The sequence below is a fragment of the Leguminivora glycinivorella genome, chromosome 10 (genome assembly GCF_023078275.1).
Source record: "Leguminivora glycinivorella isolate SPB_JAAS2020 chromosome 10, LegGlyc_1.1, whole genome shotgun sequence".
NCBI lineage: Eukaryota > Metazoa > Arthropoda > Insecta > Lepidoptera > Tortricidae > Leguminivora > Leguminivora glycinivorella.
The window spans coordinates 12,239,479-12,484,506 of record NC_062980.1 but is presented as its reverse complement, the minus strand read 5'-3'; the positions used below and the strand labels follow the sequence as shown (position 1 = coordinate 12,484,506).

Sequence of the window (245,028 nt, the reverse complement as noted above, 5' to 3'; positions counted from 1 at the left end):
GCATACACTTGAGTCTAGATACTCAAGAAGTATCCCGTGGTGGCATCCTCGTAAAAACTATTTATAAAATAACCCGTTACATTATAAAATGCTCCATTAATTTAATGTATCTGGTCGTTTAAAGGACTACGACATCTAATAAACACGAAGAATTTATAGTTTTCCGGAAAGGACCTCTATAAATGTAAGTTTATAATACCATATTAGGAATGGAGCATGTTTCAAGGTACGACCTCCGCAATCAGATATGAATTTATCAAGATGGGTATGACGGATATATTATGCGCCAGGACACTACTCTTCTTATAGTATGGAACAAACAGTCAGTTACGAAAATCTTAATTTATCTTAATGAATATTTTTATTATTTTACCTACTCTAAGAAGAGACAAAGTTATGCAGTGGATTTTTAGGTACGAGTATATACATAATTATGTAGAAGGATTTGGCGACAATACTTATCTCAAGAATATTCGTAATTAATTTGTAAATCCTTTACGAATGAATCGCTGAATCGCTAATAAGAAACCGCGGACTTTCATATGAATTATGAAGACGTTAATCACCAGAAAACTGAAAGCAAGCATATCATCATCATATCAGCCCTTCAACGCCCACTGCTGAGCATAGGCCTCTATTCTAGTACGCCACTTCTCCCGGTCCATATAACGATTTCGGTGTCAATTGATTGAAATAAATGAAATTGAATTGAATTGGATATACATCGTACCATTCGTACCATATATTTACTCGTATACTGTCATATCTGTCTGTAACTGTCATCATTCAGGGTCATTATCTGATAATATGTCTGCGGTTGCGTCTAATAGTCACGGCTTTTTTCGTACACCTTGTAATTGTAAACCTGACATATTTTAAATATTGAACATAAACGCGATGGGCATTTTCGCGAGAACTATCACCAAAAATAATCAGGTAAATTTTATGTTTTTTCTACTCAGTATCACGAGCCCTAGGCCAAAAAACAACAGATAAAAAAAATTGTATTATTTCGCATACTTTCCACTTTGTAACCGCTGTAGGTACAAAGTGTTTGAAAAATGGTAACGAAGTGGAAAAACTAAATATGAGACGCTTTTTTTACCTAGTAGGATAGAAAGGGTCGCGCTCGTAGGAAAAACGTTAAATTTAATGTTTTATTGATTTTGTTTGTCCGGTAACTCAAGATCAAGCCACATGACATGCTGATACAGTCATGATGTAAGGTTGCATAATTAACGTGAGACATGAGATCACCACGTCCTCGGCGTCGCAGCATTGTCAGCATTGTCCCACACTGTCAAGTTTATGGTCGAAAGCGTGGTCACATATCGAGATTGCTCGTTAATCTTGTAACCTACTCGTAAAGCTAGAAGAGTGTAGTGTGTCTTGAGAAAAAGTTACTTGTAGTAATATTGACGGAGACTCCTGTGACCATCGTTGCGCGTTGGCAATTCTATTAGTGGACGGCTGGATGTTAAGGGGAGAGTAGTTTCGAAGGATAAATAACTAAATAGGTACGAAATCGAAATTTCTACTCTTTTCGGTCAGACTGTAAGCATGATCAGAAATATTGATTCGGAAAGCAGCGACTGGGAAAACGATATGTTGACGTTTACTATGTGAATTATAAAAAGAGGACAACTAGATTGTATCTGTTGTATTTTGGGTAAGGCCAAACGTCTAGAAGCGCCAGGTATTCAAAAACGCCCACACGTCGGTATATCTCTTGCCAAAACGGAAACAATTACACCAAGACACGTAAAAGCAACTTTAGAGGCAAAGCCGTATTCGTCATGTCACAGTATCTAATGCGTTTACGACGAGACAAATCGCTAAAAAGATAAAGAGGTCATTACACCGCTTTAACTCGAGGTTAAGCTTGTGGAAGAGATAGGTAATTACGGCAGATTCTTCAATTTCTTCATACAATCTCAGTCTCCACTTTTGTAAAATATATTATTTGTATGTCTTACCATATCTCGGGACCATGGGGTCCCAGACTTTTGGGAGGCATGTGTGGGGCTGAAGCCAACAGCACAGAGGCCCTTTTAGACACTTTAATCTAAAGGCAAGGGATACACGTGGCGGATACCATCCCCGAGCGCACAATATGTTACATCCGGAGATGGTCCCCGCCAGGTGTAAAGACTATTTCAGTCCAGCACTTTTGTGCTGCGATGGGAACTAAGGTCCATAAGCTATTGTTGTGCAAGTTGGATGGACTGGATAATGGTCTATGGGTTGAGACTATCGGACACCTACCATGACAACTAGTCTCAGGATTGTAAAAGACAGGCGGTAACTAATTATTATATTATTATGCTTTTGGAATTTTGTGATATATTTCAATGAATAGGTAATTGGACGTGGAGAGATTGACCATATTTTTTTGTTTGTTAGTTACGTTACGTTTGTAAAAATGAACAGACTTCATCAAAACTTTGCTTCTAGGCTGTAGTGCCTGTAGTGACTGTTATACCGCCAACTAATTAGTCGTACACAATTTTGTCAACATGTTTTAAATAACGAGTTAATCTATTTCTATTTCTAAGGTATTTTAAAACGATTTTAATAAATATTCAGTTTGTGTAAAAAAACAGGGAATATCCAGAGACAAAAATGAGGACTATGTTTGTATGAAAAGGCGTTTAGGTGATTTTGCCTTAACGGACACATTTTTGCTACTGAAGCTAAGCTTTTTATACCGCGTAGGATAGGCATGCCATCGTGTGGGTTTCGCAAGGCTTTGTCATAATTTAATTCAAATAGGAACTAGTATTGCGAAATTTGAGTTAGCAGCGCAAAGATTGATACGAGTAATATGTTTCTATAAGTAGGTATTTTTCAAACATCTTGAATCTTAATGCTCGCAGTATCCCGGATATTTGCAAGTTGCAACTGCTCATGAATGTATCTTCATATAAAAGTGTTATTGAGAATGAGATGATAACATCTTGTCATCGTAAGGACCTTGAAAAATGTAAAAGTCTGGGAAATAAGTAAGTACTTAACAGTTTCAGTCGTATTTATTATGAAAATCGAACATCTTTGAAACAGGCAAGTAATGGTAATGGGACTAACATTTATTAAGATACCTATAGATATGAAGAACATGATAAACCCTCCTTTGGCCTGTAAAGCCTACCAACATAATAAGTATACGAAATTAAATGAATCAATCTAAAACGGGATAATTATAACCCTCAAGATTCTTTCGGTACCTAATATATTACAATGTTACACTGATGAACCGCAAACGTTATAAAAACACAAATATTTCTTTCATCACGCCTCAGCCATTCATCAAAACATGAGAAAACACTTGGAATGCGAGATCGTTCGTATTCATCACCCCCGAATCACGTCGGCCGCAGTATTCAATTCATCTTGCTCATCGTGCTGACGGCAGATGTAAAGATTACGCTTTCAACCTTTATATTACAGTCGCCAGCAAATATCTCAGCGGCAGAGATGCGCAGAAATATGTGAACACATATTTGTGAGCACCTGTAATTTTCTGTAAGTAGGTTCAATTTCATTTTATCAGGATTCAAATTTAGCGCGAAACTTTAACCCTTAAATGCACAGTGAATACCTAATGCATCACGTATTGCAAACTCTATTGACAGCTTGTCAAAATTCAATTGTGATTAAATCTTTGTCAAGGTCAATGTAAGATTTTAGGAAAATACAGCGTATTGTACACTAAAAGTTTAGATTCAATTTCTAGTCTAGAAGCGTTTATGCAAACAAATGCAAAGCAACACGCTTTGGCAGGCTTATACTACTCGACAAAAGATGTCACTTTAGTTACATCCGTAACTAAGTGATATTGAAAAGGGCCCATAGGTGGCGTGGTAATTAATTGTTGTAAAGCGCCATCTATGATTTTAACACTTAACTATAGAGTTCTCTTAAAGTTCATCTATTCGCCGACAGATGGCGCTCCAACCGTAAATGAAACAAAGTCGCTTTTAAAAACTTTTAATAGATTGAATAAATAATTTCTCGACAGTTCACAGGAGTACATATTATATTTATCGACATTTTTTAAGTAAATATTTCAATTTTCTATAAACTAGATACACTAGAGAACCATTGACAATGTAAGTGGAGACACAAACCAAGCAAAAATCCTTTAGAACACATAATAACAGGTAGGCTAAGTAAACGCAGGTAGCTACCGACAACAGTGAAGTTATAAGCTGTGCTTGCACCACCACTATGTCGTCATAGGTAGCTGAAACAAGAAATATACATAATGTAATGCAATGCTTATTCTTATCCGATATGTCCAGCAACAAAAACGCGCCAAAAGTTTGCCCAATTCTCTTCGGAGAGGTTTTTTCTTTCCAACATTTAGTACCTAATTCAAAAATAATTTAAGTATCTATTTTAACATACAAGTGGTTACAGTTCCTTGTATCTATATCAATCCATAATGTTGGACCCTAATGTATTATTTCACTTGCATTACCTAAAATTATATTCTAGGTTTCAAAAACATGGGAAACTTCAGGAGAAACAAATAGCCGTCGCTCATAAACGCCAGCTACTTACTATAATAATGCACAGACCGCAACGTCAATAAATCATTATCAGCAACTCGGTAAACCCTCGATTCACACTTTCCAGGCGTTAGGTGCAATACAAAGTGGCCTAGACAATTTTAGAGATTGAAGACTTTTTTACACCATTTGTACCTATGTGCAATAAAGTATAAATAAATCATTGGCTTTTGAAATAGTTGATCAGTTCACTGCTATCCTGTCATTTTCATAGGCTAACTATAGGTATTATAAGTATCATTGCAGGGTACAGGGTTTATTGTAAAATAAAAACAAACTAGCTATAATAACGTTTAATTATAATATACATTACATAAACTTGTTTCATTTACTTGAAAATATTGGAGGTTTACCAGATATCACATCAAATACAATCATGAATGCGATGAAATAAGTTCTCAGGAATTTTATTTAAAATGTGATAAGCCTTCAGTGGATGGACTGCTTCTGCTTCTATTGTTCTCGTGCTCCTTCTTCCCATTGAAACCTCGATATTTACGCATTTTCGTCAATCCGTTTCGATTTGTAAACAGGAGCACAGATGAGGAAACAAATAAAATTATTTCCGAACATAACTGGGATTGGCTTCCACGTCGTCGGCTTCTACCTCTAATAAAATTTGCACTATAAATTCACCGTAAATTCAATTCAATACTTGTATCAAATGATTACGCACTTTAAGTAAAACTTCAGAGATTGGACGACACTTTTCTTCTTACGGCAACTATTCACTTAAACGGTGGTTTCGTTTCCACCACGGTCTTGGAAATAGCTAGAATTTAGTCGCTACTTTTCTTGGAGTTATTACAATTCGCCATAACAAATTTTACTGGGCCCGTATTAAATTTATCTCAAAAACGACATGAAAATGTTTACTGCAATATGGATTTGACAGCGCAAGTCAGCGACTAAGATGTCAATTTTGGCCGTAGTGAGCGCTGTGATCGTTTTAGCTACCCCCTCCACCCGCTTTGCACCCTGCCAATTACGTTGAGACGAAACATACGCGAAATAGCCTTTTCATACAAACGTAGAGTTTATATTTTCCTCCCTGAATATTGGCAATTTTGAAAATATTTTGATGCACTTTTATGAACCTACTGAGTATAATTCCCGCAGCTATATGCCTACGTTTCATTTTTGTATTTTTAAGGGCCACTTGCACCAACGAATATGGTGGGATAACCCAGGGTTAACCCACCATTTTATATGGAATTTGACAGATGACAGCCCATTAACCCTGAGTTAAGTGGTTGGTGCAAATGGGCTTTAGTTAAGTTACGTGCGCACCATAAAAATATGAATACTTTTTTGTGTCCTAATTTGTACAAAAATTAATATTATATACATTTTTAGGGTTCCGTAGCCAAAATGGCAAAAACGGAACCCTTATAGTTTCGTCATGTCCGTCTGTCCGTCTGTCCGTCTGTCCATCTGTCCGTCTGTCACAGCCGATTTACTCGGAAACTATAAGTACTACAGTGATGAAATTTGATGGGAATATGTGTTGTATGAACCGCTACAAAATTATGACACTAAATAGTAAAAAAAAGAATTGGGGGTGGGGCCCCCATACATGTAACTGAGGGATGAAAATTTTTTTTCGATGTACATACCCGTGTGGGGTATCAATGGAAAGGTCTTTTAAAATGATATAAAGTTTTCTAAAAAACATTTTTCTTAAAGTGAACGGTTTTTGAGATATCAGCTCTCAAAGTCGTAAAAAGTATGTCCCCCCCCTCTATTTTTATAACTACGGGGTATAAAATTCTAAAAAAAATAGAGGTGATGCATGCTAATTAACTCTTTCAACGATTTTTGGTTTGATCAAAGTATCTCTTATAGTTTTTGAGATAGGTTGATTTAACTGTAATTTTGGTTAAGTTATTGGTTTATTATATTTGCTGCTACGGAACCCTTTGTGCGCGAGCCCGACTCGCACTTGGCCGGTTTTTCATAATGTCTTCTTTTGCTGTTCAAGCTATATCAGTCGATTCGACAATACTCGAACAAGCAGACTTTCAATGAATGCTCTACAAGCGCTTGTTATAATAATTAGGTAAGTAAGTACCTACTATTTAGTGGGACCCTATCCCGGAAGGAAAAGGAGGACTACACTTTTATGGAGAACCGATCGCCCTCTTCCTCTTAACAGTTACCCACTCGTGAGCTACCAAATAAGCGGAGTACTTACTTCTCGCTTATGTCGGAGGGCTTTCGCAATAGTTTTCTCAGGAAAGAGTCACGACTGCGGTGATGCGGGCTCAGCGTGGCAGTTATCGACTTTGCAAGTTAGATTAGCATTGAGTAGACACGGGTTTCGATGTTAACAGATTTGTAGCATGGGCCAATGTTGCTAAAGGTCGTTTTTAACCGCTTAGAATTTTTCATCGAGCGTGGTCGTGTTGCCGACAAGTACGAAATTACACATCTTATTTATATAAATATCGACGAAATAAGCTGGATTTTCTGTCTTATCAGACTATGATGGTGAAAGGGCTAAAAGTTGAGTTTTCCTGGTCTTATATTTTTGGTCTGGCATTTTCTCTTATTTTACGTCTAGTTGACCAAAACCTTCAATCGCTTGTTTATGTAGTTACTGTGGAAATTGAATGCTTGTAGTTTTTATTTTACAACGGGTCAGTAATCTGTGCAGCATACTGTGCAGTTTTGCTCCTTTATAAGGATAAGAAAGTACTTAACGAAAAGTTTTAAAGATTGTTTTGTGTTAACTGTCCGTACTCTACTATAGACTACTACTCTGGTAGAAATAACAAAACTATCTAAAGACTCCATAACTACGCGAATTACCTTTATAAACAATATTTAATTATAAATGTTTGTATACTTAATTACTTACTCATAAGAATCATTAAGCAGTAGAAAACGATGCCATAAATGCAATTCGGAATTTCCAACATAGATCCCTTGGGCACTAAGCCAAATCCTTTGGAGAAACTGAAAAAAAAAACAATAATTAACTAAAATAGCAGTTAATAAATAATTAGGTACTTAAATAACTTACCTACTTGTTAGATATAATTTATAAAATTCATTTAAGTAACATGTATTGTATTGATTAGGCACAATTTAATAATTTGAGACTAAATTTTTAACTGCACGTAAACCGCGCTACTTTAAATGTCTGCTACTGGTACTACTGTCTGGTACGTCAAAATGTTCTCATCCTACTAATATTCTGAAAAGAAGTTATGTTCATAGAAAAAGAAAATTACCTATGTAAGTACGAGTACGTACTTACTAATACCAAAGACCTATATAACTTCGTAAAGACCGATAAAGTCTAAGAAAAAAACGTACCCCAAAACCATACAGAAAAAGGTACGGTGAGCTAGATGGCGATACACCTTTGGGGTACGCTCGGCTAGATGGCGCTAATATTAATATTTGACATTTTAAAACATATCAAGCTAAGAATATGGGCTAAATTGGCAAAACTGAGGTTCAAAAGTTTTAAGCCGGTGTCGATAGATGGCAGTCTATGCACTGTGATTACACATTTTACTTTGACAGTCATTCTCTATAATACTCGATCCTCTTTGCTAATACCAATTTCAAATATCTAGAGAATTAAATTCTTCATACCCATTACACCCATTTATTTATCTTCCCCGTAGACAAAACCATAATAAGTCCTAATAACAATATTTTAACGATCAAACCTCACCGCATCTCTGATGAAAATAGACAAGACACCCATTATAATCACGATAAGCGATGATAGATATAAAGGGGAAGGTAAATTGGTGACGAAAATTGTGCGCACCCCATCCATTGAGTTATGCTCCATTGAAAGGGCTTTCAAAAATCTCCCCTAGCTGTTTGATGATCCACAAGTTGGAAAATTATTTATGGAAACAGCTTTTACGCTAGACAGAAATGCTTTCTAAAGTGGAATTTGAATCGCGCTTCGCAAGATTGAAGTCCGTTTTAAGAATTTAGTGATTTATTTAACAACTTGGCGCATACTGAGTTCTTCAGGTACAATGCAATTTCAAAGGTAGTTTATACGAATCTACGATCTTCGAATTTAACAGCTATACCTACATATTGACTTCCCCAAATAGGCGAAGTTCATCACTACTGACGATATGCAGCGTGTAAAATAGGACTGGTGTCCACTAGACTCGCCGAATCGAATCTCAATAATTCGCCTCCTGTATTTACTATGAAACTGCGTCCGTTGGCGACGCGTCGAATCGAATTCGTCGTTCATAGTAAATGTATGGAAGACTCGATTCGACGCGGCTCAATTAGACGTAAGTGGACGCCAGCCTAGGTATATGCAGCATTTTCGTGTTCCACTTCCTGACTTCAGTAGAATTACTTACTCAGACGTAAGAACTTTCGAGCAGCTGGAGCTCTCAGAGAGGTCGCAATAGGCCTTGTATTCAGGGTCTGCTTCGGCACTCATCTCCACGTAAAGGGCATACGTCGATATCAAGATACCGACTAACGATATCCCAATGATGGTTCTGTCCAATGCCTTTTTACCCATTTTGAAGATGGGCCTGAAATGAGAACAAAAACATTTTATCATTATTTATTAAGAGCCCATATTGTCCCACTGTTGGGCAAAGGCCTCCCTCAAATTCCTCCACGTATCCCTATCCCCTGAAGTCTCCCACCATGCAGTCTTTGTCAAAGGCATCAAGCTCGTCACGCCATCTCTGGCGAGGTCTACCGCGACACCTTAGAATTTGTGGTTGTGCAAGAGAGAAGAGAGTCACCATTGATGCATTAGCTGGATGACGTATATACTCGTAAATTCTTAGCTGTTCTAAATAAAACTTAGCGCAAAAACAACGTAAGTTGCTTACTAAAAACCGAAACTTACAGAGGACAAGCACACGGATCGGCTGGCATTTTGCTTGTGTAAAAATGCTTTAAAATTAACAATCAAACTAAGTATTTCATTTTCCAAAAAAACTGACGTAAACTTTTCAAAGAAGCTATAAAAGCTTCTGGAGTTATCATCAGAATTAATTACATTATATTTTTTATGTAAACAATAAACATAATGAAAATTCAGCAAATGTCTTCAGATGACTGTAATTTGTCAAATATGACTCAATCAAAGTTTTATTTTAATAATTTCATCCTATTTCACCTCTTCGTCACGTGTAGAGCAAAGAGTAAAGTGCAAAGGTAAAGTTTCACGTTTGTTATACACGGTGTTTCCGGTATCACTCAAAACCTCAGACACCCCAACTGATTTTTATTTTTTTAAACTCATCTAGAGTATTCATCTTTTAATCTGATCGTTACTTTTTTTTTAATTGAATTTTTAATTTTCTGTACAGCTCTACTTGACTTTTAGCTCTACACTCAATAAAATAGTTGCTAACTACCATCATAAACCATAAGACTATTTATTTGTGTACGTTACTGCAACGACATAAGGTTTACCAATAGACAGCTAAGATGTCACTGTAAAACACTTTAAAGCTTTGTCACAGTAAACTTCAAATTGGACAGGTAATCGCAGTAAGCAAATAAACTCAAGCAATGCGATATACACAATGTTGTATTACGAGTACAATAGAATGGGCACCTAAAAAATAACTAATAATACTAATTTAAATAAAAATATTACCCCCATCAAGATATAGCTCAATCGATTCTACTCTCGATTCCGAACAAACTGTTTTCAGGTTTTTAGTGTTAAGTGAAACACGGTGTATAGCAACCGAGTGCATTACACTTATAAGCGCATTATGGTAGTAGTACTACCTCTATGACCACAGGTACAGTGAACACGGGAATTTCTGCGTTATCCTCAGAGCTGTGTACAGTTTATGTACTTTGTTAAATTTATTTTTTGATTAGATTTTACTAATTAGACATTGTTTAGAGATTTTAAAACATTGGAAAGTGTTAATTGTGAGTTTAAGGTCAGTGTCGGGAAGACCGTCTACCCAGAAAGACCGTCTACTGAATATAACTTTTGTATTTATATATCTATCACTTCTTACACCTCCGAAGGTATACCAGTTTTTAGGGTTCCGTAGTCAACTAGGAACCCTTATAGTTTCGCCATGTCTGTCTGTCTGTCTGTCGTCCGTCCGTCCGTCCGTCCGTCCGTCCGTCCGTCCGTCCGTCCGTCCGTCCGTCCGTCCGTCCGTCCGTCCGTCCGTCCGTCCGTCCGTCCGTCCGTCCGCGGATAATCTCAGTAACCGTTAGCACTAGAAAGCTAAAATTTGGTACCAATATGTATATGAATCACGCCAACAAAGTGCAAAAATAAAAAATGGAAAAAAATGTTTTATTAGGGTACCCCCCCCCCCTACATGTAAAGTGGGGGCTGATATTTTTTTTCATTCCAACCCCAACGTGTGATATATTGTTAGATAGGTATTTAAAAATGAATAAGGGTTTACTAAGATCGTTTTTTGATAATATTAATATTTTCGGAAATAATCGCTCCTAAAGGAAAAAAAAGTGCGTCCCCCCCCTCTAACTTTTAAACCATATGTTTAAAAAATATGAAAAAAATCACTTTATAAAAAGTAGAACTTTATAAAGACTTTCTAGGAAAATTGTTTTGAACTTGATAGGTTCAGTAGTTTTTGAGAAAAATACGGAAAACTACGGAACCCTACACTGAGCGTGGCCCGACACGCTCTTGGCCGGTTTTCATCCTTAATCCATTGGTCTTCAATAGATATTCCTAGGACGAACACTAGTTAACAAAAAAACTTGATTCGTGTTTCGAACTCGACCATCGAGTTCAACATGGTTACTCAAAAAAATTAAATTAAAAAAAGCAGTTGGAATATTTGTGCATTTTGTACTTGTAACGTAGTAATTTAATAAATGTTCTTCCTGTCTAGTACAATTAATGCTCTTAAAACGCGTTCAATTTGTTTTTTTATGTTCTGAAATATGTAACTTCGAAATTGTGCATAGTCGGAAAGACCGGCATATAACCACCTCTCCTCACCTATTATAGGCACCTCTTTTAGGCTTTATGGGAAATAAGTCAAGTTTAAACGGGTGTTTTAGGTTAATTTTAATTATAAGTTTCGGCTTTGCTTTGGCTGGACCTGAAAAAATAAGGTTTTCAACCTCATTTACGGGACATATGACGGTCTTGCCTTATAAATAGAAAAATGCTGATATGTTAAAAATATCAACGTTATTTGTTTTATAATATCTATCACATTACTCCCTGTTATTACAGAATATAACAATGAACATCATTTTGATACTTATTTCCATATGAAATTACGCGACAACGAGCACTAGACGGTCTTGCCTTACTCAGCGCGTGGGGACGGTCAACCCGCCGAGCCATAAAAAAAAGTGATTTTTATCACATAAGTTTACTTTAATTCACCAAAGTATTATAAAAGCTGTGTAGAATATAAAATTTGCTAGCCCATAGGACCATGCGGATCACTCCAGGCTACTTTAATAGTCTAGTTTTATCCACTCAAACTTTATTTCAAATAAAGTATGCCGGTCTTGCCCGCACTGACCTTATGCAATACTTAATTATACAAATTAAATATTTAACAAGAGAAAACAAAAACGACCTTAATAAAAATGTCTTGACGGTAAATTAAGCAGCGTTATCCGATCCTAATTTAATTTAAATGCGAGATTAAACTGATATAAATGGTGTTTCAAAACCAATTCACACGATCTTCTATAGAATTTGATATTAACGGAAGGGGGACGAACGATTGAAATGGAAAAATAAGTCGTTTAGGCGACGGCTTTGCTTTACATACCATACATATATGTAAGTACATTTACTTCAGAAGGAATATAATGAATGAATATAAGGCGGCAAAAATATTTCGTAGTCGTTTATTTGTGCGTTGGGTAGGTACTATGATAGATCCGCTATATTGAAAACACTTTGTTTAAAAGACACACTTTATTTAAGTTTATTTAAATATTTTTTTCCAGAAAGAATTACACAGAGAATTTTGGATCGTGCTTACGCCGAAGATTATTTCGGACGGCTTTGCTTTACATACTTATATGTAAGTACATTTACTTCAGAAGGAATATAATGAATGAATATAGGTAAGGCGGCACAAAAAAATTCGTAGTCGTTTATTTGTGCGTTGGGTACTATGATAGATCCGCTATATTGAAAACACTTTGTTTAAAAGACACACTTTATTTAGGTTTATTTAAATATTTTTTTACAGAAAAAATTACACAGAGAATTTTGGATCGTGCTTACGCCGAAGATTATTTCTAGACTAACGGGTTCTTTTCTTTCTCTTGATCATTTTTCTTAAATCAAATTCCAAAATCAAATATGAAAAAATGTATAGACAAGAATCCGTCATAGGTACTTATCGTGATTTTTTAACGAATTTTAAAGCAAAATTGGTATAGGGTACCTAACCCTCACATCCATCTCGTTCACGCTTACGCTCAGTAGGTATACTAGTAGTAGTTTCACGCTTACGATAAGTAGATAGAATTTTTATGGGCACAAAACAACAAATAAGGTAAACAGAACCGAAATTAAATTTAAATAGTAATGTGCTAAATAATGGTCCACACTCAGCTTTTTGTTCCGCAGTGAGTCCTGTCCTGTGACACACTATTACGGAACGCTGATTTTCAGCGAGGCCATTATGCATCAGTAATAAAATAATAAAAGCAAATGAAAGATACAAAAGCTGGTTTAAATTAAATATAAGTGACAGTCAACCGATCACACAGTCATCATCATCAACTATCACACCCATTTGATAGACGTTCTATAGACATTGAGACATCGGTCCATCCCGTAGCGTAAGTATACCTTTATTCATGGGGTAAAGAATGCATCTGCGAATGAGGAGGCACACTGACATTTTATCCCGCCAGGCGGCGCCTGTGCAAGTGTCTAGGCATGTCACTGTCATTATGTGATAGAGAGAGAAAACATATCATCTTCTCGCTCTCACGTATAACATTCTTTATCTGTGCAATGCAAGTACAATGGACTAATAGGGTGGCGCCATCTGTCATAACCTTTGAGTGTGCCTCCTCATTGTATTATAATGGCATACCTACTATTGTTATTTGAGTTTCACCAGTTACATCATATGGTACCTATTATCATTGATTAATTATGATAATGATAATACACGAACTTAAGTTATTATTATAACTTAAGGTATATGTTTGTATAAAAAATGTTATATCTAATAATACACGAACTTAAGTTATTAAGGTAAACTTAAGGTATATGTTTGTATAAAAAATGTTATATCTAAACTAGCATATAAAAAATATAAATATTACTTGCTATAAATCGGTGCATGGACGAACACTAGACGACTGAACTGACTGACTGGGACGGAAACTAGCTCAGTGACCTTCATGTTGTTATGAAGGTAATAATGGCATCAAATAATACAATAACTTAATAGTAATATTTTATATAGAAAATAACAACAGAATATGCTCTCATGAATGATTATAATCATTGAAGGATAAAAAATAGGAATATAAAAGTTTTGTAAGATTTATTAGATCTAATAAAATAAAAGTTATAAGCCGGTGAGTTACAATTTAGTATAAGTAAACTACCTACTTCATTTGTTATTGGGTTAACTGGTAAGCATTATAAACATACTTATATTTATTAATCCGATATAGACAAAAAAACTAATTACTTACCATACAACAAACTTGTTTAAAACTTTTATAAACATGAGATCAGATACGATACGACATTAACCAATGTCATTCAATAAATCGGTAGAAATTAAAGATTATAAATAATAAGCCAAACAAAAATTTGTTTAAAGAAGCTACTTACCTTAACTTCTGTTATAAATATCACGAAACAACGAATTCTTGGGTTTTCATTTATGGTTTGTACTTACCCAATAAAATAAATGCTCGTTTATTTAATAAATGAGTGTTGATGGCACAGACACGCAACCCCGATGGTGACGCGCTTTATACTGAGCCTTATCTATCGTATATCGTATCGTGTATCGTGTTGTGTCATGCGAGAATTACGGCCAGGTTCAAACTTAATAAATATTAGATATGATGTGGATCGGAAATGTCAGTGTTATATCCGATCCGTATCCAATTATTCATATACTTAGATCGAATATTACAAATATGCACACTTTCACTTTAATCAGTGTGCAATGTGCATGGTGTTCGTGGATAACACGATTAACACGGGTAGATACAAAACAAGTACTGAATTTTCTAAAAAGTTTTTAAAGGTTTCTTCAACATTTTCCAGAACCTACAAAATCAAGTTTTGAAAAATTGACATTTCAATTGATTGTTTGCAATTTTTCTGTAAGTATTTATAAGTAGATAATAAATACCACCTGTGATGTGAGGAGTACAAGCTGTACAAGAAGTACACTGAAATCTCATTCATATTTTAAGTATTTAGCTCTTTTATATTAGGTCAAAATACTTCCTTAAGTATTTCCAGTCACAATCTGTCTCCATTTATGTAATTCAGAAAGGTAGGGTGCGCAATTCATAACCAATAAAATGTAATCTGTTATAGACTAAAATAACACGTTAACGTATGCAAAACGTCAATTTAATGAGCATACGACTCGTTTAAATTACGCGGTCCAGTGATTCAGTAATACATATTCAGAGTTTAGCCAAAGACACGTAAAAATAATTATTGTAGAGAAGAATCTTTACACTATTAAATTATTACGTAAGACGATAATTACCAGTTAGACCCCCTCCCCTCTGTTAACTTGGGGGGTGGTAATTTTTTGCCTATTTTCTTAAATTACTTGAAAATAACAAGGGAACAAATCAAATTATTTTATTCAATATTTTTTGATTTGTTCTTTTTAGAGTTCCGTACCAAAAAGGTACAAAAGGAATATCTCGTGAACTACTGATGCTATGGCTTTGAAATTTGGGATACTTATTGAACATCGTTAACCTCTACAAATTGAAAGTATTTTTTTTAATGTATTAATATTAATTACAGAAAATGGCCAAAATGAAAGGGGGCCAAACTGTAAATTTGAAGTAACTAGGTCAAGTGGGGTTTCGCTAGAAAGAGCTCAAACTGAGCAAAACATTTTTTATGATTTTTAGGTTGCGGAAAAAATGTTTTTTGAAGGAAAATTAAAAAAAAAAACATACCGCCATAACATACCAAAAACATACAAAATAATGAATATTACAAAAAAAATAAAGTCGTATCTACACGTATCTTGAAAACTTTTTTTTTAATTTATAAAAAACCTTTCAGATTTACATTTTCAATTTCAACACCCTTGCGGGTGTTTAATGTAGGTACCTATATTTTTTAACAGAATAACAATATTTTTTTTTAAATAGAGGCAAAATGGTTGAAATCGGTTCACGCAATAAACAATTATCCCATAAAAATCATCTTCCATACTAGCTCGCGCACATAAGTTTACTCAATTTGCCGATAGATGTCGTTGAACGCTCATTTCCTACATCGCGTTTTTCCTGATATAATGAGATCGGTTCTGGAGCTGGAAAGTTTGTACGGAACCTCGGTGAGCGAGTCCGCCTCGCACATGACCGGTTTTTTTTTCAAGTAGTCTCACTACTATATATTAAATTATAAATTGAAATAAATATCATACACGAAAGAAAAAAGGACAAGGCCCACTGTTGGCCGAGCCGGGAATCGAACCTGGGTCTTCAGCTTGAAGGCCTTGTCGTTTTTTCTTTCGTGTATGATTTATATTTCAATTTACTTGAAAATAACTTCGCTAAAGAGCTCTTTCATTAGATATGTCACAACAAAGTTCAAAATTTAAAGTTTCTTAATTTAAATTACATGTCCGTCTTTGGGTCATAGTTTTAAATACGACAGTGTGCCAAATTTCAAAATAATCGGTTCAGTAGTTTCGGAGAAAATTGACTGTGACAGACGAACAGACAGAAGCACGAGTACCTAATCCTGTAAAACGGCACAACTATGGTCACGTAGTTTAGGTATGTTCCCTTAGTATTAAAAAAATAATCATCTTTAAATCAACCCGTTTTCGCCTACCACTACTAGTCAATTCATGAGTTTACTAGCTTCTGCCCGCGGCTTCACTTGCGTTAAATTCTAAAATTGCGGAATTCTCCATACAAACTCCGTTTTGCCTTGAAAGACGGACAAACAAACAGACACACACTTTCCCATTTATAATATTAGTGTAGATGATTTTCATGATAACGTAACCCGTAAAGCGCTTTACAGCGACTTATGGCGCTAAAAGAGCAAACAACCATAAATTGTATCCACTTTCACTAAAAATGTTCAGTCCATCATAATCAATCATAAATATCATAATGCTCTTAAAAAATAAAAAAACAATATACCTACCTTCATAAAATATCAATTTAATAATGCAGGTATTTAATTTTATTGTAAAAGCTCTACACTCGGCTCTACATCAAATTAAGTTGCAAGGTAAAAAAATCAGCACAATGTTTACGACATTGTTTTTAAAACATAACTTTATTTTCTCCCTTACTACATACGTAATGAGAGTTGCATAAATGCCGTCAACTCTTCGAAAATAGCGAAAACATCATCTACTCAAACGCGCCATCAGCAGTTTGTATTTTGCGAGACAGAAGATACGTGTATGCCTACGCGTGAAAAGAGTATAACCGAGGCGAGCGCCACATTGCCACAGCCGCCCTATTGTGTTTTAACCTGTTAAGTTGGTATCCCTGCTTTAGTTCACCATCGCGACCGCGACGTAGCGTTGGCGTCGTGCAACACCTTTCATTGTATTGACTATTGACTGATTCTCAACATAGAGAATAATGTATAAACTTAATTTAACGTATTATTATCTTAGTTCTTGTTAAATTGTAATGTAATATGTCTTAGTTTAAGTGTAATTATGTATCCATTTACGTGAATGTGAAAGAAGACAGCCCGTCGAGTGCTACGCGGCCATTTTACTTGCAATGCGGCAACGGTGTACAATCCGCCATTGGAAACGGCCAGTGTCTTTCTCCGAGTGCAAGATTTGTATTTTGTTGAATACAGCCTAATATCGACGGATAACCATGAGTGAATCAAGTGAAGTGCGGATTTTAGTGTAGTGAAACACGGTGGTCGGGTGATTCGAATAATGTGCGAACGATGGAAAACGAAGTGAAGCAGCGCAATCAGAGAAATAGGCGAAGGGAACGGGCACAGCGCATGCAAGCACAGCGAGAGAGTAAAGTTAAGGATGGGGACAGCGGCGAGGACGAGTCCCCGGCGAGAGAGAAGCCGCCTCGTCCTCCTACCAGGAGGAAAAAGTCGCGGGAGCCACTCGGAGAGGAGGACATCATCGATGGTTTCGCCATAATGGCATTTCGCACCTACGAAGATCTCGAGGTGAGTACACAAACCCGTCTGTTATCACGATGCAGCGCACGACCAGGTATAAGCCATATTGTCGACTTATTGTGCCTGCTGATTACTTTGTCAATATGGCTTGGCCTTTCTTTCTAAACACACAAGCACTTATTAGAACACGCTTCAATACTTTGCACAACATCGGTTACATTACACTTACAGTCGACGAGTGGTCAAATTTAGTTGTTTATTTTATATGAATACCTATTGTTACAGTGGTGCATTTGCCTACATTGTAGCTTGCAAACTTATTATCACCTATGCAACAAATCTCGTGATGAGGCTACAAATTTAACAAACTATCATCGTAAACTTCAATTTACACCAATGATGGCAAATTGGACTTTTAAATTTGTATTTATTTCATATTCTCATTACAAAAACAGCGCCTTGTAATCGCTTTGGACGTCGTTGCCTCGGAAGTGCATTGACCTATTGAATGAACCCTAGTGTAAGGAAAGATCAGTCGTAAGTGGATTTTTAGTGGCCTATGCGTTTTCGCCATAAAAGTTATAGTGAAGATTACGTTTAATAGCGTAAGATTTATAACACACGATGGTAGTTTCATAATGTATATTCGTATAATAATAGTAGTTAGCAGCTGACGAGTACCTACTCCGTAGAAGCGATCTCGGCGCTCTGTGCAGTGGTCTCCCACAAAGTGTAAATTCGGTCTAAGTGGCTTTCGCTCGTTTGTGCTCATTTATCGCCGTCCACAACCGGCAATATGTTGAGTAGGTATGTTAGCATGTGCACAATAAAACTACATTCCGCGCTATCGTTTTAAATTATGGCGACAGGCCTGCCGTTTGTGGCTCGTTGAGCGCCGTACGCGTACTAAAATGCTGGAACAGGTTCCTTTGCTCCTATTTAATTCGCCACATGCGGTTTGCTTATGCAATTTTTGCTTACAATGAACGTAAGTTAATTGTTTACAAGAAAGGGGTTTTTTTGTTGAAATTACAGATCGATCAGCTAGCATATGGTCGACGACGGAAAATAATACCATTTCCTGTCTATTGTTGAGTTAAAACGGTAATAAAAATAAGAGAATTATTACCAAATAATGATTATTATTTATACGTCATGGTTAGATTAACCATAATATAATCAAATAACCTCGACGTCATATATTACCTACGTAAGCACGATAAATAAAATATGAAGCATGAAACAAACTGAAAGTCACGTACTTAGTATTTTCCCACGATAATCCTTATTTGGGTTTCGTACCTGTGTTAAATTAAAAACCAGAACCCTTAGGTCCAAGACGGATACACCTATTCAATGCCCTTAGGTCCTTAGGAGTAACATCTTTAATAATTTAATAGGCTAGTAATACAGGTAGTTTTAGGATACTTGCTGGTCTAATGACAAATCTCGTAAGTCGTTTTGCAGCATCGCCATATTGCCTCTATAGAAAGTTCGTTACTCGATATTTTTGCCATAATTATTAGTCGAATCGTTATTTTCGACCTTGACTGAAGTCAAATCAATGTTTGATTCCACTGGCCTAAAATAGTTATATGTACCGAAAATAGGTATCGAAGATTCGTTAATTTGTCTATCATGCAAGTATAACCGAGCGATAGAGGATAGAGAGGAAGATACCTAACAAAATTTCGAGATACTTAGGTATCTACTTTAGGTACTTTGTTGACACCGTTTGTAGACCGTTTACAATGCATATTGCAACGAGTTACGCTTCAACAGTGATTAGTTGTAGCATGTTGCACATTAAAATCATAAAAAAACGCCTGAATAAAGTTCGGGTAATTGAGGGTTAGAATAAACGAGGTTCTATTGCATACACAATTGTTTTCAAGTAATTTCAAAGGTCCTACTTTGTTGCTTACTATACGGTTGAGGTTTGCGTGTATCTTTATACGAAGAGCTTGTATATGCATCCTTATTGCAAGCTACCAAATGGGACTCTGCTTGTAAACGACACATTTGCATAGAGGCGCGAATGAATGAATTTGCCTATTTAATATCAGACTGATGTTCTTAGTTAACAATTTACGTAAGCGTAAAATGAATAAATTATCGGTTAATAGAATAATAATATACCTAGCCAGGTAATTTGTAACCTATCCGCAAACTAATAGATTTGACCTTTTAAGTGGAATCAAGTCCTCCAAGTGACTGTTCCACCTACCCACTGGCCATATGAGTCAATTGCAATGAATAATTATATTATTAAAAAAAAACTGTATAAATAACCTGACTGTTTTAATTTACTTTGTACACTATTAATAGGTATTTCTATGAATCTTGCCTCATGCAATCGTGACGTGATCTCAGGTAGCAATTTTAAATAAATTTCACTTTCCTATATCTATGTACATACCTACCTAAATACCTATTTCAATTACGCCCGTCTCCGCCTATACCTTCCTAATTCATTATTATAATTGCCAAAGTAACGGTCACATAACATTCATTTTCTTTAATCGAGACACCAACGTCACACTTTATTTGAATACATTTAATTGTATATTTATATTGTTGCTTCCATATTACATGCGTTCATTTTGGCTCGTTACTGGCTCGCGTAACCTACCAATTAGCGTTTAAAGCCCAAGAACCGCAAAGGGTCAATGTTATCATAAAGAATGAAGGAATTAATATATAAATTACCATTATTGGAATTACTTACGTAACATACCGAATTACGTAAAAGTTAATTCTTATCCGTTTATTACTAGTTGAATGTTCTTTCTTCCTGATTTTGCACGTGTTAATTAGGTAGATATGTTATCGTGTACATGCATGAATGGCAATCGGAATGTAAGTATTTATGCATAAAAATAGTTATGCAGTAGTGGAACCTCGAAAAGTAAACCTCAATTACAAGAAATAATAATCATTTGGTTAGAAAACGAGGTTCGAGTACATCTTTATTGAGACGAGTTAATTAACGATTAAGATTTTGTAATGTATATCTTGAAGTTTATCACTACCTCTAGATAACTACCACTTGATTCGATGAAAACACTAAAATTAGCAACATATATTTTGCTCTCTTCTCTATGTAAACCAACGTTTAGAATGATGATATTAAACACTTGTGTATGTAATATGATTTTTACTTTTGCTTGGCTTCTGTTACTTTATTTTAAACTTGTCAAATAGGCTTCCGTGAAAAGTCTAATATATCATGTGTCCATTACATTAATAAACATATAGGTTTGCACGTTTATCGAGGGTTCACTGTATCACTTAAAAGGTATTTGAGTTACAAATACTATATACAATCATAATCATAACACCTTTTGCGGGTAGGTTTTATTTATCAGTTGCATATGAATGCATTCTTTATTTCACACGTGCTTATTGGTAATTTAAAAGTATTGGTATTTTATATCTTTATCCACAAAATATAAATAATCGATGCTTATAAATATTTGAGCGCATATCTTTGAACTAAAAAATATAAAAATCACGCGTTCACAGACGACTGACCTGACGACTACAGTCCCTTGAATCGAAAAAATCCAACTTCTCTTAAACTTTAAAAAGGGCCACAATACGTGTATTTACACTATACGCATGTGTATCAACAATGCAAGTCATTTAATATCTTCAGAGTACAAGTATAGGGCAAAATAATTAAAAAAAAAACCATAACTTAAGTTTGTATGGAAGCCTCGGTGGGCAAGTCCGACTCGCACTTGTGTGGTTTTTATTAGTTTTTAATCATACACGTGCCTGCAGGAACGTGGTACGGGTATAGGCCATACAGACGGTCACTGACACCATATAGGTATTTTAAATCTTAATTAACGAAATTAATATTACAGTAAGAATAAAGAAGGCTACACCACTTGAATCACTAATATGAACATTATGAACAATCTTTAACAAAGCGTGACTTACGTTTTAACATCTACTACTCTACTCAGCAACGTTTATCTCAACAAAGGATTTTATTTTCAATGCTGCTAAATACATTTCGAAACGCTTATATGTAAAAAGTAGATTCAAATATCTGTTTGTGTAATGTAAATACATGACATGACTAATAAGTAAGCACAGAAAATTTGAATAACTAATGTAAACAATTTTTAACAGAGCGTTTAGGCGTAGTCATCAAGGTTTCTCTCAACTACGGATTTTATTATAATTTAAAGCTATTCATCTACAATTTAATATTGAATGTTTATATGTGAATTGTAGATCAAACGTCTATGTTGTAATGTAATACAATACATTGCATTCCTACTTGCATTGCACGCGTGATTTGGTCGTTGAAATCACGTTGCCCAAGACCACGGAGCTTCTGAGAAGTCCGCAGGTGGGGGCACTTTGCTGACCTAATTTTATATAGGTATTTCTGGACGCTTTATATACAAACAAGAGTATTAATATTTGTTCTTAGGTCTAGTCACTAAGTAAATGTACCTATATGGGTGCAGTTATTTCATTTTGTAAACAAATATGAGTTATCTACATATAAATTCATAGCAATATATCTTACAATTGAGTCAAAAGTAGTTTAATATCGTTTGTGTGATTTATTTGCATACACCTTATTTTATGTTATGAGTAATGAGCGGTCTGTTAAGTATGTATAATGTAAATATAAAATTGCTAAAAAAACATTAGAAGGATAAAAATAAATCTTTTCCAAAAAAAGCACTGGGAAATCTGTTTTTAATGTCCACTTATCCTAATCCGTGGTAACCGTGCTTACTCTGGAAGCCCCAGGTTCGAATCTCAGTAATAGCATTTATTTGAGTGCTTATCACAAATATTTGTTCTTGTAATATAAACGATAACATCTGATAAGATGTTGGGATTTATTGAACTTGCTGTGGAACTAGGTCGAACTAATATTATATCATAATGTTGCTATTTAGGCTATTTATGAGGCAATGTCCGTTATTAAATCCAGATGTATACCTGCTTCATACAATTCTTCAGATACTATATCTAATAAGTAGGCAATTTACTATAATAGTCCGATAAACAATCGAAGAGCACTTATTTATTCTCATGCTATCGTGTTTGTGATATGCCGCCAACAATCTGAAGGAGTTTGAACATGCAATTGTTATCAATAACATGTTGGTATGCCTTTATTAAGCTTTTATATGACCATTTAAATAACTCAATCAGATTTTACTGACCGTAAAATTACTCCGCTAGTTTCTTATACTCAATCTCGTAATGATCGTCCGGTCGATCTTGGTCCAGACACTCACTTCGTCTACTTTTTTTCTGTATTAATATTAGATTTTTATGTTCTCCAGAGAGCCTAGAGCATGATTAATAACAGCTCCAGATCTCTAGACGTGTGAGAACAACACTGCAAAATAAAAAAAGAGATGTTCCAAAGTAATTTGTAAAGTTTGGCAACACCCGTCTAACCTACCTGATAGCGGTCGAGGAAGTTTGAGCTCCCAACGTGGCATGAAGTTATGCGGCCGTGAAATATTGTCAGACATTGGATTTCGGTGAAGCGAGCTCACGATCCATTTCCTTCTTGCGGTGTTTTTATCTTGTTAAGAACGTGGATTTGGGCCTTTTGTGTGAGATTTACAATTTATTTTGCCGGTTTGGGTATTACATACATATTTGGAATAAAGATTAAGCGGTTTAGAGTACTAAAGACTAAAGTTAATATATAACATTTATTTTATCTAGTATCGTATATGGAGCATAATATTAAAAGGAAGTGAAGGTAAAAATATCAAATATTGTTACTACATTGTTATTTCTTAAATCTCGATAATATGTCTTAGTTTGACGAGTATGTTATAACTACTAGAATAATTAAAACTAATAAAAGAAAAAAAGTCAAAAAATGATCTTTTCTGACACCAAACAAACCTACTTATTATTAAACTATAATTGCTATAAATAATAAACGCGTTACCAATTATGACAAGTTAGATTAAACATTTGTCAGTAAATGAATAATTGATCATTTGTTGAATTATTAACATGCTATCATCGCGTTCGAAGTCTTTTGAATTAAATTATGACTGCGCACGACGCTAGGCCATAAATTTGTTTAGGTATGTAATACCTGTAAAAGCCAGAGCAGTTTAGTCGCTGAACACGTGTCTGATGCACTCGCTGCGTGTGCTTATACCACAGACCAACCCCTATAGACATCTATTACAAGACGACTCGCTGTGGCCAGCCTTCCTAGTATTTGCACTGATATAAGCGCGGGCGCTCGCCGTGCCCGATCAGTATCGACCAAGTAACAGACCCGAAAGCAGCGCGTGTTTTTCGCACAAAAAAATTGGAAAAGGGTATTTTGATGCCTTAAAGATGTCCACCTGTAGTGTGAAATGGTGTGGAAAGGTAACAAGAAGCTCAAATTTAAAAACAGACGGCATTACATTCCACAAATAAGTCATATTTATAATTTATTCAGAGCCGGCATAGGTCAACTTACATTGGCCACTTACGCGTCAGTAGAGGGACAGTCATACTTCTGTCCCTTTTCATCTGGCGCGACTGCCCGCCGTCCTTGAAACGGCCAATCACAGCGCGCTTAACACATTCCCCGCCCGCTCCTCGCACCCCAAACACTGGTGACTCGTATCGCGAACCAAATATGACAAGACTGCCACTCTATAGGAGGTTCTCTGTGGCTTATACAAAATCAATATCGCCGCTTTAGAAGACGAGCCGCGACGGCTGAGAGCAGGGACCGAGTGTCTCGGCGCCCCTAGACACCCCTATGGCCCATCCCCTCCTGGTTATTCCCTGGAGCTCAATGTTAGCACTTTTTGACATAATACTTACCTGGGTGAAGTTTAAACCGCTTCGTTTCGCTTTTATTACCACTCGTGTTGCTGCTTGAAATTTCCGCGCTCCCGTCGACTTTGGACTGCGAGTTAACTTATGTTATTTAAAGTTTTAACAGTTCTGGTCTCACGCGAAGGAAATGCGATCACCAGGCTTTCGAGAGACGAGTTTCATATTTCATCGTAACATACTAAATCCCTATCTTGATATCTTAATGTTCAATTTTACTTAGGTTTAAACGTAAGGTATATCAGAAACTTTGTTGATGATGCTGATCTTAGAAAATCTTGTTAAAACTTCGAAAAGTCGCAAACCAATTGTCGAAGTTCTAACGTAGTTATGAAATCTCTGGATTTTATATTCAAGAGGGTTTAAAACGCTTACCGATCAAACGAAATCCGTTATAACCACCTTTTAAAGGTATTAAATACGTACTTGAGGTACTCTTTTTAAGATGTGCCAAGTGGCAAGAATCGCGATGCTTTTTGAAGTGCGGCGCTTCGTCAGGGGATTGGTACCTCGGTAATCATAAAAGTCTTATGTGCCGTTCGAGTATAAACTTGACAAACGTCCTTTTTGATTAGCGTAGTCTGTAGTGGGGCAAGGGTAAGGCGCGGTGTATCTCGCCGATCTGCCTGCGGCCGATAAGTTTGTGCACCCTCTCGGCCATGCTATCGCGATCTAATAGTCCGCCGAGAGCTCACTACAGCCAATGTGAACTTGTCCGCACTCCTCCACGTCGAGTGTGCACTCGACACCCTCTTATCGTGCTTGACGTTTAATGCGTAACTAACTCCGGCTGAAGAATCAATTGTAAATAAAAAACATGAGCTTATCGGTATTTGTACTGGCACATTAGTTCTTACAGCACGGCAGTTAGAATCATATTGTTAACTATTGAATTGACCAGCCAGAGGCGTTGACATCGTTGGCATCTCTCACGGGCGGTGACGGTAATAGCCTCTGTGACGTACGGTACTACAGAATGAGTTATGAAGTGCTCCCCGTTATATTTAAGTTAGTTTTCGTAACGTAATGCCGCCTGGCCGCAACTCTGGTATAACTTGTTTTCATTGTTCTCGGAGAACGCCTCATTACTTCCGTATTGTAATAATACTGATAATTAAATATTTTTGTCTCTCACCATTAAATAAAGAATGTAGTCTACATTCCCTTATATATGTGTACATTATTATGTACGTTATAATAATGATATGTCAATCAATGTCAAACAATCTTAGCCTTCATTAATTTAAGTATATTTATGCATTAATAGCCGTTCAATAATATACCAACGAGACAGGTACAATGATAGATACCAGTGTACTATGTTTACTTTGTAATTAAACGATCAACTCGAACTAACTGCGTGATAAATGTGATGTAGGCGGTGATTCTAACATAATTAAGACGCGACTCGGCCACTACTGTATTAGTATTACATTACAATTCAAGTAATCAGTACATAACTGCGTTATATTCGCATTTGTTGAACAAGTAATAAATATGCTAAAATACGGTTTAGTTATACAATTTACGTAAAAATATATACTTTATCTTTAAAAATAGCAGTATCAGTATAAATACTAACTAATTGTTTAATTATAATTTTTATTAACCAAAAATAAGTTTCTTATGGCGTTTAAGAATATAAAATACTAGGCGTAGGGATGTGACGACCCCATCGCCCATTGGTTTTACCAGTGCAATCAGTCAACGCAGGGCAGCTTGTGGCGAGCTGTTGGGGAACAGCGACCCCACGTACCCGAGTGCTCCTGGGGAGTTCTGTTACCCGTAAGGCGGGTGGGTGGGACAGTACTCGCTACCTCTGGCTTGCCTTGGCTGGCCGTCCAGAGTGGAGTCGTTAGGGCTACATGCCCGAGGGGTGGAAGTGAAAATTTGCATAAGACGCGAGTTGGTGCAGTGGCTGTGAAGCAGCAAGTGGTGCAGAAAGCGGTGTACACCTCTCGACACCCTTGAGTTCTCACACCGGTGTTGCCCTTGAGCCATCTTGGATGTCGCTTTTTGTGGGGGCCCATCTTGTGGGGACGAGTCACCGTCTGCCGGAAATAAAATTGGATACCGTTTTATTAGGCAGGCGTCCGGTTTTTTATCCATAGCCCAGTATTTAGTCCATCACTTTCATCAAAATAGACAAGTTCATTTTAGATTCCATTAACTCCCAAATAGTCCTTACACCCTGGCGGGTGTTGCCTCTGCGTGTGTCCCATGATACGGGCAAGGGCAACATCCGCTCGGTGTACCCCTTACATTTCATTAAAGTGTCAAAAGGGCCTCTACGTGTTGGCTTCGGCCCCGCGCACGCCTCCCAAAGGTCCGGAATACCATTGTTCCGTGATGGGAAAGACATACAAATAAAATACTATAACCAATATGTGATTGCCTACTTTTTGTCCTGCTATCATTAGATTTTAAACGATTTATTTTGACATGGCTCCAATTATTATTACAAATTACAACGTTAAATTCTAAACTTGCCGTTGATAAATGAAATACCCATTTAATTCAAACTTCAGTAAGCGAGTTACGAGTCGCGACCAAATTTGATCACTGTTGTCAACATCATGAAACCTATATCAAAGTAGATTAATGGGCTCACCCACTGTAAGCGACTAGGGGGCCTATCGCGAACCACGTTCGACGTATCACACTTACGGACGAATTTGCAGAGAGGAAACACGTCGGACGTGGTTCGCGGTTGGCCAGTGGCGGATTTGCAGTCCTAGCCGCTCTAGGCCCCAGGCCATGTGCCGCCCCTTTCTCAACACCCATAATTATAAATTAGATGCGTACGTACACGTTGCGTTGCAATTTGCGAAATGTCGTTACCAAATTGGCAGTGATCGGGGATTTGGATGCCACACTGCGGGATGTCAAGTAGAAACAGTGATATGGATACGTCGTCTGGCCCGTGGTAATTTTTTTTGATGCCATAGTAGACAAATTATCAGTCAGATCGCCTGATAGTAAGCAACCACCGTCGCCCATGAACAATGAGGTTACGAGTAAACTGTGAATTAAACTGTTCGAAAAATAAACGCTAACCCGTGTAGGTATTATATTTATAAAATAAACAATATTAAGAGGGCTTTCACGTGAAAAATAGTGAAATCGCAACCGAGCGCTTAATCATACCGTGTGTGGTATCAAATTATAGGGCTTTGCGAGTAGTTTACAAATATATAACATATATTATCCCGCGCGCAGGCCCAGAAGAAGATGGAGGGATGACCTAGACACCTTCCTTACCAACTGGCCGGAAGAGGCACTAAACCGGGAGTCATGGAGGTTAAGGGGAGAGGCCTTTGCCCAGCAGTGGGACACCATTATAGGCTAGATAAAAAAAAATATATTATCATAGGACTTTTTCTAATTAGTCTGACAAAATATGAAAAAATGTCCAGAAGTGGTAATAATTGTGACGGTGAAGGCTCGTTTTCAAAAAAATAGCAAATAAATTTACTTTGGGGCAGTGCTTCAGAGATAAATACCATATTTATTCTGCAGAAGAGGGCTATTCAAACAATATATAAAATGAACCATAGAGACTCACTTAGAGATAAATTTAAGGACATTAATATAATGACAGTGCATTGTCAATATATTTATGAGAATATTATGTATGTACATAAAAACATTTGTAATTTTAAGAAAAACTGTGATGTACATAATATAAATACTAGAAATAAACATAAACTCGCGGTGCCCTTCACACGGCTCTGTAAAATTAAAAAATCATTCATGGGTAATTGTGTTCGATTTTATAATAAACTTCCGAATCATATTACTGACTTGTCAATCATTAAATTTAAGAATCATGTAAAGCGTGTACTCATTTCCAAAGCTTATTATACAACACAAGACTACATGAATGATAAAACAACGTGGGATTAATTGTTATTCGAAATGGTTTCTTATTTTTACGTTTTTTATTATTATTATTGTTGATGAAATTAATATTGTATTTTTTTTGGACATTGGATTTTTCCTAGAAATATTTTGTTTAACGATTATTTTTATATGAAATTGTATATTATAGACTCAATATTATTATGAACAATAATTTACAACAATAAATTGCTCTGATAATTAGGTTAGATTAAGATCATAATATATATGTAATGAACTATTCATAAGAGCTTGTAACTAGGCCTACATGAATAAAGATATTTTGAATTTGAATTTAGCCAAAAATAGATAATAGAAATTTATAATCACTAAGGCGTAACAGCAATTTATGTATGTATGTATGTATGTATAAGCTTTATTTTACATAAAGGAAACAAAAGAGACACAGTTACAGAGTCAGTAATATACAATGTAGGCGGACTTATCCCTTAATGGGATCTCTTCCAGTCAACCTTTGAGGAAATGAGTAGAAGCGAATTAACGATGAGTGACGAATTCAAAAATGTACAACCACTAAAAGAATTAAATGCAAATTTTGTATACACATGGTAACAAATATATACATATACAATTACATTAATACACCAATATATACATATATAATAATATAATAATAAATAAACAAATACTCATAAAATATATATTTATATAGGTACTTAGACCAAAAAGTATATGGATATTAATTCGAACCACAAAGCAAGACAATTAAAAAAAAAATAGATAAAAATTAAAGAAAAAGAAAAAGAGAGAAAAGAAAAAAAAAACAATCCGATAAAAAAAAAATTAAGTGTCGGAAAGCCATAGTTTTTTAAGTAAACGTTGCAGATTATTTTAGTACGAAAATAACTTCGATGTGATGTAGATGTTCAAAGAAATTGTCAGTTAATTTTAGATAATTTTCCTCGTTTACTCTTTTTCAAAACCTTATAATAAAAATGTCGTCTGAGAAGATTCTAGTCTAGATACGTATTATAAATTTACCAGTTTCAGTATTACGAATTGTCCAAATTTTACAAATAAGATCGACTAATTCAGCGCTATACGCGGGTTTTCCTAAACGTGCATCAGAGGAAAAATCATAATTAATTTAGTGAGCTAACTTTCAAAAATCCAGTCTGATAAGAATCAAGATAATAAGATGCTCCAATTGAAACTTGAACTAAATATATCTATTAGATAAAGGAAAGTGTAACATTTCACCGACTAAAACTATCAATTTTACATTATTTTGACGTTTTTGAAAGCACCCTTAAATAAGTAAGTGTTGGTTATGATATTGATAATTAAGTAATTTTTATATAAATTACATATTTTAGTGTAAGTGAGGCCTTAGATACTAAACTAATTTAATATAAAAAATGAATTCAGAAGTAATAACTCAGCTTTATTCAGCAGTAAGTAATTGATGATTGGATGTCGCATTTAAAACATTAACCCGTAATAGCAATATACTGACAATTAACTTATAATATAAAGGTGACAGGAGGTAATATAATAAAAACCTGTCCTTTATCTAACCACATCAAGCCTGGAATCCCGCGGCAGATTCATACTAGCATAATGATTGCTGTCATTCACCCCTTATGCCATTCAAATCCCCAATCACTGCAAATAAGTAGGTAATTAAAACACTTACCTAATCCGCTCACTGCAATTGCTTTACGCACACTGATGACAAAACAATCGCAAATCGCAGACACACGCGTAATAGATAACAATAGGTAGGTACCATCCTATATATTTAACTAAAACTACTTAACTTTTATATGTCGGAGCCGGTAGCTCGACATCAAGGGGCAGGCACCAGCTCCATGGCGGGCGGAAACGGTGGGCATATCACGCACATAAGTCCAACAAATGTTTATGCAACTGGTAACGAATATTACTAATATCAAAACAAACACAATCACTTAAGTTCCAAAACACAAAAAAATCACACCAACTCAAAGCTTTAGCATCACTAAGTTATCAACCGGAAACGAATCCGTGGGTCAAGTGGTACACTACTAGGTACTTAAAGCGCACACGTAATCTCACGGCACGGTTATGGGATAGCGCGCGGTCGCGTGTCTCTATTCATCCATGTCCCAAATCTTAATGCCCTCTTGGCACCTTAAGGAATGCTTACAACAAATATTTTAATTAATTTCATTACGCACCACATCGGACCCACGGCTACGTTCGGCGGTGTTTACAATATCCGCCCCGTCTCAAAGTACAAAGACATCACTGTGACAATTCCGCTAATGCTGTTAACGTAAACATTGGACCAGGAATGTGGGCCGCCTCCATGGGCCTCAGACACTATAAGGTTACAGGTGCCTTGCGCCGACATATTATATGTAATACGATGTACGAATTAAATATTTATTCTTTGATACGCAAAAATGGATACGATACTTACGCGAGCCTATATAATATTAAGATACTTTGCATTCAAGTTATTTGTTGTTAATCTTGTTATCCTCAATGAATTTTTTTGCCACGATTTGCCGCCCTTAAAATCTGGCCGCCCTAGGCCCGGGCCTACTGGGCCTTACGGCAAATCCGCCACTGCGGTTGGCCTTCAAGCCCCTCAGCGAGTGACTGTTATTATGTTTATTTCAATAATGATCCTTTACCAATGTTTTATCATTAAAACCAATGCAAATGTGATGATGTGGTCTAATATTAATTTAAATGATATGAATGGCAGATATTAACTGCGAATTTCAAATGAGATATTTTATGACGCGTGATTTTATAGGTGATTGTATACTTAATGAGATTTGATAATTATTTAATCGATACATTTTAACATCTTTGAGGTTCTGTAACTTACAGCTACATTTAATTAAGTTATTATTTTATATTATTAATTTAAAACGGGACTTAATCGCGTAAAACGTACGTTTATATTATTATATTAGTTTATTATTTTGTTGTAAAGGTTGAACACGCCAAAAATGGGGCACACTTAAATGTTTATTATAAAAAAAATACAATAAATAAATAAAAGATGTTTGATTTAAATATGAGCAAATTTAATGAATTTTAAATGCAAATCATAATTAGTCAAGGTTTATCGACGAATAAGCCCTCGATCGTACTTTTCTTCGAACACGACTCATAAGAGTTTGCACCATCATGTCAGGATACCTCTTTGTCGCCAGGTCCACAGTTTTCGCCGCTCCTCCGCGGAATTAACCTCCCCGCCTCTTTTTTTAAGAAACCCTTTCATTATACTCCAATATTCCTCGATAGGCCGGAGTTCTAGGCATTTTAGTGGATAGCTATATTTCGGTACCACGGCTACACCATTTGCTTTGTACCACTCCATGACAGGTTTCGCGTAGTAACACCTGGCAAGGTCTGGCCAAAATAAAGGCCAGGAGTGGTGTTTCTTAATAAACGGAAGTAATCGCTTTTGTAAGCACTCTTTTTGATAGATGCTGCCCTTTATTTTTCCGGTAGTGACAAAAGAGCTGCTTCTTTTCCCGCAACTGCTAATTGCCTGCCAAAGTAGGTATTTTTTTTTGGAAACATAGATCTTTTTTTATTTGACAGTATTTGGGAGCCTCTGTGCTACTTTTGCTAGTATAAAACTCTTGGCCAGGGATTTTTTAGAAATCGGATTTTAATAAAGTTTCACCATCCATCAGAACGCAGTCAAATTTTGTTAATAAATTTTCGTATAGTTTCTCAATCGAGTTTCTGCTGTTGATTTCTGTCTTATATTCCGATCTGGTGCCGTTTTGTGCTTTAAAACTTCTTAGCCCTGCTCTACGTTTCACCTTTTGAACATACGATTGGGACATCTTTACTTTTTAGCCACGTCACGAGGTAACATATATCATACAATTTGAAGCAAATATCCTTAAGATGCGTTCCTTCTTTTTTTTATCCTTTATACCCTGCAACCCACCAATTCCTGGCTTTCGTTCTAAAGTTAGGCGTTCCCAAAACCTTTTCAATACGCAACAAACAGCGGATTGTGGAAATTATAATCTTTTACCCACATCCCTGTAGCTGAGTTTTGGATTTTTTGTGTTTTCGTGCAAAATAAGTTCACGTTGTTTCAGTTGCCTGTTCGATATCGCTACAATATATAAATCTTTCGCAAAAGTAACTAATATATTTAAAAACTATACTCTTTTACGATTTATTTGACATCAAAAAAAATTATATACCTTTAATTATAACGAAGCAGCAAATGAATTTATATGCCTCAGTTTTGGCGTGTTCAACCTTTATACACGAACTTTTCTAATTTTAATCTTATAATAAATAATAAATATTGGGGGAAACCCTACATAGATCAACCTAGCCCCAAACTAAACAAAGCTTGTACTATGGGTGCTAGGCGACGATATATTTACTTATATAGATAAATGCATACATATATACATAGAAAATATCCATGACTCAGGAACAAATATTTGTGTTCGTCACAAATAAATGCCCTTACCGGGATTCGAACCCGGGACCGCGGCTTAGCAAGCAGGGTCACTACGCGCTAGGCCAGACCGGTCTTATGGTATACTACAGCTATAATTTATCTGGTCAGCATTCGAAACCTAGCCTTCGTTTAATAGAAGGATTTTACCTGCCAATAAAATCCATATTGTGGTCCAGAAGTCCTCTCCGGTGTTGTGAGAGAGCGTTTACTGGATTTTTGATGAATATTTGCCTCAAATAGCCCATCTGATGACTCCTTCCTGTGGTGACGTCACTTCCCCTGCAACAGATTTCACAGACGGCGCCAAATAACTGGTTTCTTACCCCCATTCAACAGGGCTCGGTACGGATTGAGCAATTATTTCTCATTGCGTCTCACCAGGTAGGCCTTTATAGGCCCGGAGAGGACTTCTGGACCACAATATGGATTTTATTGGCAGGTAAAATCCTTCTATTGTGGCCCCTTCGTCCTCTCCGGTGTTGTGAGACCTGTCTGTTATCACCTGGTGAATGGCTATAGAGGATAATAATAATAATTTAACATACACATTCGTATGATTGCATTTATTAATAGAAACATAACTAAGTACATAATCACAATTGTAGTAAAAATTACATGCTAAATTAGCCTTATTAGACAAGTAATGGAAAGCATTAATTAGATTGGTTGAAAAAAGGCGAGCTACGGATGAACCATCGCTTACTGAATCATTATTAATGATTAATTGCCGTCTGTAGAAATTATTAAAGGTATTCTCACTTCTCCAATTCCCTCTTAAAAGAATTTCATCAATAGGAAAATTATTTATCCAGTTGGATGAAGACACTGCTGATCTAGTGCTCCCTGCGGAGTGATGGACTCCAGCTTCATGCAAAATCGATTTGATCCAATTACTGATCATAGTACGAGTAGCGGCTCTAACTTCACCTCTACATGTCACAAATAAAGCAGAAATATTACCTCTTCTTTCAGAAGACAGTGACAGTAACTTCCTAACCCAAAAGACCGGACTTATTCTGGAATCAGGATGGTCCAACAGTTTCCAACCAGACTGACGATAAGTCGCTGAATCCGTCTTAGACCCGAATATTGGATTAAAAATAACCTCAGACCCTTCATTAATCATATTGTTAGAATTAATATCTAACAGGGTAAGATCGTGAACCCTACGTCCCGACGCGAGTAATAATATTGTAGCACATCTACGAGAGACCTCAAACAAATTGTCTAAATTTGATACATTGCTTTTGAACCAATCTACTACCACAGCAGGGTTCCAAATAGGAGCTTTGGCCTTACGAGGATTACGCAAAGCTATAGCTTTTAAAACATGTTTTACTATAGTATCTTCACTTAGCTTCTTGTCCAGGTAAGGTTCGCAAAAGGTAGAGATGACAGATTTATGTAAAGCGATAGTACTATATGACAAACCTTCCTTAGTACTTAAGCCAGATAAAAATTCTGCTAAATCAACTGCCTTCGGAGTATTTACAGATATCTTGTTTTCGGAACACCACTTAACCCATCTATTCCAAGCCGGGCGGTATGAAGATAAGGTGGATTCACGCCAGCTTGATTTTAATAAGGAACGATCCTGCTCCGACCATGAAGTAAGAAGGGACTCCCACCCCCAACTAACCATGCTTCCAGCTCCAGATCCGCCAGGTTCGGTGGGGGATGTCGTGTCGTCATGTCGATGAGGTGGTGATTTAGGTTCGTAATTTTGATCGGGCAACAAAGAGCTCGCGCGCGTAAGTCGCTCATCCAGAAAGTCTTTTCCCACCTGGGAGTTATTATGATGAATTTGCCCTGGCATTGGTTCAGGTGAGCTAGGACACGGGGCATCAACGAAGGTGGTGGGAAGACCCATGCCAGGTCGTAATGCCATCGGCGACTGAACGCATTGTGAAAAATTGCCTGATGATCCAATGGGTCTCGGCTTACATACCTCGGGACTACATGAGCGTTCCGCGAGGCAAACAGATCTATGTGTGGTGTGCCATACGCTTGAAATATCTTCTGGCAAGCCCGTGATGATAGGTGCCACTCCGGAAGAGGTCGACCGCGGGACAGGCGATCCGCGACTGTGTTCAGTGTACCTGGTAGATGTTGGGTTACCAGATTCAATCGTAGGTCGTTCGCAAGAAGAAGGATTCTTCGGGCTTCCTCTAACAACTCCATGGATCTGGTTCCTCCTTCGTGCTTCAAGTACGCAAGAGCTGTCCGATTGTCCGACTGGATTAATAGTGTGGAACTTCGTAATACGTACCTGTTCGCTCGAATTGCTTCGTGTATCGCATGCAGCTCCTTCAGATTCGAGTGCCAGTACCTCTGCTCGCTGCTCCATGTTCCTGAGAGAATCCTGTCGTTTAACTGTGCCCCCCAGCCATAACTGGCCGCGTCCGTGGTCAGAAAGTTCTTTATCAGAGATTGATGAATTACCGAGTGCAACTTCACATTCCTCATCCACCAAACTAAGTCTTTTACTATTGGCACTGGCAGTTGTCGGAGGCGACAGGGACTTGACCTCTGAAGCTCGCGACTGAATACTTGGAGCCTGCGGCAATGTAACCGACCTAACGGAATTACAAAGCTCGCGAAATTCAACCTTCCTAAGAGGGACTTCACCCACTTGGAAGAGTGGACACCTCGATTTAAAAGTCTTTGAATTTGTGAGAGTATTTTGGAGATCTTCTGCTCTGGCAAGTATTTTATATTGCGCGCTGTGTTCCAACAAATTCCTAAAAACTCGAGGTCTTTGCAAGGCACAAGTACTGACTTTTCGAAGTTTAAAGTCCAGCCAAGGTACTGTAGGAAATTGATGACGAAAACTATCTGAGACTGAAGTAGGGATCGACTCTGGTTTGCCAAAAGGAAGTCGTCTAAATAAACAATCACGCGTATTCCCTCTTTCCGCATTTTTTCTGCCACGAAATTGGTCAATTTGGCAAACATTTTCGGTGCGCAAGCCGCCCCAAATGGAAGACAGGTCATTTGGAAAATCTGACCTTGGAATACTAACCTTAGAAATCGTCGGTGAGAGTTGGCGATGCTCACGTGAAAGTAAGCCTGACTCAGGTCTATTTTTGCTAGATAATCCCCTGGTTGCAGAAAATGTGGGATGTCGAAGTGAGATATTAGGGAGAAACGACTTACTCTTAAATATTCGTTCAAACTCTTGAGGTTGAACACAGGACGATAGCCCCCGCTCCCCTTTTTCACCAGGAATATCTTTGAAAAATAACTCGGAGAGTGAGGTACAGGTTCTATTACTCGATCCGCTAACATCTTTTTTATTTCTACAGTCATGTCCGACGACGGCTGGATTTCGAAATTTTGAATTATATTGGAGCTTGGCCAAACCAACGGAGGCTTTCGGTAAAATGGAAGACGTGCGCCCGTTACTATTTTTAGAATAGTTTGACTTGCTCCCATCATTTCCCAACGACGACGATAAAATGTCAGACACCCTGCCCTGAACGCCCCCGAGTCAGAACTCTCGCAATCGCTTGTTCCGCTCGTGGTAACTTCCTCGACGCGGCTGCCCGCGTCTAGGTTCTTGCCTCTCGACTCTAGGGGCGCGGGGCTGGTGGAAGTCGTACGATGCGAAATTGGGGAATGATGGCCTATTCGATCGAAAGTTAAATCGGAAAGGGGGTAATAGTGGCTGAAAATAACCTCTGTTGGCCGCCGAAGATCTAGGGAATTTTTGGTTTTTACGCGGTTTATTCTGAGTGGGGAACACTTTATTCAAACCACCCTCGTCTTTTAGGAATTCTTTAAGCTTATCTGCCTGGAACAAATTTTCGTAAGATGGGGGTATCTTTCGAAAACCAGCCGCGGTCACACTATCCGTTACATTCTTCAAAATCTCACTTCTACGATTTAACACAACATCAGCCCGCTTTCCGCAAAGAATGTGTAAAATATCGTTAGTACTTTTGTTGTATTTCTCATCCTCTATAAATAAATCAGTTATTTTGTCTTTTAACGACACGGCAGTGATATTCTCACACTGCCCTGCCCACTTCAAAATATTTTGCAAACACGTTTGCGTATGATCGCGATGAAGAAGAAAGGCGTGAGTTAGAGAGGCTAATGTCTTTTCAAAGGATGCTAAATATTTCGATTTATCATAATGACGCAACTCGTCATTCGTTTCTAGTTCCTTGAAACCCGGCACGGCTAGGTAACTCTTCTGAATATCAAAGAAAGAAATCTCAGCCCATTCCCGAGAATCGAATCGTTGCAAATTCTTCAATAACTCAAACTTTGCTTCTTCAGTCTTCCCTACACCTTTGTCCTTTAAGCTAGTATTAAAGTCTTTAAAAGTCACATTTTCCAACGGCTGTTCGTCGTCTGAAGACGATTCCGATCGATTCTGGGATTGGGCTTCCGGTTGCATAGAACGATGTATAAAATCAGTAATAGCGTTCACCTGATACGAGAGTTGATCAAACCTCGCTTCAAAGTCCTTTTGACGGCCACCACTGCTATCACTGCTACTAGAAGACCGACGACGCCGCCTCGGCTTAGGTGAGCGCCTTCGTTTAGATCGAGATGGTCTTTCCTCCCGACCACGTGTTTTCTTTGTTGAAGGAGCCTCCTCCGCGGAGGATGTAGACGACTTACGCCGTCTTTTGTGATTGCCATCTTGTGATCCAGATGGGCTTCCCATCTTAAGATACTACTACTAGTAATCACTATTTAAATTTCGAACGATAACTACACGAAATATACTTTGAGGCACAACCTGCCTCATCAAAAATCCATAACGCAATGAGAAATAATTGCTCAATCCGTACCGAGCCCTGTTGAATGGGGGTAAGAAACCAGTTATTTGGCGCCGTCTGTGAAATCTGTTGCAGGGGAAGTGACGTCACCACAGGAAGGAGTCATCAGATGGGCTATTTGAGGCAAATATTCATCAAAAATCCAGTAAACGCTCTCTCACAACACCGGAGAGGACGAAGGGGCCACAATATCCGGCTAACTAACGTGTCTTCTGTGATCACTGTTACCACTGATTATCTCTTAGTGATAATCTTATCCATCACTAAAATTACATACCTAATACTAAATTGTGACCTGTAATACGTTATTAGGTTATTACCAATAAAATGATGCCTATGTCTATGCATAATAATTGCAATTTTTAAATTTAAAAAACTGTGGAAACGGACTATATCGCTTAAATTATTTAAAAACTAGAATTTGCCCGCGGCTTCGCTTGCTTTAAATTCGAAATGCTCCATAAAAACTTCCGCCCTCCATTTTTCTCCACAAACAAACAGACACACACATACACACTTGATCCCATTTATTTATTAGTATGGATTACGATGCACTTTCATACAAGTTATTCATCTAGTCAGGCTTAGGAGAAAAACAGCTCCATATGTTTTCAAATTTAACATGTATTATGCTTGATATTTAACAAATAGCAAAGCAACAAGATTTTACAAATTTCTCTTATCGTTATCACCGTATTGTAGTCACAATCGCAATATGACATGAATTTGTGAATTGTTTGACTGTTATCATAATGAAGATTAGAAGCCTAATCCTATAATCAGATAATTTTCCTAGAAACAGTAGAAACTAACCGCCTCGATGCTCTCGTCAGCTGTGTCTGTTTGCAGAGGCGTTGTTCGCGTCATCTGTTAAGATAACATTCTTGAAAAATAGATTTGTTTGGGTACACCGCTACGTTGAACTCGCGTGACGTGTAATGACGTCACACGAGTCTGAGAATTCTCTCCGTTTGTCATCAGGTAACAAATAATAGTTACTATTACTTGACCTGAGTTAACAGTTTTCAGAAGTAAAAAACCGGCCAAGAGCGTGTCGGGCCACGCTCAGTGTAGGGTTCCGTAGTTTTCCGTATTTTTCTCAAAAACTACTGAACCTATCAAGTTCAAAACAATTTTCCTAGAAAGTCTTTATAAAGTTCTACTTTTGTGATTTTTTTCATATTTTTTGAACATATGGTTCAAAAGTTAGAGGGGGGGGGACGCACTTTTTTTTCCTTTAGGAGCGATTATTTCCGAAAATATTAATATTATCAAAAAACGATCTTAGTAAACCCTTATTCATTTTTAAATACCTATCCAACAATATATCACACGTTGGGGTTCGAATGAAAAAAAAAATCAGCCCCCACTTTACATGTATGGGGGGTACCCTAATAAAACATTTTTTCCCATTTTTTATTTTTGCACTTTGTCGGCGTGATTGATATACATATTGGTACCAAATTTCAGCTTTCTAGTGCTAACGGTTACTGAGATTATCCGCGGACGGACGGACGGACGGACGGACGGACAGACAGACATGGCGAAACTATAAGGGTTCCTAGTTGACTACGGAACCCTAAAAAGAGTTATGAATAAATATTTCTTGTTGCTCTTGAAGCATTTAATTTTATAAAATTTTAAATACTGGGGGCCGATTTTTGAGTCTCACTGTCACTAAAATACCGGTTGAAAACGGTGAATTGCCTATTATTTTCAGTGACAATTTTCTGAATTCGAACGCCGTGAGACTCAAAAATCGCCCCCCTGTTGGTGAAGTCTTAAAGTCTCAGCTATCTTAAAAATAAAAAAACGATACTAAAGTTACAATTAGGGAACAAATCAAATTATTTTATAGAATATTTTTTGATTTGTTCTTTTTTCAAGTAGTCACGCTACTATATATAAATTATAAATTGAAATAGATATCATACACGAAAGAAAAAACGACAAGGCCCACTGGTGGCCGAGCCGGGCGGGTAGTCTAATGGTAAAGACGTTAGCCGCGTAAGCTGAAGACCCGGGTTCGTTTCCCGGCTCGGCCACCAGTGGGCCTTGTCGTTTTTTCTTTCGTGTATGATATCTTCTATTTCAATTTTTAATACTAAAGTTGTAACTGTAACCATGTTGTTACTTATCAACAACATTAGACGACAACGTTTTTTTATTCAGAGAGAAACTAGATTATTTGGCCTCAACTGTCACAGAATTATCATTCATATTTTTAGTTTTAGTTTGTGTAAGTAGTCGTAGGGAATTTTTCGTCTACATGCAGATAAAACCTTTTAATTAATTACGTTTGTACACCCATAAGCCCATAACATGGTTCACCTTTTAATATAATTTACAGAGACAGTGACTTGTGTCAAATGTAGTAAGTGATTTTAAGTTCATGAAATAAAACTATGGAAACGGATTAAATCGCGTATAATGAATTTAAAATACATCCCGACGTTTCGAACTCTTTACAGCGTTCGAAACGTCGGGATGTATTTTAAATTCATTATACGCGATTTAATCCGTTTCCATAGTTTTATTTCATGAGTAACTATCGCGGTAACCAAAGACAATATGATTTTAAGTTATAAAAAAACCATTAATGCCTTTTGTTGCAATGTTTGTATTTGTAATGTATAAACGTGTTGAAAAATCAATTAGCAAGCGGTGTAATTTAATTAATATAAGCAGCTGATTAGCATCAAAACAAGAATCACGCAAACCATAAATCAAACTTCCTCTAATAGTCCACAAATAAAGATTACGATGTTAAAACCCCCATTAATTCATTCGACATTCCTGTGTAGTGTGTACCTAGCCTACGTCACAATCGCTTACGGTTATCGTATCTATCTGGCTCTGTCCCAACAATACGAATGGGCAATAGAGAGAGCGTAGCTGTGTACGGAGGATAGTGAATTAGTGACGTTGGCTAGTCACCCAGTACGGAACTCGCCCCGGGACCGGGAGCGAGAATTTTAAATAGCGACCTCATTTTACGACCGCTGCAAGTAAAGCAGTTAATTCTTGGTTCCCAGTTATTGCCACTACTTACTCGTTTATTAGTCACGATTATTCAAATGCGTGATTTGAATTTCACCACGAGCCGCACAGAATTAGGGCGCGTCTGTCTGCTAATTTTAATTATAATCAAATTAATGTTCATGTAAATTAAATGTTTACTTAGTCAGTTAAGATCTGTGGTGTTTTGTTTTGCTTCGCTACTTGTCAGTGTACTACGAGTCATGGGCATCTATTGAAGTTGTGATAATTAATTAAATTTATTTATGTTTGTACAAATGTATCCTTGACTTGCATAATAAGAAATGTAGAATAAGAACCACAAGGAAAAATATAATAAATTTCTGGATCTGAAATATGTAATTACCTATGATGCGCCGCTATTGGTGTCTTTCTCGCAGTCATCTGAATAGTAGAGGTATAATGTACATGCCGACCTATATTTTGCCAAATACTTATAACTTAAGATTAAAACACAGTTATATAAAATCCTTAGTAAGTATAAATTAATTTACCAACCCAATTATGCCTTAATTTGTTACTGCTAATCTGCTTGAAAATATTAAACGTTCAAGAAATAATTAGCGTTTACTACGTTCCACTTCGAAATGAAATTAAAATGTAGATGAATAACAATTTATTTAAGTGTTCACGTCCACGGGAAAGTAAAGTTATATCGGTGTCTTCGCGAGGGGAGGCGAGAGGGTTGGGCCGGCACGCGACGCGCCCGCTACAGCCGTTTACAAACATTTGATACGGCCCTCATATTTGTTTCCACGGGCTACTACTTTCCCTCCCTCAATTATTAAAAACGCTTTTCTGATTTATCGTGGGAATTTTCACTTAATTGTACTACTTGTTTTGAATAAACACTATTAATGTGTTGTTATGTTACCGTACTGGTAGTTCTTACGGTAAATAGCGAAACAAGATATCTATTGTTTCGTTAACCATATTTTTTGTGACTATACCTGACTAGTTATTGTGCTGTCCCTTTAAACTTACTTAATGTTTTGCTTTTGTACGCGTTTTTTCTGTCATTTTTTGTTGCGTTGCTCGATAGCGCTCGACTTGTGGTTTTTATCGCATTTTTTTCTGTACAAAGAAGACAACTGAACAAAAAGAGTGGCAGTTAGACAAGGTACATTTTTTATGTAATACAATTTATAATAATTGTATAAATTATCGCCAATTGAATGCTGACGTATCATTTTAATCTTGTGCTGACAACGCTATCCAATCGGATGAGAAATTCACCCATGAGAGAAATAAAATTTACTTTAGCTTATCGTAACGCTTTATTACTTCGAAGCCAGCCTGTCACCCTTTGGCAACTGTTGTCATCAACACTGAGACATTCAACTCAATTTATGTCATTCGCTTATGCCGTAAATTAATTCAGTTGTTTTAAATAATGTTTTATTATAGGGACTGTATAAATAAATAATATGGTTCACAGAAGTCAAGATGTACCTACTAATTAGAAAAATAAAGAAGTTAATTATTCTTATATGTTGAGGGAAAAAGTATTTTTATCAACTCGTATTGTTTTTTAGTATTCTTTGTTTTAATACGAGTAAATACTCGGCGATAAACTTAAAGAGTTAGTCAAACTTAAAATCTTCATTAATCACAATTTATGACTTGCCTTTAATCTAATACGAATACAGATTATAGAGCCAGATTAGTGTAAATTGTCGCGGGGCTAGTAAAATTGAGCATAATCGCTGATTAGTACGATTTACATTATCCAAGCGGCGGTAACCCACGCTTGTCTGAAGTCTTAATTAATGATCCACCATTCTGCCATTAATCACACAGCTTTGGCAAATTGAACTCCACGGCTGCGCCCGCGCGCCGTGCTACGTTTAATCAAAATAATATAGGTATTATTCGTATGAATGATGTTTTGTGCCGTAATTTGTCGATCGATCATTTATAATTTAATAGCAATTATGTATTTAACATTACGGATTTCCCCTTGGTTCAAGTTTTGAGCCGATTCGCTTTGCACTTGCATTTAGTGAAAGTGAAAGTAGTGATTCAAACAATTTTATGTATAAACACTGAAGGATACTTTTTACTAAAATATGTTCCTCCAAGCGTAGCACTAAATATAATCCCCGAATAAAAATGTAATTCCCGAATTATTAATACGAAAAGTCGCTGGCAGAATTTTGTATTCATACGTTTGAATAATGCGGTGCCAAACAAGATTTTATTATGACTGTTTGCTAAGCTAAACATAAGTTTAAATATTAATTGACACAAGTCACACCAACCATAAATAACAAAATATGGTAATGTTGAAGTTTTATAGCTTCTTTAATAAAACATTCCAATTTATTACTTAATAGAAAAAATGTAATTGCATTCTTATTGACACCTGTGTAGCAGCCGGTGACATCTGTTTCTCACGTCATAACGGGACAGGGGAAAAAATAGGTCGATGTTATAGAACGCCTGACCGCACCAGAGTTGTCACCAAAATTCGTCGCAGCTCACAACCGTAACTGTGACGCTTTTCGTATCGTTCTCACCTCGCTTGGATGTTCTTGTTTAATGACCGTGCAGTGCCGTGCAACATTCGATTCGATTTATGCATAGAAAATAATACTTATGTACCCACTCCACCTCATTGTTTGTTTATGTTAAGCCTCTTTACGCCGCCGATTGAATTAACTTTGCGAATCATATATAACACCGTTTGCAGTTTAGTTTTACATTAACACTAAAAATGTAAAATTAGATACACTAATGTTTACATATTAATTCTACATTAAAATTCGTTAATTCGCCGTTTAGAGTTATTAGTTGTCGCATAAACAAACATATTACTAATAGAATAAATTTGTGTCAGAGCTTTACATTATAAACGTTCCAACGAGCCATTATGAATTTATCTTCTTTGAATTGGTGGTATCAGTGCTGTCGTATTAGTGATTAATATGTTAGCTGGAAAGCAATTACGGCAAATGACCGCTCGGTAGGTGTAACGTACTGCACACCTATTGCTTGAATAACAAAACCCAAACCCTCAGTCAAACTAGTATAATTGTGACTTACAGAACTATAACAATTATTAGTAATCGAAGGGCGCTTTTATCCTGGACCGGTTGAGCTTTCGACTCCCTGCGTTCGATAGCGATTGAAATATCCCCTGCGCGTAGGCAGGTGATTACAATGCAGCCCGCCGGCTGGTCATCGCCGTTCATTATGATACCATCTTGTAAACACCTGTGACATTTAAACTACAAAACGTAATAAGTTAATTATACACTGATTACAACACTTAAATAATACCATGCTTACATCTTTTTTTGTACATACAACATAATAAGTATAATAACTTACACATAATAGATCCCAAATACGAATAATGTTATGGTTCGAGGCATCTGGAATTAAGCTGCTCTTCCCACGGGGAACGTCGCCGCCGGCAGAAAAATAGCTCACCCGATTTCTGCGAATCCGTGATAACTTTTTTATGAGACTGAAATGAATTGTATAAAAATCTTTTGAGGAAGTCACATAAATTCCTCGAGAGAATTTTGCTTTCATCGCAATCCTGAAGAGATTTATTCCCTGTTAAATTAACTCCTGTGTTTTCATTTCATAATTTTTATTGTGTAGGCAAAATGATTATTGGGTGTAACTTCCGTAATTTTGTTACTCGCTTTCTTCTTGTTTTTTGTTTAACCTGGCAAAAGACGGCTTGTCTTTTATTCGATAAATATCTGAAGCAGTTTATTGAATTGATATATAGAAACAATGTACCGACTACCTCAGTAATATTATCTCACGATTATCTAATGCTCAATAAATCACGCGGGCCGTTGGAATTATGAGCGTAGAACGTGTTGTCTATAAATAAATGATGAAGTGCGTGTGATATCCCCAGTTTTGTGTGAAACGTTGTTGATTGTTATTATTTATTCACATTAGGTCGCGGCCGGCGGCGGCACGCGTCGCGCCGCTCGCGACACGAGCCACTTTTACACGAGACGGTCCAATCCCTTCGTAATTCGAATTCGTGACATTACCATCGCATCATTCAACCAGAGGGTTAAGGTTTACGCGTTCACTTTGTTCCCAGTTGTCACATTTTTTGATGTGGGTCCTTCGTCCTTTCGGCTCATTCTAAACTGTATAACACACCCTTTTTGTACTGAAAAGCTCAATAAACCTTCTGAAAAGCCTCTATGGATTTAAATCTCGCTTGGGATAAAGCGATGGACTGGTAATGTTCCAAACAATTTGCAAATGCTCCAGACGGCGGTGTTAAAAATGATGTGCTGTTTATTGCGAAAATTCCTCCGACAGAATCAGTTACTGTTTTTATTGCTCACGTAACATCGCGAGCGGTAACATCTGCCGGACTGCCGTGGAGCTCAGTGTCGTGTCAATGGCAGGGATGTATCGTTTAATTGTTATGGTAATATCCCTACTCGTTGGCCCCGCCCTGCGCACGGCGCCCGGTGCCCCGTGGATCTGTATGCCGGACATTTTTTTGTGTTCATTAATGCAAAAGCGTGTCAGTAGGCACCCTCCTGTTTGTTTCACTCCCACAAAGATTGTTTGCTTGTTCATGTACTTTTGATAAGTCGCATTCAAGACGTACATTGTTTTTTTTTATAACGCTACTAACGTATGCGGAATGAAATCTGGACAAAGTTTTGATATCGTACAGAGTAAGTAAATAAATAAACTAAAATAATGTATAAATGCCAGATTAAAGTTTACATATCTGTCATTTAAACTGGTAAGTTTCATGAGTATTGGATTCCTTTTCTCGAAATGATGGTCAATCGAGAAGGACGACCTAGCGAAACTGTTTGTAATTTCTACATACCAATTTTCTGTGACCGAATGCAAAAGCCCGAGGAAAGTTTTGTAGGAAGGGTTAGAAGCTAACAGTCAATTTATAATATTTTTGCGTCCTTTTTCTTTACAAAAACTACCGCCAAAGCGTGGTTCAAGAAAACATTACAGCATTGGCAAGTTTTCTGGGAGAGATTTGATTAAAAGAAATGTCGGCCCCCTAAGGCACAAAATCTTACAGAGAGCTCGAGACAGCATTCGAATGGGGCAGCGAAAGTGATAAAAATTATCTTGAAGACATGAGTATCGATACACATTCAAAAAAAGTTAGACCTATAGTCTTCAAAAATAAAATAAAAAACTTTGAAAATGCTGCTACGCCGTTAAGTCAAAAAATGTAAAAAACAGCTGTTTTTGCATTTCTGGGTTTATGAATGACTAATAATATGTCGAGTAAATGGAATTTCATGACTATAAAACTATTATTTTGAGAACACTAATGATCCTACGGACAATAATGTGAAAAATGTCGAGCATACGAAGCTTCTTTAAAAAGTTATCACATGGAAGATAAATTTGGACCTTAAAAAATGCTAACATTGGTTTTGTCGACACCGATGGACATAAAGTATCACAAATTCTGTTAGAAGCTTCACATTGGCGAAAACTAACTCTTTTATTTATCGATATTCAATACATAATTAATATCACGAAAGATATCAAAAATAAACTATGTTATATTAATTTTATAAGACATTGAATTTTGTCCAGATTTCATTCCGCATACGTTACTTGTAAAGGCTTGTTAGTGTACTTTTACGATTTGCACAGCAATAAAAAGTGGGTGATGGATTACGACTAAGTTCTACTGACTACATTCTATTTTTTTAAGGACGATTAAATTATTCGTCAAGCTTTTGTGTTTATTATGTCGAAATAATTTTACTTATTGTTAAACAGAAACATACATTATAGTCCTTTTCGGCACTTTAATGTCATTTAAGGGTACCAAAATCTACCAAGCCCATGCTGCACTTTACAGGTCCCTCCATAATATGAGTAAGACTAGAAAGTTGATACTCGTATATTACCTAGACTGTATAGTAATAAATAATCATGAACTACTTGATCATAAGCACCTACTCTTCCATAAATAGAAATGCACTACAGTTAAAGTGCATTTATCATAATTTTCTCTTTGTAGAGTCACCATTTTGACGTTATAGTTACGTATCGGCAACTGATATGTCAATAAGTTTTCTATTTTATTTAGCTTGGTTTTAGGATCTAGTTCTGCTACCATAGTTGTTCATATTTGTGTGCTAACATTATATTTTCCTTACAGGCCGCTGTAAAATGTGCTTCCTCACCCCGTACCAACTCTCTGTCGACCAAACCGCGCTTGCCCCTGGCTGCGCTCCCCGGCGACGCTACTCGGAATCACCCGCCCAACAACGTAAATTCCCACGTAAGTCACTCACTACATATCCGCATGTATGTGTATGTATGTATGCACATGTATGTATAAAGGGCAATTACATAGCACGAGCCTCGCACTTCAGTCATCGTTTAAAATGCATACGAAATCGCAATCTGTGGGCCTACAATCGCCTCGCCTTTGATGATTGCGTATCGTCGAGTAAACAAAATTATTTGCGAGAATCGTAAAATACTCTTTCGCGAGTATCGTAACGTATGCCGGTTTTATTACCTACTTGCATGAATGTAAAATATGCTGTATGATAATTGCCTGGCGATTTTGCCTACCATACTTAATGTTATTCGATTTCTTGATACAAACTGCATGAAAAATCGTTACATGTAGATGGCCTTTAAACATGGCGAAGTGTTTGATGTCGTTCTTTAATGTCCATTGAATTGAAGCATATTAGGTAGGAGTCTTATGCTCACGCTAGTCGCTTCTGTTAAACCCTGCAAGGCAAGCTCTGGTGTCATCAACCGCGCGCAGCCAGTTTCACCTTTTCACGGTTGGCTCGTCCTCCGCATTTTTTATTACAGTGCTTATAATACATTTAATATTAAAAACATCTAAGCAGAATTGAAGACTCATTTGACATCCCTCATACAGTAACACGTAAGCCACGCCATTGACTATGTATGAAGTCACAAGTCTCCGTGAGAGAAACATGCATATTTATAACGGCGTGTAATGTACTAATGATAGATGGCGTCATATTAGGGCAACTGACAGGCGAGATCGGCTTACTGGCATGTGTAAATTTGCTTTTCATTAATTAAGTTAAATGCTAGTTGTCACGTCGTACAAAGTTTTCGTTTGCGCTGCTAGGCTGAACGGTGAATATAAACAAAACTGTTGCTGCGTGCTTTTCGTCCGTACCTAAATGAGCTGGGTGATCTCACACGTCTAAATGCAGCGAGTCTAAATCGGTACTCATCGCCGCGCCTCTTCCGGGCTATGCTTTCTCGCCAAACGCATAAAATGTATGCAAACTGCCACTCGACTTGTCAACGCGACGCGGCTCATCTCGGAGCACGCTGCTAAACCAACACGCGTGAAATGGCACACTGTTTACTTATCCTCAACAGTTTACCAAACCATTAACCGCAATATTGAATTAAGACGAGAATAAACCACCCTTTATTTGAACGACAAATTAACTTTGCATAGGCGCTCAGTTGACCGTGCCAAATACATGTAGGTAACAGACAGAAGAAATCAAGTTTGCTTTGTTTTGTTTACGCTTCAATTGAAGTGGACTGTTTTCTATCAATTACTTCATAATCTCATGAGTCTATCAAAGTCAAACGTTTATTTTGTTATTACAACACAGTTATTTTTTTAGTGCCCATTGTTCTGATGTTTTGATACCTACCGTTAAACATAAATCATAAAAGTCTACCAAGTTCTTATTGCAACAATAATAAACTTAGTTAGTGTCAGAAAGACGCTTCACTATTCTGCAGCGCCTTGTGGCGAAAGTACTTAGCGATGCGGAAGTAAATCACAATGCACTTGATTTTCGCAGAGGATGAGAGCTGGATGGGCGGGACGATAGTCGGAGCGTGCAGTGACTCGATATTAAAATGCAGGAGCCTGGCTCGGTTCGCCGTGGAAAGGCAGGGCCATGAAATACTCTACCTTTATCTATCTTGTCTATTTTGTCAGCTCGGTAGTGCAACTGATCGATTATCTAACAGCACTATCCGATAGATAAAAGGAAATCCAATAGTTTGCGTAGGTAATAATCGTTCAATATACTGTGCATTGGCACATTTATCAAGTTCGTTTAAATAGAAAATCCAATATCAATTTAATATATCGGCGCCTCTAACAACCGATCTAAATTGGAAACAATATGTTCAAATGAACTAACTTGCAACTAATAGATTAACAAGTTTGTGGTCATGCTGCCGGTTGCTCAACGATGCGACTAATTGAGATATATATTAAATCGGTTAACTTACCGTGAACGGATTAAAAACTACGAGCGAAATCAATTTGGCGGATTGAAGGATAGTGCGAATGTGAACCGCAGACTATTAGGTCGCGAATTATTAATGACTCTGTCTGGATTCAGTTAACACGTCATGGTGAGCGACTGCAGGCGTTGACGTTGGTAATTTTTAATTCATGACGAGCCCTGCTCTTTATACAGACGTTTAATTTCGCATAATGATAATCCTAGGTTTTTTATGCTATAAATACCGAGTAATACCATGCCGGGGAAACGATTAAAACAATTAGAGTTGCATAAAGGAACTTGTTAATAGATCCATGATTAAGACAGCTAATGCTTGACAGTTTACATCATGTTTTTCATTTTAAGTAAAAACAAAACAACATACATATTTATTAAGTGTATGTAATTACAGAATTGTAATATTGTCCCTAATTACGTTTTCTAAATAGGTTGTATATAACCTGTCCTTTAAAAGTGCTTGGGATAAGTAAAGACTGTTTACCCTCAGCTCCCTCGCGCATTTCGGCAGTCCTCGGGCAGATATGTCGCAATCCCATCCAATTTGCCTCCTGCCGCGCTGTTGCTCCAATAAAGTGGAAAATCTTGCTCCGCCGCCGAAAGAATACGTTTTCCTCGACTTCAATAAAAAGCCACAATGCTCCACGCGTTTTATTAAGTCTGAACAAACAACCGTACTATTTATGTACCTCTTTATTTTACTGCATTGTACCTATAAAAGTATTTTTGCATAGGTACCGTGTGTAACTTGTATAAAATCATTATTAACCATGGTTACATTAAAGTTTAAAGGACTAAATAAAAAAGCATTTAAGCTGAACTAAAAGCTGACGACATAAACGTGTTGTGGGGCGACGTCGTTTAGTTTTATTTGCCGACCGCATGCTTGCAGTTTACGAAGCATATCGCGCCTTAACAGCCAACGGTGGAGTGAGCGAGTCAGGCAGGGAATGGTTTGGCACGCTCGGAGCGCCGCGGCGGTGTCGGCTAATAGCTCTTCGCAGATTCAATTTGCCGTCGAATAGATAGCCTCCCGGTGCGCTCTACGCGATCATTAAGTTACGCCCTCGGCTCCGACGACGAGCAAGTAAAGATTCATTTTAAACACGTACTAGACCAATTGCTAACTAAATTAATTTCGTTAGTTAGTGACGGAAAGCGCAGTCTGACGGCACGCTACATAATTTACTAACATGTTCAACGTGCTATTATGAAACTCCTAAAGCTCACAAAGTTTATTACACGGCATGACATTTTGAATTGGCTGTAGTAAACAGAAGTTATTGATTTTTCCCAACAGCTGCACGACCTTCTTGTGTTGTCGCGGAGAGGTCTGGCGTCTCGCCACGGCTCGCCCGACCTCTACAAATGTTTTGCTGCACCCGGTATGACAGACAGACGTCACTTAATACTTGTACTTTCCTTGAGATTCAAAATTTATAGGCCGAATATTTTGCCTTTTGATGTAAAGAAAAGACCCTCTCTTTTGCTCATCGCTACTTTCTTTTGCCGACCTTATGCATAACGGAGGGCATATTAAAGCGTGCTACTTTACATAAATTTCAATCACAAAGCAGAAACGAATTTATATAGGTATACAGTGCGTCACGAAACTGATTTTATGAATTATTGGATATAACGATACATATATTCGTTCTACTTAAATTATTCGGAAATGTTTTTCCAATTGTAAAGAATTGGGTTCAATTGTATTGTTCCTCTTTGTGCGCTGCAGTTAGCCAAGCAGACTAATTGCCTCCTGTTTAACTGTGCTAAGACAGTTGCAAACTGTACTATATATTAAGCTAACTTAATAGAGCGAAATTAGTGTGTCAGGGCAACTTTAGACAAGAACTGAAAGGTACTGTTTATCCATACTAATATTATAAATAGGAAAGTGTGTGTATCTATTTGTTTGTCCGTCTTTTACGGCAAAACGGAGCGACGAATCGACGTGATTTTTTAGGTGGAGATAGTTGAAGGGATGGAGAGTGACATAGGCTACTTTTTGTCTCTTTCTAACGCGAGCAAAGCCGCGGTAAAAAGCTAGTAAATAAATAAAACCTTAGTTAACTGTGTTTTGACTTTAAAAACAACTCACTGACCTACACTTGTATGAAGAAAGCTTATTTGTAGTAATTAATTTATTAGACGATAATTGAAGAGTGATGACCTGATGACTCGCCGTCATCGACAAATATCAGTCTAATTCACCACAATATACGTGAAATAAAACAAGTTTCTCCAACTAATATAAACAAGATAATGTCGTAGCTTGGAAATAAATCTACGAAGCCTGTTAACTCGAGATAGCTAAGTATCACATCGTCACTATATAAACAGCTAGTCCACGGGATTTCTTTTCCCGTTTTACGACGTAATGTATTTTTGCAGCAACACTGATGGGATGGCTTTGTGAGGCGAGGACGTTGAAAACTGTTTAAAATTACGATAAGATTTTTATATGTACTTACTATAAGACCTTATTGCTCTTATGTAAGACGCTATAAGCTTTGCTTATGAATATTACTTTATGATGCAATTAATTTAAGACTTTTCATAAAATTTTACGAGGAAACTGTCTTTTAAAAATGTATTTAAAGATTTGAACTTTATAGTGACGGTGAGAGTAATAAACCCAACTACGCTACGTCCACATATTATGTAGTTCAATTTGCTTAAGGTAGAAGATAATGCGGTCTATTGAAATTAGTTCAACTTTCCAGAAGTTACAATGTATGCAACTGCAAGTTAATTGTGAATAGAAATCAGTGGCCACCTAACTAATACATGTACTTACACATTTTTGATTACTCAAATCCGTGCAGTAAACGCAACCGAAATTATCGATTGCTCGCAACGCAGTGAATATGTTAATTCAATCACAATAACTATTCGTTCGGTTTGCCGCAGTATATTAAACTGTGAGCGGTCTGTCGCGAAATTCCATTTGCCAGCTTAATTCATTTAAATCATATCCCACCTAATTTAGCAATTTCCAAACCAGCCATGAAGTGTCTACAATAAAGTTCACATCGCAATGCAACATAATTTAGATATGTGGTTCTGGGAATGAGCAGTGTACGTGGAAGCTGCCTCTGCGAGCTAACGCTTGATGTCGACGCCGGATCTGATTGATCCTCTGTGATGGCTCGCTCGGCTTACCCGAGCATACTCACGTATACTCTGAAATCTAGCTTTGTACTCACATCTGTTCACAGTGGAATATTGCGAACATTTTTGGGAGAGATTTTTAAATGTATTTGTGTACTTTTCTGTTTCTACGAATTCAACTGAGCTCGTTGAAAATCGTTGTTTTATGTTACGGCAAGCTTGACTTAATATGACTACTGACTGAGTTCGACTATGGCTTGGAATATATATTATATTTGAGAAGTTGGAAAATTATTTGTAATTATGGGGGTAATGGACGTCCATTCTATCTGTATATTTTTTTTCTTTGTGTAGTGCAAACTACCTATATCAACATCTGTACTATAAAGCATAATATTGACGACCGGTCTGGCCTAGCGCGTAGTGACCCTGCCTGCTAAGCCGCGGTACCGGGTTCGAATCCCGGTAAGGGCATTTATTTGTGTGATAAGCACAGATATTTGTTCCCGAGTCATGGATGTTTTCTATGTATATACTTAGGTATTTATATATTATGTACGTATGTAGTTGTCTGAGTAGGTACCCACAAAACAAGCCTTCTTGAGCTTACCGTGGGACTCAGTCCATCTGAGTAAGAATGTCCTGTAATATTTTTTATTTATAATATCATTAAATCATTATTTCTTGCTTTGGAAATATGTGAAAATATATTTGCCAAGAAACATCAACGATTTGAGTGTATTTTCCGTATTTTTAATTCTGTCTCATAAAACACAAAAGATGTTTGATGCATGTAGTCGCTCGTAGTTCTGTATTACATCGCGCTTGTTAACTAAACTAATTCAGCGCATAGTAATTAGAATAAGGCTCCAACATAGCCGACAACTCCCAACAAGGGAGTAACGTGCCGAGACATAAATAAATTATGCAGCACGCCACCGCACCCCGTCGCACCACGCATTACCTGCCTCCTCATTCTAATCGCTTCCCGAGTATGGGCGAATCAAAGTCTCAGATGATCCACTTAAATAGTTTCTTCTACTGCTAACACAAATCAAGCTGACGCGGACGCACGCACGCGGATGCCATTATAGGTTAAAACCTTCGTCCACATCAGTCAGCGACTCAGTGGAGCACATACATTTTTTTTGTTAAGCCACTCGCCACTAGATCTATTTGTTCTGCAGGGTTGGCCCATGATTGGCGCGAGAGTATGTCGCCGCGAGATAGACTACCCGTCCTTATGTCATTAATACAATTAGAAGAAGACGTGTGGTCTATCTCGCGGCGACATACTCTCGCGCCAATCATGGGCTAACCCTGCTGTTGATCTGTACACACGCGCTAGCGCCTTTAGGTCGCGGTACACGGGTTATTCGAGAACACTACTGACCCGCACTCGGCACATCGCGAATGACACGACCTGATCTGCGACCCCGCCTCCTCTGTACTCTAACCCATCAGCCTGATAAACAACACCCGCTGCAACACTATCTCTTTACCGATTTATTGCTAAATGTACTCTGCTTGTTTAGGGCTGATCTGAAATGTATACAGAAACAGAAACGTTAGCAACCCGACAAAGCGACAGAATGTGATTTTATTGACGTGGCGTGGGTACTTTTTAGACATTATATATCGGGTGTGTAATGATTGGTATAACTTTTTTTGATATAATAACATTTTATATAACAACATTTGGTATATATTTAAAGGATATAATCACTCATTTGACATAATTAACATTTGGTATAACCACTAAATATCTACTTTTATTTTGTATAATCATTATTTCGTATAACACTTATTTATAATAACCGTTATATGGTATAACTATCTATTGATATACGACTAGTATAATAAAGGTTGAACACGCCAAAAATGGGGCACACTTAAATGTTTATTATAAAAAAAATATAATAAATAAATAAAAGACGTTTGATTTAAATAGGAGAAAATTTAATGTATTTTAAATGCAAACCATAATTAAGTCAAGGTTTCTCGACGAATAAGCCATGGATCGTACTTTTCTTTGAACACGACTCATCAGAGCCTGCACCATCACGTCAGAGGATACCTCTTTGTCGCCAGGTCCATAGTTTTCGCCGCTCGTCCGCGGAATTATCCTCCCCGCCTCTCTTTTTAAGATATCCTTTCATTATACTCCAATATTCCTCGATAGGCCGGAGTTCTAGGCAATTTAGTGGATAGCTATTTAGCTATATTTCGGTACCACGGCTACACCATTTGCTTTGTACCACTCCATGACAGGTTTCGCGTTGTAACACCTGGCAAGGTCTGGCCAAAATAAAGGCCAGGAGTGGTGTTTCTTAATAAACGGAAGTAATCGCTTTTGTAAGCACTCTTTTTGATAGATGATACCGTTTTCTGCAAAATATTTTTAGTAATATTTGTAACAACACAAAGTTTATGCAAATACAAATTAATTACAAAATTTACTTAATTTACATAAAACATTTTAAATTTAAATCAAGTAATATAAATAAACATTAATTTGAATAAACCCAAAGCTAGCCCTATCTCATCGCCGATTTATTGGTTAATAGACTACCATAATGAATATTGGAACCGCAACGTATTTATACGGATCAATGTAACAATGCCCAATCCCAATCATGTTAATAATTAATGAACGCGGTATGCAAAATAATATTTGTCTATTCGCGGTCAGTGAACAGGGTTCACATTCAAGCGTGGTCGGGCATGTCACACAATTCGGACCTTTGTTTACGTTGAGGGGAGGTAAGCAAATGCGCGATCTCTGTTGTAGTTAGCAACTATGTAGGTACATAATATTTCGGAGTTGGAGGATAGGTATAGTATGAATTTTTTGAAACGAACGTTTCTAAACAAAGGTATTGTTCCTTTTGTGTTGAGCGGGAGCTTCTGTATTTGCACGCGCTAAGACAACAAGAAGCAACTGTATCCTGATAATTGTAAGGTTCAAATCTGTACAGCAGCAAATTTGAGATAGATTATTTTGGAAATGTGAAGCGATAGACCACACCGCTATAGGTGCGAAAATACAGCGCTTCTAATACTTTGATACTTGAAGGTGTAAGTATAGTACATATAGTTATAATAATCATCGGTAATATGTCAGTCTGTATAATAAAAATAACACGTTTAAACAGCGAAACTGCCAGATTAAAAGGTTGATAAGCACCTGGCACCTTAAGGTGTCATCGCAAAGTGACAATAAACACTGATAAGGTTTTTCAATCTGACCGCCATTGTTATGTTTTGTTATAAATACGGTTTACGGTTTGTTTAGTTATTTATGTTATTTTATTTATCAAGACTTGTACCTAATATTTATGTAATTACTATTTATATATTGCTATATACAATTGTTGATTGTTAACAAAATCATTAATAAAAAATAACAGTGATAATATACGTGTTTCATTACTTACAGCACCACCACCAAGTATCAAAGTATTAGAAACGCTGTATTTTCGCACCTATAGCGGTGTGGTCTATCGCTTCACATTTCCAAAATAATCTATCTCAAATTTGCTGCTGTACAGATTTGAACATTAAAATTATCAGGATACAGTTGCTTCTTGTTGTCTTAGCGCGTGCAAATACAGAAGCTCCCGCTCAACACAAAAGGAACAATACCTTTGTTTAGAAACGTTCGTTTAAAAAAATTCATACTATACCTTGCGGGCGAGAGGAATTGTTGGTTTAACCTCCGTGAAGTTGACCGCCCCATATCGAGTGCCCGCAAATTACATATCTATATCGTTAGTTCATCGTTAGTTCACGTTAGTTCAGTATGTGAAATCGTTAGGATCCGATAACAACATCACTTTTTTTAAAAAACAAAATGGAGGGGGCCAACTTCACGCTACCGCCCCAAAACTGATTTTACGGTTTTTGTCAATTGGAATCGAAAGATAATCGTTAATAGACGTTAGTTCAGTATATAAAATCGTTAGGATCCGATTAGAAGTATTTTTTTTTTTTAATGAAGTGGGGCGGCCAACTTCACGCTACCGCCCCAAATTCGATTTTACGATTTCTGTCAATTGAATTCGAAAGATAATCGTTAGTAGACGTTAGTTCAGTATATAAAATCGTTAGGATCCGATTAGAAGTATTTTTTTTTTTTTAAATGAAGTGGGGCGGCCAACTTCACGCTACCGCCCCAAACTCGATTTTACGATTTCTGTCAATTGAATTCGAAAGATAATCGTTAGTAGACGTTAGTTCAGTATATAAAATCGTTAGGATCCGATTAGAAGTTTTTTTTTTTTTAAATGAAGTGGGGCGGCCAACTTCAGGCTACACCGCCCCAAACTCGATTTTACTATTTCTGTCAATTAGAATCGAAAGATGATCGTTAGTTGACGTTAGTTCAGTATATAAAATCGTTAGGATCCGATTAGAAGTATTTTTTTTTTAAATGAAGTGGGGCGGCCAACTTCAGGCTACACCGCCCCAAACTCGATTTTACTATTTCTGTCAATTAGAATCGAAAGATGATCGTTAGTTGACGTTAGTTCAGTATATAAAATCGTTAGGATCCTAAGTGCAACACCACTACGCATTATTCATTTAAATGGGGGAACCCAAAACATAGGTTGCAGCAGTAAACTGTTTTTATGGCTTCTATCGTGCAAAATCGATATGGATTTGTTAGTTCATCGTTAGTTCGTGAACGTGAACTTGTTCGATTAGTATGTGAAATCATTACGATCCAATAAAAACATAAATTTTTCACTCATAGAAGATTCGCCATAAAAAAATAAAACTTAAAAATTTTAAAAACTCAACTTATGGTCCTATATCGAAGGTCGAAAAAAATACTTGGGATCGGATTCTTACGATGCCACTGTGTGAATACGTTCAAAAGACGTTGCTCAATCAAGATACACAGGTCACTTGCGGGCACTCGTAGAAGATTCGCCATAAAAGCATAAAACTTGAAAATTTTGAAAACTCAAGTTATGGTCCTATGTCGAAGGCCGAAAAAAATACTTGGGATCGGATCCTTACGATGCCACTTTGTGAATACGTTCAAAAGACATTGCTTAATCATAATACATAGGTCATTGGCGGGCACTCGTAGAAGATTCACCATAAAAAAATAAAACTTAAAAAATTTAAGAACTCAACTTATGGTCCTATGTCGAAGGCCGAAAAAAATACTTGGGATCGGATCCTTACGATCCCACTTTGTGAATACCTTCAGAAGACGTTGCTCAATCATAATACACATGTCGTTTGCGGGCACTCGCTGAAGATTCGCCATAAAAAAATAAAACTTAAAAAATTGAAAAACTCAACTTATGGTCCTATGTCGAAGGCCGAAAAAAATACTTGGGATCGGATCCTTACGATGCCACTTTGTGAATACCTTCAGAAGACGTTGCTCAATCAAGATATTCAGGTCATTTGCGGGCACTCGCTGAAGATTCGCCATAAAAAAATAAAACTTAAAAAATTGAAAAACTCAACTTATGGTCCTATGTCGAAGGCCGAAAAAAATACTTGGGATCGGATCCTTACGATCCCACTTTGTGAATACCTTCAGAGGACGTTGCTCAATCAAGATACTCAGGTCATTTGCGGGCACTCGTAGTAGCTTCGCCATAAAAAAATACAACTTGAAAATTTTAAAAACTCAACTTATGGTCCTATGTCGAAGGCCGAAAAAAATACTTGGGATCGGATCCTTACGATCCCACTTTGTGAATACCTTCAAAAGACGTTGCTGAATCAAGATACATAGGTCATTTGCGGGCACTCGTAGTAACTTCGCCATAAAAAAACACAACTTGAAAATTTAAAAAACTCAACTTATGGTCCTATGTCGAAGGCCGAAAAAAATACTTGGGATCGGATCCTTACGATGCCACTTTGTGAATACCTTCAGAAGACGTTGCTCAATCAAGATACTCAGGTCATTTGCGGGCACTCGTAGTAGCTTCGCCATAAAAAAATACAACTTGAAAATTTTAAAAACTCAACTTATGGTCCTATGTCGAAGGCCGAAAAAAATACTTGGGATCGGATCCTTACGATCCCACTTTGTGAATACCTTCAAAAGACGTTGCTGAATCAAGATACATAGGTCATTTGCGGGCACTCGCAGAAGATTCACCATAAAATAATAAAACTTGAAATTTTTAAAAACTCAACTTATGGTCCTATGTCGAAGGCCGAAAAAAATACTTGGGATCGGATCCTTACGATGCCACTTTGTGAATGCCTTCAGAAGACGTTGCTCAATCAAGATACTCAGGTCATTTGCGGGCACTCGTAGTAGCTTCGCCATAAAAAAATACAACTTGAAAATTTTAAAAACTCAACTTATGGTCCTATGTCGAGGGCCGAAAAAAATACTTGGGATCGGATCCTTACGATCCCACTTTGTGAATACCTTCAAAAGACGTTGCTGAATCAAGATACATAGGTCATTTGCGGGCACTCGCAGAAGATTCACCATAAAATAATAAAACTTGAAATTTTTAAAAACTCAACTTATGGTCCTATGTCGAAGGCCGAAAAAAATACTTGGGATCGGATCCTTACGATTCCACTTTGTGAATACCTTCAGAAGACGTTGCTGAATCAAGATACACAGGTCATTTGCAGGCACTCGCAGAAGATTCACCATAAAATAATAAAACTTGAAATTTTTAAAAACTCAACTTATGGTCCTATGTCGAAGGCCGAAAAAAATACTTGGGATCGGATCCTTACGATGCCACTTTGTGAATACCTTCAGAAGACGTTGCTCAATCAAGATACTCAGGTCATTTGCGGGCACTCGTAGTAGCTTCGCCATAAAAAAATACAACTTGAAAATTTTAAAAACTCAACTTATGGTCCTATGTCGAAGGCCGAAAAAAATACTTGGGATCGGATCCTTACGATCCCACTTTGTGAATACCTTCAAAAGACGTTGCTGAATCAAGATACATAGGTCATTTGCGGGCACTCGCAGAAGATTCACCATAAAATAATAAAACTTGAAATTTTTAAAAACTCAACTTATGGTCCTATGTCGAAGGCCGAAAAAAATACTTGGGATCGGATCCTTACGATGCCACTTTGTGAATACCTTCAGAAGACGTTGCTCAATCAAGATACTCAGGTCATTTGCGGGCACTCGTAGTAGCTTCGCCATAAAAAAATACAACTTGAAAATTTTAAAAACTCAACTTATGGTCCTATGTCGAAGGCCGAAAAAAATACTTGGGATCGGATCCTTACGATGCCACTTTGTGAATACCTTCAGAAGACGTTGCTGAATCAAGATACATAGGTCATTTGCGGGCACTCGCAGAAGATTCACCATAAAATAATAAAACATGAAATTTTTAAAAACTCAACTTATGGTCCTATGTCGAAGGCCGAAAAAAATACTTGGGATCGGATCCTTACGATCCCACTTTGTGAATACCTTCAAAAGACGTTGCTGAATCAAGATACATAGGTTATTTGCGGGCACTCGCAGAAGATTCACCATAAAATAATAAAACTTGAAATTTTTAAAAACTCAACTTATGGTCCTATGTCGAAGGCCGAAAAAAATACTTGGGATCGGATCCTTACGATGCCACTTTGTGAATACCTTCAAAAGACGTTGCTGAATCAAGATACATAGGTCATTTGCGGGCACTCGCAGAAGATTCACCATAAAATAATAAAACTTGAAATTTTGAAAAGCTCAATTTATGGTCCTATGTCGAAGGCCGAAAAAAATACTTGGGATCGGATCCTTACGATGCCACTTTGTGAATACCTTCAGAAGACGTTGCACAATCAAGATACTCAGGTCATTTGTGGGCACTCGTAGTAGGTTCGCCATAAAAAAATACAACTTGAAAATTTTAAAAACTCAACTTATGGTCCTATGTCGAAGGCCGAAAAAAATACTTGGGATCGGATCCTTACGATCCCACTTTGTGAATACCTTCAAAAGACGTTGCTGAATCAAGATACATAGGTCATTTGCGGGCACTCGCAGAAGATTCACCATAAAATAATAAAACTTGAAATTTTTAAAAACTCAACTTATGGTCCTATGTCGAAGGCCGAAAAAAATACTTGGGATCGGATCCTTACGATGCCACTTTGTGAATACCTTCGAAAGACGTTGCTAAATCAAGATACATAGGTCATTTGCGGGCACTCGCAGAAGATTCACCATAAAATAATAAAACTTGAAATTTTGAAAAGCTCAATTTATGGTCCTATGTCGAAGGCCGAAAAAAATACTTGGGATCGGATCCTTACGATGCCACTTTGTGAATACCTTCAGAAGACGTTGCTCAATCAAGATACTGAGGTCATTTGCGGGCACTCGTAGTAGCTTCGCCATAAAAAAATACAACTTGAAAATTTTAAAAACTTAACTTATGGTCCTATGTCTAAGGCCGAAAAAAATACTTGGGATCGGATCCTTACGATCCCACTTTGTGAATACCTTCAAAAGACGTTGCTAAATCAAGATAAATAGGTCATTTGCGGGCACTCGCAGAAGATTCACCATAAAATAATAAAACTTGAAATTTTTAAAAACTCAACTTATGGTCCTATGTCGAAGGCCGAAAAAAATACTTGGGATCGGATCCTTACGATGCCACTTTGTGAATACCTTCAGAAGACGTTGCTCAATCAAGATACTGAGGTCATTTGCGGGCACTCGTAGTAGCTTCGCCATAAAAAAATACAACTTGAAAATTTTAAAAACTTAACTTATGGTCCTATGTCGAAGGCCGAAAAAAATACTTGGGATCGGATCCTTACGATCCCACTTTGTGAATACCTTCAGAAGACGTTGCTAAATCAAGATTTATAGGTCATTTGCGGGCACTCGTAGTAGATTCGCCATAAAAAAATACAACTTGAAAATTTTAAAAACTCAACTTATGGTCCTATGTCGAAGGCCGAAAAAAATACATGGGATCGGATCCTTACGATGCCACTTTGTGAATACCTTCAGAAGACGTTGCTCAATCAAGATACTCAGGTCATTTGCGGGCACTCGTAGTAGCTTCGCCATAAAAAAATACAACTTGAAAATTTTAAAAACTCAACTTATGGTCCTATGTCGAAGGCCGAAAAAATACTCGGGATCGGATCCTTACGATCCCACTTTGTGAATACCTTCAAAAGACGTTGCTGAATCAAGATACATAGGTCATTTGCGGGCACTCGCAGAAGATTCACCATAAAATAATAAAACTTGAAATTTTTAAAAACTCAACTTATGGTCCTATGTCGAAGGCCGAAAAAAATACTTGGGATCGGATCCTTACGATGCCACTTTGTGAATACCTTCAAAAGACGTTGCTGAATCAAGATACATAGGTCATTTGCGGGCACTCGCAGAAGATTCACCATAAAATAATAAAACTTGAAATTTTGAAAAGCTCAATTTATGGTCCTATGTCGAAGACCGAAAAAATACTTGGGATCGGATCCTTACGATGCCACTTTGTGAATACCTTCAGAAGACGTTGCTAAATCAAGATACATAGGTCATTTTCGGGCACTCGTAGTAGATTCGCCATAAAAAAATACAACTTGAAAATTTTAAAAACTCAACTTATGGTCCTATGTCGAAGGACGAAAAAAATACTTGGGATCGGATCCTTACGATGCCACTTTGTGAATACCTTCAGAAGACGTTGCTCAATCAAGATACTCAGGTCATTTGCGGGCACTCGTAGTAGCTTCGCCATAAAAAAATACAACTTGAAAATTTTAAAAACTCAACTTATGGTCCTATGTCGAAGGCCGAAAAAAATACTTGGGATCGGATCCTTACGATGCCACTTTGTGAATACCTTCAGAAGACGTTGCTCAATCAAGATACTCAGGTCATTTGTGGGCACTCGTAGTAGGTTCGCCATAAAAAAATACAACTTGAGAATTTCAAAAACTCAACTTATGGTCCTATGTCGAAGGCCGAAAAAAATACTTGGGATCGGATCCTTACGATCCCACTTTGTGAATACCTTCAAAAGACGTTGCTGAATCAAGATACATAGGTCATTTGCGGGCACTCGCAGAAGATTCACCATAAAATAATAAAACTTGAAATTTTTAAAAACTCAACTTATGGTCCTATGTCGAAGGCCGAAAAAAATACTTGGGATCGGATCCTTACGATGCCACTTTGTGAATACCTTCAAAAGACGTTGCTGAATCAAGATACATAGGTCATTTGCGGGCACTCGCAGAAGATTAACCATAAAATAATAAAACTTGAAATTTTGAAAAGCTCAATTTATGGTCCTATGTCGAAGGCCGAAAAAAATACTTGGGATCGGATCCTTACGATGCCACTTTGTGAATACCTTCAGAAGACGTTGCTCAATCAAGATACTCAGGTCATTTGCGGGCACTCGTAGTAGCTTCGCCATAAAAAAATACAACTTGAAAATTTTAAAAACTTAACTTATGGTCCTATGTCGAAGGCCGAAAAAAATACTTGGGATCGGATCCTTACGATCCCACTTTGTGAATACCTTCAAAAGACGTTGCTAAATCAAGATAAATAGGTCATTTGCGGGCACTCGTAGTAGATTCGCCATAAAAAATACAACTTGAAAATTTTATAAACTCAACTTATGGTCCTATGTCGAAGGCCGAAAAAAATACTTGGGATCGGATCCTTACGATGCCACTTTGTGAATACCTTCAGAAGACGATGCTCAATCAAGATACTCAGGTCATTTGCGGGCACTCGTAGTAGCTTCGCCATAAAAAAATACAACTTGAAAATTTTAAAAACTCAACTTATGGTCCTATGTCGAAGGCCGAAAAAAATACTTGGGATCGGATCCTTACGATGCCACTTTGTGAATACCTTCAGAAGACGTTGCTCAATCAAGATACTTAGGTCATTTGCGGGCACTCGTAGTAGCTTCGCCATAAAAAAATACAACTTGAAAATTTTAAAAACTTAACTTATGGTCCTATGTCGAAGGCCGAAAAAAATACTTGGGATCGGATCCTTACGATCCCACTTTGTGAATACCTTCAAAAGACGTTGCTAAATCAAGATAAATAGGTCATTTGCGGGCACTCGCAGAAGATTCACCATAAAATAATAAAACTTGAAATTTTTAAAAACTCAACTTATGGTCCTATGTCGAAGGCCGAAAAAAATACTTGGGATCGGATCCTTACGATGCCACTTTGTGAATACCTTCAGAAGACGTTGCTCAATCAAGATACTCAGGTCATTTGCGGGCACTCGTAGTAGCTTCGCCATAAAAAAATACAACTTGAAATTTTTAAAAACTCAACTTATGGTCCTATGTCGAAGGCCGAAAAAAATACTTGGGATCGGATCCTTACGATGCCACTTTGTGAATACCTTCAGAAGACGTTGCTTAATCATAATACACATGTCGTTTGCGGGCACTCGCTGAAGATTCGCCATAGAAAAATAAAACTTAAAAAATTTTAAAACTCAACTTATGGTCCTATGTCGAAGGACGAAAAAAATTCTTGGGATCGGATCCTTACGATGCCACTTAGTGAATACCTTCAGAAGACGTTGCTAAATCAAGATACATAGGTCATTTGCGGGCACTCGTAGTAGATTCGCCATAAAAAAATACAACTTGAAAATTTAAAAAACTCAACTTATGGTCCTATGTCGAAGGCCGAAAAAAATACTTGGGATCGGATCCTTACGATCCCACTTTGTGAATACCTTCAGAAGACGTTGCTCAATCAAGATACTCAGGTCATTTGCGGGCACTCGTAGTAGCTTCGCCATAAAAAAATACAACTTGAAAATTTTAAAAACTTAATTTATGGTCCTATGTCGAAGGCCGAAAAAAATACTTGGGATCGGATCCTTACGATGCCACTTTGTGAATACCTTCAGAAGACGTTGCTCAATCAAGATACTCAGGTCATTTGTGGGCACTCGTAGTAGATTCGCCATAAAAAAATACAACTTGAAAATTTTAAAAACTCAACTTATGGTCCTATGTCGAAGGCCGAAAAAAATACTTGGGATCGGATCCTTACGATCCCACTTTGTGAATACCTTCAAAAGACGTTGTTGAATCAAGATACATAGGTCATTTGCGGGCACTCGCAGAAGATTCACCATAAAATAATAAAACTTGAAATTTTGAAAAGCTCAATTTATGGTCCTATGTCGAAGGCCGAAAAAAATACTTGGGATCGGATCCTTACGATGCCACTTTGTGAATACCTTCAGAAGACGTTGCTCAATCAAGATACTGAGGTCATTTGCGGGCACTCGTAGTAGCTTCGCCATAAAAAAATACAACTTGAAAATTTTAAAAACTTAACTTATGGTCCTATGTCTAAGGCCGAAAAAAATACTTGGGATCGGATCCTTACGATCCCACTTTGTGAATACCTTCAAAAGACGTTGCTAAATCAAGATAAATAGGTCATTTGCGGGCACTCGCAGAAGATTCACCATAAAATAATAAAACTTGAAATTTTTAAAAACTCAACTTATGGTCCTATGTCGAAGGCCGAAAAAAATACTTGGGATCGGATCCTTACGATGCCACTTTGTAAATACCTTCAGAAGACGTTGCTCAATCAAGATACTGAGGTCATTTGCGGGCACTCGTAGTAGCTTCGCCATAAAAAAATACAACTTGAAAATTTTAAAAACTTAACTTATGGTCCTATGTCGAAGGCCGAAAAAATACTTGGGATCGGATCCTTACGATCCCACTTTGTGAATACCTTCAGAAGACGTTGCTTAATCAAGATTTATAGGTCATTTGCGGGCACTCGTAGTAGATTCGCCATAAAAAAATACAACTTGAAAATTTTAAAAACTCAACTTATGGTCCTATGTCGAAGGCCGAAAAAAATACATGGGATCGGATCCTTACGATGCCACTTTGTGAATACCTTCAGAAGACGTTGCTCAATCAAGATACTCAGGTCATTTGCGGGCACTCGTAGTAGCTTCGCCATAAAAAAATACAACTTGAAAATTTTAAAAACTCAACTTATGGTCCTATGTCGAAGGCCGAAAAAAATACTCGGGATCGGATCCTTACGATCCCACTTTGTGAATACCTTCAAAAGACGTTGCTGAATCAAGATACATAGGTCATTTGCGGGCACTCGCAGAAGATTCACCATAAAATAATAAAACTTGAAATTTTTAAAAACTCAACTTATGGTCCTATGTCGAAGGCCGAAAAAAATACTTGGGATCGGATCCTTACGATGCCACTTTGTGAATACCTTCAAAAGACGTTGCTGAATCAAGATACATAGGTCATTTGCGGGCACTCGCAGAAGATTCACCATAAAATAATAAAACTTGAAATTTTGAAAAGCTCAATTTATGGTCCTATGTCGAAGGCCGAAAAAAATACTTGGGATCGGATCCTTACGATGCCACTTTGTGAATACCTTCAGAAGACGTTGCACAATCAAGATACTCAGGTCATTTGTGGGCACTCGTAGTAGGTTCACCATAAAAAAATACAACTTGAAAATTTTAAAAACTCAACTTATGGTCCTATGTCGAAGGCCGAAAAAAATACTTGGGATCGGATCCTTACGATCCCACTTTGTGAATACCTTCAAAAGACGTTGCTGAATCAAGATACATAGGTCATTTGCGGGCACTCGCAGAAGATTCACCATAAAATAATAAAACTTGAAATTTTTAAAAACTCAACTTATGGTCCTATGTCGAAGGCCGAAAAAAATACTTGGGATCGGATCCTTACGATGCCACTTTGTGAATACCTTCAAAAGACGTTGCTAAATCAAGATACATAGGTCATTTGCGGGCACTCGCAGAAGATTCACCATAAAATAATAAAACTTGAAATTTTGAAAAGCTCAATTTATGGTCCTATGTCGAAGGCCGAAAAAAATACTTGGGATCGGATCCTTACGATGCCACTTTGTGAATACCTTCAGAAGACGTTGCTCAATCAAGATACTGAGGTCATTTGCGGGCACTCGTAGTAGCTTCGCCATAAAAAAATACAACTTGAAAATTTTAAAAACTTAACTTATGGTCCTATGTCTAAGGCCGAAAAAAATACTTGGGATCGGATCCTTACGATCCCACTTTGTGAATACCTTCAAAAGACGTTGCTAAATCAAGATAAATAGGTCATTTGCGGGCACTCGCAGAAGATTCACCATAAAATAATAAAACTTGAAATTTTTAAAAACTCAACTTATGGTCCTATGTCGAAGGCCGAAAAAAATACTTGGGATCGGATCCTTACGATGCCACTTTGTGAATACCTTCAGAAGACGTTGCTCAATCAAGATACTGAGGTCATTTGCGGGCACTCGTAGTAGCTTCGCCATAAAAAAATACAACTTGAAAATTTTAAAAACTTAACTTATGGTCCTATGTCGAAGGCCGAAAAAATACTTGGGATCGGATCCTTACGATCCCACTTTGTGAATACCTTCAGAAGACGTTGCTTAATCAAGATTTATAGGTCATTTGCGGGCACTCGTAGTAGATTCGCCATAAAAAAATACAACTTGAAAATTTTAAAAACTCAACTTATGGTCCTATGTCGAAGGCCGAAAAAAATACATGGGATCGGATCCTTACGATGCCACTTTGTGAATACCTTCAGAAGACGTTGCTCAATCAAGATACTCAGGTCATTTGCGGGCACTCGTAGTAGCTTCGCCATAAAAAAATACAACTTGAAAATTTTAAAAACTCAACTTATGGTCCTATGTCGAAGGCCGAAAAAATACTCGGGATCGGATCCTTACGATCCCACTTTGTGAATACCTTCAAAAGACGTTGCTGAATCAAGATACATAGGTCATTTGCGGGCACTCGCAGAAGATTCACCATAAAATAATAAAACTTGACATTTTTAAAAACTCAACTTATGGTCCTATGTCGAAGGCCGAAAAAAATACTTGGGATCGGATCCTTACGATGCCACTTTGTGAATACCTTCAAAAGACGTTGCTGAATCAAGATACATAGGTCATTTGCGGGCACTCGCAGAAGATTCACCATAAAATAATAAAACTTGAAATTTTGAAAAGCTCAATTTATGGTCCTATGTCGAAGGCCGAAAAAAATACTTGGGATCGGATCCTTACGATGCCACTTTGTGAATACCTTCAGAAGACGTTGCACAATCAAGATACTCAGGTCATTTGTGGGCACTCGTAGTAGGTTCGCCATAAAAAAATACAACTTGAAAATTTTAAAAACTCAACTTATGGTCCTATGTCGAAGGCCGAAAAAAATACTTGGGATCGGATCCTTACGATCCCACTTTGTGAATACCTTCAAAAGACGTTGCTGAATCAAGATACATAGGTCATTTGCGGGCACTCGCAGAAGATTCACCATAAAATAATAAAACTTGAAATTTTTAAAAACTCAACTTATGGTCCTATGTCGAAGGCCGAAAAAAATACTTGGGATCGGATCCTTACGATGCCACTTTGTGAATACCTTCAAAAGACGTTGCTAAATCAAGATACATAGGTCATTTGCGGGCACTCGCAGAAGATTCACCATAAAATAATAAAACTTGAAATTTTGAAAAGCTCAATTTATGGTCCTATGTCGAAGGCCGAAAAAAATACTTGGGATCGGATCCTTACGATGCCACTTTGTGAATACCTTCAGAAGACGTTGCACAATCAAGATACTGAGGTCATTTGCGGGCACTCGTAGTAGCTTCGCCATAAAAAAATACAACTTGAAAATTTTAAAAACTTAACTTATGGTCCTATGTCTAAGGCCGAAAAAAATACTTGGGATCGGATCCTTACGATCCCACTTTGTGAATACCTTCAAAAGACGTTGCTAAATCAAGATAAATAGGTCATTTGCGGGCACTCGCAGAAGATTCACCATAAAATAATAAAACTTGAAATTTTTAAAAACTCAACTTATGGTCCTATGTCGAAGGCCGAAAAAAATACTTGGGATCGGATCCTTACGATGCCACTTTGTGAATACCTTCAGAAGACGTTGCTCAATCAAGATACTGAGGTCATTTGCGGGCACTCGTAGTAGCTTCGCCATAAAAAAATACAACTTGAAAATTTTAAAAACTTAACTTATGGTCCTATGTCGAAGGCCGAAAAAAATACTTGGGATCGGATCCTTACGATCCCACTTTGTGAATACCTTCAGAAGACGTTGCTAAATCAAGATTTATAGGTCATTTGCGGGCACTCGTAGTAGATTCGCCATAAAAAAATACAACTTGAAAATTTTAAAAACTCAACTTATGGTCCTATGTCGAAGGCCGAAAAAAATACATGGGATCGGATCCTTACGATGCCACTTTGTAAATACCTTCAGAAGACGTTGCTCAATCAAGATACTCAGGTCATTTGCGGGCACTCGTAGTAGCTTCGCCATAAAAAAATACAACTTGAAAATTTTAAAAACTCAACTTATGGTCCTATGTCGAAGGCCGAAAAAAATACTCGGGATCGGATCCTTACGATCCCACTTTGTGAATACCTTCAAAAGACGTTGCTGAATCAAGATACATAGGTCATTTGCGGGCACTCGCAGAAGATTCACCATAAAATAATAAAACTTGAAATTTTTAAAAACTCAACTTATGGTCCTATGTCGAAGGCCGAAAAAAATACTTGGGATCGGATCCTTACGATGCCACTTTGTGAATACCTTCAAAAGACGTTGCTGAATCAAGATACATAGGTCATTTGCGGGCACTCGCAGAAGATTCACCATAAAATAATAAAACTTGAAATTTTGAAAAGCTCAATTTATGGTCCTATGTCGAAGGCCGAAAAAAATACTTGGGATCGGATCCTTACGATGCCACTTTGTGAATACCTTCAGAAGACGTTGCTCAATCAAGATACTCAGGTCATTTGCGGGCACTCGTAGTAGCTTCGCCATAAAAAAATACAACTTGAAAATTTTAAAAACTTAACTTATGGTCCTATGTCGAAGGCCGAAAAAAATACTTGGGATCGGATCCTTACGATCCCACTTTGTGAATACCTTCAAAAGACGTTGCTAAATCAAGATAAATAGGTCATTTGCGGGCACTCGTAGTAGCTTCGCCATAAAAAAATACAACTTGAAAATTTTAAAAACTCAACTTATGGTCCTATGTCGAAGGCCGAAAAAAATACTCGGGATCGGATCCTTACGATCCCACTTTGTGAATACCTTCAGAAGACGATGCTCAATCAAGATACTCAGGTCATTTGCGGGCACTCGTAGTAGCTTCGCCATAAAAAAATACAACTTGAAAATTTTAAAAACTCAACTTATGGTCCTATGTCGAAGGCCGAAAAAAATACTTGGGATCGGATCCTTACGATGCCACTTTGTGAATACCTTCAGATGACGTTGCTCAATCAAGATACTCAGGTCATTTGTGGGCACTCGTAGTAGGTTCGCCATAAAAAAATACAACTTGAGAATTTTAAAAACTCAACTTATGGTCCTATGTCGAAGGCCGAAAAAAATACTTGGGATCGGATCCTTACGATCCCACTTTGTGAATACCTTCAAAAGACGTTGCTGAATCAAGATTCATAGGTCATTTGCGGGCACTCGCAGAAGATTCACCATAAAATAATAAAACTTGAAATTTTTAAAAACTCAACGTATGGTCCTATGTCGAAGGCCGAAAAAAATACTTGGGATCGGATCCTTACGATGCCACTTTGTGAATACCTTCAAAAGACGTTGCTGAATCAAGATACATAGGTCATTTGCGGGCACTCGCAGAAGATTCACCATAAAATAATAAAACTTGAAATTTTGAAAAGCTCAATTTATGGTCCTATGTCGAAGGCCGAAAAAAATACTTGGGATCGGATCCTTACGATGCCACTTTGTGAATACCTTCAGAAGACGTTGCTCAATCAAGATACTTAGGTCATTTGCGGGCACTCGTAGTAGCTTCGCCATAAAAAAATACAACTTGAAAATTTTAAAAACTTAACTTATGGTCCTATGTCGAAGGCCGAAAAAAATACTTGGGATCGGATCCTTACGATCCCACTTTGTGAATACCTTCAAAAGACGTTGCTAAATCAAGATAAATAGGTCATTTGCGGGCACTCGCAGAAGATTCACCATAAAATAATAAAACTTGAAATTTTTAAAAACTCAACTTATGGTCCTATGTCGAAGGCCGAAAAAAATACTTGGGATCGGATCCTTACGATGCCACTTTGTGAATACCTTCATAAGACGTTGCTCAATCAAGATACTCAGGTCATTTGCGGGCACTCGTAGTAGCTTCGCCATAAAAAAATACAACTTGAAATTTTTAAAAACTCAACTTATGGTCCTATGTCGAAGGCCGAAAAAAATACTTGGGATCGGATCCTTACGATGCCACTTTGTGAATACCTTCAGAAGACGTTGCTTAATCATAACACATGTCGTTTGCGGGCACTCGCTGAAGATTCGCCATAGAAAAATAAAACTTAAAAAATTTTAAAACTCAACTTATGGTCCTATGTCGAAGGACGAAAAAAATTCTTGGGATCGGATCCTTACGATGCCACTTAGTGAATACCTTCAGAAGACGTTGCTAAATCAAGATACATAGGTCATTTGCGGGCACTCGTAGTAGATTCGCCATAAAAAAATACAACTTGAAAATTTAAAAAACTCAACTTATGGTCCTATGTCGAAGGCCGAAAAAAATACTTGGGATCGGATCCTTACGATCCCACTTTGTGAATACCTTCAGAAGACGTTGCTCAATCAAGATACTCAGGTCATTTGCGGGCACTCGTAGTAGCTTCGCCATAAAAAAATACAACTTGAAAATTTTAAAAACTCAACTTATGGTCCTATGTCGAAGGCCGAAAAAAATACTCGGGATCGGATCCTTACGATCCCACTTTGTGAATACCTTCAAAAGACGTTGCTGAATCAAGATACATAGGTCATTTGCGGGCACTCGCAGAAGATTCACCATAAAATAATAAAACTTGAAATTTTTAAAAACTCAACTTATGGTCCTATGTCGAAGGCCGAAAAAAATACTTGGGATCGGATCCTTACGATGCCACTTTGTGAATACCTTCAAAAGACGTTGCTGAATCAAGATACATAGGTCATTTGCGGGCACTCGCAGAAGATTCACCATAAAATAATAAAACTTGAAATTTTGAAAAGCTCAATTTATGGTCCTATGTCGAAGGCCGAAAAAAATACTTGGGATCGGATCCTTACGATGCCACTTTGTGAATACCTTCAGAAGACGTTGCTCAATCAAGATACTCAGGTCATTTGCGGGCACTCGTAGTAGCTTCGCCATAAAAAAATACAACTTGAAAATTTTAAAAACTTAACTTATGGTCCTATGTCGAAGGCCGAAAAAAATACTTGGGATCGGATCCTTACGATCCCACTTTGTGAATACCTTCAAAAGACGTTGCTAAATCAAGATAAATAGGTCATTTGCGGGCACTCGTAGTAGATTCGCCATAAAAAATACAACTTGAAAATTTTATAAACTCAACTTATGGTCCTATGTCGAAGGCCGAAAAAAATACTTGGGATCGGATCCTTACGATGCCACTTTGTGAATACCTTCAGAAGACGATGCTCAATCAAGATACTCAGGTCATTTGCGGGCACTCGTAGTAGCTTCGCCATAAAAAAATACAACTTGAAAATTTTAAAAACTCAACTTATGGTCCTATGTCGAAGGCCGAAAAAAATACTTGGGATCGGATCCTTACGATGCCACTTTGTGAATACCTTCAGATGACGTTGCTCAATCAAGAAACTCAGGTCATTTGTGGGCACTCGTAGTAGGTTCGCCATAAAAAAATACAACTTGAGAATTTTAAAAACTCAACTTATGGTCCTATGTCGAAGGCCGAAAAAAATACTTGGGATCGGATCCTTACGATCCCACTTTGTGAATACCTTCAAAAGACGTTGCTGAATCAAGATTCATAGGTCATTTGCGGGCACTCGCAGAAGATTCACCATAAAATAATAAAACTTGAAATTTTTAAAAACTCAACGTATGGTCCTATGTCGAAGGCCGAAAAAAATACTTGGGATCGGATCCTTACGATGCCACTTTGTGAATACCTTCAAAAGACGTTGCTGAATCAAGATACATAGGTCATTTGCGGGCACTAGCAGAAGATTCACCATAAAATAATAAAACTTGAAATTTTGAAAAGCTCAATTTATGGTCCTATGTCGAAGGCCGAAAAAAATACTTGGGATCGGATCCTTACGATGCCACTTTGTGAATACCTTCAGAAGACGTTGCTCAATCAAGATACTTAGGTCATTTGCGGGCACTCGTAGTAGCTTCGCCATAAAAAAATACAACTTGAAAATTTTAAAAACTTAACTTATGGTCCTATGTCGAAGGCCGAAAAAAATACTTGGGATCGGATCCTTACGATCCCACTTTGTGAATACCTTCAAAAGACGTTGCTAAATCAAGATAAATAGGTCATTTGCGGGCACTCGCAGAAGATTCACCATAAAATAATAAAACTTGAAATTTTTAAAAACTCAACTTATGGTCCTATGTCGAAGGCCGAAAAAAATACTTGGGATCGGATCCTTACGATGCCACTTTGTGAATACCTTCATAAGACGTTGCTCAATCAAGATACTCAGGTCATTTGCGGGCACTCGTAGTAGCTTCGCCATAAAAAAATACAACTTGAAATTTTTAAAAACTCAACTTATGGTCCTATGTCGAAGGCCGAAAAAAATACTTGGGATCGGATCCTTACGATGCCACTTTGTGAATACCTTCAGAAGACGTTGCTTAATCATAACACATGTCGTTTGCGGGCACTCGCTGAAGATTCGCCATAGAAAAATAAAACTTAAAAAATTTTAAAACTCAACTTATGGTCCTATGTCGAAGGACGAAAAAATTCTTGGGATCGGATCCTTACGATGCCACTTAGTGAATACCTTCAGAAGACGTTGCTAAATCAAGATACATAGTTCATTTGCGGGCACTCGTAGTAGATTCGCCATAAAAAAATACAACTTGAAAATTTAAAAAACTCAACTTATGGTCCTATGTCGAAGGCCGAAAAAAATACTTGGGATCGGATCCTTACGATCCCACTTTGTGAATACCTTCAGAAGACGTTGCTCAATCAAGATACTCAGGTCATTTGCGGGCACTCGTAGTAGCTTCGCCATAAAAAAATACAACTTGAAAATTTTAAAAACTTAATTTATGGTCCTATGTCGAAGGCCGAAAAAAATACTTGGGATCGGATCCTTACGATGCCACTTTGTGAATACCTTCAGAAGACGTTGCTCAATCAAGATACTCAGGTCATTTGTGGGCACTCGTAGTAGATTCGCCATAAAAAAATACAACTTGAAAATTTTAAAAACTCAACTTATGGTCCTATGTCGAAGGCCGAAAAAAATACTTGGGATCGGATCCTTACGATCCCACTTTGTGAATACCTTCAAAAGACGTTGCTGAATCAAGATACATAGGTCATTTGCGGGCACTCGCAGAAGATTCACCATAAAATAATAAAACTTGAAATTTTGAAAAGCTCAATTTATGGTCCTATGTCGAAGGCCGAAAAAATACTTGGGATCGGATCCTTACGATGCCACTTTGTGAATACCTTCAGAAGACGTTGCTCAATCAAGATACTGAGGTCATTTGCGGGCACTCGTAGTAGCTTCGCCATAAAAAAATACAACTTGAAAATTTTAAAAACTTAACTTATGGTCCTATGTCTAAGGCCGAAAAAAATACTTGGGATCGGATCCTTACGATCCCACTTTGTGAATACCTTCAAAAGACGTTGCTAAATCAAGATAAATAGGTCATTTGCGGGCACTCGCAGAAGATTCACCATAAAATAATAAAACTTGAAATTTTTAAAAACTCAACTTATGGTCCTATGTCGAAGGCCGAAAAAAATACTTGGGATCGGATCCTTACGATGCCACTTTGTGAATACCTTCAGAAGACGTTGCTCAATCAAGATACTGAGGTCATTTGCGGGCACTCGTAGTAGCTTCGCCATAAAAAAATACAACTTGAAAATTTTAAAAACTTAACTTATGGTCCTATGTCGAAGGCCGAAAAAATACTTGGGATCGGATCCTTACGATCCCACTTTGTGAATACCTTCAGAAGACGTTGCTAAATCAAGATTTATAGGTCATTTGCGGGCACTCGTAGTAGATTCACCATAAAAAAATACAACTTGAAAATTTTAAAAACTCAACTTATGGTCCTATGTCGAAGGCCGAAAAAAATACATGGGATCGGATCCTTACGATGCCACTTTGTGAATACCTTCAGAAGACGTTGCTCAATCAAGATACTCAGGTCATTTGCGGGCACTCGTAGTAGCTTCGCCATAAAAAAATACAACTTGAAAATTTTAAAAACTTAACTTATGGTCCTATGTCGAAGGCCGAAAAAAATACTCGGGATCGGATCCTTACGATCCCACTTTGTGAATACCTTCAAAAGACGTTGCTGAATCAAGATACATAGGTCATTTGCGGGCACTCGCAGAAGATTCACCATAAAATAATAAAACTTGAAATTTTTAAAAACTCAACTTATGGTCCTATGTCGAAGGCCGAAAAAAATACTTGGGATCGGATCCTTACGATGCCACTTTGTGAATACCTTCAAAAGACGTTGCTGAATCAAGATACATAGGTCATTTGCGGGCACTCGCAGAAGATTCACCATAAAATAATAAAACTTGAAATTTTGAAAAGCTCAATTTATGGTCCTATGTCGAAGACCGAAAAAAATACTTGGGATCGGATCCTTACGATGCCACTTAGTGAATACCTTCAGAAGACGATGCTAAATCAAGATACATAGGTCATTTGCGGGCACTCGTAGTAGATTCGCCATAAAAAAATACAACTTGAAAATTTAAAAAACTCAACTTATGGTCCTATGTCGAAGGCCGAAAAAAATACTTGGGATCGGATCCTTACGATCCCACTTTGTGAATACCTTCAGAAGACGTTGCTCAATCAAGATACTCAGGTCATTTGCGGGCACTCGTAGTAGCTTCGCCATAAAAAAATACAACTTGAAAATTTTAAAAACTTAACTTATGGTCCTATGTCGAAGGCCGAAAAAATACTTGGGATCGGATCCTTACGATGCCACTTTGTGAATACCTTCAGAAGACGTTGCTCAATCAAGATACTCAGGTCATTTGTGGGCACTCGTAGTAGATTCGCCATAAAAAAATACAACTTGAAAATTTTAAAAACTCAACTTATGGTCCTATGTCGAAGGCCGAAAAAAATACTTGGGATCGGGTCCTTACGATCCCACTTTGTGAATACCTTCAAAAGACGTTGCTGAATCAAGATACATAGGTCATTTGCGGGCACTCGCAGAAGATTCACCATAAAATAATAAAACTTGAAATTTTGAAAAGCTCAATTTATGGTCCTATGTCGAAGGCCGAAAAAAATACTTGGGATCGGATCCTTACGATGCCACTTTGTGAATACCTTCAGAAGACGTTGCTCAATCAAGATACTGAGGTCATTTGCGGGCACTCGTAGTAGCTTCGCCATAAAAAAATATAACTTGAAAATTTTAAAAACTTAACTTATGGTCCTATGTCTAAGGCCGAAAAAAATACTTGGGATCGGATCCTTACGATCCCACTTTGTGAATACCTTCAAAAGACGTTGCTAAATCAAGATAAATAGGTCATTTGCGGGCACTCGCAGAAGATTCACCATAAAATAATAAAACTTGAAATTTTTAAAAACTCAACTTATGGTCCTATGTCGAAGGCCGAAAAAAATACTTGGGATCGGATCCTTACGATGCCACTTTGTGAATACCTTCAGAAGACGTTGCTCAATCAAGATACTGAGGTCATTTGCGGGCACTCGTAGTAGCTTCGCCATAAAAAAATACAACTTGAAAATTTTAAAAACTTAACTTATGGTCCTATGTCGAAGGCCGAAAAAATACTTGGGATCGGATCCTTACGATCCCACTTTGTGAATACCTTCAGAAGACGTTGCTAAATCAAGATTTATAGGTCATTTGCGGGCACTCGTAGTAGATTCGCCATAAAAAAATACAACTTGAAAATTTTAAAAACTCAACTTATGGTCCTATGTCGAAGGCCGAAAAAAATACATGGGATCGGATCCTTACGATGCCACTTTGTGAATACCTTCAGAAGACGTTGCTCAATCAAGATACTCAGGTCATTTGCGGGCACTCGTAGTAGCTTCGCCATAAAAAAATACAACTTGAAAATTTTAAAAACTCAACTTATGGTCCTATGTCGAAGGCCGAAAAAAATACTCGGGATCGGATCCTTACGATCCCACTTTGTGAATACCTTCAAAAGACGTTGCTGAATCAAGATACATAGGTCATTTGCGGGCACTCGCAGAAGATTCACCATAAAATAATAAAACTTGAAATTTTTAAAAACTCAACTTATGGTCCTATGTCGAAGGCCGAAAAAAATACTTGGGATCGGATCCTTACGATGCCACTTTGTGAATACCTTCAAAAGACGTTGCTGAATCAAGATACATAGGTCATTTGCGGGCACTCGCAGAAGATTCACCATAAAATAATAAAACTTGAAATTTTGAAAAGCTCAATTTATGGTCCTATGTCGAAGACCGAAAAAAATACTTGGGATCGGATCCTTACGATGCCACTTTGTGAATACCTTCAGAAGACGTTGCTAAATCAAGATACATAGGTCATTTTCGGGCACTCGTAGTAGATTCGCCATAAAAAAATACAACTTGAAAATTTTAAAAACTCAACTTATGGTCCTATGTCGAAGGCCGAAAAAAATACTTGGGATCGGATCCTTACGATGCCACTTTGTGAATACCTTCAGAAGACGTTGCTCAATCAAGATACTCAGGTCATTTGCGGGCACTCGTAGTAGCTTCGCCATAAAAAATACAACTTGAAAATTTTAAAAACTCAACTTATGGTCCTATGTCGAAGGCCGAAAAAAATACTTGGGATCGGATCCTTACGATGCCACTTTGTGAATACCTTTAGAAGACGTTGCTCAATCAAGATACTCAGGTCATTTGTGGGCACTCGTAGTAGGTTCGCCATAAAAAAATACAACTTGAGAATTTTAAAAACTCAACTTATGGTCCTATGTCGAAGGCCGAAAAAAATACTTGGGATCGGATCCTTACGATCCCACTTTGTGAATACCTTCAAAAGACGTTGCTGAATCAAGATACATAGGTCATTTGCGGGCACTCGCAGAAGATTCACCATAAAATAATAAAACTTGAAATTTTGAAAAGCTCAATTTATGGTCCTATGTCGAAGGCCGAAAAAAATACTTGGGATCGGATCCTTACGATGCCACTTTGTGAATACGTTCAGAAGACGTTGCTCAATCAAGATACATAGGTCATTTGCGGGCACTCGCAGAAGATTCACCATAAAATAATAAAACTTGAAATTTTGAAAAGCTCAATTTATGGTCCTATGTCGAAGGCCGAAAAAAATACTTGGGATCGGATCCTTACGATGCCACTTTGTGAATACGTTCAGAAGACGTTGCTCAATCAAGATACTTAGGTCATTTGCGGGCACTCGTAGTAGCTTCGCCATAAAAAAATTTTCAAGTTGTATTTTTTTATTGCGAATCTTCTACGAGTGCCCGCAAATGACCTGTGTATCTTGATTGAGCAACGTTCTTTCAAGGTATTCACAAAGTGGCATCGTAAGGATCCAATCCCAAGTATTATTTTCGGCCTTCGATATAGGACCATAAGTTGAGTTTTTTAAATTTTCAAGTTGTATGCTTTTATGGCGAAATTTCTACGAGTGGCCGCAAATGACCTGTGTATTATGATTGAGCAACGTCTTTTGAACGTATTCACAAAGTGGTATCGTAAGGATCCGATCCCAAGTATTTTTTTCGGCCTTCGACATAGGACCATAAGTTGAGTTTTTAAAATTTTCAAGTTTTATTATTTTATGGCGCATCTTTTACGAATGCCCGCAAATAACCTGTGTATTATGATTGAACAACGTCTTTTGAACGTATTCACAAAGTGGCATCGTAAGGATCCGATCTCAAGTATTTTTTCGGCCTTCGACATAGGACCATAAGTTGAGTTCTTAAATTTTTTAAGTTTTATTTTTTTATGGCGAATCTTCTACGAGTGCCCGCAAATGACCTGTGTATCTTGATTGAGCAACGTTCTTTCAAGGTATTCACAAAGTGGCATCGTAAGGATCCAATCCCAAGTATTATTTTCGGCCTTCGATATAGGACCATAAGTTGAGTTTTTAAAATTTTCAAGTTGTATTTTTTTATGGCGAATCTACTACGAGTGCCCGCAAATGACCTATGTATCTTGATTCAACAACGTCTTCTGAAGGTATGCACAAAGTGGGATCGTAAGGATCCGATCCCAAGTATTTTTTTCGGCCTTCGACATAGGACCATAAGTTGAGTTTTTCAATTTTTTAAGTTTTATTTTTTTATGGCGAATCTTCAGCGAGTGCCCGCAAACAAAATGTGTATTATGATTGAGCAACGTCTTCTGAAGGTATTCATAAAGTGGCATCGTAAGGATCCGATCCCAAGTATTTTTTCGGCCTTCGACATAGGACCATAAGTTGAGTTTATAAAATTTTCAAGTTGTATTTTTTATGGCGAATCTACTACGAGTGCCCGCAAATGACCTATGTATCTTGATTCAGCAACGTCTTCTGAAGGTATTCACAAAGTGGGATCGTAAGGATCCGATCCCAAGTATTTTTTTCGGCCTTCGACATAGGACCATAAGTTGAGTTTTTAAAATTTTCAAGTTGTATTTTTTTATGGCGAATCTACTACGAGTGCCCGCAAATGACCTATGTATCTTGATTCAGCAACGTCTTTTGAAGGTATTCACAAAGTGGGATCGTAAGGATCCGATCCCGAGTATTTTTTTCGGCCTTCGACATAGGACCATAAGTTGAGTTTTTAAAATTTTCAAGTTGTATTTTTTTATGGCGAAGCTACTACGAGTGCCCGCAAATGACCTGAGTATCTTGATTGAGCAACGTCTTCTGAAGGTATTCACAAAGTGGCATCGTAAGGATCCGATCCCAAGTATTTTTTTCGGCCTTCGACATAGGACCATAAGTTGAGTTTTTAAAAATTTCATGTTTTATTATTTTATGGCGAATCTTTAGCGAGTGCCCGCAAACGACATGTGTATTATGATTTAGCAACGTCTTCTGAAGGTATTTACAAAGTGGCATCGTAAGGATCCGATCCCAAGTATTTTTTTCGGCCTTCGACATAGGACCATAAGTTGAGTTTTTAAAAATTTCAAGTTTTATTATTTTATGGTGAATCTTCTGCGAGTGCCCGCAAATGACCTATGTATCTTGATTCAGCAACGTCTTTTGAAGGTATTCACCAAGTGGGATAGTAAGGATCCGATCCCAAGTATTTTTTTCGGCCTTCGACATAGGACCATAAGTTGAGTTTTTAAAAATTTCATGTTTTATTATTTTATGGTGAATCTTCTGCGAGTGCCCGCAAATGACCTATGTATCTTGATTCAGCAACGTCTTCTGAAGGTATTCACAAAGTGGCATCGTAAGGATCCGATCCCAAGTATTTTTTTCGGCCTTCGACATAGGACCATAAGTTGAGTTTTTAAAATTTTCAAGTTGTATTTTTTTATGGCGAAGCTACTACGAGTGCCCGCAAATGACCTGTGTATCTTGATTGAACAACGTCTTCTGAAGGTATTCGCAAAGTGGGATCGTAAGGATCCGATCCCAAGTATTTTTTTCGGCCTTCGACATAGGACCATAAGTTGAGTTTTTAAAATTTTCAAGTTGTATTTTTTTATGGCGAATCTACTACGAGTGCCCGCAAATGACCTATGTATCTTGATTCAACAACGTCTTCTGAAGGTATGCACAAAGTGGGATCGTAAGGATCCGATCCCAAGTATTTTTTTCGGCCTTCGACATAGGACCATAAATTGAGTTTTTCAATTTTTTAAGTTTTATTTTTTTATGGCGAATCTTCAGCGAGTGCCCGCAAACAAAATGTGTATTATGATTGAGCAACGTCTTTTGAAGGTATTCACAAAGTGGGATCGTAAGGATCCGATCCCAAGTATTTTTTTCGGCCTTCGACATAGGACCATAAGTTGAGTTTTTAAAAATTTCATGTTTTATTATTTTATGGTGAATCTTCTGCGAGTGCCCGCAAATGACCTATGTATCTTGATTCAGCAACGTCTTCTGAAGGTATTCACAAAGTGGCATCGTAAGGATCCGATCCCAAGTATTTTTTTCGGCCTTCGACATAGGACCATAAGTTGAGTTTTTAAAATTATCAAGTTGTATTTTTTTATGGCGAAGCTACTACGAGTGCCCGCAAATGACCTGTGTATCTTGATTGAACAACGTCTTCTGAAGGTATTCGCAAAGTGGGATCGTAAGGATCCGATCCCAAGTATTTTTTCGGCCTTCGACATAGGACCATAAGTTGAGTTTTTAAAATTTTCAAGTTGTATTTTTTTATGGCGAATCTACTACGAGTGCCCGCAAATGACCTATGTATCTTGATTCAACAACGTCTTCTAAAGGTATGCACAAAGTGGCATCGTAAGGATCCGATCTCAAGTATTTTTTCGGCCTTCGACATAGGACCATAAGTTGAGTTTTTCAATTTTTTAAGTTTTATTTTTTTATGGCGAATCTTCAGCGAGTGCCCGCAAACAAAATGTGTATTATGATTGAGCAACGTCTTCTGAAGGTATTCACAAAGTGGGATCGTAAGGATCCGATCCCAAGTATTTTTTTCGGCCTTCGACATAGGACCATAAGTTGAGTTTTTAAAATTTTCAAGTTGTATTTTTTTATGGCGAATATACTACGAGTGCCCGCAAATGACCTGTGTATCTTGATTTAACAACGTCTTCTGAAGGTATTCACAAAGTGGCATCGTAAGGATCCGATCCCAAGTATTTTTTTCGGCCTTCGACATAGGACCATAAGTTGAGTTTTTAAAATTTTCAAGTTGTATTTTTTTATGGCGAATCTACTACGAGTGCCCGCAAATGACCTAAGTATCTTGATTGAGCAACGTCTTTTGAAGGTATTCACAAAGTGGCATCGTAAGGATCCGATCCCAAGTATTTTTTTCGGCCTTCGACATAGGACCATAAGTTGAGTTTTTAAAAATTTCATGTTTTATTATTTTATGGCGAATCTTTAGCGAGTGCCCGCAAACGACATGTGTATTATGATTTAGCAACGTCTTCTGAAGGTATTTACAAAGTGGCATCGTAAGGATCCGATCCCAAGTATTTTTTTCGGCCTTCGACATAGGACCATAAGTTGAGTTTTTAAAAATTTCAAGTTTTATTATTTTATGGTGAATCTTCTGCGAGTGCCCGCAAATGACCTATGTATCTTGATTCAGCAACGTCTTTTGAAGGTATTCACCAAGTGGGATAGTAAGGATCCGATCCCAAGTATTTTTTTCGGCCTTCGACATAGGACCATAAGTTGAGTTTTTAAAAATTTCATGTTTTATTATTTTATGGTGAATCTTCTGCGAGTGCCCGCAAATGACCTATGTATCTTGATTCAGCAACGTCTTCTGAAGGTATTCACAAAGTGGCATCGTAAGGATCCGATCCCAAGTATTTTTTTCGGCCTTCGACATAGGACCATAAGTTGAGTTTTTAAAATTTTCAAGTTGTATTTTTTTATGGCGAAGCTACTACGAGTGCCCGCAAATGACCTGTGTATCTTGATTGAACAACGTCTTCTGAAGGTATTCGCAAAGTGGGATCGTAAGGATCCGATCCCAAGTATTTTTTTCGGCCTTCGACATAGGACCATAAGTTGAGTTTTTAAAATTTTCAAGTTGTATTTTTTTATGGCGAATCTACTACGAGTGCCCGCAAATGACCTATGTATCTTGATTCAACAACGTCTTCTGAAGGTATGCACAAAGTGGGATCGTAAGGATCCGATCCCAAGTATTTTTTTCGGCCTTCGACATAGGACCATAAGTTGAGTTTTTCAATTTTTTAAGTTTTATTTTTTTATGGCGAATCTTCAGCGAGTGCCCGCAAACAAAATGTGTATTATGATTGAGCAACGTCTTTTGAAGGTATTCACAAAGTGGGATCGTAAGGATCCGATCCCAAGTATTTTTTTCGGCCTTCGACATAGGACCATAAGTTGAGTTTTTAAAAATTTCATGTTTTATTATTTTATGGTGAATCTTCTGCGAGTGCCCGCAAATGACCTATGTATCTTGATTCAGCAACGTCTTCTGAAGGTATTCACAAAGTGGCATCGTAAGGATCCGATCCCAAGTATTTTTTTCGGCCTTCGACATAGGACCATAAGTTGAGTTTTTAAAATTATCAAGTTGTATTTTTTTATGGCGAAGCTACTACGAGTGCCCGCAAATGACCTGTGTATCTTGATTGAACAACGTCTTCTGAAGGTATTCGCAAAGTGGGATCGTAAGGATCCGATCCCAAGTATTTTTTTCGGCCTTCGACATAGGACCATAAGTTGAGTTTTTAAAATTTTCAAGTTGTATTTTTTTATGGCGAATCTACTACGAGTGCCCGCAAATGACCTATGTATCTTGATTCAACAACGTCTTCTAAAGGTATGCACAAAGTGGGATCGTAAGGATCCGATCCCAAGTATTTTTTTCGGCCTTCGACATAGGACCATAAGTTGAGTTTTTCAATTTTTTAAGTTTTATTTTTTTATGGCGAATCTTCAGCGAGTGCCCGCAAACAAAATGTGTATTATGATTGAGCAACGTCTTCTGAAGGTATTCACAAAGTGGGATCGTAAGGATCCGATCCCAAGTATTTTTTTCGGCCTTCGACATAGGACCATAAGTTGAGTTTTTAAAATTTTCAAGTTGTATTTTTTTATGGCGAATATACTACGAGTGCCCGCAAATGACCTGTGTATCTTGATTTAACAACGTCTTCTGAAGGTATTCACAAAGTGGCATCGTAAGGATCCGATCCCAAGTATTTTTTTCGGCCTTCGACATAGGACCATAAGTTGAGTTTTTAAAATTTTCAAGTTGTATTTTTTTATGGCGAATCTACTACGAGTGCCCGCAAATGACCTGAGTATCTTGATTGAGCAACGTCTTTTGAAGGTATTCACAAAGTGGCATCGTAAGGATCCGATCCCAAGTATTTTTTTCGGCCTTCGACATAGGACCATAAGTTGAGTTTTTAAAAATTTCATGTTTTATTATTTTATGGCGAATCTTTAGCGAGTGCCCGCAAACGACATGTGTATTATGATTTAGCAACGTCTTCTGAAGGTATTTACAAAGTGGCATCGTAAGGATCCGATCCCAAGTATTTTTTTCGGCCTTCGACATAGGACCATAAGTTGAGTTTTTAAAAATTTCAAGTTTTATTATTTTATGGTGAATCTTCTGCGAGTGCCCGCAAATGACCTATGTATCTTGATTCAGCAACGTCTTTTGAAGGTATTCACCAAGTGGGATAGTAAGGATCCGATCCCAAGTATTTTTTTCGGCCTTCGACATAGGACCATAAGTTGAGTTTTTAAAAATTTCATGTTTTATTATTTTATGGTGAATCTTCTGCGAGTGCCCGCAAATGACCTATGTATCTTGATTCAGCAACGTCTTCTGAAGGTATTCACAAAGTGGCATCGTAAGGATCCGATCCCAAGTATTTTTTTCGGCCTTCGACATAGGACCATAAGTTGAGTTTTTAAAATTTTCAAGTTGTATTTTTTTATGGCGAAGCTACTACGAGTGCCCGCAAATGACCTGTGTATCTTGATTGAACAACGTCTTCTGAAGGTATTCGCAAAGTGGGATCGTAAGGATCCGATCCCAAGTATTTTTTTCGGCCTTCGACATAGGACCATAAGTTGAGTTTTTAAAATTTTCAAGTTGTATTTTTTTATGGCGAATCTACTACGAGTGCCCGCAAATGACCTATGTATCTTGATTCAACAACGTCTTCTGAAGGTATGCACAAAGTGGGATCGTAAGGATCCGATCCCAAGTATTTTTTTCGGCCTTCGACATAGGACCATAAGTTGAGTTTTTCAATTTTTTAAGTTTTATTTTTTTATGGCGAATCTTCAGCGAGTGCCCGCAAACAAAATGTGTATTATGATTGAGCAACGTCTTCTGAAGGTATTCACAAAGTGGGATCGTAAGGATCCGATCCCAAGTATTTTTTTCGGCCTTCGACATAGGACCATAAGTTGAGTTTTTAAAATTTTCAAGTTGTATTTTTTTATGGCGAATATACTACGAGTGCCCGCAAATGACCTGTGTAGCTTGATTTAACAACGTCTTCTGAAGGTATTCACAAAGTGGCATCGTAAGGATCCGATCCCAAGTATTTTTTTCGGCCTTCGACATAGGACCATAAGTTGAGTTTTTAAAATTTTCAAGTTGTATTTTTTTATGGCGAATCTACTACGAGTGCCCGCAAATGACCTAAGTATCTTGATTGAGCAACGTCTTTTGAAGGTATTCACAAAGTGGCATCGTAAGGATCCGATCCCAAGTATTTTTTTCGGCCTTCGACATAGGACCATAAGTTGAGTTTTTAAAAATTTCATGTTTTATTATTTTATGGTGAATCTTCTGAGAGTGCCCGCAAATGACCTGTGTATCTTGATTTAGCAACGTCTTTTCAAGATATTCACAAAGTGGCATCGTAAGGACCATAAGTTGAGTTTTTAAAATTTTCAAGTTGTATTTTTTTATGGCGAATCTACTACGAGTGCCCGCAAATAACCTAGGTATTATGATTAAGCAATATCTTCAGAAGGTTATCACAAAGTGGCAGCGTAAGGATCCGATCCCAAGTATTTTTTTCGGCCTTCGACATAGGACCATAAGTTGAGTTTTTAAAATTATCAAGTTGTATTTTTTTATGGCGAAGCTACTACGAGTGCCCGCAAATGACCTGAGTATCTTGATTGAGCAACGTCTTCTGAAGGTATTCACAAAGTGGCATCGTAAGGATCCGATCCCAAGTATGTTTTTCGGCCTTCGACATAGGACCATAAGTTGAGTTTTTAAAATTTTCAAGTTGTGTTTTTTTATGGCGAAGTTACTACGAGTGCCCGCAAATGACCTATGTATCTTGATTCAGCAACGTCTTTTGAAGGTATTCACAAAGTGCGATCGTAAGGATCCGATCCCAAGTATTTTTTTCGGCCTTCGACATAGGACCATAAGTTGAGTTTTTAAAATTTTCAAGTTGTATTTTTTTATGGCGAAGCTACTACGAGTGCCCGCAAATGACCTGAGTATCTTGATTGAGCAACGTCCTCTGAAGGTATTCACAAAGTGGGATCGTAAGGATCCGATCCCAAGTATTTTTTTCGGCCTTCGACATAGGACCATAAGTTGAGTTTTTCAATTTTTTAAGTTTTATTTTTTTATGGCGAATCTTCAGCGAGTGCCCGCAAATGACCTGAATATCTTGATTGAGCAACGTCTTCTGAAGGTATTCACAAAGTGGCATCGTAAGGATCCGATCCCAAGTATTTTTTTCGGCCTTCGACATAGGACCATAAGTTGAGTTTTTCAATTTTTTAAGTTTTATTTTTTTATGGCGAATCTTCAGCGAGTGCCCGCAAACGACATGTGTATTATGATTGAGCAACGTCTTCTGAAGGTATTCACAAAGTGGCATCGTAAGGATCCGATCCCAAGTATTTTTTTCGGCCTTCGACATAGGACCATAAGTTGAGTTCTTAAATTTTTTAAGTTTTATTTTTTTATGGTGAATCTTCTACGAGTGCCCGCCAATGACCTATGTACTATGATTAAGCAATGTCTTTTGAACGTATTCACAAAGTGGCATCGTAAGGATCCGATCCCAAGTATTTTTTTCGGCCTTCGACATAGGACCATAACTTGAGTTTTCAAAATTTTCAAGTTTTATGCTTTTATGGCGAATCTTCTACGAGTGCCCGCAAGTGACCTGTGTATCTTGATTGAGCAACGTCTTTTGAACGTATTCACACAGTGGCATCGTAAGAATCCGATCCCAAGTATTTTTTTCGACCTTCGATATAGGACCATAAGTTGAGTTTTTAAAATTTTTAAGTTTTATTTTTTTATGGCGAATCTTCTATGAGTGAAAAATTTATGTTTTTATTGGATCGTAATGATTTCACATACTAAACGTCGTGAACTAACGATGAACTAACAAATCCATATCGATTTTGCACGATAGAAGCCATAAAAACAGTTTACTGCTGCAACCTATGTTTTGGGTTCCCCCATTTAAATGAATAATGCGTAGTGGTGTTGCACTTAGGATCCTAACGATTTTATATACTGAACTAACGTCAACTAACGATCATCTTTCGATTCTAATTGACAGAAATAGTAAAATCGAGTTTGGGGCGGTGTAGCCTGAAGTTGGCCGCCCCACTTCATTTAAAAAAAAAAAAAAAAATACTTCTAATCGGATCCTAACGATTTTATATACTGAACTAACGTCAACTAACGATCATCTTTCGATTCTAATTGACAGAAATAGTAAAATCGAGTTTTTGTTGGTTTATATACCCTATCTCTTACCAGTGAGACATCGAAGTCTTTCTACGAAAAAAATAGATATCTATGTATAAGCAAGTCTTCGGTTAATGAAAGCACTTAATCCAACACATTCTTAAGTATGTTAGGAAAAAAGAGTAGCGAAATGTAATTTACATCTATTTCTATAAGTCTTCTCTTTCGTATAGACTATGTCAGCGGGAGCGGGTCAATTAGCTGCTCTCATTGCTTGTGCTAAATCAGGCCAAGCCAAGGTTTGGATCACAACTGGGAACTCTAAGCTACCATCCACACTCATAAGACCTCAGGACATGCGTCTCTTAAGTGTGGCCGGTCCTAAGGGACCGGCCACATCAGAGCGTCGCGTGTCTTGGGGCGCGCAACGGACGTCCGCGCCACGCCACCTGAGTGTAATTCAAAAAACGTCTCCTCAGTACATTTTACGGCAGGTGGCGTGGCGGCGGCGTGGCGCGCGCCGCGCCGCTTGCGCGCGCGTCTTACGTCCTTCCTATACAAAATGTACTGAGGAGACGTTTTTTGAATTACACTCAGGTGGCGTGGCGCGGACGTCCGTTGCGCGCCCCGAGACACGCGACGTTTAAGTGGGAACGCTGGCTAAGAGATGTACAGAATACCTGGCTAGTGTAGTGTATCTATTCATGAAAAATGTAATTGAATGATTTATCTCGTCGGTCACGTTCTGCCGCCATATGGACTTCTCATGAATAAGTAATGTTCGGCCGCGGTCGTTGTTTCAATTAGCGGTTGTGTCGCCGGTCGAGCACGACTGCCTCCTGCCTGCCACCCACCGCCTCTCGACCGAAATCCGACCCTACTCCATTGTCGTAAAGTACCGATTGATTGCCTCGCTCAATTGACCACATTTACTCTGTGTATTTTGCCTGAGGAAATTCGATATTGCTCACCGATACTGAAAACAGTAACTTCATTCTTATTGTCTCTCAATGGATAGGTTTATTGTTTTATGGTAAAAGAGGTTTAGTTACTTGTAATGTTTTGCACAATATTAGGTGCCTCGTAACATTCAATGACAGCGACAGTGTATTGTCTTGGTTAAATGACGACGACATAACGACCATGAAATAATGACCGTGGCATAACATAACATAATGTCAATTTGCTATTCAAAAGGGGTTATAATTAGTTAGTATTGGCGATTTCCAATTCAATGAAAACCTTTCAGGATCCGGGCTTAACTTGTTATCACATCGCTGAATTTTAAGTATGAGTCATTACATAAAATTGCCAATGGGAAATAGAAACAATCAAAATACATTTCACCATAATCATATACCTTACTATCTGCAAACCGTATTAGATAAGAAGAATAAGCAAAACATCATAAACAGTTGTTAGTCAAAGCTGAAAAAACTTTAATGAATACAAACAACCATTTGTACTAAGAGAAAGTGTCCCAAAGTCAATTATAATTAGAACAAAGTTTAACGAGCGAGAGTAATTATGTGGTAACATCCGGCGTAACATCCCGCCGACCCCGCCGGATTACAGGGATCCGCTCGCTTCCACGCCCAGGATTAAATTGATATGTGCGACTCACAGACCACTTCTACTACTAGACGGAGCATTCAAGACAACTCAAAGTCACCACACATATGCTCTCCCTAAGAATTTAGTATGGGAATGCAACCGCTTGATCCAGTCGTCAACTTTTACAACCAGCACTAGTGTAATTTTGGAATATTTATAAAGATGAGTTTACTACTCAGTTGCTCTGTTTAAATCGTGGTATTTAACAAATGAAATTTTACATGTATGGTGACGACACGCTCTTTGTAAACGCTTCATACTAATAATACTGCTCTGTGTAGTCTGTGGTGCGTCTGATTCACGTTTATCTATGTAAAGGGTCGGAAACCTATCCCTTTTATTAGAACAGGGACATAATCGCATGCGTAAGGTACGTTATATTATTCTCTATTTATGACCACTTGTAGACGACTTTGAGAAGTTTATTGCGTACGTCAAATAGCTTCTTAACATGACGTACATTCCATAATATATCTACCGCTAATGCTTTTATGGAATTCGGCATGAATACAAACGGCACATTTATTACTTTTGGTTGAGCTAATATAACATTTATGATATGTCGATGTTTATGTATGAAATGTCGAGATTATGTATCTTCAGCCAACGAAAATAGCGAGAAAACGGAATCAGGTCCAATGATGCCTTGTTTATCTCTGATTTTAGGACATTGCAATAGCAAAGCAGTCACTGACTTTAGGTTAAATCACACCGTTAATATAACACAAATAAAAAAAAGTAAATTCAGTTTGAACCTTCAATCTCGGACAAATCCGCGGAGTGCGGATTCCGGAGCTTTTTGAGTTTTTGTTCCGGTCGTCGGATGCTCCCGGAACTGACGCCATTTATACAGAGCTAAACCGCCCGTGAGTAATGGCATCTACGCCGTATAACTTGTGGGTTTGAGCGGAATTTTAAATCTCATACAATACGCTGAGACCAAATAGCGAAATGGAATTTCAGTCGTGTTTTGACTTTGAATTAAGTCGATTAGTTTTTTTGTTAAGTTTTGTTAGTCTTTTACATTGTTTTAAATGCTATAAAGCATATAATATATTGGCCAGATTTACATTCCTTTAAACGTGAGATAATTGCAAAAAGTAACTTGTCAATCTTGCCACTTACAAGATTATTAGCCTATTATTTGCTAATTTAACAATAAGTATTATATCTGCATATTTAGTGACAGTAATTACACGGCATTAATAAAGCGAAACGATTAGCTGTTTATTGTATCTTAACACGCAACGTGTTTGTGCGTCAGCTTCAATGACAACAAGAAAACAATCCATTTGTCTAATTTCACACGATTTAATTATAGTCCCGATTAAATACATATGAATCGCTCGGCTCAAGCTGTTTCAAATTACGTATAATAATGTAAGAGTCGATTGCTGTCGGGGCGACCGTGGATTTATCCATTTAAAGGGAAGTTACTCGGCGTTTTATTTTCTTTTCGCAGTCGTCGCGGCCCGCTCGAGCGCTCCGCTACCGTAAAATACACGCGAAATGTGATAAATGGAAAACTCTTTTTATTGTCAGCCCCCGGCACGTTACGTTATGGGTCGTCTACTCTGTGCCCTCGCTTACTTGCTTCCTCGACCCGTCTTATCAAGTTTTCTTATATCCTAGTTACCGCTCAATTTTGTGACCCCATGTAAAAAGCTTTTCCTCTGTCCTCCCCTCGTGGCAACGGAATTGTAAGTTAAAGTATCAGTAGCAAGAGTTGCGAGCTTTAATATGCTATCTTAGTCTATTGGGAAATTTCGCCTTCCCAACCTTCTATGATTTATGCTTACACAGATATCGTATATTTATTTAATTATATTCATTGCTTTTATTTAGAAATGTAATATAATAAAATTGGTATTTAATTACTTTACTACGCAATATTACAAATTGTGAATTGACAATTGAATTTAAATGCGAACATACGTATTTGTAATTAAAATACGTATAAATTGACTTGAAATAGGAAATTTTTAAGCTCAATTAGCCTTAAACTTTGTCTTTAAAATCAAATTATTTCTAGTCTCGTGAACACACTTCAAGTGAGATACGGGTTAACATAAAAGCTTTCATTACTAATAATAACAAACAGGCAATTACATTTTCATAAGATCACTTACGGTTATGTGGCAGCGAATGAATATCAAACAAATACTAAGAAAAAAAAATTATAGAAAGTATTTGTTACTGTTGGTACAAGCTACGGTTTTTGCAGGGTATTACGCTGCTTCAAGACGCTGGCACATCGGATGACAGTGGTCGAGCCTCCGAGCGCCTCACGGGCAGTTCGGTGGCTCCCCGAGACCCCGATTCATCCCGCGACAGGCTTAGCGACGTAAGTGACCAATTGCCTGTCGAGCCGCACCATGCCGCTTTGTACTACGCTCTTCGCTTATTGCTAGAATTAATATCTTGACGCTATTGTAGATCGTATGTAAGCGAGCTTTCATCTCGGGTACGGGCTCAATATTTGTGGCACTGTTTCGCTCGGGGCGAATGCTCGCCTTCGATTAATTAGAGATTGAATATAACACTAGCTGAGAAAACTGGTATTCTTTCTGACTGTCTCAGCGAATTCTAGCATTAAGTGCTTGCTACAGCGGAGACGATCAGAACAAGCGGGAAGGTGCTGTAAAACAAAAAAACGTTCAGTTAATCTTATGCTCGCAAATCCGCTTCTGCTTATTCGACTAAAAATATTTAATTATTAGACTAAAACATAAGTAAAAAAACACAGTCACATAAATATCACAAATAAAACATTCAAAAAATAAACATTAAACTACTACGTGTAAAATACTTTAGAATCGTTGAATTTGTATAATGTGGTAATCCAAATGAATATTTATGAAACATTTATAATAATTGTAGCATTTATTGTACTAAAATAATGAATATAATGTAAAATAAAGCTCGTAATTAAATGCTATTAACAAGTTATTGCTGTTTGTATTTAAGTTTATTATATTGCCTATTATTAATAAGCCAATCATCTTGAATTAATTGGTCAGTCGTCACATGTAATATAGTCTGACTCTAATTTGAATATACAGTTATACATATGTCGTCAAAAAGTAGAGCTCAATAAGATATGGGTTGTTTTATAACAAAAATGTTTTTACGTAAATGTTAAATCACGGGATCAAGCAGACAGTTTTGAATAGCTATAGGTACCTACATCTAGCACAAATGAACAGAATCCTAATAGGGTTACAAAAAGTAGGGGTTAGCAATTTGCCAGACAGGACCCGAGAAAAGGTAGAATGCTTGCGGCGCGCTCTCCAAGTATCCATCAATTTAGTTTATTGCCCTGCTCTTAATTATCGTCTCCGCTTAGGTTTGCTCACTTTATAACCAATAGGAGTCCACGCCACGCCGACTCGCATGCACAATAAATTCACTCGATGTCTGCTGATGTACTTTATTGTTAGAATGTTGTAACGATATGTCGTCCTCTATTTCGTTTGCTATTTCTCTCGTCTCTCTTCTAATGCTATAAAAATCCATCAAAACCTACACCGTGCCGTGCTTAGGATTCAAATCGCAGGAAAGTCAAATACGAGTCGCGTCACCTCGCACTGATTGAAAATAAATAGCGCTGGTGTGTAGTCTAGGCTAGAGAGAGACGAGACAAACTTTACCTCCCCCATTCACTCCAGTCCACTCATATGTTCGCTTTCTCTCTCCTGCCTACAGGCCAGTAGCCGCTGTAGTTCCGGAAAAGGCTATATCGTGAGTATAATCATTGTTGTCCATGTTTAGTGTACGCTGCTGTCTGGCATGTCTCACAACCACTTTATCGCATCGCAATCTTTTCCGCCGCGCTACTTTACAAAATCGTTTCCTTTTCGTCGCCATTGCATGGTTATTGTTTCTTTTTACATTAAATGGTTAATTTAAAGCTTGAACTAACTCATAGAAAGTCGTGTAACCGGGTAATAGGTGTAATTCCCGATCTGAGTGCGCAAATATACCCTGATCACGCAAGGCACACATCCCCTGTTCGATATTCGACGCGTATCGCAGCTAAATCACGAGATTTGTCGAGGCGGCGCTCCACACTACATAACATTACCTGCTCCCGCCCTGAATACTTCATGCTGTGTATTTATTTGAAATTGTAATATCTCAGCCTGATCCCTGCTTGTTTCCCTCGGCGCGAACTTGCCTCGTAAATATCCTGTAACGTTCTCGTCGATTTATGATACGATAATATCTTCTTCACCTGTTTATTGATATTCTACCTAATACTCCCCCAATTTAGGACGTGAAGGTTTCTTTACTTTTACTTGGGGTTACTTTGGCCGTATATCATGTTCATTGATGGAATATCTTTTACGTTTGTTTGCTATCGAGGGTTTACATTTACCGCTTCAAGATTGTTATCAGACCGACAAAAAGATAAACATTTTATTAACTCAACGCTTCTGAAGTATTTATTAACACTCAATGACAGTCATGAATAAGTAGTAGCTAGACTGCATGTAATTATGCACGTTTATTTAGCTTGGTGTTTCAAACATGTACTAATTGACGTTTTTCTCCTTTTGCAGTGTGATAGTGAAGGCGACGATGACAAGGCAAGTGATTTATTTTGTCTTTTAAACTTTGTACAAATGTCGGGGCTATATTTACGAATGCTGCGAATTAATTAAACTGGTGTCAAGTCCGTCGGAAAAGTTGAAACAGAGCGTAGGATATAAATGTCCATGTAATGTAAGTGGCGAAGTTTCTCGTTCTCGGTTTATTACGAAGTTCTCATTCCATTCGCTTACCGAGACCCGAAAGCTCACGCGATACTTTTTAGGTGCGCTGTATTATGATTTAAGAATCTTCAGGTCACGTTAACTGGTTTTGTAATACTCGACTCACGTAAGCAATGAAAACATACGGCCAGGGCGCCGGGCCCGACTTGGTGCTGTGATTAATCTCGCAAAGCGAGACGCCCAATGCCCATCCCCCGCACCTGCTTACAAATTGTTTACCTACTTTATGCTAAGCTATTGTTTCACAACAAAAGACTGCTTAATGTTTTATTCAAATATCTGAGATTAATATATACATTTCATAAGGAAAAGGTAGCGATCAAGCCCCAGGGGTTTTTTCCTAAATATGTATTAAGATAACAATTTATTTACATCAACATGTTTTCCAATATTTCAAACAATGCCTAAAAGCGACATCTTAAATTATTATCTCACTTTTATCCATTTTAAGGTAAAGCTTTTATTAGATTCGAGCTTTCGTCCAATTACGACAATCAAGAACAAGAAGTGAAACACAACTTTGAAGTTAATTTATTCGAGTTATTGTAACTGTGTATAATTTATTCTATATTTATCACGGCTAAGTATTTCCTTCCAAAATATTCCTAAAGATTTATTTCCTCTGAACAGATATATTTATTTAAAAACACGCTCTTGTTTCTTAAAAGCATCCGTTATATATAATTTGGCACACGTAGTTAAAATTATATTTATAGAATCGATAGAAAAAAAAATTACACCTACAGTTTTTTTACGTAAATGATGTATAAGGCTTGTAATCATTCCTTACATTTCATGAACGATTGGGCCAGAATTGATTTAGGTAAATAATTAGTCCCATCTGCTATTCAGTTTATTAAACGATCGTAAAGCTACAGTGAGACAGGCAAAGCAGTACGTGCACCTGAAGGGTAATAGGCGAGTTCGCTTTGTGCCGTACACGCTCTAGGGGCTTAACTAACTCGTCAACAGGTTGTGAAATGCGAATCAAAAGCGGCCAGAGTTCGAGCTTAGAGCGTATTCTGCTAAGCGAGTCGCACGCTGAGCCGAACCAATGTAACTCTAACCAAAGAATCCGTAACCAACCATTATATTGGAGCACGCTTGTGCTTTTGAGTACTTTGACGCTACAGTTTGAACTTTTATTATAACTATCCTAAGTTATTAATATTGTTATGAAGGACGCTGAGAAAACGGGGAAACTTTAATCTTTTGTGTTGAGAGAGGTTAAATTATTAAGTTCGCCATGTATATTAAAAATCAAAAATGCCATAACATTTCATATTATGAGATGATTTTTTATTTTTAATATACAAGAGACAAAAAGCTCGAAAAGGGTGGGCTAATTGTCTAATAATGTGACGTCAGACATGTCAAATTAGTACGGAAATAGCTCACCCTCGCCGACCTCTGCAAATAATTAAGTATGTTCTTTGTGTAAACGTCAATTATTTTGTTGGCTGAAATAATTGACGCGAAAAAGCCTGAAGCATATTCGCGGGTTTTCAGGTTGCATTCCAAATAAGCGTTTGGACTCTCATGTGAACTAGCAATTAGAATATCACAGTAGAGCTCTCCGTGTCGGGGTCGCAAAGGGCGCTGATTACGCGCCGCCGCTCTGTTCGGTAATTACTAGATTGCTGCAGTATCGAAGTGCCTGTAATTAAATACATTACACCCGCCTTTGCCGTTACTCGCGTACGCCGCACTAAACGCCTCCTTATGCTAAATTTACTTAAACGCTGCCGAGCTAAGTTTCACTGTCGCTATGACAATTTGTTTCCTTAATAAATTGAGTTACGCCACGCCGCGAGTTTTAATCGCTGTTGGGGTTTAGTTTATTACATTTGTATTCCCTCCTGCGTGCATTTATGTATATCGTAGTACTCAGGCGTGATTCCTTATCCTCTCTGAAACATATAGTGAATGTTTTAAAATCTATGACTTTATGATGAATAAGTAATAACAATCAAAGTAAAAAATATATACTTATATTTTTATTCTGAAGAAAGGGACTCTTAAACAAATAAAAAAAAAGTCATGATTGTACGCTTGTATTAACAATTATTCCAATGACTGCTCACCTAATAATACAGTACCTACACCTTACTACTCTATGTTTATCATTGAGCACCATTAATTAAAAGTAATCTACCAGCTACAATCCTAATAAATCAGACAAAATAAAACCTCAAAGTGTGATTGAAATAGTGCGAACGAGAAAAGAATAAAAAGAAGTTGCAAGTACAATCAGTAGCGCCAGCCGAGCGGAGCCGAAAGCTTTAAAGACTGATAGGTAGCATTGTCCGGGAGCACCACCACAGATTATATACAACAGATACGTTTTTGTAAGAAAAAACTTATTCGCAATTTTTTTTTGGATTTTTTTTTCTATGGCTCTGGTTTTCAAGCGCTTTCGTTGCGCAGTCGAAGCATTTTCGACACTCCGGTATTATTTTGCTGGCTAGTTTTTTTATTAGAGAGAAAGTTACAAGAAAGATAATGATGACGTAGCGACAGTGAGTCAATATGTCAATAACAAGTTACTAAATGTTTGTAAAGAATCGTCACAAGTTTTAGACCGAGGAAAATTATCGTCGCGTAATTTACCTTTGATAAAAACTACAAACAAATAAAATTACGCTACCCCTTGTGCATTTTGCTTGCTGTCTAAGCTCTATAGAGCCCACACCAACAAAATTATCCATTATAAATTGAAATAAATATCATACACGAAAGAAAAAACGACTGGGAATCGAACCCGGGTCTTCAGCTTACGCGGCTAACGTCTTTACCACTAGACCACCCGCCCGCCGTGGTACCCGACGAAATTTCTCTAGTGTATGTTATCTCTGATAAGGCTAGGCGCCTTTTGACCAACTCTAAGGGCGAGCAATTAGTGCTTGCACGTCCTATATGAATCCTTTGCAGGATTACGATATAGCGAGAGAGATGGTGCTGCCATCTATATAACTAGGGAACAAATTAAATTAAATATTCAATAAAATAATTTGATTTGTTCCCTAGTTGTGTAAAATTATCCATGTTGGTTTACGAGTAGCAAATCTGCTATTATGGCCCGTATTATTTAATCCGTGACCACGGGCAGAGCCTCCGTTCCCCTTAATCTAATTATCTGGCCGCTTCGCCGCCAGCCGGCCCAAACTCCCCCACCCTCAATCTCTCTCAATTTTCTTCACAGCGAAAACGTTTAAATATGAAAGTATTTTAGGCAATCCATCCCCCGCAACATTGAATGGAATCTTCAGATTTTAAATGAGTTTTGAGCATTAAACTTTCGTTTCTTGGCTGCTTTCATAAATAATTATGAAAATGAGGTTTGACGCCTATTGACATTAACTTCAAAAATCTAAGTTACTTTGGGTTTTGAGACATAAGATGTGCTACGATAAGTTGATTATTATCGTAAGAAAAAAAACCGTAGGTTTAGGTATAGGTATCAGTTAGGTATCTGCGTATTGATTACACCTTATAATATTAATTATGATGAAGCGTGTTCGTAGGCACAACTTGGTTAAGAAAGCCTTAAACGCGGCAGTTTAGTGCAAATTAATTTTTAAAACTTATAATATTAACATGAAGTTTAACATCAGGCTATAAAATTTTACTACCTGTGCGTCGTCGGTTATACCCTACCCTAAACACAAAATCTAATTTGATATCAATGTCACTCTCGTCGGCCATAAACTCCTTGAATGGAAAATCGTTTACGATTATTTGGCTTAAATCGGCTTAGGTCTCCTTCAAATGACAATGACTTTATATTAAATCTCTCTTATAACCTTATATTTATAAATACTTAGGAAGAGCTAAAAGCTCGCGAGTTGTAGGCAAAAAAAAAAACCGGCCAAGAGCGTGTCGGGCCACGTTCAGTGTAGGGTTCCGTAGTTTTTCGTATTTTTCTCAAAAACTACTGAACCTATCAAGTTCAAAACAATTTTCCTAGAAAGTCTTTATAAAGTTCTACTTTTGTGATTTTTTTCATATTTTTTAAACATATGGTTCAAAAGTTAGAGGGGGGGGACGCACTTTTTTTCCTTTAGGAGCGATTATTTCCGAAAATATTAATATTATCAAAAATCGATATTAGTAAACCCTTATTCATTTTTAAATACCTATCCAACAATATATCACACGTTGGGGTTGGAATGAAAAAAAAATCAGCCCCCACTTTACATGTAGGGGGAGTACCCTAATAAAACATTTTTTTCAATTTTTTATTTTTGCACTTTGTTGGCGTGATTTATATACATATATGTACCAAATTTCAGCTTTCTAGTGCTAACGGTTACTGAGATTATCCGCGGACGGACGGACGGACAGACAGACATGGCGAAACTATAAGGGTTCCTAGTTGACTACGGAACCCTAAAAACTGAGTGGAAAAAGGGTGTACCCTTGTTTCGCCGACAAACTTTTCATCGAATATCATTTCATCGACAACAAATCATCGAAGGTTTAGTTCGAGTAAAATTGTTTCGAGCAATTTTGTTTCAACTACTATTTATTTGAAATTTTCTTAGTTATTATAAATACTATTCAACTAATATTTCTTCATCGCTGATTCGTTTCAAAGTACTTCAAATAGCAGAACTACAAAACATCGCAATTCATTTATTCGATGTAATACTTATTACAAAACTTTCTCATTTGTCGTACTACACATATTTATAGATGTTTCTATTCTATTTGGAAACTTCCAATTTTCGATTTGATCGTGTTTTTATCTTAAACCTATTGATTCCAGTTGAGCTCTGATTTTATTTTTAGTGTACAAGTTACATGTTGGAAATTATTTATTTATTTTAAATATATTTAATCAGTCTCAATTGGGAGTACAGATATCTTATGAATACTAGTTCTTAATATTGAACCTTTACTGGTTCTGATGGAAAGCGCTCTTACTTTCCCATCCGGACCAGGGAAAGTTTCAACTACCCTGGCCATAGGCCATCTCAAAGGAGGGACATTGTCATCCCTGAATAGCACTAATGCACCAACTTTTACGTTAGTATTTTCAGTACGCCATTTTGGACGGTTCCGTAACTGTACTAAATATTGCTTGTGCCATTGCTTCCAAAAGCTTTGAACCATTTGAGTGCATTGTTGCCAGAATTTCAAACGATTAATTGGTACATGAGTGCAATCACTCTCTGGATATGACGTCAACGAGTCACCAGTCAAAAAATGGCCTGGGCTTAAATAAGGCATTTCAGTTGGGTCAGTTGTGGGCAAAGCCGTTAAGGGTCGGGAGTTTAAAATCCCTTCAATTTGTATGACTACTGTATTCAAACCCTCGTATGTTAAAACGGTTGTGCCAACAACTCGCTTTAAGTGGTGTTTTGAACTCTTTATGCCAGCCTCCCATAATCCACCAAAAATTGGACTGTAACTTGGGATAAACTTAAAGTCTATTCCCAGTTCCGCAGCATAGTTTACCACTGATTGTTGGTGGTCTACGGCCGACTGTAATTTATACAATTCAACCAACTGGTTATTCGCACCTTTGAACGTGCTTGCATTGTCACAGTATACAACTGAAGGCTTATTCCTACGCGAAATAAATCGTTTAAATGCGTTTAAAAACGCTTCTGTAGTCAAATCCGATACCAATTCAATATGAATTGCCTTTGTTGTAAAACATACAAACAATGCAATGTACACTTTATACAATATAGGTTTTCTTACACGATACATTTTTACAGTGAATGGGCCACCATAATCTATACCTACTTTCTTAAAAGCTCTACAGGGGTTTACCCTGTCGTGAGGAAGCGAACCCATCAATTGTTGGGCTTGCTTCGCTTTCAATTTGAAACATGTTATACATTTGTAAAGTACATGAGTTACTTCTCTTATCCCACTCATAATATGATAGGTTAAGCTTAAGCTATTTAGCACAAACTTTGCTCCAGAATGCAACAGTACTCTATGCTCATTTTCAATAATATAACGGGTAATATCTGATCCCTTAGGCAATATAATTGGATGCCTTTGAGAATAGGGTAGATTTGCATGTTGGAGCCTTCCACCTACACGGAGAAGGTTCATGGAACACAAGAATGGATGTAACCCATCGAGTTTCGATTTAAAAGGTTTATTTTCCTTTAAGGCACTAATTTCATCACTAAAATGTTTATTTTGTTCATATCTAATGATTGTCACTAAAGACTTTTTTAATTCTCGAGGTGTTAGACATCCCGTTTTCTTGTCTGTATATTTCTTTGTAATACAGGCTTTACAATTGTCTATAAATCTATAGCACCATGCTAGGATTCTTTTCATTTTTATTATGCTAGAACAATTTTTGAATAGTGCTAGATCATTATTCTGAGAAACAGTTACCAGACTAACCTTTAGTTCTGGAATTTCTCCTGGCATCACCTCTATGGTTTCGTCAGCCGTAGGTTTGTATTCTCTATTTTTTAACATTGAGGGTCCGTGAAACCACAATGTGTTTTGCTGTAATAGGTGAGGATCCACACCTCTTGACAGGCAATCTGCCGGGTTGACTAAAGTATTTATGTAATGCCATGAAAAATCCTTTGTATGATCTTTAATCATTTTTACTCTATTTGCTACATACACTGTAAGCTTTAGAGGATCAATTTTTAACCAAGAAAGTACTATTTGAGAATCCAAATATAGATACACTTTTGCATCAAATTTTAACTTAATGATGTCATACACCTTGTGTGCCAGAATTGCTAAAAGCAGAGCGCTATTGAGCTCAGCACGTGGTGTGGTGAGTTTTTTTATTGGGTTCACGCGTGACCTTGAGCATAGCAAGTCCACTGTAACTTTATTGTTATTATCAATAACTCTCAAATAAATGCAACATCCATAAGCGAGGTTAGATCCATCGGCAAATCCAAAAATTTCAATGGATTTTGCATTTTGTGTATCTATATTTCGATTGATTACAATATCTGGCATTTGTGTTAGGCTTTCTGCGAAAGCTCTAAAATCTTCATTGAGCTTGCCAGGCAGTTTGGAGTCCCAAGATGGGACTTCAAGCCATATCTGCTGCATTAGGAGCTTTGCCTTTACCACAATGGGTCCTGCCAAGCCCAATGGATCAAACATTTTACTTATAAAGCTCAATGCTTTTCGCTTTGTATAATATTCAATTAATTCTTGCTTGGGAGAACTTATTATTAGTGTATCTTCTGATAGGTTGCACTTGAGACCTAATGTTCGTATAAAATCAGTTTCCTTATTTTCGGAAAAGTTTACCTCTTTACTTTCCATTTTGCAATTTGATGGCAGGTCAGTCAAGAGCGAACTATCATTTGCACACCATTTATGTAGGCTAAAGCCGCCTAATTTTAACAATTCTATTAACTCGTCACGAGTTTTAATGACAGTGTCCCTATCATTACAAGTTATATTAGCATCATCAACATATGTGTTGTGAAGCAACACGTCTGCAGCCAGAGGAAAACGCTCCTTATATCTATAGACCAGTTCGAGTAAGCATCTACAGGCTAGAAAACTACTACTTTTGAGACCATAGGTCACGGTCTGAAGCTGCAAACATTGTACTTCTTTATCGGGGGAATCCCTCCATAATATATTTTGTAACGGACGATGTGATGGTTCTACCAAAACTTGTCTGAACATTTTACGTATGTCGCAATTTAATACATATTTAAATAATCTAAATAAGATCAGAATGCTAAATAAGTCATTTTGTACAACTGGACCATTCAGAAGTACATCATTTAATGAAACTTTGCTTAAGCTTGGCATTCCTCCTTCAAAAACAATTCTAAGTGGTGTACTTGAACTTTTCACATTGATCACAGGGTGATGTGCCAGAAAATATGTGGCTTGTGTATCTAAATCATATTGTGATATAGGGATGCTAATTGCATGACCTAGCTCTAAGTACTCATCAATGAAGGACTTATAACCTCTATATAGAAGAGGATCCTTGGCAAGTCTAACTTCCAAACTTTTAAACCTTTTTAAGGCACATGTGAGTGAATCACCCAATTTTATTTCTTTGACATCCTGTTTGAGAGGTAAAGCTACCTGAAATCTATTATCTTTTAGCACAACTGACTCTTTAAATATTTTTTCTGCTAATTCTTGTTCAGAATTGGCTTCAGTGTAGATTTCAGGCACCTTCTCGGTTTGCCAAAATTGTGAAATTGACTGCTCTAACTTATTGAAAATTAAATTGTTACCGACATGTTTGCAACAGACCGCTGCTGTAAGATGAGAGGAGTCAGCTTGTTCGCTGTCACTCACTCTCCCAGCTACAATGTAGCCAAAACGTGTGTTATGGAGGTACGGACCACCAGGCTGTGCCAGCAGTTGGTCTCGCAGTAAATTCTGGAAAAACAAGTGACTGTCTAAGAGAATGCCAACGGTTTGAGAGACATCAAAGTCCTCATCGGCTAATTTAACATATGGAGGTATGGTAAAATTCTCTTTGTTAATCTTAAATTGAGGCATTTTACTTGTTATGCTACTGGCTACATTGCAAGTCACTGACAACTTAAAGTTGGTTGCCGTTGCATAAACATCAACAGTTGTTTGCAGCGTAGAGCTATTGACAGAGTTGAAGACTCCACCAACTGTATCATGTATCTCTTCTAAAGTGCAGCCAAGCTGTCTAGCTAAATCAGTTCTTATAAGAGAAACTTGACTACAATTATCTAATAGAGCTTTGGTAAAAATAGCATTACCTTTTTTATCTATTAATTTAACCCTAACACTAGGTAGGAGTATATCGCATTTTGCCTGTGCTAACAAAGCGACTTGGCTGGTACTTTTGTCGGGAACGACATCCTCATGTAACAATGAGTTGTGTTTTTCTTTACATACTGAGCATTTAAAACTAAATAGGCATTTTTTACCATAGTGCTCATTTAAACAAATGTTACACAATTTATTTGACTTTACATAGTCTTGACGTTGCATTATGCTTAAAAGTTTGAATTTTGGGCATAGGTGCATCTTGTGCAAATGAGAGGTACAGTACTTACATTTTAAGCTTTTTGTAGATTGTTTGGTAGAACCATCACTTGTCGCAGCGACTACTAAGCTGCTTCTCTTAGTTGGGGGTTGCGCCTGGGCAAGGGTTTCCAGTGCCGCAGCCCGGTCCTCTAGAAATTCAAACAAATCATTCAACTTAGGTAATTCCAAACCTTGCTTTTCTAAATGGAAAGCTCTAAGGGTGTACTGATCAATCTTACGCTGTAACACAGTCATAATAATTAAATCCCAATGTTGCACTGGAACATTCATGTTCTTAAGAGCACCTAAATGCTGTTTAGTGTTAATAACTAAATCCCTAATTGCCGCTGAAGACGTTTTATTCATATTTGGCAAATCTAAAATGGAAGTAATATGATATTGTATCATTTGCTGCTTATTGTCATAGCGATCGGCTAGTAACTTAAGCGCTACTTCGAAATTTTCCTCATTTAAAGGTAAATGTTTAATAATATTTAAGGCTTCGTCACATAAGAGCGAACGAAGGTAATAAAACTTATCGCACTGCGATAGTTTGGGATCTTTTTTAATTACACTGTTATAAAGTGTTATGAAATCATTATATTGACCTACCTCGCCGTTGAATTTTTTGATCTCAATGCGTGGGAGCCTTTGGTATCCGCCGTAACCGGCCTCTTGCGCAGGTCGCGCGAGAGTAGAATCGACACCAATAGGCATCAGCTGCGAATTGAGATATGCAGCCATCTCAAAGTAAGCAGCTTCCACCGTGTCTATGGCCTCTTTGTCATCTGGATCAATCAATGAAATTTCTAAACTAAGTTCCATATACTCAGAGAATGTTTTAACTAAACGATCTCTTTTTTCTCTTAATAAATGTAAATCAAGGTTACCTGGATCTATGTTGTTTATGTAAGCCCTTAAACGGGTCATAAACCCCTTGGCTTGTCCTCTGGCTGCGACTAGTTTTTTCAGTGCATCACCCATTTTGTCTTATAAATTATGCTTATCACAATGTAATTGTATACAAAAACACTTTTCTAAAACACTGTTTGCACTTTTAATTATAGTGTATAGGCTTTTAAACGATACGAACACTAAAAACACTTGAAAGGCAATTTTTAACTTTGCACAAACAACTTTACCGTTATGACGCGAAATCGAAGTAATTGCAAACTGCAAATTGTTTTCTATTGCACGCAAAAATCACTATATCGTAGTCACCAATCACTGCTCTGCTGCAGTGCGCTCCGATTGGCCAAAACGTTCGGCCTTAGTTGCGAATGGCGTTTCGTTATCGCAGAGTTGGGTTGATGAGAACCGTGCCAACGAGAACTAACAGGGCGAGTCCACTTGAACGTAACGGACAAGTCTATTTTTCGAATGTGCTGGAACTTATGATTTAAAGTTATAATTTAAAGTCTATGTTGGTTGTTTAACACCAAAATATTGTTTTCTTAACAAAAGTTCACTAATCTTGTTAAAATAAGGTCACAAAATGTTCCTTGATGTTCAACGGCAGTAGTTACACGAAGTAATAATCGCTGTACGAATATGTACCTTAAGCACTATCAAACAAGGCTCACGATTATTGTTCTAAAAAGTTTTAAATTTACGAGCACCGCACGTATTAGGCACAAAATAAAATGCCGTATCTTTATATCCCAAGGCAATGTTTAGCTCGGAGATTGAATGCACACTACACTGTAGTGTACGATAAGTGATAACACTTTCTTTGCACTGCAAAGTATTTTCTGATGAAAATCAGGTCCACACACCGTCGGTAGACAACTACCATAAGAAAAAGTCTGACTTTTAAACAATGAGCACTGCACACTGGCCTAAAATAAAACTATAGCTAGGCTCGCCTGACTTTTTAGACGATGATGAGGTACACAAATCGGGTGCACTGCACACCGACGATCCGCCACACGGTGACGTCACGTTGCATAGAATCTGCAACAGCTTCCACTCGCAGAAAAAACAGCTGGACCTGCGCGAACAACTGCACCGACCACTCCACGCACTGCGCGGAATTTGTTTTTAATGCGCTTAATGGCAATTTGAGTTGATAACGTCCACGGGTGTTGACAATTTGCCGACCGCGAAACACACTGTGTCCACGTAGCGTTGCTAACCGCGTCAATGCACTGCACTGTAACACCCGGCCCATAAGTCTAAATACGCGAAATTTAATTGTTCTCATTTGTTTTCCGACCGAAGGACCATATGTTGGGCGCAGGTATAATTCTAGGAAAACGCCCACATAAATTTTTACAGTTTTTATTCCACTTTCCACACTGGTTCGACCGGGGTTAACGTTACAACTAAAAGTTCTATATCTACCTACTTATTTGTATATTTAACTGTACGGTATCGTACACGTGGCACATCACATACGTCCATAATTAAACTATGACCATTGGCTTAAATCTTATATTAGTGTAGGTTTAGGTTAGGTTAGAACTGTGACCACAAAAAAACAAATAGTTCACAGAGTAGGTTTAGGTTAGGTTAGAACTGTGACCAAACAAACAGTTTACAAATTGGAAAATTTTAGAAAAAATCATAATTGAAATAATATTATGCGTAATGAATTGTATTTAATGTAAAACAAAATGAAATGTAAAAACACGAAACGAGATACCACGATATAAAGTATACTCGGAATAACTTATCTACGAAATAAAAGTCTACGGTTTGATTTTATTTGTATCGATTGTTCTACGATATGAACTGTCGATGAATTGAAATTATTTGAAACGTTGTCTCTGAAATAATATTCGAACAAGTGGAAAAAGTGATTGAGATCATAATTATATAGTCGCGTGTTGTTGACGGTAATTCATGACAAATGAGCGAAATTGTATAGATGTCATAAATGTAGTTACGATAATACGATACAAACATCACTTTTTATAATTTTAAGTACGAAAAGAGCACATGATACTTTTGAAATTACTAAGTGACAAGTTCACAAACCAATTTTTTTGCAGCTCAAGTTTTCCAGTTTTAAAAAGTAATTTCGTGTCGCGGGCCAAGAATTTACATATCATGTGGGAATATCAAGTTTCTGTCAGATTTCGTTAAGAAGTTAGGAGCCTTAAGCAAATAAGGTTGCTAAAAAAGCTTTTCAGCTGCGTAAGTGAGAAAAAATGCATGAAGCACATTGCTTAATAGTTATCAATTTTCGTATTAACATCAACGTATGCAAACCAATTTACTGGGATGTTGCCTTAAAGTACATCTATTACCAATGCATAATTCCAGTCACCTGTAACAGCTGTAAAGTAATAACATTCATCAATAAACGGACATATCATCTGTTCTTAACGTTAACCTTAGATAGAATTGGTAGTTTAGTAGCATAATAATGCCGGTAAATGGATATCTGAAGAGGAAATCAGTCTCGACTCGACTTGAGCGTGGTCCATTAATTAAATTATACTGAGGCGCTACCGCCGTAGGTTACGAGAAGACAAATAGATCAGTGGTAACTACACGTTAGTAAATGATTAAATTAAAATATTATAGAACATTAAGCTTAAGGCTTGTGTTGATACAATTACTTAAATAAATAGAAAATACTAATGACTCGGGGAAAAAATCTGTGTTTATCGCATAAATAAATGCCGGTACCGGGAATCAAACCCAATGCCATCGGATTCCTATATTCCTAGACATAGTTACTAAGACTACGTCAAGCCATTCGTCATAATTTGATATCAAAAATGTATTAATTGATACTGTTAATGAGAGCAAAAACAGTCGTGATGTCTTCTTCTGCTCGTCACGATTGAACGATCAATTGAATCATTAGAATCATATGTAGTGCATAATTATTTAAATGTGCCTTGTTATTTTATAAGAATTTGCATGATCGATGCTTCGCCTGACACCACCGTTAATGTAAATGTCGAAATCTATATTACTGTCCTCGAGAAAGCCAATATAAATAAGTTCTTCTAGTTCAACAGTAAATATAGATATGATATTCAAAACCCAAATCATTGTACCTCATATAAATGCAAGTTGCACGTCTAGGTATATTAGGAGCGCTGCAGAAGCGTCTAACATAATTAGTCAAAAGCAACCGGATTTGCATATCAGTGCGGAGCATAATTGGAGCGAGTGCAAATAGCATGAGTGGAATCGTATTGAGTTACAGGCGCTCTCAGTACTGCACTATCAGTCCGTGCTACTGTCCCATGTATTGTCGTTAAACCTACACGTGTCAGTCCCAGTAAACAAGAGGAATTCGTAGTAGAAATGTATGCCATGAAAGCCAAAGAATCACTGGAATGTTAATGAAATATAAATGTTGTAAATTTATTTTATTTCATTCCATTCTCACGTGCAAATATTTTAACCGCGTGGCATTTGAGCGAAGAAACTTGATTCCAAGTTATCTAAAACTTGAGTTATACAAACACACAAATGTCACGAAACAGGTACGCCTTCAAAATGAAACTTGCACTGCGCAAGTAGAAGTTATGAATAGCCCGACCACGAATCTATGCAAACTCTGTTATTAGCTTAGCAGTAACGGGAGTCAGCAACTGGCATTATGCAGGCAGCGTGCCGGACCGCCCGCGCTGTCTGTATTGCATCCACAGACAAAGTTTCCGACTCAGCCATCCTACTATTTAAATGTGTCCTCGTCTTCCTAGATACCCGAGTATCCCATCTAAACTGGTATCCCATTTACTCGACGCGCGTGGCGTTTGGAATATCAGTAACCGCAGCCGTAGCCGGTCCTCTGGGACTCCGCTAACTTACTCGCTCGCGGCTAATACGACTACTAGCACCGCTATTATTTATTAAACTCCCCGCAATCAGGAACACGTACCCCTAATAATCCTCCCTTTTGTGACGGTGCGATGGGGCAAACAAGTTTAATTATAGATGGGATATTTGTACTAGTTTCTATCCGTTTTAGGTCGAATGTCAAATAACATATGTAGGTATTTAAAAGGATTGTAAAGAATTGAAGGGATGTTTACAAAAACAACATAACTGACTACACTGGTTGACACCTGTCACGATCAAAAATGTTGTTCTAAAAGTGTCAACCGCTCTAAGCAGTTATGTTGTTTTTGTAAATGGAAATTTGTTCGATCTCGTTTAGTTTTTTATCCTCTGTACTTAAGTAAAATCCGAACAACAGCATTAATTATTTTACACGGATCGGTATTATTATTTAATTAAGACACACGCCTGGGGATTAAGTATATTTTGTAATAACCTGTTATTATTGACATTTTGTAATCCTGGATTGTTAGATTTGTTAGCATTAAGATTTCATTAATGCTAAACATAATTAAGCCTTGTTGATTTTGGGGGTGTGTTAACATCAAACACTTTAATATTTTACTTAAATTCATAGGTATATCGGTACGAATATCTCACTTAAAAAAAAATAATTACCGTCCATAAAGCTGTACGATGTTTATCATGCCGACGAAATAAATGATCGGGTTAAAATTAACACAATCATTATTTAATTCGTATCCAAATTAAAAATATATTCCGTTATTTGCATACGAATTCGCCGGATGTAATTTAACCGAGTTATAGTGACGTGCACACAATATTGTCCTTTGTACTCGGTATTCGCTGACAATATTACGGTAGCGCTAATGGAATTGTCGTTTCAAGTCCATTTCAAAATTAACGTGTAATTTACCGTGAAATTCTTTATAATATTAATTAAATGCGATTGGAATTTGTATGTATTCGAGCGGAGATTTCAGCCAAATAACTAAAATTGTTTTTTAATAGGCGGTATTTATTAACTACGTACTTGTCAATTTTTATTTAGTGGCTTTTAATTTATTTGCAGAAAGCCGATTCAGTTTCAACAATTTGATTTGATTTTCGTCGTATTGTGGCACGACTTTAATATATGTTTCCAAGCATCTTAGTGACCGGCCACACCAGAGCGTCGCGTGTCTCGGGGCGCGCAACGGGCGTCCGCGCCACGCCACCTGAGTGTAATTCAAAAAGCGTCTCCTCAGTACATTTTGTATAGGAAGGGCGCGCGCGCGCCCCGCCGCCGCCACGCCACCTGGGGCGCGTCTTACGTCCTTCCTATACAAAATGTACTGAGGAGACGTTTTTTGAATTACACTGAAGCGGCGTGGCGCAGATGTCCGTTGCGCGCCCCGAGACACGCGACGCTCTGATGTGGCCGGTCCCTTACGCTTGTTAATAAGTGCGAAAGAGGTTCTCATCATTCCTACTACTTCTAATAAATTAAATTTCATGCGCCACGAAACAGCGTGACGCTGATAAACACGATCACAGCTCATACTTAAATAGGAAGAAAATCTTATAAAATTTTGGTAAAACAGAATAGATTAGCGATATTATCATTATCATATTATTACCATTTACCAGTTTTGCTTTTACTGAATATCTATTAACATTGACATGAGGACATGACCTTTTTAGGGGGTCCTAATCCGACCCGAAATGATAACCAAAGTCCAGAGTTTCGTTTGTAAGATAAATGGGAACTACGACTAATAGGCGAAGGCTACTTGTTCTCACTAACCACATTTTTTCACTCAATAAATCAGCTTCATGACCGGGTTACAAAGCTCATCATCATTCATCAGGTGGCATATCACTTCTGGTCGATTAGACCGGCTGGCTCGCAATCTGTGCGAACACGAGCAAGGGTGCCGCCGCATTAATAGGCTCATGAATACTTATCGGATGCCGGTACCGAACATACATGTACATAACGCCTATTGTGCTCTTCGATCCGTTATGTAATGTGAGAGAAAGCTCGAATTGTGTGCCAATGGTTATTACCAATTTTGGCCTCTCACTTCGTATGTGATACTCTTTATCTTGTAGAACGATTACTTAAGATTGAATCGGTAATCTTTTAATCTATTTATGACACATGTTTAGTTTCTATACAGTCTCAGACTTTGCATTAATTCTTTGTCGATTCCAAAATATTATAAACTTAAACATATTAACAGTTTTAATACAATAATTACTTAATATTTTAAATTCTAACTATCAGTCATTGCAATGTATTGTTACAAAATACAAGTAAGAAACTTATCCTAAATTAGGTATATCATTCTTATAGAGCTACACATTCTGAAACAGAACAAATTGAAATATTATCATAACACACTTAATAAATTTATCTAAAAACTTTCATATTTTGTCCGTCGTGTCCCATTAAAGGTTTCTACAACCCGTATGGAGTTTCAATGACATTTTGTCGTCAAGAAAAAACGTAATTGAGAAATGTCAACATAATATGAATAATATGATATTTATGGTAGTAATAATAAATGACGAGTCAATACAGTTGCACAAGAACTCGCTGCGCCGAGACAGATGCAATTACTGTCAAGCCTTATTGAGTGTAATTTATATTCTGTAAATGTTGTAAAATATCTTAATAACTTCACTACTTCGTGTAGTCATGTTTGAAACGTGATGTATAGGAAAGAAATATATCTTATTAAATTATTTTTCCTTTCATGTTGGGCTATTGATGCTAGGATCAAAGCATGAAATATTGTAATACTTTTGCAAAACTGAGAACCGAAATAATATTCTTTTTCTACTCGTCGACTGTAATCTGTCAATTAGGACACCACAGACTAAACTATAAGTGCTAACTTTTCAGTGTTGGATACTCTATGGCAGTTCCGACTCAACTATAATAATATATGTAATCTCATTATAGTTGACTTTAAGTTAACTGTAATAATTTCAAAAATAGAACATCTTACAATTTATATACTAATTTGCGATACCTGGCAAATTTTTCTGCATCTGAAATACATTTTTTTTTTATTTGTCTCGTTATCGGCCAATCAGAGACGGTTATTACAAACAATTGGTTGCTAGGTAATTCGATGTTGATACAACGGTGAACGACGCTATTAACATTAATTTAAACTTGCATGAATGATGATATCTCCGTCCATTGATGATGAAGATGATGACTCTTAGAAAAAGTATTGTATACAATAGTGATATAATTAAGCTTTTCACTCTCGTACCGTACTATTAGGCCACTCAACAAAGCTTCGTGGCCTAAACATGGTACTCAACTGAAAAGCTTTGTATTATATCGCGATTGTATAAAATACTATTGGAATGTAAGCACTCTAACTAAATAGTAGCTTACTTAAATTAATAATTAAATACAATATGTAAGTCTCGTTACAGGTGAGATGAGATGAGATTAAGTAAAAAGCAGTATTACAATCAATAAAAACTGCGTACGTATTTTCTTATGGGAAGTTTTTTGAAGGGAATTTCAAAATAATCTAAAAGTGTAATCACGCCGTATAAATGTTTCTCATTCCGCACATTGGCGCGCCTCTCTGTAATAGACGCAAACCTGTGCGGTTAATTGAAAGAGCTCTCGTCGGGTGTAATATTTTATGCCACGGAGCACACAAGCACTACCGGTCTCTCTTTAACACCAACTCCTTTCATAAAACCGTCTCTCTCCCAATAAATAGAAAAAACAGAAGAATGATTTAATCTACTTCGCAGAATCCGAATATAAATTCGCTTTAACATTATCTTTTTAATATTTGCTGCTGCTATTTAATCATCTTTCTCAGCCAAAGCTTTATACCATTGTTCCTAATTTGATTTAGTAAAATGAAAGCTTTATTAAATTAAATAATACGTCAGTTTTTAAAGTCTAATCTTATTTTGATGAGATACTGTTACGTTACACTTAAAAAAAAATTGGCATAGTTTTCACCAGACAGATTAATATTAGATAAGAAGTTGTAACAATTAGTGTTAGAGTTGACTTATTTTGTCGGAACTTGAGCGGTAATAAATCTCCCCCGCCCGCGAAGTTGTCGCGGCACGCAAGATTAAGGTCCACCACAATACCAAACTACCGCAGAACCCATTGTTCTAATGTCCAATACTTCGCCTGCTATACGTACTTCCTTTCCCGCACACTGGATTAAACACTACAATGTCACTGATCAACTACACAACACCCGAGTCCCCCAACCACGCTTTACGATTTCTCGCCTTTACTAAGCCACTAAACACTTCGTTTAGTACCACCCGACATTTACGCTTATTTATTTGTCATATATGTTATGCTATAAGCATAGTACCAACACTTCACACCTATAGCCATAATCGCGTAAACTCTATAACTACGTGATTAACATAATGTTTCCAGAATGTTCCACTTTTGTCTTGTAAACGAGCATAAAGTGAAAGAACAAATTGCGAGTTTCCCCAGTATTTTCCTCGCTCGGAAAAATATATGTTTTATTAAAGCTCGGCATTTCCGAGAGCGAAGCAACCCTCGGGCGGGGGAGGCGGGCTGGGATGGGTCGCCGGCGCGCCAGTGTATAACAGACAGTAGAGGGATATAAAACATATTTACGCGCCTATAAAGTACTCTCGTACGCTCGCGCTCCACCATTTTCTTTTGTTCCTCACTCGCAGCCAATGATAATGCTTTCTCCCGTTCGGTTAAACTTATTTCTCTTCCGTCTTATCTGGCTTTTCTTCGGCACTTTTATTTATAACTGAAGTGGTGTAACGTAACAACGTGAAATAAACGATTCCGGTCTGGTGCTCATATTTTAACATCTTGTCGGTTTCAATCGTGCAGCTGTTACTCGTATGATTTATGCAGTTCTAGGTAAACATAAACTATGGTTAAATCTCGAGCTTGCGATTTAAGCTGATAAAGTAATCGCAATAACTAACACACCTTTTCAGAATGTAAACGTAGTTAGTTTTTTTATTATATATTTCTAGCATCATATTCATGAAATTCGCTGTACCTAATGGAAATAGAAATTACAAAGATTTTTTTTTCATACTTTGTATATTGCGAATAAAAATTAGCGGTGCCTAATTATCACAATGTAAAAAACTACGTGACATATTTTTACAAATAAAAGTTCAACTATTATAAATAGTATCTATAATATATGTACCAGTTCTTTAAAATGTTCAGAACAACACCTCGCGAAAGCGTACTGCAGCTCGCTTATCTAAAGCGAAACTTTTGGAATAAACTTTACCGCGCTTTACCTTTTAAGTTCGTTAAAGAACATGCTACTCCTTAAGAAGAGCGCACTTGGATCTGATCGCGTTTTATTAAAGTCAGCAAGCAGAAAGTGGAGAACATACTTGATGCTATTCAGAACGGAAGCCAGAGCGTTAACAGTAAAGCGAGAAGCGTCTTAATCTTGCGCGACAGAACGGCTCAGAGTAGAAACCCCTTGCGTAGGTGAGAGGGTGAAATAACAAGAGTGGGGACGCTCCGACCCACCGCCCGCTAGTTCGCCGGCTAGCAAACTTCAACCAAGATCCATACTACTTCCTTGACTCTAACTGGTTCGACTTGAAGAGAACTTAACTCGCAACGACGCAAACAAAACCTTAAACACAGCCTTACAACTCTCGCATTTCCGACTCGGTTATCTACGGCTTTTGTTTTCGAAACCGACAATCTCGGTTACTGTGAGCTTTTTCACTTAGCCAATTTACTCTTTGTTGTTTTTAAACGGAATTTCAACAATCGCACTGTGTTTACTTTACTACACGAATCGTACGAACGGTACTCAAATCTTTAGTTGTTTTATACTGTGTAACAAAGCTTTGCGCTAATATTATTTTATTTACTTTTACTCTGAAACAGCAACAGTTTAGTTTATGTATTTGTGAAGCTATTTGCTTTGAGTGGAATGTTAAAATAGTGAATACTCGGTTGTCACTTTCTAGTGTAGGACAAAGACACGTCGTCAAAGGGCTGTAATTATCTGAAGGCGGGCGAGTGTTAGCACTCGACGCCGAGGTCGAGAATATCTCTCGCCGGATCAGCAGCTCACTCGCGATGCACTCGGCGATTCCGTTTGTCACTGCACCCGGTTGCGGTCTGAGCCTCTCGCTCTGATAAACACACTCATGTCAACGTTCTTTGAACATAAGCGGTATTCAGTCGCTACGACTCTGCCAGTTTATTGCTTTGCGCTGGGGCTGGTAAACCACGTTGGATTCACTTTTCGAATCACTTTGTAGCGGTGTTATCGAGTTAGCCATATAAATGCTACACCGTAATTCTGCGGTAATGTTAAGCATTCATAGGATTAAACAGTAATATATAAAAAAAGAGTCGTCGAATTTGCGATTTGTGTAACATATAGTAGCATAGGAAACTTTCCTGATAAAAAGTAAAGCTATCGTTTATTTATTACTTATTGAATAAGATTTCGGTCAATCAATAATGATCGGCTGTTTGTTTCTAAATCTTACTAGAAGTCCTAGCTGCTTTTACTTGTATTTTTATTTTATTTCTCTGCGGGGCGAATCCGTAATGGTTCATTAATGTAGTGCATGCAACCGGTCCTTATTGTTTACAGCGTAATTTATAAACGTCATGTAGCAACACGTTAATGTTAATAGTTAATACCGATGTAGCGCACCACGTACGGCTGGGCTATTTGCACACCGTGGCTCGGGCACCCGCAATTAGCTGCCCGCAAAGTTCACGCGAATACCAGTACACCCGCCCGACGGGTTACTCAATATTAGCACCTTTTTAAACTCCAATCTTTATGGGAACGTAATGTTATACTAAAACAGTGTCACTTTTAGACTCATAAATAACAATGTTATCTCCAATATATCGGACTCGACGTGAATGCGCGCCACGTACGGCGGCCCGGCTATTTGCACATCGTGGCGCGGGCGCCCGCAATTAGCTGCCCGCAAAGTTCACCTGAATGCGAGCACACGAACACTCTCAACCCATCACAACGATGCTTATAAGAGTTATAAGATAATCCAACGATCCGCTACCGATTTATCAGGGTCAAAACTCAAAAGTGACATTTCTACATTAATCTCATAAGTGAACTCTCATTAAACAACCTATGATTTCCTTAACGCCATAAATCTTCGAAAATATATAACTTCTCTGATTTATCTGAGACTCGTTTTAAAAGTAATCAGCACTATACATTTACTTGGAAATCTGTAGTCTTTACATAAATATTATAATGCATTTGACGCGCGCTCACAAGCACACCCTCGCGTTGTATCCGCGCCGACCTACATTACATGCACAGGGTTGGCTAATATTTGGGGATCCTGTTTAATGTGCTCTGATTTCCCCGACACCTACTCCGCTTCAGCGATTGTGATACTTTGACATACTGCAAATAGTACAAGTGGTAACTACATAGTATCTACCTGTTGTTTAATTACTTAATAATTATTGGGTTAGTAGTTTAAATTTATTTATAATTATAAAATAAATTATTAAAACTTAAATATTGAATAATGAATAAGAAATAACACTCAAAACTGAATGAGACATACGAATAAAGAAACCTAACAAAAAAGTTAAAGCTTATTAGATCTTTATTAGTTATTTTTCGAAATACATTACAGACTTTATCGTCGTTGCGCTATTATAATGTATACAGGGCACCTTTTATCATAGATTCATAGGTATTGGCTAAAATAAAAATGCATGGAGCCGCTGTAAATAATAAATAACTAAAAACAGTTACCTATTCTTTATTACTTTCTTTACTTATTTCATAGCAACTATAATTTAGCTGTCAGACGAAGGGGTCTGATAAATACTGCTATTTTGTGTTCCATCCAGTTTCTAACTTTTTTCGGTGCCTAGTATCAAAGTAGTAGTTCAAAATAAACAAAGTACACTGACACCCCTACCGCCAGGCCGCCACCCACCAGTTTAAAACACAACTCCAGAACTGTGTGCTCACAGTTTATTCAGCCACTTTATCGCATCGCAGGCCATAATTCAAGCAGGTGTTGAGAGCTAACTTGTCCACGGGCGTGCGGTCGCTCACCAATTGGTTCTCGGTTTCCGATTGCCTCTTTCTTAGTTCAATTGGCTCTGTTCGAGTATCAGCGGACGTTTTCCTGTTACAAGAAATGTTATGTTCCCTCGTGAATTGGATTTCCTTGCGAGTTGTGTTTTGTTCTTATAATAGACAGATTTATTCCCTAATAAGATTAAGGTCTGTTCATGGGAATGACATCTCATAATCATACAATTTGTGGTCGGTTGCTTTTGTGAGAAACGTGTTTAGCGTTCATTATTAAGCTATTCGCTTGCGGGTAAATCTTAACAAGCGTTAAATAATGTTTAAAGTATGTCTGTTGCCAGCGACCGAGCAACCGTCTCCGCCGGAGAAAGATAAAGACTTTTAACGGTTCAAGTTTCAGCGGTCGTTATTTATGTCGTAAATTGCTGTAGACCGTTAGTGGCACGGGAAAATAAGAAAAACAAGCATGCGACGACGACATGATAAAGTAGTCGAATACGCTCCACTCCCCCGTCCTTCGAGCATTAATAATTAGTTAACTTCACGACATCGTCTAAAGATGTAGACGCATAGTTAACATCTGGGGTGAGTTTTGGTGGAATTATTATAAAGTAATCTAAGTTAGTCGACCCGTAGAGACGAGGGGGTTGACAGGTGTTTAAATACACTCGCAAGTCCTCCCACTCCGCTTCACTGATTCTCTGTTTTACATGGAGCGACGGCGACGGTGTGTGTGGTGGCAAGGGCTTCCTGAACTCTACCCATTAATTGCTCGTTCCAACGCGGAGTGAATCTCGCATTTTGCGCTCAGACTCGAGTCGAACTACTTGTAAGCGGGTTTTCTACTATTAGAGAGCATTTTACCGGCTTGTTATCTTAGTGTTTCATGCTCGTTAATGCTGATCCGAGTTATAATTACATTAAACTCTACATCCATAAAGTTAGTTATAAAATATTAATGGCAGTTCTCATGGAACTTACCATGTTTAACTAGCAAAATACTGGGCGCAGCTACAATTAACCACATGCAACGTTTGAAACGTGTCGCGCTTTAGACTAACTAATCATTACAATATAAACAACCACCAAACAAACCAACCAAACCAAGTGGAATAAACTACCAGAAACAGTGATAAGTGCTCCCTCAGTGAACAGTTTCAAAAACAGACTTGATAAACATTTAAAACTAAAATATAAACATTAACTATAGAACAACAAGTGCAGTGATATACACGCATCAGCTATCAGCTGCTAGTGTATCAAATAATATAATATAATAATATAATATAATATAATATTTGATTTGAAAATTATACATGTTTTAAGTATGTAATAATAATAAAGGGAGTTGTATTTAGTCACTAAGTACATTATATAGTAATAAATTTGTACCTAAATCCAGACAACATACCTAATACAAAACATCCAGATAAGATATCAATGTAGAAAACCAGTTAGGAGCAGGGGAGTACCACATTGTATTGTATCGTATCGTAAAGATATCCCGCTGCACGCTGCCTCGACTTACTGTCATTTAAAAACAAACTTATCATAAGTTAATGTTATCCTTTATGCGCAATAAGGTATAATAAAAAATATGGAGCAGTCAGCACTACGATAAAAAAACGTTGAAGCAAAAATATGGTTTATCTTTGCCTTATGTTTATCTTATTACAGTGCCGCTATTGAACCGAGCCCGATCACTTACGTTACGCCTCCGCGCGTTGTGTTGTGGCACGCTTTCTTTTATATGCCCTCATCTTAATTTACATAATCGTATGTTCTGTTCAGCCCAGACTCGAGACTGTCTGCTCCTAAGAATATGTTGACAAATGATTATGTATTCTGAGATTTTATCTGATAAACGTTTATCGAAATTTATTAAAGCTTATAAAATTCGGCTTTGAATGGCAGCGTGGGAGTCGTGTTAAATAATTATCTGATTGAATAAATTTTTCGTCGGACTACTTTTTATCCATTTGTTGCGTGTTATGTCAGTTCAGTAGGTAAGCTTTTAGATTTTATAGGATTAGTTGGCATAATAAATAACCATAGCCCTAAATTTAAAAATTATTGATTTCTTGGTAGGTTCTCACATCAACACCGTTCCTATTAGGGAATCTGTTATAAAATCGGCTCCAAGCTTTTTTTATTTAGTGGTTTAACGATTATTTTAACATTATATTATGCTTTAACATATCTGCTTGCAAGCTGACTCAGAATAATACGACTAAGAGGAGAGATTATTATTTTATATGGACCCTAAAGTACTATCCCATCCGAACCCTGATCGTTGTCGGATTACTCCCCTCTTTACGCCGGCGATATGCGTCTACCACTTTGTTGTTTTATACGTTTTATACTAAGTATAAACGAAGTCTCGGAGCGACTTTATGCATCGCCTCATTGCTCTTCGCCGTTTCGCTTAGTTTCCCCTTTTATCCTTCACTCTCGGCTCATGATGCTATGTAAAATCCGGAAAGGATTAATGTTATTTTGTGTGCATGCATAATATAAAACCCGTTCTAGGCGTTCAATTTGATAGGCACTCAAGGAATACAGTCATTTTAATTACCTATCACGCTAATAATCTAGAATGCTAATTATATTACTCCTACTTAGCTTACCGTTTTAACATGATATTTAAAAATTAGAATAACACGTGGAACAAGTTATCAACAGATTTCTTCCCTGTTCTTCCAATTTAACCGACTAGCAAAGCAAACTTTGAAGGTATCTAATAAAAGAAAGAATTTCATTTTTCGACGAACAAGCCTTACGGGAACCGCTGTAATAACGCGTCGCCACAGTCGCCTCCAACCCTCGGCAAACGCTCAGAAACAAACTACATTTTTATACGGAGAGCAAACAAAATGAGTTAGTGGTGCCATTGCGTCGCTTTTTCCTGTATTCCTTGCGAGCAAGCTGAAAATTCGCTTTAATGCCTTTGTTCTACAGCTCTTTCGAGCTTTCATGTTCCGCATATTTTTACCAGTAAGGTTTATTTTATGTTAAAAAGATTTTATACTCTACTTCGTGCAATCTGATTTACATTTTTATTGAGATGTTGGTTGGTATTATTATTTGTAATTTTGTATGTAAGTTACACTTACAATTTTAATTTAATTAATCAGTGTTGATGTGTATGAATAACTGGTAGGTGGTATAAAATAATATTAACATTAATTACCCATTATTCAAAGTTATAAACGCTTTTGACGAAATACAATGGACAAATCAGTTTGCTTGTTAAAGGATGGTAATCACTTTGAATGTAAAATTAAATAAAATAGGTGGAATCTCCCGGGCGAGTTTATTCATTACTTTCCGCCGCGAGCGCAGGGGGTTGGGGGGTGGCCCACCCTCACTTCGCTCAGTTTATGGATATAACCTCGACAAAATACCCCTAAAATTGCACTGTTTTTATTACGTTCTCTTTATCTCTTTCGGTTTGTTGCTCCTTTTTTTACGACGTTATTATTTTATTAACGAACTCGATATAATAGCCATACTTTTCTTGACGCTTTAAATTATTACATTTAGCTTTTTAGATAGTAACATGTTTTTTATAATAATCTTCAACAATTAAATAACATGTGATAGCGTAGTGAAGGGGCTGACATGCCCGAGGGCCCGATAAAATATGACGGCGGGAAAATAAAATATATGTTCACTGTTCAGCTTTGCGGTAACCGCGGCGGCGGCGCTCGCGCACGCATTAACTCGTAATTAATTACTGTGGATTGTTTTGACGCGCCGACCCATTGTTTGTTTATGTACTATAAATTGTTTTTATCCGTCGCTGTCACGTATTTAACTGCTTCATTTTTATCCAAAGTGTTAAAGAAAGACGAGAGAATTCAATTTACACGTTCGCTTGGCACGGCGGAAATGCTCCTGAAATATGTAAGCGACGTTCTAAATGTCACATCTTTTAAACATCGTTCCTCTTTATGTAACCCTATAAATACATATATACATGACATTACCTGCATAACAAAATGAAATCGGGTCATTTGTGTTGACAGATTGAGAAATCTTGTATGAATTTTCTGTATCATTAAATAAAAACATTGTTAAGATGCCAAATAGTTCGCGTTCGCGATAAAACAAAGCTTCTGGCAGGCGACCAAGTTGCGCGGTGCGATCGCGGACGCGACACGAGTGGATGAACCCGGGATTTGCGATCAGCGCTGCACAATGTGTCTAAACCAAAATACACGCTGGAATTAATAATATGTACTACACCTATATTTAGTACATATATCAAATGTCGCGCGGCTACAATGAATATAAGTACTTAGTTAAGTAACTTTTCCGATTATACTTACAAATATATCGGTCTCTCACACTAAAGTTCAAAAAGTTAATCTATCATTAAATAGCTGCTTAGAAGATAATTTGTACGTGCCATACCATCCCACTTAATCTTTATAAGAGCGAGCTTGGATTTAACCCCGGCCAGGCCAACGAGACGCACCAACGAGACAGACCTCGCTTAGCGTAGCGTAGATTTGCACGGATACATTTTAAATGGAGCCGCCAGATCGCAATTACACTCCCTTTGAGCGAGCGGAATGCGTTACGTACGACATTCGATTCAATTTCACTCACAAAGCTCGCATTCTCCTCGCTTTGACTAAATCTGTCTGAGCAATACGCTTTGTCATAGCAAATGTTTTCCTTTTTATCTTATTTTCGGTTGCAAACCTTGGTCGTTTATCTTTGAGCATATATTAATAAACATGAAAGATAGCGCCTTGTAAGTTTGTCATTAGCGGCGCGTTATTCAGCCGCCGTGACATGTGACAGATAACTCGCGTGCCACCGAGTGGTTTGATCGGAGCTGTCGAGTGCAGCCGGAATGATGTCCCGTCTGTTGGCACCGGACGAGTGCATTCCGCACGTCCGACGCGTCCACCTGGCCGTGGGCGGGCCACCATCCCAACGACGCTTTGATGTACCCACACGAAAAAACAACAACAACCCGACACTTTGAAACTCAATTAACCCACATAATGTACTTTTCGGTCTCAAATCAAACTCAATTATCGTCATTGTGAAACTTTCGTCGTAAAATGTATTTCCTGTTATTTTATTGTCAACTAAATGGCCCACAGCGATATATCGCGTGTTATTTCAGAATAAAATAAAATAACTTTATTACCGCTTATTAATCGCGTCGTAAACGAATAACAGTCGTCAGTTACCAAATTAAACTCTACCGTCATCGCCATTATAGAGTTATATTTCAGGAGACCTTAATCGACTCCAAACTCATTTCGTTCATAAAAAATGTTAAGTAAACTTGAGGTTTAAGATCCTTTACAATTTGTAGGTGTATGCGGAGGTTAAGTCGAAGTTAATTAATTTACGGCGAGCGAGGTGAGCTCGATTAGCGGAATAAATTGGGCTTGCGGCGGGCGCAATCCCCGGCGCAGTAAACACCGCCGACAACAAAGGCAACTCGGCAATCGCCCCCTCTGCGCGAAAGGCGAGCTTAATGCTAACTCATTATTTATTCACATCTATAACGAGATTGTCGGTGCCCCCGTCCGTCCCCGTGCGCGCTCCACAGCCGCTTATTTGTCTCGCCACTCGCTCCCGTCGCCATATTTACTCTCACTCGCTCTTTTTGCTTGCTTAATTCTCTTTTTGTGACGGAGTTATAAAGCTATTACGTTTTCCTTTTACATTTTCTCCCTCTAAAATTGCCGACGACTCCTTGCAACATATAGCGCTCCTCGATGCCGTAGTAATGTGGCTATCGAAATGTTTTCTCTTGTCGAACGTCTGTTGTGTTTACAGTCTCTGCAGAGATTCGGCGTATTTTGTGTGATCTAAAAGTATTGAATTACGGCAAGGAATACTTTTGGTTCAACTTCAACTATCTCCACTTAAAAAATCACGTCAATACGTCGCTTTGTTTTACCGTGAAAGACGGACAAACAAACAGACACACACACTTTCCTGTTTATAATATTAGTATGGATATGGATTATATTTCGTATAATATCTATACAACATAATGTTAATGTTAAACATTAGCAGGGGGAAATTAGCTAAAATTACGGCATAATTAATGGAAGGTTTTTTTAAATTAAAATATGTACGTTATAGACCGAAGTTATTTTTCATCAACCCTCCCCACTCCTCCCTCCTCTGCGTCACCCCTCTACCCTCCCTTAAAGTGCCGAAAATGCGGTTTTTCTCGATTTCTGACAAAACTGTAGAAGATACAGAAAAAGCGCGTAGGAACGAAGTAATCCTTAATAAATTTACTACAAATCATTCATTAACACTTTGGTTCTAGCACTTATAGTTTACGCGTGATCCGTCACGAAAGTTGGTCCTTTGCTGCAATCTTCTTTAGTGAATGTTAAGTTTTCGCCCAAAATGCATACGAAATCGTCGAAATTTGTTTGATATAACTAAAATATTGTAACTCATGACTAAAATAAAATTAAGGGGGAAAAATCACTACCATGGGTGGAATTTCCAATATGTCTTGGAATTCCAGTAACTATTTAAGACGTAATATTTTCACGGTAGTAGTCGCTAGGAGTACCATTGATCTATATAGTGTATCTATGACTGGGGATGAGCTTTTGGTAGCTGTTGGTAGAGCCCTGGAGTATCAATCCAGTAGCCGTGAGTTCAAGTCCCACCCATGGTAGTGATTTTTCCCCCTGAAATTCATTTTCAGTTTATGATATTTTAGTAATATCAAACAGATTTCGTAAGCAATTTGGGAGAAAACTTAACATTCACTAAAGAAAATTGCAGTAAAGGACCAACTTTCGTGATGGATCACGCGAAACCTATAAGTGCTAGAACCAAAGTGTCAATGAACGATTTGTACATGTCTAAGAACGAAAGTGTGTTAACTGGCAAATAAACCATGAAATCATTGGCGTTAAAATATCGCGAAGTAACAAGTGCGAAACATATATCAATAGAATTTATTGTGTTATATGTAAGTTGATACTTACAATCTGATAGTTCTGCAACGTCGGGCACGTCGACAGGAAACAATGTTACACTTGAGAATTTTATTTGAAAGATATGAAAAGCGGCAGAGCACTCACAAACGGCTAGATAATGCCGACAGATACTCGGAGCAGTCGTTGAAAATTTTATGTCGCCTCTCACTGAATCGTCAAATGCACCTCCCTGCACCAGCGGCCCCCTTGCGCCGCTACTGACGTTAAAATCATACTTTCCATTTCATTTCCACTCTGACTACACAATGTTTGAAACTAAAAATATTCATTTGTCAATTCAAATATTTAAGAACCTAATTTTATACCGGCTGTTGTATTTAGAATGTTAACATTACGTAACTAAATACGTAATACGTACTGTTTTTGTCATAAACGAAACGAAAATTGCATTGAAAACGAAATAAAAATTTATAAGTGTGAAATGAGGAAATGTTCATGAGTATTCCTTTTGTTAATTAGTTTGCAGTCCTGATAAAGGTGACTTCTTTACCTTTTTCAATGAGCCTCAGCAGTAATTTTTCTATTGCATGTTACTTGTTCAAGACAAAACATTTTATTTATCCTACAAAACAATAAGAAAGATAAAAAGCCAAATGTTTAGTATACATAAAAATATAAGTGGAGTTTTCGCCTAGAGGGGAGTGGGTGGGATGATACAGGGGTTTTATTGTAGTCGGTACGATACGTTGTGCGAGATTACTCCAGCTTTAGAGAAATCCGGAGCAGCGGGTATTCCCTTTGTACTGTTGACGCTTCACCGTTTTTCCGCCCGCGCTCGTTTCTTTACCACAAATACCAATTGCAACTCCTTTACGAATGACACTACACTACCACTTGGAAAATACTTTGCAGTCGGGCTTTTAATTCGACATCTGAGCCTTTTAAACATTTAATGCCGCTTGAGCACTTAATCGTGTCAATCTAATTGACTACTTGTTTCGAATAATTAATTCGTAGCAACGTTTTTATTACATTGCTAAGATGTCTTAGTAAGAAATCTCCAAAGCATTCATAACTTGGCCCGATCTTGATTGGTATTTGGCACGACACTCCGCCACACATCACATTGTTAAGATTCACCCGTGTAATCTAAATAAACACAATTTATGCCCGTGTCGAATATATTCACACGAAGGAGCTTCAGTTTATCCTCATTGCAATTCTAAGTATGAGGCTGCCATTGCCGCTCTCTGTATCTGTTTGTACCTATGACATGTGCGGCCGCTTCGCCCTTTTCGCTATGGGCCCGTTTATTCACAAGTATTTATTTTCTACCATTTTAGTAGGCAAATAATCATAGTCTCATTGTTGTATAGATTATAAATAATCATTTTAATGGCTCTAAAAATATATTACGGTATTCGTCACGGTTTCTGGTATTTGCATACACACAATAGGTAATAAGTAATAATGATTATAAAGTATAGCCATTGACGACTAAAAGAACTCACCATATTTATTTTATTCCTAACGGTAAGATTGAATACAGACTGAAGAGATGTCTGATTCACTATATATATTTCTTTGTCCATTCATAAAACGACACATACTAAAGTAGATCAATATTGAAAATAACCAGATATTGAAAATAAATGATAATAAATAAACATTCATGAAAAGGAATCCAACACAAATATACGAATAAAGATTTCTAGGAATCTCGTGCGCAAATAAAAATCCTCTTAAATGTGAACGATACAAAAACGCAATTCAACAATACGTTCACCGCAAATTGAATGAGGCTCGAAATAAATCCCACAGTCGCTGTCTGACTCCCAATATCTACTGTGTACGCATTTCACCCCTGTTTGCCGTTGTTGGCAATTCATGCGGGAAAACGCACCTGTAAAACGAGAAAAGTTATATTAGTTATCTCAACAACAAAAAGTTTTAATTAAACTTATACCGAAAAGATTAGTTACACTTTATTAAATACCGCAAGGCCTCAGGGATAAAACGAAGCTCGAAACAACAAGAGTCGAATCAGTGCTAAATACCTAGCCGCGATCATTATCGGGGGAGCCATTTTCTCTCCCTCATTAGAGATCGAGGCCCCGAGGGTCGAGCGCCGTAAACCAGCACTTAAGTGTATCGTAAGTGTTAATTACTTTTGTCACTCCACAGGCGGCGGTTAACAAATCTCAACGTTACATAACTCCACCGCGGAGTACTGTAATTTACATGGCCTGACGCAACATTGTTTGGATAATAAATTATTATGCCTTGAAGCGTTCTTAACGGGCGGCTAAATCGATAAGCGTCGTTTTTATTGCATCATTAACAAGCTGCGAGGGGCGAAACGATTTCAATCTGCGTAATCAACGCCGGGAGCTGCCGCTTCCACGGCCGCAGACCTAATTCTAGCCTAACTAATCTCACTACCCGACACCCAGCCTCGCTGGGTCTAATAAATTACCTTGTATTTAACATTATACCTGTCATAGTTACTTTCATAATTAAAATATGTTCACGAGCGTAATAACAAAGAAATCATTTATAATTACAACTATGCGTGTTTATGCATGTTTACTCACTAACAAAGAGCCGACAAATGTATGATTGATTCGTTATTGTACGCCCACTGCACAAAACAATTCTACATTTTAATTCACACGTGCAAAATGTATAAAATCTGACATGGAAATACAGCTAAAGGTTTTAAAAAATACCAACCTGTTTTTATTGCGTTCAAAAGTGGGAAAAAATAAACAGCCCGCTGTCGCTCGCTAGCGAATTTCCGGCGCTCGCCGTCCGGGAATTTCAATTTTACGAAATATAAACTATCCTCGTTGTTATTTTATTTCTGATTTATTAAAGTTTTGAAACAGATTCGACCATTTATATTAAAACACTATACAACTAACATTATTGTTATGTTTCCAGTAATTGATATAATGTAAGTTTTGTTGTCATGGTGTCAAAGAAATTTTGTAGAAAATAAAGCATCTCTAGCTACTCGTACGCTTTATTATGTATATTTAATTAGTTTTTTTTACTGATTTGCTTCAATAGCTTTTATATTTACATATTTTTTATACAGTGTATAAAAATAACCGTAATAGAGTAATAACTGGTAGTAACGAAAAGAAAATTTGTCTTGAAATTACTATATATTTAGTTTTCAAACTTGCCCTTGGAGCATTGTTCTTGATAATCTTGATTTATCGATAACTATAACCAATAATTGGTCACGTCACGCAAGTAAACCTGTGATGACGCTGAAACGAACAATCAGCTTTTATGACTTATTTCCTCTCCGTCAGTTTTAATTACTCCTTTGGCGTGATTTCATTCCATCAGTTTGGTAATTAGGCAATCAGCTAATTTATTTGCATTTTCAACTGAACCTGTGCAGAATAGCTCAGCTCCTGAATGTTATTAACTTATAGAATTGGCAATTATGCCAATACGGACGGATGATCTTATAATAATAGTATTATAAGAACATCCGTCCGTTTACTACGTAGTTATTTACCCGTCTAAGTACATATTTAACTTGTGTTGTACGACAAAATAGACGATAATGTGGGAATAGAATCTTATTACTCAATTAGTCGAACATAAACCGCAATGATAAAACTCTGGTAATGTTATCTTTGTATTGTATTGGCCTAATTCGTATAGATATTTTCAATGTAATTTACTTTAAATTCATTAAGACGTTTAAAATAAAGAAAGGCATATATTCATTAAATACCCATTAGAAGTATTAGAACCCTTTAAACATAATCAACCAGTTGATGATAAAAGATAACTACGAAGCGTTTAATATAGCTATCACTTAGGGCCGGTTGCATCAAATCGTCTGTCACCGTTAAGGCGTTCGTTAAATTTGATTGTATGGGAAGTTCCATAGTCGTTTGCTGAGTGACGATGATGTGTCTGTCAAATGTGGTTGATGCAACTGGCCCACCCGAAACCGTAACATTGAAGTTGAAGAACTGAAATAAATCTCACAAAAGGAAACTGGGATGAAGTTGAAAAAAAAAACGGTTTATTCAAAGTTACAAAATATTCTCGTATTCAATCGCTGTCGGATTCGGAATCGTCGTCTTCGAAATCACTCTCGACGTCGCTCGGGAGATCTTCAACGTCCTCTTCTGTAAAATAAACATCGCTAGTAAAAATCACGAACTTATTTATGAAATTAACAGCAAAAGCCATGTAAACTGTACCTGTTGTGGATGATGATTTGTCGTCCAAAATAACGTTGCTCAACTCAGGTAGTTGGTTGCCAGAGAACCACGAAAACTGAAATCGTCCCTCGTCTTCATACCATCCATGGGAGTATATGCTACACTTAAAGTGTCTGAAAACAGGTTTTTGGTAATCATGGCAGCAATACGAAAAGTTAAAAAAAAAAATATCCGTATTGCTATGATACAGGTCGGCTAAATTAGTTGACATTTTCACAATTATAAAATCTATGTACATTTTCACTAAAGTTGGAATATGCAGGTGATGTCTGTATAAATGATACATCTACTCAAGGCAGTTCTCCATTTGCAAGAAATAAATACCTATGTGTTTCATCCTCCTTTAAGCTTTAATTACCCAGCTGTAGCCTGTGGGCTGTGGCATTAATTGTGTTTAATTTATTTTATTAAAAAACAAACAGACGCACAATCAAAAATAATGAGCACCATTTAAACAATAACAACGGATAATAACACGCTGTTTACGGCCGGTTTACAACTTCTGAACGGTTTAATGTCGTAGCAACATCTGCGCAAATTTCAAATGTACATCCAGACGACCTGCAAATAAATGATACATTATTCTTAGTATAAACAAAACTACTGTCAACTTGAATGGTTACGTTAACCATTGGAGTTGACAGTAGTTTTATTGCAATATTGAAGAAGGCGTTTTCAGATATTACAACTGTACGTATTTATCAGGACAGGGCAATAAAATGACAACAAGCAATTTTCAGTACTGCTAAGTACTTGAATACACAATGGAAATAATGTTATTGATGTACTAAGTTAATTTTCAGTTCTTCTCTTCTTCCTCCTACCCTTATCCCACGTTATGTGGGGTCGGTACAACACGTCTTCCTCTTCCATTCTCCTCTATCTTTCGTTATCTCAACACTCACATCTTTCTTCCTCATATCCTCTTTCACACAATCCATCCAGCGTTGTTTGGGTTTACCCCTCCCTCTCCATCCATCAACCTTCATCTCCAACATTCTTTTGCCTATATGACATTCATCCCTCCTCATTACATGACCGAACCACGCCAACCTGCCAAAAGCCTGAAGTTAATTTTCAGTTAATTTATTTTAAATTTTAAGTAAATAGTAACTAAACAACTAAACTGACAAAAATACAATGTCAAATTCAGCATTTTAAATGAAAATCATAACAGCTGAACATTAAATTTACCGTGTAAGTAAAATATTTATGCTCGTTGTAATTATAATTAAATATATTTTAGGACAGGACGATCAATTTATATTTTAAGTAATTTTCATTTAGACGTTAAATATTATATTTATTTTCATAACAGAACCAAATATAAAAAAATAGTTGTCATAAAACAAGCACATGACATACTTATAAGCATTTATAAAGCCAAATTAAAGCCTTAATGGTTGAACGAGGAATTTGCTTGCCGTGTATAACATTTCCTTGTAATTACAGTTAAGTAATATTCAGGACGGGACGAATAGTTTCTATTATACCTAATTACGTTGAATATTTTATCTTTCTTCATAAACAAAATATAGAATCAACTGTCATAAAAACTAGCAGGCGAGTTGACATACTCTCTAATTAAAGCCTTAATAGCTGAACAAGGAGTTTGCCGTGCAGGTAAAACATTTGCTCGTTGTAATTACAGTTAATTAATAATGACTTAATAGCCAGCCGGAGTGGCGGGCGTGCCAGGGTTGAATTACCAGCCGACTGCGGGAAATCCGCTATCAATCTTCTACTTACTTATGCGGTTAATTGTTTTTAACTGGTACTAATTCACCGTGCGAATTTAATAAATTTACTTTCGTCAGAGAAATGAGGGACAATATTGTTGGTATATTTAGGAGTCAGTTGCAGGTTTATCTAATAGCTTTTTAAAACGTTTCTTGAACTTTAGGCTGAGGTCAAACTATTAAATTTCGCGTTAATTAGTTACGATCACAATGCTGTCCCTAAAACTACTGTCATACCTCCTAGTGAATAAGTTAAAAGATTTTATAAGTGAACTAATGTTATAATAATGTCCAGTCCACAAGATAATAATTATAATTTAAAAAATATACTCTATTTATTCAATAGTTAGATGTAGGCATACACACCTATAAAAGTTCGCATTACGATACATCAATAAAAAAAGACAATACCGTTGCTTTCATATCCAACGACAATAAATATGAACCGTAATTTTTTATTCAAGTGGTTTCTTTTATCGGCATGTAGGTGGGTATTAGCTTCCGAAAGCCGTTTACATGTGTAGTGTGAAATGCTCAGCGCGGTGGCAGTTTGTAGGGCGGGCGGGCGCGTGCGCGTGGGGAGGGGAGCGGCCGACCGGCCTCGCGGCCCGCCGCACTCTCGCCCCGGCCGTCGGCTCGACTATATGTCCGACCCACTCACGAACATCTTCTTTGTCTCCGATTGTATCGCGACGTCTTTATTTTCGTTCCCCGTTGGATCACTCCACATCGAACTCGTCTCTGGATTGCAGTGCGTACGGATTGCAGTGATATTTTCAGTTCGTCTTTCACAACTTTGTTTTGATAAGACGGAAAAAAGTTTAGTGCAGTTGAAAACTTATAAAAGTGTTCCAAAGGTGAAAAACTAACAATACCTATTTGTTTATCATTATCACAAAAAGAATGAAATACAGTGTGTTTTATTGATGTTGTTCTGTAATTACAAAAGTGCAGTGGACGTTGCACATTAGCTGTCGTAAAAGTAGCCATAGTGAGGATCAAAGATTCACCTAAAAGCAATGTTGAAAGTGGTGGCAAGAAAGAAAGCAAGAAAAAGACTGGTAGGAAGAAAGCAGAGCGCAACAGCGGAGCGGTGACAGGAGTGAAAAAAGAGAAGGCAATAACAGTCTTCTCCATAACGGAAAAGGAGGGAAAAGAAATTTCGGCGGTTAACGATGATAAGGAACATCAGGTATCAAATGTATCAATATTAAACTGACAAGATATACCTTTGATTCGAACTCTGTGCAATCGTAATAGTTTATATTAATTGATATATTATTAACGAGCACGACCACGAGATATTGGGTTGCAATTGGGTATCCTGCAAAAAACTAATGGTTTCATACAAAATAATTTAATTTTAATTCAATACGCTCTGCCTCTGCTTTGCCATTAATTTTAATGGAATATTTCAATGAGTTAATTTAAAGTACGAGAACTTCTACATAAAAGTTTTATTACTGGTATTGATGGCTGTGCAAAATATGTAACCTCAAAGACCCATCAAGTAACTAAAATCGCATGCGAGTTTCCCCATCTAAATTTAAAAATAGATTTACTTCTACATTAAAATGTATTTCTGGAAACACATGATTCAAAATACAAAACAACATCACAGTCAGTTATATTAGTTTTCATTATAATTTAAAATTGAATTATAGTAATTATAATGTATATACAGAAACATTAAACAAGCTATTAATTGGTTATCATTAATTGCTAACATGGATATATAACCATAATTACCTATATTAATTCAAGTATTTTAATGGGGTTCATAAGCTACTAGCTTCCATGATAAACACTCGTATACATAACAGAGAATGCCTCATTATACAAAAAAGGTGAAAATCCGCGAACAGATCCCAGGCAGTTATTACACTTATTCACGTAGAAAAAACTAATAGAATCGTTATTGCCGTCAGTCACGACACATTCGAAACGGAGACACGCGTAGCTCTGAGCTATTACGCTATTCCGACTGAATGTTTATAGCGGCGTAATTATACCTGTACGATATCAACGAGGGGCCGAGCTACACGGCCTGGTTCGACTTAAAATGTACAGCATAATGAGTTTGGATAGGTCATTGGCGCACACTGGAACCCGCCCATACATTGCTGTGCTCAAAACTACAAAAAGTAAAATTAAGCAAAAAAGTACCATTCTGCATTCGTAATGTCAAGTAGTGCTTATAATAATTATCAGCAGTTCTTTTAGAGGCATTGCCCTACTTTCTGTGGCTGGCAAAATTCTTGCCCATATTATAAACAGGCGCCTTAGCACACTTGCCGAGAATCCCAATGTGGGTTTCGGCCAAATAGGGGCACGGTGGATGCCATCTTTGTTGTTAAGCAGATGCAAGAGAAAAGCCTAGAGCAACACCGAGACCTCTATCTGTGCTTCGTAGACTTAGAAAAAGCCTTTGACCGTGTACCTAGGTCAGCCCTGTGGATCGTCCTGGATAAATGTGGGTGTCCTGTGAAATTTGTCAACTTGGTGCGCCAATTTCACGAAGGCATGAGTGCCCGCGTGCGTCACGAAAGTACATACACAGAACAATTCCCGGTCACTAGTGGCGTTAAGCAGGGCTGTGTTATGGCCCCGACCCTATTTGCTATTTACTTTTCCGCCGTAATGAACGATGCTCTTCGAAAGTGTAACCATCAAATCATGGTGAATTCTAGAACGGACAAAAGTATATTCGATCTTGCGCGACTCAGAGCTAAACGAAAAGTAACCTCCACTGTAATCACAGAAGTTCTCTATGCTGACGACGTTTGCCTTATGGCGGACAGCTTGGAGGACCTGCAAAGTTATCTAGACAATTTAGAGGACTCGTGTCGTACGTTCGGCTTGGTGATCAGCGCGTCGAAAACCCAGATTCTTAAACAACCTGCACGGGGGAAATCTGCGAACGATGCTGTTGTTCTCCTTAGAGGCAATGCTTTAGAGGAAGTAGGAACTTTTCGTTACCTTGGGAGTCTATTGCGGAGAGACAATCGCCTCGAGTCTGACATATCCTCCAGGATAGCAAAAGCTGCAGCAGCCTTTGGCGGACTCAACCAACGAGTTTGGAAATCACACGATCTCAGCCTTCACACTAAACTCGCCGTTTACAAAGCAATAGTTCTGCCTGTGTTGCTTTATGCTTCGGAGACCTGGTGTCTGTACAAGGGAGACATCAAACGTCTCGACACCTTCCACCTAAAGTGTCTCCGAGCAATTCTTCGGGTGAGATGGCAGGATCGTGTTCCAAACTCGGAGGTTTTGCGTCGTACTGGTATGACGGGTATGGAATGCCTACTCATCAAAGGTCAACTGCGTTGGTGTGGACACCTTGTGCGCATGCCACCATCAAGATTGCCCAAAATTGTGTTTTACTCTGAACTAGCTTCGGGTAAACGCAAGGCTGGTGGGCAATATCTGAGGTACAAGGATGTCCTAAAGCGCCACCTGTCGGCCATCGGTATATCGTGTGAATCATGGGAGGAGCTTGCAACTCAGAGATCGGACTGGCGAACTGCGATCAACAGTGGTCTCAACGACTTCGAAAGTGCACGCCTCGAAGATCTTGACGCTAAACGCCAGATCCGAAAATCTCGGCCCAAGCCCTCCTACACATACACCTATGACGCAAATGGTGAGCTTTACTGCATGACTTGCGACCGGAAGTTTAAAACAAAACTCGGCTTCGCAAGTCACGTTCGAGCCCATGCACGTCAGAACTTATAAAATACCTGAATTGTCCAGGTGTCGCCGTCGACGGATACGTCTGGGAGGACATCATCAATCATCATAATAATTATTATTTACATTATATTTGTATAAAAAAAATATATTCCTATGATGAAGGTACATATTCATCGATAAACATATCGACAGCTTCCGGGTGAAATATTTTTGTATTCATAATTGGCAGAGGTCGTGTGCTGGTGATGAGGGGATCAGAGGAAACCAAGAGCCTATTAAAAACATCCGTCATGTTGTCGATTCTGGAAGTTTTACGACTAAATCTCTCTCGATAGTTTTTAAAATCCTTATTCCTCGCTTCCTGGGCCTCTTCACTTAAATTGCCTATTGGAATCAGGTGCTCAGATATTATTGCGTCTCCATGAATAAGGATTGAGTCTTAAAATTACGTGCCTCTACGATGATTCTGTGTTTTAGATGATCAGGACAGTTGGTTTTAAGCATTAAAAATTTATAAAGGTCTTCAAATTTGTTTTTCATTGTTTTGTATTTACTTTTAAATATCGTGTTGCACAATTCTCGTCGTTGAAGTAAAATTGAATCGCTTTTCTCATCTGAAACCGTCGAAATGAATAGAAATAACCTTAGGGTAAAATATTACGCACTAAATCATTGTTTTAGTGCGAAAAAGTTACATTTTCGCTACAGTAAAAACGCCTGATCAAATAGTCAGAGCAATAAAATTTTGTCCGTTTTCGAAAAACGGACAACATCTTTTGCTTTCGAATAAAGAATACTAATAACGACCAATTTTTTAAGTATCGTGCCTAAAAAGTATCAAAAGATGTTAACCATTATCGGAATGATGACCATTTTTATTAAATTACAATATAAGTTACTATTAACAATATTTTAAGCGGGTTACTCACGTATTAAGCAGCCGCGCGCACCGAGCAAGCGCCCGCAGTATGCGTCGCGCTCTCGACATGTAAAGGCGGGGTGTCGCTACTCTTGAGAAAGGTTCTCGAAATTGAACCGAAACATGTCGAACGCTATATCGACTTAATACGTGAGTAACCCGCTTAAAATATTGTTAAATATGTATGAGTCTCACGGGAGTTTTATAGTTAAAATAAGTTACTATTGTCCAAATATCACAAACACAATAGTGTTTTTAGAATATAAAATACGTAAAACGTAATCAACATACCTTGCCCAAGATAAGACATTGCGGATTTTGAGTTATTATTACTGCTATAACTTGAAACAAGTCTATTAAATAGACTTGTTTCAAGTTATAGAATCGATGCTAATTACCACTGAACGTGACAGATGAAATCTTAGACCTTTGACATAATGCAACTACGTAATGACAACTGATAATAAAGGTATTTTGCTGCAATGAGTACAATACTTCCCTGGTCATACATATATTTCAATTTCAGTACAAAATACCCACAATTGCTAAGTTGAGTTTTGAACACAGCAATGTATGGGCGGGTTCCAGTGTGTGGCGGTTCTGTGTGTATTGAACAAACGTCAGTTTTGACACTGGTATATTCAATCCGTATAGTTCAAATAATGCCGACATCGACAGTCGATCTCCGCCGTGAAAATGCACTTCAAAACTACATTTGTATGTGCGCTAATGACAATAACGGACATAGTTCAAATACTCGTAGAAATTTAATGTAAGACACGATATTTCTAATCCACTGCTAAACTACGACCGTATTAGTGCTACGCCGCGCCGTAGCAGATAACACTGATTTCCCGGCATGTAGCGGAAATGCCTCATAGAGCCGTAATGTAACGAAAGCGCTGATTGAGCTAGTTAGTTTTTGGGTCTTTTTTTTGTTAGACGATGTAAGAAATATTGCTCTTAACATACAGCGAAAAATTTCAAGCTTAAATTTAGAAAAAGCTACATTTTCAATTGTTTTATAGTTGAACGTAATTAATATAATTATGTTAGGTAATTATGTATTGATTTCAGTTAGAAAGTTGTTAATTAAATTATTTTTATTTACTTGCCAAGTTAACATTCCTAGAGTAGTCGTTACTCAAACTCAGCCGTCCATGTTATTCTGTTTTTTATTTTATCATAAATTCACTCTACACGAGTATGAAACTCAGTACTCAGGTGCTATTAACTCATGTAAGTTAATAAATAATTGTATGTCCGGCCTCACCGACTCGGTGCATAATAATGCGGCGGTTTATCACCACGTTTTATAGATAACATAAATTGTATCGTGTGGTAATTGTTTCCTTTATGCACTCGTTAACTGCGCGATTGATTTCGTGCATCGATAAAGTTGTTGGAAGCCTGGCTTCAGAGTCAGTGACGTATTAATTTAATGAGGTACCTACCAAGGTGACCTACTGATCCACATGTACATGAACTAATTTGGCATAGGTATATCTTTTTCAATTTCATGGTACATTTAAAAAAATATTTTATTTCAAACTTAAAGAATAGCTGAAAAATCACGAATAAGCATACAGCCAAATACAAGTTGCTATACTCGCCTACGTACCTATTATGCATAATATTATTATGCTCACTCTCACTGCATCTTTTCCAAATAAGTAGGTATTTTTTTTGGATGCACGAACAACGTGAAAAAGGTTTAAGTATGTAAGAATTGTTACTTTAAATTTTATTTTACCACCGACTACTGATAAATATACTAATAAAGCGCGCGAAGTCGTTTCCTTATAATTAAAAATATCAGCGTAAATAAGCACCATTTACCTGTAGTTAATATAATTTATCAGTAACCATCGGTAATAAAAGCCGTTTAAATCTTGTTCTACGGAGTTGTGCAGCTACCTATATTTCCGTAATGCTAGATGCTAGGGTATGGGGATCGTCCATTACGAGCGCTTACAAATTATCAGCGATTACACGACCAACAATCATTACAATTGTAACTCGAAACCTATATGCATTTATCGGAATGAAGTATTCGATAAACGCAAGTGAAGGTATTACAAGAATTACACACAATTCGTTAAAACATCGCGACCAGTTTTAGGCAATATTACACTTTTAACTTGTAGGTCAACCTCTTTTTAACTTAGCCATAAGCACAATTTGCTTTAGTTTCCCCAGGCTTCCTTACATGAAACATTATTTGGGTGTGAACGTCTATCCATTGCAACGCATGCACTAGAGTGCATTTTCCTTGGTATCTCCTTGGCATGTTACACCTCTTATTTTGCAATCGTCACGTACGGATAGTTAAGTCTAGCAAAGTGCCTGCCTGCTTGGTACGCAACGCTTCTTACTATGCATGGACAGTCGACCAAATTCAGTATGCGGCTTGAATTAGGGTCATGAACATTCAATCCTGCATTATTCATTTGTGATTAGGTCTTAGTAAGGCTTTCAAAATATTGTCTTTATGGAAAATTACCACGTCTAAAGTTCTTTGTACATTATTGTATACGTGAGCGTTAACAGGTGTAACTATTTACATTTACAAATATCCAATTATGTATAGGAAAACTAGTAAGAAGCAGATTGATGTATGTAATATAAACGCATATACTTTGTATTCATGAGACATTCCTTGTTTACATGAATAAATCTAGCTAGAAGTTGTAATATTTGTCAAAGCATTATTTAATACAGCACTTGAACAAACATTTGCTATCAACATTTCATTGATTTATTTGTTTTCCTTATTTCGTTAAGTAACTCGACAAACGAAAAGTGAGGAAAGTAAACAGACCGCAAGCCAAATGCAGTAGTGGGAGTCGACAATAAGTTACTGTAGCATTGTGAATTATTCATAGGGCAAGGCGAGCTCATTGTACACGTTACGAATGGAGTCTTTCTCTTTTTGTGCTATTCCTTTGAAATCCTCGCGGGCCGGACGCACGGTTATGTCGGCCGCTATTGCCATTTATCTAGTCATCATGTATTCTCCATTGATGTAGAGTACACCTTTTAGTTTGAAGTTGATACTACATTATTTTGTCATGTTTGTAAATGGGTGATTCTAAGTTAAGAGGTACTTTCGACGGCACTGACAAAAAAATATATTTTTTCAAGATAATACTTCATAATAACATATTTATTTTATAAAACTAAATGTTTTCTACCTAGGCACTCAAAATTATTACAGAAATTCATGTAAATTAGTCACAATCAGCTCTAATGTAGGAAAAATGTCTCTCCCCTGGCCTGTCCCCCAACCGAATTTATTTGTCAACAAGTAATTATGACTTTGTTAAAATTCACTTATTATTTTAATAGCCTTAATTTTACAAACACAAATAACTAAGGAACAGTATTTTATGAGTGGAATTTCTTATATTACTATATTTAACAACAATTATGAACTCCAAACTTTGTCCTACGTGTTTCGTGTCTCGTCCCCTGGCTTTTTAGTTTTCGTTCAAAAGTCGGTTTAATTTGTTAATCTGTGGAGGTTCTGTCCTCTAATACACAGGGTGTTATGTGAAGTTACCGTCAAGAGGCGCGTAAGGCAACTATGCATCCGTTTTGTTGATTATTTCGGCCACGGCACTCGCTGGGTACAGAAATGTTGAGTGAATGCAGTCTTTCCTCTGGTCACTTTTATTTCACAATCATTTGTTTAAATACTAATATATATAACAATATCCACTGTAAATGTTGAATATATTGTTACGTTTATTTATGAATTGCGTACGAGAAACACTTTTACAGCTATTTTTGATTTTCATCGAAAATGTATCTCCCCTGGCGTATCAAAAAAGCCAGGGGAGATACTTTTGTACTAGTTTTGATTATTTTTATTTCCGTTTTCTCTTAACCTTTGTTTAGCGTTGTGCCTATTTTTATTTTAGCTTTACGATAGAAGGTTTTCTTTCCAGAAAAACCGCAACTATTAAGAAAAAACCGGCCAAGAGCGTGTCGGGCCACGCTCAGTGTAGGGTTCCGTAGTTTTTCGTATTTTTCTCAAAAACTACTGAACCTATCAAGTTCAAAACAATTTTCCTAGTAAGTATTTATAAAGTTCTACTTTTGTGATTTTTTTCATATTTTTTAAACATATGGTTCAAAAGTTAGAGGGGGGGGGACGCACTTTTTTTTCCTTTAGGAGTGATTATTTCCGAAAATATTAATATTATCAAAAAACAGTCTTAGTAAACCCTTATTCATTTTTAAATACCTATCCAACAATATATCACACGTTGGGGTTGGAATGAAAAAAAATATCAGCCCCCACTTTACATGTATGGGGGGTACCCTAATAAAACATTTTTTTCCATTTTTTATTTTTGCACTTTGTTGGCGTGATTGATATACGTATTGGTACCAAATTTCAGCTTTCTAGTGCTTACGGTTACTGAGATTATCCGCGGACGGACGGACGGACGGACGGACGGACGGACGGACGGACGGACGGACGGACGGACAGACAGACATGGCGAAACTATAAGGGTTCCTAGTTGACTACGGAACCCTAAAAAAGAGGACACATTCACATTCAACTTCATATGAAATTTTCGTGAAGCTGTTTAATAAAAAGGTTTAATACTGATATTAATATGATAGGTTTTTGTTTACTTGTTGCCTATTGATTGTACATTCAAATTATTATTTTTGTTTTAATGGATAATATGGAGAAGTGAAAAATAAGACAACTCATTAAGGAATTATCACTTTTCTTGCTGTAAGAATGTTATGAAATGTAAAGTCTGAGTATAAATAATCAATAATTATAATAAAAACAATAAATAGAGTTAATTCTTAAAAAATAAAACTAAATTTTTCATACAACTGTCTCTTCCCTGGTCACAAAGTATCCTCCCCTGTGCAACAGTATCTCCCCTGGACTGAGTATTTCCCCTGGTCGCTGATAAAACACGATAAAACAAATAAATTGACTGGTCCTCTTTGTAAACACTTCAAATTGGCAGTTTTAACTAATACAAATAAACAAATAGGTAAAAAACAACAAAAAAGTTCGCACCGTCTCTCCATACAACGTATTACCTCTTAACTTAGAATCACCCAAATGATGAAGGAATATCTAATACTGTTACTAAATTTTAAGATTTTTAAGCAGGGATAAATTCCTCCTTTGTATACCAATGTACAGAATGCAGATTTGAAAACCTTATCAAGCAAACAAGAACATTAAAATAGCGATAGCAACACACTTATGGTGGCGGTCACTCACTGCGCAGTCGTGAGGTACTTCATAAAGCTTCCCTAACTAAGTAGCCGGTAACTTATCTCGAGTTTACAACTAGTTATTAATACTTTCCTCGAGAAAGTTTTTATTCAAATTGATTAAACGTTGAACGGAAAAGCTCGTAACGTAAAAAAGAAAAGTCACAGCCGACGATCGCGTTGCGAACCGCTGTTTGAAATTTGCTTCGAGACGGCATTCTACTTGAATTTCAAGTTCTATCCTATTAAAAGTTTGTCAAAGTATTAGAAATTCGAACGAGGGGCGAGCGAGAAGCTATCACGCCATTTTTCCGGCTCTCCCTTCGCAGAGCGACGGGAGGCGAGCAAAACGGCCCCCCGGGCTGGGATCGCAAGATTATGTTTCGCTATCTGTTTTGAATTCGTAATTTGAATATAATTAATTCAGAAATTCCAACGTTTAATTTATTTTTAAAGTTATTCTCTTAACTGCTTTTCATAGCTGCCTTACGCTACAATAAAAGCCAACAAATAATTTTCGCTCAAGCCACCCATTAAACTCGTGTTTTTACAAATGAGCTTTCAAATTTATTTTCAGAAAATAAACTGTCTCGACAGCCAGACAATTTTCAATGTTCGGGTCGTGTCACAGACCAACCCCTATAGACATCCATTACAAGACGACTCGCGGTCGCCAGCCTTCCTAGTATTTGCACTGATATAAGCGCGGGCGCTCGCCGTGCCCGATCAGTATTAACAGACCCGAAAGCAGCGCGTGTTTTTCGCACTAAAAAATTGGAAAAGGGTATTTTGATGCCTTAAAGATGTCCACCTGTAGTGTGAAATGGTGTGGAAAGGTAAAGCTCAAATTTAAAAACAGACGGCATTACATTCCACAAATAAGTCATATTTATAATTTATTCAGAGCCGGCATAGGTCAACTTACATTGGCCACTTACGCGTCAGTAGAGGGACAGTCATACTTCTGTCCCTTTTCATCTGGCGCGACTGCCCGCCGTCCTTGAAACGGCCAATCACAGCGCGCTTAACACATTCCCCGCCCGCTCCTCGCACCCCAAACACTGGTGACTCGTATCGCGAACAAAATATACAAGATTGCCACTCTATAGGAGGTTCTCTGTGGGTCGTGTTAATATTCTAATTTTTATTTTGACATTGTTGACTAATGCTGTCGTTTATTTTTATTGCTGGTTTATTTTAGTGGCGTTTGCTTCTGGTCGGTGGTTCGCTATTATTGCCCGTCGACGCATCAGTCATCGCGCTAATACCTCGGTGGATGTCTATTTTAACCTGAGACGGTTTGACAGGCCGCCAACGCGGCATGCCACCGCCGCAACACCAGTGCGGCACCTTTGAATATCTTATTGCGCCGGACGCAGCGCTCTCGCGCCGCCGGCACGCGCGGCCCATACTTGATTTATCACTCCATTGTTGCGGAGCGTCGACCCACCCTCTCCGGATAAGGCTAAACATTCAATTGCCGGAACGCTCCTGAGAAGATTTTGTTCCCTTCAAACGATCGATTGACTACTTTACCTACATTACATTTAGCTCGTTCCGCTCGTAATCTGGCGGCGCCGGTTTGGAAAAGATTTATTTGTTTGATATGAGAAGAAATAAAGCCCACGTTTATAAACGTATCTTTTAAAAATATAGCAAACATACACATCGGGTAAAAAGCTGTTGGGACGCTTAAAGTCCAACTTAAACTTGTATGGGTATACTAAACTCCAATTGCAACGTTGCAGTTGGCGTGCAGTTCTAGTTGCAATTAGGAGTATGTTCTAGTTCTATTTCAGTTGTATTCCGTCTGTATCGACCTAAAGATTTTTTGCGTTTAAATGCTTCTTCACACTATGTTATTATGCCATAAGCAATGACAACTGATTACTTTTGTTCATTATTTTCTCAAATAGATTCGTTTTCGGTGTCCTATCGTGTAGTTTAGTATGCCATACTATTTTATCCTAAAATATGGCTACTTGATCCTGGCCAGGTAGTTTGATCGTAAATACTAAAATATACTTATATTTGCTCCAACGCATAACATTGTTTTTTATTTGACCGCGGAAGGGAGAGAATCTGTTCGATAATAGCTAAAGTTGCGTTTAATGGTCCGCGAGCGAATTCCTTCTCGTAAAAAGGTCGCATCGTATTCAAAAGAATTTCCTTATTGAAACATAATTCTTGCTCAAATACAGAGTTCAGTGTACCGCGAACATATTTTACTAAACAATTTAGCACTATTTTACGACGTCCCATTAGACGTGCTAACTTGATGTTTCAGCACTTTCGACACACAGAATCCGCTAACTAGCGTTACGTTGTACCTATTCAGTTTTCACTGCGTTGCTCAACGGTTAGAGCATGTTCGCAAATAAAATGGCCATTGTTAAATCAGGTGTACCTACTGACTAGGTAACAAAACAAACCGAAGAAACACGGCTACTTAAATTACGCTGGTCGTAAAGGCCGCCCGGCGGTTACCCGACTAGTTTTATTGAGCCCTGCTCTGACTGGATCGTAAATATCCCCAAGTAATTACTTTCCATTCCCCCTTGAATTTGCAGTCTATCTTTTAAAATAAAACGCATATCCTTTGCCATTTTTGTTCTTCGCTTGTTTCAGTTTTTTGCGCTAATTAAACCTCCCTAAAAGTCGTCGATGTGTATATTAATAAACGATAAGCGGTATTTTGATTTTTTAAATTCAACCGAATGAAGATTGATCTGTGTCTGTGAATACCTATACCTAACTGCTCCTTTAACAATAAATAAAACTGTGATGCTAATGTTGGTGATGCAAGATCTGTTAGTGATATTAACAAGTTGTTACTATTCAATATCTGCATGTAATTCCTATTAACATTGTTTTATGTGTCAGACGTGATTGTATTTGTCCATCGGGTACAAAAAACCCTGTGGGCGGCGATTGTTTTAGAGCAACGGACATAGGTGGAATACTAATATCCACTCACGCGCTGCTCGATGTCTGCATACAAACCAGGCCCTGTATTACAGAGTACATTCGAACGTTTACTCAAAGAGAACCAATATAATTGAAACCTCGAGTTGTCTCTAGAAACTCTATGAATAAAGCATGAGCAAAGACCATCATTGTTTTGTTAATACTTGCTTCCATTCTATAAGCTGTGGGAATAACAGGTCAGCATCGTTGCTCTGACTGTATGTATGATGCAGCCCGTGCTAAATTTTAGCTTTCACTCGAACGTAGGATGTGTTGAAATACTGTTATAGAAACGCTTTCTGCCTTCTAAATCTTTGCTCATTTATGTTTCTTTTGTTACAGGCGAGCCCAGACAATAGTAGAAATGTCTCACCACGATATCACGATGCGTCAATGGAAGATGTAAGTATTTATACATTTTTTTTTTTTTTAATTTATTTAGAAATCAAACAGCCTTTTACAAGTACGGTTTACAAAAATATATATAAATCTAGGCCTAGAGTTTCCTACATTACTAGATGGTTAAATTTAAGTAAAAATAGTTAACAAAATTACACACGCAGTAGTTGAGTAGGTACACACGCAAGGATGCATCTTATAAAATCTACTTAATGAAAAAATAATACAGTTAACAAGAAAACAGTAATTGCCGAACCTTGTTCTTGAAACTGGACAAATTATGAGCAAAAATATCAATATTATTAATCGAATTATTATAAAAGTTACAAGTGCGCCTAAAGAAAGAGTTTTTAGCATACTGTGTGCTACAGGAGGAAATAGCGAAAGTAGGTTTAGAACGTGAGTGGAACCGAGATATTTTGAAGGAGATATTTTCTAATAAAAAGGGGGAGTCAATGTGATTATTAATAATTTTAAATAAAAACAAAACATCAAGATAGGTTCTTCTTTTTTCTAAAGGTGGAAGACTATGCCTAGCCGCAGACGAGAGATAATCAGAGTTATATCGTCCAATTCTATAATCAAGGGACTTACAAAAATTTTTTTGAATCCTTTCAAGCCGAGACTTATGAATACCATAGTGTGGAGACCAAACAACACTGCCAAATTCTAATATACTTCGGACGAAGCTATAATACAAAACTTTTAACGCAAATGTACCATTGAATGGTTTACTAAAACGCAAAATCATTCCTAATTTTTTATATGCTTTAGCCACGATATTATCTAAATGTTCATTAAAGGAAAGTTTAGCGTCCAGAGTAATTCCTAAATCGCGAATCGACGAAACACGCGAGACACTGCTACCACTCAATTTATAATCAAAAGTAATTGGGTTATGTTTACGGGTAAACGTGATAGTGTAGCATTTATCAGCATTTAGAATTAAGTTATTTTGCCGGCAGTACTCTGCAAACCGTGACAAATCAGATTGTAATGCAACACAATCATCCAGATTTTTAATCGTTCTATAAATTTTTGTATCATCTGCGTAAAGTATGTGGGATGAAGATTGAAAGACAGTACCCATATCGTTAACATATAAGACAAATAAAAATGGCCCCAGATGCGAGCCCTGAGGAACACCTGAAGGGATGGGTAGAAATCTCGACCTATAGCCCTTAAGTGCGACCGCCTGGCTTCTATTACTTATATATGATTTTAACCATCTGAAGAGGTCACCGTGTATACCGATCTTGGAAAGCTTCTGAAGTAAAATAGAATGATCTATTTTATCAAAGCATTTCGAAAAATCGGTATACACGGCGTCCACCTGATAACCGGCATCCAAAGCATCAATAATATAACAATATCAATAATAATATAACGTTGGGAAAAAAGGTAAAAATAATGTTAATTAATCGCGTTCGACCTGTGTGTGACTTTAAATATGTGTACAAAGCGCGAGAACTTAAAGTGTTATATTGCAAACCGTTACGGGCAGGAAAGTGCAATTCATCAATAATATGTTCAGTATAAGTAACTAGATTAGTGTCCACGCTTCTACCCTTGAAAAAGCCATGTTGCTGCACAGAAATGTGTCGGGAGACTAGAGCCGTCATTTCATTCGTCACAATCTTTTCAAAGACCTTGGCAAATGTGCATAGTTTCGAAATTGGTCTATAAAGCTTGACATTGTGTTTATCACCGCCTTTATGCACAGGTGTTATAATTGCATGCTTCCAGATGCTCGGAACAATGCCTTCACTGATAGACCTTCTAAAAAGCTTACCTAGTGGAACTGCGAGTTCTGAGTAAAGTTTGGACACTAAAAATGGATGTATATTATCAAAACCTGCTCCTTTATTGACGCATAAGCCTTTTAGATACTTGGACACTAAATCATCAGTAATGTTTCGTGTGAGCAAGTCTAAGAGATTTGTCATTTATATTTAATTATGTTATTCTTATAATTGTCATTACCATCCACTATTGAAATACCACGTTTGGTCTGAATTCTTACGTCAATGTGTTTGTGTCCGTGCGTTGATGCTTTTCGTTTGAGTAATATGTACTCAAATGTATTAATATGTATTGTTTCTACAAGTGTGATCTTGTAATTGGCTTTCTATCTTTTATTCAGTAGTGTTATATTGTAATAGTAGCTGTTGGATCTCCATAAACTAAAATAAATAAAATAAATAAATAAATAAATATGAATACTAGAAATATCAACAGAGACGGACGAGGACTGAGGTGAAGAAAATTGTGACTGATTACTTCCAGTCACGAAAACAGAAATAATCGTTAAATAGATCACAAATAACATCGCCTTCGGAGGAAGATATATCATTATAATACATGTTAGACGGTACCTCGTTTGCAGAAAATTTAGATTTAATAAAACTCCAAAAATATTTGGGCGAAGAAGTAATTTTCTTTTCACTGAGGGTAATATATTTAGTGTAACAGTCTTTACTAAGTTTCTTTTCCCTTTTTCTTAGTAAGTGAAATTCGGAATAATCAATGGGGTTTTTATATTTTTTCCACCTAGCATGAGCATTTAATTTGTTTTTAATAATTTTAATTAAAGGTCTATTATACCATGGAGGAAACTTAGAAGTTGAAAAAACCTTACGTTTTGGAACGAAATCGTAACATTATACTTATTATACCTTTTCTTTATTTCAATATGTATAGGAAAATAATAAAATAAGTATTAAACATTTCTTTCATAGTTTAAGACATGTCTCGCTTAGAATCGTGATAGTCTACTGGCTAACCTTGATTTAAATATGAGTAATTTGATTGATCTGTATGGCTTCTCCCTAGAATCTTGAAAATAATGATGTTGAATGGTTTTCAGGTATCGGACGCTGGCTCTCTGTTCCGGGTGACGGGCGCGGGCGGTGTGGCGGGCGCGGCAGGGGCGGGCGCAGCGGTCGGCGGGGCCAAGAACGAGCTGGTCGCGCGCGGCGGCAGCGGCGGCGCACTCGCGCTGTCGCGGGCGCCCGTCGGCGGCAGCGCCAGCCCCGCGCCCGCGCCGCTGCCGCAGCCCGCGCCCTCGCCCGCGCCCGCCGCCCTGCCGCCGCCCGCGCTGCCGCCGCCGCCCTTCCGCGCCGACACGCCGCACCGGCCCAACGGCGCGCACATCCCCGCCCTCGACGGCCACGCCGCCACGCAGATCCCCGCGCGGCCCGTGGGCGCCGCCGGGCCCGACACGCCCGAGCGGCCCGCCAGCAACAACAAGCTGCAGCCCGGCGCGCGCGCCGCCGCCGACAGCCCCACGCCCGCGCCGCCCGCCCCGCCGGCGCCCTCGCCGCTCTTCCCCTCGCACACCGCCTACCAGGCGCACGCCGCGCCCGCGTTGCCCGACTTCCGGCACACCAACCACGAGACGCGGACCGAGCCCGGCGACCCGCCCGCGGCGCCGCTGGACCTGCACGCGCACCACGCGCCGCGCCCGCCGCACCCGCCGCCGCCGCACCCTAGTCTCCCGAGCCGCGTGCCGCACTCGCAGCCGCACCCCGTGATGCCGGGCCACGACGTCCGGAACGCGCCGGCCGCCGCGCCGCCGCACCCCTCCGTTCCTATCTCGTTCCCGAGCCGAGTGAACGGCGTGGCGCCGCCGCCGCCGCACTCGGCCGCGTCGTCCACGCCGAGCTGTCTTCCGAGTAGTCAACCCCTGGCCGCGCGGCCGCTCTCTCCGGCCGCGCCCGCCTCTCGCCCCTACCCCGCCCCGTCGATCGGGTCTAGTCATATAAACTCGAGTTTAAGTTCCAGTATTCACGGCCATTCGATACCGTTTCAGAGTCAATCAAGTTTACAAAAACATTCCGTACAATCGGTATATACGAGTCGGCCTCCCCATCTCGCTCCTTTCACCGTGCCTAATCACGTATCGTCGAATCATATCCCATCCTCAGTAGCCAACCAACCGACTGCCGCACCTTTAAGTCATCCCATAAACAGCCATTCCATTGTCAATCACGTGAATCATCTCCCTTCGAGTAATTCTAATTCTTTAGCGACGTCTACTCCGAATCACATTGGGCCTCCATTATCTCTTCCCTCAACGACTGCCAGTTCTATATCAAGTTTTACACCGAGTTTGAAGCATCCCAGTCTCGGCCTACCTCCTCACCCGGCTCCTATTATTCCCCCGGTGACTCTTCACCAGCCCCAGCACAATCACGTGGACGCGTTGTCCGTATCGAGCGGCGCGCCGACAGTGGTCACGACAAGCAGTCATTCCCTACCGCCAGTGATAGACTCGCGGCAACCCACGAGCGAGGCGCCGAGAAGCGAGGCGGTCGTGAGTTCGGCGCTCGCGGCCAACGGGTTCCCACCGCCGGCCGTGTACTCCGGGGCGACATTCCCGCCGCTGTACGCACCGTATGCCACGACGCTACAACACAGCCCTTATCTACCGCCTGCTGCGGCCTCACCTAGAAACTCAGCAGACACGGTTAGTTCTTTTCTGGATTAACATATATAAAATAGTAAACCCTGTAGATAACATACATACATACAATCACGCCTGTATCCCATAAAAGGCAAAATAACGCAAACTTATTTCCCTTACAAAAAATCACCTCAAATAGACGGAACAGAATTCAGTACCTTTTACCAATTTCAAATCTAGCTATGTATAGAAACGGCCCCCATTATAGATGCGCTACCATAGCCAACAAGCTACCTCAACAGTTATTGCAGGAAAAAAACATCAAAGTATTTAAAAGTAATTTAAAGAAACTTCTCCAAGACAAATGTTACTATACAATCGAAGAATATTTAAATGACGACACTTTGCCAAATTGATTTTGAAGGACATAACGATTATTTAATTTTAATTTCAATTATTTATTATTTACTATTATACCTACTTTGTACTAAATTATTGACTACCTATTAATTATTTAAAATTTTATGATCACAATTTACTTAATACTTATATTTTGTCAGTAACTGTCAATTATAAAAATTATTATTCAATTCTCATCTCCATGTATAGAATTATATTAAGACTAATTTTACTTTACTTTACTTTTAGTTTACTAAGTAGTCCTTAAGATTATTGCCATGCCCTAACAGGGTATCATGTACCTACCTTATAATATTTGAATACCATCCTATGTAAAATGAACATGATTGCAATAAAGAATGATATGATGATGAAGGGTAGGCAGAACACATGAAACTACTAAAGCTTCAGTGCCACTCTTGGCAAATAAGGGGTTGACAGAAAACGAAACTGTGACATTGCAGTGACAGGTTGCCAGCCTCTCGCCTACGCCACAATTTAACCCATAACCCACAGTCGCCTTCTACGACACCCACGGGAAGAAAGGGGGTGGTGAAATTCTTAACCCGTCACCACACAGGCCCTGTAGATAAAGAGCTCACTTTCCAGCTAGTAGTCAGTCTCTCATCAGTTTGTAATCTTTTCTTTTTTCTTAAAAAAAATATTTATTCCAATGTAATAGCGAATTTCTTATCATATTCTTCTGCATGCTAGAAAATAGAAATGGTTTTTAAAAGTTACACAAAAGGCCACAAAGCACCTTATTGCTTCGTACATTCAAAGACATATGTAACTCCACTAACTCTGTATAGACGGATAAAGTCTATGAAAAAAACGTATCTAAAAGCCATAGAGAAAAAGGTACGGTGGCCTAGATGGCGTTACACCTTTGGGGAACGCTCGGCTAGATGGATCTAATATTAATATTGGACATTTTAACACATATCAAGCCAACAATATGGGCCAAATTGTCAAAACTGAGGTTCAAAAGTTTTAAGCTTGTGTCGAGAGATGGCAGTCTATGCACTGTGATTACACGTTCTACTTTGACAGTGACTCTCTATAATACACAATCCTCTTTGGTACATTGCAGTTTTTTTTATCAAGAATTTGTTATAATTTCCAGCGCACAAGTCTATCAGCGTCACCACTGGTTGCGCCAAAGACGCCGAAAGGCGTTCGGCCGCACACGCCAGGCTCGACGGGCGCCGCAGGCTCGATACCTCCACACGCACCACACTCCTACTCGCCCCGAGGACACAGTCCCAGCCGGGAACGAGAAAGCTTTAGGTAAAATCATTTATTGTTGTTTGAACATCTTATAAATATTCTGCTTCCAGGCCGTACAGGTCCTTAAAATACTAAAACGGTCACACTATCCTTCAAATCAACCCCGGCAACCTTTAAATCAAGGGTAAACACTGTAAACAGGCATCTTCTGGGCGAGCTCACCCCATTGTAGGCCACGTCTTTGCCTTTGGCTAGTCTGTGGCCAAGAGTAAGCCCATTTATAATAATAAAAAAAATACTGCTCCTCGCTTTACCCCGATGTTGTCCTATTCACATACTGCACAATTGTACATCGGGACGCTCCATATTCCCTCGCCGAAAAATAATGATGCCGAAGTATAACTTTTTAGGACAAGGATATCCATAGGCATAATGAATCCTGTTAGATTGACGTGTACCTCGTATTGACTTAGTTGGGCATAATTCTAATACATTTGTGGTTTGATTTCAGCAGCAACATCAGCAGTTTGTCACGCAGCACGCCCGCGTCAGCAAGCAGCGCCCCTCTAGCACCGACGATCGGCGCGCCACTACCCGCGCCTCTGGCTACACCGCTCGCTACACCTCTCGCGGTCAGTCTCATTCAGCAGGCTATTTCTAGAAACTTACCATACGTGTTTCTCGGTTTGGTGCATGGCACCCATAAAAACCTAGAAGCTAGTAACTTTTATCTAATTCTAATACTAGTAGTAATTCAATGAGATTTGCACATATGAAGTATAGACCATTAAAAGTATATTTTTTAAATTATGATAAGACCCTTGTTGCCCTATTTTTTCAACGTTTGTGCTTACAAAATGTGGCTTACCACACAGATATTATTACATGCCCATACATGCAGATACAGTTATTATTACATGCCCTTTAGCAGTCGTTATTACAGAGCACGTAATTACTCAGGACGCTTTATCAACATTCAATTAAACGCTAATTTAAAAAGTGTTGATTCCAGGCACCTCTAGCTCCACTCAGCAGCCTCGGCGGGCTCGGCGCGTTGGGCGCGCCGCTGACGGCGCCGCTGGCCGCGCCGACGCCGACGCCGGCGGCGCCGGGCGCGCACCTGGCGCAGTCGCTCGCGCCCGTGCCCACCGTGCCCAGCATCAGCTCCAGCGCCAAGCCGCCCGCGCACTGGGGGGTGACGTGAGTATAACATTACGAAACACAACAACACCGAACTTGGACGCGCCCTATAATGCTCCTGATGACTCCCGCGATTCCATAATTCGGCCAAAAATAAGCCGAAGCTTGGCCCTCTCGGCAGGCTCGGTTAGGTTATAAAAATAAATATTACCGAGGTAATTAGCATCTAAGCGCCACCTAGAATACACGTTTCCATATTACATCACAGTCATAAGTAGAGAGCGGATTTCATGTAGCGATTTAAATATTAATATGGATATGGCTAGTGCATTTTTTTAAATACATGTCATGTGGTTTATAATAAGGTCTTACAATCTATTATTATTATAAGTACATCGCACAAACTTCACTGAATAATCAAATTAAATTAATGTTATTTTTGCAACAAACTACTTTTAAAGAAAAGTATTTTATTCTAATAAAGGAGTTTGTGTACAGGAAGCTAATTATTTTAATTTTTCTATTCTTTGAGTCGTAATAGAAGTTTTTACTGTGCTATGCGCAACTTAAATAAGTAAAATATTTAAAAAAATAATAAACATGTTTTTATTTATTATCATCATAATTTTTGTCCGTTATTCACAAAAGCATCCAAAAAGGGTTTTACTTTTATGTTCCGATGCATTTTTTTGTGCGTAGAAAAAATAATAAATTATGCGAGTCATATCCATATTCATATTTAAATCGCTACATGAAATCCGCTCTCTAGTCATAAGGACTTGGCAATTGTCAAAGGCTAAAGGCAAGTTTCCTCATAATCGACAGCGAGTGTCGAATCGTTGATCTAATATACTGGTGGCCAGTAAATTGCCTTTAATCGCTCACGAACAACAAAACGAACGTAATGTATAGGGTACACCGACCGGATGCTGCCCTTGCCCGTCATGGGACGCTCACAGAGGCAGCAGGGTGTAAGGACTATTTGGGAGTTAAAACCGAAATAAATTACATATATGAAAGAAAAACTGCTGTGACCTGGGTGGCCGAGCGGATTAAGAGGCATTTCCCGCGATAGGAAAGTACGCTGGTTCGATTCCAGCCTCAGGCACCAGAGAACTTGGTCACTTTTTCTTTCATATATGTAATTTATTTGGGTTTTAATTTATATACATAGTAGTGTGACTACTTTAAGACAGCCCAAGTTGAAATATTTTTAATAGATTATAATTTAACTTGTGTTCATTAGTATTTGGGAGTTAATAGAATCTAAAATGAACTGGGCTATTGAATGAAAGTGGTGGATAAAAAACTCAACAGTATTATTATTATTCTCGTACCTATTGTGGCTATTGTAATGACATTGTGGTGATTGTGGTTTCCAGCAGGCCGGATCGCGGGTTCGCGCCTGCGCCGCCGCTGTTCGGCGCGCCGCTCGCGCCGCCCAACCCCAACCCCTTCTCGGCGGAGTCGCTCTTCCAGACCAGTCAGTATACATATTCTTTAACTGTTGTAATTAGACAATAACTAAACAGATGTCGTACGTACACGAAATAAGAAGTGAACAAGGAAATCTGGGGTGCGTAGCCAACGCGACCATCGTTTACACTGCGTGGCGAACTGTACGAAACTTTGTATTGACAATTAATACGGAAAAGCGATGCCCAAGTTAGCTACGCCGATAATAAAAGGGCGGTTTCAAACGTTTTATATGCCCATATGACCGTTGTTGGAAGTTCATGTGACGCGTTCATGTTCAGTGCCTGATTTTGAATTTGGTCCAAATGCAAAAGACACGAATCGCCAGCTATGGACATTGACGGCCTTTGCATCGCATGTATAACAGCTTGCAACAGTGTGTAATTAGATTTATGCGTGTTCCAGGTCCATCAGCAGACTTACTACGGCGCGAGCTAGATAGCCGGTTTCTAGCGGCGGCGGGCGCGGCGGGCGCGCGCACGGAGATGCACCACCACCAGCACCAGCACACGCACGTGCACCAGCACCCGCACCACCACCCGCACCAGCTGCTGCATCCGCACTCGCTGGTCAGTACTGCCTTGTACTCTTAATGACCTGTGTACGGAACTGCACTGTCACCAGCACCAGTAGCGCCCGCTTTCACTCTTAACCGGTGCCAGGTAGCAGCGCGTGGGCCCTCATCACCACCAGCACCGGCACACGGACGTGTACCTGCAGTCGCTGTGGGTATCGTCTGCTTTATTTACCCTCTTCAGTCTGACATCAGATTCCTGTAGTCAACAGTGTAAGAACCCACACATATAGGACACGCACGAGTACCCGCATTCAAACTTCCACCCGCACGTCGCATCCGCACTCGCTGGTGAGTGTCATTTGGCGACAATAGGCTTCTTTATAAACTGTATTATTAGGTAGTTAAATTTTATTCAATAGTCAATAGTCGAAATATTGTATTTCTCTTTAGAGGTCGCGCACTAGAGCGAAGTTACGGCACATATAAATAAAAAAACTCTCCTTACAAGAATTCGATAAAACTAAAATAAAATTCACCATACATTTCCAATTCGCTCGCCAATTATCTTATACTATTAAACGAGCAATTCTTGTATATTTATTTATTTATATATACCGACGATCTCGGAAACCGCTCTAACGATTTCGCTGAAATTTGTTTTGTGGGGGTTTTCGGGGGTGAAAAATCGATCTAGCGTGTCGCCCAGATATTTAGGTAATTAAGTGCCGTAAAGTGATTTTCCTCGTTTCGATCGGCAACGATGTCGCAAATGTGTCGGCGTATGAACATTAAGCAAAATGGTTTGTCAGCAGTTCAAGGACGTGAGCAAGATGAGCTCGCTGTACCGCGGCGGGGTGGGGGTGGGGGTGGGGCTGGGGCTGGGCTACCCCTACTCGTCCTCGCTGCTGCCCGCGCCCTACCCGCCGCCCGCGCCGCTCGCCGCCTACGCGCCCAAGGTACCTACGCCTCACTACTACACAAAAATGAGATCAGAATTCAAAATCTTCACTTAAAGAGTCAGCCGAGTTCTCAAATTTAGAAGCAATATAATACCTAACCTAATGTTTGTTCCTATTGCGAAATTGAAATCAATACTGTGTTGCACAATTTTTTTTATTACATAATTGAAATTTGAAATATTTACGATTAGATTTTTACTTAGAAGCTATCATTGAGCTTGTGTTAGTCCTTTTCTGACACTTATTTATTATAATAAACACTTTTCTAAGCGTGGCTTTGACCAACAATCATTCTTAATTGATTAATTGATTCTTAGTGTAATTACTAATTGTAAAAACAAATACTTCTGTGTTCGTGTACCGGTTACGAAATAACAACGTTAGTCAAATCCACGCTATGAAAACGTTACATACATAATCTTGAATATCTATTATTACTTGAAATATTTCTTTATCTACCTTTCTTAGCGCTTACGTCGTTTATGTTGCTTTACGATCATTAACCCTGCCTCGCCTCATTTTAACAGCCCGTAGTGTCGGCCGCAGGCGACTCCGCAACTAAACCGCCACCTCGCCCCGCCGTCGCGGTAGGTTTCCACTCGCCACTTCATTACTTCGCATGCCTATTTTCATTACTACCATTCTTTACGTTTCACTACTTTTAAATTTCGAATGAACACGACTCGCCGATAGCAATATTTTAGAAAGAGATTTTTTGCTTTCACAGAAAACCGGCAAATGGAACGCGATGCACGTGCGGATCGCGTGGGAGATCTACAACCACCAGCAGAAGGAGAAGACCGGCGGGGCCGCGAGCGGCGCGCCCGGCGCCACCACGCCCTCCGCCGCCGCCGACAAGGACAAGCTGCGCGCCTTCCCCGCGCCCGCGCCGCCGCCGGCCGCCTACCGCTCGCCCTACGACCTGCCCGCGCCCTACCTGCCGCACCACCCGCATCTAGGTAGCGTCCGATACCCGCCCGACCTCGCCTCCTCCCTCGCGCCGCCTACTGACCGAGGTTTGCGCGTTTCAGGCATGTCGCCCTTCGCGCGCTACGGCGCCGGCGCCTTCCCCGGCGCCCCCGCCGCCTTCGGCCTCTACGGCCGCGACCTCGCGCTCTCCTCCTCGCTGCACGCCGTGCACCACGCGCCGCTCGGCGCCCCGCTGCACGACGCCTGGCGCCCGCGCGCGCCCGCGCCGCCCGCCGTCGCCGCCGCCGCCGCCGAGGCCCGTCGCGACCACGAGGAGCGCGAGCGCGAGCGCGCCCGACGCGAGCGCGACGACCGCGAGCGTCGGGAGCGCGACGAGCGCGAGCGCCGCAAGCAGCGCGAGCACCAGCACCGCGAGCGCGAGCTGGAGCGCGCGCGCGCCCGCTCGCCGCTGCGCAACGGCCCGCCGGAGCCGGAGCGGCAGGTGAAGGACGAGCGCAAGGAGCCGCCGCGGCCGCCGCCGCCGTCGCTGCCGGCGTACCCGCCGCCGCCGCCCTGGGGCGATCCGTACCGCGCCTTCGACCCGCTGCAGCACATGCGCTTCGCGCCCATCGTCGAGGCGGCGATCCGCGCCGAGGAGGACCGCCACAAGATGCTGAGCGCGTACGCGCACCACCAGCAGCTGAAGGCGGCGCCGCTGCTGCACCGCGGGCTGGGGCACGGGCTGCCGCTGCACCCGGGCGCGGGCGTGCACGCGCACCCGCACTCGCACTCGCACGCGCACGCGCCGCTGGCGCCGCTGCCGCCGCTCGCGCCGCCGCTCGCGCCGCTGGCCCCGCTCGACCTGCTCAAGAAGGAGGAGCCGCGATGATAGCGCCGCCCGAGTCGCCTGTACATACGGTAGAGTAGACGACGTCGCGAGTGAGAATACGACAGTTTAATGTATATCGTTTCGTATTATCGGTTTAGAAAAATATTTATTGTAACGTCGCTTGCCGAGCCGACGGTCGCCCGCCGTGGCGAGCGCGCTCGGGAGCGGTGCGCGACGCTCGACAAGTGCAATATGGGACGAGGACTCTGGGCGCTCGTCGCCGCCGGCCTGTACACTACTGCTTGTTTATTTACATGGAAATATCTATAGAGTTGTTATTGTGACCATTATTAGTTAATTATACATCAAATTGCTGATTATGTGAGGGATAGGATTATTGAAATCGCTATCAATATAATTATACATATTTATATATACATATAAATAAAATGTAAATATTAGCGTGTAAATTAGTGTTAAAATATAGAATTGGTTTATTTAACTTCAAACAAAGGAAAAATCCCATAAATTATTATTGTATCGGGAGTTTAATTTAATCTTCCGTTAAAAAATCTCATAATGGTTTTTCAATTGTACCAGTGGAGTAAATTTATTTATTTACTGACTCCTTAATTAGTGATCATGAAATAAAATTACACTCGACAGTAATAGCGGATGAATTTTGTTAAAATGCATTTAAAAGTATGTGATATTATTGTATGTATGTATTGTGAAAAAACATTTTGTCTGACTTCAAGTAGTGTCTCTCAGATATAGATCTAATGAGTATTATGCAGTAATGTTCAAATTTGTATAAAAGTATTCCATAAATCATTACACTTTTTTTGTAAACAAATTTTGGATTTGAAATAATTTTGAGTAGTATCCAGATGTATAGTCGGACCAAGCTAACTGCAATTCGAATAATGCCTATGAAGATATCACACGATACAATACTATATTTATCAGTGTTTAGCCACTAACAGATCAGTATCGTATAACTGTGGCATCTTAAGTATAAGCATTGTTTGAATTGAACCGTAAGTTTAGCATTATCTCAAATGTGTCAAACATGTCGTTTACAATGACACTCAGCCTATATTGAAATCGGTGCACAGTTAGCTTAGGCGGACTCTTGTTTAGTTATGTTAAGTCAGTAACTACAGTAAACGTATTAGTGTGCCATTCAACCAGTATAAATGATTATTGAGTCAGACAAAATTGCAGTTCTAACCTGTCTTATGGCACATTAAAATTTTGTGTTCTATCTCGCGAGAACGATGAAATGTATTATAGTTTATACAAAATCATTCTGTATACTAAAAAGTAAATGAAAGCTTGGTGCGATTCAGAAAATACCATTAAAACTTTTGATTTTTATACCAATAAGATTTTTATCTACCTTCCTTTCCGTTTTGTGGCAGGGGCCACTAATATCCTAACTGATCCCAATGTCTAGCAACGAGTTACTCCATCAGTTCTTCTACATCTAAGGGTACACCCATAAGTATTCGGCGAATATTCGTAATGGTATATCTGGTTATCCAAAGGAAGTTAATGATGCGTCACCACGAAAGCTCGCTGGTTTATAGATTAGGGCCCATTTAGACGGCTCGTGAACTTTGTTCTCTTGAGGTTACATACCGCAATGTAATGAAAGTCACCGTGTAAATGGTGAGCGTCAGGACCCCTGGACCACTACAGATATTTGGTGTTTAGTACATACTAAAATTTAGTACCTATTTGATACTATTTGGTACCTGAGTACATATATTTGGTACCTGATGTGCGAAATTTGAAAAAAATATATTGACAGGTACCAAATAGGTAGTAAATATTGACTAAGATATCAATTAGTAGTGTTGTCTAGAACTATGTAAACCAAAAATGGTCCAGACATCCTGACGTCAGAATGTCTGGCCACTTTATTCGCTCGATTTTTCGATATCAGTGGAGGTACCAAATATATGTACTCAGGTACCAAATAGTATCAAATAGGTACTAAATTTTAGTATGTACTAAACATCAAATATCTGTAGTGGTCCAGGGGTCCTGACGCTCACGTGTAAATGGCCCTTAAGTATACTCTCAAGAGTAAAGTGTATGATTGAATTGATATGCCTCCTGAATCATTGACATCCTGGTGGCCGATTTTTGAATGCCGAGCGATCGATATGTGCAACTCCCTTAACTCTATAAAAAAAAATAGAAACGACTTGTAAATACATTATTATTCGAAAACAGCGTTGCCCCGTTTTTCATAGATTTTCTACCTCTTCCAATTCAAGCGATGAATGAAGGCGTTTACGTGTCGACAAATGCAACACAGTGCTCTCGTGCTCATTAAAGTAGTCACCAGATTTTTAATCCTATTCCGCCATATAAATACCTATTGCCTATAGATGTCGTTGAATGAGTGGATCCAGCATTTCGTGTTTTTCTTGGTATTTTGTTGGCCATGGTAAACGTGCCGGCAGTGGCGGATTTGCAGTCCTAGCCGCTCTAGGCCCCAGGCCATGTGCCGCCCCTTTCTCAACACCCATAATTATAAACTAGATGCGTACGTACACGTTGCGTTGCGATTTGCGAAATGTCGTTACCAAATTGGCAGTGATCGGGGATTTGGATGCCACACTGCGGGATGTCAAGTAGAAACAGTGATATATGGATACGTCGTCTGGCCCGTGGTAATTTTTTTTGATGCCATAGTAGACAAATGATCAGTCAGATCGCCTGACCTGATAGTAAGCAACCACCGTCGCCCATGAACAATGAGGTTACAAGTAAACTGTGAATTAAACTGTTCGAAAAATAAACGCTAACCCGTGTAGGTATTATCTTATCTTATCTTATACTTTTAAACGAGCAATTCTTGTATATTTATTTATTTATTTATTTATATATATATTTATTTACACTGACGATCTCGGAAACCGCTCTAACGATTTCGCAGAAATTTGTTATGTGGGGGTTTTTGGGGGTGAAAAATCGGTCTAACTTATCCTTAGGTCCCGGAAAACGCGAATTTTCGAGTTTTCATGCGTTTTTCTTCGCGCGCCATCTCGTGTGCAGTAGTTGTACTGTTAAGACAGAATTCCTTCGGTCGATGTAAGTACTATTTATTGCAAACACTAGATGGCGACACAGGTCAAGGCTAAAACGAATAGAAAATACACTATTTGAGTTTTTGTGGCGAAATGCGCGCCATCTCGTGTGGAGTAGTTGTGTTGTTAAGGCTGAGAATTCTTTCGCTCGATGTAGGTACTATTCATTTTTGAACTAGATTATTTATAAAATAAACAATATTAAGAGGGCTTTCACGTGAAAAATAGTGAAATCGCAACCGAGCGCTTAATCATACCGTGTGTGGTATCAAATTATAGGGCTTTGCGAGTAGTTTACAAATATATAACATATATTATCATAGGACTTTTTCTAATTAGTCTGACAAAATATGAAAAAATGTCCAGAAGTGGTAATAATTGTGACGGTGAAGGCTCGTTTTCAAAAAAATAGCCAAAAATAGATAATAGAAATTTATAATCACTAAGGCGTAACAGCAATTTAAGTAAACGTTGCAGATTATTTTAGTACGAAAATAACTTCGATGTGATGTAGATGTTCAAAGAAATTGTCAGTTAATTTTAGGTAATTTGCCTCGTTTACTCTTTTTTAAAACATCATCATCATCATCCTCCTTACGTTATCCCGGCATTTTGCCACGGCTCATGGGAGCCTGGGGTCCGCTTTGACAACTAATCCCAAGATTTGGCGTAGGCACTAGTTTTACGAAAGCGACTGCCATCTGACCTTCCAACCCGAAGGGTAACCAGACCTTATTGGAATTAGTCCGGTTTCCTCACGATGTTTTCCTTCACCGAAAAGCGACTGGCAAATATCAAATGACATTTCGCACATAAGTGAAAAACTCATTGGTGCGAGCCGGGGTTCGAACCCGCGACCTCCAGAACGTAAGTTACACGCACTTACCGCTAGGCTACCAGCGCTTTACTCTTTTTCAAAACCTTATAATAAAAACCGGCCAAGAGCGTGTCGGGCCACGCTCAGTGTAGGGTTCCGTAGTTTTCCGTATTTTTCTCAAAAACTACTGAACCTATCAAGTTCAAAATAATTTTCCTAGAAAGTTTATATAAAGTTCTACTTTTGTGATTTTTTTCATATTTTTTAAATATATGGTTCAAAAGTTAGAGGGGGGGGGGACGCACTTTTTTTTCCTTTAGGAGCGATTATATCCGAAAATATTAATATTATCAAAAAACGATATTAGGAAAGCCTTATTCATTTTTAAATACCTATCCAACAATATATCACACGTTGGGGTTGGAATGAAAAAAAATATCAGCCCCGACTTTACATGTAGGGGGGGGTACCCTAATAAAACATTTTTTTCCATTTTTTATTTTTGCACTTTGTTGGCGTGATTGATATACATATTGATAAGAAATTTCAGCTTTCTAGTGCTTACGGTTACTGAGATTATCCGCGGACGGACGGACGGACGGACGGACAGACAGACATGGCGAAACTATAAGGGTTCCTAGTTGACTACGGAACCCTAAAAATGTCGTCTGAGAAGATTCTAGTCTAGATACGTATTATAAATTTACCAGTTTCAGTATTACGAATTGTCCAAATTTTACAAATAAGATCGACTAATTCAGCGCTATACGCGGGTTTTCCTAAACGTGCATCAGAGAAAAAATCATAATTAATTTAGTGAGCTAACTTTCAAAAATCCAGTCTGATAAGAATCAAGATAATAAGATGCTCCAATTGAAACTTGAACTAAATATATCTATTAGATAACGGAAAGTGTAACATTTCACAGACTAAAACTATCAATTTTACGTTATTTTGACGTTTTTGAAAGCACCCTTAAATAAGCAAGTGTTGGTTATGATATTGATAATTAAGTAATTTTTATATAAATTACATATTTTATTGTAAGTGAGGCCTTAGATACTAAACTAATTTAATATAAAAAATGAATTCAGAAGTAATAACTCAGCTTTATTCAGCAGTAAGTAATTGATGATTGGATGTCGCATTTAAAACATTAACCCGTAATAGCAATATACTGACAATTAACTTATAATATAAAGGTATACTGATATTATAATAAAAACCTGTCCTTTATCTAACCACATCAAGCCTGGAATCCCGCGGCAGATTCATACTAGCATAATGATTGCTGTCATTCACCCCTTATCACTGCAAATAAGTAATTAAAACACTTAATCCGCTCACTGCAATTGCTTTACGCACACTGCTGACAAAACAATCGCAAATCGCAGACACACGCGTAATAGATAACAATAGGTAGGTACCATCCTATATATTTAACTAAAACTACTTAACTTTTATATGTCGGAGCCGGTAGCTCGACATCAAGGGGCGCCGCAGGCACCAGCTCCATGGCGGGCGGAAACGGTGGGCATATCACGCACACAACAACAAATGTTTATGCAACTGGTAACGAATATTACTAATATCAAAACAAACACAATCACTTAAGTTTCAAAACACAAAAAAATCACACCAACTCAAAGCTTTAGCATCACTAAGTTATCAGAACCGGAAACGAATCCGTGGGTCAAGTGGTACACTACTAGGTACTTAAAGCGCACACGTAATCTCACGGCACGGTTATGGGATAGCGCGCGGTCGCATGTCTCTATTCATCCATGTCCCAAATCTTAATGCCCTCTCGGCACCTTAAGGAATGCTTACAACAAATATTTTAATTAATTTCATTACGTACCACATCCGACCCACGGCTACGTTCGGCGGTGTTTAAAATATCCGCCCCGTCTCAAAGTACAAAGACATCACTGTGACAATTCCGCTAATGCTGTTAACGTAAACATTGGACCAGGAATGTGGGCCGCCTCCATGGGCCTCAGACACTATAAGGTTACAGGTGCCTTGCGCCGGCATATTATATGTAATACGATGTACGAATTAAATATTTATTCTTTGATACGCAGAAATGGATATGATACTTACGCGAGCCTATATAATATTAAGATACTTTGCATTCGAGTTCTTTGTTGTTAATCTTGTTATCCTCAGTGATTTTTTTGCCACGATTTGCCGCCCTTAAAATCTGGCCGCCCTAGGCCCGGGCCTACTGGGCCTTACGGCAAATCTGCCACTGCGTGCCGGATCGCTACTCAGTCTTTGGTGGAGCTGAACGTTTGTATGGAGTAGTGGCCAGTAAGTTTGTATTCTCACGCTCACACTAGTCTTACCGAGTGCAAGGGCGCTAATTACACTGGGTGAGCTGTAGACAATTTATTTACTACCATATTATAGTACATCTCTATGTGAGACTGAGTTATGTACGATACCATGGCACTTTTAGGAAATTTTATACAGATAAATTAGAATTTCTGATTATTTTCATTAATTCTCGACTGCTAATGTCTGGGTAGCTACAACTATTAACTCAAATAAAACAGTATTACTGCTGCAACTACACTATGTATTTACTGCGACAAGAGATTATGTACATATAAATAAAAAATTGTCTATGTTCTGATTTAACCACAATGTATTTAATAGAATTCTTCACTTCCTGTACCAGATTTGAATAGTTTTCATTCTCTTGACTTTCTTTTGCAATTGGAGTACACCATAAAGTAGGGCTTCTGCTGACGGCGGGCATCCGGGTACGTAGATGTCGACGGGTACGATTCTATCACAACCCCTGAAAAACACTTTCGCAACCAGGCTAAATTTCGAACAATACCCCAGAAACCGACAGTACCCGATAGTCGGGCAACGACGTGCAACTCAATGCCGGACGCCGCGAACCCGATAGTCGGGCAAGCGGCGGACGCTCAGGGCTGTGCCAAGTAACTTTCGTATACGTGCATAAAATGAAAGAGTGCGTAGCACAATGTCGAAAATCAAATGTTCTAAGTACGAAATTCCGAAAGACATGACATCGAAAATCAAAATTGCTAATGTACGAAATTCCTAAATTCAACAGTGAAGTTAACTCCTCTTCGCGTAATTGTGGCTGAGAGTTGTGCTCATCAACTACTGCATCCTCGCCGAATATATTTATTAAGTCTCGCTCAATGTCATCAGGACCACGAGCATTCGCCATCGTCGTAGTAGAAACAACCAAATTAATTATCAATTCCAATCAGAGGCAAAACCACAAAGTCCAGTAAGAAAGCAGAAGTCACAGTTGTCCAGAAACAAGCCGATAGTCGTCAAAATAAAAATTAACACAACACAACAACGTCCAAAGCACATCACAAACCATTACGGAATGGCTCGGATTGCAAATTTTACACCGTGACCGGTGTGAAAAACCCGAGTCGCAAACTTCAAATAGATAAGGGATGGTAAACAACATCTCCAGGGTTAAGTGTATGATCACAGTAACTACATTCTTTTGTCAAAGAAATTGCGACCTTATGGTATGTGTACTAGCGTACTAATTATCGTAACTATTCAAAGCTACTTGTTACGTTTTGCTTCCACGCAGTTGCAGTGCAGTGCTGTTTTATGACTGACCTATTGTCTTTTTCTGAGAACTGCCGCTTAGAAATTAGAATGTTGTTAGGTTCTTAGTTGAATTTCTTGGTTTATTTTTCTCCGAATTTTGTTTCACTAAAATCATCCTATGAGTACCTACTCTATCACTCTTAAATATTCGTAAACACAAATTAGGTTGTACGATTTACGAAAATTCTAACTCCTATTGATACATACCCGTGTATGCGATTTAACGTAACCAACTAATAAGAATTATTATTTTGTAATCGCATTAGGTAAAGTAAATAAAAATACAAAGTGAATTAATAAATATAATAATCAACTGTACCAACTTTTCGACCACATAAGTACATTATAATCAGAAGACAGTCAGTGGCAGCCCTGAGGTAGCGAAGATGCAAAGCTTGCCCGACTATCGGGTACGTTGGCGTCGCGTGAAGGTTTATAGCTCTTGCTCGACTATCGGGTATGCCGGCATCTGAGTAAAGTTTACGAGTACCCGATTGTCGGGTACGCGGTGTCCAATGTGTTAAGGCGCCGAAACTCTAACTCGCTCTACCCTGATATAGTGCACGAGCCGGCACTGGTATAGCCAAAAGTAAATGGCGATAACTACCAACTACAGGATTTCGTTCATGTTAGTTTTATAAAACCAGAAATTAAAGTTTTAAAGTTAACATAAAGATAAAAAAACCGTAGGTAATAAAAGTATGAACTGTCTTGCAAATTTTAATATTTCGTACTTTAGAAAACAAACATATTCCAGAAAAAAAAATCTGTGACAGACGGACAGACAGACGCACGAGTGATCCTATAAGGATTCCGTTTTTCCTTTTTGAGGTATGGTAAAAACTTATTTTTTTCAGGTTTTTTTTTTCAAGATAGAAAAAAAAAACCGTTTTTTTTTTGCAACTCTAAGCAAAAGTGGTAATAGTTGAATAAAATTTGGTCAGGGAAATTTTCTTAAATGGTCATGGAAAGTCAGGGAAAAGTCAGGGATTTTTTTTTGGGTTTAGTAGTGGACACCCTGTTATAGCAATCAACTAAGTGGGATGTTTTACTAAACACACTTACAATGTGAGTATGCACGGGAAAAGGTCCCACTTTGTTGATTGCTATAAAGCCGCTTTGTCAGTTTATTCATATAAAGATACAATTAAATCTCGCTTTAATGGTAACCAACAACGTGGGACATTTTACGAAACACACTCACAAATGATGTAGTAAGGAAGTAACCCAGTTTGAAATCTTTGATGTCTAGTATTTACCTTACAACAGAGTAGGAGTAGTGATAATATCCACCGCCATTGGCACAGCTTCCCATGGAGATGACCCATCTGGGATCAGGCATCTGGTCATATACTTTCCTAAGAGCTGGTGCCATCTTGTTAGTCAAGGTCCCTGCGACAATCATGACATCAGACTGGCGAGGAGATGCACGGAACACAACACCATATCTGAAATAGAAAACATGACATTAAAAACAAATTTATAATTAAGGTACGAGTGTGGGAGCACCATTAGGAGCACTGACCACCCAGGTTTAGCGGGTTGCTCGACAGTGTACTTGTTCTATGTTGGTAATAAGCTAATGAATTGCTTTACTAAGCTTTCTGTTCTTAATTTTTCAATACAGTTTTATTTTAAGTTGATATTAATTATTTATGGAGAAAAACAATTTAAGATTTATATTAACTTCTATAGCATATTAGAACATCATATAGCCCTTTATGCTGCTGAGCAAACCTCTCTTCAAGTATGCTACTTCAACTGCTTGCCAATTTAGAACAACTTGTGCTTTTGTAATTGATTGCATACTTGAAGTCGCGCTTTAGTACGCGCTCGAAAACGAAAGCTGTGCTAGACCTCCTGGGATCCTTGAAGAATAAAATAAGCAGAATAAGAGTGCTAGGCTTGTGTCGTTCACGAACTATGAACTGTTAGGAATAAAATCCCATCAATGACCGAAATGAACTGAATCTTTCCGTGCTCTGAGAATCGGTCTTTGCTCATTTAGTTCAGCTTTGGTTACTTACAACCTTTCGGCCCGGAATGTTACTGTCTGTGGACTATTCGTATCATTTTTACACTATTCGGTCCCATTCGTTCTGATCTTTCCGACCTCAGTGGTCGCTGGTCTGGCTGAACTAAATGAGCAAATGACCTAAAAGAGCGAACTAGTTCGTGGGAGCGATTGAACGAGATCGGAGCGCTCCGATCAACGAACGAAACGGCACAAGCCTAAAGAGTGCTCAGTTGTATTTATTTATCTAATGTTTCTAAGTACCTGTCCATGTCATAGCGAGGAGCGGCGATGTGCATCATTTCCACGGCACAGCAAGCTAAACCAAAGGTCATGGGCCAAATTGAGCCCTTTCTACCCCAGTTTAGGAGATCGTCCAACCTGGCGACAGCAATCTCTGCCAAGTTACTAGCATCTTGGAAAGGAGAGTATGGGCGCTTCTCGTTCGGGTTCGGAACAGGCATATGAGTTTGACGGACTTGGTCTACGATGGGAGCAAATGCACCTTTCTTCACTACAGAAAGAGCCTTAGGAGCCGTCGCTCCCAGCGCTTTAATAGCCTGCATGATTACCTGAAAATGTTTTGGTTATGTATTTATGTACGCAAATGTACAACGCATTCAATTCTATTTAGTGATAACTTAAACAGTTGCATGCTGATAAACTTACAAGCTTTCACAGAACATAAACTAATTGATCGAATTATGCCACTGTACGCTTATAAAATAAAATTTTAATACACAAAATTTACGTAAGAACAGACAAGTGTTGTGTTTGTGAAGTTGGCGAATTGGAAAAAATCTACGCATGATATTTTTGCTTCATATGGTCCTAACTGTAGTTGTATTAGATATATGATGAATGTAATACATTGAACGAATTCAATGTATATTTTGGGAGTTGAATATATATTTACTGGTATTTCTTACAATATTATAGTATACATGCCAATTTGTTGCTTTGCATTCTTCGTAAATGAACTGTTATGTCCAGGTTGTATTTTTTTACCAAAAAAAGATTTGCACCGAAATAAAAATTTAGAATTGCACAATAAATAATAATATTGGAGGTTTAATAGATGAACAATATCATAAAACTTATGGTAGTGAGATATTTAACCGTATTAGAAAATTAATCTTAATAAAATTCAAATGATCATAAGATATGAATTTATTTATTTCCTACATGAGGAAAAGACTTCTTCAAACTGTCAGGTTTCAGCACGCTCAGCTGACTGTCATGTCCTGTCAATCAATAGTGTTCGATACGTTGGAAATTGAAGTTCAATTCAATGTTTTTTTATTATTATTGAGTACATAATATTTAAACAACTAAAGTTGAAGGCAACAATGGCCATGCAAAAAGTAATACACTTTAATTACTGTACATTTGATAAACTAATGTTTGATTATTTATTTCCTAATATTGAAAATTGTTACCAGGAAAAGAAATGGTTCAAGCCAATCTTCGACTTCGAAGACGACGTTCCTCCTGCGAAACGGCGAAAAAGCAAAGATAAATTCTTGCCTAACTCCAGAACCCCCGTCAAAGAAGTATTTAGCCTTGTTATCTGTTATAGTTATTAGACCTTAAAGCTTTAAACTTATTCTCCTAAGCTTTCACACATATTTTCAGAATACATGCATAAACTCATCGGACACTGAAAATAAAACACCTATTAACATTAATCACAAGAATTGGATGAAGAACTTTGATCCAGTTTCAGTGGAAGACTTAGCTGTTAATAGTAAAAAGATACAAGAAATTGAAGACTGGTTAAAACTTAATATTCAACACAACAATAGTGAAATATTACTTCTCACGGGCCCTGTAGGTTGTGGGAAGACTATAACAGTGCGGACTCTAGCTGCTAAATACAAAGTAAAAGTTACCGAGTGGATTACACCCCTGGATATTGATATACCTACAGAATATGGTATGTTTAAAGAATTTAGTTAAATAAGGTATCTGTTTAGTTTGGGGACTGCCCACCCACCATTTTTCATCAGCATAGTTGTTAACCTCAAGTTTACTTAGACTTTACTGGACACTCGCTTTGGAGATTCTTCAATATCAGACATGAAAAAAGTGTTAAATAAAATGGATTTAAGGTGTACTTAAACATTAATTATGAAAAACTCCATCCAAACCCTCAAAGAGGATATACCATATGATCTATAATTCTACTAAGTCCTAAAGGTATTTAATAACTATTGCTGAATGGTTATCATATTACTATTGTCTTCATTAATTTTTCTTTTTCAGGAGATTACCAGTTTAAAGAAAAACAATCTACAAAATTCCTTGACTTCATATTGAATGCAGCTAATTTTACATCACTGCTAGATAACAACAGTAGCAAACTGGTATTGGTTGAAGATTTACCAAACACATTTATAAGAACTCCGTCTGAATTTACAGATGTTCTACAGTAAGTAAAAAATTAAAAATAACTCACATTAAATGTACAGTGCAATAATTTAAATTTTACTGTCAGATATTTTACCTATATCTTGTTTTTTTTTTCAGTCAATATAAACAAAGAGCGAAATCACCCCTTGTCTTCATATGTTCAGAAAGTCATACTGATAGTAAGAATACTGCTGCAAATCTATTTACACCAAGTTTGAAGGAGCAATTCAAGATACATCACATCACGTAATATTTCATTCTTCTACTATAACTGTGTGATTGTGGTCAAACATCTCTACCTATTAAAGTAAAAAAAAAATGTGCTGCTTGAATGGTGTGGCCTAAATTGAGATTATGCGCTTTTAGAACACATTATTTTCTCAAAAACAGTTACATATAAGTATGTTATTAAATATTGATTTCAGATTGAATGCAGTATCAGTCACAGGGCTAAAATCCGCCTTAAAGCGAGTCTCAGAAATAATTAGTAAAAATCATACCACCATGTACAACAAACCAACGGCAGACCTTGTTGACTGTGTTGTTAATTCTTCGGCTGGGGACGTAAGATCGGCAGTGTTGAACCTACATTTTGCTTGTTTGAAAGGTAAAAGATATTTTTATACTTATCTGGAAATTTACTACAAACTGGGCCCTGGATCCGCCCTTGTGAACAGATCAAATTGTAGATAAGAATGCTTGGATAGTTTCGTACATTATTTGCCTGTAGAATAAAATGTCGCCTGCGGTATTTTGGGATAGAGTAGTCTCCTTCAAAGGCCATACAACCCTTCTTGGTATTTCGCGTGTACATGGGCGGCGGTGCTGCGTCTGCTTAGTTTGCCTCCTATGTCATAAAAAACGGATCCTATCCCTATCGCAAGTGTTCAATAGAGGTAGTTTTTTTTTAATAGGAACAATTGGGTCATTGTATGAAATCTTCAAGTTTAGCATTCTTAATTTATTTTATTATTGAAATATGCTACCTATTTAAACGTTTCAGGTTCCTACCAAAGTTTAGAGACTGATACAATTATTGAGAAGGAAACGAAAAGTAAGAAGACTGCGAATAGCAAGAAAAAGCCACCATCGAGTAAATTCGTATCTCTAGGGAAAGATCAAACTGTTAGCATTCTGCATGGCGTAGGAAGAGTACTGAATCCAAAAGGTAAACTGAAAAGTATAATCCCACCAAAAACATTTACATGTAAAATGTTGCCAAGACGATACCATGAGGCTGGCCTCACAAAAAGTTATCATATCACATGTAGAGCCGAAATTTTACATGTAAATGTTTTTGGTAGGATTTTGACACTGTTTTTAGGGTTCCGTAGTCAACTAGGAACCCTTATAGTTTCTCCATGTCTGTCTGTCTGTCCGTCCGTCCGTCCGTCCGCGGATAATCTCAGTAACCGTTAGCACTAGAAAGCTGAAATTTGGTACCAATATGTCATAGATTTAGAATTATTAAACTAGATTGTTTAGTTAGGTCAAAAAGTGTGTCCACATGAGAGGTAATTGTTTGGGCTGGTGTCCCTCTCGCACTTGCTGACAATGTCAACATTATTCAGTGACGTCATCACTGTCATAAATTGGAGATACCAGTCAATTTTCAAAGTTACTACTAAATCTACTAACACCCAATTGAAAGTATTTTTTAATTATACAAATCTTTGATTTACTGCCATCAAAATAATCACATTATAATTATTTTCAAATTTTTTGAAATATGTCGAAACCCTAGTTTGAATATAACATTAAAATAAAATAAGAAGTTATAAAGTCAGGTAATATACAGATAAAAATACTACTAATATGGGAACCTCATTAACACTGGCAACACGTGCGAGAGGGACACCAGCCCAAACAATGCCCTCTCATGTGGACCGTTTTCGCTAGTCTGATACGATCGACCTTCTGTTTCAGTAATAAGGTTTAATTTCGTATGGCAAAAAATGTGATTGAGCTGTCCCCTGTAAAGGTCTTTGCAATATGTATTTCAATCACGCCGACAAAGTGCAAAAATAAAAAATGGAAAAAAATGTTTTATTAGGGTACCCCCCCCTACATGTAAAGTGGGGGCTGATATTTTTTTTTCATTCCAACCCCAACGTGTGATATATTGTTGGATAGGTATTTAAAAATGAATAAGGGTTTGCTAAGATAGTTTTTTGATAATATTAGTATTTTCGGAAATAATCGCTCCTAAAGGAAAAAAAGTGCGCCCCCCCCCTGTAACTTTTGAACCGTATGTTTAAAAAATATGAAAAAAATCACAAAAGTAGAACTTTATAAAGACTTTCTAGGAAAATTGTTTTGAACTTGATAGGTTCAGTAGTTTTTGAGAAAAATACGGAAAACTACGGAACCCTTCTTCTTCTTCTTCTTCTTCTAGGTTAGGGGCTTTGTAAGGCTTCAGGGCGCCTTATGTATCACTGCGACCATTTCTGATCTATTGTGATCGCCACCTACTACAACTCTCGATCAAGTCCTACAAATTCAAAGACTTGTAGTATCTTTTTGAGATCGAGAAACCTCACATCCTCTGGGAGAAATTGGTAGCTGCCCAGAATCATGTTACGTGTGCGCATTAGAGAGGGGCACTCTGCCAGGATGTGCAGGGGCGTTTCATCAGACTCTAGACAGAATCTGCACCGCCCGTTTGCACGTTTCCCGATAGTGTGCATGTGCTTGTTCAGGTGGCAATGCCCTGTCAGCACCCTCACTAGGTTGCGAAGTTGGTTCCTTGACAGCGCCAAGGCATTTGAGGATGCCTTTTTGCTGTAGGCTCTGATGAGAGCCTTGGAATGGTTCATGCCTGGCGTGTTCCTCCAGAGCTGAATAGTTTTGTATTGACAGTAGGTCTTTAGGGTTAGCTTCGTAAGGCTTTTCGGGATACCGCAGAAAGGCTCTGGGCCATGGTGCTTACCCTTTGCCCCCGTACGTGCAAGCTCGTCGGCTTTCTCGTTGCCTTCGATGCCTGCGTGCCCCGGGACCCATCTTAAGACAACCTTGTTTTTGGATCCAAGGTTGTTTAATAGTTGCCTGCAGTTCTCAACCAGCTTGGACGTTATGACGTCCGAAGTTAGGGCTAAGAGTGCCGCCTGGCTATCCGAGTGGATGTAAATAGTATGGTTGATTTGGTACCAATATGTATTTCAATCACGCCAACAAAGTGCAAAAATAAAAAATGGAAAAAAATGTTTTATTAGGGTACCCCCCCTACATGTAAAGTGGGGGCTGATATTTTTTTTCATTCCAACCCCAACGTGTGATACATTGTTGGATAGGTATTTAAAAATGAATAAGGGTTTACTAAGATCGTTTTTTGATAATATTAATATTTTCGGAAATAATCGCTCCTAAAGGAAAAAAAAGTGCGCCCTCCCCTGTAACTTTTGAACCGTATGTTTAAAAAATATGAAAAAAATCACAAAAGTAGAACTTTATAAAGACTTTCTAGGAAAATTGTTTTGAACTTGATAGCTTCAGTAGTTTTTGAGAAAAATACGAAAAACTACGGAACCCTACACTGAGCGTGGCCCGACACGCTCTTGGCCGGTTGATTGTAAGGTTCATGAACCGGCCAATTGAAGAGTGGGAGATGATTTTCTAATAACTATGGTTAATAAAAATCTTGAAATACGTTATTGTGGCTTTTCTTGTTTCAAGTTAAATAAGGACGTTTTACTGTGAAATTCGTCCTTGCATATAAATCAATGGAAGGACCCTTTAGGCATGAAACACCAAAATTAACTATCACATTATATTTGGTATAGATTCGTCCCGATTCGTTCGAAACTAGGTATTTAGAAAAACCTAGTATAAGTTACCACGATTTCCTTTAATTTTTCAGTTGTAGTGAACGAAAAGGGAAGCAAACAGTTGACTCACCGTCCTACAGAGATAATAGATCAATTTCTTAGTCAGCCAAGTTCCTTCGTGAATTTCCTTGAAGAGAACTATTTGAGCCACTACTCCTCGATTGACCATGTGGTTGGAGCTGCGCTAAGTCTCAGTGATGCAGACTTTATGCTGGGAGAGTGGCGGGTAAGAAGCTAGCTTGGCGTTTTTAGAAAAATTCTATGTCTTAAACATTAACTACAGCATCAAGTCGTGGCGTGTAGTCCACGAAACGTTCCGACTTCATATAAGTGACGGCGAAAAGGTGCTTTAATTTTCACTATTCTCTTCTAACTGTATAACAACCTAGTTGATACGTTTGGACATCACTGATGTTTAATTTACTTACCAAGGCACCTTGATTACTTAGCAGAGAAAATGCTTCTGGCTCAAAGATTTCCACCCCAATACTTGCATCTTAATTTTTTTAATACTAGTTCATCTACTTTCAGGAAAAGATGTGTCAAGAATATGGACTATACACTGCTGTGGCTGGACTGATGGTGGCTAACAAGGCACCAGTTTCTGCATGGAATCCAGTTAGAGGGCCGAAGAACATGAAAATTCAGTATCCGTGAGTGCTTAGTAAAATATTAGGCCCATTTAGGCGGTACAAGAACTCGCATACGAGTTTTATTACATTGCGGTATTTGATGTCTGATGATGTGTGTCTCAAGAGCCCGCAATGTAACTAAAATCCCATGCTACTTCGAACCTCCGTCTCACTTTCCTATATTTAATTACACATGAATCTATAATACTAATATATTTTTTTAATTATTTTGTTTTTTGTTTCAGATCGTTACAAGAGTTACCGTTATTAGAACCAAATTATTTATACAAGGGGAAGATCTTAGTAGCAGATTATCAAACGTACTGTAAAATAATAGACAAAAAACAATGACATTACTGATAAAAGTGATAAACTAAAAACTGCTTTAAAATACTTTTTAAGTTATGTATTGAAATAAAACTATTTAAAACTTTTAACTCTCTTTTAATCAAGGATCTTACAATATAAAATCTTAAACATCTATATTATTAGGTAGTATGCCAAGGGTATGTATCTTAAACATTCCTCAAGACTGTAACAGATGTGGGAGCTTGGGATCTGAGGAAAATTAAAAAAAGAAGAGATTAGTATTACAATTTATTAAGGTCAAATGTCTCTTAATTATACAAATAAAAATTGGTTATGAAATACATTAAACACTTCACCAATACTCAGTTCATTTGGAGCTTCACTGATCACTTGTTTCAGTTTCCATTTTGCAAGCTTTTATAACGAGAAATCGCAAGTTAATTAGAACCATAGCGTTCATACCACTATACTTACCTCTCTGGAGAATCTCTACAGAAGAAAATTACTTTTAAAATTGGGAAACGGACTAATACTTACCTCACGCGAAGCCTCTGGAATGTGTCATGGTGAATGGAGTTCATTTTGGTACACTTTTTTCCAACTTCATCAGGTTAGGATTTTCAAAGGAAACATTTATTTTATAAGTATTAAAAAATCTCAGATAAAAGTGTACCAAATCTCCAATACCAATTATGTATTTCATAGTGTAATAGGTTGGTTTCCTGATAAGTTAATGATTCAAATTAGCAAAATTTTAATACAATATACTATGCTATCATAGCATGCTATAATCAATTCATATCACAAATCCAGTCAACAAGTTTTCTTTGCCACCCAGTCACACCAGACATCCATTCGGGGTCACAAACTATTTGTAATATTATTTTGTAATATTGCATTGGATGGGTTAAGATCTGGGGCCCATTTCTCAAAACTGGAAGTTACAAGTTACAAGCGGAAGTCCCTTTCCAACTTGTAGACATTGACTACCGCTTGTAAATTGTAACTGTAGCTTCGAGAAATGGGTCCCTGACGTTCACGAATAGTGTGAAGTTGACCTACAGGAAACCAGTCTAGTGGTGTGTGTGTTCGTGTGTGTGTTCGGGTGTGGTGGAGGCTACTAGCGGGAGGAGGAGGAGGAGGACCTGGAGCGGCGGCGGCGCGGCGCGGGGCGCGGGGAGCGCGGCGAGCGCGAGCGCCGCTCGCGGCGTCGCGGCGGCGAGCGGCGCCGCACCAGCTGCGCCGCCGGTACCTAAACGACACAAACTATTATTTACACGGAGAAAAATATTATTGAAGGGTAACTCTAGGCCTTATTGAAATTAGTCTGGTTTCCTCGCGATGTTTTCCTGCACCGAAAAGCGACTGGCAAATATCAAATGACATTTCGCACTTAAGTTCCGAAAAACTCTTTGGTACGAGCCGGGGTTCGATTCGAATCCGCGACGTCCGGATCGAAAGTCGCACGCTCTTACCGCTAGGCCACCAGCGCAGACACACACCTTACTTGTCAGTAGAAAAAAGTTGACACTTGGCATCTACGCCTATATTATTAATTAGTAGTCTTTTCCTATTAATGATTGACACTCATCTCATTTCAGCATTAATTTCTGCTTGCAAACAATGCTATTCAACTTAGAAATATGTATATTGAAAGCAAAGACCTTTACAGGGGACAGCTCAATCACATTTTTTGCCATACTAAATTGAACCTTATCACCGAGAGAGAAAGTTGATCGTATCAGACTAGCGAAAACGGTCCACATGAGAGGGCATTGTTTGGGCTGGTGTCCCTCTCGCACGTGTGACCAGTGTTAATAAGGTTACCATAGTAGTAGTATTTTTATCTGTATATTACCTGACTTTAAAACTTCTTATTTTATTTTAGTGTTATATTCAAAGTAGGGTTTCGATATATTTTAAAGAATTAGAAAATAATTATAATGTAATTATTTTAATGCCCATAAATCAAAGATTTGTATAATTAAAAAATACCTTTAATTGGGTATTAGTAGATTTAGTACTGACTTTGAAAATTAACTGGTATCCCCAATGTATGACAGTGATGACGTCACTGAATAATGTTGACATTGTCAGTAAGTGCGAGAGGGACACCAGCCCAAACAATGACCTCTCATGTGGACACACTTTTTGACCTAACTACACAATCTAGTTTAATAATTCTAAATCTATGATTGAGAGCGAAATAATTTCAATGTCAGCTAAAACAAACCTACATCCACTGGATCATTAACCCGGTTATCTTTTATTTGACCTATCCCGCCGCCAATCGACACGACAAATATTTCCACCACAAGAGACCATATCCTTAGCAATACTACGATATGAGCTCGAGAGGCGATGTCCTAATTTATATACATTTGCTTGCAAAGATGCACTATACTGCCCTAAACAAATACATAAGGATATTAGTGTAGTGTAAAATTACCTTGGCGGCGAGTGTCGGCGAAGCGGCGCGTGCCTCGGCGGCGGGCGCGGCGACACGCGGCGCGGGCGCGACGGGATCAGCACCGGCGCCGCCGTGATCTCCTGCCCGTCGATCTGCCCTGGAAGGTTACATACAAGATACACATTCAGATACATTCCACAAAATCCAATTGTGCAGTTGCACACTAATCAAACGAATCAATAATCTCTCTTGTTCCTCGGCCCCACGTGATCGTCATTTTATGCACCAAAATGGTCTCCATTCTGCATGTTCGAACCAATACTTCAAAATAGTGTGTGATATTGTTGCGAGCCTTTGCTCGTAGAAGCCAGTGTAGTGTAGTGGGTGTCGTAGAAGGCGACGATGGGATATGGGTTAAATTATGGCGTAGGCGAGAGGCTGGCAACCTGTCACTGCAATGTCACAATTTCGTTTTCTTTCAACCCCTTATTTGCCAAGAGTGGCACTGAAGCTTTAGTAGTTTCATGTGTTCTGCCTACCCCTTTATGGGATACAGGTGTAATTGTATGTTGTATGTATGTAATTACAGTTTAAAGTGTCTGTGACAGATCTGGAACAAGGCGTTCGAGGGGTTAAACTTGGATATATGTAGTACTTGTTTCATGAAAAACTTTAATATAGCATGACTTACCTCCATCCATATGTTTCATCGCATTTTCTGCTTCATCAGCATTCGTGAACTCCACATAGGCGTATCCGCGGCTATTGTGGGGATGTAAGCGATCCATCGGGAATTCTATAGTTTTCACAGTCCCGTATGTTGAGAAAATCTCTTGGAGATGGTCTTTGGTGACATTTAGAGTCAATCGTCCAATGTGGATGCGTGTGGGACGCGGCGGCGGTGAACGCTCTCTCTTTTTTCTTGCTGGAGACCTAAAAAAATGTGAGGTGATTAATACATATATAAAATTAAAGTTTTCAGGATGAATAAAGCTGGAAACAAATTATCGGACGCGTCTGACAACTGGTATCTAGATAATAAATGTACACTGAATTGTGCAAACTACCGGACGTAATCATGAGCATTTAGGTGTCTGACAGAAATCTGGCACACACTGGCGCACATTATCAGTCGCGTCCGATTTTGTTTCCAGCTTAAGAAATTAATTTGGATGTTCAAGTCATCATAAATCCTTGTTCATTAAGCACAAAGTTTTTATTAAAGAAACTGACCCGACTATAGTTCCACCCAAGAAAGCATTATCTATTTAATAAAGTTCAAATTCACTTTAGAACAGTCCTAGTTTTTGCTTTGGTATATTCAGTAATTTAAGGCTTCCATGTTCAAGAAACATCTAGATTTAGTGCTAATGCTGTAATATCAAGTAAAATTTATTATATGTATAAGATGAATAATCATACCTGTCATGTTTGTCCTTGCTTTTGGCCTTGTCATTAGATGATGGAGCTGAGATTTTCTTTTTGTCTCCAAGTGGTGATCTGTCCCGAAGCTTCTCCCGGTCTGGCTCTCGACGATCCTTCACTGGACTCTTCTGTGGTGATGTCCTAGATAAAACATTGAATTGTGAAACTACACTTCTGCAATTTACTCACCCAATACAATTTATAGTATTGATAGAAAGTTCGAATTTAATGCCATATGATAGAAAAAAAACACAGAAATCAATCTTCCCATAGCTAAGAATAGAATGTAATAATTAACAATAGTTAGTGCCAATGTGTACCGCATTCTTAACTATAACCAATTTGAATATAAGAAATGTAAGTAGTGGTCAGCACTACTTGCTATAACATTGTATCATAATGCCATACTTGTCAATGATAGTGTATATGACTTAAAAAACTACTTGAAAATGCATCTTTTGGCCTGTCAGTCCCAATGGTCAACATAACCCTATAAACAGCAAAACGGGCATATTTATAAAACTCACTTCTTCTTGGCCCTGGAGCGGTTATTGCTACTGCTGCTGGATGAGCTGGACGACGATGAAGACCTCGAGGAGCTGCCGGAGCTACTCGACGAAGACCGCGACGATGACCTTGACGAACTGCTCTCTGATGAACTGGGGACAACAATATGTATAAAAAAATGGCTTAGTCTATTATGATCCTACTTACAGCTTTTAATACTTTGTTATTAAGTAACTCCCTTTGTTGACTTACTTTAAAATCAAATAAATGTGTTATGATCATTTTGTCATGGTATTTGCAATGAAATGATTACAGTGTACACATCTAGTATTCATAATAAAATTTGAGCAGGGCAACATAATGGCGGGAATAAATAATAAATTCATACACTGGAACACGCACTTTACGTGGTTTATCCTTGAATAATTAACCGTGCCAGCCAGCAGACCTTTTAGTACACATTTTAACTGTGTATTGGTAATTGAAAATAGATTCAGCAGTTTCTGAACATAACCTAAAATTGTTGTTACATTCTGATATACTGAGACGGATAACGATTTGTCAATTCGACTATATAAGTTAGAGTATCTAAAAAGACTTACCTGCCACTACTATCGCTGCTACTGGATCCTGAATCATCCTTTTTCTTTTTGTCTTTTGGTTTCTTCTTGTCTTTATCAGAGGTTGCCGATGGCGATTTATTGCGAGCCCTTAAACAAGAAACTCAATTAAATTTACCATACATAACTCACAACTAATATTTAGATTAATATATCAAAAAACTTACATAATATAGTCAAATCACACAAAATATAACAAATTCACAACTCGCGTCCCATCAATTCAATTCGGCCGGCATCCATTCCAAATCCACCATCTTTGATCAACCACTCATTCATTCATTCATTCCATTCACTCATATATGTGTTGCCATGGTGTTGCCAAGCAAAATGAATGTAAGGGGCTCTACAAACGCTTGTGGTATAGCGGTCAAGCAAATCTTGGCACTCAAAAAAGGCGGCAAATTCAACGAGCCCAAACCATAGATTTACATATATTAAGCTAGATTGAGTTGTTAGGCCCGAAAGTGTGTCCACATGAGAGGGTAAAGTTGGAGCTGGTGTCCCTCTCGCACTTATTGCCACTGTCAAAATCATTTGAATGACGTCATCACTGTCATAATTTGGGGATACCAGTCAATATTCAAAGTTACTACCAAATCTATTTCTGTTTTTAAAAAAATGCTTAAAGAACATTATTTATCTCTCCCTTAGTGATCGTATTGCTATTTTTACTCTGTGGTTGGTATGATTGCTGTATATTGTTGGTTTGTTACTATATATCTGTCTTGCTGTATATTACTATTTAAGTATGTTTATGTAAGTCTATTTATATTCTCTTATATGTGTATGTTTATTCAATTTGTGTGTTGGAAATTAGAATAAGTAAGATTTTTCATTTCGAAGCACCTACTCTTTCTGATTATGTTTTTTATTTCCGCTACCCAAAGGTTGTCTGGTAGAGATCGCTCTTTAGCGATAAGACCGCCTGTTGTCTGCCTCTATTTATAATCATTTGTTTTGTCTCCGCTGTATCTTTTTTCTGTATCTCTTGCTGAGGTGTGCCAATAAAGAGTATTCTATCTATCTATCTAATATCTACTAATACCCAGTTAAAGGTTTTTTTAATTGCGCAAATCTTTGGTTTTATGGCTTCGTAAGTGTCATACTTTCTAGCGGTGACATGGTATCGTATGGAATCCAAAGCTACATCAAAAAATTGTACGAAAATTGTTCTAAATTGTACGCTAATTAAAAAAAAATGTACTAAACGCATTTACAAGAAAACAATGATCAATATGTCACCGCTAGAGAGCATACTTTCTGGCGGGCGCTATCTATTTCACTATGTAACAGTCCAGTTTTCAGCTTTTTTATTAATCAGAAAAAATGTACGAGAATTGTACTAAGCCACAGATCAAATACTAAGCTGTCCGATACTTTAAAAAAAATAACTACCTACGCGTATTTACAAGAAAACAATGATTTATTTGTCACCGCTAGGAAGCAAACTTTCTGGCGGGCGCTATCTATTTCACTGTGTAACAGTCCAGTTTTCAGCTTTTTTATGAATCAGAAAAAATGTACGAGAATTGTACTAAACTGACCTATACTAAAAAAAATAACTACACGTATTTACAAGAAAACAGTGATGTATATGTCACCGCTAGGAAGCATACTTTCTGGCGGGCGCTATCTATTTCACTATGTAACAGTCCAGTTTTCAACTTTCTTGTAAATCAGAAAATATGTACGAGAATTGTTCTAAATTACACGACCATCTTAAAAAATGTACTTCACATATTTACAAGAAATTTCACCACGTCAACTGGTACGGTCAGCTACATAAGGTAAATATATTTACCTGTATTCAATTTTGACCTGCGTTCTTCCCAAGTAATAAGTTTCGATATGTATATGTCGCAGTCGCAGGGAAATGGCCAAAACAGAGATTTCATCAAATCACTAAGGGATGTGATCAAATCACGCAGAATGTCAAAAAGGCGAATCTATTTTATCATTTCTCTAGAAAATTTCAGTCATTTGACTAAATCCCTTACTCTGTTTAGTGAAATCACAAAATCGACCAATAAACACGCCACGTTTTGTCATTTCACTAGATTTGTTTAGGGATTTGATAAAATCCCTGAACCTCGTCAGTAACTTGACGAAACGAGCTTATAAAGTCAACTAGTTTTATCATTTCGCTAAACAAGTTCAGTGAAAAGACAAAATGTTTTAATAAATATGAATATAATTTAAAATGAAACATTTTTAGCTTTGTTTCTTCACTTATTCTATTTTTTTATTCACTTATTCTTATTTATAAAAAACCAAAAACTCTTATAAACGGATTCAATTTTACCATTTCACTAATCTAGTCAAGGATTCAATCAAATCAAGTGACAAAAGCAAGAGTCTATAAATCTAATTGGATATATTAGATTCTTGCCTTTGTCATTTAACGAAACCAGGTCAGACATTTGATCAAATCACCAGTTGAGACTTTATAATTTCCCTAAATTTGTTTAGGCAAATGTTAAAATTAGTTGACTTTTTGAGTTCGTTTCGTCAACTCACTGTCGGTGTTCAGGGATTTTATCAAATCCCTAAACAAATCTAGTGAAATGACACAACGTGGCGTGTCTATTGGCCGATTTTGTGATCTCACTAAACAGAGTCAGGGATTTAGTCAAATGACTGAAATTTTCTAGAGAAATGATGAAATGGATTCGCCATTTTGACATCCTGCGTGATTTGATCAAATCCCTTAGAAATTTGATCAAATCTCTGTTTTGGCCATTTCCCTGCGACATATAGATTATAGACGAGACTGTAAAAGCTCATTTGATTATTCGAAAACAGATAGCAAAATTGCGTTTTATCCACAAGAGTGCAAAGTAATTTCATACAAATTTTAACTTGATGAAGATAATCCATACTATTAATATTATAAATGCGAAAGTAACTCTGTCTGTCTGTCTGTCTGTCTGTTACGCTTTCCCGCTTAAACCACGCAACCGATTTTGATGAAATTTGGAACAGACAATCTTTAGACCCTGAAACAGAACATAGGCTACTTTTTATTTCAAAAAAAGGGATGAAGGGGTTGAAAAAGAGGTTGAAAGTTTGTATGGGATTTCTTAATTTTAAAAGATAAAACCATGAAACTTTATATTTTAGCACTTGATAAGAAATCATTGAACATCTTGATAACGGATAGGGATAGGGATAGGGATAGGGATAGGGATTGGGATAGGGATAGGGATAGGGATAGGGATAGGGATAGGGATAGGGATAGGGATAGGGATAGGGATAGGGATAGGGATAGGGATAGGGATAGGGATAGGGATAGCGATAGCGATAGCGATAGCGATACGGATACGGATACGGATACGGATACGGTAGTATGGGTATCGTTAGAGGGATACGGATAATCGGTCGGCGGTCTCTTACAATCAATGTGCTCTAAAGACGATCGTTGTTTGCTTGCTTGAAGATTACGTTTGCGATAAGTATAAGCAAAATGTAAAAAAATTTAAGGGATAATAGAAAAAAGTACTTTTTACCCACCGATCATAGTGTCGAAATACGGGCTATGTGGGATGTTCATAAAGGTTTCCCCAGCGTATATAGAATTACCTACGCTGTGGTCGATGTGTAATATTTCTACAACCATTGCAAGCAAAAGTATTATGTGCAATCGAAATAATCGCAGATAAATATACCTACAGAGAAACCTAAGGATCCAAATGAAAATCTCGGGCACACCGCTCGTAGAAGCGTAGCCGATTACATGGGTTTCCCCGTATGTAGCGAAAATGTCGTAGCGCCGCGTAGAGCCCGGTTTCGAAAGTGTTAATGAATACTTTTATTACGCGGGCGAAGCCGCGGGTAAAAGCTAGTTATATATATAACCATTATGCAATAGGCCAATGGTGCCCCTGACATGCGTAGAAATAATTACAAGTTTGTTCTAATAAATTAATAAATTATTTACACGAACGGTTTCGACCCACTTTTGACCCCCTGTAGCTCAGTTCCTATCGGCTAATTGTTCGTCTAAATAAGGGTTAAAATCCAATCCAATGCCATGTTTAGATGCACTTTAAAATCGATCATAATCATCTTCATCAACAGCCGGGTCCACTGGTAAACATTTGCCATTCTCAAGACTCGCCAGCGCTACCACACGCAGTCCTCCATTCCTGAATATAGGTACTTCTAAATTTTAACTTTGCAGGTTAATTTAATAATTTGTATAAATAAATTCATTTAATTTTATAAATAATTACGTAAGTACAGCATGAAAACCTGCCAAGGTCAAATTTAGAAGTATTCTGAAACGGAGAACTGTGTGTGATGGCGACTCTTGGGAATTTCATACATTCAGAACGCGCAAATGCATTGTCACTTCATAGTTCATCCGGCATTAAATTTCACGAACGTCATTTCAAAAAAAGATAATTAATAAATAATAAGAAATAAAAACAAACGAGCCACCTTTCCAAGATCGTTATAAAGTATTCTATCAGGAAAACTTTACCTACCCAATTAGCCGACATGAACTTGGCCCCCTTTTTAACAGGTATGTTTTTGGTGGGTAGCACGCCGCCCTTACACCCGTGAGTTTTACCGCTTACGTAAGCGACTTATGTAAAACTTTCAAATGTTAATGATTTTTGTAAGCAGCTTACGGTAAGTTTTAACTACTTTCGTAAGCTGAAAACTTTCAAGTGTAGGTATACGAGTTTGCTTACAGAAGCGACTCACAGCTTATCGAAATAAACTGATAAGTTTTGGCCTTACGAACTACGGCGGTCGTTTTTTTTTTCATTTCAACTTTGCTTGCTTGGAACAATGTAGACATTTAGTAAGTTGAAAACCACAAAACTTCCGTAAGCAAAACTTACGATAAGTTTTTCATAGGTGTAAATGGAAGTATCAGTCGCTTACCAAAGATTTACGTAAGTAAGTACAGGTGTAAAGGCGGCCTAAATGAAATCCATCAATTTATTCATAATTTATGATTCAAAATCATCATTTATACACAGGTAAATTTTATCAGCCAGCAGATATCAAGTTAAAATTTGTATGAAATTACTTTGCACTCTTGTGGAATAAACGCAATTTTGCTATCTGTTTTCGAAGAATCAAATGAGCCTTTACAGTCTCGTCTATAAATATCTATACATATCGAAACTTATTACTTGGGAAGAACGCAGGTCAAAATTTAATACAGGTAAATATATTTACCTTATGTAGCTGACCGTACCAGTTGGCGTGGTGAAATTTCTTGTAAATATGTGAAGAACATTTTTTAAGATTGTCGTGTAATTTAGAACAATTCTCGTACATATTTTCTGATTTACAAGAAAGTTGAAAACTGGACTGTTACATAGTGAAATAGATAGCGCCCGCCAGAAAGTATGCTTCCTAGCGGTGACATATACATCACTGTTTTCTTGTAAATACGTGTAGTTATTTTTTTTTTTAGTATAGGTCAGTTTAGTATAATTCTCGTACATTTTTTCTGATTCATAAAATAGCTGAAAACTGGACTGTTACACAGTGAAATAGATAGCGCCCGCCAGAAAGTTTGCTTCCTAGCGGTGACAAATAAATCATTGTTTTCTTGTAAATACGCGTAGTTATTTTTTTTTTAAGTATCGGTCAGCTTAGTACAATTCTCGTACATTTTTTCTGATTCATAAAAAAGCTGAAAACTGGACTGTTACATAGTGAAATAGATAGCGCCCGCCAGAAAGTATGCTCTCTAGCGGTGACATATTGATCATTGTTTTCTTGTAAATGCGTTTAGTACATTTTTTTTAATTAGCGTCCAATTTAGAACAATTTTCGTACAATTTTTTGATGTAGCTTTGGATTCCATACGATACCATGTCACCGCTAGAAAGTATGACACCTTCGTAATAATGACTTACCAATTCGTTACAAGGTATTAATACCCTTGCCTCGATATAATACAAAAATAATTTAAGAAGTCTGTAAATTTAGTTATCATACAGGTAAAATACTACTACTATAGTAATATCTTCAACACTGGTCACACGTGCGAGAGGGACACCAGCCCCAACTTTGACCCTCTCATGTGGACACACTTTTGCTAGTCTGACAAAAACGCCTTTCTGCACCAGTGATAAAGTTCAATTTAGTATGGCAAAAAAGTGTGAGCTCAGTCCCTATTGAAAGTCCATGGCCCAAACACTTAAAGCTCGGCCACACATGCGCGTTTTGATAGCGTAGGCGGAGCGGTAGCGGAGCGTCAGCGGAGCGCAACGATAGCGGTGCGCCGGACGAACGCTGGCGTTGCGCCCAGCGGACGCCGGCGGGAACTAACGAGCGCGGATTGCGAGCGGAATGCGCGCGGATTGCGAGCGCACCGCTATCATTGCGCTCTGCTAACGCTCCGCTGACGCTACGCTATCAAAACGCTTTATGTGTGGCGGAGGCTTTAAAAATTGATTGCAAATGTAGGGACGAAGGATTAATTCCAATGAGACAATTGAATCTCTCACCAATTTTTAGTGCCAAGATTTAGTTGAGCGCAAAGAATATAATATACTCACTAGTTGAGCGTCCATAGCAGCCATTTTTAACAGTCGAAAATGGCGCCAAATGATTGCCTGTAGGATTTAAATATGTTTGAGCTGACTTGGAACAAAATTTATTAAATTGATCGACATGACACTGGCAAATCATTAGGAAGCCAAAAAAAATGTTTTAGCTGACATAGGCAATTTGAATTCCTAAATATTATTTAATACTAGCTTTTTCCCGCGGCTTCGCTCGCGTTAGAAAGAGACAAAAAGTAGCCTATGTCGCCCCGTCAACTATCTCCACTTAAAAATCACGACAATTCGTCGCTCTCTTTTGCCGTGAAGGACGGACGTTACAAAAACAGACACACACACTTTCCGATTTATAATATTAAGTATGGATAGTCACCAAGAATTATCTATATTTTATATAGATACTTCATACTAAGAATCGTACCTCGATTTTTTAGCGCCACCTATTAAATACTATCATAACTACACTGACGATGCCTACAATTTTTTTCTCGAAATGTGTATTGACGTTATATCATGATTTTAAAATAAAGAAATATGTTATCTTATCTGTTCTTATAAAAAATAAAAACACGCAAAAATATTTGGGGAAAATATGGTTGTGGCTTGTGGCCACTTCCAGGCTGCAAAACAGCGCCATCTACTGTAAAGCCTAAAAGTCCCATACATTCTTTGTCAGTCCAGTATTCAATTGTTCTTGATAGTCACCTACATGTCCAATGACCATAGTCACCTACAACAACCTACAATAATTTTAAGCGCGGATCCAGCTTCGTGCCCAGGGGGGGGGGGTCACGTGGTATAGGCCCAGGCCCCATGGGGGGGTCACGTGGTCTATTTATATGGCCAACCTAGGCTTCATGCCCCCCCCTCCCTGGATCCGCGCATGAATAATTTACGTAGTGATTAGAATATACTGAACTGAGCAACTTGTAAGCATGAAACCAAAAACCAAAATTACTTTCCAGTACAATATTTCTTCAACATTGTTGTTTGTGTAGTGAATCACAGAGAAACCAGATAATTAATTGATGACAATACCTAGTTTAATTTAAAGTAGGTACGTACCCAGTTGTACCTTACCTACCTAAATTTCTCTTTCTTCGCAAAAGCGAACGACCGCTTAAAGATATGCCTGAACATTAATCACAGGCTTAATGCCATCAGCAGTTGAGTGGCCGAAATGATTAGCTATAGGCCCCATGCGGGGCAACACGGCCGATACATTAGCCCTACTGGGCAGTCCTTGTTGCATTTACCCCCGCCCACGATTCAATGACCTTTCTTCCTGGCTATAACAACTTACTGGGCGTCCCCTAATATTTTATAGCTCACCATCTTTCATCAGGCGCCAGGCGTAGATTCTGTAGATATGTTTGTTGTTGATGTCAGTTGATAAACTAAATATCGTGTAGCAATGCCCTTAATCCTCATGCGTTAGGTACTAATAGTCTTAAAGGTTACTAATGGTGTACAGGGATATCCACGGTGCACGTAGTGTAGCCAGTAGCCACCGAGATATTTCAACGATGAAGGAAGGTAAACAAACAAGCACGACGCAGACAGACCGCGTGTTTATGTTATTTACAATAAAAGTCAAAAGGATGTTGCTAGGCACAGCTTCCGACCCGGAGATTGCTCAAGTCTGAATATATTTAGCGTGAAGAAGTCGTTTCCCAGCGTAAAATCTTCAAACTAGTCCCCAAGCTGCAGAGAATTACGCCTAAAAATGACTTTGCTGTCTTTAGGTACAGTTCAAATTAGGTAACAAATTAGATATCTTACTTCTGTGCGGATATAAAGTTTTCAGTATTAGTACCTGGGCAACAACTCGGTTCTATTTTATTATATCGCGTCTTTAGATAAAAAAAAAACTCTTATAAATACAAAAAAAAAAAAATCTGGTCGGGATTCGACACCTGCGATATAATTATGTGTCTGCGAATTATATTAGACCGACCTCTTACGACTGAGCTACGTGCAGTCGACGCGCGGACTACGAAATTAGCAACCATAATATGTTGCGTTTACTAACGCGAAAGAAAAACGTATGAAAACTCAAAAAATTGCGTTTTCTGGGACCTAAGGCTAAGCTAGATCGATTTTTCACCCCCGAAAACCCCCACATAACAAATTTCGGCGAAGTCGTTAGAGCGGTTTCCGAGATCATCGGTAATATATAAATAAATAAATATACCTACATTAATTGCTCGTCTAAAGGTATAAGAGTTATGATGTCTTGTTAGATTTGAGTAAGTAGTTACTAATTTTGACCTGTGTGACCTTAACGTCACCGAGTGGCATCAGATCGCACACGATAGGAGCAAATGGCAGAGTCTATAGTCTATTATAGTGTCGGAGGCCAACAATGTCAAGATCCACTTCTGAGCCAGCGCAGTAATTAAGCAAGTTACTAATTTTGCAATACCCTACTAGTGTCCGTTTTACTTTATGTTTAATTTTAGAGAATACATAATTCTATCTCTATAGTCTCTATATATCATATCGGAGAATGCGTAGCGTAGGTAGTATATCCGCGTCACCTTAAAAAATACATACATACTTACTTCGAAGCTCCATCACTATGGCATTCGAGGACCTGCGCTTTCCCTCATGTTAGACTTCATGGATAAAAGGATGCAGTACGTGTCGGGGCTAAGGGGCACATTAAATTCACAGGGGCTGTCGGCCGCCATCGGCGTCCCACAAGGATCGTCCCTGTCAAATGTGGCGTTCTCCGTCCTGATGAACGACCTGCCTACAGCAATTAGTGGGGCTGAGGTCTATATGTACGCGGACGACGTTGCGGCTATTGTAACCGGTCCGACCATCGATCAACTAGAACACAATCTGAATGTAGTGGCCGGACAGATGTTGAACTGGTTTGAAAAAAACGGCCTCATTTTAAACCTAACCAAAACGCATTTCATCCAATTTGATTTGTCTGGCCGCAAGCGCCGTCCGCTTCATGTACGACTCTCTGGCGGTACCATAGAGCAGGTTAAAAGCACCTCCTTTCTGGGTTTCCATATAGATCAGGGCCTAACATGGGAGAGCCATACTGAATCCTTGTGTGGCAAATTGGGAAGAGCTTGTTTCGCCCTAAGCAGACTGACGCCAGTCCTCCTCTTCAGGCAGTCCGCAGCTGTTACTTCGCCAGCATACAGTCCATCATTCAGTACGGGCTTGAGTTGTGGGGACGTGCGGCCGATTGGCAACGTGTATTTCGCCTCCAAAAACGAGCTGTAAGAGCAATCTCTCGAGTTCCATGGCGCGAGTCTGCAAAGCCTCTTTTCACAAAGCTGGGGATGATTACGTTGCCGGGTCTCTTGATACTGCAAACTGCCGTATACACGCGAGAGAATCTAGATAAATACCCCAAGAGGGGAGATAAAAGCGACCGCATCACGCGATACGGACACAAACTAGCGGCGGTGCCCCGTAGCCTAGCAAAGACGGCTAAAACTATACACGTTATGGGTCCCGCTGTGTATAACAACTTACCATCGGTAATAACAGATGCACCTACTATGACAATTTTCAAAAACAAACTCAAAACTTGGCTTGTTGAGCAGTCGTTCTACAGCCTTGATGAATTCCTGACTAGTAAATATTAATTATATATAAGCCAATTGTAATAACAATTACTTGTATAGTAGATACGTAAGATGACATGTAATTATATATTATCAATAAATTATGAGTATGAGTATGAGTACATCCGCGTTCAGCGTTGGGTGTGAAACTATTTTCACATTATTGCGAAAATATTATTTCAAATAGAACCAGCACCTAGTACGTGTCTTCACCTAAATCTATCATGATAACCGCTACTACAAAACATGTCAGTTCACACGAGTTCTATTTACTTTTAGCCTTGTATTCTGATAGCGGGCCTTTGTGGATTTAGAGAGCTTACTGAACCGGGGGCAATATCAACTGGTATTGAATCTACGCAATAATAGCTATTACCCACGCTATAAATAGGCACTCCAACATTGGTGACGTAATACCTACCTAAAGCCTAAAATATTAAATTTAAGTATGTAAGAATATTTTTTAAATTTTATTTCTATAATCACGTTCAACAACATCGTCTATTGTCTCGGAATGTGATACTAAATAAATATTTAAAGGTTCAAAATTAACAAAGCATGAAAACAGACAAACTAGTACGAGTAAGTTCTAATCAAAAATGAAATACCCTATCCATTAAAGGATGAAATATTAAGTACATAATTATAATACTCGAATCGTGCTCCAATTTATAAAATGTAAAAAAAGAAGTGAACATTTTTTGGCATGGTTGGTAAAGTGTTGACTCGTCAGAGGTGAAGGTAATACTTATTGGATACCCGGTAGGCATCCTGGCAGTATGGGTAAAGTGTTGACTTAAGTCTGGCATCCACTAGGCTCGCCGGATCGAGTCGCAATAACTCACATTATACCTACATTTACTATGAAACTGCCTCCATTGGCGACGCGTAGAATCGAATTCACAGACTTTAGACGCAGTGCCCTGCCCCACAAAAATAAATTCAAAAATCTGTTTATACTGTAATTTCTTCTTAATTAGGATACAATACCGAATATGCCCGATTTCGATGACCGTCTAATATTTTTAGCTATTAGACGGTCAACGTAATCTTGACACTAAAAAAGGCGCCAAATTCGAATTGTCTACGGGAATTATACCTTCGCCTACATTTTCAATATTTTTTTAAGTGTTATGGCTCGTTGATGATTTTACCAACGTCAAGGTATGGAAAGGCACGAGCTTTATAAAGGCAATTGACCGGTGAGCCCTACATTAAAATTTGCCGTCTTTTTCAATGCCAAGATTTGGTTGACTGTCTATATCAATAAATTCGAATAATGTTCAGCGTGCAGCGCGCAAGCTCGATCGTGGGATTGAAGAGTTACTTATGAATAATAAAGTTAGGAGTATGTAGAGTCGACTGACTTCTGATTTTAAATATTGACTCTTAATATATGAGAGTGGAAACAAGTTTAAGTAGACACAAACTGTTTGTTCAGTACCTATTTAATTTATGCAATTCTTATACAATTCATATAACAAGAACTGTGATTAGGATTTAGAATAGTAATTACTGATTTGTTTTACAAGGGGCCAGAAAGGCAGAATTGTTGTTTAACCGCACGTGCCAATATTTATACCCGGGCAAATGAAAGCAGGTACCTATTTTCTAAGTTAAAATTTAAAAGGTACTTAAATTAGTCAAAGTCGTATTTAGAAAAGAAACGCATGAGGCGCCACGAGCATACCGTCGATCCCAGAACCCCACCCTCCAGAGACAGCATACAGCATACACCTACCGCGTTCGTGGACTCTGAATTCTCTCCCAAAAAAAAAACAAACGGAATTCTGCTTAAAAATAGAGGGTTTAGGCTTGTTGTGAAAGTAAAATTGCATTATAATTATCCGCACAACATTCGCCTCAAGTTCCTTAATTTTATTTTATCTCTTATAATTTAGTATAAGTAATCCTTATTTACGAGGCCATTTGCCTCACTCGTAACTCTTTGTGGATATACAGAGCACCCACGAGCAGGTGTCGCCATTATAATGCCATCGGTTATGATTGTTATGAACACAATAAGAAACACCAACGGGAGCTCCTACGTGCTCCCGTAACATTTTGGATTCAAAAAGGTGATTGTATGTTTGACATATATATATATCTTAAATGACATATTATCGAAATTATAGCGTAGCGTAACTTGGAGTTTTGCAATTTCGGGGTTGGTCGTATAGTAAAATTTGCTCAGTATTACCAACGCCGATGGTGTCTAAAATAAAATGACACTTTTAGCGACGTAGACTGATAAGTATGAAGTAACGGCCCATATGTTAAGTAGCATGAAAATTGTAGGCTTTGTATCATCGTCGTTGGTATGAGCCATTTACCCAATAAACTCAATAGTTTATACAGGGTGCAGCGTACCCTGTATCCACACCCTGTATCTGTCTGTATGCCTGGACAAGGTCCTGGGTTCGAATCCCAGTAAGGGCATTTATTTGTGTGATGAGCACAGATATTTGTTCCTGAGTCATGGATGTTTTCTATGTAGGTATCTAGGTATATAAGTATGTAACTATTTAACTATTTAAGTATGTATTTGTATATCGTCGCTTAGCACCCATAGTTCAAGCTTTGCTTAGTTTGGGGCTAAGTTTGTCTGTGTAAGGTGTCCCCAATATTTATTTATTTTTATTTATTTATTAATTATACTTACACTTACTTTAAATGAATACGCCACGTTGTATTAAGTAATTACTAATATATGTATAAAATATTTCATTGGATCTTGCTGTATCTTTTGTTTTGTAGTGTGCAATAAAGTATTTTATTATTATTTCCTTTATTTATTTTGCTTCTTAGGTTAAGCTTTTTATAATATGAATATAAAAGTAAAATACAAAAACACATACAAAACAATATAAAAAACATATAAACACATTATAAAAAACCTAACCTAGGGTGCCGCCAGCAGCGGGGCAGGGCCCAAGCTGCCGGTGGTTAGGGCTGCAGAGAGAGGAACCGTCGGACTATCCGCGCCGTGTCCAAGATCACCGCCTTCTGCATCTGGCCCTTGATCCAGCCACCTAGCGAGAGTCTCTTAAGATGTTGGTCGAGACTCTTCGCTATGAGACCGTTCGCTGAAACGACTATCGGAACAATGATCGTTGAATCAACATCCCACATGGCGGTTATCTCGTGAGCCAAGTCTAGGTACTTACTGGACTTGTCCTTCTCGGCTTTCACGAGATTCTCATCATGGGGGATGGTGATGTCGACGAGCACGGCCCGGCGTTGCGGTCGATCTATTATGACAATGTCAGGCTTATTGGCTACAATAGTCCTGTCAGTGATAATAGATCGATCCCAATAGAGCGTGGCACGACCATTTTCAAGAACTGGCGCAGGCAAGTACTTGTAGTACGGTACTTCGCGGTCCACAAGGCCGTATTGAAGAGCAAGTTGCTGGTGAATAATCCTGGCTACGAGATTATGTCTGTGCAGGTACTCGCCGTTAGCAAGATGAGAACAACCGGAAATGATATGCCTGAGTGACTCTCCGGGACGGCGGCATGCCCGACAAATGTCGACCGTACCGTCCTTCAGGATATATTTCCGGTAGTTGTTCGTCATCATAACTTCGTCCGCAATTGCACAGGCAAAACCCTCGGTTTCTCCGAAGAGGTCCCCGAATCGTAACCAGTTCACCGATGCGAGCAGATCTACATCGGGTCCCGTGAGGGCCTTGTAGAACCGCCCGTGTAGCTGCTTGCTCTCCCATACCGCCTTGCGGTCCGCAGTACTTAGTACCACAGGTTTGCGCCAGTTCTCTTTCGCCAAGGAGAGCGGCGTGAGGTTTCCGTCAACTGCCACCACATCACGATGCATCCCACACTCGTTGTTAAGGAAGTAATTCCTGAGATTGTACACCTCACGGTTGTGGAGATCTTTGGCGTTTAGGAAGCCTCGACCTCCGCACTTCCGTGGGATGTACAATCTCATAACAGACGAGCGCGGGTGTAACATACGATGTGTGGTAAGCAGTGAACGGACCCTCCGATCCAGGGCGTCCAGCTCAGTCTGGGTCCACCGTAGTATGCCAAAGGAGTATGTGAGTAGAGGCATTACCCAGGCGTTAAAGGCGCGCACTTTGTTGCCTCCTGACAAAAGACTGTTAAGGACTTTTGTGAGCCGACTGAAAAAGCGCTCCTTCACCGACCGTCTAATGCCAACATCCTCAATACCCAACGACTGTGACATACCAAGGTACTTATAGGTTTCTGATTCAGAGATAGATCTGAACGACATCGTCTCAGAAAGTTGTAAATTTTCTGAATTTACAACCTCCCCCGCTGTACATGCATAACCGCACACTTATCGACACCAAACTCCATTCTGATGGCGGTACTGAAAACTTCTGTGGTTTTCAATAGCACCATCAGGTCTTGGGTGTTTGGTGCAAATAGTTTGAGATCGTCTATGTACAGAAGGTGAGAGATGACTTCACCCTCTCTCCGAAGCCGGCAACCTAGCCCAGAATCCTTCAGCAGCGTGCTGAGGGGATTCAGAGCTAGGCAAAACCATAATGGACTCAAACTGTCACCCTGGAATATTCCTCGCTCAATCCTTATGAAGTCCTGCGGGCCAGGGGGGTCATCCCTGCCTCCTGGTTGACGAAGGACTGTGGTCCACTGCCTCATACATGCAGCCAGGCGGATATTAAAGCTGCATCAAGTTTATACAGCTCCAATACCCTTCCCAGCCATGAATGAGGCACCGAATCATAGGCCTTCTTATAGTCAATCCAAGCGGCCGAGATGGCTCCCCTGTTCCGCCGAACTTGTTGGCAGATGGTCATGTCTATGAGGAGGAGCTCTTTAGTACCACGGGACCCAACCCTACATCCATTTTGAGCGGGAGCCAGAATGTTGTTAGCGACAATATGCGCGTTAATTTTTGCTCTCAAAATGGATATAAGGAGCTTGTAAAGTGTAGGCAAGCACGTAATGGGTCTGTAGTTTTTTGCTTCCGTGGTACTACCGGACTTATAGAGCAGGAAAGTAACACCAGTTGTTAGGGAAGGTGGGAGAGAACCAAGATCGAGGGCTTGTTGAAATTGCGTTGCCAAACGCGAGTGCGAGCATCGAAACCATTTTAGCCAGAAGTTGTGCAATCCGTCCGGTCCAGGACTTTTCCAGTTCTGGGCCGTACGGGTAGCACAACTTACGTCGTCGGGGCTGATGGTGATAGCCCCCATAGGCTCGATGTTTTCGCACTCACGTTCGACAACGGTCATCCACTCGCCCTCCGTGTGCTCAACGGGCACCGACCAGATGCTACGCCAGAAATCAGACATGGCAGTAGCATCCGGTAGCCGCACGTCGGACACACGAGGGTCGGTTTCCTCCCACCTTCGGTATACTTTCCTTTGGTCGCTTTGAAAAAGACGATTCTGCTGGAATCGGTCCACACGCTTTCTGTAGCGGCGAATACGGCTTTCCCATGCATAGACTTTCTGCTTCAGGAAGTCGATGCGCTCTGTGACATTGGCCAAATAGTCGCGGGGCCTGATGCCCGTCCCCGCGAACGCCTGGTTCACAAAGCGCATTACTCGGGGGCGATTATTACCCCCTCTGAAGCAGATCAACTTTGCAATGAGAGTCCTAAACGAGTTGATACGACGCTCGATCCGTACTTGCCATGCAGGGACACCTCCGGCGGTCCTAGTTGCACGGTCAGCGTCCGGAAACTTGACTCGAGCAACACGGCACGCCGCGATGGCCCCGCAGTACATGATCGAGTGTGTATCATCTATATCTTTACTAGTCCGCATATATGGATCTAGTAAAGCATTTAAGGCTCCTATTAGCGCTAGATTGCGTCTATTCATGGGCAGACGTGGTAATCGTGGCCTAGGGTTGTTTGTGGAGCGATACTGCGTAATCGCCTCTTCCAAAGACCTCCTCAGTTGCTCATTGGCAGGCTCACTCTCGCTCTGACTCGCGAAGTCCCCGCCGTCGTTACCGGAATCAACCCGCGGCGCATCCGGTGCCAGGTCGGGTTCGGGCACCGGGTCCGGCGACATGGCGGGCAAATTCCGCCCCGAGGCGGGGTCCGCGCGAGCAGCGAGAGCCTCCTGGCGAAGCCGATCAAGTGTGGCATCATCCAACCGCTTTGACCGCTGAATGACGCGCACCTGATCCGATAGTCGCTGCTCCGATACGGTGGTGGTGGGTTCAAGCGTCTGAAACAGAAGCAGCATTCCTGGACGATACGCTGACAGCCTAGTTCCCCCCTCTGTAGCCCCATAGTACGCTCGCATGACGTTCTCGTTCATCAACTGAGACCATCTCATGCGGCGCACTACACCACCGGCAGCGGGAGCCGTGGGCGGGGCAGGATGTCCCGCAGGCCCCAAGCGTGCCGGCAGCGGTGGCCGCCCTCGTCGCGCAGGTGGTCGTGGCGGCGGTGGCGGCGGCCCGCTCTCGTCGCTCGACTCGCTGGTGTCGGCCGCGGCGGTGGCGAACTCGTCACTCGACGGCGGTCGCGAGGAGACGGACGAGGCGGGCGAGGGTGGTGGGCGTGCGCTTTGTAGAGACGCTGATTGATTGCGTGTTTTGCTTCTCGTTATCATTCCTTGTTATGTATCTTGCAGTACATGTCGAACATTTTTATGGTAGTGCATTTTATTATACTTGATCGTATGTAAAAATTATATGAATTGGCACTAATTTCCACAAAAAGTAACTTAAAATCAACATGTAAACACATAATATACAAAATAATTTAAAGGAGACTCGAAAAACACGTTTGAAGTTGACAGCGTCATTTTTTTTTTTTTTTTTTTTATTATTATTCTCCTTTATTTATCTCTTTTCTTAGATTAGGTTTTTTACAATATGATATTTTATACAATATTTTCCCGTTATTCGCATTATATCTCAGGCATTATCGTCGGCACGTGTCATGTTTGTAGGTTAACGGGAACTCGATGGAGGGAAGATGTTTTGATTTTTGTGCGGATTAATATGTTTTGATGTGTGAAGTACATGCTTTGAAGTTTAAATATACTACAATGTCTACAATTATACTTAAGAGCGCTATGACAAAAAAAGGCGATATATTTATTATTTATTATTTATTATTTATTATTTATTATTTGGAGAACCAACAGCTTACAATTCAGGATAGATAATATAACCCTAGTAACAAACAGCCAATTATAGGTTCCCACCAGTAGTAACAGGTTATCAAACAAATGGTGGCTAGTACTAAATTACTAACTATGTACGTGTATCTCACTAACACGTAATGATTATTACATGTCTTGGAAAAGCAAAACTTAGAACTAAACTAATATATAAGTACATTAACAAGTTATACCGATATAGTATTCAACATTAACAATCTATATAACATGTTGTCGCTCGTGGCTTGCTCACTTAAGTAACTCGTCTGTCAAGATCCGTCTTATGGTAGTTATGTTGCTATTAAAAACGTCAATATCACGCTTCCTCGATAATTCATTTAAGCTTTTACCAGCTCGTAATAGAAAGCTATTTTTCCTATAGTTACGTGAAGTAAGTGGGATTGATAAGGGAGGGAAGTATCTTTTCGATCTAGATGGTGTATTGAAGGAAAGCTTAGCGAGCAATTCGGGACAATCAATATTGCCATTTGAAATGCTAAGTAAAAAGGAAATATCAGCAATATGACGACGTTTATATAATGGAATAAGGTGATGTTTTTTGCAAATATTTTCATAATTTGATGAATTATAAACGGTGTTTAGTTTAAAGCAGAGATATTTAACAAACTTTTTCTGTATACGTTCTATTCTGTTAATGTATATATTATAAGAAGGGTTCCAAATTTGAGACGCATATTCCAGTTTGCTTCTGACATATGTACAATAAAGGACTTTCATAGTTTTAATTTGAGTAAAATGTTGGCAACTACGCATAATAAACCCTAATGTCTTAGTAGCACTAGTTACTATATTGTCTATGTGACTATCAAATAGAAGCTTAGAATCATGGATGACTCCCAAGTCCCTCATACATGATAGAGTTTCAAGCTCATGGTTATTAAGCTTATATGTAGTCGGGATTATATTGCGTTGTCTAGTGAAAGTTAAAGCAAAGCATTTGGAAACATTTAATTCTAGTTTATTAATTTGACAATATGCGACAAGTCGTGTAAGATCATTTTGTAAAAGGGTAGAATCATGTACTGAGCTAACTTTGTTAAAAATCTTCATATCGTCAGCAAAGCATAGCAACTTGGCAGACTGGAAGCAGTCACTGATGTCATTAACAAATATATTAAAAAGCAAAGGGCCCAACAACGATCCTTGAGGAACGCCACTGGGAACACTTACCCAGCCTGACATATAGTTGTTAATGACAACAGCTTGCGACCTATTATCAATATAAGATGTGAACCATCGCAATAGATCCCCATGAATACCCATATTATTTAATTTAAAAATTAGTAATTTATGGTCAATCCTATCAAATGCTTTGCTGTAGTCGGTGTACACTACATCGACTTGACTACCCTCAGACATGGCCGTAGTTACATAATCATTAAGGAGTATCAAATTTGAAACGGTAGACTTACATCTCAAAAAACCATGTTGAAAAGGACTAAAATAATTCTTAATTGCCTCATATACTTGTGAATAAACTAGCTTTTCAAGTACTTTAGCAAGTATACAAAGTTTAGAAATTGGCCTATAATTAGTTACTTCAGTTTTTGAACCCTTCTTATGAACGGGTGTAATATAGGCTGATTTCCAAATCGAGGGGACGTGGCAATTTTGCCGATAAATATTGTAAAATGTACAATATTTATCGGCAAAATTGTACACTTTACTCATACTAAAAGACAGTAAAAGTACTTGTTTCAGTTAGAAAATCTAATTAACTGTCGGTTCATTAAAAAACATATGGAAGAAAAAGCTTTTTCAATTAGTAATGATTTTTTTTCTGACGCTCGTTTAGGAAAAACCGCGCGAAGCACAGATTTCGGAGCTCTTATTATGTACAATTTGATAAGCTCACTCTCATAAATGCGGTAAATTTAAATTCCTAATATCTTGTACTTTAGGCCCATTAAACAATATTTATCATTTAATCCTTTGAAATTAAGAAATTGAAAGTAAGTAAAACGAACTCAATTTTGTCTTGAAAATACATCGAAACAAGTGATCATTTCTCCGAAAATCTACATGTTATCGAAGTTATTTTAGTATATAAATAATCTGCACAATGTGCTTAAATTGCTGTTATCCATTTGTCGTTATAATATTATATCATGATTTTTTGCCAATTTTTTGAAAACTAGCCTTCCTGTCGCTATTTTACCGGCGACGGACGCCTGCGATTTCAGTGCCGCGCCGGAGCTCGAGGAGGTGAGACGTATGTCGCTTCGCTCTCCGAGTTTTCATCGCAAACGTCGAGAATATTTATCGTTGTGTGGGTCGGACGCCTTGTTTATACACGGGCTATCCTCGCATTGTGTGTGTGTAAACAGCGACCAACGAATTTGATCCTAGATCCGTAAATATTTGCTTTTGTAATACTTTGTTATGTTTGAATGTTAAAGTATTACAACGTTATGATGATAAATATGTGAAAATTACAATACGGTCAAGATGATAAGACACATCAAGATGGTACTCGGGATCTGATGATGGAGCCAGAAGGTGGTCACCAGTACCAGTGAACCATGTAAGTAAACGACTTCGTGTTTAGGCTCGTTGGGTTCGTCTCAACAAGACCTTTGACAAGAGGTGCTACTCAGGGTCTGATGATGGAGACAGATGGTTGTCACCAGTACCAATGAACCATATGACTAAACCACTTTGTGTTTAGCCTTATTGGGTTCATCTCAATAAGACCTTTAACAAGAGGTGGTACTCAGGGTCTGATGATGGGGCCAGATGGTGGTCACCAGTACCAATGAACCATGGAACTAAACCACTTCGTATGTAGGCTCATTGAAATCGTCTCAACAAGACCTTCGACAAGAGGTGGTACTCAGGGTCTGATGATGGACCCAGTAGGCCTAGCACATGATGGCCGCGGGAGTATGTCGCCGCGAGATAGATGACACGTCTTTGTCTAATTGTCAATGAACCATAAGACTAAACCACATCGTCTTTAGGCTCATTGGGATCGTCTCAATAAGGGTTCCCCTTGTTTTGGCATAATTTTACAATCGAGAATTCTTTTTGGCATAATCTATATTGGCATAATTCACCTTTCGCATAATCTGTTATGGCATAGTATAGTTACGCATAATTTGTCTAGGCATATTTTTGTTTGTCCGAATATATTTCATGCATAAAGGTTATTCGCCGAATGGTTTTTATGCATAAATTATTTCTGCATAACATGGTTTAGTGGAAATTTACTACGCAGAATTTTTATTATAGGTAATACTACTATATTAATGTTGCAGTTCTAACCTAACCTAACCGAAATTCTTGACAAAATGTTTTATTTGTTGAGGTCGCAGTTCTAACCTAACCAAACCGACTCTCTTAACAGCATTTAGTATGGGTGGATATTCTGATTTTAAGAAATATGCCAAATACAATTATGCGAATTAATTTTATTCATAAAAACAATCGGCGTAAACAGAATTATGCGAACTTATTTTCGGACAATGTGTTATTCGTATTATTTTCGATTATGACAAATAAGTTTTCTGCCAAATTAACATTCGGCGAAAATCGATTATGCGAAGTCTGTTATGCGAAAATCGTTTCGGACAATTAAAGTTATGCCAAATAGAGGGAACCCCTCAATAAGACCTTTAACAAGAGGTGGTACTCAGGGTCTGATGATGGAGCCAGATGGTGGTCACCAGTACCAGTGATCCATGTAACTAAACCATTTAGTAATCAGGCTCATTGGGTTCTTACTTCTTCTTAATAAGACCTTTGACAAGAGGTGGTACTGAGGGTCTGATGTTGGAGCCAGATGGTGGTCACCGGTACCAATAAACCCATGTAACTGAACCACTTCGTTTTTTTATGTTATTCAAACATGCGAGTTGATTTTTGGTGACCACAATCTCTCTCCATCATCAGACCCTGAGTAACACCTCTTGTCAAAGATCTTGTCGAGACACCCAATGAGCCTAAACACGAAGCGGTTTAGTCATATGGGTCATTGGTACTGGTGACCACCATCTGTCTCCATCATCAGACCCTGAGTACCACTTCTTGTCAAAGGTCTTGTTGAGACGATTTCAATGAGCCTACACACGAAGTGGTTTAGTTCCATGGTTCATCGGTACTGGTGACCACCATCTGGCTCCATCATCAGACCCTGAGTACCAGCTCTTGTCAAAGGTCTTATTGAGACGATCCCATTGAGCCTAAACACGAAGTGTTTTAGTTATATGGTTCATTGGTACTGGTGATCACCATCTGGCTCCATCATCAGACCCTGAGTACCACCTATTGTCAAAGGTCTTGTTGAGCCGAACCCAATGAGCCCAAATACGAAGTGGTTTAGTCATATGGTTCATTATATGATCACAGTTTATAATTATTACTTTAAATTTTTAAATAAATTTTAACGTAATTAATATTATTTTGCGCTATATTCTAGTCTTTTCGTACAAAATAATGTTTATTAGAAATCAAAAGTTTATATCGAGATAGTAGATTGTGGTTGTTATCAAAATTCCATAGGAAGGATCAAGATTGTTTTGTCCATTATTGTAGTGCGAGCGAGTGATACTTAATGTTTTCGCGCTCAATGAAACTAATTTCGCCCGACGCCGAAATGTTAAAAGCTCTTAATGTTTACCTCAATTTTTAACTTAAATTTTTAACTTAAAGCGCAAATATTTGTCATGTATTAAGGAACTTATCAATGTCCTGAGTACGTTGCGCGTAAAACATAAGTATAAATAATCTAACCACAAAATAAAAATTTTGAAAAAGCCCCCCACCGCGACTGATTTTCATGAAAAGTGGCTAAGAACACACCTGACTAATTCAGCTTTCAAACAAATAAAAAATCTAAATCGGTTCATCCGTTCAGGAGCTACGGTGGCACAGACAGACACACACAAACAGGCAAACAGACCGACAAACAGACAGACACGTCAAACTTATAACACCCCGTGGTTTGCGTCAGGGATTAAAAAAAAGCAGCTGCATCATATTCGGTAGCAGTGCGTGCTTGCTACGCGCTACGAGCGTAGCCTATAAAATACAATAACTCGTAGCAGCGACTACGAACAGCGCCCGCCTGGCGGGATGCTGTGAATGTGTTCATAATTTTCTCTTCGTGCAATTTTTGATCAAAGTTTTTGCTTGTGTTTCGTTTGCGCCAATGATTAGGAGTTTTTTGTTTGTCCGTAATGAAAAACTTTCCGTTCTACTGTTTTAAAAATTTCCTAGCAATTGCAATAAAAACGATCATCATCCTCCTTGCGTTATCCCGGGAGCCTGGGGTCCGCTTTGACAACTAATCCCAAGATTTGGCGTAGGCACTAGTTTTACGAAAGCGACTGCCATCTGACCTTCCACCCCGAAGGGTAACTAGACCTAATAAAAACGATAGCTTAGATAATTATTTAGTTAATATATAGTGCAGCTTAACATGGGCGTTCCTTTACCTATAATCTACCTATAACCAACATATAAAAATATGTGTAAAAATAAAAACCAAAATGAGTTCCTGAGAAAATGGTCACATAGGTTTTCATTTTGGGTTGGGGACCCTAAAACATATTATATTGTTATATTTATACTTACAAGTATGTGAGTTATGTGGGGTAACCAAGCTAAATTTGATCTGATTATGTGAGCCCAGGGTAGTTCGTTTGATGGAGAATCAAATCTAAAATTGACGTAACAGGATCGGCTTACTTGTAAGATTAAGGTCACTTGTAGGTATTTATTAAATTTGTCATTTAATTTCAAAACTTTGTTTTTTTAGGATGACCTAGTTTTATAAAAACGAAAAGACTTATTAAAAGAAAGGCTAATTAAATTCATACTGTTTTCGATCCTAAACAAATGTCAACTGAACAAAATGTTACTATCAAAATGACTTCAATTTTAGGTGACAAATCAGTTTTCTTTTTTCAGACTGTCGTAACCATTTACTTTGTCAGCAGTTCTTAAAAAGTTTGTACAAAAAATTAAGAAATAAGTTAAATTAATTTTTATTCCTATTTTGTTACCAAGATTTATTTGATGAATTGTTTTTTTTGTAAGTTTTATTTCGTCATTAAGGTTCTCTAGTATCTATATTTTCTTAATTATAACAATTATCCTGTTTATATCTTATGAAAGTCGGCTTATATTACTAAATGCTGGTAACAAAATAGTATCAATTAAAATTTGCTGACGTGGCTCTGTACAAAGTTTTTGGGAACTGCTGTACCATGGAATTTATTTGAAACGTATCATAACGACGTGACGTCAAGTGGTCTTCTCTATAGTTCTGTATAAGATAAAAGATTAGGTATGTAAGATTAATAAATATTTAGAAGAAGGCGCGTCGAATGTTCTTTCGGAGGCCAATACCTATTCACTTTGGACCACTAACGCAAAGGCTTGTCATACCATAGATAATGTATCTAAAATAAGCAGTTTCATTTTCAGTTCTAACCTAACCTAACGGTTGTCTATTGTTTGCCCGACAGTCATTTAACATAATATTCATATGCCCGAATCTAACTTGCCTGAATTTCATTTGCCCGAATGATTTGTTTACCATAAAAATTGTATGACATATTGGTTGTTAACCCGAACATTACCTTCCATAATCATACAATGCCATACTATTTGTTAGCCATATTATTAAGTGCAATAATATGGTTTAATATAATATTCAAACGCCATAAGCAATTCTTGCCATATTAATTGTTGCCCATATTATTACCTAACCTACTTTCTGATAGCAATTTCATTTTCCAGGGGGTCACAGTTCTAACCTAACCTAACCTACTTTCTGATAGCAGTTTCATTTTCCAGGGGGTCACAGTTCTAACCTAACCTAACCTACTTTTCAAGCAGTTTCATTTTCCAGGGGGTCACAGTTCTAACCTAACCTACCCTACTTTTCAAGCAGTTTCATTTTCCAGGGTATGTGGTAAAATTTATACCATTCGAGTAAGAGTTTTAAATGATTCGCGGTTAATTTCATAAGACTTACCACCGTCTTCAGTTTTCCGTGATCATGATGCATGCAACTGCGTCGAAATATCGGGACCTCAATAAAAATCAAAAAGATAATCACGGTTTATATCCCGGTCAATATAAGTCTTATGAAAATTTATACCTATTGTCACACTTGTAATCCAAAAAAATCTAGGTGTTTCTAGTTTTCTACTCATCTGGTTATTTATTCCATTTTGAGTGTGATTCTTTTTTAAATTTTAAATATAGTAAAATCACTAATCTTTATGAACTTCCCGTTTTGAAGGGTTAAACAGGCAGCCAGATCCGCAAACGAGTACTAGCGTCGCCCGCCCTTATAAAGGCTTGAGCGCTGCGCTCCGCCCAAACAGTCTCACGGGCTTACGCGCGCCGCTACCATTAAACGTACGTACACGTTATCATCGTACATAGTTTACACTACTTTGAGTTTTAGTTACTTTTAAAATTATGAGCTACCGTAAGTACTTAAATATTCTTTGGTACGTTTAAAAATATTTTATACACACATGTGTTTTGATTGTATGTTGTGTTTTTGATTATTTTATTAGTTGCGTTTATAATTTATTGTTATACGTTGGCGTGTATATAAGTATGTTTAACTACGTTTATATTAAACGTGCAATTGTACTATGTGCTTTATGTATGTGCAATTCAATCTAGGATCATTTTGTGAAAATGTCGGTTGGAATTTCAGACAAAATGATTATTTTTGCACTAGAAGCATAACCCTTCTGTTATATTAGGAAGCCTCAAATAAATAAAACCAAATAAAAATAGTATTCTACTCGTAATATTAATTTCATTGTTATTTATTATTTGACAGTTGACAGTTTTATCGACTTCTTTGTTTATTTGATATACAGTAAGCTGCAAAAAAGTGCATGGTGAATTTATCAATCAATTCATTCATAATTTTTCATACAATTTAGCAGCTCACTGTACTAGGTACTATATTTCAATACTTATACCTATTTAAATGGTAATAAGCATGAAAAGTTAACTAATATTTTAAACAAAAGTTGTGAAAGTGGTCAACATCGATGAACTTGTTGCGTGGTCATTATTTTCTACCTGACGGGCAACGAGTCAAGTGGGCCTATTAAGGCCCAGTAGGTTTGTTTTATTCTCTCACTCTCACTGACAAACTAAAATGTGAACAACATGGACGTACATGTCCGAGACAGTGGATATCGCATTGATGAATTTTATTTCTTATTTATCCCTAAGTTATCTTATCAATGAATATTTATAAATATTTTTCTTGTTCTTAATTTAAATATTATATTGATATACCTCTACTTACTTATTTGAATACATCACGCTTGGCCACATGTTTCGAGCCATATGCAGAATCAGGCATGAGTTCTAACGGCGGCTACACTTCGTGCACTGTGTTATTGGTGGTATTTTTTATTCAGCTCAGTTTCTGAATCACTAAAGTCTATAGATAAAAGCTTCGGCAGTTAAATTTTGGCAAAATAAAATACATACAAACATATCTACACCTAGATCCCGCTTAAAAAATGCACAAAAATACGAACATATTGGGCAATAAACATCTTTTTCATAAAACTATTTTCCCTTGTTTATTGCTTATTAGTGCGACCACAACCTGTATTGTGGATGTAATTTAATAGTCGTGGATACAATACCTAACACAAGTACCTACCTAACAATCTGTATATTCTCTTGAGACATGACGTACAAATCGCTTTGTCGGAGTCAAAATTATCGTATCCAGCAACGTTTGATAAATAATGTGAAGGAAAGTAACAACCTATTTAGATATAATTATTTTCTTTTTTTATATACACTAAAGAAAAACCCGACAAGAAAAGCTGGACTTGCCCACCTATAGGTTCCGTTCAATTTTTTTTGTTGTCTAATGTTCTATTCATACCATAGTATGTTAAGAAATTGTTTTGACAGTTCGAGATCTAACAGATTTGACTATTAGTCAAATACATGACAGATGAATAGACAGTCATACAAATAATCTAGAAGCACCTTCTTTCTTTCAAAAGCATACGAGATTCTTTACAAAATAACTGTTTCTGGTTCTCAGGTCGAAGGGTAATTTTCCCAAAACTTTCCGGACGAGATTTGTTTAATCGATAATAATTTGATTGGTTACGTTGTTTGCTCTCGATAATTACACATACCTCGGGGAAGAAGTTACGAAGTGCTGTCCTCGGGGGCTTGATTTCGAGAAATTTAAATAAGTATGGGCGGATCATAATCGACATCGAGTTCTTAAAACGGGTGCGTCTTCAGATATATAGCACTAGCTTTTGCCCGCGGCTTCGCTCTCGTTAAATTCGAAAATTGCGGAATGTTCCATACAAACTAGAAAGAGACAAAAAGTAGCCTTATGTCACTCTACATCCCTTCAACTACCTGCACTTAAAAAATCACGTGAATACGTCGCTCGGTTTTGCCGTGAAAGACGGATAAACAAACAGACACACACACTTTCCCATTTATTATATTAGTATGGAGTATGGATTACCTGTAATTTCATATTAATAGCGCTTAGAAAATACAGTAAATATATCTATCAGAGTTTTTTTATAATAAATAATAAATGGAATGGAAGGGAATAAAAAATACTGACAATTCCGGGTAAGCCACACAAATAAAAATGTCTAATGTTTTAAATATTGAATTGACACAGACAAATTTAATATTGATCTTCTTTTAACATAATACATATAACTTTTAACGTATACAATACAATACAAATATTCTTTATTCTTCACCAATATAACAAGATTACATCACATAATTTTAATTTTAAAACGTATGTTAGTTTCATATCTCTAAAAACATAGTATATATGTAAAATGCGCCATTAAGAATTTGTGGTCAAAAGTGATTCACGTTAATATGAAAAAAAAAGTCTTCTAATAACGTGTACAGTCAACCAATTGGAACCCTAGGCCATGTCAAAATGACAAGCAGTAAGAGATTTCTTACAATCTGATTTATAACGTCACTACGACATAGTTCTACAGTGGCCTAGGGTTCCAATTGGTTGACTGTACCTACTTAGTTTTATTTTTAGAAACTTTTGTTAGATAAATTTTAAAGCGACAAAGTGCTCTTTCCGACCCACTAAGCATAGTTTTTACTTTTGATAATGTTTATTGTCAGATTGTCCCAACTCCTTTCTGTCACAATCTTCCTTCGTCTCCCCTACTCAAAACCTAATCCTTTAACTTATATATTTCGACGTTAACAGCCTTTAAGTATGTTATCCTTCACAAAGAATGTAAGTAGCTTGTCATCCACCTATCAATAAAGCATTAAATTCCGTGTATTTGAGCTCAATTTTCGTGACCCATATAATAACGAAGGGAAATCTATCATTCTATCATGTTCATATATTTTCCTAACAGTCTATTTATTTACTTAAAGACATACCTAGTTATTTAAATTTTTCAAGGAATCATTTTATATTTATATTAAGCGGCCGCCTGCTAAGCCGCGGTCCCGGGTTCGAATCCCGGTAAGGGCATTTATTAGTGATGAGCACAGATATTTGTTCCTGAGTCATGGATGTTTTCTATGTATATGTATATATATTTGTATATTATATATATCGTTGTCTAAGTAAATTAATTAGGCATCTACAATAGTATTAAAAATAAACATTAATTCATGACCGGCTAACATACTTGTTGACTACTTACACAGAAACATATAAATAATATTGTTAAGTACCGATGGCCGTATTTGAATAATGATTATTAGATATTTGGTCAAACAAATGTCAATTTTGGTTTTGATTGATCGGTGGTTGAGACTGCTTAAAATAATTAAATACGTATTAATAATTTTATAGTGTTGTGTTGCACAGGACAGTGTGATGTGCCAGCGATGATGAGCGTGGCGTTGCTGCTGATAGCGCTGGCGTGCTCGGTCATCGACGCTGCGCCCGCGCCGCTCTACGATAATTCAGAGGTATGCTTGTATACAACTGACGTACCTTACTAGGTAACAAAAACCTTAAAAAATTAACGGCGGCCTACGATATTTCCGGACCGCAAAGGCTGGCAACGCATTTCCAAGTTTTCCAACCCTTCTGGTGTTATGGGTGATTGCGTGTCCATGGGCGAGACGTTGATCGCTTACCATCAGGTGACCCGAGCGCTCGCTTTACTCCTAAAATGCAACTAAATGAACACCTGTCTAATTAATTGTAGTAGCTTTATACTTAGAATTAATATTAAGTATTCAATTGTAATTTCAATTCAATTTTTTGAATCATTTGTAGGTATACAGTATACAGTGTGTTACCACCACCCGGGCCTTTATTAAAATCAATAATAATACAGTCATTTAGCAATCGTTTGCGCATATCAGCAAATCATAGTTAATTAAATTAACTGAAAAAATATGTTTTCAAAATCCCAACATTCAATGTAACGCGTGCACTTCTTAATTGTCATTACATGTACATTGTACATACATCGCTCATACCAAAGAGAATAGAGTCTTATACGAAGTTATATAGGTCTGTGCTCATACTTATGAGCCCTCCCTTGACAAGTGTGTGTGCTGTGTTGTACATTGCTGATGGCAATAACATTTTTGTTAGAAAGTTTATAAAGTATTTTTTTTAATTATTAATTAAATTATGGGGTTGTATGGGGTTCTTCAAAAATGGAGTGTACAAGTTTCTAATGGGTCGGCAACGCGCATGTGACATCCCTCAAGTTGCAGGCGTCCATAGGTGACGGTGACCGCTTTCCATCAAGCGGGCCGTATACCTGTTTGCCACCGACGTGGTATAAAAAAATAAGGGCATGGTTAAGTTAAATAGCTATGTAATATTACGACTTACGTTCCTGTAAAAAAAAACCCAAAAAAACCCCACTTACTGGTAGGTAACACACTGTATGGCCTGAAAAAATGCCCCTGCCGCCTATTTGCTGTATAATTGATTCGTATTTGTATTTTTTGTATACTGTCCTATTTGTAGAATCATAGTTAATTCAAATATGTTTAGGCGGATAGAGGCGAGGTGCTCACAACTTCCGTGAGTGAACAAAGGAGTTTTTTTTGTGAGATTCTTAATGTAATATGAGCAATTGAGCATTAACAATTTATTTATAGAGCGTCTTAATCATCCAATAAAATGTGGGCTGACAATCGTTACACATCGTTCAGGATTCCTGCCTATACCGACAAACGAGTCTGAGTTCGCACACTTCTTTGTAATGTAAAATAGAAATCTGAGATATCTATTCAATGAACCCTATGTGTATAAGCTCGAGAAATTTATCTTAATACTTTACAAAGTATGCAAGAAAACCTTATTAACTGTTTTTATTAACTTTGGTAAACGTCTTTAGACAGAATTCTGACAATTCTTTACGTAAAGAGCGTAGCCGTGTTTGCATAGAAAATCGGCCCTTTCGCCAATTTTTTTTTAAAGAGCTCTCATGACAAATATTATTTACTGTAAGTTTGAGGTTTCTATCTTTTTTATTTTCTGAGATATGATTTTTTTATTAATTTACATAATATCCATTTTTTTCAACATTGGCTGATGCGATTCACTTGAACTTTTGGGACAATAATATACATGTAATGACTCACATGTTCTAGCAATAATATTTAATAGTGCCGAAAAAAATCTTGGCTTAAAGGGAAACAAATCTTCAGTATTTTTTTCTCGCTTTTTAGAAAAGCGACACCTATAGTTCTTTGTCAAGTAATTGCTTATATAAAGGCCCGCAATATATATTTTTTTCAAAATAATCCAGGAGGTACTTCATACTAGAAAATGGAATAATAAAGGATACTACCCATACCGCAAACGAGCTACACAGTAAATAGGTGAATTTTAGTCGTAATAGCCGACTCCTGAGTAATTCAGCTTTCAAACAAAGAAAACTAAATCTAAATTGGTTCATCCGTTCGGCAGTCCGTCCATCAATTATAACAACAACCCGTCGTTTTTGCGTCGGGGGTTAAAAAAAAAACGTGTTAATGTTAAACTGATTTTAATTTTCATTTTAAATAAAACCTCTTTAAGCGCGGTAGGGCATTTTGCTAACAAATCGGACTAGTTATAAAACTAAAATAGTAAGTACCTATACTTTTTAATACATTAGCTGCATGAACACCTAGAAGATTTGCCTAGGTATTGTGTAAAATATTGATGATCTATCAATTTAAATCCTCTCTATGTTATACACAGCATACCTGCCTACTTACTTTTATTTTCAAATGATTTTAATCTTCAATGTTGGCCAAAAAATAAATGAATCAAATAAAGCAGAAAATTTCGCTTTAAGTTTTGCTCCAGTTTTATACAAAAAAACCAGTCCCAAGAGTACACCCTTTAGAAGTTCATGTGTACATTATTAAGATGAAAGATTTCATGAGAAAAAATGATTACAGCAATAGCCGGCCAAATAGACAGCCCACACTCTCGGAACTTTCTGACCTATACTAGGTACTATAGGTAGTGAAGGGATAGCTACTCGTACCTCAGAGATGCCTACACTACAACTAGGTATGTTATGCGATAACTGTCTAAAACCTGAAAATGTATTGTATGAATAAAATATAACAAAGTATTGTTACAGTGTTAACGAAGAATGACTAACGCTAGAGCGCAGTGTTTGCGGAATGTAAGGATTGGAGTCGCAGGCGTCCATAGGTTTCATCAACTGCTTATCATTAGGCGGGCCGTCTTCTTCTCAGCTACCGACGTAGTATAAAACTAGACCATGACGGAACAGGACAGGACGTTGGAAAAAGTAACGTGACTTCTATAGAATAGATAGATCGGCCCATCCCATCCTGCTTCGTAAGTCCCAGCGTACTTACATATACAAGTACATTCGAGTTTAGAAGTCTTACAAAAATAAAAGAAAGTTCCATATTAAAAATAGGAAAAATTGGCTTAGGCCTTACAGCTAGTGCTCAGTCACCCCCTTCACCTATAGTTGCCTAATTCGGTCCGGTCATTGACATTGGCAGGAATACGCGAACACGTGCAAAACTTGGAAATAGTTTGGCAAAAGTATTAGCGACTTTTCCAGCTATTTATGATGCACATAAATTAGGCAAAAGTGGACAGGCCGCGGTCACTAGCCTTTTCATATAAACGTAGACCGAAATGGGAACTAAATTAAAATTATTTTGGTAGCAATAGATGTAGACCGATCACTGCCTCATTAGGTGCAGTAGAGTTCATAAATATGTGTACATTTCATCACCTAACTCGTTGCAATAAGGTGAAAAAATGTACACATATTTATGAACTCGACTGTACGTTATGATTATTCCGAATTTTTACGATACTGACAGTTGATGAATGACAGTTGTGCCAAAAGTGCCTCATATAAAAGGCCTCGTGCTTCGTTCTTTTACGTTCTCTCTAATGCTAAAAAAAACGTATAGCTATGGTCAATATAGGAACATCGAACTACATACTTAAAAATATTTACCATAATTACAGAAAAAACGAAAGAAAATAAGGAACATGGATAACCATGCCCATCGCCATTTTCCATATAAATGGAAAACGGCCTTACAATTTTCTTCTTACTGCGGAAGTAAATCCTTATTAATTATTAATTTCCTAGTAGCACAAACAGAATTTACAGAATACACTTTACAAATAATTTTGGCCTATGATGGCAAGAGCTGAGCAAGATTTTCGAAGTTTTAGAAAATTTAGATTATTATTACTTGACAGTCGTAAACGTCACAGGAGAGAGTGTACATACAACGGGGTGTAATTGCAGACGGTTACTTGTTTTACATTTACTGAGATGTATACGCTACACGTATTGACTAGCGTATTCTTAAACGTCTAAAACTTATTGTTTCAGGCTCAGTATTACGAAAAGCGAAAGTTCTAACGCTACTAAGCACAGTTGTATGTATGATAGCATAGAAAATTCAATATCCATAGTAATTGTTGGTAATTGTGAGTAATTGATGATTAAATGCCCTTTCCACGTAACAACGAATGTTTTTTCAGCAAATTAGGTTAAAGCCTTTCTTCGAATTCGATTCGGGTTAGTAATGTAATTGTGAGAAATTGCTTGTACTTATTGTCAGAATTGCTGAAAAACGTTGTAATGGTGACACTGTCGATTACCCACTTGATGAGAACTAATTTAGTAAGTAGGTTTTATGTTTCATAATTATTTCTATTACGTAGGCATTGTTATTTCTTCTTAATCTATCCTTGTTACCTCATGTTAAGAAGCTCAAGATGGCTCAAAATATATTGCTATTGTTAGCTCCAAAATATAGGTACATAGTTAAAATACAGGGAGTAACAAAAACCATCGTTTTTTGACTCGAAAAAGAAGAAATAAATACAAATTTGTAGGAGGTAGGGCATAGCGAATGATATTCCGCTTTGTGTGGTAGGGCACAGCACAGCGGATATCGTCTCGCTCGAATCTAGAGCAGAGCCCAACTGGGGTAGTACCTCCGCCTTACAGAAGACCGCAGCCAAATAGCACTAGACCCTACTCATAGTGTTGTGTTCCTGCCGGTGAGTAAGGCTGCCAGAGCTCAACGAGGGTGCGGTGCTGATGACGGGAGGACTTACGGAACTAACTTGTTCCGTATATTGTCCTTTATAGTCGTCGGCAACCCGAACCCTCCTTGGAACTTGTACACTCCTTTTTGCTGTGTACTTAACACAGCAAAAGGGAATGTACAAGTTTCTAATGGGGTGGCAACGCGCATGTGACACTGTTTGCGTTGCATGCGTTCATAGGTTACGGTGACCGCTTTCCATCAGGCGGACCGTATGCTTGTTTGCCACCGACGTAGTATAAAAAAAAAAAAAAAACAAATGATCGTACTTAGCATGGTGGACCTTAGAAAAATCGTATAATTTTTTCAATTTTTTTGATATCTCTACAATTGAATTAGCAAATTCTTATATTTAAAAATGAATACAATCTTCAGGCAAAGGATGTTTCAATTGGATTCTTATATTGTGTACAAGTTTGAAACAATTAGTTATTCCATACAGCTGTTCGAGTGTGGTTCAATTCTATTCAAGTTCCGCACGTATTGTCCTGACAGTTTAATAATTGAACTAGAAGTACGGACGTTCGCATTCGTATCCAGTCAAGGCGTAGACGTGCTACGTGTGCTACTATTGCCCGTACCAACATATTTTCGACAGGTAAAAAACTCACATGAAATATGTATATTATATAGTGTTTTACCACCACCCGGACCTTTATTAAAACCAATAATAATACAGTCATTTAGCAATCGTTTGCGCATATTAGCAAATCATAGTTATTTAAATTAACTGAAAATAGTTATTTGTTATACAAGGGGGCAAAGTTGTATTTTAACGCCGAGTGTAGAATTGAAAAACGAGCAAGTGAAAGGATTCTATAGTTGAACCACGAGCGAAGCGAGTGGTTCGAGAATAGAATCCTGAACTTGCGAGTTTTTTAACACACGAGAAGTAAAATACATTTGCACCCGAGTGTAACACAAAACTTTTCCCCTCACTATAGCGAGGAAATTACAACGCAAGAAATGCGTTTATCACTGCTTCCAGTAGTTCCACAGGTGGTAAATCATCTTTATTACTAGATTCACCTACTTTTATCAATTTTAAAGCAGTTAATTTGACTTTATTCAAGGTCAAATTACTTTACACACTAGTGGATAAAATGCGTTTTTATTTTACCCGCTGGTATTAAAGGACAAAACACGTGTTTCCGAGCTAGTGAGGGGAAAAATAATTTTCCGAAATCTAAACATTCAATGTAACGCGTGCTCATCTTAATTGTCATTACTCACATCGCTCATGCTTATGAGCTGTCATTGCCCTCACTTGACAAGTAATGTGCTGCACATTACTGGCCATAATGTTTTGTTAGTAAGTTTATAAAATCATTTTTTTTTAAATTATTAATTAAGGGCATGGTAAGGGGATGGTGTCGAAACTATGTAAACATTCCTTTAAAAAAAAGCCTACTTGTTAGTAACACACTGTATAGTGAAAGCTAAGTTTATAGCGTTTTGAAACCTCCGCCGGAGCTCCTGTTATTTTATGCGTAAAGTTTTTATGAAAATGATGACTTTACTTAACCCTTCCACAGGTAAGGCTATCAAAGTTCCTGTAAACGTAGCGTTGTGTGAGAATAATAAAATATTCGAACTGGTAGGATATAGGCGGGGCTTCATAGACTTTTTAAAATCTCATATTGCAGGCTCGTACCGATTAGGTACGAGTAGCTTTTAAATATCACGCTAAGATGAGAACTGAATTGCTTCCTGATAAAAGCATGTTGTTTCAGGAGGTAGTGATACCCCAAAAGAGAGCTGCACTAGTGTTGGACCGAATACTGATAGCATTGCAGAAGGCCCTGCACGAGCCTCCTGCAGACCCCTACGACGGCCCACACGCTTCGCCGCTGCGAGTTCCTTCCTACCTAGACTCCGACATGGTAAGAGACAACTAAGTGTTCATCAGGCTATAGTACCTATACCCTAACAAAGAAGTTTCCAGAAGCGAGCGGCTCTAGTGTTGGACCGAATACTGATAGCACTGCAGAAGGCTCTGCACAAGCCTCCTGCAGACTCCTGCGACAGTCCCCACGCTTCGTCGCTGCGAGTTCCTTCCTACCTAGACTCCGACATGGTAAGAGACAACTAAGTGTTCATCAGGCTATAGTACCTATACCCTAATAAAGAAGTTTCCAGAAGCGAGCGGCTCTAGTGTTGGACCGAATACTGATAGCACTGCAGAAGGCTCTGCACAAGCCTCCTGCAGACTCCTGCGACAGTCCCCACGCTTCGCCGCTGCGAGTTCCTTCCTACCTAGACTCCGACATGGTAAGAGACAACTAAGTGTTCATCAGGCTATAGTACCTATACCCTAACAAAGATGTTTCCACAAGCAAGCGGCTCTAGTGTTGGACCGAATCCTGATAGCACTGCAGAAGGCCCTGCACGATCCGACCCTCCTGCAGACTCCTACGACGGCCCCCAGGCTTCGCCGCTGCGAGTTCCTTCCTACCTAGACTCCGACATGGTAAGAGACCACTAAGTGTTCATCAGGCTATAGTACATATACCCTAACAAAGAAGTTTCCAGAAGCGAGCGGCTCTAGTGTTGGACCGAATACTGATAGCATTGCAGAAGGCCCTGCACAAGCCTCCTGCAGACTCCTACGATAGTCCCCACGCTTCGCCGCTGCGAGTTTCTTCCTACCTAGACTCCGACATGGTAAGAGACAACTAAGTGTTCATCAGGTTTAGTACCCTATATCCTAACAAAAAAGTTTCCAGAAGCGAGCGGCTCTAGTGTTGGACCGAATACTGATAGCATTGCAGAAGGCCCTGCACGAGCCTCCTGCAGACTCCTACGACGGTCCCCACGCTTCGCCGCTGCGAGTTCCTTCCTACCTAGACTCCGACATGGTAAGAGACAACTAAGTGTTCATCAGGTTATAGTACCCTATATCCTAACAAAGAAGTTTCCAGAAGCGAGCGGCTCTAGTGTTGGACCGAATCGTGATAGCATTGCACAAAGCCCTGCACGAACCTTCAGCAGACTCCTACGATGGTCCCCGCTGCGAGTTCCTTCCTACCTAGACTCCGACATGGTAAGAAGCACACAAATGTCTTCAATAGACTCTAAAAAACAAGATTCTAAAAGCGAGAGGCTCTAGTGTTAGACCGAATAGGTACTAATAGCATTGCAGAAGGCCCTGCTTGAACCTCCGGCAGGACAGAATAAGCATATAAGAGAAATCTTCGCCTGCCCTCATACCGAAACTCTGCGCTACAACGGGGTACACTTTAGATACAAATAGTATCAGCGGCCCTGATAAGTAACTTACTACCCTACTTTCCCAGTAGAAACACTTTGATTTATTACAATCGTCTAAATTGAAATAGATATCATACACGAAAGAAAAAACGACAAGGCCCACGAATCTAACCCGGGTCTTCAGCTTACGCGGCTAACGTCATTACCACTAGACCGCCCGCCCATCGTGGTACCCGACGAAATTTCTCTATGTTGTATATAACCGTTTCAATTCCTAAATTATATCAAAATATTTATAGATTTATGTTGAAGTTAGGAATCGACTCGATTCTCTTTCATTATACAAAGTAAGTAGCTATTTTCTCTTGGAAATAAGAACGAGGCAAGTAGGTAACCATCAATCTAAAATGCCTGTCTATCTTTCTCCTCATATTGTTTTATAATTATCTTCCTATGGTATAATTTTCATCATATTGTTACCAGAGCGCCCTCCAGCGACGGGGGCAGGCGGGCACCGCCGGCCGCGGCCGGGTCCTGCGGTGTTACTTCAACGCAGTCACATGCTTCTAACACTATGTATATATAACATCATATCCAGTCTTTAACATCATTTACTCTAGCTTTATTTCCCTCACAATATATTTGATACGAATTTCTCCATTGTAACTAAAAGTATTTTCTTGTTAATCATTATGTAATAAACGTTATTGCCTGTGTTGTATTCTAAATTAACCCTCTGACGCGGAGCCGTGTGTAATATCCTGGCCTCGTAGCCGAATGGCATTTGCTGTCTGACTTTGTCGCGCCAATACGCAAGAGCGACAGAGATAGATGCATTTCTGTGGCGTTTGGCGTCGCAGAAATGCCATTCAGCTACGGGATATGCTCCTTTGTCGCGGATATGTTAATAGGAAAATGAGTTTGTAAAACAGTTTCCTGTTTTCCATTTGCTAAGACATCAAAGTTTTGAAATTGTAACACATTGCATTAAACTGTATTATAAAATTAATTATATTCTAGTAGATAAGATCCCCTAAATTTCAGACAATGGAAAATGGGAAAATAATATGACATAATTCAGTTCTAATTAGGCTGCGTAATTTGGTAGGTACATTATTTAGCAATAGTTAAATAAAGCGAAACGGACAATTTCTATGAGAAACAGAAAACCTAACAATACATGAAATAACATCTCGTATTTCCGTAGCAACATGATATTTCATTGCATATATGTATTGATACGGAAAACTTGTCAGAAAAGTTTACCGACCTACATATGCGCGCGTATTATAACTTTTGTAGGACTTGAGGTACCTACATTGTATGTTTTCTTCCACTTTTCAATTATACAACTGTTATATATTAGTTTAAATTATTTGTACCTACACTACGGTCTCGCTTTACCAAAGTTGTGTGGAACTTTATAAACTGGCTGGGATTAATATGTTGTTCATGTAGGTAGAAATATTTCTGCTAAAATAGGTATAGCATTGATCGACGATATAAGTAAGAGAACGAGACAATCTACCCTGAAGATGTATCGAAAAATGTAGGGATTCGGTAATTACGAGTATTATGGATATGGTGCACTGGGTGTTGTAAAATTAAATGTTATATAACGTTGTATGACAGTGAAACTGCGAGGGCATTGATATTACACTGTCCTTGTCACACAGTGTTATACACGGTGTAACATGAGGAAACCGAATAATGTTAACAGAGTATTCCTCATCATATTAGAGGAGTAAAATGTTATATAAACTTTTCTGTATTTCACCTACTTTCAGAGTTATAACTGTTATAAGCATTAAAAAAATAAAAATTACTTATGATTTCTCAGAACAAAACGCTGTTTTGATGGCGATGATGTCGTTATCGGATATAATCTAACCTCGTTGATAGATATCAAAAAGTAACTAGTGACTCATTGCAAAAAAGTATTTTTTTAGAAAAAAATATAATTGTATATTTTTATTTTTACGAATAAAGCCAAGGATACACTAGGGGACAAATGTCCCACGACACGTGTCGCCAGCGACGTCGGGTAAAGTAGCGCGACGTTTTCAGACTTCGCTCGACATGTCTGGCGACATCGCGCGACACGTGTCGCCAGTGACATCGGGTGATGTAACGCGACGTTGCCGGACTTCGCTCGATATGTCTGGCAACATCGCGCGACACGTGTGGGCAAAGACATCGGGTGTCGCGCGATGTCGCCAGATATGTCAGGCGAAGTCGTACGACTTCGTTAGACATCGCTGAGGATATAAGTCGCGCGATGTCGCCAGATATGTCAGGCGAAATCGGCCGGCTTCGCTTGACATGTCGCCGACACATGTCGTGGGACATTTGTCCCCTAGTGTATCCTTGGCTTAATATTTACTTTTTATGTGAAAATACATCCAAAAAAGTAAAAAAATTACATAAAAAAATTTTATTGCCGAAATTTGCTTGACGTCATATAACATTTTATCTTTATTTTGCCCTCAGAAATGCGTAGTTAAAATCTATGATTTCCTCATGTTACACCGTTTATAATATTTATAACAGCCAGTATGGGAGCACCATTAGTGATGCCATCTCGCCTTAACCAAGGTAAAACCAAGAAAAAAGACAAGGAAGAAAGTTTTTACTATCTACTGTAAATTAATAAAAAAAGACGCCCTCACAAATGTTCGTTGAATTGAATCCCTATAATGTGTGGATTTGAAGCATCACTCTAACATCAAAACATTCTATACTTTTGTTTAAATAAATAAATAAATACCTATTGAATTTCTTGTATAGGTAGGGTGACGAGAAATTAAATTACCAGTCAAAATATTGGTTTAGAAACTCGAAGATAACGTTTTTTAACATTTACATTCCATACAATGGTCGATTAGTTGCTGGGTCGCAAATTCGCAACGCAACACTAACACTTAGGTATACCTACCCACCCATGTTGGCGCGCAATTCGAATATGCCCTTTTACGTTCAAGCGGGATTGTGTCGTGGGAGGCATGTTGTTAAGAATACTCGTATTAGCTTAGCTTTTCAGAGAATAGTTTTTACAGAGCTAATGTACCTACATAATGGAGTCAAAAGTAAACTCGTCTTTAGGTACTTGGTTTGTAAAGTTGGCCCAAGATAAGTGGCGTCGATGTTGATAGCCCCTGCAGGGGGTTACGTAGAACTCATAAGTTGATCAAAGTTTGACGCTTAAAATAACATTTGCACCGGCCAGGCTCTCAAAATCGTTTCCAAGTTACCTGGACTGGACAAATAGAAACAATAATTTGCAATTAACTTAAGTAGTACGTGTTAAGTAAATTATAATTTGATGTAGGTATTAAGTTTGACGTTTAAAATAAACATTACGGAATCTTGTGCGATCAAAATATATGTACGTTGTACCATAGAGGAATAAGTAAAGGAAGAGTTGTAACTCCATACATCAGTAAATGCGAGTTATTTGTAGTGACATCTATCGTCATTCACTCGTCAATCACGCGCCAACTAGCGTAAATTATCAGTACTGCTACTCGACACTAGGTGCCGACACTATTGCGTCTGCCAAAAATGTAATATTAAAACAGTTTACACCTTATATTTTAAGTTTAAGCTGAAGTAATTGAAAGCAAAGTACTGATTAATACTATTGTAATATTAGCTAAAAATTGTTGAGCAATAGACTTTTTGTTCGTCGTGACGTCTATTGACAAGTAGCAGTACTGATAATTTACGCTAGTTGGCGCGTGATTGACGAGTGAATGACGATAGATGTCACTACAAATAACTCGCATTTACTGATGTATGGAGTTACAACTCTTCCCTTACTTATTCCTCTATGGTTGTACTACATATAGGAAACTTATCTTACTGATAAGTATTTACAAGTAAAGCTTATCTACTTTAGAACGTTTTCACATTATCCGATCCGATATCGGATGTCGGAAGGATTTCAAAGAAAAAAATCAAAGATGGCAGCGTAAATACATGGGATATTGGTCCGACATCCGATATCGGATCAGATACCTAATGTGAACATGAACTTAGGGCGCACTATGTTTCCTTTGCACGGCGATTACCAACGACACCTGGCGGTCACGAGCGGTACGTCGCAGCTCTATGGCTCCCGAAGGTATAAAAGATTACCTGGAATAATAAAAACAGCGTCCCGTTGGCGATTCCGGGTGGGAGGATCTACGTCATGCTTGTTTCAAACTCACAGAGGTGGCGTTAATTTAGCTATCAGTAGTATAAGTAATATTTGCAGGGTTCAGTTTTTAAAAATGGAATAATACCTGCCTTTGGTGAGACTTGAACCGACGATCTCTTGTTAAGTCAAACCTCAATCAAGTCAGCAATTCTTCCAATTTTAAATTTATCCTAAACTTAATATTTAGCATCATTCACATACGTTTCTGTTCGTTAAAAATATCATACTTCTGTGAGTGTGGCAGAGCGTAAATTATGTGTCCATGTACGTCAGTACCATAAAGAAAATGAGAAATGTACTTACTGTACACTGTATATTAAAAAATAATAGTTATTTGTTATACAAGGGGCAAAGTTGTATTTTAACGTCGAGTGTGGAATTGAAGAACGAGCAAGTGAAAGGATTCTATAGTTGAACCACGAGCGAAGCGAGTGGTTCAAGAATAGAATCCTGAACTTGCGAGATTTTAACACACGAGAAGTAAAATACATTTGCACCTGAGTGTAACACAAAACTTTTCTCCTCACTATAGCGAGGAAACTACAACGCAAAAAATGCGTTTATCACTGCTTTCAGTAGTTCCACAGGTGGTAAATCATCTTTATTACTAGATTCACCTACTTTTATCAATTTTAAAGCAGTTAATTTGACTTTATTCAAGGTCAAATTACTTTACCCACTAGTGGATAAAATGCGTTTTTACCCGCTGGTATTAAAGGACAAAACACGTGTTTCCGAGCTCGTGAGGAGAAAATATAAAAACAACGGGGCCAGTTTAGGCGCCGGTACCTTAAGCAGTTACTACAAGTTTAGTAAGGTTTGTATTTTACTTTCCGAGTTACTTTCTTTATACCTATTCCAAATTAAATATGAAATGTTTAACTGGGATAAACAAACATAACAGTCCAAAGTAAAAATATTTCATCACAAGTGGGCGTCTTTCATCCAATGTTAACAATCTGCTATTCATAGTTTCGGCAATGTTCGCTGGTCATTCGTTTGTCCGCTGACGGACAAAGCGATAGAAAAACGTTTTCCCCACGCTTTCTTAAAATGGGGATGATTTTCCTCGCTTTGTAACATGTTTGACCGCTCAGTGCGATCTGAATGAATCTTGTTTACATCCGTTTGTTAAATATTATTCTTTAGTATGACTCTATACATAAGTTACAGAGTTGTAACTTATGTATAGAGGTTAAGAGACATATCTTATAAATAATAAAGCCTTAAACTGATCCTAGTTACATAAATACTTATTTTAAAATTAAATACAAATTGTAGGGACCCCTTTTGTAGGGTACAGGCCTATCTTATACTACTTACATATATTTTTTAAATATTTTGTATGTTTTTCCGGTTAATCATTATTATTACAGTATAAACTTAGATTTATGCGCAGCTTCTAAGACTCAGTTTGCAAAAAAAACATAGAATGTGACTTGTAATATCCATTGACAACGAAGAGGGTGAAACGAATAACTCGGCCAAACATTAATTAGGTTATCACCAATATCCAATGTTATTATTATATACCTGTATTCATACAAAAAATATATTTACTTTTAAAAATATCACCAAATATAAATAAAAAACATATTCCAACTTACGATATTAAAGAGCGGTTCCCTTCTATGGTAAATAGGTAACAGTGCTTTGCATTTAGTTTTTGACAGATGAGCTATTATTATACGTATCCATACTAATATTATAAATGGGAGAGTGTGTGTGTCTGTTTGTTTGTCCGCCTTTCACGGCATAACGGAGCGACGAATTGTCGTGATTTTTTATGTGGAGATAGTTGAAGGGATAGAGAGTGACATAGGCTACTTTTTGTTTCTTTATAATACGAGCGAAGCCGCGGGAAAAAGCTAGTAATATATATATTTATTTGAATATCGTCAAATAATTTCAACAAATTTTAAATCGAAATAATTTTACCTATAAATGATGATTTTACTGACAACACAACTAAGGTCAATACGGAGAAGTGTGTCTGGCTTTTACATATCGCATGTTTAAACAATGATCATTGTTTATTGAGGGTTCAATAATTAAGTTAACTAATAAAATAATCGTGAGTAGCAAGTAGCAAACGTATGAACTAGCAAAACTACCTGTAACAATGAGTAAAACGGCCATATGTGGAGGCCAGACACACTTCTCCTTATATTATGACACACATAACCGTATCGACCTTACAACAATTTTTTTTTGTATGGTAAATAGGTAGAAGGTGTAGGAAGAGGCACAGTATAATAAAGAGTATTATCGTACAGTATGGCCACTCCCGCTCCCCGCTGAAAGTGCCGCTCACCCCCTCTCGGTTACCTCACAGTTGCCGCCTGTCAAAAACGCGAACAGTCGACCTGTCATATCTCACTCATACAAGCATGGTACGCGTTCACCTTCACGAGCTTAGACTGTGTGCTAGGAACGCGCCTCTTTCATATATTTGATCGCCAGTGTCCGAGGTGTGGTATAGGTATGCAGTTCATGATGTGAAAAGACTTGTCGATGTCGAGTCTTTACAGTTTCAGCCGATTCATCTGGCCAGTTCCGCGGCCCGACAGTTTCTTTATACGCTCGGACAAACGTGCAGCCCTATTCAAAACTAGAGTCACTAGTCGTCAGTTTAAAATGGGTTAGGTTATAGAACTTTTATATAGGTACGACGAAAGCTTAATATAGACTGAATATTTATTTCAGTGACTAAAGTTTGCTCTGACTAAAGATCTGTTCGGAAAGAGAGCCGTGAAATGTATAGGGTCCAATACATTCCAGGGCTCTTCTCTTTCAGAACAGACTAAACTTTTTACATGTTTGACTTATACTGCTGAGCCGCGGTCCTGGGTTCGAATCCCGGTAAGGGCATTTATTTGTGTGATGAGCACAGATATTTGTTCCTGAGTGATGGATGTTTTCTATGTATATAAGTATGTATTTATCTATTTAAGTATGTATATCGTCGCTTAGCACCCATAGTACAAGCTTTGCTTAGTTTGGGGCTAAGTTGATCTGTGTAAGGTGTCCCCAATATTTTATTTATTATTTATTTATTTATCTTAAAGTTCGAACCAGGATATAAAAAAAAATCAAGAAAATCTAAATATTTAGGTATTTGCTAAAAAGTAAGCACAGGTACGTGCATGCAAATACATAATAATAATATTTTTATGAATTTCCAGCGCTGAGAACTCACCTACTCTGGCTCTACGCTCGTAGCTCGTAGGCACCGCTACGTTTTTCTCCTCGATGCTACATAAGCGCGTAGCTCGTGATAGCACCGAATGTTGGTTCAATACCTACTATAATATTAGCTACCGTGCTGAACAACTGTTCATTAAAAAAAAACAATATCTGCTACTAAATAAAATCGAAGTATATATAGGTAACATGGTATGGGACAGCGCGATGGCACGATGTTGCGATGTCCGGGATGTCACACCGTTTATATAACATTTATAACAGCCCCAGTGTGGGAGCACTATTTTACTCATTAACCAAATAAAAATTAATTACGAGAGTGGGATGGTATACTGTGGCACTGTCACCGACTTGGTGCGTGATTTAACTACTATTTTACAATAAAAAAAGAAACATCTTATGTATTGTTATTACCATTGTGCACAACTATTTATTAAGTCGATTCTTTCCTTCAGTTTTATTGCAGTAATACCATGCGGAATCCGGATGCCGTCTGTCTATGTTCCAATCAGGAGGTGTAGGTACCTATTCTGATTGTAACAATAGATTATGCATTTGATTTCGATGTTATGCTTATGGACAGTCAGTCACAGAAATGGTGCTACTGATTGAAGAAATTAAACTTTTGAGATTGGCAGATTAAGTCCACACATTCAGATCATATGCAAAACATGTTGATACCATAAGAATACGCCTCCTTAGATGCCAATTTTCCTATGCTTTATTAACGGTGAATCAGTTCTATTGTCTGTCTATCTTCACTTTTGAGGCTGATTTTTTTTTAGAGAAGTAAAAATACTTGTTTTTCTGACAAAGTAATTATAAAGCTGAGTTTAGACCTGCAAGATATTGCTGCAAGTTTTGAGACGCAACTATAAGTAAGAGTGATTTTTTTTTATTTTACAGTTTACACCAAGGCACTGTGGAACTACAAAATACAAAACAAGACACAAACGATAAATAATACAAATTAAACATTAGATTTGGGCGACGACGTAACAGCGTGGCTCTGTTGCGTCGTCTGACTCGGATAATTTATATATTTATGGCAAAGACTATACACAAACCAGATTCAACAGATATATTTTTTACAAAGTACCTAACTATGACAAAAGTTAAGAGTGGAGCGTTAATTAATATATAGACAAACAAATTAGTTTTCGTATGTATAATTAACAGATTCATTGATAGAATCAGTCGTTACTTAGCGAAAAATCCATCTAGAAACATTCCTTTAATATTTTTTGTTAATTAATGGCCACTGAGCTGGCAACTGTCAAATTCCACATAAAATGGTGGGTTAACCTCGGGTTAACCCTCCACCGTTTTCCTTGGTTCAAGTGCCCCTAAGGCCCACTTGCACCAACCACTTAACTCAGCGTTAGTGATGGGCTGTCATCTGTCAAATTCCATATAAAATGGTGGCTTAACCCTCCATTTTCGTTGGTGCAAGTGGCCCTAAATGTTCTAGATTATGAGATGCATACCTACTGACTTTTCAGTGAGTAATTTAAATGACGTTCACATGCATAATAATTGAAACGTAACTTCCAACAACTATTACACAACAAGGAAACATGAGTACAATCAAAGAGCAGGGTAATCATTTCCACAGCTACAAATTAAATTCCTTTCTCTCCCGTCTCTGACTTTTCCACAAACAGTCGTCGTGTTAATTAAAGAACTATTTCTAGACTGCAGTTCCGAGGTGCAGATTCTACATAATTTGGGGTAGTTCTATTCGTTGCAGTTTCGTAATTGGCTTTCATTAGTGTACGACAGATAATTTTGATTTTAACACCTCTTCATCTCTGTCAAGTTTCCTTCTAGACTAACGGCCCAATTCGAATGGCCCAGTGCGTCAAATATAAGCTCTACATACGATACGATATATGAAACGTTAATATTTCTGACATTCGACATATTAATTTCATATCCTATTTTAGTCTAATATTTAAGGTATTTTAAAGTTTAAATCGAGCCGTGTTCAAATGGATTATCTCGTATTCAAATTCTACAAGTAATTACGTACTTAATTCTGATTTCAGTATGAAATTACTAACAAACCCCAAAAGAAAATTCAGTATGTTCTATGATGTGAGATGAGACATAATAAATATTCCCACTAGTTATGCATTTTTGTATACGCACCACACCACCTATGGTTTGAATTCCATTCATAAATTAATGTGCATGTACTTTTGAAGCTCGCTATACATAAACATAGTTTTTAAATAAATGGTTTGCACACATTTTATTTAATCCAAAATAACTTATTAAGAATATTAGTAATCAAAAACTTACTCAAATTAACAGGTCGTGTAGGTTGATTAGCTTATTGTCTGACCTGTCCGGTCACGATCGCTTAATAACCCCAAAACTAATAGATTAAACGTTTACGTGCCTACAATATTAGCTATACGTCATACACGCTATGTGGCCATCTTTGAAAGGGACGCGTGCCGTCCACAAAGGACCCTTCGGCCTCGAAAACTAACCAAATTATAGTCCGCGTAATCATCCTTCACCCGACAATTTACCTATTAAAAGTCGGGAGTAAACATCGGCTGGACAAAATTATAATGTGTGACTTTTAGAAAATGTTTTTAAATAAATGTAAATAATTTATCCTTAATTCATCACTGTATTGTGGCGTGCGCTCAGTTGGCTGGCTATTTTATATGTACATATTACCCGATCATTGCGGCCATACGCGCTCATATAAACACCTCTCCGACGTAAACATGTATGATGGTCAAAGGTTGTCTGTTCATCAGTCACGCTTAGCGTCGAATTCTGTGAGCTCAAGTTAACGCAAAACCTGCACAATGTCATTACATATCAACATAATACATATTGAGTAAATTGTTAATCGCTTTTGCCTTTTGGATAATGTAGCCCTACGAGATCAATTCACGTTTTAACTATTCGTATTTTGAAACTTTCATTTTCAGTACACAAAAAACACACTTTAGAAAGAGGGTAAGCAATAAGCATGTAAGCAATAAATGGCCATTTTGTCGATTTTATTATCCATTGATTTTCTTTTACCTTGCACAAATACGTAACAATCTTAAAGAGATGACCATGAAATATTCACGTAACAACACACGTGTAGGCGCCTGCGATTGCTCGAGCAACACGTTATGGAGTCTTGCAGTGGATTCAATTATACACAGTTATCCGATAGCGGCACTGATTGAGCCAGCCTGTAGGAATCGGGTGGCCATGTAAGATGCAAGGACCGCACAAATATGAGGGACGAGAGTCATGCTCATAGAATTTAGATAGACATCTACTCAATTTTTAACCCCCGACGACGCAAAAACGACGAGGTGTCATAAGTTTGACGTGTCTGTCTGTTTGTTTGTCTGTCTCTCTATTGGTCTGTGTGTGTGTGTGTTTGTCGGTGGCATCAAACCTAGGATATAGTATCCTAGCGCCGATGCACAGGAGGCCCGACCTCAGATAAACTGGTATAAGGGTACCTACTCCCTACTCCTAGTAAGAAGAATCTTTCAAAATATATACCGCAACATCACATGAAAAATCAAAAGAGCTTTTTTCTTTATACCACCGAAATCTTGAATAGTTATTTGTATTAATCCATATTCCATATAAACTCTGTCAACCAAGTCTGTCAGTAAATAAGAACAAAGAAAACTATATGCATCCTTTTCTTTAGGGTGCTAGAGAAAAGGATACCTATAGTTTTCTTAGTAATTTATGACAGACTTGACAGAATATATATATATATATTTTTTTTTATGGGATAGGAGGCAAACGAGCAGACAGGTCGCCTGATGGTAAGCGATCACCGCCGCCCATGGACACCCGAAACACCAGAGGTGTTGGAGGTGCGTTGCCGGCTTTTATATATTTGCTATCATTCCGTTCTCCTTTTAATTTTTATTTTGTTTTTGGTGAAAAGTGGAAATTTCTAACTTGCCAGGATAAGGCGATTTCATTTTGAGGTTACGCTTTCGCGGTGTTTTAATACAAATGCAATATTTACATTAAAAAATGCTTAGTAATCTTAGTATTGTTACCAGGAAATTAGTTATTTTAAGACTTTCTTAATTCAAAACTTGTGTTAATATTTTTCCGAGAATACTTACATTTTATAAAAATATCAACCAGCATCGTGGTCATCCCATTGCTGCACTTTGCTTGTTAGTAACCTTGTCAACCTGCCCTTTGACAGCATGCAAGCAATATATTATTGAATCTCATATACAGCTACGATACGATGCAATGAGATTCATTACTTAGTTTCTCCTTGACTCTTTGAATGCTATGTTAAATATCATAAATAAAAAATATTGAAGAAGGCACGTACCTATTTATAAGAACTGGTAAGTATAGGTAAGTTAGATACGGTAGGCTAGAAATTTCATAACTCCCAAAGGTGAACGATTTTTCTATAAACTCCCGCTAAATGTATTCTAATCTGTAAATGTTAAATTATTGTAAAACTGAACTTTTTGCAGTACCTACACAGAAATGAAATATATTAAGCAATAAATTTACTAGCATTAAGTAAAAGACAAATGCATTAGACATCACACAATTTAAAAATACATGTAAATTTAATATGGAAATATAACATTTAAAATTTCATCATTTGTCACCTGCAAATACGATTACATCATGACCCCCAATGCCCATTATATTTAATAACGAAATCATTAATTATATTAAAAAAAAGCGCTGGTGGCCTAGCGGTAAGAACGAGCAACTTTCAATCCGGAGGTCACGGGTTCGAACCCCGGCTTGTACCAATGAGTTTTTCGGAACTTATGTGCGAAATGTCATTTGATATTTGCCAGTCGCTTTTCGACGAAGGAAAAACATCGTGAGGAAACCGGACTAATCCCAATAAGGCCTAGTTACCCTTCGGGTTGGAAGGTCAGATGGCAGTCGCTTTCGTGAAAACTAGTGCCAAATCTTGGGATTAGTTGTCAAAAGCGGACCCCAGGCTCCCATGAGCCGTGCAAATGCCGGGATAACGCAAGGAGGATGATGATTAAAAATTTGAACTTATTTGAAGTAGTGTAGGTGGTCCATGTTATATAAGGTCCTTACGTGCAAAGCCATCAATTTGAAGTTACAATACGTAATTTCGAAACCCAATGTGACCTTTAAAGTCACCAAACAACATAGTGTCCAGACGTGTGATAACATATTTTGATAATTGTACCTCAGCCCGAGGGAACCCATCTGTTGGACCCATTATAAGTTCGCAATCAAGGGGTGATCCGACCTTCGTTTGTTAATTACCTTAATTCCCTACGTACGCAACCTTGATTATGATTATACTATTAATTTAAATATCTAAATTTTGTGACAAATAACAACAAACATGTTTACTTATCTTACGATGTAAAAAGAGACCGAAATAACATCCCAACCGGTGTTTGTTTCAAGGGTAAACGCAATGGTACGATAGGTAAGTAATTAGGTACGTATACATTTATTTGATAATTTTCTCGCTAACGGTACGGTCTCTTAAATATGACAACCAAACGCTTTGTGCAATTAGAATACATGTAATCATAGATTAAATATAAGAAGATCATACCATCCCATACATTAAAATGCGACCGCCTAAGAACGCGCATACACTACACCACACATAGATGGAGCCACAAAAAAAAATGTCTTGTAGCTTTCCATTATACTTGTAGATGGCGTTAAGTGTCACTTTTGACATAAATTTATGGCTCGAAAGTGACACTCAATGCCAATCTTAACGGCATCAATAAGTAATGATTACTGTACCTTGTCGCATTAAATCGTTTGACAATTTCGTGTGACATAACAAAATTTACAAATAAGACGTTAATGTGACAAAGTATAGAAGATCATCACATATTTATGCCGGTGACTGTACACCACACTTTAATTTTGAACTTTGATAAATAGTTAGTATTTCTTGAGGGTACTTTAAATTAACAATTTAGGTAAAGTCGTTTTTATAGATTGGGGTGTTAAATATCACAATATCTTAGTTTATATGGATACATTGCTACTGTATTATCGACATTTCGTCAGCCAGTATTATAATAATAATAGACGAGGACTCAACGTTTGGTAATATTACACTTATCAATTATGTTTAGCATAGTGGTATTGCTTATTATTGGAGGTGACAATTAATTAATAATAGACACGTATTATGTTGAATTAAACCTAAATTACTAGACATAACAGGCCTATTGATGTAATATTAGTACCTACCTTATAAAAATAATTCTAAGGCGAATATTTTACTTTTGTTATCCAAAGTAGATACAGTAGGTACTGAAGTAACTAAGTTAAAGAAAGGGTCGATAAGTGAGTTTAACTCACTTTCGAGTTTTTTGTAGACATCACAACATCAGAGAATTGATAGCTATATATGCAGCTTTTTTAAAAGCGCGACAGAGAAGTAGCTCCTCATACCTCTAAACATAAAATTCCAAATATGGAAAAGAAAAACTTATGAATCTAATTAAATTCGACTTGTGAGACGAATATTCTATAGGTAAATAACTATATTTTATTCGTAACTTATACTGAAGGATTTTGTAGGGTAGTACGATGAAATTGCCTTCACAGAATTACCGTCGAAATTACCCAAAAGTGAAAAAGGACAACAAATTAAATTTCTGCCACGTTACACGTTGTCTTGTAATCCATTTATGGTGATCTAAGTAATTGTTCGAAACTCGCAACACAATATCTATCGCATGTCTGTCACCGATTAAGTAATTCAGTTAATTCCATGCCCCTGAGCCACAACCATGTGTTGCCCTATTACATATAATACGTTACTCGATAGCTTAAACAAAGGATACTATAGACTAGACAGCCAAATAATAATACCACTACCGAACGAGATGGTCACATACAAATTATAATAAGAGTGACAGAGAGCAAAATGTTATTTTTTGTCTTTATCATAGTTTCACTTTTCCGCCGTTGCCACAAACGAGTTTGTGGCAAACAATAAGGACGTGACTTGTCAAGCTTATTATCCGCCCAAATTACGTAGGTTGTTTATGGTAAACTGTCAGCCATTTTTAAAGTGATTCTTAAATTCGCTCCATTATTCTATATCTGTCCCTTACGGGTGTACGCTTGCGTCAAGTCTATAGTATCCTTCGTCTGAGCTCGATAGGGTAAACGTCATCATTAAAATAAATAAATAGGTAAATATTGGGGACACCTTACACAGATCAACTTAGCCCCAAACTAAGCAAAGCTTGTACTATGGGTGCTAAGCGACGATATACATACTTAAATAGATAAATACATACTTATATACATAGAAAACATCCATGACTCAGGAACAAATATCTGTGCTCATCACACAAATAAATGCCCTTACCGGGATTCGAACCCAGGACCGCGGCTTAGCAGGCAGGGTCACTATCACGATTGTATAAAATACTATTAAGCTTCTGTACCGTTATTTGAAGCCTATTTAATATATTGAGACAGCGATACTGTTTGTAGATGCGTAGCGGTTCACAGCAGGTACCTACAGCTGAACACCTGTAAACAACTTGCAACTCCAGTTTTACGATTCAGGTTTCCCCTTCCCCCAGGCGACCCGTGCCGTAGGGACGGCAACGATGTTTCATCATTGGCGTTCTGTTTGTCGGAACGTTCGGTTCACTACAAAAAATTCTTAGAATTCTTTAATTCTTGGAATTTTTTGTAAGTTTAATCAAAAATATCGTTTTAGAAAACGGTTTTACCGTTCGTTTACTATTATAAATTAAATGTTTTAGAAGCTGAGCACCTGATCGATTCACTTTGAGCGCAGCGTGTCGCGTAAGTAAGCGATTTTTTATTTCTTTTTCAGTTATTTTTTTTTCAGTGAATCGATTCGTCTTAAGCACGGAACAGGTCAAGAAAGTAAAAATTGAAAAATGATCTCCTTGTCCTCTTTGAGACTAAAACAGTCCTAATTAAAGTCGTAATTGACGCGATTAGTGTTTGTTTTGCCTTGCGGCCGAAGATGAGCCTGTGCTGTGACCTGATAAATTCCGTGCGTGCCCATTGTGGTAGGTACTGTGCTGCGGGATAAAATTCCTTTACAATCTCTTTAAATAGATCGATATTCTGTAACGGAATTCAGAAATAGATCAAAAGTCGAAAGGTAAAGTAAAGCCTATAGCTGCCGGACTTGGCAAGGGCGTCAATAAATATTTATTGATTCTAAGTATCATGTTGGCTTTTATATCCGATCCCTGTGTGCCTTAAAATCGACTTTCCGCTCTAAAGAAAGGTAACTAACAAACCTATATCATTAGCGTCTTTGAGGAACATGTTTGTGTAATCCGAAAAATGTTCCGTAAATAAATATGGGCAATTTTAAATGCACAGTACGGTACGGGAATACCTCTGAAAAATGTAGTTTGGTAATGTTCTTATGCCTTAATCAAATCTAAGCCACTTGCCAGTGGAAGTAAAGGATTACAAAGTGAAACTCAGGTATGTGGAGAGTTGTATTAATTACCAAATATAAGTTCCGGTTAAAGATAATTGAGAAAATCCGTATACGAGAGAGTCACTCTTTAATCCTTAACTATAATAATAGCGTTTAATAACGCAAGGCGAGCGTATTTGATTAATTTGATTACTTGGCTGCTGCGTAAGCAGAGTAAAAGGGTGCATCATTGCACTAGCTTACTAAAAACTTCTTACCTGCGCAAGGTGTGAAGAAATTTAAAACCAGTATGTTTTTATTTTGTGTATAGTCCGCTTAAGGATATTAAAGGCTAGTATAATAATTATTATTTTGTGGAAGCAGGCATTAGTGGAAAAAATATCAAGTGTTAAGACGGTGTAAAAGCACTAGTCTAACACAGTAGGCAGTGACCCTATCTGCAGAGCCTATTGTTCTGGGTTCGAATCCCAGTATGGGAATATGTTTGTGTCATGCACACAAATAGCGGGACGTAGTTGAACGAAAGAGAGCCATCCTCTGAAAATAGCCTTTTATTTGAATGGCTTTTCCCTTTTTACGTTGAGATTATATTCAAATAATTATGTTTATATGAATTGGATCTTTTTCCTTTTACTACGTCCATTTTTTCCCGAGTTACAGTTGTGTTAATATGTATTTAAGGATACATATGTCTATAATAAGAGTAATATGTCGCCTTGCTACCATAGTACAAGCCTTCCTCAGTTTTTGGCAAAATAGATTCCCCAATGTCTATTTATTTTGGTACCGATAATAAATTTCCCGCTTATTAAGGCTTATGAGTATTACTATTTATTTAGATAAAAACCAGCCGTCTGCGCAAGACGTGCATCTTCCCATTTTCATATTTCCCGCCTGCGCAAGGCGTGTGAATAATATGATTGTTAAGACAGCTGAAAATTTTGCAGTCTGCGCAAGGCTTGCAATTTTCGTGACTCAATTTTCTGCCTGCGCAAGGCGATTAAACATTTTATTTAGCCTGCTGAAAACCTGCCGCCTTCGCAAGGCGCATGTTTACATATCCTGCGTCACAAGCAGATCAAGCAGAGGTGGTATAATAGGTATAATACAATTAGCATGGTTCTAAAGCGGTTTTTGTCGGCCTACGCAAGGCGTTTTGAAACTTACGTGTGATGGAGGAAACAACACAATATTATAACGCCTCCTAAGCTTAGTACCAAGTGCTTACTTTGTTAATTACAAAGTCATTTTGACAGGGGTTATATATTTCTACTGCGGAATCACTTCCCAGTAATCATTAAATAGTCTCGAGAAGACTTGTCAAAGCGGACCCCAGGCCTTTACAGGCCGGGGCCAATGCCGGGATAACGCAACGAGGATGATGATGAGTCTGGTGAAGACTAAAAAGATTATCACAGTTATTGCTGGCGACTTGATAAACGTGGTTTCTTTTTTTGTGGAAACTTTTTCCACTATATAGTAATCTACTACATATTTTATCTTTATCGTTAACGACGTTTGAAACACCTAGCTCACGCTGACGCGGAGTGAGTTGACACGATAATATTCAAAATTAACCACGGTTTTATCAGCCTACTTATTTAGATGTTAAAGTGGGATTTGAGGTAATTTAATCATTTAAGTAAACCTGTTGATAGTGTTGATGCATATCAAGGCCGCAGTATTCTTTGGTTCAGGATATTATCCGTTTCCCAAACATCTTAAATGGGTTATTTATCTATTATTTTAATCAAATAGTTATCTAGCCCGCTGGCCGCTCCGGCGCCACATGAGGCCAATAATCTAAAGATCAGATAGCTTTAGACTGTTTTAGGTCATTAATTTGTTCAGTTAAGCCCACGTGGGCTGAACACATTTTAAGGAATTGGCTATGTGGATGAAATAGCAAACATTTTTGCATAGTTTTTCGCTATGTAAGAATGCAGTTGTGATATGTTATTACATATTTTGAGGCTCCAGGAACGACCTGAACCAATGTTACAAAGAACCATTACATTAAAATGTGTTCACATCCTCATGAAGTAGCACGGGGTGACTCGTCTACTCATTATTTAGTCCGAATGAAACGATACGTATTTAAATTATGAGTTTTAGGTTAAGATTACCGCCATAACACGTTTTTAAAAATAAAAGGGGGGAAAAGGACACCTACGTAAGAAGTGATGAAATGTACGGGTTAATAAACCCAACTACAAACTTAAAACGCTGTCATATTACAGCTTTTAATCTGTTTTTTTTTTTTTTTTAATAAAGTAACCCCTATGGTTAATAAATATATCACATTCATGGGGTATTCGGAAAACTATTTCTCATACCTAATCATTGTTTTTGGTAACAATATTTTGCAAGATAAGTACTTGATGTGGTTTCAAAATGATTTTAATACTCATATAAAGATGGACTGTCAAAACAATTTTAAAGCTATGCCGAATAAGCCCATGACCCATGGGGTTTGATGAGTGTCTCAAAATTTTGTTTGAACCTCAGATCTCGGAACTACAGATCTAGGTACCTTAACCTCAATATCATATTCTTCATTACAAAACCAGAAGGCTACGTCATGCCATATAATGGAATGATTATATATCTTTATGCTTCCAACGAAAATCACGGGTCTTACCCGCATACATACGTACCCTTAAGGAGAAAAATATTTGATTGTAACATCTTGCGCTTTCATAAGCTGGTTACCCAAAACAAAAAGGCATTTATATACCAAGAAAATTATATCATCAGCATTGGCTTAACATGTGTACAAATTATAAATAAAACTCTTCGCACATGTGCGTCTAGCCGCCTAGGCGTTGTTAGCCTATGCCAATCCTTGCCTTAACAGAAAGTACATACATATTGGGTAAATAACTAACAAAATATATTAGGGAACTGGGAGAGAACTCTCCAGACAAAAAGTCTAAGGTTAAGTTGTAGCCTGTTAACCAAGGCAATTAAAAGTTGAACTGTTGTAGTACCACTACTACCAATTGCACAGGAGGTACTTTGTTTAGGACTGTATTCATACATGGATTCAATAACCTTAATACGTATACTCATAATGTATAACGAATGACTAAGTTATACTTATACAAAGCCTCAATAGTCTTGTTACTTGATATAGGCACTTACACTTCCTTCCTGGATGATAGATTCGTTTACCAAAAGAGTATCTTATGCTTAGGAGATTTCAATGATGAAAAATTTCACAAGTGTGCTTATCCTCAATATATGATAATAAGACTTTTTAGAAAGATTAGATTATTATTATTTTTTTTTTTAGCACTTACCAAACGTGCCCAGATTATTATTTCCGTTAATAAAATTGGAACCACGTTACACATGGGTTCAGTATGGGTTATACCCAAGAGGCCAAGAATAATTCCGGCATACTAGAATGCTCGGGAAAAATTACTAAAATTAGATTTCATAAAACGAATTAAGTACATCACGAAAGAACCATGATTGTCGGAACATTAGTCATACCATGGGTATTAAGTTTTTCAATAGCTGCGCACATTAGTGTTATACACTTTTAAAGTTGTAGCCGATTGAGCGAAATTTTTCTTCGCTACCAAATTTTGCCATGTCATAGCCATAAGGCAGTAATTATAATATTCACTGTCTATTATGTAATGTTGTAATTGCCGCAAATAAATAGTGACTATTTGGATAAGGCATTAATGAATGGATCAGTTCCTTAACTGTTTTCTATAATATCATATGTAATAATATCATGTCATGCAAATCAATATATCAATATAATGTACCTATGTTATGTCGATTATTCTATGATACTGAAAAGAGATAAACGAGTTGCGAGGAATTTGACACACAATCCAAAACTTAAGTTTTTCGCTTATACCCTAAAAGAAATGATACTGTAGTAACCCTACTTACTGGCAATTGCAGAGTCGGGGTCAAAACATTAATAACATACTAAGTGTATTAAATTGAATATTATAATGAAATAAACGTAAACATAATTCATGACCTGACCTTGTTAGGGGGATGAAATAAAAAAGTAACAGGTTTTTCATAATTTATTTTAATATCATTATGGGTATATACATAATAGGTTTATACATAAAATTTAAAAATGTTTCAAACTTTCCTTACCGACATAATAAGTTACAATAGAAAAATAGGCCACTGTGCACTTATCAATTCAGTCACTGCATCTGCTGTCAGCTGCAATTCACATTCCTCCATATAGGTACACAAGGTATCTGATGTGTGAAGTGCACTTGAAGTTGTTATTTCCATTGGCGATTCAATTAATCACATTGGCGTTTCTTGACCACCAGGCGAATACAGACACGTCTCAATATATTAAATAGGCTTCAAATAACGGTACAGAAGCTTAATAGCAGCGTTTTACCTTACAATAAAACGCATATTAAGCGAAATACCTTATTTGAAGCCTATATTTTTAACTACGCCTGTGGCTACAACACTCAGTTGCAATAAACCAAGGCACATTTATTTTTCCATTTGAGGGTATTTGTTGTTCGCTGCTAGTAAACAACATTTTTAGACTATTCAGTTTCGAAGATACGTCTTTATTTCATTTCACATTTGAATTCATAAATGATGCAACCGTTTGGTAAGTGGTATATTGCAACTTCGGTTAAATTTAATATTTTGAGAACCAATGATGAAACATCGTTGCCGTTCCTACGGCACGGGTCGCCTGGGGGAAGGGGAAACCTGAATCGTAAAACTGGAGTTGCAAGTTGTTTACAGGTGTTCAGCTGTAGGTACCTGCTGTGAACCGCTACGCATCTACAAACAGTATCGCTGTCTCAATATATTAAATAGGCTTCAAATAAGGTATTTCGCTTAATATGCGTTTTATTGTAAGGTAAAACGCTGCTATTAAACACCCCAAAGGCTCTCTTGATCCTTCAAAAACAAATGAGAAAGTTACATTGTATCCACAAGAATGCAAAGTAATTTCGTACAAATTTAAACTGGCTAAATTTTAAGCTGGTAGAATTGACCTTAAAATTATGTTTTTGAATCATAAGTGTAGGTCTATACTAGATTGATTTGATGTTGATGTTTAACAGTTAATATGCTTCTCATGTAGGTGAAAAAAAATTAATCTACTCGGTGGCAAAATTTGTTCAATCTTCGTGCCTCAAAACTCTTGCAACTCTTGAGTTTCCATTTCTCGAACCACTCTCCACGCTCGCGGTTCAATATTGGAATCTTTCGCTTGCTCGGGTATCACTATTGTTACGTGCGATTAAACAACAACTTTGCCGTTGTAAAACAAAAAAAAACAGTACGAGGAGTCCCTCCGCGCGGAAGAAGTGAAACTTCGTAACATAACCTCAAAAACATTTTGTCAAATGACCATCACGTTATTATTTGCGTTTAGTTACGTCCATCTTTTTACTGTTTTAAATATTTTATATTGCTATTTGCTCAAATATAAATCTAAATATAAAACACACACATTCTAACCAACCATTCCACCATTCAAAACCATTCTGTCACTGACTGAGTGAGTGAATGAGTAAGTGACTGACTGAGTTGCACAACGTAACACTGACTGAGTGTTAAGCGCTGAGTGAGTTGGCATTTAACGCAACGTAACAATGACTGAGTGTTACGCGCTGTCAGTTGGATATCGCTTTAGAAGTTTCACTTCAATAACTATTTCCGTGACGTTTATGTTATCGAATATATGGAGTAGAGATGCACCGAATATTCGGTTACTATTCGGTATCCGGCCTATTCGGCCCTTAATTCGGCCGGATACTGGATAGTGACGTCCGGATACCGGATGTGCAATTTTTTATTGAATGATTTTGGGGTAAACAAATTAAATGTAAAAAAGACAGTTACGGCTATAATAGCCCTTTATTATTAAAAAAATAAACTTTTACCTAAACTAAAACGGACTCCGCGCTAAGTTCACTACGAAACAAGTCAAAACCTGCACGACGCGCCCGCTCCCTGCTTAAATTGTAGGTATTGTAGGTAAAATTCTGCTGCCGAATATTCGGCGGCCGGATACCGAATATTCGGCCCAACCATCGGCCGAATATTCGGTATCCGGCCAAACAACTATTCGTTGCATCTCTAATATGGAGTAAAGTACACTAAAACGTTAATAACTCATGGTAGAGGTCTAGCAAGACCAATTGATTCTATTTGTTTACGTTTCCTTGTCGCTGTTTATTTACACAGGAACATAGGATGTTTCTGTCCGAAAGGACAGATCAAGTTTCACGCATTATGTGAATTAGGTCAAATCTTACCCTGCAAATATTATGATTGTCTAACGTACGTATACAGGATGATTTAGGAGATATCGTCAGGCGGGCAACCAAGGCAGCGTAACATCACAGTATAATAAAGAGTACTATCGTACAGTATGGCCACTCCCGCTCCCCGCTGAAAGCGCCGCCCACCCCCTCTTGGTTACCTCACAGTTACCGCCTGTCAAAAACGCGAACAGTCAACCTGTCATATCTCACTCATACAAGCATGGTACGCGTTCACCTACACGTGCTTACAATGTGTGCTAGGAACGCGCCTCTTTCATATATTTGATCGCCAGTGTCCGAGATGTGGTGACATGGCTTATCGCGTTCCTGCGTGCACTATCTGTAAGTGCGAAAAGGATGATCATCGCAAAACGACGGTCGACCGCTCTGGCCTAGTGCGTAGCGAGCTTGCCTGCTAAGCAGCGGTCCCAGGTTCGAATCCCGGTAATGGGTTCGGCTCCCGGATTTGCAACAGATATTTGTTCTTCAGTCATGGATGTTTTCTATGTATTTATCTTTATACCTAAGTAAGTAGGTATATTTGTAGCCGAGCACCCATAGTACAAGCTTTGCTTAGTTTGGGGCTAGGTTGATCTGTGTAAGGTGCCCTCAATATTTATTTATTTATTTCATTTGATATAGGGTGAAATAAAGGGGGTGTGTAATGATTGGTATAACTTTTTTTGGTATAGTAACATTTGATATAACAACATTTGGTATAAATTTAAAGGATATAATCACTCATTTGACATAATTAACATTTGGTATAACCACAAAATATCTACTTTTATTTTGTATAATCATTATTTCGTATAACACTTATTTATAATAACCGTTATATGGTATAACTATCTATTGATATACGACTAGTATCATATAACTAGCGAACAGTATAAAACATTTCATGAATTAATTTAATTCTTTTTTGAAGGGATCACAGTTCTAACCTAACCTAATTTTCTGATAGCAGTACATATGTTTAAGGGTCACAGTTCTAACCTAACCTAACCTATTTTTCTCGTGCATGATGGATCTAATTTATTGGCAGCGCGTTGTGTGTAGGGGTCACAGTTCTAACCTAATCTACTTTTTTGGTACATGATGGATCTAATTTATTGTATAATATGTTTTTATTCTAACTGTGCTTTAGACAGAATTTGTGTTAATATACAATTTATTTATTATCGGAAATAAGTATTATACTCAAAGTATGTTATAATAAATGTTATTCGAAAAAATGATCATTATATTAAATAAGTATTATACAATTTGTTAATATATTATTTGTTGTTATATGATCCAATAATTATATCAAATGATCGTTATAACGACTAAAAATATATAAAAAAAAGTTATATCGATCGATACGCACCCAAATAGAGGACCGTTCAAACTTTGCATAGTGACTTTTGAGGTCATAGTGAACAACTTTTATTATCAGACCAATGCTGAAATCACGAAAAAACTTCGCTGTTCCATAGAAATGTGCTGTATCATGACAGTTGAAATGTACTGAAACAGCCAATTCTAAATGAAATCTAGTTCATTATGCCCCCACTTTGCAAAGTTTGAACGGTCCTTTTTATTACACCGTGTATTATGACAGGGGGGCGATTTTTGAATCTCGCATACGGAATTTTGTCACTAAAATACCGGTTGAAAACGGTGACTTGCTTATTGTTTTCAGTGACAATTTTCTGAATTCGAACGCGTGAGACTCAAAAATTGGCCCGCAGGGTAGACCATCTTTAGGTATACCGGGCGCTGGTAACATATTTGTAGACTGTCTATTATTTAAAAAATAATATACCACAAGCTTTATTCTTTAAAGCACTCACCAGTCCATTATAGATGATTGCCTAGGCTGTGCAGGAATAGCCATTAACAGTTAATGTAAAGTTTTATTGGCGCCACTCACCTGCTCGCCATGATTTTCTCTGCATGAAGTAAATCATAATGGTGAAGAAGTGTTTACTCGACATAAAGATTAAAGAAGCAAAGCTGAATACCTTGAGCTGGGTATCAATTTCATGCGATGTATACGACAAACATTTTCTAAAAATCTTAACATTTGAATGTAGAACAATTACAAAAAATGCTCGGTTAGGCCTTAAGCGCCCTCCACACTCGTCACGTCAATTACGTCTTCTATTCGTGTTTACTATACACATACAGATAGTATGACAGTATTGATCGAACTACATATAAAGTATAATATAGGTATAGTTAAATAATTGAGTTGTAATAATTGTACACTCTTTAACACCCTCGATGTACCGTAAACATCAAAGGCATCAATTCTACTAAATACCATATGCTTCAGCAAACTGATCAGAATGTAAGTCCCTCATTCCAGAGAACCATAGTTAAAACGTATACTTAACATCGAATCTTCACTCTATTTCCAACGAAGAAAGCATTTATTTCATATAAATAAGTAGTACTAGGTAGTCGTCCTGTCAACAGTCAGTCAGTCCATCGATAGCTAATCAATGTTCTTTCGTCCGTAGACACATGGTCAACGATTCTAATGCATTAGGTATTTAATGCAGAGGGCGGAATTGCTCATGGCAAAAATCAAACGTCAATAGAGTTGGAACGTTAAATTTTATCGACATTTTCAGCTATCGATAAAAACAGTCACCTTTTAAAATTCTGCCTTTATTTGACCTCTGATTAGCCATTCGACCGAGAAGATTCGAGAAGATTTTGACCTCTTTGACTAGATTAAAAGTAAATTGTATAACATTTGATTACCATTTTTGTCACTAGTCCTCTTGCAAAAACGTTTGAAAAAAAATGGTTAATCTGAAACGAAAAACAGTCAACAAATGGATAAAGAAGTATCCTCGTCTTACTTACGACGAAAACAACTCAATCAGTTCTTCTCAATCAGTCACTCAATAATTTCAGTTCAATCGATGATCGATAAAATTTAACGTTCCAACTCGATTGACATTTGATTTTTGCCATGAGCAATTCCGCCCTCTGATTTAATGTATTCGAATTCATTATTAAGCATAACCAAGGATGATTTATATAGGATTGACAATCATCATACTAAGAATCGTACCTAATTTTTTTAGCGCCACCTATTATTAAATACTATTAGTTATGATTGTTGACACTGTTGATGCCCACAAATTTCTTTTTTTTTTTCATAATGTGTATTGACGTGATATAATGATATTAAAATAAAGAAATATTATGTCATTTGTTCTTATAAAATATAAAAACACGCAAAAATATTTGGGGAAAATATGTTTTTTGACATTTTCAGGCTGCGAAACAGCGCCCTCTAGTTTTATTCCTAAAAATGTAGTAGTAGTAGTAGTAATACACTTTATTGTACAAAGATAAGAACACACACAGTAAAGAAAAAAATAACACACACATCATTTGTACAAAGGCGAACTTATCCCATTAAGGGATTTCTTCCAGTTAACCTTAGAGCAGTTAAAGGAGAATTGGAAATGTATGGGCATTTCAGAGGTACACTTTTTTGTGCGGGCTTTATCAATCCCGGTATAATATAATAGTCCTTGGCATTGGGATGACTTTTGAACCAACATGAAACAGAACTCCTATAAAATATTAGTTAATATTTATTAGCCACAGAATTACTCTTGCAATGAAACATTTCCTGGTAAATTTATAGGGGAAATAAAATAAGGACCATCACATCAGTATAAATAAGAAAACACGTTACGAGATATTCGCCGAGCCAAGTTTTGGTGCTTCTTTTTTTATTGTCGGTATACGACGAGTACTATCGAAGAAGATTTGACTCAGAATAGGTAACGTTATTTATATGCTGTAGGCAAGAACGATAGAACATAGAACTCATTTATTCAGGAAACACATCAGTAAGTACAAATCAATAGATAAAGTAGGATAAAACACATCAAATATCAATAGATAAAATAGGACAAAAAGTTGCACAAGGTAATGCGATATAATACGGGACCAAAGACCTAATATAACTTCGTATAGACAGATAAAGTCTAAGAAAAAACGTACCCTAAAACCATACAAGAAAAGGTACGGTGAGCTAGATGGCGATACACCTTTGGGGTACGCTCGGCTAGATGGCGCTAATATTAATATTTGACATTTTAAAACATATCAAGCTAAGAATATGGGCCAAATTGTCAAAACTGAGGTTCAAAAGTTTTAAGCCTGTGTCGATAGATGGGAGTCTATGCACTGTGATTACACATTTTACTTTGACAGTAACTCTCTTTAATACTCGATCCTCTTTGTACGGGACTGACAATTTGACAAAGTCCTTTACAAAAAAGCGTACCCCTGAAAAGTATTAGCTTTTTAGGCTTCAAACTAGATGGCGCTGTTTTGCAGCCTGGAAGTGGCCATAATCATATTTTCCCCAAATAGTTTTGCATGTTTTTTTTATAAGAACAAATGACATACATATTTCTTTAATATCACGGTATCATATCAACACACATTTTGAAAAAAGGCATTATCAATGTAGTTATTATAGATTTATAGGTGCCGCTAAAAAAATTAAGTACAATTCTTAATATAAAGATTGTAAACCCTATATAAATAATCATTGCTGTAGGCATAAATACCTAATATTTTCTAAGTATAAACATTTATGTACCTATTTGCAGTATAAGTATATTTAAAACACACAAGATAAATTATGTGATGTAAGTAGCATGAATTTGTTATTGTGGGTTAATTCACTTTATAAATTAATAATTATTTGCATTCATTACAGAGATAAGATAATTATAATAACATGAAAACAATGTGATCCCCATCACCCACTTTCCTTACTTAATTCGGCTTGTGTCTTACTAACCATTAAAAATACACAATAGGCCTTTGACTGCCAAATCCTTCTATAAGATATACAGCCAGTGGACATCTTTAGATAATGGAGGGATAAGATCAAATATACGATCAGATATATATATTTTGTTAATCCTATTATACGTCACGTGACGTATAATAGGATTAACAAAATCTAGATATTCCTATAATATACATTTTGGATATTAATTGTAAAAATAGTTCACAAAGTAGAAGGAAAAAAAAAATAGGATCTTTAGTAAGTTGTGCCTGGGATTAAAACAAATTTGAGTATAATAGGAATTATGAATTCTATTTACTTAGATACAGATGTTGTGCGAAAAGCTTTTCCTTCGTATTTTTCTGGAAACGTTCATATTTATCATGCTTGGTCAGACAGTGTCAGGACGTCTTGTACTGAGACTGACTAAAATAGCATGACATGTTCGTACGTTTCAGTCAAAATACGAAGGAAATTCTTTTCGCACTACGTCTATTCTGTACTCTAGAGTCTCTAGCCACGGCATGTGGTTCAAAAATCCAGTTAATAAGATACACGTGCTTCGAATTTCAATAACACACATAGTTTAGCTCGTCTTATTGTCCAAGTTTTGTCTTTAACTCAAAAGTCTCTAAATCTGCCTCATTAACCACGAAATAACATCGTATGGCACAGCTTGTCGCCTACAATGTTACTCAGCAAAAACAAGAGAATGCTCAAACTCACAACTTTATTTTCTTGAGCATAGTTTTGGATGGTAACACTTGAACGAACATTTTATAATTAATATTGAATTTTCAGGCGTGTCCGTTGCCACTGATCACTGATGACATGCCATCGGTTTATAAAGGTTGTTAAAACTCGTGACTTGACACTTTTAGGCAACATTCTCATGTCATATGAGGTGTATGAGGTTATTGCACATCGGTTCGTGTACGCTTAAACATACGGATACGTGCGAGACATAAATAGATAGATATCATATGTACCTATATTTATAAGGATATATGCTGAATCTCTGTTCGAGCTGTAGTACCTACCACAAGAAAGTTGCTCATAGTTGCGGGTTGCTGTTTGGGCGACTTATGAGGAACTAGCTTCTTTATATTAATATTTAGAGTACGAATGCTTTCTTTAAATATGTCGATAATCGTGTCGATAATGAAGCGCTGATAGCCTAGCGGTAAGTATAGGGTTGCAAATAGAACAAAAAAAAAATTTTTTTCAGAATTATAAAAAAAATCATGAAATAAAACCAAGCACCATCGTTTTTTTTCCTAAATATGTTTTTTTTCAGATGAACACATAATTCGAAAATAACGGTTTTCGTGATTTGTAACGTTTCAATAACAATAACGTACATTTTAATTCGATAAACATTCAGTATACAAACGTTTATTGGGGAATCCCCGATGCGGCGTGGAGCGTGGAGAGGCGGTGGTGTTGCCAACAGTAAATAGCGACAACTACGAACTACAGATTGTGCAAATGTTAGTTTTATAAAACCAGATATTAAAGTTATTGAATGAAATTCGTTTAGTAGTTAACATAAAGTCTAAAAAGCCGTATAAAAGTATTAACTTTTTTGCAAATTTTGAGATTTCGTCCTTTAGAAAAAAAACATACTACAGAAAAAAAACTGTTTTTTTTCACGGTTTTTTTTTTCATTTCTTTTTCAAGCCAGAAAAAAAAATCGTTTTTTTGCAACCCGAGGTAAGTACGTGCGACTTTCGTTCCGGTGGTCGCGAGTTCAAACCCCGGCTCGCACCAATGAGTTTTTCGGAATTTATGTGCGAAATGTCATTTGATATTTGCCAGCCGCTTTCGTAATAACTAGTGCCTACGCCAAATCTTGGGATTAGTTGTCAAAGCGGATCCCAGGCTCCCATGAGCCGCGGCAAATGCTGAGATAACGCAAGGAAGGATGATGATAATCGTGTCGATAAACTAACTTTATGCCAAAACGTAGGTGGCGTCGTGATTAAAAAAATTACAAAAACACCTAACATACGTATCTAAAACCCATTCTGCAATATACTCAATCCAAGCATGTAGGTGTCGTCAGGACTCGTTGTCATGTTTTCCATTTTCCACACATTTATCCGCAGTTTAAAAACAGTCCTAACTCAAACCGAAACGGAATGGATGTGTTATTGACATGTTTTACGGGAAGATAAACAAGGGGCTTGAAGTTAATAAGCGGGGCGATGTACTCCCGGATGTTAACACTGCGGGGTTGTTACCTTAGGATCATACCTGGGTTAACTCGGGGCAGTTGCTAAAGTGATGTAGCAAATATTTTATCGACAATAACATATATCGATGAAATGTCAAATAAACAAATTAAAACAAGTAACGTTTGGCTATATAAGTCTCAGCAACCAACAACAACTGATGTTCGAATTGTTTTTTTATTAATCAAAAATACAACGGCGGCGCCAACGTAAGATTACAACTTAACATTTAAATCTTTTTATAGCAATCGAAATTTTTATGAACACATGTATTATATAATATATAATTATATTAATTATATGAACTGTAACTGTTGACGTGTAATGTATCTGTGCATTTACGACATAAATGAATATGAATATCAATATATATATACACCGTGTTTTTTTTGTTTTTCGTTAAATTCGACACGTCGTAGGGTTCGTTATCAGGAACCACCCTGTATATCATATATACATACAATCACGCCTGTATCCCATAAAGGGGTAGGCAGAACACATGAAACTACTAAAGCTTCAGTGCCACTCTTGGCAAATAAGGGGTTGAAAGAAAACGAAACTGTGACATTGCAGTGACAGGTTGCTAGCCTCTCGCCTACGCCACAATTTAACCCACTACTACTGTATATCACTTTTAGTTAAATTCGCCAATACATTTTTTTCATCCTTTTCATACATAATAAATGAATTTATTAGTGTGAGAGACCCTTAAGAATTACATTCTAGTTAGTGTCAAGTGATTGACGGCACATGTCAAAACAAATAACATTAGGAATTGGTAAAGGTTGTCACACAGATGTTCAGTACTTATTTTAATTTTTTTAATACCTCGATAACCGTAAAAGTTAAGACGCTTGTTTCTTAGAGCTAACGGAATTCAATAAAAACAGGTTGTATATATATATATCGAGATTTCTATCGATATCAAATCCCTAGAACGTTTTCCGAGTCATCACAGGTCTTATGCTTAGAATGGTAAAATTGATCAAAACATTTTAAATGCTTGTTGCTTATCAAAGGCGCATCGTTCCTGGGCTTATAGGTATACGGAGTATTTACCTACTTATGTTCATTTGAATGAAGTGTCGAAGTGTAGTCAGTGTAGACAAAGTTTCCATTTTGTTGCTTATCACAAGGACGAGTTTTTTAAATATTTATATGAAAAATCATCAAAATTCAGTATAAAGCCAAGGAAAGAGCGGCAAACGGGGTAATTTGGCGAGGAATAATAAAAATTGTGGCTTATAAATCTATACTAATATTATAAATGGAAAAGTGTATGTGTCTGTTTGTTTGTCCGTCTTTCACAGCAAAAGGGAGCTACTAAATAATTGACGTGATTTTTAAAGTGGAGATAGTTAAAGGGATGGAAAGGATGCATAGGCTACTTTTTGTCTCTTTCTAATCCCCCAATTCCCTTAAATGGGGGGTTAAAGTTAGTATGGAGCATACCTCATTTTTAGGGTTCCGTACCAAAAAGGTATAAACGGAACCCTTATTTGAATTTAACGCAAGCGAAGCCGCAGGCAAGTGCTAGGTTCTTAATAAAATAAACTGACTTTAGTTTTTGTTTGGGTTTTTATTTTCATTTAAGAATAAGTACATAAATTTTATTAATATTTCACTTGTACATAAAAGTAACCACGAGGCAAATGCGCTTAAGGTGGTTCTCCCGATGTAAATTTCATTCAATTTTATCAGCAGTTTTTCGCGTAATAATAGGTTACCTACAGATTGTATGCACTTCATACCTTGATGTGTAAGTAGTTACATAAGGTAACGGACCCGATCATGGACAGTTTAAGATAAAATTTTGTCTATTTTTGATATTTCATAGATACGTGTAAAAATTCTACCGCTAAGCGCGTTAAAACTTGAATGTCCTATCCTTCTTTTACATTCCAAGCGTACTGATACTCAAGTTTACACCGAGTACTATCTATTTATTTTTTTATATGAACTCAAGTCTCTTAGCAACATTGCTAAGAATTCGTCGTGATTCAGTAAACTTATGACTTATATCTTGCCGCCAAATCTTTCAGAAATAACCAAATTAAATTAAACTTCAAAATTAAGCAGCTCTTATACCTCTTGTTTATGGTACAATGCCGTCCGTTTTTAGAAACTAATTTTAGGCAATTATTTTTAAGGATTTGTATTTTTTTGTCCATAATGGCATCACCGTCCATTATAGGGTATTTTACATTATGCATATCTTGCGCAAACAATAGCAATACCTGTCTGTCCATTCGACTGTTCAAATTCTAAATTCACTCCGTTTTCTTTCTTGCTACATTGAACGGCAATCACAAATTATACCGGTTTTCTTATTTTCTGCGAATATTTGAACCTTGCACGGTTTACGTAATTGTAAATGCGAACTGCTATTAATTGCTGAAAAGTTTTCCGCCAGTACAGACAAATATAATAAGTTCCCGTTTACCAGTATCAAGCCATCATTATGTTAATTTTGAAAGATATATCTACGAGTAAGTATCTATAAGTTTTATGTTATTCAAGTGCATGTAGGTACTTATCTATGTTTATTGTATTCCTCATCAAACGACTATGAGTTGTAGGTAGAGATTTTTAACTTATGCATACAACTATACCCCCATATAACCCCCACGCATACATTTTAGTTTTACTGAACCTATCAAGCTAGAAAGTCCTTATAAACACTTTTGTTTTTTTCATATTTTTTAAACACATGGTTCAAAAGTTACTTTTTTTCCTTTGAGCGATTAGAAAATATTAATATTTCAAAAAACAATCTTAGTAAACCTTTATTCATTTTTAAATACCTATCCAACAATATATCACACGTTGGGGTTGGAATGAAAAAAAATATCAGCTAGATTGATATACATCTTGGTACCAAATTTCAGCTTTCTAGTGCTAACGGTGAGATTATCCGCGGACGGACGGACGGACGGACGGACGGACGGACGGACGGACGGACGGACGGACGGACGGACGGACGGACAGACAGACAGCTTTCTTATAAGGGTTCCTAGTTGAAAAATATAGAGGTATGTATATCTAAAGCCTGCTACAAATCGCGTTTTCATACAGTCCTCATTTTTGGAGACTAAAATGGCGCATATAGATATAACTATTTTTGGTATACATGTATGTACTAATTGTATGGTATATATTTCGTTTTAAAATCATAATAAAAAATCATAAAATGCTATTTTTATACATACCTAACTTGCTTGACGAGCCCATTCATAAAATTACATTCTTAAGATGGTTATCCAATACATTGTTGCACGACAGGTGTTTATTTTACTGAAAGGTGTAATATGATGTTCAATTGTTTTATTTTATATTGTACTATATGAGTAAAGCGATTCCTTATTTGGGTGGTAGCATCTGATCATGTGTTTTAATTATTTATTAACTAATGGGGTAATTCACAAACGCTTTAGCGGTGGGACACGACGGGCTCCAAATAATAATAAGAAGATTATAATTTATAATCGTTTGTCTATACACCGTGGGCCTGAATAACCCGAAAGATTTTAACCATGTATTTTTGATGTAAAAACAAACAAAAAATATTATATACTTTAGTCATTTTTTGGCAAGAACTTTACTATTATTGAATATATTTTCACATAAAAAGTAAATATTATTCACAAAACTGGCACTTAAAATGAGTTTTAAAGTTTTTTTCTAACCTCATTTTTGAAAGGTTTTACTTCTCATTTTTTGACATCTATCAATGAGGATAGTGAGACTATTCTCCATAATGGTATCAACGCCGTTAAAAAGGCCTTTTGTACAGAGTAACAATAAGAAAATATTTTTTTTTTCAATTGGTAATAACTCTGAACCTAGGCGATATCCTGAAAAGTTTATATGAGATTATAGTCTCTGTCTCTAAATGTGGTTAGGAAAACACTGTTAAAATCTTTCGGATTATTCAGGCCCACGGTGTATATGAATGTCATAATTGATTGACTCCTGTATTTGTATTGCGATGATGCGACGAAATCAAAGGCGATGCGACGCGACGAACTAGCGATGAACATGCGAATGTTAAGCGACGCGATGCGACGCGATGCGATCAAACCGCTGTGTTCATATGGGAGTGTCTTGCGTAAGCGACGGCCCACGACGGCCCGCGACGGCGATGCGACGCGATGCGATGGCGATGGGCGCGCGATCAAGCTATTTGATTTTTAGAAGCAAATTCAATACGTAGAGAGGTCGGACTAGAGAAATAACGATTGATTACTAGTCTCACATTTCATTCTTTATATTTTCTTATAATAAAAATTCAAAATATTCAAATTAACATAAGTTGACCAAAGGAGTAATGTGCCTAAAAAGTAAAGAAATTACAACTTTTGTAACTTGTATTGACAGCCTTTGATTATGTGCACGGTGATACGAGATTGTCTGCGTAAAATATTAAAATTTAAGTGTGAACTAAAAATATGAAACACTAGTGCGATGACCTTACGATATATGTACTAGCACTTGACTTTGGTGAATAGGATCACAAAATTAACTAGTTATTACAACGGGCTCGTAGCCTAGCGGTTTCGACGTCTGGACGCCGCGCCAGCGGTGTGAGTTCGAACCTCGGCTGAGGCGTGCTTTTGCAGTTTTATTTTTGTTTCTTTTATTTTCTATTATTTGATTGTTTACTTTTTTCTTTCTGTAAGAATCTTCATTCTTATTTTAATTTTATTTTTAATAACTCCGGCTTTTATACTAACAAGGAAAGGTACCCAACTACCCATACAAAAAAAATATAATTAGACTACTCTTTAAGGGGCGTTCATTGTAATTCCTGCGATTCCTGCATTTATTGTAACTCTTAAATAATAATATTATCCTAAACCAGAACTTATTGTTGCCATATACAAAAAAAAATACATATAAGACATACCTTTGTGTCGATAGATATTTTTCAGTACAGATGGTGTTTTTTTTACGCACTACTGCGAGAAGTGGTTCATTATATGCCAGGTCGAAA

At 37.8% G+C, this 245,028-nt stretch overlaps 7 protein-coding genes across 18 annotated transcripts; 3 read left to right on the top strand and 4 right to left on the bottom strand.

Moving 5' to 3' along the window:
* Positions 1 to 3,974: 3,974 nt before the first annotated feature.
* On the bottom strand, positions 3,975 to 14,519 carry LOC125230495 (vitamin K epoxide reductase complex subunit 1-like protein 1). Of its 2 annotated transcripts, none has more exons than XM_048135665.1 (4): positions 14,438 to 14,519; positions 8,924 to 9,103; positions 7,432 to 7,529; positions 3,975 to 4,243 (listed from the first exon to the last, which is right to left on the bottom strand). In XM_048135665.1, the coding sequence occupies exons 2-4, from the start codon at positions 9,088 to 9,090 to the stop codon at positions 4,041 to 4,043; spliced, it is 468 nt and encodes a 155-aa protein (XP_047991622.1). In that variant the 5' UTR covers positions 9,091 to 9,103; positions 14,438 to 14,519; the 3' UTR covers positions 3,975 to 4,040. The 2 variants fall into 2 exon arrangements, with proteins under 2 accessions (XP_047991622.1, XP_047991621.1); XM_048135664.1 differs by lacking the exon at positions 14,438 to 14,519 and adding an exon at positions 9,430 to 9,539.
* A 2,770-nt stretch (positions 14,520 to 17,289) lies between these two features.
* Positions 17,290 to 154,473, top strand: LOC125230030 (fibrosin-1-like protein). Of its 9 annotated transcripts, XM_048134959.1 has the most exons (16): positions 17,290 to 17,922; positions 47,057 to 47,179; positions 90,670 to 90,789; positions 92,151 to 92,186; positions 93,008 to 93,034; positions 141,167 to 141,226; positions 144,090 to 145,691; positions 147,154 to 147,317; positions 147,769 to 147,889; positions 148,270 to 148,457; positions 149,780 to 149,880; positions 150,279 to 150,442; positions 151,203 to 151,346; positions 151,877 to 151,936; positions 152,077 to 152,308; positions 152,381 to 154,473. In XM_048134959.1, the coding sequence occupies exons 1-16, from the start codon at positions 17,683 to 17,685 to the stop codon at positions 153,145 to 153,147; spliced, it is 4,149 nt and encodes a 1,382-aa protein (XP_047990916.1). In that variant the 5' UTR covers positions 17,290 to 17,682; the 3' UTR covers positions 153,148 to 154,473. The 9 variants fall into 9 exon arrangements, with proteins under 9 accessions (XP_047990916.1, XP_047990912.1, XP_047990913.1 ...); XM_048134955.1 differs by having other exon boundaries at positions 147,772 to 147,889; positions 152,077 to 154,473; XM_048134956.1 differs by having other exon boundaries at positions 149,783 to 149,880; positions 152,077 to 154,473.
* Positions 101,268 to 103,323, bottom strand: LOC125230031. The gene is made up of 4 exons (XM_048134963.1): positions 103,099 to 103,323; positions 102,821 to 102,996; positions 102,238 to 102,357; positions 101,268 to 101,581 (listed from the first exon to the last, which is right to left on the bottom strand). The coding sequence occupies exons 1-3, from the start codon at positions 103,190 to 103,192 to the stop codon at positions 102,292 to 102,294; spliced, it is 336 nt and encodes a 111-aa protein (XP_047990920.1). The 5' UTR covers positions 103,193 to 103,323; the 3' UTR covers positions 101,268 to 101,581; positions 102,238 to 102,291.
* Positions 154,474 to 159,571: 5,098 nt separating the features above from the next.
* LOC125230227 (NADH-quinone oxidoreductase subunit B 2-like) lies at positions 159,572 to 163,462 on the bottom strand. Its single transcript, XM_048135318.1, has 4 exons — positions 163,313 to 163,462; positions 162,908 to 163,215; positions 161,889 to 162,077; positions 159,572 to 159,817 (listed from the first exon to the last, which is right to left on the bottom strand). The coding sequence occupies exons 2-4, from the start codon at positions 163,207 to 163,209 to the stop codon at positions 159,679 to 159,681; spliced, it is 630 nt and encodes a 209-aa protein (XP_047991275.1). The 5' UTR covers positions 163,210 to 163,215; positions 163,313 to 163,462; the 3' UTR covers positions 159,572 to 159,678.
* A 422-nt stretch (positions 163,463 to 163,884) lies between these two features.
* LOC125230548 (cell cycle checkpoint protein RAD17) lies at positions 163,885 to 169,945 on the top strand. The gene is made up of 10 exons (XM_048135729.1): positions 163,885 to 164,007; positions 164,086 to 164,196; positions 164,279 to 164,579; positions 164,909 to 165,074; positions 165,173 to 165,301; positions 165,481 to 165,662; positions 166,059 to 166,223; positions 168,912 to 169,105; positions 169,411 to 169,532; positions 169,757 to 169,945. Exons 1-10 carry the CDS (start codon positions 163,993 to 163,995, stop codon positions 169,860 to 169,862), a joined length of 1,491 nt encoding a protein of 496 aa, XP_047991686.1. The 5' UTR covers positions 163,885 to 163,992; the 3' UTR covers positions 169,863 to 169,945.
* An 848-nt stretch (positions 169,946 to 170,793) lies between these two features.
* On the bottom strand, positions 170,794 to 175,059 carry LOC125230549 (RNA-binding protein with serine-rich domain 1-B-like). Its single transcript, XM_048135730.1, is given in 8 exon segments — positions 170,794 to 171,056; positions 171,059 to 171,072; positions 172,270 to 172,387; positions 172,922 to 173,163; positions 173,653 to 173,796; positions 174,183 to 174,314; positions 174,765 to 174,872; positions 174,950 to 175,059. Coding segments are annotated over 8 exon segments (876 nt in total). The 5' UTR covers positions 174,952 to 175,059; the 3' UTR covers positions 170,794 to 170,940.
* Positions 175,060 to 199,331: 24,272 nt separating this feature from the next.
* On the top strand, positions 199,332 to 211,555 carry LOC125230560. Of its 3 annotated transcripts, none has more exons than XM_048135751.1 (4): positions 199,332 to 199,438; positions 202,899 to 203,017; positions 209,365 to 209,514; positions 211,325 to 211,555. In XM_048135751.1, the coding sequence occupies exons 2-4, from the start codon at positions 202,934 to 202,936 to the stop codon at positions 211,409 to 211,411; spliced, it is 321 nt and encodes a 106-aa protein (XP_047991708.1). In that variant the 5' UTR covers positions 199,332 to 199,438; positions 202,899 to 202,933; the 3' UTR covers positions 211,412 to 211,555. The 3 variants fall into 3 exon arrangements, with proteins under 3 accessions (XP_047991708.1, XP_047991707.1, XP_047991706.1); XM_048135750.1 differs by having other exon boundaries at positions 199,356 to 199,438; positions 202,914 to 203,017; XM_048135749.1 differs by having other exon boundaries at positions 199,414 to 199,511; positions 202,914 to 203,017.
* The last annotated feature ends 33,473 nt before the right edge of the window (positions 211,556 to 245,028 follow it).

Bases quoted from the DNA above. Each gene is read 5' to 3' on its own strand.
- LOC125230495 (XM_048135664.1), bottom strand. From the start codon at position 9,458: ATGCCAGCCGATCCGTGTGCTTGTCCTCT. The intron at 9,104-9,429 runs GTAAGTTTCGGT...TTCTCATTTCAG, and splicing joins GATCCGTGTGCTTGTCCTCT to GCCCATCTTCAAAATGGGTA. The intron at 4,244-7,431 runs GTAAGTAATTAA...TTCTTGTTTCAG, and splicing joins CTGCTTAATGATTCTTATGA to CTACCTATGACGACATAGTG.
- LOC125230030 (XM_048134953.1), top strand. From the start codon at position 17,683: ATGGAAAACGAAGTGAAGCAGCGCAATCAGAGAAATAGGCGAAGGGAA. The intron at 90,790-92,150 runs GTAAGTGACCAA...TCCTGCCTACAG, and splicing joins CCCGCGACAGGCTTAGCGAC to GCCAGTAGCCGCTGTAGTTC. The intron at 141,227-144,089 runs GTAAGTATTTAT...AATGGTTTTCAG, and splicing joins ACGATGCGTCAATGGAAGAT to GTATCGGACGCTGGCTCTCT.
- LOC125230031 (XM_048134963.1), bottom strand. From the start codon at position 103,192: ATGGGTGATGCACTGAAAAAACTAGTCGCAGCCAGAGGACAAGCCAAG. The intron at 102,997-103,098 runs GTAACCTTGATT...TGATTGATCCAG, and splicing joins CATAAACAACATAGATCCAG to ATGACAAAGAGGCCATAGAC. The intron at 102,358-102,820 runs GTAGGTCAATAT...TTGAATTTCTAG, and splicing joins TCAAAAAATTCAACGGCGAG to AGGACCGGGCTGCGGCACTG.
- LOC125230227 (XM_048135318.1), bottom strand. From the start codon at position 163,209: ATGCAGGCTATTAAAGCGCTGGGAGCGACGGCTCCTAAGGCTCTTTCT. The intron at 162,078-162,907 runs GTACTTAGAAAC...TTTCTATTTCAG, and splicing joins CCTCGCTATGACATGGACAG to ATATGGTGTTGTGTTCCGTG. The intron at 159,818-161,888 runs GTAAATACTAGA...AGTGTTTTTCAG, and splicing joins TACTCCTACTCTGTTGTAAG to GGGTTGTGATAGAATCGTAC.
- LOC125230548 (XM_048135729.1), top strand. The intron at 164,580-164,908 runs GTATGTTTAAAG...TTTCTTTTTCAG, and splicing joins TGATATACCTACAGAATATG to GAGATTACCAGTTTAAAGAA. The intron at 165,075-165,172 runs GTAAGTAAAAAA...TTTTTTTTTCAG, and splicing joins GAATTTACAGATGTTCTACA to TCAATATAAACAAAGAGCGA.
- LOC125230560 (XM_048135749.1), top strand. The intron at 203,018-209,364 runs GTATGCTTGTAT...ATGTTGTTTCAG, and splicing joins CGCTCTACGATAATTCAGAG to GAGGTAGTGATACCCCAAAA. The intron at 209,515-211,324 runs GTAAGAGACAAC...TATTGTTACCAG, and splicing joins CCTACCTAGACTCCGACATG to AGCGCCCTCCAGCGACGGGG.